At 39.8% G+C, this 288,358-nt stretch overlaps 2 protein-coding genes across 3 annotated transcripts; both read left to right on the forward strand.

Moving 5' to 3' along the window:
* Nucleotides 1-4,381: 4,381 nt before the first annotated feature.
* On the forward strand, nucleotides 4,382-49,085 carry MINDY3 (MINDY lysine 48 deubiquitinase 3). 2 transcript variants are annotated; one of them, XM_081345470.1, is made up of 16 exons: nucleotides 4,382-4,444; nucleotides 4,999-5,132; nucleotides 11,728-11,807; nucleotides 12,737-12,794; nucleotides 15,375-15,548; nucleotides 18,682-18,733; nucleotides 22,095-22,209; nucleotides 22,836-22,909; nucleotides 23,560-23,639; nucleotides 28,101-28,171; nucleotides 29,798-29,878; nucleotides 37,777-37,849; nucleotides 40,320-40,392; nucleotides 44,603-44,690; nucleotides 45,772-45,843; nucleotides 47,460-49,085. In XM_081345470.1, the coding sequence occupies exons 2-16, from the start codon at nucleotides 5,039-5,041 to the stop codon at nucleotides 47,607-47,609; spliced, it is 1,335 nt and encodes a 444-aa protein (XP_081201596.1). In that variant the 5' UTR covers nucleotides 4,382-4,444; nucleotides 4,999-5,038; the 3' UTR covers nucleotides 47,610-49,085. The 2 variants fall into 2 exon arrangements, with proteins under 2 accessions (XP_081201596.1, XP_081201597.1); XM_081345471.1 differs by having other exon boundaries at nucleotides 4,407-4,448.
* Nucleotides 49,086-62,801: 13,716 nt separating this feature from the next.
* On the forward strand, nucleotides 62,802-220,692 carry ITGA8 (integrin subunit alpha 8). Its single transcript, XM_081346360.1, has 30 exons — nucleotides 62,802-63,112; nucleotides 72,912-73,036; nucleotides 97,472-97,572; nucleotides 102,656-102,779; nucleotides 106,045-106,106; nucleotides 108,210-108,255; nucleotides 110,665-110,790; nucleotides 113,061-113,105; nucleotides 114,478-114,521; nucleotides 116,540-116,596; nucleotides 116,841-116,893; nucleotides 123,743-123,948; nucleotides 125,590-125,781; nucleotides 137,609-137,654; nucleotides 142,817-142,924; nucleotides 158,699-158,754; nucleotides 161,754-161,908; nucleotides 164,396-164,533; nucleotides 164,988-165,055; nucleotides 165,504-165,651; nucleotides 168,091-168,183; nucleotides 171,327-171,406; nucleotides 172,482-172,562; nucleotides 174,162-174,267; nucleotides 179,955-180,113; nucleotides 180,258-180,380; nucleotides 185,026-185,139; nucleotides 194,891-194,992; nucleotides 214,330-214,452; nucleotides 217,777-220,692. Exons 1-30 carry the CDS (start codon nucleotides 62,895-62,897, stop codon nucleotides 217,861-217,863), a joined length of 3,186 nt encoding a protein of 1,061 aa, XP_081202486.1. The 5' UTR covers nucleotides 62,802-62,894; the 3' UTR covers nucleotides 217,864-220,692.
* The last annotated feature ends 67,666 nt before the right edge of the window (nucleotides 220,693-288,358 follow it).

A 288,358-nucleotide genomic window follows, 5' to 3' on the forward strand; every position in this document is an offset into this window, starting at 1 on the left:
GATATGCTTTGTATCATGGCCAGATTCCCCATCTTCTTGTCTATCTATTATTTATTTCATAATGTGATTCTATCTGGTTTTGTTATACAATATAGTATTATGAGGTGCCCAGACTTAGTTCAGAATCAGGTAGTGCCTAAAATCAATCCAATCCATCCATCAATCAATAAACTACGCAGGAAAGCAAACTCTTTAAAAGTAAGTATCGAGATTCACAAAACTCTTGGCAACCTGGAACAATGAACAAGAACTATAAATATCCAGTAAGATGTAACAGGCACAAAGTTATTTGTACCGATAGCAAAATTTATATGGATTGTATGGAATAAGACAGGGACGCGGTGGCTCAGTGGGTTAGGATGCTGAGCTTGTCAATCAGAAGATCGGCAGTTTGGCGGGTCGAATCCCGAGTGCCGCATAGCAGAGTGAGTGCTTGTTACTCGTCCCAGCTTCTGCCAACCTAGCAGTTTGAAAGTACGTAAAAATGCAAGTAGAAAAATAGGGACCATTATGGTGGGAAGTTAACAGCATTCCGTGTGCCTTTGGCGTCTAGTCATGCTGGCCACATGACCACGGAGACGTCCTCGGACAAGCATTGGCTCTTCGGCTTTGAAACAGAGATAAGCACGGGCCCCTAGAGTTGGAAACGACTAGCATGCATGTGCGAGGGAACCTTTACCTTTACCTTATGGAATAAGACGGGGGGAGGCCTATATAAACCTTTTTAATAAATGCATAAAATCCAAGTCAGGATTATAAGATGGAGGGATGGAACCTAGGAAGCAGTGCACACAAAAGAGTATCTGCTATTTCTCTGAGCAAACTTTTACACTTAGACAAGAAAAACTAAAGGTACAAGTACAGATTGGGTGAGACCTGGCTTAAAAACAGTAACTGTGAGAGGGACCTTGGACTATGTGCCAGCAGTGTGCAGCAGCCGCCAAAAAAGCTAATACAATCTTGGGTTGTATAAACAGAGGCATAGAATCAAGATCACATGAAGTATTAGTACCGCTTTATAAAACCCTAGTAAGACCACACCTGGAATATTACAGCCAGTTTTGGTCACCATATCACAAAAAAGATGTTGAGAGTTTGGAAAAAATTCAGAGAAGAGTAACTAAGATGATTAAAGGCGTGGAGACTAAAACATACGAAAAAAGACTGCAGGACTTGGGTTTGACTAGTCTAAAAAAAGAAGAAACAGGGGAGACATGCTAGCAGTATTCCAGTATTTGAGGAGCTGCCACAAAGAAGAGGGGTCACATTATTCACCAAAGCACCAGAGGGCAGGGCAAGAAACAATGGTTGGAAACTGATCAAAGAGAAAAACAACCTGGAATTAAGGAGAAACGTCCGGACAGTATGGACAATTAACCAGTGGAATCGTGGGCGCTCCCAACACTGGAGATTTTAAAGAAGAGGTGCTACACAGTCACTTGCCTGAGATGGTAAAGGTCCTTCTGCCTGAGCTGGACTAGAAGACCTCCGAGGTCCTTCCAGCTCTATTCTATTCTATATTCAGGGGCAAAATTATTCCAGAATATAAGGCAATAATCAATATATATATTAACTGTAAAGAAACAGATTTTGGTTGGACATCAAGAAAGGTGTCTTAATGGTAAAAGATATTCAACATTGGAACAGATTAGATTTGGAAGGTAATAAATTTGACTGGGTTGGTTAAACAGATTCTGGATGGTCTTCTGTCAAAGGTGTTAGTAATGAATAGGTTATTAAAAATGTAAGAGACTTTGCCCTGGATAGCAGTTTAACGTAGACTAAATGATCTTCCAAAGATCATTGAATCTTTAAACTACAAAGTAAAATATGGAAGCCCTCCCTCCAAATGCCATATAAAATTGAATTTACTAACACAGTTACACAGCAGCCTTTACTACACTCAGAGCTAAATCCTCTAACCTCTTACTACTTCTTGATCTCATAGTCCAGGGGTGTCAAACTCAATTTCATTGAGGGCCGCATCAGCATTGTTGTTGCCCTCAGGGGGCCGGGTGGGTATGGCCAGGGTGGGCGTGGCCTACTGGATGGGCGTGGCTAGAGTGCGTATGGCCTACTGGGTGGGCATGGCCAGCTCTACATCGTTCGCATCAAGGGTGCCTATGGGGGCCTGGGCAGGAGTGGGACAGATCTGAGGGTCTCTGGGCCAGGGCCAATGCAGTGTGGGCCATTCCCTCACTGTTTCCAGGATGACTTCACGGGCCACATGAAACCACTTCGCGGGCCGGATCTGGCCCCCGGGCCTTGTGTTTGACATGTCTGTCATAGTCTGTCTGGCACATTGCTCCTATCCATTGAAAGAAACTTTGCAGGAATGCCCCAAATGTATGCATGTTATTAGGACTACCTGATCTGAACTACGAAATAATCATTGTGTGCAACAAAAACCATAGAAATCTATGATCAGTCATATGTTGGGAATGTAAATATGATAATCTTCACATTATGTATGTTTTGTAAAATATAACAAAATATCCACAATAAATTAAAGATAAATTAACATTAAAATCAAAATTTTAAATCAAAAATTAACATTAAAATCAAAACCAAACTAAAAGGAAATCAATTTCCATTGAGATAGCTTAATCTCACTGCATACTCAATCTTCCTTAAAAAGATTGGACAATAATTTTCAAACACAGATTCAAAGAGAATCTTATAAAGAGGCTGCAACCGCAGATCACTCGAGGACACCATAGCATAGTCCTTGGCCAAAGTGAGGCACTGGAAACGTCTGAGATCCAGCTCATCCTGCTCCTCAAAGGAGACAGGAGAACTATGGGTGAAGGCCACAGATTAGAGAGAGATCATACCAGAAAGCATCACATTAATTTCTTCTAGATAACATAGCATGATGTCTCAGGCACCCATTTGACCCTTATCTATGAGGATTCAAGACCTTGGTAAATCTAAGCAAATGTATGGGCAAAGGATTTTGCAAAAAACCCACAACCAGGCTGTGTTACCTGTCCTTAGTTCTCTCATAAAGGAGTCACACCAAGCAAAGTTTTTGAGTGCCGCATAGCAGAGTGAGCGCTTGTTACTCGTCCCAGCTTCTGCCAACCTAGCAGTTTGAAAGTACGTAAAAATGCAAGTAGAAAAATAGGGACCATTATGGTGGGAAGGTAACAGCGTTCCGTGTGCCTTTGGCGTCTAGTCATGCCGGCCACATGACCACGGAGACGTCCTCAGACAAGCGCTGGTTCTTCGGCTTTGAAACAGAGATGAGCACCGGCCCTTAGAGTTGGAAACAACTAGCACGCATGTGCGGGGGAACCTTTACCTTTACCTAATATGATCTTATTATCTTATTCATGTGTAAACTTCCTCAATACTTGAGGTAATGTCCCTTCATCTTCAGAAAACTCACAGAAGGGGGAGGGGAGAGAGAGAGAGAGAGAGAGAGAGAGAGAGAGAGAGAGAGAGAGAGAGAGAGAGAGAGAGAGAGAGAGAGAGAGAGAGAGAGAGACCAGGTTCTTTCCTGATATATAAAATCAACTAGGTAATTAATAGAGCTCTCTCTGGGAAAATCCACAAGAGCCCTTCAATAATCCTCTAGATTACTCAAAATTGCCCAGCAGATGCTCAGTTTAATACATTTTTTAAAAAATAAATTCCTTGCAGCATATTGCCTTTTCATAATATTTATCTTAAATATTTTTAAATAATGAATAGGAGACCCTGGCATGTGTGATTTTGTTTTGTTGGGACATCAGGTTAATCATTTTCTACTGGCCAAATCTATCTGCCTTGCTCTTTATCTAGAGAGAAAAGCTTCCATTAGCAGTAAGAATTTACTTTAGACCAATTTAACAAATTCAGGATTCTTATTGGTTTTTACTAAAAGAGTTTAAAGTTTTGTTATGTGCTGTCTTTTGAGTTTTTGGTATTTGTCTTCTTCCGTCTTTTCTTTTGCAATATTTTTTTTTAAAAAAGACTGTCCTTGTGCAAAGTCTTATAATCCATTTGTACGTCATTACACAAAAAACTCAAATGGCAATAAGAGCCGGATAAGATTTTATTTCTTTTTCCATCCACCTGTGTCCTTTTTCTATTTTCTTTTTTTAATTGTCGCTCACCGCCCACTCCAGCTGGTTCTTTCGCCCACTTCCCATTCGTGATTGGTTAGTCCACATGCTTGTCATGTAAAATTCTCCAATCAGAACCTACCCGGTCCTATTCTTAATTGGCGCGTGTACGGAGTTTCTTCCCCGCCTCACTCTGATAGAGTTCGAATCCAGGAGCCTAAGAGGGCGGGGAAAAGGAATTCACGAAATCCGCTTCTGATTCGGCCGCGCGCTTGCTCGTCAGAGGCTGCTTCAATAAGAGGCGCCCGTAGTTCACCAGCCTTCCATTCAATGTTAGCAGCGAGCCTGAGGGAGAGAGCGAATTGGTCCTAAGTGAGGAGACGCGGACCGCACAGGTGGGTAAGTGCCGAATGATGTAAATTAATAGAGGCACCTCTGAGGCGGGGAAGGTTGGAGCAGCGGGGACGGTGGTCAAGTCTGAACGGACGAGGAGAGGGGCGTCTGCGAAGGTGGAATAGCTGCTTTCCCCTCCCTGGCAGCCTTTCCTTCCCCCCACAGTACCCTTGCTGCTGGCCTGGGACTTTATTTCCCGGAATCCCCAGACTGCTTCCTGACTGTGGATTCTGGGGGATGTAGTCCCAGCGCACTGGGACAAGCGCCGGCATCGAAGAAAAGCTGCAACGTTGGGTGTTTGAAGAGGTCCCCATACGGAGAGGCCGCTGCCGGTCTTGGCCTTCGTCCTCTCTTCCCTCCGCCGGGGGAGAATCGCCTCTGTGGCCGTGTCTCCTACGGGGTATCGCTGCCGAGGACCCGCCGCTTCTTATTCCTCCTTAGGCCCGGCACCCCGGAAGGAGCCGCCTCTTTCTCGACCTCCGCGGAGACTCACCTGCCCGCCGGTGTTTGCCTCCAGTCTATATTCAACTGCCGCCTCCCTGTGATCTCCTCTTAGGTTTCGTCGCGGGGTGCCGTCTGGGCAGTGAATCACATCCATGGCTGAACTAGAGCAGGAGTTGATCTCCTTGGTGTGGGGCAAGAAGACCTCGCAGGGCCTGGCAGATAGCATCTTTTGCCGCTGGACACAAGGTACTTCTGGTCCTCTTTTTTTTTGCTACCCAAGCCTGTACTTGGATGGCCCTGGCCACCTCCTCTTTTGCTTGGTTCCCCCTCAGCTGTTTCTGGGGAAAATCCTCATTCAAAAAGTCTGTCCATTCCAGTTTTCTGTTTACAACTATTTGTATCTTTGACCGAGGATTTGTTATACTAACTTTCATCTTTGGTGTCGCCCAGGAAAGGTAACTGTATGGTATTAAAAACTGGTCCTATCGATTAATACAGTGTGATGACAAAGTGACTGATGCTTCTTGCACAGCCAGCTTCCTTTTTCTTACTCCTTACTCCTCCATTCTGAGTTTTGGTATTGTCTCTAGAGCACTTCTCTTTCACATCTCTTGGGATTCTGCCGTTTCCAGAACCTTTTTTCAAAGTGGGCAAGAAGTAGGCAAATATACTAACACAACTGTAATTAAAATGATTAAGGGATTTTTTTCCTCCCTCCCTTTTATTGGAATTGGGATATTTGGTTAGATCAGGGGTAGGCAACCTTGGCTCTTTTATGACTCGTGGACTTCAACTCCCAGAATTCCTGAACCAGCTGGCTGGCTCAGGAATTCTGGGAGTTGAAGTCCACGAGTCATAAAAGAGCCAAGGTTGCCTACTCCTGGGTTAGATCATGCAGTTAAGAAACTTAGTTTAGTCTTTTAAAAAGTATTTACAAAGGGTAGCTATATTCTTGCTTTAGAAGATCTGAAGCAGATCATTTCCCACTATTCCTTTGCTCCTGTCTTTACACAGGCAGTAATTGTTTTCTCAGCAATGTTAAACAATGCAGCTGTTTTCACATAGTTATTTTTTAATATCTGGGTTTGTTTCTTTAACAAGTATTAATTAAAGGTCTTTGACTCTTATAATGGTCAATCTAATAATTGCTTAATCTAATAATTGCTTATTCTTCTGTTAAGGTTCTTCAGAGTATTCCTGAATATATAAGTTAGTCTCAAGTGCTAACTATTTTAAGCAAAACACATAATCTTGCTTTTTTTAAAATCCCATTTATATCCCGCCCTTCTCCGAAGACTCAGGACGGCTTACAATCTAAAACACAATGTGCTTAGCAATAGCCTTCATTCTATGTATATACCTGCTTATTAGGGCTTTCGCCCCCCCCCAAGCGGCATTTTTACAAAGTCAGCTTATTGCCCCCAACAATCTGGGTCCTCATTTTACCTACCTCGGAAGGATGGAAGGCTGAGTCAACCTTGAGCCTGGTGGGATGCGAACCTGCACTAATTGCAGGCAGCTGGTGTTACTTAAGAAGGCATTAGCCCACTGCTCCACCAAGGCTCCTTTTGCAAGGTGTAGTTTATTTACCTAAATTATGAAGTTTCATCAATTAAAGTTATTATTTCTACAGATATATTTACTGAGTCATATCCATATATAGCTACCTTTCTGGAATATTTTTTGGTTCTTTCTATCCTTTATATATGTGTGTGTGTGTGTGTGTGTGTGTGTGATTTTTGTGTAAAACTGTTATGAATGTGCTCTGTTCTCAGTTGTGGCTTTGTCATTTGTTTAACAAGTGTCTTTCTACTACTATTTTCTCTCTACTACTTTTTACTTTTCTAGTTTGATCAGGGGAAAAACAAATCTCTGGGTCATTTAGCATAAATCGGAATGTGATTTATCTAGTTAGTGACTAAATAGAAATCACAATGTCTGATTTCAAAGTATGGTTCATTAACTATGCTTGTTAAACTATACCTTAACATGTTGGGTGATCATAAGCTAAGCCACATGAGAATCTTAGTAATCAATTTGTTTTGTTTAGTTGAAGAGGTACGGTATAGACAATCCCCATTTTGTCTAGTAATTAAGATATGTTGATATCTAGAGGGATAGCATAAATAATTTAAATGGTTTATATTTTGAAAAACATTGTGGTTTTGAAAAATCTATTAGGAAGTCTAGTGCATACAGTATGTGTGATTTGACCAATAGAATTCAATTGGCAGTACTATCACAATGTCCAGCCTTGAAGACTATGAGCCATGCAATTCCTTTCATGTTTTAGTATCACAATACAGGTAGTCCTCGAGCTATGATAGCAATTTGATCTGATATTGCTGTTGCTAAGTAATACAGTTGTAAAGTGTGGTATCACATAACTGCCTCAGTTAGTAAAGACAATCTTGGCAGTCCCAGTTGGTCTTGTAACCCCAAGACATATGAGTGTTAAGCAGGAGTCCCCAGTAAGGAATACAAAGGTACTGTGTGGGGGAGGGCTGGTGCAGATTGTGCATGAGTTGAGGGCTGGCTTGGAAGGCCTTGCCCAGGCCATATGCGAGCTCAGGAAAACCAGGGAGTGGATGGTGCAGCATGAACACATGAGGGCCAGCAGGATTTAGCAGAATAACCTGTGACTTTCTCTGTCAGCTTCTGCACTGACTTTGTGGGAAGCCAGTAAGAAAGGCTGTAAATGGCAATCGTGTGACTACAGGACATTGCATCAATTTAAAAAATACTTGTAGCTCAAGGTTGAACTTGTGGGTACCAGTTGTAAATACCACTTATTGAGTGCCACTGTAATTTCAAAGAATCATTGAATGAGTAACTGGTAAGTGAAGCCTATCTGTGTTCTTCATCCAAAGAGGAAGACTGCCCTAATTTAGATGAGACATTGTCTCTCATCTCAATAAGAGCAATTTGTTATTTTTTTCTATGAAGTCTACAATAGGTTACATACTAATGGTAGTACTTAAATTATGACCATTTGTTCAGCGACCATTTGAAGTTATGGCAGCACTGAACAAAGTTACAGCTGTTACAATGGCCAAGTGATCAAAATTGGAGCACTTGGCAGCTCACCTGTACTTATGAGTGCAAAAGTACTTCAACTCCACCTACCCCTATCTCTGCCCTTCAACTCCCTCCAACCCAAATCTCTGGCCTTTTGGTTATCTTGTTGTTCACTGGCTCTGCCAGTCTTCCCACTTTCTAGGGGGAAGTAAAGGCTGACCTTTCTTTCCTGCTGATGAGCCACACAGTGCATGGCACTTGATTGATACCATGCCAGGTCCTCTTCCAAGGCTGGTTCTATCCTATCAAGTCATATTAGTAACCAGTACAGTGACTTACTGACTGCTGCTGTTGTATGCTGAAGGGATGATCTTGCTAGTAATCTGTTTCTTTAACAGCTGTGGCTTCTGGGTCATTTCCAAAAGTAGTCCTACATAGTGCATCTAATGAAGAGTTGACTCTTATCACTCATGCCCTTTCTTGCAACCCACAGGACACAGAATGGGCATGGGTCAAGCCTACGAACAATAGCATTCAAACTTCAGAAGATATATCACGATATATTGTCTCACTCACTACGGTGCCCAACTGGTACAATCCTGTGCAGATATCTGTGTTCTTTCAGGAAGTATAATAAAACATGAGCTAGTTTGCCAATATGATCCTATGTTTGCAGAATGTTCTTGAAACTTCCTGTATTACCTTGCAAAATATCTATTTTGAAAGATATATATCGGTAGCTTTATGCATAATATTGAAATGGTTAAAATAGTTTGTTTCATATTTTGGTTTTCAATTAAGTAATAGAAACAATATAGAAAAGTGATAAATTTTACCTTTCACTTCTGATCCTCTTATGTCAAACAATACATCTCTGAGGATTGGGAATGGGCTTCAAAGTACAAGCGTACTGATAGTCCTTAGTTTACATGGTAATTGAGAACAGAATTCCCACCACTAAGCAATGTGGTCCCCTGACCTGTTCATGTCAGAGGCACATTTTAAGGCACTTCTGGGTTGAAAGGATTAGCCAGTGACATCACTGTTGCCTGGGAGATGCCCATGTCACGTCTCTGTCAAGGAACTGGAGCAAATGATGGGAGCTCACTCTGCCACCCACTTGGGTCTCACTCTGCCAGCACTTGGGTCTTGGACATGGGATTGCTAAACTTCAACCCACTGTCCTAACTATTTGAGCCACTGCATTCATTATCAATGTGGTCATAAAGTGCAATATCAAGTAATTGAATTGCTTAGGGACCATAGTCCCAGCAGTCTCCCGTGCAGTAGTTATAAATTTGGGTTGTTAAGCAAGGATTCTTCACAACTTCCTGCCAGCTTCTAACAAAGAAAGTCAGTGGGGAATTGGGGAGGAAGTCACAAGGTCTTTGGCTTGGGTAGTTGCTGCCAGTCTCAGAGGTATGGCACTAGCGGCTGCTACAATCCAGTACAAATCTGCAGCTGCCCCAGCCCAGTAGTGCTGTGCTACAACCATCCCAACCCAGTAATTACAGTTAGCCCAGCACCCCGGTGCAAAACTTGAGCTGTCCCAACCATTGGCGTGCAGCAGCCCCAGCAGCATGAATCCTAAGTTGCTAGTGCTCAGCTGCTCTGATCCAGCATCATGGTGCAAAGCTCAGTCAGCATGAAGCTGTGATTGCCCCCTGCCCTACACTCTGCTGCCCCATCTGACCTTGATTTTCTTCTTGCTTCTGCTGCTGATAAGCATGCCCTGGTCCTTCTCAAGGCAGTTGCTGGCCACGCAAGGTTTTCTTCCCAAGGTCTCGCAAGAAAACTTATCACGCATGACTTGGAGAAGAATGCATTGGACAGGCAGCAGTTGCTTTACAAAGGGCAAGGCTGGATATGCTTTGTCAGCAATGGGAGCAAGAAGATGGAGATGGTTAGAGTTTGTGGAGTGCAGCGGACCCAAAGGGCAGAAATGGGAGGGTTAGGGTCCAACCTGCAGTTGGAAATGTACATGACTTTCATTACATGGCAGCAGATTACTTCAAACAGCCATAACTACCAGTCATTCAAAACTCTCATAATTTGAAGGTTGTTACACAAGTATTACCTGTAAAATGGAGCCAAGAATTGAAATTGAAGCATATTGTACATGCTAGTCTTATTCAACTGAAATTTGTGAAATGTTGAAAAATGTATTGTTTGGGGTAGCTGTTTAAAGAGGCTGAACACATTCTGCTTATACAGTTGCAAGAAAAAGTATGTGAACCCTTTGGGATTATGTGGTTTTTTGCATGAATTGGCCATAAAATGCGCTCTAAACGTCATGTAAGTCACAACAATAGAAAAACACAGTCTGCTTAAAATAATACTACATAAACATTAGCTGTTGTCATGTTTTAATTGAAGATAAGATGGAAACATTCACAGTGCAGGGTGGAAAAAGTATGTGAACCTTTGGACTTAATAACTGGTTGACCCTCCTTTGGCAGCAATAATCTCAACCAAACGTTTCCTGTAGTTGCAGATCAGACCTGCACAACGATCTGGAGTAACTTTGGACCACTCCTCTTCACAAAACTGTTTCAGTGTAGCAATATTCTTGGGATGTCTGGTGTGAATCGCTCTCTTAAGGTCATGCCACAGCATTTCAATCGGGTTGAGGTCAGGACTTTGACTGGGCCACTCCAGAAGGCGTATTCTGTTCTGTTGAAGCCACTGTTTTGTTGAATTACTTGTATGCTTTGGGTCACTGTCCTGTTGCATCACCCATCCTCTGCGGAGCTTCAGTTGGCGGACAGATGGTTGTACGTTTTCCTGCAAAATGTCCTGATAAACTCTGGAATTCATTTTCCCATCAATGACAACAATCCGTCCAGGCCCTGAGGCAGCAAAACAGCCCCAAACCATGATGCTCCCTCCGCCATGTTTTACAGTGGGGATGAGGTTTTGATGTTGGTGTGCTGTGCCTTTTTTTCTCCACACATAGTGTTGTGTGTTTTTCCCAAACAACTCAATTTTGGTTTCATCTATCCACAGTATATTTTGCCAGTAGTGCTGTGGAACATCCAGGTGCTCTTTTGCAAACTTCAAACGTGGACAAAACCTCACCTCCACTGTAAAACATGGATCGTTGTGCAGGTCTGATCTGCAACTACAGGAAACGTTTGGTTGAGGTTATTGCTGCCAAAGGAGGGTCAACCAGTTATTAAGTCCAAAGGTTCACATACTTTTTCCACCCTGCACTGTGAATGTTTCCATCTTATCTTCAATTAAAACATGACAACAGCTAATGTTTGTGTAGTATTATTTTAAGCAGACTGTGTTTTTCTATTGTTGTGACTTATATGACGTTTAGAGCACATTTTATGGCCAATTCATGCAAAAAACCACATAATCTCAAAGGGTTCACATACTTTTTCTTGCAACTGTATATGCTTTTCCCCTTGTTTTTATTTTATTTCTTTAAATCAACTAATTCAGCAGTGATTCCTTGGTACATTGCTAGAAAAACCTTGATCTTTATTTTAGAAAAAATATAGAAATAAATATGGACATACTTTTTCCACCCTGCACTGTGAATGTTTCCATCTTTTTTTTTTATTGAAAAGTTTTAAAATACATTTTATCTTTAACAATCCCCCCCTCCCGTGAATGTTTCCATCTTATCTTCAATTAAAACATGACAACAGCTAATGTTTGTGTAGTATTATTGCCTATAGCACTTACAGATAAGGTTAAAATTGGGAATGTTGAACACAAGTTTGATAAGGAATATTTTATCAAAAATATGCTAAAGATTATTAATGAGCACATTTTTTGGAAATAGCTAACTGAATTTTTTTATTTTCCTCAGGGTTTGTGTTCAGTGATTCGGAATCTACTGCATTAGAACAATTTGAAGGAGGCCCTTGTGCTGTAATTGCACCAGTTCAGGTAATAATGCTAATATCTCAGTAAATGAACCTGAAAAATATGTCTCACTACTGTTATTTGGCTTATTTGATAATTTAAATCACCTGTGGTATACTGTCTAGGACGGTAATCTGAATACTGAATTTAAAATTCAGTACAGTTACCTCAATTTACAACCGTTATTTTGTGCCAGTTCAAAGTTACTAGAGCAATGGAAAAAAGAGACTTATGACCATTTTTTACAGTTACGACCATTGCAGCATCCCTATGATCACGTGATCAAAATTGGATGCTTGGAAACTGGTTCATATTTATGATAGTTGCAGTGACCTGGGGCCATTTGATCATCTTTTGCTACATTCTGACAAGCCACATTCACTTAACCATGTTAATAACTTAACAATTGCAGTGATTCACTTAACAATAGTGGCAATAAAGGTCATAAAATGAGGCAAAACTCATTTAACAACTGTCTCACTTAGCAGCAGAAGATTTGGGCTCAATTGTCATAAATCAAGGACTCTATTTTGAGATGTTGTAGTCTGCAATATTCATTTAATATAGTGTTTATTAAGTACTACAATTACCAATCCAATGTTCAAGTTTGAGCAACACTTGATTTCCAACTAGTGTTTCTGAATCCCTTACTTGACATGAAAAGCTTCCTATTTTTTCAAGTTAGAGTAGAATGTATGACAAAAGGGATTACACTTTGTTCAGAATCCTGTTAAATATGCAGTGATATATTCAGGTATCTGTAATTGTTAAATGACATGGAGCTAAAATAGTAAATTCTTTAATTGCATAAGGGAAAACGTCTTCAGTATTTGGGAATATTTATAAATATTCCCCCCGAAAAATATTAAACCAATGTTGAAAATGGAAACACTTTGCACCACTGAAGATCAAATAATACATTTGTGATATGTCAGTATTATCTTTATTACAAGGCATTCCTTCTGAAGAAGCTTTTTACTGGTGAGAAATCTACCTGGAGACAGTGTCAAGGTAACTACAAACCTACATCTCCAAGAGGGTTATAATGCCGTATTTGCAAAATATGTGCTAAACCAAACAGTAGTTATTATTTATAATCAGTGCTTATTAATCTGCATAATTCTGAGAAGATTATGCATTTGCTGATGATTTTAAAAATGGAATGGTAACATTAAACTTAAAAATAGAATTTAGGCTTATAAGTCTTAACAGGAAACCCAATCCTGCAGAATGAGATAACATACAAATTAAGCAAGCATCAGAAATTTATACACTTCTGTTCCAACTGGAATGCTAGGACTTGTTGTTGTTGTTGTTAGCTGCGAAGTCGTGTCCGACCCATCACGACCCTATGGACAACATTCCTCCAGGCCTTCCTGTCCTCTACCATCTTCTGGAGTCCATTTAAGCTCGCGCCTACTGCTTCAGTGACTCCATCCAGCCACCTCATTCTCTGTCGTCCCCTTCTTCTATTGCCTTCAATCTTTCCCAGCATTAGGCTCTTCTCCAATGAGTCCTTCCTTCTCATTAGGTGGCCAAAGTATTTGAGTTTTAGCTTCAGGATCTGGCCTTCTAAAGAGCAGTCAGGATTGATCTCCTCTAGGACTGACCGGTTTGATCGCCTTGCAGTCCAAGGGACTCGCAGGAGTCTTCTCCAGCACCATAGTTCAAAGGCCTCAATTCTTTGGCGCTCAGCCTTTCTTATGGTCCAACTTTCACTGCCATACATTGCAACTGGGAAGACCATAGCCTTGACTATACGCACTTTTGTTGACAGGGTGATGTCTCTGCTTTTTAGTGTGCTGTCTAGATTTGCCATGGCTTTCCTCCCCAGGAGCAAGCGTCTTTTAATTTCTTGGCTACAGTCCCCATCTGCAGTGATCTTGGAGCCCAGGAAAATAAAATCTGTCACTACCTCCATTTCTTCCCCATCTATTTGCCAGGAATTGAGAGGGCCAGATGCCATGATCTTGGTTTTCTTAATGTTAAGTTTCAACCCAAGTTTTGCACTCTCCTTCTTCACCCGCAACAAGAGGCTCTTTAGTTCTTCTTCACTTTCTGCCTTGGTGTCATCTGCGTATCTTAGGTTGTTGATATTTCTTCCGGCAATCTTAATTCCAACTTTTGATTCATCTAGCCCTGCCTTTCTCATGATGTGCTCTGCATATAAGTTAAATAGGCAGGGCGACAGTATACAGCCTTGCCGGACTCCTTTCCCAATTTTGAACCAATCAGTGGTTCCATGTCCAGTTCTCACTGTTGCTTCTTGACCCGCATATAGATTTCTCAAGAGACAAATAAGATGGTCTGGTACTCCCATCTCTTTAAGAACTTGCCACAGTTTGTTATGATCCACACAATCAAAGGCTTTAGCATAGTCAATGAAGCAGAAGTAGATGTTTTTCTGGAACTCTCTAGCTTTCTCCATGATCCAGCGTATGTTGGCAATTTGATCTCTAGTTCCTCTGCCTCTTCGAAATCCTGCCTGTACTTCTGGTAGTTCTCGATCCACATACTGCTGAAGTCTAGCTTGTAGGATTTTAAGCATGACTTTGCTAGCATGAGAAATGAGTGCAATGGTGCGATAGTTTGAACATTCTTTGGCACTGCCTTTCTTTGGAATTGGAATGTAAACTGATCTTTTCCAATCCTGTGGCCACTGTTGGGTTTTCCAAATTTGCTGGCAAATTGAGTGTAGCACTTTTACTGCATTGTCTTTTAAGATTTTGAATAGCTCAGCTGGAATACTGTCACCTCCACTAGCTTTGTTATGCTAGGACTTATTGACCACTAAGTTCAGAAGGGATAAAAACACCTGGCTACTTATTTATTTGTACCTTGCCTTTATTATTTTTACCAAGGCGGAAAACATATCCCACACATCTTCCTTCTATTTTTCCCACATAACAACCCTGTGAGATGGGTTGGGCTGAAAGGAATGACTGAGAACAAACTCTCATCTTCTCTGGCATTGTTGAAGGAATGGAAGAGATGCATTTACTGTCTGATTTAAACTCTATATTGGATCCAACTGGCTAATCTAAACTTTGCCTTTATTGACACATTTAAAGATAATGAAGTATTGTTTGCCACTGGTTTATTCCAGGATGCCGTCTAACTGATCCAAATTGTAGTGAGATGATATGATATATATGTGATATATGATATAATAACTACAGTTTAGATCAGTCTAACCAAATCAATATATCCTTACTTATTTAACCTAACTGCTTTTCTTCTTGACTATTCTTGATAGAAAAAGCTGAAGTAGAGGGAATTGCAAGAGTTCAAGGTATATCAAGGTTGATTCCTATTGCTCTGAACTGGATGAGAACACTTAATTTCCAAATAGCTCCTTGTCGTGCCCAATATTTTAAACAGCTTAGAAATTTGAAATGACGAAGTACTAGATAGCTTCCAAGAAATGGATGAAATTCAAAGTCATTGATTGTCAATTCTTTTTCTAAATTGTCTTGAACCTGCTGGGATTTGAGGAAGAATCAAGATTAGATTGTACAAAGAATGTTGCTACATGTTTTGCATGAAAGTCCCTGGTCAAAAATCTATCTGTTCTGACTTTGAATATTTCAGAAGAAGAGCAAAAAAATCTCCTTTGTTATGCATTATGTGAAATTTTGGAAATGACTTGCTCTGATCATTCAGAGTCATACTGTTTGGCAACATGGCAAAGAGGAAATCCTGTAGAAGATACTGCTAATATTTCTGAAAGTTCAGCAGAGTCAAGCCATCAAGAGGAGCAATCATGTAAGATACTTTTTGTAATATGATTCAGGGATACTTTGTGCTTTTTATACAAAATTTATTTTTAAGATATAGGATTATTTAACATGGTTCTACAGATAATTTTGTCTGTTACCCATAGTAGTCTACGTTTGATAGACGTACAGTAGGTTGCGGTATTTATATTGTTGACATTCTGACTGAATCAGATTGGATCCAAATAAGTCAGGTAACTCATTATTGCTTAAACTTTTTAAAAACAATCTAGACAATCTATAGATAGCAAATGTGGTCTTGAAGGATATATCCAAACCTCTTTTTCTTGAACACATTCAATTATCTTTTCTAATATTAGAATATGCTTGATATGCAATGTGCATAACCTAAAACTTTAGTAATATATCAATAATATACAAATATGGATGCAGATATAATGTTAAATTAAGCACTCAGGAAAAAATGGTGAAGGTGAATTCACAGAAATAGTTGAAGTCCACGATTCATAAAAGAGCCAAGGTTGCTTACCCCTGGGCTAGGCTGTGGCACTTCCTGTTTGCTCATTTTTTATTCTGTTTTAACCTAATGAAGTTGTGAAAACTAAATATGTTGCCACCTGTACAAGTGCATCAAAAACAAAACTCTTGGTTAGATAGAATGTTTTCAGACTAGTTGCTGCTGTCAAAGAATACCCATCTTATCTAGAATGTAGAGTCCTTTAATGTTTTCATGCAAAACCTAACTGAATGTAATCATTAATATATCATTAAGTCCATGTAATTTGTTCACCACTAAAATATTTAATGCCTTTTTAAGCCTATAGGAATGTATATTTTGGTAAAATACATGAGTGAATATGAAAACATGTAACTTTATTTTCAGGTTACTGACTCATGAAGACTGCTAGCCATTTTATAGTGAAGGAATGTTTGATAAGATTCTAAAAGCTTTAAATGATTTATAGTTAGCCCTTGCTTAGCAACTGGTGATTTAGTGACTGAGGTTTCAACTGACATCCTCATTACGATCTGATTACAAAGTTCCAATGGCCACAGTCTATTCCCTGTGATCGTATGTTCACATTGTGGAAGCTTGGCTACTGGGTCATATTTATGACAATTTGCAGCATCTTGTGGTCACATGACTAGGTGTCTGCTAGTTTCCAGCAGAAAATGCTTATTGGGGGAGAATGGGGTTGGTTAATGAACATGACATTCTAAAAACACTCTAAAAACATAAAATAGGGCATGGTCATGTGGTAACCTTCTTAACAATCATCGAAACTCACAACCATAATTCCAGGCTTAATTACAGTCAGACATACTTTGCAAAATACTTGATGTTTGATGACAAAATGCTAGAGAAAGAATCATTTTCTTTTCATATATGGGGCCATTTATATTAGCACAGGAATATGAAAAAGAAAATTTAAATATGTGGCTATTTCATTGTAACTCAGATTTTATTTGGAAAAAAATTAGCACCACCTGATTAGAGTATAGTTTTATTTCTTGGGTCTAAAATAGGTTGGCAAAGAAGGCCACTGCTTATTCATATAGTAAATTAGATTTCCTTTTTGCATTAATGTTAGTAACACAGGTGATGTATGCAGCCCATTTATATCAATCCATCACATTAAGGCTCATTTAAGTTAAATTTGAGATGAAGGGACATTGTTCTGATAAAATAAATTTGTCAGTAAAATGATACTGCTCCATGATACATAACAAGTGGTGCTGAGAAAAAAATGCTGAGCAACTACTTTCCTATTCAATGCTTTATTCATAATTGCTGGAATACCTTTATGATTTGTCGCTTCTTCCCATTTAAAAGGAATTAGTTAAGAAGCAGTGGTTATTCTCCTCATTCTGATACATACTTCTCATGGAACAAAAAATGTAATTACAAAACGTATTCTAGTAGTAAAATATATTGGAACTGGTAAATGCAAAAATTGATATTTTTCATTTCTTATACTTATACTAGTCTGTTCATATTATTAAATAAATATGAATCAGCTTACAGTGACTAAGCTCTTGTTTAATGCAAGACTTTGATTTCTATGGTATTTTCCTCTTTTCATTGTTTCTCTCTATTCTATGCTATTGCACTTAGTTCAGGCTCAGTGAAATTGATAACAGTTTATATAAGGATTGCTTGATTTGTTTGTTTTATATTGACTATAAAATGCAGGCTTATAGGTTCAGATATTTACTTTTTGTGTGCAATATATATATAAATACTTTTAATTAAAGGTTATTGTTTATGTTTAGTTATTTAAAATATATTTGTTACACAAAGCTTTACATTATATTTTTTATTAATCAAGTACGGTAGCTTAATATAAGATGATTTTTTGTTATTTAATATCTGACTTGCAGCTGTTTTTTATCAGAAGTAAAATTCTTTTTATAAAATTCAATATCTACAATCATTCTTTGGATATTTATTGTACACTGCCCAGAGTTCCTTTGTGGTAAGATGGATGGTCAATAAATTTAATTAAATAAATACTTAGCATATTTATAATAGGTACAACACTGTTATGTTAATCTAACTGTTAATATACCCCTAATTTGCTTATTTTCATTGCTTATGAAATTCAGTAACTAAGTAAATCTATTCCAACTTTTAAACTGATTAGACATTGGTTACATTGAGAAACTCCCTTTAATTTTTCTATCAAAAAGTGAGAAAAGTTGGTAAAAGGTTTGAATTGGAAGGGCACTAAATGTAGCATTTTTTTCTACTGTTTGGTTACTTATTAAAAAAGGCAAAATATTTCTTAAAAGATGCATGCTCCTAGTTTGCTGTTTTATAGTGAAACAACAGCCTTGTTACACTAATTCTGTTCTGAAATCCAAATTATTCTAAGTTACCCTTTTATTGTGTTTGATGACTTTCCTTCAGTAGTTTTCATAATTCATGTCAAACTGACTGGTTAGTTTGCAAAGCTGTTGAAATTCAGTGATTTTGTAATCTTAGCAATATTGTCTCTTAATTACATTAAACTGGCATGTACAATGTGACAGAAGTTGTACTGAAAGAAGGTGGGGGATGAATTTTCATTATGAAAAGCTTGAAAGTACTCCAGCTTGCTGTGTGTTTCTTGTGCCACTTTTGGTTGTGTTTAGTGCTAAAAAGTATTTCTTGTGTATAGCTGCCTTGGCTGTCGAAGAATTTGGCTTTGAACGATTTCATGCACTAATGCAGTAAGTAACATGTTGCAGCTCTTAAAATATTCAAAATTATCATTTTAAGATATAAGTTTAGTATTGTTTTATCCAATGTAGCTGAATATCAAGATCAAACTGGCTTAAGCTCATGCAACCTGCTGCTTTAAAGACCAGAAAGAAACATACTGTTAGGAGTAGTATGAAATAATACTTGGGATTTTACATGAATTTTTGAAATAGAGAGGAAAAAGTGTTAAGTATGCAGACTTCAGGGCCTATAATTTTTTGTATCAAAGTTATTTTTGCTCAATAGTTTTACAAGTTTAAAAATTATTAAAGCCACTGAGTCGCCTCAATCCACGAGATAGACAGCAAATAAATTCAATAGTAATAATAAGATTAAATGTTATCGGTGTTGCTTCTCTTGTGTGAGCCATGCTGGTTATCAATAAGTTTCCAACTACAGTTCAAAGTACTTACTGTGACTTATAGAGCCCTTCAGTTGGGTATATGCCTAGCTGTGTGATGGACTGCTTTTCTCCCATTGTTTCTGCTCATTGGTTAAGATGTGAGCCAATGGGTAGGCTCTGGTTCCCATTATCTGATGGGTGTCAGATGAGGTGTCTTTTCTACCATGGCACCTGCTCTTTGAAATAGAGTACTCTGAAGGCTAGTATTGCTCCAACCTGACATCCTTTAAATCCGGGGTCTCCAACCCTGGCAACTTTAAGACTCGTGGACTTCAATTCCCAGAATTCCTCAACCAGCATGGCTGGCTGAAGAATTCTGGGAGTTGGAGTCCACAAGTCTTAAAAGTTCACAGGGTTGAGATCCCTGCTTTAAATGGACCATGAAGACTTCATTGTTTATCCAGATGCTAGTTTAGGAAGAATGTGCTTTTTAATTTTTATTGTATTGAATCTGTTTTTAATTTGTGTACTGCCTAAAGTCATTATGAATTTGGCAACCTATAAATTTTATTCATATATATATATGCATTCATTTACAATATACAGTTGCAAGAAAAAATATGTGAACCCTTTGGGATTACGTGGAGTTTTGCATGAATTGGCCATAAAATGCACTCTAAACGGCATGTAAGTCACAACAATAGAAAAACAGTCTGCTTAAAATAATACTACACAAACATTAGCTGTTGTCATGTTTTAATTGAACATAAGATGGAAACATTCACAGTGCAGGGTGGAAAAAGTATGTGAACCCCTAGCCTAATGACTTCTCCAAGAGCTAATTGGAGCCAGGAGTGAGCCAACCTTGACTCCAACCAGTGTGATGATATTGGATGTGTTGCTGACAGCTGTCCTGCCCTTTAAAAACACACACCTGTTTTGTGTTTACTGGTCTCAAGAAGCACAGTCTGATGTGAACCATGCCTCGCAGAAAAGAGCTCTCAGAAGACCTACGATCAAGAATTGTTGACTTGCATGAAGCTGGAAAGGGTTACAAAAGTATCTCCAAAAGCCTTGATGTTCATGTGTCCACGGTAAGACAGACTGTCTACAAATGGAGAAAGTTTAGCACTGTTGCTACTCTCCCTAGGCGTGGTCGTCCTGTAAAAATGACTGCAAGAGCACAGCGCATAATGCTTAATGAGGTAAAGAAGAATCCTAGAGTGTCAGCTAAAGACCTACAGAAATCTCTGGCACATGCTAACATTTTTGTTGACACATCTACAATAAGGAAAACATTAAACAAGAATGGAGTACATGGGAGGACACCATGGAGGAAGCCATTGCTGTCCAAAAAAAAATATTGCAGCACGTTTGAAGTTTGCAAAAGAGCACCTGGATGTTCCACAGCACTACTGGCAAAATATACTGTGGACAGATGAAACCAAAATTGAGTTGTTTGGGAAAAACACACAACACTATGTGTGGAGAAAAAAAGGCACAGCACACCAACATCAAAACCTCATCCCCACTGTAAAACATGGCGGAGGGAGCATCATGGTTTGGGGCTACTTTGCTGCCTCAGGGCCTGGACGGATTGTTGTCATTGATGGGAAAATGAATTCCAGAGTTTATCAGGACATTTTGCAGGAAAACGTACAACCATCTGTCCTCCAACTGAAGCTCCGCAGAGGATGGGTGATGCAATAGGACAGTGACCCAAAGCATACAAGTAATTCAACAAAACAGTGGCTTCAACAGAACAGAATATGCCTTCTGGATTGGCCCAGTCAGAGTCCTGACCTCAACCCGATTGAAATGCTGTGGCATGACCTTAAGAGAGCGATTCACACCGGACATCCCAAGAATATTGCTACACTGAAACAGTTTTGTGAAGAGGAGTGGTCCGAAGTTACTCCAGATTGTTGTGCAGGTCTGATCTGCAACTACAGGAAATGTTTGGTTGAGGTTATTGCTGCCAAAGGAGGGTCAACCAGTTATTAAGTCCAAAGGTTCACATACTTTTTCCACCCTGCACTGTGAATGTTTCCATCTTATTTTCAATTAAAACATGACAACAGCTAATGTTTGTGTAGTATTATTTTAAGCAGACTGTATTTTTCTATTGTTGTGACTTACATGACGTTTAGAGCGCATTTTATGGCCAATTCATGCAAAACTCCAAGTAATCCCAAAGGGTTCACATACTTTTTCTTGCAACAGTATATGTTACTGGTAATGTGTGAAAAGCTGGCATTGTATAAAATGCCTAGGAAATCTATAGAATGCATGACATTTTTAGGAAAATATGAAATGTCTGTTATTTTAATATGCTATATACTTTCCCTAGGTGTTGTATATAATATATATGCATTATGCAGAATGACAACTATTTGAACAAAGTATGAAAAGAGTCATGAAAATTATTAGGGTTAGGGTTTATTTAAAAGATGTATATGAAGATGAAAGAAGAAATGCAAAATAAATTACAGGACTTTCTTACTGAAAAAAAAAGAAAAGAAAAATACCAGTGTTGAAAATACCACTATTTGTTGCAATAAGGAAGGCTAGAATGGCATTTTAGTGGGAGTATTTTATACTTTGCAGGATTGCCTTTTGGCATTGCGTAGAATGCATAGAAATATGTGAAATATTAAGTGTTTTCATACTTTGACATCTCATTTTAATGTTCTATAAATCACCTAGGCTTTCTATAAAGTCCCTAATTTCACATATTAAATGTAGTATGTATAAACATAGTGAAGATTTTAATAACATACCCATTTTCTCTATAAAGATGTGAAATCTTAAATATGCTTCTAAAATTTTGATTTATTATGCTATATTGACATCACTAATAATGAATAACTGCTATAACCACTGTTTTTCTCAATAGACAATTGCTCTTAGTTATCTTGCAAATACATTAATCACAGGTACTAAATGCCTTTTGAATGTCTAACTGACTTTTTGTTTTTAATCTTTAGCAAGTGTTCATATGCCAACTTTTCTGATTTCAAAGATGCAGTTTGGAAGCACCACGCAATGTGGGCAAATAAATTTGGAGTGCTACTTTTTCTGTATTCTGTGATACTTACTAAGGTGTGTTTTTAAAATAAAATGTTGATGACACTCTATAAACAGAATTTAATGTTTATTTTAGAACCTCGAAAACAGCTTCATTAAATTATATGAGATAGGCTTCTAGCACAAGCATATGTATGTGTGTGTTTATATAGTTGTAGGTTCTAGTTTTTGCTAGTTCTTTTAAGTTTATTTCTGAAATTATTATAATAGGTTTGGTTAGAGGAAGAATATTAAAGAATATTTTAAATATATTATGTATTTTTTCCACTTAAGATGAACAGAATAACATTCACTTTATTTTAAAGAGTAATAGTACTTGTATATATGCTGAATTTTAAAAGTCTTTGCTCAAAAATATGGAGGCTTTGGTATTTTATACAGTCTGGATTTTCTTGAGAGATTCTGAAATGAGTTGAAGTGGCTTTTAGTTTTATACCACAATAGAAGAGGATATTGAATAGGATAGTATTAATTGGCAATTAATTTATGTGGGGAAAAATAAACAAGGTAAGTCACTTGTTTGAATTTTCAGTCACAATTAACTCTCAGCTTAGCTAAAACTATTAAATATGCATGCTAAAGAATTGGGAAAAATATATTTCTTAGCACAAATATGTGGCCATTATCCTATAATTTTTAAGGGCATTGAAAATATAAAAAATGAAATTGAAGATACAGCTGAACCATTGATAGATCCTGTTTATGGTCATGGAAGGTAAGCTTTGTTATTTCTATCTTCCTTAAACTAGTGACTGAACAAATGTTATTTTAGAAATAGCATTAAATAATAATAATAATAATAATAATAATAATAATAATAATAATAATAATAATAATAATAATAATAATAATAATAATAATAATTGGAAGGAACTTGGAGATCATCTAGTCCAACTATGTCTAGTCCAACTCACCACATCACGTGATGTGTCGCAACATATCACAACTTTTTCCCCATTGCCAGAGCTGGGGTGGGTGCAGTTTTGGCATGATGCATCCGGCCTGTGGGCCGGCTGTTTGACACCCCTGATCTAGTCCAGCCCCCTGCTCAGAGGAAACCCTATACCATTTCAGACAAATGGCTGTCCAGTCTCTTCTTAAAAACTGTAATAATCATCAATTGAAAAAAAATACATGAAACTAGCTTTTTATATAATATTTATTACTTGTAAGTAACTTTTACAAAGTTGTATGTAAAATTCTTTATTGCCTTGTAATCTAAAATGAATGTCTTGGCTATTCAAAAAGGTTTATGCACAGGATATTGTTTTAATATGAAGTTGAGTGAGTAGTTAAAATATCTAAACTGTTTTTAGCAAAAAGCAAGAGTGCAATTATCAAAAACCTTTTCTTCTGCTTTTTAAGCCAAAGTTTAATTAATCTTCTGCTGACGGGATTTGCAGTATCTAATGTTTGGGATGGAGACAGGGAATGCTCAGGAATGAGTAAGTACACATTTGATTTGCCTTATAGTAATATTGAGTAAAGGAAACCTATTTATAGCCTTTGCTTTGAATTTGAATTGCATGCAATTCAGATAAATTAATCCTGATCATTAATTGGAATGATCAAATGTTTCTGTTTAATGAGTGTTTCCTACTGATAATCCCTATAGGTATGCAGTCAAGCTTATTTTCCACAACATTCTGGACAGGTATTATTATAAGCTCATTTTCCATAAGATTTTATTTCAGGCTTAAAAAGCTAGAAATAATAATTGAACATCAATAAAATGTTTAAATGAATTGTATACCATAGAAAATCATAATTTTATTAAACCGCTATATTACCCTTGTGTGTAGAATGTATTCTTCATGGTGGTTCCCTGACTTTTCAGCTTGACCCGGTGTTTTAAGCTATTTTCATCTAAAATTAGATTGTAATAACAATTAAGCTAGATAGAAATAGCTTAAAGTGCCAGGCCATACTGCAAATAGCCCTGAGGTCCCTCCTTCCAAAGATACATTTAATTCATCCTATTAGATTTTAATCTTACAGCCTGGAGATATCTTTGATCTTAAAAAGAAAAATATAACATTAAATAATCACTCTACTTTCTTGCCAAAGGTGATGCAACACTTTTTTTTCTGATCTCAAAAAATTGGATTGCAGGTTGGACTCCAAAACTGAAAGGAATACTTCCCTAAATAGGTTCCTACCGTTTACATTAGGTGCAACCAGGGTTTTGCTCCTTTACCAATTTTTTTCACTCTTTTTTATCCCTTTTCCAATTTTAAACCATTTAATTGCTTTTGCAATGTTTCTTGGTCATCTTAGAAATTCTTCCTATTTTTAAGAGCTATTTACAATTTGATGTAGTCTATACAAACTACATATTTTGTATAATCAATAAAGCAGACATACATAGTTTTTTAGAACTAACATGAGAGATAAGTTCAATTTTGTCTAGCAATTTGAGCATTTTTAGTACATACACATGCACACAGACAGACAGACATATATTGGAATATAAGTAAATGTTTGCTCATTTTTCAGCAATTGTTGTATTTCAGACTATAGGTTACGGATATTCCTAGATATGACTGATACTTAATGACCAGCTGAAGTTACAATGAACTAAAAAAAAGTTATTTAAAACCCATTCTTGAAGTAAAAAACCGCTTCACCACCAACCTGGTCTCATGATTATATTTTGAACGCTTGGCAGCTGGCTCACATGTGCAACCAGTTGCAGTGTCCCATGTTCAAATGATCATATTTTGTGACCTTTTGCCATTTTCTGGCAAAAAAACACCCATTGGATCAGCTGTATTTGGATATATGTCCATGTGATTCATTTAACAACTATGATGATTCACGTAATGATTAAAAATGGTCATAAAATTGAGTCTAGTACATAGTGGCTTGACTTATAATTAAAATTTTAGGATTAATTGTGGTTGTAAGTTGAGGATTACTTGTATCCTGCCAATAAATGCAGTATGTTTTTTAATCCACAAGATGGAAGTAGCTGCTAAAGAAAAAAATACTAAATCTTTTAGAAATCATCAGAAGATAATGAACTGCTGTTTGATTATTAATTGTGTATGCAAATGAAAGAGTTAGTTGCTAAATGTATTAAAATTGGATCCTTAAAAGTGTTTTTATGCAATCAAATTGCTGTGATAGTATGCTGCTGAAAACTATATCAGATTCTATCCCTAAATTTAGCCTCGTGACCATGTCTGAATGAAAGTTTAATCCCCATATCACTTTTTGTTTTAACCAAGTGGATGTTGCATGTATTGCCATGTGCTGCAATTTGATTAACTTATTATTTGGAAGATTTAAACCTATGATTCTATGTTGTTCTATGTTTGAAAGAAAGAACTTGAAATAACAATGTGGAAAAATTGAAATAGAATGTAAAATAGCATTTGTCCTAGTATATTTTTCTACAGCATCCAAGCAATATTTCTAGAGCAAAAATGTTGGATACTATACATAGATATATATATGATAAAATCTCTTTAAATCTGTTGTATGTCATGCTTCTAAAGTTTTATTCCTTACAGTACATATATACTTCTATGGCATATGTGTACCTTTTGGTCCAGTCTTTAAGCCTGAGACCTAGGTGTATAAACTGAAATGTTACTAGGAACAGGACTGTTGGTTTAGACCAGGGGTGTCAAACTCAATTTCATTGAGGGCCGCATCAGCATTGCGGTTGCCCTCAGGGGGCCGGGTGGGTGTGGCCTACTGGGTGGGCGTGGCTAAAGTACGTATGGCCTACTAGGTGGGCGTGGCTAGCTCTACATCGTTCGCATCAAGGGTGCCTATGCGGGAGGAGTGGGACAGATCTGAGGGTCTCTGGCAGGAGGAGGGTCTCTGGGCCAGGGCCAAGGCAGTGGGGGCCGTTCCCTCACTGTTTCCAGGATGGCTTCGCGGGCCGCATGAAACCACTTTGCGGGCCGCATCCGGCCCCCGGGCCTTGTGTTTGACATGTCTAGTTTAGACCCTTTGTGTATTTTTATAAAGCATTTAATTTCCATTGATATTCTTGAATATATTTTTATTTTGGTGATTATTAGCCAGAAACTATGTTGCTATTGCTCGTTACAACTGTTTAATTTTTGTGGCATCTTAGGCTCTGGTGATAGAAAACAAACCAGTGGGATCAATGTGTTTGTGAACAGCCCTACTTGTTTCAAGTCTTCGGCTGTTGATTTTTCATCACGTATTTTATATATTATTATAGTGTAAAAAGGCCAGTGCACATATTACACATATTATGTAATATCTTAACCAAATAAATGAAGCAGTTTCTCCCTCCCTCCCTCCCTCCCTCCCTCTCTCTCTCCCCCTTTCCCTCCACCACCATTTTTAATATCTGTTTCAACCTTTCTAAAGCTAGTGGTCAGCAGTTTGATAAATCATAAGGAAGGATCTTCAGTGAAATGGGTTTCAAATCTGTGTTAAAACCAGCTTGAGAATATTTTGCTAATATCTCTGCTAACAATATTAAATAACATCTAAATAAGAAATTGAAATTTAGAGGAATAATAGAATAGCGTGTAAAATCACACAATGGACTGCCTATCTCAGACATGTCAAACACAAGGCCCAGGGGCCGGATCCGGCCTGTGAAGTGGTTTCATGTGGCCCGCGAAGCCATCTTGGAAACAGTGAGGGAACAGCCCCAACTGCCTTGGCCCTGGCCCAGAGACCCTCCTTCTGCCAGAGACCCTCAGATCTGTCCCACTCCTGCCCAGGCCCCCATAGGCACCCTTGATGCGAACGATGTAGAGCTGGCCATGCCCACCGAGTAGGCCATACACACTCCAGCCACGCCCACCCTGTAGGCCACGCCCACCCAGCCCCTTGAGGGCAACCGCAATGCTGATGCGGCCCTCAGTGAAATTGAGTTTGACACCCCTGTGTCTCAATATAGTCTACACTAACTGGCAATAGGGATTGGATAGTGGAGAGGGACCTTTAAGTTGTAGCCAAATACATGAGATGATGATTTTTAGAACTTTTGAAAGCAAACAGTTCATTTCTATAACAGGAAAGCAATATATATATAGGATTTAAAGGGATTGGTTAGATTCCCTCTCATATTAGTCCTTGGGGATAGGTGTGAAGGAATTATTTATCTGTATGTTTTAAAGAGCAGATTCTTACAAAAAGGAATACGTATTATAGGCAATGGAAAGGAATACATTGTTGAGAAGACAGCTTACCTTTTAGGACACAGAGTGGGCAATTCAGAATTATTTTTATAAAAGCTAAGTTAAATGAATAAAACGATCTACTGCTATCAGTTCTAGTTTTGGGTTTGGTTGAAATGATCTTCAAATGGAAATTTTATATCCCTGCTTTATTTAACCCCACAAACTTTAAATTATAACTATTATAAAATTATGATTCTTGCTAAAAAGAGTTGTTGTGTCCTCTGTTACCATTTCCATAGGCAGTCCCTGAGAAATAATACTTTTGCCCAATTAGTTTTTAATTTTTTTCTGTGTTAGATATGTGAGCTTCTTTACTGAGATCCTGCAAACTTGTACCAAATAAATGTGATAGGTGTTTTCAAAAATTGTGAAATTGCTTAAAGATAACAATTTTTAGTCAGTTTAGCTTAGTTTCCTTTGTATTCTAGCTGACTTTCTTGAATTCATAAGAATTTGTTCTGATCCTTCAGTTGGGCAGTCCTTTTCAGATGTGTGCTTTTCAGTTAGTATGTATTTGTCTATCTTTATTTCATTAAACATAAACAATACTTAAAATAGGAAGAAATATTATTTTAATATTGATTATTTCAGTTGTATTACCCCTATATATTTCTGTTTGCCATTCACTTTGTTAATATAGAACAAAATTTCATGGTGTAGTTTAACTAAGAAAAAGAACTATGAATCAGACTTTGAATAATCTAATACAGGAATGTTGTTTCTTTTCAGAATTACTTGGAATTAATAAACAAGGAGCTGTTGGTTTTTTGACACTTATGGAATCTCTGAGATACTGTAAGGTAAGCTTTTTAAAGCCTGTCATGTGAAAGCATGACGGATGAATTATGTTACTGAAAAAATAGTTCACTTATCTCTAATGAATGAAAGCATTGTCCAGTGTTAACTTAAATTTCTTATATAAGATACAATTACATAATTTTTACACAAATTATAAACTTGCCTTCCTAGATGCTCCCTTTACGTTTTTGACTCTATCCACAAAGATACTGCTTGATTTGGTTATTTGTTGTGGCTATGTCAGTAGTTTCCTGTGAAATACCACTGTCTAATGCCCAAATTATACCCATTCACCTCTTAAATATATACATTTATTTCATCTAAACCAACATCAAATTTCTTTAGTTCTGCATTCAACAAATTAATACAATACTATATTTGGACTTTTTGTAGTATTTGAATATGGCATATAAGCATGAATGATATAAAATTAGAGTTCTATATCAAATTAGAATTCTATATATTTACAAATATATATATTTATTTTAAATTTACAGTTTTCTTCTTTAAGAGAAGCATTCACTGCTTCAGTAGTTAAAAGTGTTAAAAGAGCCTTGGTGGAGCAGTGGGCTAATGCCTCCTTAAGTAACACCAGCTGCCTGCTATTAGTGCAGGTTCGCATCCCACCAGGCTCAAGGTTGACTCAGCCTTCCATCCTTCTGAGGTAGGTAAAATGAGGACCCAGATTGTTGGGGGCAATAAGCTGACTTTGTAAAAATGCCGCTTGGGGCCCCCCGAAAGCCCTAATAAGCAGGTATATACATAGAATGAAGGATATTGCTAAGCACATTGTGCTTTAGATTGTAAGCCACCCTGAGTCTTCGGAGAAGGGCGGGATATAAATGGGAGTTTTTTAAAAAAATACCTCAGAATATTCCCAATTGGAAATTGATTTTTTTGTTGCATTCTTAACTCTGTTTAATATACCAGAAGTCAGCCATTAACATTTATTAGGTATATGTGCTGCTTCGACTGCAGAGCAGAAAATGTATTTCTGAAACATGTAGGGATACATGTAACATCTGCTGGCAACTCTTTAAACCAAACATATCTTTTCCTAAGATTGTATTACAGCTGTGAAGGGTTGTTGCATGATCCAGGAAAAAGATTGTTTTAAGGAATTGCTGACAAGTGCTATACAAGCATCTCACTATGTTCTGAAACATCTTTTTCCATTCCAATACAAATCACTCCATCAACTTGACATTTATATCTCACCTCAGTTTAACCTCATAGCAACACTTTTGTCAGCTACATAAGGCTGTATGAGAAGACTGGCTCAAAATTATCCAATATGTTTCGTGATCAGATCTTAATCTGAGTCTTAGCGTTATAAACTAATACCTTTATCAAATGCCATAGTGAATTTTCATTTTCATATTTGTTTCTTATTTTAGTACAGAAGTTAAATAACAACTGATTCTCATCCCTGATTTATAATACTTTTAATGGAATGCAATTTAAGTCATAGTTAGAAAGCCAGTGTCCAGAAGTAGAGTTCATTTCCTTAAGAATACTCTGAGTCTTGTTTACCCACCAATATTTTGAAACAGAAATATGCATTATGTGCTCTATTAGAAATGTGCTAATTCATTTTTGTTTTGTTTTAATGTTCTTGTTTTTCTTAGGTTGGATCCTATTTGAAGTCTCCAAAATTCCCTATTTGGATACTTGGCAGTGAAACTCATCTTACAGTCTTTTTTGCCAAGGTAGGATTCTTCCCTTTTTATTTCAATGTTTAGGGCCAAATAATCCTCTTTGAGTCTTACAGTTCAAGTTTTTCTTAAAGTATAATAGTTTTTCCACACAATAGTGTTTGTATTTTAAAGCTGATTGGTAATGAAAGATATTTCTCCAAATCTACTTGACTTAAAGGATGTTTTAAACATGTGGCTTGTTATGATTGAAATATCTTCAAAACATTCTTGATTGTTTGGTATGGCAAAGAAACAAAACCCCTTTGTAATATTTTTTTCAGAAACAACAAATTCATACATGGATATTTTTAGAAAGTTATGTATTATATTACATGTATTATAATCTGTGATTTTTTCAGTGCTGCAAATAAATGATGGTTCTGATTTAATCCAGAACCGCTCATCAAAACAAGAAATGGCTTTATATTTATATTTATTTACATTTATTAAATTTTTATACCGCCCTTCTCCCGAAGGACTCAGGGCGGTGTACAGGGCAATAAGTATTAAAAGACAAAGTACAAAAGTTAAAAAACAATTAAATATTATGCCCGATATATACAATAAGTAAAACCATGTTAAAACCCCAACCCCAACCCCATCAAACCAGGCCGGATTGCTCAAATAAGTAAGTTTTTAGATCCCGCCGGAAGGAGCAAAGGTCGGGGGCCATCCAGAGCTCAACCGGCTCCACAGGTCTGGCACACCCACAGAGAACGCCCTCCCCCTGGGGGCCACCAGTCGACATTCTTTGATCGGAGGCACCCTGAGGAGGCCCTCTCTGTGGGAGCGCACTGGACGGAGGGAAGTTGACGTCGGCCGCAGGTGTTGCTTATATTAAATTTGTTTTTTTTTATGAGCCGAAGAGGTGAAATTTGCTTCAGTTCAACATTATTTAAATGTTGAATTAAATCCTCCATCATTCGGCACCCATCAAATTTGCAGTAACTGAATGATTTTTTAAAAAGAAAAGCTAAGAATGACCAGCAGAAAAACAAAAATAACAGAAGCATCAGACTAAGGGAGTTCAAGAAACTTTAATGAGGAAAATATTAAGTAAAAATAATGAATTCCAGAAAAACCAAAGAACTTTGTTGTTTTTGAGCATTAATGATACATGTATTCATGATCAAAACCAAACTTTAAACTTCCTTATAGTTTATTTCTTAAGATACGTTCACGCAAGGCAGAATTAGATCAGTAAGCAAAGCTATTTCTGTGTTGCTGAATCTAGCACACCTACATTTTTTTCTAACTAATTTTATTGTGTATAAATTCTAAATGTTTTACTACTCATTATTAACTATGGACCATAAAAATAGAATTGTTTATACACCTAATGGGTTGAATTCATTGTTTTTCCTTTGGAAGAAAAATGTTTTCTGTTTACTTCCTTTCAAGGTTTTTAGTAGTTTACTGCTAAATGAAATAACTGCAAAATGTTTTATATTTTAAAAAGGTGTAGATACCATAGTGTATGAACTACAATATTCAGAAAGTTTCATAAACAGTTGTTTCTTATTGAAGACAGATCAAGATTGCCTACTTCTGAATGTACAATACAAAATGTTTTGACCATATAAGCTGTATCATTTTGAATACGAACAAATAACTGACCTATTGAAAAAGGAATAAGAGAGGATGTGATGCAAACTTATTTTGTACCACTTGAGAAATGAAAGCAATATCGTCCTATCCTATTTTTTATAAATACATTATTCTTTGTATCCAATATCCAAAGAACTGAAAGTATATTGTTTAAAAATCTAGTTAAAAAACTAGTATAGGTTTTGTTGTATTATATACTTTACTTCAAAAAAGTCACCCATCTTTTCACATTTATGTAATCTGCTATATGTTTTAGAACTGATTTTGAAGCATCTTAATATATGTCAAATAAGAAATGTTAAAACTTTGTGAATACTGGTGCAATTATACGGATAACAAAAATTTACTAGTCTGTTTGTCGCCTGTTAGCTATTTGATCATTCTGTAGACAGTAATGTATTTGACAGCTGCTGACTTGCCCACCTACGTTGCATATATTCTTGTATACAGCATTTAGTTTCATTCTTTACAAGTGCAATTAAATAACCTTGCAAATTCATTTCATGTTGTCTTTTGAAGTGGTAAGAAACAAGTCTGATTTTTTTCATTGTCTCCTTGTGTTGAAATGTGTATACCAATATACACAATATTTTATTACTCCCTAGTAAGAGAAAAGTACTAAGGAGACAATGTAAAAATATTTTTAAATCTTAGTCTTGTGCGTAGTTATTCTGGATGTTATTTTTAACTGAATATTTTGCAATATAAATTTCTACCTGTCGGAAAAGAAACACATGAATTATGCAAACGGCTCATTATTACACATAATTTCAGATTAAACTACTTTGATTATGCTATGGCATATTAGCATTTTCAACATTATTCTATGGCATCCTTCAGTCTCGAGAGACTATGGTATCGTGCTCTGGAAAGGGGTCCTAAAGCAGCATCTGGTGTGGCTGAAAAGGCCAATTTGAGAGTGGCAGTCCCTTCCACACTGAGGGCAGATACAGTCTGTCCCCTGACCAGCCCCCAGATTTCGCTGGTTCCGGGACTGCCTCTGTGCCTCAGACTGCCGCACAAGTGTCTCTCCGAATTGGAGGAGACCATGCTGTGTCTTTAGCCTCCAAGCTGAGGATCAGAGGTCAAGGTTTCCCAGCTGTTAATGTCCATTTCCAAGACCTTTAGATCCCTCTTGCAGATATCCTTATATCGCAACTCTGGTCTCCCTCTGGGGTGCTTTCCCTGCACTAGTTCTCCATACAGGAGATCTTTCGGAATCCGACCATCAGCCATTCTTACGACATGCCCAAGCCAGTGTAAATTTATTTATTTATTTATTTATTTTGTTTTATATACCGCCCTTCTCCCGAAGGACTCGGGGCGGTGTACAGGGCAAGGTAAGTATACAGTAAAGTAATAGTAAAACAAATGAAACCCCAAAATCTATCAGGCCAGGCCGGCTTGCTGGAATAGGTAGGTCTTTAAGTCACGCCGAAAGGTGCGAAGGTCGGGGGCCATCCGGATTTCGGTTGGCAAGCAGTTCCAAAGGGTTGGCGCACCCACCGAGAAAGCTCTCCCCCTGGGGGCCACCAGCCGGCATTCTCTGACCGGTGGCACCCTGAGGAGGCCCTCTCTGTGGGAGCGCACAGGACGGAGGGGTGTTGACGCTGGCAGTAGGTGCTCCCATAGGTAATCCGGACCCATGCCATGTAGGGCTTTGTATGTCATCACTAGCACCTTGAATTTCACTCGGAAGGCAACTGGAAGCCAGTGCAGCTCACGGAGGAGAGGTGTAATATGGGAGTATCTGGAAGCCCCCAAAGTGTTCGTGCAGCTGCACTCTGTACCAGTTGAAGCTTCCGAGTGGTTCTCAAGGGCAGCCCCATGTAAAGAGCGTTGCAGTAGTCAAGATGAGAGGTCACATGTGCATGGGTGACTGTACGCAAAGCATCCAGGTCCAGATAGGGTCGTAGCTGGCGCACCAGGCGAACCCGAGTGAAAGCCCCCCTGGTCACAGCTCCTATGTGATCGTCTAAGGAGAGCTGTGAGTCTAGGAGGACACCCAGGTTGCGGGCCCTATCTACGGGGGGCAATAACTCACCCCCAATATTAAGGGATGGAATACTCTGAATATCCTGGCATGCCGGTATGTACAGCCATTCAGTCTTGTCCGGGTTGAGTTGAAGCCTGTTCCTCCCCATCCATTCCCGGACCGCTTCCAGGCAACGGGACATCACGTCGAGGGCATCACTGATGTGGTTTGGAGTCGAGATGAAAAGCTGGGTGTCATCAGCATACTGATGGTAACCTACTCCAAAACCACGGATGATCTCACCCAGCGGTTTCATGTAGATGTTGAACAGGAGAGGCGAGAGGACCGACCCCTGAGGAACTCCACAAACGAGAGACCTTGGGGTCGACCTTTGTCCCCCTGCCAACACCGACTGCGAGCGTCCCAGGAGAAAGGAGGAGAACCACCGAAGAACTGTGCCTCCCACTCCCAGACCCCTGAGGCGCCGCAGCAAGATACCATGGTCGATGGTATCGAAAGCCGCCGAGAGGTCTAATAAGACTAGGATAGAGGAATATCCCCTGTCCCGGGCCCTCCAGAGATCATTCATCAGCGCGACCAATGCCATCTCCGTGCTGTAGCCGGGCCTGAAACCCGATTGGTGCGGGTCTAGATAATCCGCTTCATCCAGGACCTGAGGAAGCTGATGAGCCACCACACTCTCAACAACCTTTGCAAGAAAGCGAAGGTTGGAGACCGGACGAAAGTTATTCAGTGTAGCTGGGTCCAAGGTGGGCTTCTTGAGGAGAGGTCTCACCACCGCCTCCTTCAAGGCGGCGGGGAAGTGACCCTCACTCAAGGAAGCAGATATGACCGCTTGGAACCAGCCTCGTGTCCCCTCCCGAGCTGCATAAACCAGCCAGGAAGGGCACGGGTCCAATAGGCATGTGGAGGAGCTCAACCTCCTCATAATCCTGTCCACTTCCTTCGGAGTCACAGGATCAAACTCTTCCCAGATGACGTCGACAAGACCGCCCGTGTCCTGCTCGTCAGACTCTGCCCAGTTGGAGTCCAGGCAAACAGAGGGCCGTATCGACATCGGGAGGGTCATCTCCGCTATCTACAAGCGGTGAGACGCTCCGACCCTCTGTCTCTTCCCCGAGGACCCGGGAGCAGGGATGTGCAGCCTCCTGAGCTCAGGCTGGTCTACCTGAATGCCAGGTCCGTTGCTAATAAGGCTCCCCTTGTCCGAGATCTAGTTGAGGGTGAGCACGCGGACCTGGCCTGCATCACGGAGACTTGGTTGGGCCCAGAGGGTGGTGTTCCTCTGGTTGACCTTTGCCCACTAGGGAGTAATAAAATATTGTGTATATTGGTATACACATTTCAACACAAGGAGACAATGAAAAAAATCAGACTTGTTTCTTACCACTTCAAAAGACAACATGAAATGAATTTGCAAGGTTATTTAATTGCACTTGTAAAGAATGAAACTAAATGCTGTATACAAGAATATATGCAACGTAGGTGGGCAAGTCAGCAGCTGTCAAATACATTACTGTCTACAGAATGATCAAATAGCTAACAGGCGACAAACAGACTAGTAAATTTTTGTTATCCGTATAATTGCACCAGTATTCACAAAGTTTTAATATTTCTTATTTGACATATATTAAGATGCTTCAAAATCAGTTCTAAAACATATGCTAGAAATTCCAGCACATTCCAGGACTGCGCTAGAAATTCCAGCACATTCCAGGACTGCGCTATTTGGAACTTTGTCATGCCAGGTGATGCCAAGAATACGTTGGAGACAACGCATATGAAAGGTGTTCAACTTTCTCTCCTGCCGCACATGAAGGGTCCAAGACTCACTGCAGTACAAGAGTGTGCTCAACATTGTAATATAGTATTAAATCCAATTCTGATACAGACGCTGCCTCTGTGTGCAATGAGATGACTTTAAAATCATCTGTTAAATAGCCATAGGATTAAAGAATAATTTAATTTATATCACTGTGGTCTTAGATTTCAATTAGCTATTGTGCTCTGAGCACAGTGTGAATTTAATTATCAAATCCTGCCCTTATATGAAAAATATTTAATTGCTGAAATCCTGTACTTAAATGATGTTGTTTTGTAAACTGGGTTAAGCAAATATAGGGCTATAACATTGAAATAAATAGAAGATAAAATTAAGTCCATACTTTTTTTAAAAAAAACTCTTCACTAAGAAGAAGAGATGTATAAAATATAAAACTTGAATAGTTCTCTTGTTATATATAGCAACTACTTCTTTGATCTAAATGACTGAGGTTGTTTGGCATGCCTCAACTCAGTATAGCCTTAAATTATACTGAATTAGTAACAAGTTTAAATTTAAGTGTACTTTTTTCAATCTTATGACAGTTCCAAATAGATTTGAAAAGGTTTCAAGCTGTACAGGACTTTTTGAACACATATCTCACTATTTTTCTATGTTGCTATATGCCCATACTTAACCTGAATTGTAGCCTGAAGTGAGCAATAAGAAAGCTATTAATTGAATTTTAAACATTTTATTTTTCCTGGGCTGTATAATATCTTCTTCAAGGAGGATTTACACTTATATAGCATATATATTGTACTGTATCGTAACTGTATATAGTTTCATCCTAGTTTTAGATTAACAAAATTTAGAAAGTTTTTAAAAATGGTTTGTTAAAACAGAATCCAGGAAATTCTATCAGCAGTTCTGTTGCTGTAGGGTTTGTGTGTGCTGTTTTTGATTTCTAAGAATGAAAACAGCTGACAAATGTTCATTAAAATATACTAATGGACTATGTGTGTTTGCCTTCCAGGGTAAACATGAGTTCCTAAAATAAACCTATATTATCAAGGAAAACTAGATTTAAATGGCAGCAAAATGTTCAGTAAGAATAGTAATATGATTTAAAGAGTGAAACACTATATGTCTTATCTTTGTGATATGGTGTGCTTTGAAAAGAAATTGGAAAACAGCAAATAGAATTTCTTCTATAGAAAATAAAGAATTGAGGATGTATTTTGATAATATGCATAACCTCAGTGCTTGTGTTTGGCAGGAGGTTTGGAGATTTGGAAGATAAAATAAATACATCTGGGGAAAGTTTACTTGTCAATAAATATTACTGCTGCCAAGTGTGAATGAATATTTTGCCTTTCAGTATTTTGCAATAAAAATACTTTATTCAATTATAATGAGAGAGAATAAAAATTTTATGTAACAAATCTAGTGAGAGAGAAGTTTTGTAAAGCTAATTCTTTCACTTGTGATATACAGCAAGAGCTTCAATGTCCAATGCATCAGGTAAGAAATCAGGGAAGAAATAATACCTAATCAGACAATTACAAAGAAAGAAGCTGCAGTCATCAGCACAAAGAGCAAGCTGCTATATATAAACAGCAAGAAAACCCTATTTGCTTGCTATTTCCATAGGGGATGCAAATCTCCCTTGCACTGATGATGTTACTTAGTTGAGTTATGAAATGTCTGCAAAAAAAAAAAAAAACAACTGAGCATAGAGGGCATCAAAAATTCAACAGTCCTTGACCATTCAACATTTTAAAAAAAGTTAGAAAATCTCAAAACCTCAATTTGGGAATTTATAATCTGTTTTGTTCTCTAGTACAAAGAAAGTCATTTTACCTGCATTAAGAGATTCATATTAATCAAAAATAATTGCTAACGGCTTTAGGTATCACTTGTTGGTATACTAATCTGGACTGTCAAATAATAAGTCTGTAGCTATCTGTTTAGTATAATCATCTGCTAGAGAGATAGTAAGATTCATTATCATTTGTGATGTTGCATAGTTGGTAGGTTTGCAAACTATTGTTTTCTTAAAAGATCTCATTAAAGTAATGTTCTGTTCAAGCATTTTCCTAATAACCCATAGGTTGTAAGGGATCACATGCAAGACAGTTTATGCAATAGTGTTTAGATGAATGAGGAAGGAGAAGCAGTAAAACGAGTAGAAGGAGTAAGAAGGGGACCACATAGAAACAAATGGGGCAACATTGAAAACAACTTCTTTCTCCATCAGCTCACAAAATTTTTGTGGACTTGTGTGTTCATAAGCTTGTGTAGGTAGGAGGCTATGTAAAAGTTATTTTTAAAGCTTCTTTAACCACTGTTTGGTGTGGTAGCTGAATTATCTTTTAAATATCTAAATCTAGATAATCTATGTAAAGACCTCATTCTATGTTTTATAGTAAAATACAGATTTGTCAGACTTTTTCTAGTGGCTTCTAGAAGGTTATGTTTCCTTTATTTTCCTTATAGCTATGACAGTGTGATTCAATTAAATTTTATGTATTTTTTTTTCAGGATCTGAGTCTTGTTGCTCCTGAAGCTCCTTCAGAACAGGCCAGGCGAGTCTTTCAGACATATGATCCTGAGGGTAAGCAATCTAGAGGCAATTTCAGTTGCCTACCAGGAAGTTAATTTACTGCGTTTCTTCCTGCGTGCATTGGTTGAAGTGAAAATTCAACAAATTTCATCAGTAAAGTTATCTCTCACAGATAATATAAAGTGTCTGGAATTTTTGTAATGTTATATCCATATTTTCTGTGTTATTGGCTACTATTTATCCTGCTCCTTAAATAGAACTTCCTATGTTGAGTAATTGCTGCTGTGGGATTGAGATCAGGGCCAGTGAATGAAATTTGAGGCCCAATGCAACACCAGGTTTGTCTTCTTTTCACATAGCTATAGATTAACATTGCAGACAGATTCTTGCATAGTTACAGAATGTGAACTAAAATATTAAAGAAGTATCTAGAATAAATTTACTGGTTTAATTTTGAACATCTATTTTACTGAGTTTCTGTCCTTTATGCTGTAGCAATTGCCTCATTTTAGAAATTGCCCTAATAATCTTTTTTACCTAAGTAATGTCACTGTGTCCATTTATTCCAGTTTACTGAGCTTTAATTTGTTACTTATCTATGAGGTGGCTTGACTCAAGCTACTAAGCTTACTCAAGAGGACCGTGTAAAACTGTTGTCACAAGCTTTGTGAAAATCCAATTATAAAATGTCTGCTACATTATCTCTATCAAAATGGCTGTTCATGCTATTAAATAATTCCCCTTCTCTTCTGCCTCCTCTCTCTTGGCTTGGAAGAGAGAAAGTAGATTAGGAAGAATGGCATGTTTTGCCTGTACTGCATGTACCTTCCATATCCCTCAGCAAAAGTCTGGCCAAGCTCAGCCAAGGTAACCTTTAACATTTCCTGAGAAAGGGAAATATAAATGCTGAAAAGCTAGGATGGACTGCTATTGATATTTATGCCCTTTCCTGGCACTGCTTAGTGATTTTTGGTGGTTTAGCAAAGTTTTGCAGAACACCTTTCTGCTGCCAGCATCCACATCACCCTTACACAAGATCAGTCCTTTTTCTTCTTTGTTCATAAATGTTAAAGTATTTGATTTTGGCATTCTGGATAAGCTAGCAAACCTCTGAACAAATTGCTACCCTGTACGACTCCCTTTACATCCACTCTAAGTAACAAACACAATGTTTCTGAAACTCACAACTTTATTTTTGTTTGTTTTATTATCTGCTCACATATATACCTTGCACATTTAAACATTAAATACCTGACTCTTTTCTCAGACATTGGTCCAGACTAATTGAAGTTCCCGTCTATTTATTTATTTGTTTGTTTGTTTCGATTTATATACCGCCCTTTTCCCGAGGGACTCAGGGTGGTTTACAGGGCAAATTAAAACAGTGCTATGTACAAATTAAAATAAAATTAAATTAATAGCCCCAAAAGAGTTTAAAATTTAAAACCTTAAAACCCCTCAGTCCAGGCCGGCTAACTCAAATAGCCAAGTTTTTAGGTCCCAGCGAAACGAGCGAAGGTCGGGGGCGATCCGGAGTTCCACAGGCAGTTGATTCCATAGGGCAGGCGCACCCACTGAGAACGCTCTCCCCCTGGGGATCACCCGCCGGCACTCCCTGACTGGTGGGACCCTGAGGAGGCCCTCTAGAGGAGCATAGTACATCGTATACTATAAACAAATAAATAAATACGCACACTGACATTTCTCATCCACCAATACTTCGTTGTTTTTCTTTCCAAATCTCTATATGTTTGTACATAGACACACATGGGACTTTTTATTTTTGTGTTTTTTTTCCTAAGATTGTCATTTCTGGGATGCAGAAATTCAAACACATTAGAGAATGAAGACACTTCTGTATCTCTTTTCTGCCATCTACTGAATATCTGGCATTCAGCCTGTTCTTTATGAGATGCTGAGAACGGGGAAGCTCTTCTTGTCTGAAACCATGGACACTTAGATAAACAGGAAGACAGTGTAGCTTCAATGATAGTTACTTATCATCTGCTGTTATCACTCATACACCCTGCCCTGCTTTTCATCTGTTGATTGCTTGGTCTTATGCAGTCAGGAAAAAAGGCAGGAACATCCATAATTGCTATTGCAATAAGTTTGAGCAGCAGGGGGATCAGAGGTGAGGACATAATAAGTACCCAAATTAGGCGTTCTCCACTTTTATAGGACCCAGTACAAGTCCGTATCCTTCCACTGCCTTAAACTATCCCTGATTCTCTGGAACTATGAATGCATAGATGTCAATTTATGGTTTTTAGGCTCAAAAGCTCCATCATTTTGAGGCATTAAGCCAGTGATTGTGACACTGTAATAGACATAGTTACCCTGCCCAGAGTATGATATTAGAAAAGTGGAAAATTTCCTGAACTGCATGAGAGCACCTTGATAAGATTGCCTTTCACACCTACATATGAATAAAGTTTGACTTTTTCCCACTCAAAAAGTATCAGTGCTAATCAGTCAACAAAAACATGTGGAAATGATAATTAAACTACTTTTTTCTCAGATAATGGCTTTATACCTGATGCTCTTCTAGAAGATGTAATGAGGGCCCTGGATCTTGTATCAGATCCTGATTAGTAAGTATTAGTAAGTATTAGTAAGTATGCCTGTGGTTATGATATCAAATCACTGTGGTAATTTTGTGGGGATAAAGTTTTATGATATACCAGGTGAATATCTTCTATAATATAATATGTATCTATTAAAAGAAGTCAATGAAATTTGTCCATTTCATATTTTAGTTTTGCAAAGACACCTTAGCCTTTCCTGGAGTTAAAATAAAGGCACAAATATAAAGAGACCTGTGCAGATAATTTCCATGTATTGTTATGAAGCTTCCTATCACCAGAGACATTTATGAATAGAATTCAGAAGTTGTCTACAGAGAGAAAGGGAAAGAGTCATAGGTTCTATCTATGTATCTGAAACTACAAAACCAGAAATATATTACTTCATAAGGGAGCTACTTGGTCCAAAATGTGGCTTTATTTTTATTTTAACCCAAATTATAATGTTTGAACAGGCTATTTTCATTGTATTACATGTGTGTTTTGAAGAAATGCTTAATGCTGTTTTGTATATAATAACTGAACAATAATGGATCAGTCATCCATTTTATACTGCAAATGTGCTATGAATAATTTAGGTTAGATGATTAGTGAGTTGTACAATTAATTGAGATAGTCATACTGCTTGGTTATAAAATGTGAAAGAATTAATTTCTAATATTCATGTCCAAAACATACATGAAATGGTCAAATTACTCAAATCAACAGTTGGCAAAAATTTGCATAATACACTGGCAGACCTCTAGAGAAGGTTGTAGAGAAGGTGATTGCTTTGTAGCTTTAGAAGACTCTGAAAGAAGCAGATTGTAGTGACCCCTTTCAGTCAGGTTGAACCTTGCATATGAGATTGAGATGGCATCATTCACACCTTGGATGTTCTCTGGTGGGAAAGGGATGAGGGTTCATGTGTCCATCCTTGCTCTTCTTGACTTTCAAGTGGCAGTTGATAATATCATGGTATTTTTATTTTATTTTTTTATTTTATTTTAATTCCATTTATATCCCGCCCTTCTGCGAAGACTCAGGGCGGCTTACAAGCTTAGCAGTAGCCTTCATTCTATGTATATGCCTGCTTATTAGGGCTTTCATACACCCCCCAAGCGGCATTATTACAAAGTCAGCTTAATTGCCCCCAACAATCTGAGTCCTCATTTTACCTACCTCGGAAGGATGGAAGGCTGAGTCAACCTTGAGCCTGGTGGGATGTGAACCTGCACTAATTGCAGGCAGCTGGTGTTACTTAAGGAGGCATTAGCCCACTGCTCCACCAAGGCTAATTTTTAGACTGGCTCCAGAAGTTGGGGGTGGACAGCACAATATTGTGCTATTCTCTTCCTTCCTCTTGAGTCAGTTCCAGTGAGTGTTGATGATGAGGAAGATATCCAGCTGACAGCCCTTCCTTTGTGACGTGCTTAGGGTTTGGTACTTACTCTTCCTATTTAACATATGTATGAAGCCATTGGGTGAGGTAATCCAATAGTTTTGGGTGAGGTAACTATAGTATGTTGATTCTATTCAACCTTATATCTTTACACCAAAAATAATGAGTGATGTTATGGAAGTTCTTTCTCAATGCCTGGAGGCTATGAGGGCTACAGTCTTCTGCCTAACCCAAGCAAGACTGAGTGGCTCTGGGTTATTGGACCTCCTGGTTTTGGATAAGATGGTGTGCAATCTGGGGATCTCCCTGGACTCATGGCTCCTGCTCAAAGAATAGATGGAAGCTCTGGCTAATAGGGCTTTTGCACAGATCTGGGAGTCAGTAACAGTTGTGCTTGTTCCTGGATCAGGAGGTCCTGCCCATGATTACTCATGCCCTTATCACCTCTAGATTGGACTATGCAATGTACTTTATCTGAGGCTGTTCTTGAAGTATATTCAGAATTTCACAGTGGTGCAAAGTGTGACAGAGCATTACTTGTGCTAGTTGCACAGCGCATATAACATCATTCAGCACATGTAACACTACTGTTTCATGAGCTCCATTAGCTTTCTGTATGTTTCTAGAGGTGGTCAATTTTAAAGCCCTTTGTGGCTTTTGATGGTCTAATTACAGGACCTCTCCCCAATTATTTCTATCAGTTCTACTCAATCTGACAGGAAGGGCATGCTCCAGGTACTGACAATTAGGGAATGTCAGCTTGCAGGTCCCAGAAGAATAGCCTTTTCTGCTGTGGCATCTGTTCTTCATGAGTTTAGATTGGCCCTGTCCCTGTTTTTATAATGTCTTGGAAACATGGCATTGTGCTCCAGCCTCAAGCCCTGTGTGTTGATTAGAGCTCCTGGTTACATGGTTGATAAGTTATCAGGGGTGTCGAACTCAATTTCATTGAGGGCCGCATCAGGATTGCGGTTGCCCTCAGGGGCCCGGGTGGGTGTGGCCTACTGGGTGGGCATGGCTGGAGTGTATATGGCCTACTGGGTGGGTGTGGCCAGCTCTACATCATTCGTGTCAAGGGTGCCTACGGGGGCCTGGGCAGGAGTGGGACAGATCTGAGGGTCTCTGGCAGAAGGAGATGGGACTGGGGAAGTGCCAAGGCATGGTCCCCTGGAGGAGCCTCACTGTTCCTCTCAGGCCATATGGGGAGGGGGCTGGACAGTGGCGCAGAAGTCAAATGCCCAGCCCAGCCCTCAAGCATGCGTGGCACTAAGCCCAGCCCCACTTCCCCAAGGGGGTGCCCAGCTGTATTTACCTCCTCCTCAAGGTTGCTGCTGCTGTGCTTGCTCTCCTTAGCCAGGTTGCTCATGATGGGTAGGAGGGCAAAATCAAGAGGGAGGCGCACTCCCTCTCCATGTGAGGAGTCCTGGCGTTGTATACAAAGCTTCCTTAGCAATAGGATGGGAGACCCCCCCCCAGGTTAGGCCAGGAGGAGGGGGCAAGGGGATGCTGAAAAGGCAGCAGGGCAGGACTAAGGTAGGACTTCCCTCAGACCCTCCCCTTCCTTCCTTCCTTCCTTCCTTCCTTCCTTCCTTCCTTCCTTCCTTCCTTCCTAAGAACAGAGTGGTGGGAAAATATTTGAGATGAGGGAGGGAGAAAAACAGGCAAGAAACACAGCTGGGGAAGTGTCATCCTTTGTGAGGAATGAAGAAATGCACCATCGCCTGGAAGTGGCCAGCACATGGCCTTTGCCTACTTCACATATCCGGCTTGGTGGGCTCTGTGGGAGGAGTTGCCATGAGCAGCGTGAGTCGATGTTACCTGTGTAATGCTGCCCAGCCTGCCCGGTTTTGCCAGGCAGCGGGGTGTTCTCCTCACAGTGCCGAGACGCTGAGCCAGGTGGCATGAAACTGAAGAGAAGCACAACACTGCCCAGCCCCTAGCCTGCCCGAAGTAGGCAGGGCCATGTGCTGGCCACTTCCAGGCAATGGTGCATTTCTTCATTTCTCACAAAGGGTGATACCTCCCCAGCGTGCGCCCATGGGGCAGGGCCGGCACGGCATGGGCCGGTCCCTCGCTGTTTTCAGATGGAGCTAAGACTGAATGGCATAGATGACCACCACGAAATTGTACATTGGCTCCCGGCCACCCTGGGCCAGGACCAAGACAGCGGGGGCCGTTCCCTTACTGTTTCCAGGATGGCTTCGCGGGCCACATGAAACCACTTTGCGGGCCGCATCTGGCCCCTGGGCCTTGTGTTTGACATGACTGGGTTAGATCATGCCTAATTGCTTTTTGTTTTTATTTCCTTACATACTTTGTGTTTTTAATCTTTTTTACTGTAAACAGTCTGAAGACATGTAAAAGTGAAATGGGCAGTTATATAAATTGGGAGATAAAATAGATAAATAAAATGGGACAATATTACTTATGTAAAACAAACCTGTTTCTTTCAAGGAATTTGAATGTACACTATACTGTATTGATAGACTTTAGATTTTATTTTCTCCATCCTGCTACAGTTTAGAGCATATTGTTGTTGCATCCTCCAAAATAATAAAATTAGGGCTGGCCTCTGCAAGACATTTGGAAAGGTGATAATGCGTTAATGCTGTATAATCCCAGGAGTTAGACAGCAATCTTTTTTAAAAAAAAAACTTTACCTAATATGGAGCCTTTATTATTGTTGTAGCTTTGATTTTAAATAGATTTATAAATAACCTTATTTTGGCAACAAAATGCCATTCCTTTGCATTTGCTATGTTTTTGGCATTTAAAGATAAAGCATTTAGTTCTGCAAAAATATGAATGTGCCATATTTTATGTGTTTCATCTTAACAGTGTAAATCTCATGAAAACAAAATTAGATCCAGAAGGACTAGGAATCATCTTACTAGGTCCCTTTCTTCAAGAATTTTTCCCTGAACAGGTAATAATACCATATTTATGTGTTCCTCTGAAGGAGCGTTTGTAAATAAATATTGAGTAAATCTCAATCCTGAAATCAATAGAGCCAGTGCTAATGCAGAGACATTGTCTTGCTTTAGCTCATTTGATGAATTTCCAGAAAGTCCTGGATTTTAGCCATGACAATTTATCTCTGACCTGTTCTTTCAAGTCTCACAATGTTTCCTCATCATCCCTTTCACTGAGTCTATACTCTTTGCTGCTGGTCGTTGTCTTCTTTTTTCCTTCCACAGTGAAATTTATTTCATAGAAAATGCCATAGTATTACAATCTTAATTTACTATAAATCATTGGAAGTATATTTACAGGTAGTCCTTGACTTACAACCATTCATTTAGTGACCATTCAAAGTTACAACCACACTGAAAAGAGTGACTCACAACCGATTCTCCCCCTTCAACCAACACAGCATCCCCACATTGATGTGATCACAATTTGGGTGCTTGGCAGTCAGCAGGTATTTACAATGGTTGCAATGTCCCAGGGTCACATGATTGCCATTTGTGACCTTTCCAGCTGGCTTTCTGATAAGCAAAGTCAATTGGGGAATTTGCAAAATGAGCACATGATTCACTTAACATTAACAACTGCAGTAATTTGCTTAACAACCATGGCAAAAAAGGTCATAAAATTGAGCTGAACTCACTTAACAAGCACCTTGCTTAATAATTCTGGTCTCAATTGTGATTGAAGTCAAGGACTACCTGTGTTTATCTGTTTGCTTGTTTATATCCTGCCTTTATTATTTTTACAAATAACTCAAGGTGGCAAACATATCCTACACACCATCTATTTTTTCCACAATAACAACTCTGTGACATTGAATATCACCCGGCTGGTTTTCTGGCTAAGGAAGGACTGGAACTCACTGTCTTCTGTTTTCTAACCTGGTACCACTAAACCAAACCAGCTCCCATTAATACATACGTAGTAAAAAGCAAAAAAAAAAGGGGTGTGTGTGTAAAAATGCAAAACAATGAAAGAAATATTCTGCATGCAATTAGTGTATGATCTGAAATTGATTGCCCTATGTTTCTTCTTAGGACCCAAAGGTTCAAGAATCATTTGCTGTATACCACTACAATGGATTGAAGCAGTCTAACTGTAATGAAAAGGTATAAGAATGTCTTGTAATATTACTGGATGCCGCTTCCTTAGAAAAGGAAAGTCTTGGTGGAGAGCCTTGGTGGAGCAGTGGGCTAATGCCTCCTTAAGTAACACCAGCTGCCTGCAATTAGTGCAGGTTCGCATCCCACCAGGCTCAAGGTTGACTCAGCCTTCCATCCTTCCGAGGTAGGTAAAATGAGGACCCAGATTGTTGGGGGCAATTAAGCTGACTTTGTAATAATGCCGCTTGGGGTGTGTGTGTGTGTGTGTGAAAGCCCTAATAAGCAGGCATATACATAGAATGAAGGCTACTGCTAAGTTTGTAAGCCGCCCTGAGTCTTCGGAGAAGGGCGGGATATAAATGGAATTAAAATAAAAATAAATAAATAAAGTCATAGATTTTAGCCAACTTTGCAATAGATAGTCCCCCAGGGCACATATGAAGGTGGGGGTGGAGATGGCCCGTGGGCTCTGACTGGTAACTGAGGAAAACCAAATGGGTAGTGGTTCTTGGGTGCTTCAGGGGTTGCCAAAATGGCCACGTATACACCACTGATTACTTTCCATTGCCATATGAGATGATCTACATGTATACAGTAGGTAATATCATTACTATATTTATTTATTTATTTATTTATTTATTTATTTTATTTAGATTTATATACCGCCCTTTCCCGAAGGACTCAGGGCGGTTTACAGGGCATTTAAAAGAAAATCAATACAAACGTTAAAACAAATTTAAAAAGATTAAATAAAACCCTGAGAAAAATAAAAAAACCAGTTAAAATTAAAAATTAAAAAATTCTCAGCCTGGGCCAGAGAGCTCGAAGAGCCAGGTCTTCAGGTCCCGGCGGAATGAACGGAGGTCGGGGGCAGTCCTAAGCTCCGCAGGCAGCTGGTTCCACAGGGCAGGCGCACCCACTGAGAAGGCCCTACCCCTGGGTGTTATCATATGAGATGATACATTCATTTTGATTCTTAGGGCTAATCAAATTCAAAGGCATATACTTGAAAGATGTAGATGATCGGCCATTTGTTTCTGATTTGTTGTTGTTAGTTGCAAAGTCATGTCCGACCCATCGCGACCCCATGGACAACGTTCCTCCAGGCCTTCCTGTCCTCTGCCATTTCTGGAGTCCATTTAGGCTCACGCCTACTGCTTCAGTGACTCCATCCAGCCACCTCATTCCCTGTCGTCCCCTTCTTCTCTTGCCCTCATCCTTTCCCAGCATTAGGCTCTTCTCCAGTGAGTCCTTCCTTCTCATTAGGTGGCCAAAGTATTTGAGTTTTAGCTTCAGGATCTGGCCTTCTAAAGAGCAGTCTGGATTGATCTCCTCTAGGACTGACCGGTTTGATCGCCTTGCAGTCCAAGGGACTCGCAGGAGTCTTCTCCAGCACCAGAGTTCAAAGGCTTGTTTCTGATTAGTACAACTCATTTAATAAGGGACAAACCTAACAGTTCTAAACTTTTTTTATACTGCCAAAAATATATTGTAGCAATGCTTTGGCTCTTGAGATATCTTACATGTGTAAAATGGCTATTTCTGTTAACGTTTATTTGCAACTGGATTTATTTATTATTTCAATTTATATAGGATTAAATGTGTTAATTCTATTTTGACAGGTCACGTATGTGGAAGGTACAGCAGTAATTATGGGCTTTGAAGACCCCATGCTACAAACTGATGATACACCAATCAAGCGCTGTTTGCAGACAAAATGGCCCTATATAGAACTACTTTGGACCTCAGATCGATCCCCTTCATTAAACTGATGTTAAGAAGAGACTTTGTATTCATCCAATATTTTGAATGAATGTGGGATATGCAACTGACTGTATCTAAAAACAAACTTACTTTTCTTTGCAACTATACACTGGTATCACTGAGAAATTGTAAATGACCACTTTTTCAGTGTTAATTTTTTTTAAAAAAAAAAAGAAAACCAATGAATTAATTTGTATTAAAACTAATTCCTGTTTGGCCATAGTAGAATAGGTAAAATGTGAGTTTGCATCCATAAACCTACTCATTCAGCCAGAAAGAATAAGGAAGTGAGCTATATGGCAGCATCTGCACAGTAGATTACGTTTGTCTTAAATATCATAGTATTCACTTGTTTCACGCTTGTTCAGTCATAGAGTTTATTTGAATTATACTGCCTTAGGGTACAACCTGTGTTGGGAGTCCCAATGTCCGAGCCTCACTGAAACATAAAGAACTATAAAAATATCAGGTAATACTATTATATTCTCATTTCAGGAGGTTTTCTGCCAGAAACCTATCTAAAGGGTTGTGGCCTGTACTAGAATATCATAGTTTGGGGAATAGATTGATATTTGCACTAAATATGCTTAGATGAGTAACATCTCTGCTGCTTTTCTCTAAAAATCTGACTCTTATCTATGTAGCTTTTTTGAAAATGAAGCAAAAATGATTTTTAGTATGGCTGGTGATAAATGATAAATACTATTTATTGGATGTTATACCATTCTTAAAGCTTACCTATTAGTCAAAGCAGGATTTAAAATTGCATATTAATATCCTGAGTTGTATAAAGGATATATAAAAGCCTAATTGCAAAAAAGCGCTATGATTTTTGTTTATATTATTATTGCCAAATATCTCTTTTCAATATGTACTAATAAACATATACCTACACACTACTATACATGTTAACATGCATGAGTAATCTGTTATTCAAGTAGTATAGTGTATTTATTATATAGCAAATCAAAATTAAAAAAAATATTCAATAATAAATGGATTATTTTCTTCCTTGCTGAGAATCATAATTTGGATATGTGGAATCTTGACAAGTATTTTTTTCATTAAAGATTAAATTTTGACAGAATTATTTTCTTAAGCACCAATTGCTTATTTGTTGAGACAACATAATAGCAAAGGTTCATCACTGCTATTTTTTTGGCATAACCTTAGAGATAATCATTTATTGTAGTCATACTTTCATGTCCCACAAAGTGAGCTTCCCATTCCCTTCAGTCGAAAAGATGAACTGCCTTGAGTCATTTTTCATTTTGGTGATGAACGAGATTCCAGTCACCTGATCAATTTGAGAACAAGAAATATGACTGGCTAAATGACAGTAGTCTTTGTTTAGACCGTCTTTAGCAGGGATATCAAACTGCCGGCCCATGGGCCGGATGCATCATGCCAAAACCGTGTCCACCCCATTGCTGGCAATGGAAAAAAAAAGTCATACGTAGCAACACATCATGTGACATTGCGAGTTTGACCCCCCTGTTCTATAATTACAAATAAAAATTCAATTGTTAATCTGTGGCCTTGGTTGTGGTTTGTTTTTTTTGCAAAACCTTAATGAGCTAAGTACCAACACTGATTTTTCATAAAATTATTAAAATTAGAAAACGAAATTCCTTCCCATTATAAGGAAAATCTCTTACTTTCCTTGGAATAGTTTTATCTTCTAGGGTTTTTCTATTTTCCAGACATCCCTTAACTTCGCTGGCTCTGAATCATTTCCTTTACACTCTTGTTAGACTTCCCTCTTAATTTCTAAGGGGCAGGATTACATTTTAGTACAAAAAAGTTATTTTGCTAAGAACAATAAACTTGCAGTTTACATTTGTAACTGTAACATCTGCTAATCCAGTATGAGCCTTTTCAGATGGCAAATGGCTTCTAAAGAGTAATGAGTAAGTGGAGGACTTGTTTAATTGTTTCAATAAAAGATCCACAGATTTTTCTTAGCTAAGATTCATAACATTTTAAAAGATGTTATCGCTAAATATCCTTGATGCAGCCCTCCTCCTGTGTGTTTGGATTGCTCTGGAAATTCAGAGATCATATGGCTAGGAGATCCAGCATGTGGTTTGCTATGGCTATTGAAATTTTGAAGGAAGAGTTCAGTTTGATAGCTTATGTAATTAGTCCCATGATTATGAAATGGCATTATAATCTGTTCTAGTTTATAGTGGTTTTATAGACTTGTTTATGTACTTTGTGTATTGTTCTTACAATTGGGTGCATACTACAACCCCTAATTTAATAAAACCCTCTGACAAATGCTTTCTAATTGAGATTTTAGAAGTGTATATGTTAAGTATTTTAGAAAATATTTTAAAATGTTCAACTGGTAATTAAACTAGCGTAGGAAAATATCTGTAAAACAGCTTTTCCAGAGAAAACAAAGGGAGAATCGCTAAACTTTATACTGCAGAAACAGTGGGATGAGGGTTGATAGTAGAGAGATGATGCATGGCAACTTGCACTGGGCATCAAAATGCAAAACGTCATACAGAATTGAATGTGATTGAACAACAATGAATATGAAAAAAATCTTTTTAAATAACCTGAAGCATCTCCTGCTATCTAAGATTGAATTCTCAACCCTCCAAGTGGGAGGGGAGTGTCTTCACCACAAGGATATCATGCCACTCAGAAACAATAGATATGAGTTCCAAATTAATTTAAATCATTTTCAATTGATTCAGTTGAAGAAACGTCTCTGTGGGATCACAGTGTGTTTCTAGGTGCAATTCCAGGTGCTGGTTGTCACATTTAAAGCACTACATGGCTTGGGACCTGATTACCCGAGGGACCATCTAATTTTCAAGAGTCCATCAAATTCTATCCAGCAGATTGGGCATGCTGCAGATCCCATCACCCAAAAAGTGTTGACTTGCAGGAATTAGAAGGTAAACCATTCCTGCTGTAGCCCTGCCTTATGGACTTTTCTCTCCTCTGACATTAGAATGGCCCCCAATCCGGCTGGTGTTTTGTAAGGCTTTAAAAGCTTCGCTGTGTACTTGAATCTGGGCTTTGAAGATATTAAGAGCTCCTTTCTTGACTTCATTGCTCATTGGTTAAGTATCTTGGCTGCTTTATGTATTTTTTTTGGTTTTTAAAATTATTTTTAATTAACTGCTTCATAATTTTAGAACTGTAAGCTACCCAGAGTACTTGGCTCATATGGGCAGAAATGGAATAAATAAATACTGTGTTTCCCTGAAAATAAGACCCAAAGAGAAAATAAGTCCTAGCATGATTTGTAAGGGTGTGCCTACCCCAAAGTAAGCCCCAGCATTGTGGTTGCCCTGGGGGTGGTGGGGGTGGTGCATGGCCAGCTCAACATTATTATTGGGCAGGAGCCTGGGGGGGCTGGGGGGATCCAGGGGTCTGGCAGTGGGGGGTGGGACCAGGGCAGACTCCAGGGCCTGATCGGTTGGAGAAGCCTCACCGACCCACTCAGGTCATGTGAGGCAGTTTCAGAGCTGGACTTGGGTGGGGCGAGAAGTCCCAGCTGCATCTTGGGGATGGGGGCTCCCTGCCCTTCCTGTTCCCCATGGCCATTGTGGGTGGGGCAGCGGGTGGCAAGCTCGTTAGAAGATGTGATTGGATGGCAAGAGCTGAGCGTGCGGGAGCTGTGCACGTGGCATCATCCCCAGCCCACCACCTGCCTCGCCTTGTGGCAGTACTAGCAGCAGGTGGAGGCAGAGGCACAGGGGGGAGGCACAGGAGTTTTGCATGGTATAAACGAGGTAGAAGATACTGTTACTGCACCAAATCCATTTAGTGAATGTGGTTTCAGCTTTTACACCTTGACTAGAATGTTAGTGGGTCTAGTGTTGGCAGGAGGACAGAGGTCGACCCCAAGGGCTCTCATTTGTGGAGTTCCTCAGGGATCGGTCCTCTCACCTCTCCTGTTTAACATCTACATGAAACCGCTGGGTGAGATCATTCGTGGTTTCGGAGTTGGGTATCATCAATACGCTGATGATACCCAACTTTTCATTTCGACCCCAAACCACCCCAGTGATGCCCTCGATGTGATGTCCCGTTGCCTGGAGGCGGTTCGGGTCTGGATGGGGAGGAACAGACTTCAGCTCAACCCTGACAAGACCAAGTGGCTGTACATTCCGGCATCCCGGGACATTCAAAATGTTCCATCTCTTTCTATGGGGGGTGAGTTTTTACCCCCCGTGGATAGGGCTCGCAACTTGGGAGTCCTCCTAGATTCACGGCTTACTCTAGAAGATCACATAGTAGCCGTGACTAGGGGGGCTTTCGCTCAGGTTCGCCTGGTGCATCAGTTGCGGCCCTATCTGGACCGGGATGCCCTGTGTACGGTCACTCATGCGTTCGTGACCTCTCATCTGGACTACTGCAATGCTCTTTACATGGGGCTTCCCTTGAAGACCCCTCGGAGGCTCCAACTGGTACAGAATGCGGCCGCGAGAGTTGTCTTGGGAGTTTCCCGGTACTCCCATGTTACACCTTTGCTCCGCGAGCTGCATTGGTTACCAGTTGTCTTCCGGGTGAGGTTCAAGGTCTTGGTGATGGTTTTTAAGTCCTTACATGGCATGGGTCCGGAATACCTCGGGGACCACCTGCTGCCGGTGTCGACTTCCCTCCGCCCTGTGCGTTCCCACAGAGAGGGCCTCCTCAGGGTACCTCCGGTCAGAGAATGCCGGCTGGTGGCCCCCAGGGGGAGGGCCTTCTCTGTGGGCGCCCTGGCTTTATGGAACCAACTGCCGGTTGAGCTCCGGACAGCACCGGATCTTCGCTCCTTCCGGCGCGGGCTAAAGACCCATTTATTCGAACAAGCTGGCCTGGCCTGATGGGGGAACGTTAGGGTTTTAATGGGTTTTATATTGTGATTGTTTTAATTGGGCAATTATTTAATCCTTTTTTAAACTTTTGTATTTCTATTTATATGCCCTGTTCACCGCCCTGAGTCCTTCGGGAGAAGGGCGGTATATAAATTTAATAATAAATAAATAAATAAATAAATAAATAAATAAATAAATAAAAATAATTCAGGGATCGCTCCCTTTTTCCTTCAGCATGGCTCCAGCTCCCCAGACTTCTTTCCACTTCTATCTCAAAGCCTCAGCAATTCAGTTCTCTCCCTGCCTTCCCAGCATACAATCCTAACCTCACCCACTTCCTTCAACTACCGCCCATATTACCTTATTTCCACCAGCAAGGGGCAGGCTTTCTTTCTTGTCACTTGTTCTTCTTTGTTTTCTTATGGAGGGTGTACAAACATGGCTTTGAGGCAGCAGCATTCTGCTGCTTTCTCAGCAGCAGAACATGCCCCACTCTGAAAAGAGAAGGGAGCACCGCCCGTTGGTTTTTTTGGCTCATTGGAAGGTTCCACCCAGATCTTGGCCTGCTAAGCCTCACTTTGCTAAATTGGACAGAACTTCAGCACACAGCGTACACCAGGCCAAAGAGGAATCCTCCCTTTAGCCAATCACCAAACCAGGTGGAGCCCTCCAATAAACCAAAAAAACAACAGGTGATGCTCCCTTTTCCTTTCAGAATGGGGCTGTTCTGCTGCTGACAAAGAAAAGGAACAAAAGTTTTGCACTGCAGCAAACCCACAGCATTGAGATGCCAAGCATGGCAATTGAAACTCACCCAGCCGCTGCCTCAAAGCCCTGTTTGTAGACCCTCCACAAGAAAATAGTCCCAGAGAAGAACAAGCGAAAGAAAGCCTGCTCCTCGTGGGTGGAAATACAGTAAATGAGGAGGTGGTAATCGAAGGACAGGGATGGGGTTAAGATTGCATGCTAGGAAGGTGGGGGAAAACTGAATTGCTGAAGCTTTGAAGCAGAAGTAGAAAGAAGCCGGGGAGCTTGGGCCGTGCTGAAAGAAAAGGGGAGTGATCCCTGAATGAGACTCTTTCTAGTCAAGGGACAGTGTAAAAGCTGAAAACACATTCATGGTCACCTCAGACTAAATGGCTTTGGTGCCGTATCTTCTACCTCGTTTGTACCATGCAAAACTCCGTAGTTCCTGCACACACACACACACACCGTGCCTCTCTCTCTGCCTGCTGCAGGTGCCACCACTATGGGGCGAGTTGAGGCAGATGGCGGGCTGAGAGTGGTGCCATGCCACGGCCCCTGTGTGCTCGGTCCCCACTGTCGAACTTCATCCTCCACTGAGCGTGCTGCCCACTGCCCCACCTGCAACGGCCCCATGTTCCGCCCCCATGTCTCCGCCTGCTGCTTGGAGGGCAAAAAAATAAGACATCCCCTGAAAATAAGCCTAATGGGTCTTTTGCAGCAAAAATAAATATAAGACCTGGGCTTATTTTGGGAAAAACATGGGCACATAAATATTGATGTATTGGTCACCAGGATATAAAAAAGATGTCGAGACTCTAGAAAGAGTACAGAGAAGAGCAACAAAGATGATTGGGGGACTGGAGGCTAAAACATATAGGGAACGGTTGCTGGAATTGGGTATGTGTAGTTTAACGAAGAGAAGGGTGAGGGGTGACATGATAGGAGTGATCCAATATCTCAGGGGCTGCCACAAAGAAGAGGGAGTCAAGCTATTCTCCAAAGCACCTGAAAGCAGGACAAGAAGCAACGGATGGAAACTAGTCAAGGAGAGAAGTAACCTAGAACTAAGGAGAAATTTCCTGACAGAACAATTAATCTGTGGAACTTCTTGTCTCCAGAAGTTGTGGAAGGTTTTAAGAAGAAATTAGGCAACCATTTTTCTGCTCAAGCAGGAGATTGGCCTGGAAGACCTCCAAGGTCCCTTCCAGCTCTGTTATTCTGTAAATAAAAATCCCTTGTTCTAGGGAAGTCAACGTCAGTGTTGCTGGTATAAAATCTTCCTTCACTGATACATTTGGTATTTTCCAAATTAAAACTAAAGCAACCAACCAGTACCGGTTGTTAAAAGAAAAAGAAAGTTGATATCTTTATTCCACTGTCTTACTAAGATGCAAATTCTGCCATGACAGTCATTGATCAATTAAAAGATGGTGACTTTTTTGTACAGTGCCCCTTCTATCACAGAGGAAGGCTATCAATTCCTGACTTTTTAACTTTTTAATAAAAAAGAAAAACAATAATAATAAAAAAATCTCCAATGGCATGATCAGGATGAGTGATCCTTCATTTGAATCAAGAGATCTTATCCACACGTACTCCTTTCTGACGCTTTTCCGGCCTCCTTCATCCCTGTAACTGTGGGAGTTTAAAAACAAAAAACCAAATATGGAATTGCTAGAAAAACCCCATTCTTCTACTACCTTTCTCAAATTTCATCTCTTCTAGCCCCAAGGAGCAAACTGTGAACCTTGTAGTAGTTCACATGAAATGATTGGATTCATTCCCAAAGACCTTGGGTTTGAAGGGACTAACACTAATTCTATTTAGTGCAAATGCGGGATTAATTAACTGAGCTGGGGGTTCTTATAGCTGGGGGTTCCTCCTCAGCATTTTTTAAGGATGTGATGGACACAAGATTACGTCCTTTTTGCTTTGGTTTTCTCCCCAATTATTTTCCATTCAATGCCTAATGCTGCCTCTAAGGCTGTTGTTCCCTGTTTTGTTTTGTTTTTAAAGTCATTTCCTACCTCTCCCACACAAGAAGTAGAGGAGCAGGATTAGTACGGTGGAAGTGTGGAATTTGGGGTAGAAAATATATCCAAACAGAAGGAACCAAGCATTTTCCCAATGACATTTGGCCCAAAAGATCAAGTTGAGGTCACTTTAACCATCCTTTAGACACTTTTAAGATCCTTTAGCAATCTTGAGAGAGGGGAATTTTCTCATGTTTGTGTTATAAAGTGACTCTCCTCCCTCCATAACTTGCAAGGGAAGAAGGTCAGAGACAGAGCTAAGATCTTGATTTGATTGTGTTTGTGTGTTCTTCTGGGTGGGCAAGTGCCCTGTAAAATAAACTCAGACCTTTGTGGAGAAAGGTTCTGTTTGCGTTGATCAGGACTTCCTTCGGTAATACACACACAGAGACACACACACTCTCTCTCTTCCCCGCTTGCGGAGACCCCCAGGCCTTGCTGGGAAAGGCTTCCTTCCAGCATAACAATTGTCATTAGGGTAATTCCGGAGGGGGGGGGAGGGTGTTTCTTTTCCTGCTTTATTAGGGTGCATTGCCGTCTTCCTCCTGTTTAAAGCAACAGAGGCTCAAGTTCATCTGTCTCTCCATATATCACAGTTTCAGGCTTTTTTTTTCTTAGAAGAATGAAAGGGATGTTTACAGGAAGGGATTCCTGCTGCTTCTACTGTTTTCCTGAACGCACCCAGAAATATTACAAGAAGTTTTGTTTTTTTTAAAAAAATGCTTTCAAAAAAACTCCCAAAAACACCCATCCCATATTTCTTGGATCATTAATTCTGTCATTACAAACCAAAAGGTTTTTCCAGCCTTAATGGCTATCGATGCTCCATAGTGTAGTTCAGCAGAACTGGTCAGCACAAGCTTTGGGGTCAGTTGCTCAAGTAAAGTAGACAGCATTCATTGGCATCTGAATTAACTGATGTTGCTTTCTATATTTTCTGGTCCCTTCTGATAGCTTGATACACTACTATGCTGGTGTAATTTTACCATATGTCACATTGGTACAAAACAACCTTTCTTTCTTTTTCTTCCAACATTCTTATTGAGTTTAATGGGGGGAAATGCTTTCAGAACTTTTTTTCAAAGGCAAGAATACTTTTAGGATAATTTTTGTAATGAGGTGAAGCTGTTTTCTATTTTTCTTAGCTAACAGGATGACCAAAGGATGGGTATGAACAGTGGCTTAGCGTGGGGGGTGCAGGGGGGGCGGCCACACCAGGTGCAACATCTGGGGGGGGCGCGCTCGCACTGAGCTGCTCAGGGAGCCCCAAGGGCTGCACAGAGTCGGCTTGGCTCCGCTCTCGAGCTGCTCTTTCTTGCAAAGCGAAACGAGTCCGGCAGGTGAGATGGGCGGCCACATAAACTGAATAAAATAAATAGAAGCACCCAACTCTCCGCCCAGGCTCAGGTCAACCGCAAGGGCCCTGCAGGTGCCCCGGCAGGCTTGGCCGAGCGAAGATGGACCCGCCGGCCGGCCGGCCGGCCTAGCTTCGTGCGCATGCGTGGCTTTATTTAGCAGGGCTCATGTGCGAGCTTGAATGCAGCGGCTCTTGCAGGTCGGAGCCCCGCCCAGCCGCCCTCGAGAGGGACCCGGAAGCATCCCGCATGCGTGCGACTCTTCTTGGAAAGTCTACGCCACTGCGGGGCGCGTCTTTTTGGCGGTGCCGTGACGTCACTTGCCTTGCCCCGGGTGCTGACAACCCACGCTACGCCACTGGGTATGAATGTGCTACCTTGGATTCTTTTTCCTTTCAATTAAATCCCAAGGAAAGACTTTATAAGAAAACTCTTTCACAGAAGAAGAAAGTGGGGCAGTCAGCCAAGGGTGGGGGAAAGCTAAGCAAACTGCAGGATTGTCTTCAGGGTATGATCAGAAAAAGTAAAAATGGCAGTCACAATGATGTAATCAAAGCTCGCCCTGTTTTTATGAGCATTATGTGTTTAATGCACATAAAAAACAGACAGAGCTTTGATCTCACCATTATCATAGGTTCCTTTAATTTTTTTACTACACACTGTGGACACCCATAATAAGTCTGCTACTTTGCCTCAATATTGAAAAGAAATCCTGAAAGCAATTAAAGTATTCTCAGAAGAAGAAACGAAAAGGAAAATCTTTGCTATCTGGTTTGACTGCCAACTCATTTCTTAGACTTATAAAAGAAGACTAATATTTTGATACTACAATCTAAAAAAGAAAAATTAGAAAAACAACTACAAGTTACAAAGCAAACATTTCTATGTACAAAGATAGAAAAAGACAAAAACAATGAAACAATGAAACAGCCATTGGTGGAGCAGTGGGTTAATGCCTCCTTAAGTAACACCAGCTGCCTAAAATTAGTGCAGGTTCGCGTCCCACCAGGCTCAAGGTTGACTCAGCCTTCCATCCTTCCGAGGTAGGTAAAATGAGGACCCAGATTGTTTGGGGCAATTAAGCTGACTTTGTAATAATGCCGCTTGGGGGCCCCCGAAAGCCCTAATAAGCAGGCATATACATGGGATGAAGGCTATTGCTAAGCACATTGATTTGTGCTTAGATTGTAAGCCACCCTGAGTCTTCGGAGAAGGGCGGGATATAAATGGGATTAAAAAATAATAATAATAAAGAAATGTGTATTCTAATTTATATGAAAAACTGAACAACCTTTTGAAAAATCCATTAAATCTTATCCATTTGGAATCATATTGATCAGTCTTTCCATTATGTCATTTGAGAGTTAGATTAAAGATGAGAATGAACACTTTTTTAAAAAGAAACCTGAGGATTTTGAATTCAGAGTGATAGTTTCCAGCGTGGGTAAAAAATAAAGTAATATGATCTTGAAATATATAAAGAAAAAATATTAATTTCTCTTCTCATAGTCCATTAAATCACTACGTTAGAACAGTAAATGTTAAGGACAACTTACCTGAAAGTTTATCTGCATATTCATAGACTATCTCTGAATATCTGTTTACTTTATATATTCTCAATGCTAAAAGAAAACTGCTTTATAAGCATATGCACACATGGCATTTTAAGAACTTTCAGATTTTAGAGATTTTACAATGTTTTAATATTTCAGTTTATTTTATTGTACACTGCATTGTTTTTACTCTACCCTGCCAGTTTTATTTCATGCATTCGTTATAATTATATTGTGGTTTTATGTGTTTGGTTCTTTGTGTACATTGTTCAGAATACTGCTGTTGCTAGGCAAACTAAAAATGTCACAAATAAATAGATTTAGCATAAGATATTTAGAAGAGAATTCAAAGATCATGCAAGAGACATGCGAAGGTTGTCCACCCCAATAAAGATCTATTAATTATATCTTCAATGGGGTGGCCAACCTTTTCATTAAAGATTCATGGAATGGTGTTCAACCACTTTCCAGGCAGTCTGTTCCCTCTCAAACAGCTATTTCCCCCCCCCTAATGTTTAGTCTGATTTCTTTTCTTGTATTTTGAGTCAGTTGTATTGGATTGTACTTTCTGAAACTGCAGAAATATCTTCCATCTTGTCTTGATAGCCTATCCAATATTCCAAGATGATTATCGTAGAACCTCATAATTGTCTTTTCTCCAATTATTTTGTTGAACTAAGCATGCATCCTTTTTGTTTTAATTTTCAGCATGGGTTTTAAATAAAGCATCACTTTTTATTCCCACTATTTTAAAAAGTGAACAATAGTAACTGAGATGAAGATGCTGTGTTGCGCTTGACTTTGTTTCACTTGTGCTAATCACCCATCCCATCTTGAATTAAACAGAGGATCTGTGACTCTCTTCCTTCTGCTTTGGGAAGTTGATTTGTTGATTTCACCCTAGAATAGCCCTCCAACTATGTTATCAGCTATGTATCAGCTAACACTGCAGTTGAAGGGAGATTCTCAGAGTAAAATATAGTGTGCCCTTACAAGTTGGTGATGACAGCTCAGGGCAGGACACTTAACCCTCGAAATAAATTCAATCTTTTTTGTAGTTGCTGGCTGTGACCAAGTTATTCTGCCCTCAGTAAGCACGTTCAACTGTTCATATACTATATATACTGTACATGGTCTCTAGCTTTTCTCCTAAGTCTTTATTTACTCATTTTTCTCTTCTTTCTATTTAATTTTGTCTCATCAGAATTGCAGGATAAGCTGATGTGGATGGAAATAGACTTAGGTCATGTTCCATCAATTTTCACTAAGCTGTAACAGGAAGGTGGAAAATACAGAATTTCATTTACAGCCAGGACCAATGTTTCCAGAGGGACTAATAACCTTGACTAGAATCCTGTTGCTTGTTAAGTCTAAATCTAAAAAGTTCTCATGTACAAGAGAATTTCCCAATATCCCTCCTTACTCTACTACTACTACTACTACTACTACTACTACTACTACTACTAATAATAATAATAATAATAAAGTTGGAAGGAACCTTGGTGGTCATCTAGTCCAACCCCCTGCTCAGGCATGAAACCTATACCATTTCAGACAAATTGATGTCCAGTCTCTTCTTATAAATTTCCAGTGTTGGAGCATTCACTGCTTCTGGAGTGGTGCATGGCACAGTTTGAAGTGTAAGTCTATTCACAGTCATTGCAACTTTCCAGGGACTCTAAGAAGAAGATTCCCCATTACCCTAAGACTTTCATTTATAAGGTCTAACTTCAGACCTTATCACTGAATATGGCCCCTGTTAAGGACCAAGATAAAAGGGATGATCACAGAATGGGACAATATGAAGAAACAGTCTCATTACAAAATATGGTCTGTAGCTGTAAATGACCAAGAGACTTATAGCACTTTGAAATTTTTTTTTAAAAAAACATAAACCAAAGTTGCCAACGTACAGTATGGCTTTCTAAGTTCTCCTACCCAACAACATCTGGAAGATTACCAACCAGCTGTTCTTATGTCCTTCATTTTTTGTTCAAGCTAAGTCATATATTGCCCAACGCTTACAGAAGTTCTTGTGCACAGAATCTACCTCCTCTGAAACATGTAGCCCCTCTTCAGATACCAAATATACACACGCATGCAAGGAGTAGAGGAAAGAAGGATAGGAAAGAGAAAGAAAATGAGGGCATCACAAGAATCAAATAAAAGGAATAGAGACAAGTGTGATCAGTTAAAACTCCTGTTTGCATATAATTGCAACAGGGATCATCAAAGAGAACTCCAAAATAAAAGGATCTATCCAGATTTACGGAGAATAGAATCAAGTCTATCACTGAGTATAATATAGACCAGTGATATTGGTCTACATAAGATTTTGACTAGTGGTAGCTTATCATTATTAAATCAATTTACACTTTAATTTGTTGTCACTGTGAGTTGTGGTGGGGGGGCACAAAGGGAGGCTCAGCCAATCTCAATGTATACATGGTTGTACTTTGACAATAAAGGTTCATTCATTCATTCAGGAATAAAAATCTGTTAGCTCAATTCAAACTATGATAAGTGACAGAATTAAAATTCTTAAGGAATGTTAATCAGTTTGCTTGATGATGGATTCCCCCTAGTTTGAGACTATCCATCTTAAAAGTCAACAATGGAATCACCTACAAGATTCACATGGATGTTTACTAGTTTTAAGATTCTGCCTCATCTGATATCAGACATTCAAAGATATAAGGTTATCTCTTGTAGTTTATATACCACAGATTTATGAATGAACTCTTTAAATTGTGACTGACTTTATAAAGAATCAGTCCTGTGATAATTTGGCATAACTACAGGTTATCCTTGATTTACAACCACAGTTGGAACCAGAAGTTCCAACTTAACAGTTGTTAAGTAAGTCATGCCAAATGTTATAATGTCTTTTGTTGTGGTTATCAAGCAAATCACTGCAGTTGCTAAGTGAATCATGGAGTCATTAAGTGAATCCAGTTTCCATCATTGACTTTGCTTGTCAGAAGCCAACTAGGAAGGTCAGAAACGGGGATTACATGACCTTGGGGATGCTGCCACTGTCATGCATACATGTCTGTTGCCAAATGCCCCAATTTTGATCATATGATTGTAGGGGATGCTACAATGGTTGCTAATGTGAGGACCTGTTGCAAGTCATTTTTTTCAATGCAGTTGTAACTTCAATCAGGAGAGATGGTAAGATACAAATGTGAATATTCGCATTCACAATATTTTGATTGATTTCATTCATATTCTGCAAAGAAGATTACTTGGTTATCTTCTTAGGATGTTATGTGAATCTAGCCAATTGTTCCTTTGTCAGCAAATTAAAATTAAAAATAAATATGACTCTTGTGAGTTCTGCCTATGGTGGTGTTTGGAATGTGGCTCAATATCCCAAAACAAACAAATTCACCTGGAATTCCAGCAACAAAGTTTTATTTAAAAAGAATCCTTTGCAAAGGCTTGGTGAGCTGAAACCCACACAGGAGTTCAGTCACACCTCCAAGAGCTTTTTGACACATTTTTATATCCTGCTCCCAACGCAGATTCCCCCCTCCCCTATCGCACTCAACACACCTTCCCCAATCATCTGAAAACTACTTCGGACTTTCTAAAACCACTGTCCCTCCCATGTTCCAGGAAGCCCCTTTGTACAAATCTTATCTATCACTATCTAATTTTCTGATAACAAAGCTCGGCTCCTATAGTTATTTCTGTATTTCCTTTGCTTGCGGTTTAGGTTAGCTACAACTTCAGCTTTTCTTATTTGTATGAAATTTACTTGTCAGAGTTTATGACTTTCAGGTGGCTTCTTCTATCAATCTTTAGACTCATTAGAAATTTCTGAATAATAATCTGTTCCTTTCAGTGGTAAATGCCTGTCTGATGTCTGCAGAAAAAATATATGAGACAGAAATCATTGTTCCCAACCCTTCTAACCAGTCCTTCTAAGCCAGACATGTCAAACACAAGGCCTGAGGACCGGATCCGGCCCGCGAAGTGGTTTCATGCGGCCCGTGAAGCCATCCTGGAAACAGTGAGGGAACAGCCCCCACTGCCTTGGCCCTGGCCCAGAGACCCTCCTTCTGCCAGAGACCCTCAGATCTGTCCCACTCCTGCCCAGGCCCCCATAGGCACCCTTGATGGATGTAGAGCTGGCCACGCCCACCCAGTAGACCATACACACTCTAGCCACGCCTACCCAATAGGCCATACCCACCAGGCCCCTTGAGGGCAACCACAATGCTGATGCGGCCCTCAATGAAATTGAGTTTGACACCCCTGTTCTAAGCCCTTCCAACACACTGCAAACTCAACTATAGTGTTGGGATATGTGGATGGGGCGTGAGGTGGTGGGTATGGGGGTTGCAGGCAGAACCCTGAAAAAACGCCTGTGCAAAACCCACGACCAGAGGCAACGGACACGGAACCCACAAATTCGCCGCCTGCCTGCCTCCCTCACAATTTAAAGTGGACCTACTCCCCAGGTTCTTGCGCCGTTCCAGAATTTCGCCCGCAAGAACAACACCAGGGGGCGGCACAACAAACGCCCAGATTCCTTCAGAGAAGCGCGGCTGGCTCGAACTTTTGGAAGCGAGTGACTTTGCGCCTCCCTCGCCAAGTTTTTGCCCGGCGGGCGGCGCGCTCGCAAAGCGAGACGGTGGGACGGCGGCTGCGGCCAGAGGTAGCCCTGTGAGGCTTGAAGCGGCGGCGGCTTCCAATCCTGGCTGGCTATTTCAGACTCAGGAGAGAGAGAGTGGGAGAAAGAAACGAAGCAAGGGAGCTGCTGCCAGGAGGATGTGGAGGCGGCGGCGTAGGTGGCCATCGCTGCCGACTTCGTCCACTTGGTGCAGGCGCTGCGCGGCAGGCGACAGCGCTGTCCTCGCGTTGCTTTTGCTGCTGGCGGGGCCGCTGAGTGCCTTCAACCTGGACGAAGAGAAGCCCGTTGTCTATAGCGGTCCCGATGGCAGTTACTTTGGATACGCGCTGGACTTTTACAGCCCTGCACCGAATGCGTAAGTAGCGGTCCTCTTTGATGGGCGCGAGAATTGCCTTGCTTGTTTTCGCTTGGAAATTGCAAGAGGAGGTTGGGTGCCGGCCGCTGTGATTCACCCAGGCAAGTCATAGCACAATTGCGTCCTGGAGATGCCGAGTTTAGATCGATTCGGAGCCGATACTTACTTTTTTCCAGCTCCATCCTAGACGTGGTTCCATCCTCAAAGAAGAGCCAATGAAGTTGTTATTCTCAGTCACTATTAACTGTGACCGTGCAACGCAGAACTGCACAGGTTGGCCCGGAAACAACTCCCTTGTTAGACAAGATTTCCAAATAAATGTTCGTGGCGATGGCGTATCAGAGAATGTGGATTGACGTAATTGGCACTCCGCATTGTTGAATTCAATACGATTGAACTCTGAGCAGAAAAGTACGGATTCTGTTGTTCATGGGATTCTATAAATTAAAATAGTGGGATTCTGTTAAAAATATTTAATAGAGAATAAGTGGTGGGTTTGCACCCAATCCAAACAATCTTCATCTTTTGCCTATAGTGTCAGAGAATGTAATGTAATGTAATGAGTGCTCTGATAATTGTGAATTTTAGTGACAGCAACAAAATATATGCAAATCCAGCACTTCCTATCTTTCTTGTGGAGGAATCGGCAAGGAATCTTTCCCCTAGAGAAGATTGAATTGATAATAACTTCAGTAGAGTCAGAAGAACTCCATAAAACTGTTATGCAGATAAGTAGGAAAGTTGTAGAGGAACATTTAGCAATGAGCTGCTTGCTCTGATGTTTAGTTGCAAGCCACGTTCCTCCACTTCAGAGTTCAGGCTAGTACAGTCTTTCCCAAAAATGCACTGATCCTCTAGTCTCAAAAGATCTGTACCAAATTTTCCAGCCACATGACTGGGAATCTTGGGAGATATAATCTCCTCCCATTTGGAGGTAATCCAGATTCAACATATCGATTTCACATCTATACATTTTACCTATAAAGTTGGATAGTAACAGTTTATCAATACTTTATATGATTTAGAGAAGAACCTTAAAGAAAAATAAATTTCTTCTGTTTCAACCCTCTAGAATTTGGTATATCTAAGATTATCTTTATAGTATTCTTTGAGCAGGACTACAGCAGGTGGCAGCATTGAGACAACCTTGGCTGATCTCACCATCAGCTGAACAGGGGTCAGAACAGAGTGGTATTTTGAGCGGGAGATTATCAGGAGAGTCCAGGACTGTAGAATGCAATTCCGTAGAAGACTGGAAGAATGCATTGGCAAATCATTTCCACATTGCTGCCAGGGAAATTCTTTAGATGTGTCCAAAAAAATCACAAGAAATTGAGTTCAACTCAAGAGAGTCTTTACTATTTTAATTACATAGGAAATCAAATGATCAGTTTCTGATTTTAGAAGCCAGCAGTTTTCCAACTAGTAGTAAGTATATTGTAGGCTCTGTCCTTAGACATCAAAAAACAGTCTGTTGCAAACAGTGAATTATTATCATTAACATGATGAAATCAGTATAGAAATGAAGCCAGATGGTATGTATACTTTCTCTGCCTTTTCTACCCTAAACTGCTTTGTGTTTCATAAATGAGGGGATGAATGAATATCCTTCCATGTTTAAATGAAGTCTGTGTGGGGAAAAGTAGAACTTCTATTTGTGTATTTGTGGCCTGTTTCTCTGTGGTATCCCATTTACATCTAAACTCACCATTTGATATTACAGGTAGAGGATGCTGAATTGTGAATGGTATTGTGCCCCAAGTGTTAGGAATGGACATTGACTATAGAAATGTGGACATTGTGTGGGGAAATGAATCATGCAGGTATCTGAATGATTCTGAAGATTATATCCTAATTATGAAACATGGTGGTATTGAATGGATCCTAGAAGACCTCAGTGTATTGATGACCAGTTTAGGGAAGGAGTTTTTTGTACACATTGTTGTTGTTGTTGTTAGCTGCGAAGTCGTGTCCGACCCATCGCGACCCTATGGACAACATTCCTCCAGGCCTTCCTGTCCTCTACCATCTTCTGGAGTCCATTTAAGCTCACGCCTACTGCTTCAGTGACTCCATCCAGCCACCTCATTCTCTGTCGTCCCCTTCTTCTATTGCCCTCGATCTTTCCCAGCATTAGGCTCTTCTCCAGTGAGTCCTTCCTTCTCATTAGGTGGCCAAAGTATTTGAGTTTTAGCTTCAGGATCTGGCCTTCTAAAGAGCAGTCAGGGTTGATCTCCTCTAGGACTGACCGGTTTGATTGCCTTGCAGTCCAAGGGACTCGCAGGAGTCTTCTCCAGCACCACAGTTCAAAGGCCTCAATTCTTTGGCGCTCAGCCTTTCTTATGGTCCAACTTTCACTGCCATACATTGCAACTGGGAAGACCATAGCCTTGACTATACGCACTTTTGTTGACAGGGTGATGTCTCTGCTTTTTAGTGTGCTGTCTAGATTTGCCATGGCTTTCCTCCCCAGGAGCAAGCGTCTTTTAATTTCTTGGCTACAGTCCCCATCTGCAGTGATCTTGGAGCCCAGGAAAATAAAATCTGTCACTACCTCCATTTCTTCCCCATCTATTTGCCAGGAATTGAGAGGGCCAGATGCCATGATCTTGGTTTTCTTAATGTTAAGTTTCAACCCAAGTTTTGCACTCTCCTTCTTCACCCGCAACAAGAGGCTCTTTAGTTCTTCTTCACTTTCTGCCATTAGAGTGGTATCATCTCACATGCATTTCTTCAAATGGGCAAATTGATGGGATTTGGTGCTATATAGTCCAAACTTGAAATTTAATTACAATATGATGAATTTAATAATAGCTGCAGAAAGGATTAAAAATCAAGTGAAAAGGATTAAAAACTGGACATTTCCTGAAAATGATCAATTGCATAGTTTTTGGCTGAAATATCTAACTAGCTTATGTTCAATTATAGCTAAACAGCTTAATGAAATATTGCATAGAGGAGACATCAGAGAGAGGTTAATAACTGGCAAAACATAGCTGCTTCAAAAAAAATCCAGTAAAAGGGACAACACCAGGAATCTATAAATCAATAACATGCTTGCCTTGTTTAAATTACTTACAGGTATAATAGCGGATAACACCCAAGATTATTTAGGAGAAAATAATAATAATAATAATAATTTAATTTCTATACCGCCCTTCTCCCGAAGGACTCAGGGCGGTGTACAGGGCAATAAATACAATAGAAATACAATGTACAAAAGTTAAAAAAGAATTAAACATTGTAGCCCAATACAGTAAAAATAATAAAATTAATATTAAAACACCCCAAACCCATCAGACCAGGCCGGCTTGTTCAAATAAGTAAGTCTTTAGGTCACGGCGGAAGGAGCGAAGGTCAGGAGCCATCCGGAGCTCAACCGGTAAACAGTTCCAAAGGTCTGGCGCGCCCACAGAGAATGCCCTCCCCCTGGGGGCCGCCAGTCGACACTTTTTGACCGACGGCACCCTAAGGAGGCCCTCTCTGTGGGAGCGCACTGGACGAAGGGAAGTTGATGCCGGCAGCAGGTGCTCCCGTAAGTAATCCGGACCCTAAGATCCCTCCAATAGAACAGAAAGGAGATAAAAGGAAAAGCAGAGGTATAAAATACCAACTTCTGATAAAATGGTTCTGTAGAATTGCAAATGCTGAAAAACTAATGTATATATCATCTGTGTTGATAAAAAATGTTTGATTTATTACCATACATTTGGATCATCAAAAGTCTGGAAACAACTGGTTTCTATAAAATCATTGGAATGTTTATAGAATAATAAAACAAGATTGGAAATAAAGGTTGGGAATGAAAAATGAAATGAAAAATAGGAGCTTGTTAACAATAGAAGAACCATCTACAAGAGTGACTTTATTATTTGTTATTGTCATGATCCCATTTTCAGTGTTTTTGATGAAACCAAATCTTCACTATCAAACAGCAAACACTGCAAATAAAAATGTCACATTTGCTTTATATGGATGATATGAGCTTTATGGAAAATTGGGAACCAAAATCTAGTCATTGACAAATACTGTAAGAATTTTCAGCATAGATATAGTAATTGACCTAGAGAAATGTGCTACAGAAGCATTAAAGCAGGGTACAATCAAAAATAGTAATGGAATTAAAATGCTAAATGGTCACACCATCAGGAATCATCAGGCTGAAACCTATAAGGATCTGATTATTTTACAGTTGGATAATATCAAGGAGAAAAAGGTAAAAAATGTGATTAGTAAGAAACATATCCAAAGAGCAAGAAAATTGTTAAGATCAAAATTGAACAGTGGAAACAACATTCTAGACCAGGGCTTTTCAACCGGTGGTACACGTACCACTTGTGATACATTAACACGTGGCAGGTGGTACACAACCCTGCCTAGCCAAGTGTAGTGGGGGGAGGGAAAGAGCCAGCGCAGGCAAGGACTTACTGTGAGAGAGTCCTCCGGAGCTGCAGAGTGGCTGGGGTGAGATAAAGACCCCAGGCTCACTTCCAGCTCACCCTCTCCCATGAGAAAGGAGGAAGAGGGGGCAGAGACAGGAGAGGCTGTAAAAGGAGGCAGTTTGGGCAGAAGAGGGAGAGAGAAAAAAAAGAAGCATCCAAAAGAGGTGGAGTCAGCTCTAGCTGCACTGAAGGGAAAGAACAAGGGCGGGGGAGAGGAGAGAAGCAGGCCAAGCAGGCCGGCCATGAGCCAATCTACAACTTCTGTGGCAGCCACCTGTGCTGGCACCAACAAACAGGCAAGAAATGCAGCGGGGAGGGGTTGACCTCCATGAGGAATGAAGAAAGGTAACAATGAAGAAAGGCAGCATCAGCTAGAGATGAGACACAGAGGGAGGGAGATGGAGAGTGGAAGGATTCTTATGTGCTTTTGTGACTTTGAAGTTCTGGGATTTGTGCAATGTGGGCTTTGTGTTCTTAAGGAGTGTTTGGCAATTTCTATTTGGCTGATGGCTGATGTCTCATGTTAGCTTCTATTGCTCTGCTATTGTTAGCTGTAAGTTTTGCTGCAAGGGATTTTGAAGTACTTTTCTCCTGAATGGATTTTGCCTGTTGCATTCCTTAATTATGAATGGAGCCATTTGGGGAGGCCTTAGCCGGCAGCCAACACTTACTACATTTTTTTTTCTTCCTTAGTGTGGGCTGCGCTTCTTAACTTTCCTTTCCAGCCAGTAGCTAATTCTTAAAGGGGAATGTGCCCTTTTAAGCTAGTTCACTCAGCAGCTTGTCTTTTCTGTCTCTGGAGGCGTTTCCTTGTTTGGTGAATATATGGAAGAGAGAAGATATGGGGTTTTCTTTTTTTCAAATTCTTCCTTCAGAAGGAGGTGGGCATGAGAAAGAAGGAGGCAGGGAAGGAGGCAGAGAAGGAAGTCCCGCCTTAGCACTTGGCCACCAGCAGCCCTGCCATTGACTTTGCTTGTCAAAAGGTTGCAAAAGGGGATCACATGACCCTGGGACATTGTGACCATCATAAATATGAATCAGTTGCCAAGCATCCAAATATAAATCACAAGACCCTGGGCATGCTGCAATGGTCATAAGTGTGAAAAATGGTCATAAGTAATTTCAGTGCAATTGCAATTTTGAACGGTTTGTTTTTGGTCATCAAATTTTTGACACCTTGCTAGGTGGTATTTGAATATTGCCATATCCCAAAAGTGGTACAATCGGTGAAAAGGTTGAAAAGCCCTGTTCTAGACCATACCTGTGATACGAATCACTGCTGGAATTATTAACTGGACACAAGCTGAACTGGTCAGTTTGGAGTGAAAAATAAGAAAGCTAATGACTGCTAATGAAGGCTTACATCCCCATATTGATATTGATAGATAATACCTGCTCACAAAAATAGAGTTTTCTATAGATCCAGCAAACCGTCAAAAAGGACAAGATAGATATGTAAAAGATAGCCAAGAAGAAGCATTGATGCAAGTTAAAAGTTGGGACTTACTGAATATATAGGAAACAAATCATGAATATTGAAAATGTAATAAAAACTCAAATTGAACACTAGCAAGGAAAAGCACTACATGGTCAATTTCTACAAAAATATCATGGGGAAAGTGGATAAAGATAAATCCTGGCAATGACTTAGAATAACAGAGTTGGGAGGGACCTTGAAGGTCTTCTAGTCCAATCCCCTGCTCAAGTAGGAGACTCTATACCTGTGGTGGCTAACTTGTGGAACGTGTGCCACAGGCGGCACACAGAGCCGTCCCTGTGGGCACGTGCGCCATCACCCTGGAGGGAGGCGGGGCCTGGCTGCTCCCCTCTGCCTCTCCACATGCGCCTGCACTATCGTTCTCTTTCTCTCTGCACTGAGAGTCAGGGAGCTGCTGCAAGAGCTGGGCAGATCCGGGCTGGATGGTGGAGGCAGCTGCCAGCACCAGTCCAGGTAAGCTCCTGGAGTGATTTTTGCAGCGCCTTTTGGTGCTTTGGAAAATACTTTGTTTCCTCGTCTTTGTAGGATCCACTCAAATATTGGAATACTGCAATCATGTCTCCCCTAATCCTTCTTTTCATTACATTAGACATATCCAATGCCTGTAACCGTTCTTAGTATGTTTTAGCCTCCAGCCCCCTAATCATTCTTGTTGCTCTTCTTTGCACTCTTAACAACTGGACTCTTACTTACAACTGGAACATTAAAAAAAGAAACAAGGTTTTATTTTGGCTATGAAAGATCAAGCTGTTTGAACTAATGCAATCAAGACCAGATTTGATAAATTATCCAATGATTCCTAATGCTGATTGTGCAAAGAGACAGAAGAAATAGTAAATCAGACACTCATTTCATGTAAGAAAATTGCAGACTTATAAACAAACTTATAAACAAACGTATATCAGATAAACAAAAGACATAACACAGTTGCCAAAGTCATCTGTATAAATTATTATGTGCCAGTAATGAAAAAGTGGTAGGAAATATAGTGGAAAATGTAATTGAAAATGAGCAGGTTAAAATATTGTTGGATTCCTGCATACAAACTGAGAAAGTTTTGGCTCATAACACACCATATTTAACTGTGGTTGAAAAGTAGAAAGTGTGGATAATTTATGCAGCAATACCAGCAGGTAATAGGATAGAAGACAAAGAATTGGAAAATATCACAAGGTCTTAAGATCTGAAAATCAAAATGGAAGTAAAGGATAGTCTCTTATTGATCTAACAAATGTTATTAAAAGGAAGATTTGACCAATTGTTTTGTACTTATAAAAAGTGGTTCTGAAAAGGACATGAATAAATTATCACCTAAGTCTACAAAATATTACTGAAATTGAATTTAGAAAACAAATATATACATATGGCTTGGGTCCGGGATATTTGAGGGAACACCTGCTGCCAGCATCAAGTTCCCTTCGTCCAGTGTGCTCGCAGAGGGAGGGTCTTCTCAGGGTGCCGCTGGTAAAAGATTGCCAACGGATAACACCCAGGGGGAGGGCCTTTTCTGTGGGTGCGCCTGCCCTCTGGAACCAGCTGCCCGTGGAGCTCAGGACTGCCCCTGACCTACGTTCATTCCGCCGGGACCTGAAGACTTGGCTCTTTGAGCTCTCTGGCCCAGGCTGAGAATTTTAACTGGGGTTTTATTTTCAGGGATAATTTAATCTTTTAATTCTCTTTTAACTTTGTATTTTATATTGATGTGATTTTAAAATGCCCTGTAAACCGCCCTGAGTCCTTCGGGAAAGGGCAGTATATAAATCTAATAAAATCTAAATCTAAATATGATTTAAAAAGAAGAGAGAAAGGAAGTTTTTTTAAAAAATGTTTGAGCAATAATAATTTAAAAGAAAAAAAATCCCTTAAAAATAATGAATTAGTAGTAACTCTCTGTAAAGATGATAATTTCTAAAAATGTTTAGAGTTTTAAAATGAATATAAAATTGGAACAAGAAGTTTTCCCTTTGGTTTGTTGGTTAAAGAACTTGAAAGTGTGTTGTGATTTTTGCTATTATAGATGATGACAGGGCAGAAAATCTAATCAGTGAAAATAGAAAGATGTATTATTTCTCACAATGGGAAAAAAGGATGGAGGAAAATGGATTTGGTTGGGATGACAATGTAAACTGTTTTAAACAAAGAAAAGATTTTACTCGGTCTTATTTCCATTGGGAAATCACTTCTGGTTTTTTATGCTTGAAATATAGAAGAAAAATGAGATTGAATAATCGTGTACTTACAGAAATGGCTAGTTTAACTAAATGTATAGCAAAAAGTTAATATTTCACTACTATAAAGAGTCAGAAATCAATGTTTTCTTTCTTTCTTTTTTATCCTGCATCTCCATTTTAAAATTTTTATAATCCTTTATGTTATAAATAAACTTTAATGAAAGATTGGAAAAAAATAATGTGGAAGGATTATGGCATAAACCGTCGTGGTGGTCCCAGGGGTTATCGGCACACTGGCTACCATACAAAAAAATCTTGTATGGTATTTAGAAAATCTGCTCATGGACAAAATTTCCATCTGTTTAATTGTAAAAGGCTACACTGCTTGGATCCACACATAGGACTATGCCAATACATGATGACATCCTAGGTTCTTGGAAGAACTTAATATATATGAAGGCCAACACTAGTTAAAGAACTGGCAGCTATGGCTCTCCATTGAAAAGATAATAATAGTAATAATAGTGAATCAATAATAATTAAATAATAGTGAAAATAGTGAAAATAGTGAATAGTTGATAAGTGAATCACACACTTAAGTGAATCTGGCTTCGCTATTGACTTTGATTGTCAGAAGGTCACAAAAGGTAATCACACAGTTGCCAAACATCTGAATTTTGATTATGTGACCATGGCATGCTGCAATGGTTGTAAGTGTGAAAAATGGTCATAAGTCACTTCTTTTCAGTGCCGTTGTAAATTCCGCTGATCACTGAATGAATTGCTGTAAGTCGAGGACAGAATCCTTGTAACCATTCTGTAAAACGTTGTACCCTTTGTGTAGTAGGTGAAGAAGGAAAATGTATTTAAAGATAAAAGAAAGCAAATGGCTTGCTTAGAGCAGCTTTTACCTATTTGGGTGTCTTCTATATAGGTAGACTACATCTTTCAGAGATGCCAATGCTTGTTGAGAAATTCTGGAAGGTGCCTGACAATCTTTATAGCAGCTTTTAAAACTAGGGACTTCCCCATTTGGAATTCAGAATCTTCAGCCCTTTAAATCTACTTATCAGACACTGGGGAAAATGTTAAGGTTTCCATGATAATTTAATCCTTCATTTGAATGTAACTTTCCTGGAATAAAAAGTAAAAAAAAATGCAATGCCTTTAAAGGAAGAATAGTTGAATGTATCTTTCCATCAATGCTTCCTACATTTCTCTTGGAGCACACATTTACCCTAAAAAAGACATGTAATCATGTAGCTGTGTGCCAAAAATAGTCTTCCACTTCACTACTAAACAGTAAACAATAATGGTGGGACTAGCCCTGAACCCAGTGATCTGAGCTAGAGAGAGCCTGTGCCTCTCTAACAAACGCCCAGGGAGATAATGAGAAAACATTGTTTCTCAGCACTGGTATTGCTTCTTCTCACCTCCTAAAAACATTGTTCTTTAGTGCTTCTTCAGTGTCATAGATTTGACAATCTTTGCCATTTGACAAATATTACTTGGGATTGGGTTTTTTATATTTGCTTGTTTGTTTGTTTGCTCTTGCTTTGATTGATGCTTTTCTTTTCCTGACTGAGGTGTCAGAAAAGGACTTCTGGAATCAGATCCCAATCAACAAAGCAACTTGCCTGGGCTCTTTCAGATTCATACTTAGTATATTTCCCTTGCCTCTTTTGCAGAGTAAGTGTCCTAGTTGGAGCTCCCAAAGCCAACACAACCCAGCCAGACATAGTGGAAGGAGGAGCCGTCTATTATTGCCCTTGGCCAGCTATGGAGTGCAAACAGATCCCTTTTGATAATAAAAGTAAGTAAATTGTTTCCGTATCATCTGCATGGGAATGTTCAGCCAAACAGGGCCACTGATCATTGTCTCAGGTGCATGCAGATTGGATGTTCCTTTCATTATGTCAGTTTGTCTGATCTAAATCAGTGGCTCTTTAGAGAAGACACAATTCTTGGATAGTGTATATATCGTATCACCTTGTGCAGAAGAGTCCCAAGAGAAGTAAAGTGATGTCCAAAAGTTGGACTTATATATCTTCCATCTTAGCAAAAGTGTATGATTATACTTGATTAGACTTAAATGGAATCTATTTTATTCACCTACCCATTTAGGAGTTAAATTTTTAGTTCATTTAGTTCATTTTCCTCCAGATTTTTAAATCTCTTCTAAAAATTGCTGGACCAGATGCAACAGGCCAAATTATGGACTTTTTTGGGAAGATATACAAAGCATCTGGAAAATAGGTATACCTATTTATATTAATAAGGGACGCGGTGGCTCAATGGGTTAGGACGCTGAGCTTGTCGATCAGAAGGTTGGCAGTTTGGCGGGTCGAATCCCGAGTGCCGCGTAACAGAGTGAGCGCCTGTTACTCGTCCCAGCTTCTGCCAACCTAGCAGTTCGAAAGCACGTAAAAATGCAAGTAGAAAAATAGGGACCACTACAGTGGGAAGGTAACAGCATTCCCTGCGCCTTTGGCGTCTAGTCATGCTGGCCACATGACCACGGAGACGTCCTCGGACAAGCGCTGGCTCTTTGGCTTTGAAACGGAGATGAGCACTGGCCCCTAGAATTGGAAACGACTAGCACGCATGTGTGGGGGAACCTTTACCTTTACTTTATTTATATTAAATGTCCTGTCTGCATATCCACAGTAGTATGGGGCTGTTTATTCAGAGACTGATTCTCCTGTAATACTTCAAACACTGTGCATTTCTCTCAATCACTACAGAAAGTGCTGAATGGAGCCATCTTCTAAACAAATACAGGTAGTCCTTTACTGCCTCATTTAATAACCATTCAAAGTTACAAAAGTGTAATGAAAGTATTTGCAACCAATCTTTGTCTGTTTGCTCATTCATTCATTCATTCAATTTGTATGGCCTCTAAACTCAGTACAGGTGAACAATCATAAACAAATTACTATTACATAACAAAAAGTAAAATAACACAAGGAGCATGTTATAATTCGTGGTTGTTAACACAGCCAGCAGATGGGATCTGTCACACACTCTGAGTACCAGGCCCAGGCACATAACCAAATCTTTAAGATTGTTAGGAAAGCCAGCAGGGTCAGGACCATCCTAATATCCAGAAGAATGATGTTTTATAGAATGTGTGCTATACCAAAAAAGAAATGTTTCTTGGTCTCCACTAGCTGGTATTCCTTGGATGATGGGATCTGAGAGCACACTCATTCTGCCAGACCAGATTGGATGGACACAAAAAACTGGTATAAGATGGTTCTTCAGATAATTTGGTCCTAAGCCATGAAGGTGACTAGCCCCTTGAATTGCATCTGGAAGCACAATGGCAAGTAGTACAGGCCACTGAACTAGTGCAAAGTAATCAGCCCTAAAAAGAGAATGTTAGAAAATCCCATGCATTCTGCATCAGTAGAAGCTTCTAAATGCCCTTCAAGGGCAGCCCCATGTAGAGCACATTGAGTAATCCAGACAGGAGATCACAAGGGCATGAGTAACAATGTGCAGGGCTTTCTGGTCCAGGAGTGGGCACAGCTGGCATATAAACTGAAAATGTATAAATGGCTGCCATCTTCTTTTCCAACAGGGGCCATGAGTTCAAGTGGACACCCCCCCCCAGATTACTTATTAGCGCTTTCAGAAGGAGTGCCACTCCACCCAGGACCAAAGATAAAAGGTCCTTAGCACCAGAATGTCCATCATCCAAAGCCACTTAGTTGAACTGAAGTCTATTGTGACCCATCCAGGCCTGCACAGCCTCAGGCACTGAGACAGGAAGACCATGGCAAAACTCTGGTGGCTTGGGATGGAAATATAAAAGTGGGTATCATCATCCTACTGATGACATCTCACTCCAAACCATTGGGTAACTTCACCCAGTGGCCTCATGTTGATATTCAACATGGATCATCCCTTTCTCCCCTCATGTTGATATTCAACATGAGGGGAGAAAGGGATGAGCCCTATGGCACTCCATACAATAGGGTTGGATCTCTTTTCTCCTGTCCAAACTGACTAGACCTGACCCCAGAGGAAGTAGGAGAACCAGCACAGTAGAATGCTTCCCACCTCCAATCCAAAGATGGTTCAAAGGGATACCATGACTGATGGTATCAAAAGCTGCTGAGAGGAAGGATAGATACACTACTCCCATCCTGCTTCCACCAGAGGAAGAATTTGTTCTTCCTCTCCTGAATTACAACCGAAATGGGTCCAGGTAATCTGTTTTAATCCAGAGTCCTTTGAATGTGAGCACCTTCTTACAATCTTCCCTAAAAGGGGAATGTTAGAAACTGGATGAAAGCTATCTGGTTTAGCTAGATTGAGCAATGGCCCTTTAAGATCTGGGCATATCATCAGGCCCTTAAGAGAAGACAGGGACATCCTCACCATTAAGGAAGAGTTAATCATCTTAAGTTAGGATTGTCCCTATATTCTATCATTATATGACTCCATTCTTTTGTTTCATAAGCAGCAGAGTTAATAGAGAACATGGAAATAAGATTGCAAGTCACAGTCATGTGATGTCTTGTTTAATGAGTGGTGATTGATTTAACAATCAAACAGGAATTGATCTATATGTTGAGATTATATGATTTTTCACTTAGTGACCATGCAGTTAGCAACAGAGTTACCAATCCCAATTGTAGTCTCCCTATGCTTTCACTTCTCTGTGAACATGGCTTTCTTTCTTTCTTTCTTCTCCATCCATTTATCCATACTTCCATCCATTTATTCTCCTAGGCCAGGTTATATTTGAAAAGATTAAAGTTATGGAAGGAAATGTTTTAACTTAGTTTTTAACTTGCCATGGATCTACTAGGAGAGAAACATAACTCATTTCTGCAAAGATCCAAAATGGAATATCTGTCATTCTTGATTTTTTATATCTCCTTGTTTATATGTAATTTCTTTTTTGTTGTTGTTTTAAATACATATTTGATTTTATACAAGTTGGTTCATCATTAGCTTCTAAAATTAAAATGTACTTAAGGTTGGGATTTAGCAGCCTTCTATATAACAAGTCTTCTGCCCATTAAAAGCATAAAAGCACCCAGTTTTGCATGCATATTTCTCTCAAAGTAATGGAGGCTGGATGAAAATTAGCAGAGGAATAATATGGATCACATCCAAATGCCTCCCCCCCCCAACAGATGGTTCTTATTTAATTAAAGGGAAAACACATTTGAAACAATTTGTGTAGTTTCTTTTCTGTTGTTTCTGCATGGCCCTCAAAATTCATTTATTGCTAGTGTCTTCTGAAACATTAAAATGGAAAGGCTTTAATTTAAACAGATCCAATTGTTAGAAGTGACAGCTAGGATTCATCAAGTCCAACTTAGTTTTTTCTGGTGCTTTCGTGTGTGCAAGAGTGTCCCCACACTCATTTTGATGTCAGAACTTCTCTGGAAGAAAGAAACAAAATCAGTACAGTAAGCCAAGAGCTTAGACCACTTAATAGCTTTCAGAATAAATATTCTCCTGCCCATAAATTAACCATTCAGAATTAAAATCCAAACATAAAACAGCTGGGAAACAGCATCTTACCCTGTAAGATGCAGTGGATTAGATTTAGGTCAATCTTCACATTCAAATGTTGATATTGTTAGCCTGAGGTACATGGGCAAATACCTTGGTGAAATGAAATATAGTTTCTGAAAGCTTACATCACTTTCATCTTGTCTTCTCATCCTCTGTATCCCAAAAGATCTTGGTAAAGAGGTTAGGAATGGAGTCTAATTGGTTTAATTTTTTTTATTAAAAGGGAGCTCTTCAAGTGTTACAATGTTTTTATAGAAGGCTTGGAATTATATTTATCCAAGTTCTGGATGTCACAAAAAATATAAAGGAGTAGAGAAATACTACTACAACAGAATATTTTAGGTGCAGAATTTTGGGGCACACGAATTTAAGGGTAGATTCAACCTCTTTGGTCAATTTGCATAATGAAATAATTTAAACATTGCTATTACATAAAAATAGATTACAAAGGACAGCTGCAAGCAAGAAGATAAAAATATCAGGAAATAACCACATTCCTATTTTGGACCCCATTTCCAGCTTGTACTTAAATGCTGAACACAAGACTTCTTTGAAAGGTTTTTCACACTTGGAGGGGAGGCTGTTTTTTTCTCTCCCCCCATCCTTGATTATGCTAGCTTTTTGGATAGTATATGGGATTTCTAATCTTTCCTTGCAAGGAAACTGCACAGCAGAGTTGGATGGATTTCTCATTTCTGTTGCCAGTAATAACAGCCATGTAGTCAGTGGACCAGCAATGGAAAGAAGATAACTTTATACGAGTGGTTTTATTGAAAAAACAATAGAAATTATACATATGTCTTATATCAATTTGAAATGATTCCATTCTGCTTTGAAGTTGTTCAAGGTACCTTTTTTTCCATTTGGCAGAAAGCACCAAAAATTGAACAATCTCAGCCAAATCTTGTGAGATCTCACTAAAATTTCATGTTGGGTGAATCTGTGAAGGATGGCAATATTGCTGCCTACTAGTAACGTAACAGTTTTCTACCATCTCATGTGTTATACAGTATGTTACCAACCCAGTCCTGTAGCAGTCATTAGTGACTTAAACTTGCTGGATAAAAGCTGACCCTATCTAGTTGAGTACAATATACTGAGACACAGTGGCTACAAAGGAACCTCTTACGGCAGAAAAGCAGACCTTATATATCCATTAAGAAGGCAATCTGGAACATTAAAGATTCATATAAATTGGACAGGATAGTGAAGATACTTAGATGATTCAGAATAGAGCCTATTGAAGAGGAGACTGAATGAAATAGGAATGTTTAGCTTGTAGGAAACATTGAAGAAAAATTTGATAAGATCATTCAAGTATCTGAAAGGATGTTACAAAGAAAAAGACTAGGATCTGTTCTTCACTGTCCCAGACATAGAGAAATGGATTTAAATTGCAGGAAGAAAGATTCCATTTGACTATTAGGGAAAAAATTGTTATAGTAACTGCAGTTTGACAATGGAACCAATTATTCATGTTCTCCAGACTTTGCTTGTGCTAAAGTGGAGGCTGGAAAGCATCTGTAGGACTGCTTTAATTTGGATTTCTGCCCAGAGCAGATAGTTGGACTCAGTAGCCCCTTCCAACTCTATGGTTCTATTATCTTCCATTGTTGCTGTTTCCTAGGAACTGATATTTGAGACATGGTGCCTCTGATCCTGGAGTCAACTTATAACCCAGCTGTGCCCAGACTATTCCTTTGCAGACCACTACATCATCATCAAAATGTTTTGCAAACCACTCCATAAGGAAGGTTTTTTTCATATGTTCTCCTGAGTCTGCCAGATAAAAACCACCAATCAAATTCCATATTCCCATGTTCCAACCACTTAATGTGTAAAGAACATCACTTCACATTGACACATCACAAAAATTCATAAAGTTAAAAATAGCAACTATTATATCGTGCAACAAGATGAGTTAGGCAAGTGACACTACACGTAATAGTCTAACACACACACGTTTTTAATAGAATTCCTGTAATATATGGAACACAGGTTGAAAATTGTTAGTGTAGACCAGTAGCCAATAAAAATATTCTTATTTATTTGTTTGTTTGTTTAAAGAATTTATAAAGCTACCCAACCGGAACAGTGCAACTCTAGCCAGCTTATCAGAAACCCCAAACATACAAAAATAAAATGAACAATTCCAATTGAAATCCATACAAGTGATTTGCAATCATTACTCCCCACTGATAGGAATCCCAATTATCCTGGCCCCAGTGGCCAAGAAAAAAGCAACAACAAATTCTTTGATGCCTTTCTAAAAGCCAGTAAGGTCAAGATCAACTTCCAGAAGATACGAGACTCAGCGGAAAAGGAATGACTACTGGTCCACTAGAAGAAGCTGTTTCAGGGAAGCATGCCTATCCTATTAGAGCAGGGGTCCCCAACCCCTGGTCCATGGACCAGTACTGGTTTGTAGCATACCAGCAACCGGTCTGCACAAACAAACAAAGCCCCATCCATGGGATGCAGGCAGCACGCAAAACCATACACTCTCTGGTCCACGGAAAAACCTTTCACCATGGAACCGGTCCCTGGTGCCGAAAAGGTTGGCGACCTCTATGTTAGAGCATGTGGAACAGACAGATGGCATTGGGGAGATGCGATCCTGCAATAATCCAGTCTAATGCCCCATAGGACTTTTTAGGTGATAATGTTGTGAGTCACCCTGAATCATACTTCAGCTAGGTAGCCATATAAAGCAAACAAAAACAATAACCTGAATTATATCTGGAAGCCTACAGGAAACCTTATGAACCAGTGGTGTTAAATGGTCATATAACAATAGCAATGTAGCAATGCCAGCATTGCTGCATTCCAGACTTACTCTCTAGAGTTCTATCATCAAACAGCACAGCAGGGAAACTAACTGTTACTGTGTATTAGCATCATCAATTGCACAGTCTTCCAGATGTGTGGCATTCTTTATTCAGAATTCCCAGAAAGGCAAGTGTAGGATTAAAGAATTCTGAATGCTGGATGTTGAAGTCCATATATTTATATGTATTCCTAGGGAGAGAGGGAGGCAGGGAGTCTGTGAGAGATATAGGATTTTTTTTAAAAAAATATAGTGCTTTTGCTCTACTTTGTAAATTCTTTCAAGAGCCTTTGTCTTGAAAAGTGGGATAAAAATATATTTAAAGAAGATATACTGATACTATTTATGGAACACTTTTCTTGTTTTTAGTATAGTACAATGGTCTGTGCGATATTTGGAACAGATACATTCAGAATGAAATTTTAGTTTTATGTATTAAATTGATAGATGTATTATTTGGTAAGCTAAATGTTTTCATCATTGTAGGCAACAAATACAATCTTGAAAAATTCTACAGTTAATATTATCATTCCCTAATCTGCCAGAAGGGGTAGCTAGAGAGCAACCTAAAATGAATTATCTTCCCTTGTGCAAAAGTACTAAATTATTAAATATGGCTCAATATGGTGGCCAAATTTTTCTTTTAAAGATGTACCTTTAAAAATGCAAGCAGAGATTTTTTCCTCTGTATCTGCCTTCTTTTTCTAGTGCTGAAGTCTATAGCACCTGAGAAATGCTGATTAATCCCTTTCATGTGTACCGAGCTGTACATTGAAAAGTAAAATTTAGGCTTTCTAAGTAGGAACTCCATGTCAAGAATTAAGGAGGGATTTGAAAAAATATAAAGAAGAGATAAGCCAGTTTGTCCAGAAACAGAGTTGGTTGTACCAAAATCTAGGTTCTGTTTAGGGAGAGAGGATTGTGCATTGTGAGTCTCCAGAGATGTGAAATTAGAAAAGATTCATGACTTCAACTGTTATGTCTGTAGTTATTAGTTTGACTGTGTGATCCCACTCCAAGTGAGCACCCTTGTATTTAAGCCAGAGATGAGGCCAGAGACCACACTGAGCTTTTTTTCAGAGATTGAAGACTTTGGTGAGATGAAGAGTGGGGATGTGGTGGCACAAAGGTTTAATGATGCTAGAACTGTTGGCCAGAATTGGTCTGCAATCTAGCAGTTCCAGCCTGGCTGTGCGAGAAAGAATGAGCTCCTGCTGTTCACTCTCCAGCTCCTGCCCACCCAGCAGTTTGATATTGTGAGTAGATAAATGGGCACAATTTTTGGTGGGAAATACTGTTGGGAAAAAAATCTTCATCAGGGTCCAGTCCAAGCCAGGAATAAACAAAGTGGAGACTGCTCTGGAGCAGCTGACCACTTGTTGCTGGGAGTGGTGGGTTTTTATACCTTCTTAGGCTTTTGTGTTTGGAGTTGTTCCTGTGGCATGAACTTTGACCTGAGGTTTAGTAGTCTGATGAAGGTGGGTTAATCCTATTATGTCCTAAAGATCATGTCCTGCTTCCCTGGGGCTGAGGCTGATGGCTATGTCCTGTGTTAGATTTTTGGGGTGAGGGGGTGTAGGTTCTAGGAATCTTTTGTCTTTCTAATCCCATCAGCTCTAAGCTTCCTGGCTCCAGTCTTTCTGAAAGGATTATCAAATCTGCATTTCTACACACCTGGTTTCTGCTTGGGGCAGAGAAACTTGGGGTGGGGAGTTTCCTACCTTTTAAGATCTTCTCCATTATTCCTTTGGGAAAATATAATATTCTGTCCTTTTTAATATTCCCCCAAAATATTTCCTTCACTAGAAGGATGGGTGGGTGCTGACTTCCAACAATACCTAGTTGCATTTGCATGTGCGAGAGAACAGAAGCCAGTGCTGGACCAGGCCAGATGCGAGGCAATGTGATAGGAGGTGAAGTGAGGCAAGACTGATGGAGGAGCCGGGAACAGCCAGCAAACTGAGTGCCACTAGTTAGCTGGTGTAAAGCTAGTTTGTCCCCTGTGATGTACCAAGGATAGGAGTGCAAGTGGCATACTCAATGAAGTACGGTAGCAATCTAGGCTGTCAGGACTGCATTGTGTCTAGCATTTGTAGATTTCCCTGACATTGTATGCCATACACTAAATAAATAATAAGTGGAGGAATCATGATGCAAACTAGGTTGGGATTGAGGGAACACCTCCTGCCAGCATCAAACTCCCTTCGTCCAGTGCGCTCACACAGGGAGGGTCTTCTCAGGGTGCCGCTGGTAAAAGATTGCCGGCGGATAACACCCAGGGGGAGGGCCTTCTCTGTGGGTGCGCCTGCCCTCTGGAACCAGCTGCCCGTGGAGCTTAGGACCGCCCCTGACCTTCGTTCATTCCGCCGGGACCTGAAGACCTGGCTCTTTGAGCTCTCCGGCCCAGGCTGAGAATTTTTAACTGAGGTTTTTAGTTAAGGGATAATTTAATCTTTTTAAATTGTTTTTTAACTTTTGTATTTTGTACTGTTTGATTTTAAATACCCTGTAAACCGCCCTGAGTCCTTTGGGAAAGGGCGGTATATAAATTTAATAAAATTAATTAATTAATTAATATCGTGCATATATCAGAGATCATTCTAGTTTCCCATGTTAAATACTTTTAATGTCATTAGAGCTATTATTTTATTCTTTTCTTCATATTATCTCCCCTATTTTCTTCAGGAACACAGTGCTGTCCTATTTTTTTGGCAGCTGGGCTGAGAGATGCTATACTTCCATGGCTTGGGCTGCAGTTGAATTTGGATCCTCCCAACTTTGGATTAGCAACCATTATCCTACAGTGGTTTACACTACAAGTTACATTAGGATCTCAATGTGTTTTCTGTCTTGAAATGGAGATGTATGTATCATCAATTGTTAGTAATCTATCTGAGAAAGGACTTGGGCCATTTTTAAAAAATGGTTCTGCAATCCATAGAAAGTCCTCGCGCTGTTTACTTATGCCAAAAGCAATAAACGGGCTTAGGAGGCTAGAAAAAGATACTCTACTGCAATGGCAGGTTTTTTGGATTTCATGTTGATATTGTTTTGGGTAAAACTATTACTGACCTCGAGGAGAATATCCTGATTTGTAGAATAACTAAAGAACTACATAAGATATTGAAATCTGCATGTTTTTTTTAAAAAAATATTATTATTTCATCCTATGTTTTTTTTCTTTTTAATGATGAGACAGAGCACACCCTAATGCTACATGTTTGTAGCTTTGTGGATTTGTAAATGATCTGCTAGTAATTGGTTTCTGCATTTTATTAGACCTTTATAGGCACCAGGACTGCCATATATAGAAATTGCTTCCGTGCAGGAAAGCTGTGGCTGATAATGGAACATGTAGCTGATGCGTTTTGTATGTACAAAGAAATCTTACTCAACTGTGTGTATGAAGCAGCCCTAATTCTATTTTAGGAAACATCAATAAGGTGGTCCAGAAAGTCACTGATTTGTGATGAATTATAGTGAATGAAAGTCTCAATACCATAAATAAAGCTAATTGGTCTTGGGACCAGCACCAGGGTCAATTTTGAGCTAGATCTCAGCGAGCTGCCTTCCATCCTGCTCTGTTTTCACTAAATGGTTAGATGGCAATCCTTCAGTGAATCTATTCTGACTCACCAATAGCAATGTAGCACACAGTTCTGAAGAGAAGTATAAATCTGATGACAGCAGCCACAGCTATCTTAATTTCCCTAGGACATTGTATGACTAAGAGGCCTTTTAAAGAACATGGTTTATGCTTTATTTAGTAGTTCCACATTGTCAGGATCTTAATTTTTAACAAAATGTCAAAAAAATAAAAGAGGAGGAGCACTGGGCTAATTCTGGACCTAAGGTCAATAGTTCCAGGCTAATTTTAGTAGGAAATTAATTTTCAGAGAGATGATATCTCTAACCTTTTTAAACCCTTCAACCTCAAACAAGGAAGAAATTCAATGGTACATTTCAAAAGTCGAAGCCTTAAGTCCCATCAGAATATGTTTCAGATATTTTATTAGAAATATATAATTTTAAAATTTTTCATAGAAATACGCATTTAAAGAAGGTAATGTTGGAGACTATTAGTGGTTGTTGTCATATCCGGGGCACAGTGGATGGCATCATGAGATCTCCCTAAATCCTAATTCTACAAACATGAATTATATCACTTCACTCACTTTGGGACCTAAGAATAGCAATTTACAGCATTCTTTGGGTAATTTACAGAGTCAGCATATTGCCCTCAGCAATCTGGGTTCTTATTTTACTGACCTCGGAAAGCTGGAAGGCGGAGTCAACCTTGAACCTTATCAGGATTGAACTCCAGGCTGTGGGCAGACTAAGCCCGTAATACTGTATTCTAACCATTGTACCACCAGAACTCCTGGGACATTAAAGAATCATCTTGGGTCATTAAAAAGTAGCTCACTTTGCCTTAAAGCATTGAATACATTTTTCCTTTACTATATTATCTCTCTGTCTGTCTATCTGTCTGTCTGTCTGTATGTACGTGTATACACACACATATACTTACTTAGATATGAAGCAAAAAATATCCTACTTTAAACTAAGCGGAAAATCTTTTAAAAAAGGGAAATGACTAGGATATCATTTGAATCCATCCCACTGTTTAGTACAAAGTGAAAAGAAAAGGTCCTAAGTAATAGCACATCTCATTCTATCGTACAATGAAGCAAATAAAACCACACTTTAAAAAATCATTTACAAATAGTTCTCATTTAATTCATTTAGTGACTGTTTAAAGTTACAATAATTCTGGAGAATTAACTTTAGAACTGATTCCTACACTTATGACTGTCACAGGTCCCTGTAGGCATATGATCGAGATTTGAACACTTCACAACCCACTGACTTTTATAAGAGTTGCATTTTCTTACAGCCACATGATCACCATTTTCACATTTCTCAGCTAACTTACAACAAGCGGAGTCAGTGGAAAAATCAGCAATAAAATCACAGGTCTCGCTCACATGTTTGGTCTAATGAGTATTCCATTTAGCTATGGAGTTGCCAGTCCTAATTATGATTGTTAAATGATAACTCCATGTATTCCATGTATAAACTTGTTCTTTTGGATTAAACTATTATAGTTAAATGCACAATTTTTCAAATTTGCAGTTTTAATTATGAAAGCCTAGAACAAAAATATAAACTTAGCCTAAAAGATCAAGTTGTGAACTTATTCTAAAGAATAAATACAAGTAGTGCTTAGCTTACATCCATTCATTCCACAGCGTTCAAAGTTACAGCCATATAGTCATAAGTTGTAGATTACCTGTACTGTATTGTGCTCAAACTTGTGTTCAATCTCCACCCCTTTTATATGTGCATGCAATGTCATGATGACACCCAAAAGGGGCAGAATTTACATGCAAACCTGTTTTTGTCATTTGCACACCACAGATGGAAATGTGTCTCCAAAAAATCAAATATTGTCAAAACAACTAAATGTGTGCCATGGCTTCACAACACAAGCTCACTACCTACCTATTTCTGGCATCATTGTTACCCAATTACAAAGGAGGAGGAGTTTGCATATATCACAGTATATGTTTTACATTTTGCTCACTTGGTCTTTTCCCCAGATTTGTGAGCTGGACCATTATGGCCATTGCGGTCTCATAACTATGAATTATTATTTTGTATATTTGGTGAAAAATATTTGTTAAATAAAGCAAATAAATAAACCTTGGCTTAATATGATGTTTTAACCCTGCAGTTAAGCTCAGACAATCTTTTTACTTCAGAATGTCAGATTTTCTCCAGATTTTTAGAATCCTCCAGTTGGTCATTTTGGTTAGAGTAGGGGCTACCAGATGACCACTAAATGACTGCGACATTAGCTTGCAAGCTCTACCTCTCTGCTGCCATCTGGCAATCAACTGGATTTTTTGCAGTCTACATACAGCACCCTGAAACTAGAGATATATCAGAGACTAAATGTCTCGATACTGCCATATTACACCCCTCCTGCGTGAGCTGCATTGGTTACCGGTTGCCCTCCGGGTGAGATTTAAGGTGCTGGTTCTTACCTATAAAGCCCTATATGGCTTAGGCCAGGGATATTTGCAGGACCGTCTGCTACCAGGAACGACTTCCCATCGCCCGGTGCGCTCACACAGGGAGGGCCGCCTCAGGGTGCCGTCGGCTAGACAATGTCGGCTGGTGACCCCCAGGGGGAGCGCCTGCCCTGTGGAATCAGCTTCCCCTTGAGCTCCGGATGGCCCTGGATCTCCGGTCCTTTCGTCGCGACCTCAAAACATTTCTTTTCCATCAGGCTGACCTGGACTGATGATAGGGGTTTTTAAAAAGAAAATGTTTTTAATATTTTATCACTGGGGCTTGTTAGTTTAATCTTTTTTTTAACATTTGTATTATTGTTTTTTATTGTTGTTAGCCGCCCTGAGTCCTTCGGGAGATAGGGCGGCATATAAGTCCCAATAATAAATAAATAAATAAACAAATGATATGTATATAAAGTTTGTTTCCTGAACTGATCTTTGTTTCTGACTGTAGTTGGGGAAAACGTTTCCGATGACATAGAAACTCTATAAATTACCAGATGTAGTTTTGTTGTATTGATTTATTTGTCAAATTTATATAGCTGCCCATTTCATGAATATGATCCTTGGTATTAAATTATCATAGTTAATGATCAGCAGAGGCACCCGATTACACAATAGAGCAGGGAACTTTCTGGTGATGGCTAAGCACTTCAGTCGGAATAGAGGCCCAACTGAGGGAGGAAGAACAGCAGAGCTAGAAGGAAAAGGGGGGAGAAGTGATGTGTAAAATGTTTTAACCTTGAAACAGACACTTTGAGTGTGCATGCTTAAAACAATATGAACATTTTAAGACTTTTGCTTACAATTCAAAACAAAATGTGGCTGACTGGAGTGATATATTATTTTCTGAGTTTCATTCTGGATGCTGCAATGGAGCTAATGTATCTATCTCTTCTGTGTGTTTACTTTTTCTAGCCATATAGCAGATGGATCAAGTCATGTCCCACTTGCTATTGGCCTAGACTAAATTGGATGAAATGGGCATAGATGTTGAAAGAAAACAGCAGTGAGGCAGATGCTCAGACTGAAGAAGAAAATTGCATGGTTGCCAAGATCTTTTTATTAAAAAATATTAGTTAAGGAGAAGATAAAAATCATGTTTTTTTAAATAATGAAGAATTTTGGATGTATATGCTGTAATATTTTACAAGTGACTGTTGCTAATACTATTGATCTGGTGTAGATACATCCTCATGGCAATGGTGGCTTGTTTTGTTTCTTCAGCTTCAATGTCTTATTAATGTTGAGCTTTTAAAAATTCAGAAATTCTGTGCTGCTTTGGGTTGGTTTATGGAGCCTTGGTTTATGTATACCTTCTCTTCGTGCACTTGTGTCATGGATTAATGTTAATATTTATGCAGTTTATTTAAAGGGATTCTGGGATCTTTTCAAGCGAGGTATTTTCACTTTAACAAGACACAGAAGCCTCATTTGATGGACAGACTGAGGGGAAATGGCTACCCTACTTTGAGGTTTCAAAGTGGGAGCCACTTCATTTCATCTGAGAGTTTTAAAGGTATGCTTTGAAGCTTCATCAAGGCAAAATACCCTTTTAAGCTTTGCATACAAAGCTTTTTTTTTCCTTTCTTCCATCTGTGCAAGCAAAAACTTAGCAAAGTTGCTTTTCCTGAGTTTTTCTGCTGGGCAGGAAAGCTGTAAAACAAAAAAAATCTGTTATTGATCTTATTAAATTGGTAATGTAGTAATGATAATGAAAAAAATTGGCTAGACTTTTTTGTTAAGATATGAAAATCTTCAGAAAAACTCATGGTGTGATTTGTACTAGGCTGTCTGGGCCTGGTTATCTCTATGCTAAGATAAATGGCAGTTAAAGGGAATGTTAAATAGATCATCTATGTTGACTTGTTAATATTTTGGCTTAGTTTTTTAGGCTTTAATTAAAGAACTGTTTCAGTACAATCAAGGTGTAATGTACTCCCCTTTGTTATGCTGAAAGTACTTGCTTGTCTGTATCGTTCGTTAATTGCTCTATTCACGTGTATGTTGTAACAGTTGCTGGGTTGGCCTAGACTGGTTGTCTCCAGCTGGCTAAGTAGGTCTTTGGGCAGGAAACCACTGCTTTAAACCTATTGGTCACCACCTGCCGGCCAACCGTATAAATAGCTGCGTAGCAGCTTCTATGTTGCTTCTGTTATGTTCTGACCTTCAGTAAAGCCTGTTCCTGTTTGAACCTCCCATCTCGCTCAATGCCTGCAAGAACCAGCTACACAACACTGGCAACGAAGATGGGATGTGCTGCTTCATCGTAAGAGCCTGAAGTCACTAGGGGATGAGACCAGCACAGAGCCTGGTAGGGAACAGTGTTTCCCCCCCCCTTGGCCTCCCTAGCAAGCCATGCTAGAGACCACCCTGCCCTGAGGATCCATCCCAGGGCCTACACAGAAGCCAGCAGCACAAGGCTACGCACCATGGTGAAGGTCGGAAAGCTTGAGAAATTCGACGTGACGCACCCAGAGAGATGGTCATCCTACATTTCCCGCATAGAGAACTACCTACATGTGAATCAAGTCAGCAAAGATGAGCTGAAGGCTGTGACCCTCCTCTGCATGTGTGGCCCAGCCACCTTCGATATCAGTGAGAACTTGGTTGCCCCAGTGCTACTGTAAACCGTCACGTATGCTGACCTCAAGAAGAAACTGCACGACCATTTTGAGCCTAAGCACGCCTTCGAGCAACGCAAACAACCCAGCGAGTCAGCGACAGAATTCATCGCAGTGCTTCGCCAAGCATCGCGACTCTGCAATTTCTCCAACCTAGAGGAGCGACTAAGAGACCGCTTAGTCTGTGGACTCAGGAACAGAGAACTCCAACAAAAACTCTTTGCAAAGGAGACTCTCTCATTTCAGGAGGCCTTAAAGGAGGTCATGGCGGATGAAGCCGCTGGAGGGGCCGTGAACACATTGCGGCCCTCCAAAAGCATGCCATCTACAGAAACTCTCCACCACGAGGATGCTAAACGATTGGAAGACACCGACTCCAACCACGAAGTTGACAAAATCCAGCGACATCACGAAAAAGGAATGAGGCCATCTGACAAGGCAGATCTATTCCCGAGGTGTTTGGGCTGTGGAGGCCGCCATCAATGCACGGATTGCTGTTTCAGAACAGCCACGTGCCAGGTGTGTGGAAAACCAGGCCACATTGCTGCCATCTGTCAAGAGGGACTGCCAGCTGGATTAGACTTTCAGGAGAGGTACCAGGGCCCCAGGGCAACACCGAGTAGGGTTCTGCTCCAGCCGCCGGAATATTTTCCGCAGCAGTGCCCACCGACCTCTTAAGCAGACGTTGCGACTGCAGGTCAAACTTCAAGGAGTTCCATGTAAAATGGAACTGGACACAGGTTCCACTGTGTCCATCATCTCCATCGGAACTTTTCGGCATGTTTGCAGCCATAGCAACAGATGGGTCAAGCTACTACCATCTAATATTCTACTTACTGATTTCCAGAATTCCAGGGTGGTGGTCAAGGGCGAGGCCACACTTGTGGTGAAATTCAAGGTGTTTTCAGGCCCACTAGACGTTATGGTGGTAGATGGCCAGTGTACGAGCCTCATAAGGCTCGATTGGTTCGATGCATTGGGCATCCAAGTAACCGGCATTCACCAGACACAAATGACAGACTTGTCTTCTGCCTGCAAGGAATTCGCAGATGTTTTCGGCACAAGTTTGGGAGAGTACAAGAGCCCTCCGATAGCTTTTAAACTTGATCATCAGGTCGTGCCAATTCGGGTTAAACCCCGCCGTGTGCCGTTTGCATTAAAGTATAAAATTGATGCAGACCTGGACAAGTCAGTCAGGGGGTTTTGCAGCCCGTAGATGGGGAGTGGGAGACCCTCATTGTAACGCCACTCAAGGCCAATGGAGAGGTACAAATATGTGCTGGCTACAAGTGTACCATTAACCGGGCACTACAGCAGCATGCATACCCTGTCCCAGTTGTCAGCCACATTCTGGCATCATTGCAAGAAGGCTGCATGTTTGCTAAATTAGATTTAGCGCAGGCCTATCAACAGCTGCTGGTGGCCAAGGCCATGGCAGCCGCCCAAATGATTGTTACGCACAGGGGGGTCTTCAAGGTCAAGTGCCTTTAATTCGGGGTGAGTGTAGACCCAGGGATTTTTCAGGGGATCATGGAGTGCATACTCAAGGGTATTCCAGGGGTCTGCCCCTACTTTTATTTATTTATTTTATTTTATTTTATTTTATTTAGATTTATATACCGCCCTTTCCCGAAGGACTCAGGGCGGTTTACAGGGCATTTAAAAAACAGTCAATACAAATGTTAAAACAAATTAAAAGAGATTAAATAGAACCCTGAGAAAATTAAAACCCAGTTAAAATTAAAATTAAAAATATTCTCAGCCTGGGCCAGAGAGCTCGAAGAGCCAGGTCTTCAGGTCCCGGCGGAATGAATGGAGGTTGGGGGCTTTGATGATGTACTCATCACTGGTGAGTCCACAGAAGTTCTGGCTGAGCGACTTAGAGCTGTCCTTCAGTGGTTCCACACTTAGATTAAGGAGAGACAAATGCAAGATTGGGGTTCAGTCTACAGAATTCCTAGGGTTTCGAATCGATGCTGAGGGCATCCATCCTGCAGAGTCAAAGCTGAAAGCGATTCAGCTGGCACCAAGCACTAGGTCCAAGGGAGAGCTTCAAGCCTTCTTGGGCCTCCTAAACATTTATCATTCATTCCTCCCTATCAAGGCAGAGCAACTACACCGGCTCTTAGACAAAAATACTCAATGGCAGTGGACCAAGCTCCACAAAAGGAGTTTCCAGGCAGTCAAGGCACTGTTGTCCTCAAACTCGGTGCTCATGCACTTTAACGAAAAGCTGCCAGTTTGCATTGCATGTGATGCGTCCTCATACAGGGTTGGAGCTGTGCTAAGTCACTTGGTGGATGGGAGACAGTCACCCATTGCGTATTACTCGATGATCTTGTCCTCAGTGGAGTGCAACTACACACAAATTGACAAAGAGGCCTTGGCCATCGCGGCTAGGGTTAAGAAGTTCCATGATTATTTATATGGGAGGCAATTCATGGTCTTTACCAACCAAAAGCCCTTGCTAAGCTTGTTCACAATGAACAAGCAGACACCTCAAATTATATCGCCACGAATGTTCAGGTGGTCCATATTCCTTTCGGCCTACGACTACAGGCTGGTTCACAAACCCGGCAAAGAAATGGGCCATGCAGACGGCCTTAGCAGATTGCCCTTGCTGCACGTGGAGACAGATCCGGCTCCAGCTGCACGCATTTTAGCCATCCAGGACTTGCCAGAGTTTCCCTTACATGTGGGAGATGTCGCTGCAGAAATGGCAGCCGACAAAATCCTAAGTCGTGTGTTGGCTTGGATTCATACAGGATGGCTTGAAAATAGCGCCCCCCCGAATTCCACAGTTTTTTCAATCAGAAAAATGAGCTTTCAGTGCATAAGGGGTGCATCATTTGGGGCAGCAGGGTCATAGTCCCCAGTTCACTCAGGCCCAGGGTTCTCCAGTCTCTGCATGAAGGCCATCTGGGCATCGTCTGGATGAAGGCACTGGCGAGGAACTACCTCTGGTGGCCAGGGCTAGATAAAGCTATCGAGGCCTAAGTACACGGCTGTTAACACATGTCAACAGTCCAGACCAGAGATGCTGCAGGCCCCTGTTCACCGATGGGAGGAAACGCACACACCATGGTCAAGAATCCAAATAGATTTTGCCGGGTCCTTTCAGGGACAGTTGTTTTTAATAGTGGTTGATAGCCACTCTAAATGGTTGGAGGTAGTCCTAAGTCCCAATATGACTACTGCAAGGACCATCCAGGTGTTGTGGTCACTGTTTGCAACGCATGGGCTTCCAGACGTCATAGGCTCTCTTTCACCTGTCATTGAATGGGCAGGCAGAATGGATGGTTCGTACAACCAAAGAGTCCCTCAAACACATTACTACAGGGGACTGGCACCACAGGCTGGCTGATTTCTTGTTATGCCAGCATACAACGCCTTGCACAGCTACAGGCAAGAACCCCGCAGAGCTTCACTGGGGCAAGAGGCTAATAACCAAACTGGACAGACTGCAGCCCGATAGAGTAGCCTCCGACACAGCACGTCCGAAGGCACCTAGGAATTTACAGGTGGGGGACCGGGTTTGGACCCGGAACTACGGGCAAGGGCAGTTGTGGGTGACAGTGAAAGTTGTCAAGGTGTCAGGACCACTCTCCTACAAGGTGGTCCTGGAAGATGGGCGAGTCATTCACCGACATGTTGATCAGTTGCGCCGGCGACTAACAGAGCAGTTGCTGGTTCAGGACTCCCAAGGGGAGCAGACCAGGAGCCCACAACCTCACATTTTAGCAGAGCAGTTCATATGCTTTGAGACATTTTGTGCACAAGAGAACGAGGACCATAAAAACACTTTCCCCGACTGGACCACAAGGGCCGGACAGTCATCTGACATCCAGTAGCAGCCCTGCCGATTTCGCGGTACCTTTGGACTTTGGGTTGGACCGACTGAGACAGGCCAGCCAAAGGGACTCAAGTCATTTTGACTCCTCCGAATTGCAGACCCTGGGTTAACCCAGCACGGCAGGCAAACAGATAGACCGGGAGTTGCTGGTGACCCCCCGACGCTCCAAACGAGCATGAAGACCCTCTAAGCACCTACAAGATTTTGTAACCAAATAAATGTGTGTGCTATCCAAGGGGAAGGGGTGTAATGTACTGGCCTTTGTTATGCTGAAAGTACTTGCTTGTCTGTGTCGTTTGTTAATTGTTCTATTCACGTGTATATTGTAACGGTTGCTGGGCTGGCCTAGACTGGTTGTCTCCAGCCAGCTAAATAGGTCTTTGGGTGGGAAACCACTGCTTTAAACCTATTGGTCACTGCCTGTAGGCCAAACATATAAATAGCTGCGCAGCAGCTCCTATTTCGCTTCTGTTACGTTCTGACCTTCAATAAAGCCTGTTGCTGTTTGAACCTCCCATCTCGCTCAATGCCTGTAAGAACCGGCTACACAACACAAGGTTTTCCCCCCTTTATTTGTTGTTGTTAGTTGTGAAGTCGTGTCCGACCCATCGCGACCCTATGGACAATGTTCCTCCAGGCCTTCCTGTCCTCTACCATCTTATGGAGTCCATTTAAACTCACGCCTACTGCTTCAGTGACTCCATCCAGCCACCTCATTCTCTGTTGTCCCATTCTTCTATTGCCATCAATCTTTCCCAGCATTAGGCTTTTCTCCAGTGAGTCCTTCCTTCTCATTAGGTGGCTAAAGTATTTGAGTTTCAACTTCAGGTTCTGGCCTTCTAAAGATCAGTCAGGGTTGATCTCCTCTAGGAGTGATCGGTTTGATCGCCCTGCAGTCCAAGGGATTCGCAGAAGTCTTCTCCAGCACCTCAATTCTTTGGCGCTTGGCCTTTTTTATAGTCCAGCTTTCACTGCCATACATTGCAACTGGGAAGACCATAGCCTTGACTATACGCACTTTTGTTGACAGGGTGATGTCTCTGCTTTTTAGTGTGCTGTCTAGATTTGCCATGGCTTTCCTCCCGAGGAGCAAGCGTCTTTTAATTTCTTGGCTACAGTCCCCATCTGCAGTGATCTTGGAGCCCAGGAAAATAAAATCTGTCACTACCTCCATTTCTTCCCCATCTATTTGCCAGGAATTGAGAGGGCCGGATGCCATGATCTTGGTTTTCTTAATGTTAAGTTTCATATATAAATAAACTCCCTTTCAATGGAAACAACAGAGTTGTATTCTATGAAGATTTGTTTCAATATTTTTTTAAAACATTGAAATACAACTTTTTTGGAAGTTTATGCCTTTTGAAAATCACCTTTGGATCAACACCTACCCATTTTTCTATAGTTTGAATAACTGATACAGTCAGCAGATTACCACTCTATAGTGGACATCAGCTGGCCCTTTAAATCTCAAGCTGCCTTATGAGCTCAAATGGCTGATGTGATCCCAGAAACTAATAGAGGAAAATAAAGGTTAGGTTTTGAGTGGGAAGAGTTTGTGCAGGGCCAGTGGGGGGAGAAAGGGGGGAAGTATATGTGTGTGTGTGTGGGAGGGGGGTTCTGAGAGTGAAGAAGTCCTGGAGATAGCAGTTACCTCAGCCAAGCATGGAAATTGAATTGTTTGGCTGTCAGTTGTTTGTGTGTGTATTTTGTAATCTCTTTTTAACTGGGTGTGTGGAACCTTGTCTTTTTTGACATCTTTAATAAAGTTAATTTTTGTTTAAATTATAGAGTTGACCTTCTAGCACCTGTCTCAGCATGGCTGATCTATGGATTCCAAAAGACTTTTCGTTTGGTTTCCCTTTATATATTTAGAGAGAGCAGGGGTGGGGATGAGAATTTCCCTTTCAATCTTCTCCTGATACCCCCAAAGGAAAAGTGAGAAACTGGTGGTACAGATAGTCCTTGTTTCATGGCTACTTCGTTTAGCAACTGTTCACAATTACCATGGTGGTAAAAACCAACTTTGTGAATGTTGTTTTCAGGTCTGCAAATTAAAGGAAAGCTGAAGTAAGATCATAACTATAGTTGTAGTTTCACTTAGCAATTGTATTGCTTAATGAATGAGATGTGGTTGCTAACCACTTGTGGTTACTAAACAAAGTCTACCGATAATAAAAGGACTTCTTATACTTGTTGCCGTTATCTTCAGGCTGGAGTTAGCTCAGAACCATAAGTACCTCAGAGAAAAAGGCTACTTCAGTCCCATTGGATGCCTTGCTTATTATATAGCCTCTCTGGGATTTTGGGATGAGGGGATAATCAAGGGGGATTTTCACAGATCACAGTATTGATGTTTTGTTTCGTTGCAAGGGAATCCACTTGGAATGTTTTTTTTCTGAGTTCAGAACAAAACACAGAAACTTGTTTCCTACCAATTCCTGCTGATTCTTTATAGCAATGTTTCTTATTCCAAGGAACCCAGCCTCCCCCAAGATCATCTCAGGAGTGTGCAAAATTAAAAATTGTTATATAGATAGTCCTTGACTTACAACAGTAAATATTGATGACTATAATCGATACCAACAAAATTTCCATAATTTTTAACAGTGGAAAGGGTCCTGACAGGAAAATATTAAGAAACTCTGCCTTAGAGAGATGTAAGAAGGCAAACAAAAGAGAAAAAGTAAGGAAAGGAAATGATATCATAAAGGGGATTGCAGGTTCAAATTGTTTATGCTGGTGACTTTCCAAAGGACTGTTATCAAAGTGGGCATCCATCTTGGAGCTTTCTGGTAGTAAGGTATGGCAGGGACCTGATCTTACCAATAATATTTTCCTGATTCATCAGCATCTAAGATAGAGCATTGATGCTGTCTTTCGATGGTGGGTAACAATGTTGACTTGGACAACTGACACCTAATTCAGTTCTCAAAAGTTGACAAAGCACTGGCAATAAATGCAAATTAAATAATTAACATTTGCTCCATTTCTGTCTTCTTAATGAGACGCTCTGCTCTCTCACTCTTTCTGTCTCTGTCTCTGTCTCTGTCTCTCTCTCTCTCTCTCTCCCCCCATTTTCTTTCTCTGTCTCCCTCCCTCCCTCCTTCCATGCTTCTGGATTGTGAGCAACATTGAAGTTTCCCTTCAGTAACAACTTCATAGAAGCTTCCTTTTGGGACTTGTTTTAAACCAGTTCCAATCAATTTTGTTTCCTGCACACTTTCTTTGTTTTAAGGATACACTCACCTCATGTTGAATGTTACTATGGTAAACATGAGCCGTGGTTGTGGGAGAGACAGATGTGGGCGGCAAGTTGTTAGCTTTTTTGAACTTTCTATTTAAAATATACTGTGTATTTAATGCCTATGCATTAAACCATCCAAATTCTCTGCAGTGGTGATAATATACTTTGACACTGGAGAAAAAAATTAAAATTCCAGCTTTCACAGTGTATATGTTTTTTGTTTTTGTTTTTATTTAACTGAAATAGAGTGGATCTGGAGAACTCCTTGATAGGAAGCAGAAACCAGGCAGAGCTACACAGATAAGAAAGGCCAGGAGTATGTCTTTGTTTGGGGGAATAAATAGAAAAGTTCATTAAGGATGACTAGCAAAGAAGGAACACAGCTTAGGAACATATGGGAAATCAGTTTACTTCAGAGGACTGAGGGTGAAAGGAAGAGAGGGCTGCTTTTTATTACAACCTGAAATACACTATAATTGGGCTGAGTTTTTACACAGATGGTTTTTCTTATGATGACAGATATGGCGTGTATATAAAGCATGTTGCAGAGCTGTTTTTTGTGCTAGTATGGTACATATGTAGTACCAGTCCAAATGAAGATACCTAGTAGCCAGAATGGGACAACAGAATTTGAGAAGTTACTGCTGGTCAAATAAAAATGTATAATCTCACTTCATAACAAAGAGGGGAAAATATTAAAGTGTCCTTTTAGAAATGTATTTATTTATTTATAATCACAATTGAGTAACATCTTGAATCTTCTATTTTTACATCAATTTCCCAATTATTTTTAGTACACGTCTTATTGGTTAGAGATATCAATTCATGAAGCTGGAATATTCACATATTTTGACTGTAGCAATTGATTGTTGTTTTGATTATGTGTGCACTTTGGGAATTGAAATATATAGTTGTATTTCTGTGCTATAATGTAGAAGTTGGTATGTGCCACAAAATGTAAATTGGGCTTCATTCTCTTTTTTGGTGGGAAAATTAGTCTGCTGTTTATCACTCTTTCACCAAGAAAAATGAATTTATAGAATCTTCTTGGGTATATCAAAGTTCCTATGATCAGATGAAACTTTTCTTAAGTTTGAAAGACTTAAATTTGAATTGTTGTTCAGTTGTTGCTTCTCTATGTATCTCCAAATATCGTGGCTGAGTTTAAAGCTAAGAGAATAAGGATAAATGATAAAAATGTAGTTCCTTGTTGTCTTAACAGATGGCAGAACTTGGCTAGTCTTATATGAGTTGAGATACTAAGCAGAATAGAAATTTAATGAAAATCCTCCAAGAAATAGCAGGGCCATAGACTAGTTGAAAAACTTCCTCTGAAGGAAGCTGAGACAAAACTATTTCAGTCTGAAGAAAAAGAAAATGACATGGACATATGATTGAAATCAAAAGCCTGATTTGGAGAAAACAATCTTTACAATTTTAATCAATTTTGAAAGAAAATATTAGTGCTTTCAGCAATATATATTTATCAGTATTATCTATGTTTCTTCAATCTACAGAACCACCTTTTTGACCAGTTTGTTGTGACAATCCAGTCCAAGTGATAGGTTGTGGGTTCCTGCAAACCCCAGAAGGGTTTAATTGAGTAAGCTGTGATTAAATGAATGAACTTGAAGAAAGAATTCAACAATTACAATTACAAGTATATAAACAACAGCTTACAACTGAGAAGCAGTAAGGAAGCAGTAAGGAATAAACTCAAGAGTGCCCTACTTTATTTTTTTCTTGTATAAGAGATAGAATGTCTGACAGGCTTTCAAGATTTTACCATAGCCTATAACAATAGAGTTACAGTAGTTCTTGTGGGGTCAGTTATCTAACATAGTCCACCTCAAAAGGCAGAAAACATTCTTTTGAAATAGAAGAAATGAATTAATAAAGATGAAGTAGTTATATTGTTTTCAGTGCGAAAAAATTAAATTTACCTAGTTCAGATCCAATTCATTATATAACTAGCAACTTAAATAAGATAACCCATTTACCGCTTCCCTTCCCATTCCTCTTTTTTCCTCCTCTTCCAAAACAGCAAGGATAAATGTAAACATGTTTTTCTTTCTTTTGCAGACAACAGGAAAATCAAAGTCAATGGTACAAGAGAACCTCTTGAATTTAAATCAAATCAATGGTTTGGAGCAACAATCAGAACTCATAAAGAAAAAGTTATAGTAAGTTTTTATATCTTTTTTTAGAACTGTATATACTTTTGTTTGTTTTTTTGAACTGCAGGTGTGTTTATTAAAAATATTGTTATGCTGATTCATAAAGAAGAAAACTTCAAATTGCATAACTGTATTGGCCTTTATTAGATTAGCCAAAGTGTCTTGAGATAGTCAATATAAGGGTTAGGCTTAGTGCTTCAGGTATGAAGGCAAAATGACCTTGTCTACAATCCCATAAAGGAACTACATCTTTTTTCCAAGAACTGTCTTTTACAGTTGTTGCCTGATCCTGGATAAAGATACACCTGGTTTTAAAGAAGACACTATATGCATATCCTTTCTTGCTTCATAGTATATATCCAAAGCAGTTCCCAAATTTAGAGATTGTGTTCTCAACATAGTTTCAGTCTAATGGATTGTGATGGTCTATAAATGCAATATAAATAAATAAAGGGAAATAATTATCAATCTAGATATTTTATATCCTATGTATGTGTGTGCACATGCTGTAAGTGATTTTAATGATGAACCTTATTTTTGAAGGATATCCTAGGATAATTTTTATCTCTTGTCAATCAAGGTAGACCACACCAGCCAGCAAAAGTTATAAATGTTAATATTCCTTTTATTATAAGATTACAGTAACCAAATCTTGCCAGTCTTGAGTATGCTTCTCTCTTTCACTTTATTTTCTTGAGAACTGCGAAGAATCATTTTTTCAGATGCTTTTTCAAATTGCCTTTCTGCCTTAGATTCAAAGTTCTTTTCTCTGACCATTATCTTAATTGCAGTTCATCCTCCTCAAGGTTATTCCTACTTTCCATTACATCCATATTCTAAATTAATTGATTTCCTAGAGTAGGTTTGTATTAACCTAAATGCTGTGAAATGCAGCTTGGTAATAAATTGTTGTGAACTGCTACATTAAATATACATTTCAAAGGAATATCCATGAACAATTATCATGAAAGACTTGGCAGACCAAAATAAAGCATGTTTCAAGAAATTCTATGTTGAAAATAAGTTAGGGCAGCATTCAAAAGACTTCCAGAAGTTTAATTTCTAATATGAGAGATGTTTAACTCACACCTAGTTCGCGGTAGTGTTGTGGAAGGAATATGGACAGAGATTTTATTATTTTGCTTATTCCTCAAACTTATTTCAATCTCCAATCAGGCCTTTATAAGACTTTTATACCACTGTTCTGATATTTGCACCTAGTATTGGCTTTGGAATTATTCTTGAAATAGATGGAAAAATATGTGTTTATTTCTCTTTATTTCAAGAGATCTGGAGCTTCCCCCCCCAAAAAAAAATCATTAAATTGGATGAGAAGGAAAAATGATTCAGTATAGAAATGTAATATATTATCTGCATTAAGTTATTTTAATTGAATTTAGTTTTGTGTGTGAGAGAGTGTATATGTTATACTTTCAAGTTAGCATTGATTCCTGGCAACTGCCTGGATAAGTCCCTGTAGTTTTCTTGGCAATATTTTTGGAAGTGGTTTGTCACTGCTTTCTTATACTCCCAGTTTTTCATCTGTTATTTTAACAACTGCACCAAACTGGATCTTGAATGTAAAGTAATTAAAAAATATTTTTGTTCCTATACCCTTCCACTTCTAAAGTATAGCCACCTGCCTGTTGGTGAAAAACCAACTAGAATCCTTGTTCTGGAAAAAATAAAATGCAATCAAAATTATATTTTAAATGTGGATACTAAGGAGTATATAAACAGATTTTTCTCAGAAAATTTTGAAGTGAGGGTGCGGACAGATGTTTAAAATCTGAATGAAATAATAAATTTCATTCTGAGCCCAAGATATATAAATAATTGTTGTTAATTAAAAACCTTTCTGGAACCAGGGACCAGTTCTGTGGAAGACAATTTTTCCATGGACTGGGGAGGGGGATGGTTTCATGCACAACTTAGATTCTGCACATGCACAGATAAAATTTTGCTCACTCTCCTGCCACTTGAACGTCCTGGTTCCTAACAGGCCAGGGACTGGTACCGGTCCCTGGCCCAGGTGTTGGGGACCCTGGTCTGAGTAGTCTGGTTAGTAAGATGACAGGAATAGCTTGGAGAGTGTAGAAAGCAGCCTTTCTTTTCTTTAAAAAACAGATGACTGAATGTGCTGTGTGAATCTAGCTGTTGCAAATAATACATTATGATTTATTGTTTTTTTTATTCAATAAATCCTGGCTTACCGTTACTTCAGTTGGAGAATGTTCCTCGCAGTTGTAGAACTATTGCTCTACTATAGTAGAATCAATGGACCAATGGCGCTAAATCTGAAGTTTCTTTCATAAATCCTTGAGTAGCTTCTTCTACATACTTCGATTGAAATTCCCAGCTGAAATCCCATAACAATCTGGGTGGGTTTTTTTAACAGTTTCATTAAGTTGTAAGTTAATAGTGATGGCTTTGTGACTAAAGCAGGCATTTCATATTAGAAGCTAATACAGAAAGATTTAATGCAAAGCTTCAGAAAGGAAACAAAACATTTCGTGTTTTGAACTGTGGATTTGATCATGCTTAATTTTTCCAAACAATTATGAAACAGCAACTATTGTCTTGGGGATTTGTTTCAAAATGGTTTGAATTATTTCTAAATAAGTTTGTGTATCTAAAGGAAATGCCTTGTTTGAAATGTTCGCTCATATGCTTAACCCTAGAAAAGGACTTTGACATAAAGCAGGTGATGAATAAAACATCACTCTATCTTGTTACAGAGCTTGTTGGCATGTGAAATTCCCACAAGTCTTCAAGCAGTCCCAGCTCTCAGATTCCAAACTGATTTACCTTTCTTTGCATATTTTCCTTTTTTTCCCTCCCATTCTTCCTTTTTTTTTGAAATGCAATATTGATTTCCTTACACAAAATGAGTACACAAAAGCAAAGGATACATATAATATCACAAAATAATTTTTGGCAGCTGATAAATAAAGGGCATTTTCTTCCAAAGGATAAGATAAAGTTCACATCTTTACCCTTAGTTGTATATCTCTTGCAGAATTGTAGAGCTTGTTGAGGAACTACTTATAACAAATTATTATTATTATTATTATTATTATTATTATTATTATTATTATTATTATTATTATTATTATTATTATTATTATTATTATTATTATTATTGCCTTGTTTTTCTGAGTAGTAAGAATTTCCGATCTGAGTGAGAACTGGACACTTATGATACCTTTGTCATATATGTTTTGTATACCATTATACTAGCAGAATATATCCTAAATACCTTTTTGTCTGTATTTAACTTTCTTTGTCTTTAACTGTATTCATTTGCTCCCATTTGAAACAAAAAGTACATCAGTTGCAGTGTAATATTCTCAAACTATCTTAAAATAAATGGTAAAATAAGATAAAACCATAAAATATCAAATATCCAAAGAAAGGGTCAGAATCCAGTCATTTCCAAAATAAGAGCCATCTCTTTAAGAAGAATTGCAAGGGTGCCCAGTCCATAAGTGGCAGTCCAAAGAGGTAGCCAGCTTTCTTTTCTGTTGTTTTCATCTCAGCAGAGGGTGTCATGTATCCAACAGAAATATCCACAGTCACATCCACAGTAACCTCCAGTTAATCTGGTTTCCTGCCAACATATGTAACAGTTTAAGGATATTCCTTAAGATTGCAATCCTAACTGGACAATATACCCAGCTGTAATGCACTATCCTCTTTTTAAAAAAGCCCTACATTGAAAAAGTAAACCTAGTGGGATTGCTGAAGAAATTTGCTGGTAATGATAACCCCTGGTTTACTGCACATGAATAGATAGCTATTTGTAAACTCTCGTGGATCAGTGATCTGTAATGTTTATTAGATTTTTCGAGCATAAAAGGATATTCCATTATCCTTTATTTCAGTATTTCTTTCAATATTCCATTACCACTCTATTAGACAAAGAGACAGGCAATTAGGAAAGCTCACTATTTTTTCTATACAAGGCAGCCAGATGTCCATTTTGATGGCAGTAATTAGGTGAATCACATGGTCATAAGTGCAAACCTTTCTCTTGAATGAGTATTTTTGCTAAAAACTGGCAAAAATGTCATAAATTGTAGTCACATGACCATGGGACACTTCAACCAATTATAAATATGATATAGTTGCCAAGCCCCTGAAATGTGATCATATGACCTAGGATGGGGACAGTGTAACAGTTTACAACAGTACTATAGGTAGTACTCAACAATCACAATTCAGCCTGAAATTAAGGTCGAAAATTGAGGCATTGTTTAGTAGCTATTTAGTAAATATTGCAATTGTGAAGTAAGCAACACAGTCTTAAGTGAATCCATTTTCTTCTTTGGGTATTTTTTGCTGGAAACCAGAAATAAATACAAGAAATCAATACAAAACTTCACAAACTGTGGTCATGTGATCACAGGATGCTGTAAACAATGCTAAAGATGAACTGGTTGCCAAGTACCCAAAATGTAATCATGTGACCACAGGGGACATGTGTGGCTATCATAACTCTGAAAATGGATGATAAGTAGTGGTCTCTCATAACTTTGAATGTTCATTAAGTAACAGTCATAAGGACTACCTCTACTAGCATTTTGTAGCTCAGTTCTAGTCCACAGGGAAAGTTCCAGAAAGGCAAGTTGTGTATAGCTCTTGAACTCCAGGATAAAGATGGGATATAAATCTAATAGTGAATGCATATACATTAGAACAGTTCTTTGGGGGTTCAGGGGGACTTTTTTTCCATCTCTGCTCCATTGCCTAACTATTTAAACTACTACAACTAACAAATAAGAATTTAGGAGAGATCCTCTCAGTTAACTGGAACTTGAAGGACAGTTGCTCCTAAACATGAATGAAGGATAGGACAGAGCAAGAAAAAGAGCAGTCGATCTGGAAATATGCATCTTTCTGAGAGTCCAATCAATCTAGCAGTGTCAACATACTTCAGAAAGCAATAACCGGGTTTTCTAAAGAATACATCTGTATCTTTTACACAAATTACTACACAAATTATTAATTTATAGCTATACAAATTACTGTACTATAAACCTAATCCAAATATCTAAACATTTTTGTTGTGCAACTCATATTTTGATAGGCTTGTGCTCCCTTATATCACTGGAGGACTCTGAAGGCTGCTCCTGAAAAAGATCCAGTGGGCACCTGCTATGTTGCTATTCAGAATTTTACTACCTATGCAGAATATTCTCCTTGTCGCAACAGTAAGTTCTTTGAGTACGAGGCTAGTGCTACAGTGATGATAAGTCAACTCTGGCTTAATTTAATAGGCATCCTTCTCTCTATCTCTTTTTGTAGAACTAACAATTAACTCCTTGACCTTGAATAAAGATAATTATGCTTGTGAACAAGGAAGTTATAAATTATAGAATGGGACACTGCTAGATTTACAAAGAATTGCACAATTACTGCAGGTCTTCTAATTATCATTCTTCAGTGCCCCCATGAAGATGTTTGTCATATATGAAAAGCAGTTGTTTACATAAGAATGTACACAGGCCAAAGAGGCTCAATACATTTTATATGCATGTTATATGCAAAAAAAGAGAGATAAGTACTTTGATCATGTGATTGTAGCTGCCATCTTGACTATTCTGTCCCCTCTGCAGATTCTCTGGCTATGATAGATTGCAGCCAAAATGTGTACAATCCAAAGTCCTTTCTCCAGCTCAGACTGATGTAGCAATAACCAAGGATTTCATTTTCATCTTTGGATCTTCCATATATTAACTTATTGCTTAAATTTGGGTTTCCTTGCCAAAACTCACACACTGGTTTTTATTTTGGCTTTGGATTATTTATTTATTTATTTATTTATTTATTTATTTATTTATTTATTTATTTATTTATTATATTTTTATACCGCCCTTCTCCCGAAGGACTCAGGGCGGTGTACAGGGTAATAAATATAAAAACGAAATACAAAAATTAAAAAACAATTAAATATTATGCCCGAATATAAAACAGTAATTAAAAGACATATTAAAACCCCAACCCTAACCCATCAAACCAGGTCAGATTGCTCAAATAAATAGGTTTTTAGATCGCGCCGGAAGGAGCGAAGGTCGGGGACCATCCGGAGCTCAACCGGCAAGCGGTTCCACAGGTCTGGCGCGCCCACAGAGAATGCCCTCCCCCTAGGGGCCACCGATCGACATTCTTTGATCAGAGGCACCCTGAGGAGGCCCTCTCTGTGGGAGCGCACTGGACGGAGGGAAGTTGACGCCGGCCGCAGGTGTTGCCGTAGGTAATCCGGACCCATGCCATGTAGGGCCTTGTAAGTCATTACCAACACCTTGAATCTCACCCGGAGGGCAACCGGCAGCCAATGCAGCTCGCGGAGCAAAGGGAGTATCGGGAGACTCCCAGCACAACTCGCGCGGCTGCATTCTGCACCAGTTGGAGCCTCCGAGTGGTCTTCAAGGGCAGCCCCATGTAGAGAGCATTACAGTAGTCCAGACGAGAGGTCACGAGCGCATGAGTGACTGTATGCAAGGCATCCCGGTCCAGATAGGGTCGCAACTGGCACACCAGGCGAACCTGGGCAAAGGCCCCCCTAGTCACAGCTCCAATATGCTCTTCTAAAGAGAGCTGTGAGTCTAGAAGGACCCCCAAGTTGCGTGCCCTATCTACGGGGGGTAATAGCTCACCCCCCATGGCAAGAGATGGAATAATCGGAATTTCCCGGGATGCCGGCACGAACAGCCACTCAGTCTTGTCAGGGTTGAGCCGAAGCCTGTTCCTCCCCATCCAGACCCGGACCGCCTCCAGGCAACGGGACATCACATCGAGGGCATGACTGGGGTGGTTTGGGGTCGAAATAAAAAGCTGGGTATCATCAGCATACTGATGATACCCAACTCCAAAACCATGAATGATCTCACCCAGCGGCTTCATATAGATGTTGAACAGGAGAGGCGAGAGGACCAATCCCTGAGGGACTCCACAAATGAGAGGCCTCAAGGTCGACCTCTGCCCCCCTGCCAACACCGACTGCGAATGTCCCAGAAGGTAGGAGGAGAACCACTGAAAAACTGTGCCTCCCACTCCCAACCCCCTGAGACGCTGCAGCAAGATACCATGGTCGATGGTATCAAAAGCCGCTGAGAGGTCTAAAAGGACTAGGACAGAGGAGCAACCCCTGTCCCGAGCCCGCCAGAGATCATTCACCAGCACGACCAATGCCGTCTCCGTGCTGTACCCGGGCCTGAAGCCCGATTGGTACGGGTCTAGATAGTCAGCTTCATCCAAGAACAAAGGGAGCTGTTGCGCCACCACGCTCTCAACAACCTTCGCCAGAAAGCGAAGGTTGGAGACCGGACGAAAGTTGTTTAATATTGCTGGGTCCAAGGCAGGCTTCTTGAGGAGGGGGTCTCACCACCGCCTCCTTCAAGGCGGCGGGAAAACTACCCTCACTCAAAGCAGTGATCACTGCCTGGAGCCAGCCTCGTGTCCCATCCCGGGCCGCATAAATCAGCCAGGAGGGACACGGGTCCAACAAACACGTGGTGGAGCTCAGCTTCCCCATGATCCTGTCCACTTCTTCAGGAGTCACAGGATCGAACTCCTCCCAGATAACATCGACAAGATTGCCCGTATCCTCATCGTCAGACTCTGCCCAGTCGGAGTCCAGACCGGTCCGGATACGAGCGATTTTGTCCGACAGAAATCGACTAAACTCCTCGGCACGACCCTGCAAGGGCTCCTCCCTCACCTCCTGATTAAGGAGGGAGCGAGTTACTCTAAACAGGGCGGCCGGGCGATTATCTGCGGACGCGATGAGGGTGGCAAAGTGGTTAAACCTTGCCACCCTCATCGCCGCAAGATAAGTTCTCATGAACGACCTTAGTCGTAACCGGTCGGATTCGGATCAGCTGGATCTCCAACAGCTCTCTAGGCCCCGTCTCCGACGCTTCATCTCCCGGAGCTCCATGGAGAACCATGGAGCCCATTGGGATCTGCGCCGGGTCAAGGGCCGCATGGGTACAACTTGGTCGAGTGCCTCTGTGGCCGCCCTTTCCCAGGCTTCCACTAGGGCATTGACCGAGCTGTGGGCAAAGGAGGCAGGTGGGGGCCCAAGCACCGCCTGGAACTGCTCAGGGTCCATCAGGCGCCTAGGGCAGAACCATCTCATTGGCTCAGCAACCCCACGACGGGGAGTGGCAAAACAGAAGACCAGCCGCAGGAGATGATGATTGGTCCATGACAGGGGTATAATAATTGGGGAACCCCCTCAAGATCATCTAACCCCCCCCAGATCATCTAACCACCATATATTATCATTGTCATTGTCATTATTCTTATTTTACTGTACATTGAATCTATAATTCATCTAACAATTATTACCTAACTTTTAGCACAAAAAGAGATTGCATTTAAAGCTTGTTAACTCTCCCTTAATAGTTATATTAATATTTGAGTCAAATTATAATGTAAAACTAACTCAGTGTCATTCTTTGATACTTTCAGACAACCCAGATCCTGAGGGGCAAGGCTACTGTCAAGCAGGATTCAGCTTAGATTTTTATAAGGTGAGCATCCACAGTGGTTGGCTCGTTGCTGGATTTTCTAACCATTTTTACATTCACTCTCATATTTACCTTCTCCTGCAATTCATCATTTTTCATCTCAAAAATATTTGTGTAACAAAGACAACCACACACACAACCACATTTTATTGAATCTCAAAAAACTCAAGACTCCTAAAAACTCAAGTTTCATTCAAAGACTCTTAAAAACTGGCTTTTCCCCCAGTTCTTATCCTAGGCAGGCATCCAAATGGAAAATGTACAATTTTCTTTTTGCACCAAAGGGAGAATATGTTTTCTTGAAGGAAGAAATTAATCAGTTACAAATTCTGTATTTGATTAACAGTCCTAATAAAAACAGGCAGTTTTTGTTGACAAGATCAGTGATATTAGATGAAGTTTTGGCCAGGGGCAGGGCTGGTAAAAACAACACTTTCTTAATGTTTATTGTCCTTATTCAAACAAAAACATATATAATAACTATAATTTCTAGCTACAAATCTGAGCAAAAATTGAAGCCCGCTTCAAGTCCTTACAAGTTAATGTTGGTTGGCAGAGGCAGGCCTAGATGAAGCTGTGATGACATGATGGAGATATTTTATTACCCTTGTGTGTTAGATAGATGCTGCTATTAAACATAACATTCTGCATTCAAATAAACAATGAAACAGACTCACTGTCCCTGCCAGAGCCTCAGGCTAGATAGCAAAGCCAAGTTTTTAAGTTTGCTTGCTTGCTTGCTTGCTTGTTTGTTTGTTTATAAATGTCAGCAGTCAGGGCATATCTAATCTCAGATGAATGATATTTCAAAAAGTGTGAGCCATAGTAGAAAAAGTTCTTGGGTCCCCCAGATTGAACTTTACTGGAAAGATCTGGAGTATACCTGTCCTGTCAAATCTAACAGGACAAGTAGACACTACTGGGGAGATATGACTCAGTGCCAGCAGCACCATAAATTGCACTCAGAAATATACAGCCAATGCAACTCTCAGAGTAGAAATGTCACATAATGCCTAAAATGACTGGCCTCCATAACTGCCCAACTCAGCATATTTTGTTCCAATTGATGCTTCCAGATTTTCTTTAAGGGCAGTCCTATGTAGAGTGCGTTGCAGCAGTTCAATTGTTGCAATTGTTGATGTTGCTTTTGTTGCAATTATTTCAGTTTATAAGGGTCCCTTTGTATCCATGGGCTATCTGTCTAATATGAATAAAAAACAATTTAAGAATATTTACATATATCCATCAAACTGTTCACTTTCAGGATAAATAAACTTACATAAGTCACAGAAAGGGAGCAAAATATGAGAGAGAGAGGGAGAGGGAGGGATGGAGAGAGAGAGAGAGAGAGAGAGAGAGAGAGAGAGAGAGAGAGAGAGAGAGAGAGAGACTTTCTCAGGTTCAAATGAAAAAAAAACCACGTCCCTCCTGTAATTTTTGCATCCTTCTTTGTACTTTGTATTGAACAATACTTAGAAGGATTAGTGAAACTAACTTTGTATTGAACAATACTGATATTCTTCCCATTGTCAAGTTTAGAACCAGTCTACATACAAATATGAAGCAATTTTGCAAAGCTATTTCAAAAGCCTGTCATATATTTAAGAATTTCTTAAATTATGCCATCTATACCTGCAGCCTTGTCATTTTTCAATATTGTTGCAATACTTATAACTTAATTTTAATCCATGTTTTCTTGGACACTAAAGTTTACTGCATTCATTTCAGTTCTATTCAACATCTTTCTATCATTCCCAAAGAAGTATCAAAAATACCCCTTTTAACAGTGGTTCTAATTGCAATAATATATATGCTATAGCATAGATATCTAGAATTGTGCAGTTACAATTAATTATGTCTGTCAGGATTTCCAGCTAGCAAAGTCCATCCAGGGATTTCATTTTCCAGCAAGTATGGACAGCATGAGGCTTGGTTATATTATTCAGTAACAGCCAGGCAGTGGGAAATTTCTTATATTTTCCCCCTGATTATAATTGTAATATTAATAATATTAATTGTTTGGATGATTCTTATGTATTTATTTTTGGCCTCTGGTGTAAATTATTAATTTTGTGTTTTTGCTGCTGTTGTCTGTATTGTGTACAGAATGGAGAATTCATATTAGGAGGACCTGGCAGTTTTTACTGGCAAGGTATGTTAATCTTTTTTCATTAGCAAAAATCTGAAAATCGAAGTGAAGTATCAGCAGAACCTGTGATGCAATAACTGCCATAGTTTCTGTAGAATAATTCCCATCTCACAATACATGACTTACATCTGAATGAATCTCAAAGGACTACACATTTTGGTCCATTCTTTTATATCTCTGTAAATTGACAAGATTTGGATTGTCTTCAGAATTAAACTTTGAATTATTGGAATGTTTTACATTCTATTCTGTAAAAGGCAGGAACAAATACTTTCTTCAGCTATGTTGTAGACAAGATCCATTACATTCTATTAGCCATATATTAAATCAGACAAAAGAGTTATTGCACTGCATAGGTCTGTCAGCTATCCATTGCAAAAATATCTCACAACAAAATGTTTTGTGAATGACCACTCTAAATAGGTAATTATCACTGCAGCTCCTTTTTTTATTTACTTCCAATATTTACAGTTCTATTCCCATCTTATTCATTCATTCATTCATTCATTCATTCATTCATTCATTCATTCATTCATTCATTCATTGTATTAAGAGGCAAAGGCAAGCAAGACAACAGCATTTAGAGGCCAGACAGTTAGAACATTTAATTGACAGAACAGTTAAACAGTGGAACAATGTGTCTCCAAAAGTTGCAATTGCTCCAACACTGGAAGTTTTTAAGAAAAGATTGGACAACCATTTGTCTGAAATGGTATAGGGCTTCCTGCCTGAGCAGGGGGTTGGACTTGAAAACCTCCAAGGTCCCTCCTAACTCTGTTATTCTATTTTACATTTTACAAAAGAAGAAACAATAGGTAGACAAATGATACTAAGAGAGCAAAGCAGGATTATTTTTTTATTAGGGTTTTTTGTGGGACAGGGAAAACTGGAGTTATTCTTTGTAAATTACTTATATTAAATCTCTTTTAAGAGTTACATCGTAAGTAGAGGTGGTCTTTTCAAAGTGCAGAAGTCAGGGCTCTGATTTTTGCAGCTGTGGGAGGAAGGACTGGAGAAGGAAAGCAAAAAGGGGAAGTGGTTTATCTGGTCTTTGCCTATCAGAATCCTCTACAAAGTCATTGCCCTCTGGTTAATCTAACTTTACACAATCACTGCAGTGTTGGTTTTGTAGGATTAATTGAAAAAAGCATCATTTTAAAAAATAAAATACCAATATATCTTAATCTACAATAGTTTTTGTGTTATGATATTAGTACATTGAGAGCAGTGGTGATGCAGTGGTTAGAATGCAGTACTGCAGGCTACTTCTGCTGACTGCCAGCTGCCAGCAGTTCGGCAGTTCAGTTCTCACTGGCTCAAGGTTGACTCAGCCCTCCATCCTTCCGAGGTTGGTAACATGAGTAACCAAGGGGCAATATGCTGTAAAGCCTTGTGAAACAGTATATAAGCCTAAGTGCTATTGCTGTTGCTACTGTGTCAGTTTCAAGATGGGTATTTTCAGCAGGTCCTGAAGAAAGATCCAGGAGCAGCTGAAAATGCAGGATAAATTTAGGCATCTATGTAGAAAAACTCTTACTGCATTGTTCATGCTATATTTACCATTGGTTACAGGTGGTAGTTCATAACATGTGGGAAGTTAATTGGGAAGACATTGATAGAGACATTTTTGAGAGAATAGAGCTTATTAAAGTATTTGAAGTTCAAAACAACATGATGACACTGGCTTGGAGTTATCGTTTGCCTAGAGCTGTTTCTTGGATCGATGCTTACATTTAATTGCAGGAAATACATTAGTGTCTTATAGTTTTAAGAAACTCTTATTTTAGTAATGCATCTTTTTCCATCCCAAAGGATTACTGCATGTTTGGATTATTAAATCAGGGGTGGTTGAACTTGCTAGCTCAAAATTCTGAAAATTTTGGGGAATTCTAAATTAGAGATGAAAGCAAAATGAAAATGAAAAAAATCAAACTGTATTTTTATTATATTCATATCCCACTTCTACTCAAGATATTAAGGCTGCTTTTGCTAAACTTCTCTCCATTCTTTTTCTCATGTTTACTTTCTTATAGACTATGAAGCAATCAACGTTTTGCATTTCCTTAACATTCCTATCAATTAATATTAATTATTAATTATTGTTTTTTAGGTTGCCCAGAATTACCTTATAGGAAAGATGGGTAACCTAAAAATTTAATAATAAATAAATAATTTTAAAAATGAATACTGGTTGGGTGATTTTAGGCAAATCATTCTCTCTCAATCCAAACTATCTCACTGATCTATTAGGGGAAAATAATAATAATAATTTAATTTTTATAGCAAGAGGTATGATCCCCACCTTGAGTTACTTATAAAATAATAAAGGCAGATTTATAATCTAATACGTAATTGTTGCCTGTATTTCTCTAGCTGCCCTGCAGGACAATTTCTTATATTTTTGAATCCCAGGTCAGGTTATCACCAGCAGCATTGCAGATGTTATCACAGATTATTCCTTCAAGAATATTCTAAAGAATCTATTACAGGAAAAGCAAACTGGAGTGGCCCCATCTATATATGATGATAATTATTTGGGTAAGTTATATGGTGATTTTGCTGGCACTGATCTTGTTTAAAAATCTGATATTAAAAATATTTGCTCTGATTAAGCAGGAGACGCTCAGAACACACCTATACATACAGTATGTCCATTGTTACGAATATAAATCAAAATATTGCATTATCAGCTCAACATTTGATATGAATATATGCCTCTAAAACATGCACTGTTGCTTGATCTTTGTCCAACAATAAACTGTCAGTTCCATAAATTTAAATATGGAAAATTGTTATCATTCAAACACTTTGTCAGAATATTTTTGTATTAGTGGTCTTCACTTAGCAACCACAATTGGGACCAGCAACTCCTCACTAAATGGAAAATCAAATGACAATGGGTTTACAACCTTCCTTCCTTCTCTGATTGTTAAGCAAGCACCGTAATTGATAAAGAAAACATCATATGACCAAGAAATACAATTTAATTTTCCCCTTCCCTAGTAAGTCTGCTTGTCCCAAACTAGTTGCAAGCACACAAGTAACAACATGTGGCGAAGTCATGATGCGACAGTCATAAATGTGTGAAATTGTAATGGATGAAGAGTGATCACATGAGTATCAGACATTATGACAGTAACAAATGGGACTGGTTGCAAAGCTATTTTTAATATTGTCATAACTTTGAGTGGTTGATAAATGAGTAAATGAAAACTACCTGAATATATAATTTTAAAAAATCACATTCATTATAATCTGCAGTGGATTTCCTGTAATTCATGAAAAAATTGATTGTAATACTTGTAATTGAAGACTGAGAAAATTTTCTATTGTGATACATATGTTATTACTTCACTAACATAGAATGGCACTGTTATTTTCCAAAACTGTTTTTTATGAATGATAATTTAATGCATTTTATTACTTTTATGACTTCACTATCTGTCATCTGTGTCCACAGTATGCTTGACATTTAAATTAACATTTTATACATCTGAAGAAGTGAATTCTGGCCCATGATAACTGATATTATAATATATGTATTAATTTTTAAAAGTGCCACAAAGGTTCTCTTGATTTTCTTCAACAAACTAGCATAAGAAACCATTCACAGTTGCATGGAAGGTTTGGGCAACAAACTGAAGATGTAACAAAGTGGAGTTCAAATTAGACTTTATGGCAGATGGAGCCAAAGACAGATGTACTGCAAGAGTTTCACTGTAAAACTGAAAATCATTTTAAAACAGAATATTATCAAAGGATAGGAGAAACTCAGAAAGTAGCATTGCCCTGATTGTACTCATACGTACAATATGGCAGATAAAAATATATTTCTATATGCATATGTACTGGTGTAAAAAAATATGAAGCATAAAGATAAAACATGACAAGAATATTATAAAAAAGATAAAATATGAAAAAAGCCCACAAGGAATAAAAGTAATGCTCAGAATGTTATTTATTTGACTATTATTAGTTCAGGGTTTATTTTCCATAGTATGTTAACACTTCCGGTCCAGTCGTGCCATCTTAGGGTCTGCCCCAAACTGTATTATATTCCTTAATTTTATCTTGATTGGAGATTGGTTTAGCAAAATCAGTTAGGTGGGAATGTGTGTGTGTAGGAATGGAATCGTTTGAGTGCACAGTTTGAAAAACAGGCACAGGTTGTGAGGTAGACAAGGAATCTGCTCCCCAAAATGATGAAAAGGTTGCAGATTGCAACATGTTAGCTAAAGAAATAATGAGTTTCTGGTTATTTAATAGAAACATAGCTAAAGATCTTATGTCAGGCACACAGCCCTGCATTGGGCTCATTTGTGCTCTAAGAAGTTTTCTTTGGAAGGGGGTGTACACAAATGTCAGGTAGTGGAGCTGAGCATTCCATGATGACAATGATACATTACATTTAAGTGAATGATGAAATATTAATACATTCATCTCTTATGTTATGATCTTATACTCAATCTTTTTCATAGTTGTAGAAAAGTACATCTGATTCTGTAGATCAGTGTTTCTCAACCTGGCAAGTTTAAGATGTGTGGATTTCAACTCTTAGAATTTCCCAGCCAGTGTGCTGAGCTGGGTGACTGTGGGAGTTGAAGTTCATACATCTTAAATTTACCAAGGGTGAAAAAGGCTGCTGTGGATGTATTGTGCTTCTGAGATATTTACCACTCAGTAGCCTTATATATTTTAATTTATAATGTTTTTCTTGCAGAGATAAAATAAGAGGATAGATCTGAGTATCCTTATTTCTTTAGAAATAGATTGTCAGATTTCATCTTTGTAGGTTTGTTCTTAAACAGGTTACTCAGTGGCTGCTGGTGAATTTACTGGAGATCTTCATGAAGGTAAGAAGCTACTGAGAGATCTGGCTGCAATTTACTTACTTGCAGTATGGTCATATGCATATCGTGCAGCTCTTAACAAAGAGTTATCTCAAAAGTGGTTTAGTGAGCAAGCTAGAATATAGCCTTACATTTTTCCTTCTCAAAATAAGAAATTTATTAATTTTAAATTGTAAGACTGCATAATTACTTGTGAGCCACCTATTTACATAAGCTCTTGCATAGACTCAAAAGTATGTTGTTTTACAGAGATATTAGCTGGCATTTGTGCCAGTAAAAACAATTGGAAGATAAATTCAGTTTAACATTCCATTTTAATTCCTGTGTCTCATTTATAATCTATAAATATATTGTTCATATGAGTCCTTACGGAATTTTCCATTGAAAAAGATTCTATTTAAAAAAAATTTGGAACTTCCAGATGTATAATGAAGTTACCAATCATTTTGTCATTCCTGTCCTGAACCATATTTTGTAGATTTCCAGATCAAGCTCTGAAAGTCATCAGTGTAGAATAACCTTAACCAATCTAATAGACTCCAGATGTGTCGGATTACCGTTCCCATTATTCTTAGCACAGGGATGATAGCAGTTATAGTTGCCAAATAGGAACATCTGGGCTTCAGCCACATAGATGTAGATCTCTTTTCCTTTCAGGTAGATAACAGGTTGAGTGTTAGAAAGGGTTCAGTTTTTCTCTTGGATATTGTCAAAAACTCAGTGATATGGTTTGGCCTCAGGCTTCATATTTTCTCCCAACTGATTGTATGAGAACAAAGCTAAACATTTGCTCTATATCACCTCTAACTGCATGGAGATTCAGACAGAGACCACAGAGAGTGGATAGTTTCGTCCTTCCATGTAGCATCATTACTTCCAAATAATCATACAATAGCACCCATATTTTTGTTGTTGTTAGAAAAAAAGTAACTCCTCCCCTCCATAGGAGCTATACTAAGGCCAGAGTGGGATAGTATGCACCTCATGTAGAATAAATAAAATCAGGAATGCCTTTTATATCTTATTGGTTTGACCATCAGTAAGGCTCATCAGCAAGTAAGGACATCCTCCATCAAATAACAGATTATTTGAATTGAAAATTTGCAAATGTATGTGTGAACATATCTATATCACTTGTGCTCTTGTAAACTTACTATTTTTCACATTGTTCCTAGAGCTTCTTGAAGTTGTATTTTAAAAATGTTTTTGTCAAACAAGTGAATAGTAATACTATACTTAATGATAATTATATCTCTCTCCAAATGTTACTTACGTCCCCTTAAATTATTAAAATGAATAGCCAGCAGTTCCTGAGTAATGACTATGTGAAAAGATATTATACAAAGTTAACTTTCAGCCTGTTCATTTCTTTCAGAGCTGGTAGCTGGAGTTCCAAGAGGTGCAAAGAACTTTGGCTATGTATGTAGTCCACCAAGCATTTTATTTCTTTTCCCTCATCCCCTCTCCTTTGCAGTTAGTGTTAAATAAAGTCTGCGCAATACAGAAATCAATACTTGTAAAATAGTTATTTTGTTCCTTCCTTAATCTCTCAATACAGAAGATTTCAGTCAAGATTTACAGTTTTTTATCTTTTATAACAAAAGAGTAGGAAATTAAATTGTGTTGCAGATATTACAAAGAGTGCAGCAGATTATAATCCAATTTACTCCTATAGCTATATAGTTAGGGATTTTTTATAACATAATAGCATTTATGAACATGTTAGAGAGGATAAAATGGGGTTGGGTGCTTGGGATTTTAGCTTGTTGCAAGAGCTCAATCATTGTTTTAGCAAATTGTGTGAGGCAGTTATCACGTTAAACTCTAATATTAGAGCTTAGAAAAAGAAAGGAATCTGGCTTTGCTATTTAGCATGCTATGAACTCAGATAACAGGACTTTTTTTCTAGAATGGTACAGTTTTCCCTGTAGGGGCACTATGGTTCAGTGGTTAAAGACATTGAGCTTGTCAACTGAAAAGCTGACAGCCCGAGTTCAAGAGCTGAGCACCATGCATCAGGATGAGCTCTTATTATGTATCCCAGCTTCTGCCTCCTGACAGTTTGAAAGCATGCAAATGTGAGTAGATAAATAAGTACCACTTCAGTGGGAAGGTAACACAGTCCTATGCATCTCAGCATATAGTCATGTGGTCATATGACTACAAAAATGTCTTCAGACAACCCTGTCTCCCTCAGCTAAGAAACAGAGATGAGAACTAGACAGGGAAACTTTTACCTTTACAGTTTTCTCAGGTAATTCTAGACCATTGGAGTAGGGCTGCATAAAGTTAAGATGGAAGCTTGGACTGTGTGATCAGCTCCATTCCTTTTTTCTACGGATCAAACATGCAAGATATGTTTTAAAAGGTCAGAGCTTTCATTACAAGATTTAGCCACCATCTTGCTTTTTTGTTTCCTCTTTTCCCCATACAGGTAGTCCTTGTTTAATGACTGCTTTGTTTAACAACCATTCACAGTTATTACAGTGATAAAAAAGTAACTTATGACTAATTCTTGCATTTCTGACCTTCACAAGTATGTACAGTAAAGGAAAACTGAAGTAAAATCATAAGGACAGTTGTGGTTTCACTTAAAGATCACACCACTTAACAACTGAGTTTGCCAGTCCCAATTAGGGTTGCTAAACAAGGACTACTTATAAATGGACCTGGATGGTTTTCCATGAAAGCCAAAAGTGGGTATTTTTCTTGCTTTAAAAAAATTGAAAGAAATGCTGAGAATAAGGACTTTGTTATTCTTAGAACCATATTTCTCATAAGAAATGAATTGGATAGTCCATCATGACTTAATTTGAGAACATGGTCTTAGACCTAAGAAAGATACTAATTTAAATCCTGCAATCATCCACATTCTTTTAATGGCTTCCTATGTCAATGCCATTTTTTCATTTATTATTTTATATATACCAAGGTATGTAGGAGGGAATTTTTTAAAAATAGATCCCTGTAATGATTTTCATATGAAAAATTACAATTTGGAAGAAATTATGAAATATTTAGGAAACCACGTCAAGGTTTTAGAGAGATTGATAGATACTTGCCACAAAGAACAGGGAGTCAACCTATTCTCCAAAGCACCTGAAGGCAGGACAAGAAGCAATGGATGGAAACTAGTCAAGGAGAGAAGCAACCTAGAACTAAGGAGAAACTTCCTGACAGTTAGAACAATTAACCAGTGGAACAACCTGCCTCCAGAAGCTGTGAATGCTCCAACACTGGAAGTCTTTAAGAAGAGACTGGACAGCCATTTGTCCAAAATGGTATAGGATTTCCTGCCTGAGCAGGGGATTGGATTAGATGACCTCCAAGGTCCCTTCCAACTCTGTTATTCCATTCCATTCCATTCTTAATGTATCCTATTCTAGACTGTGAAATATAACTCTTTATGGAACATCTGACAGCGTTTTTATTTCCAGGTTACAATCATAAATTCCACAGATTTGACCTTTATTCAGAATTTCACTGGCGAGCAGGTAATAATTTTTGATAATTCTATAAATTATTCTGTATTTCAAGATATGGATTACAGCAATTAAAGTTTGCAGTATAAAACATAGAGATAACTTCACACATAGCTGGTAACTTCATGAATGCACCCTATTTTATTTTATTTTTGTAATAGTATGCAATATACAATCAAGAACAAAATCATTGTTTTGATGGTACGGAATGAAAATTTGCTAATAACTGATTAAAAATGACATTATTTTTTAACAGATGGCATCTTACTTTGGATACACAATTGCTGTGTCAGACATTAACAACGATGGGTAAGCTACTAGTAAATTATTTTATGACTGAACCATGTTTAAGTTTTCCGGATGGATTTTAAATGTGCTTGATTAGCTGGCTGGCTGGCTGACTGGATTTCTACTCTCTATTTTTCAGAAACTCAAGACACTCCCACCTCCCCCCCTTTTTTTCACAACAACCCTATGGAGTCTTAAATTGTTTGCTTGGTCCAAGGAAATATTCCGGGCCAGCCAAAACTAATTATTTTGAAAAATGTTTGTAATTTATTTATATAGGATCAATTCTAGTACAACTCCTTTCATTTTAATCTCCTTTACTAAAGTTTCTAACATTAATTAATATTAATATCTTCATGAATAGTGGCAAAATTTATTAATCTACATACTATAACGATGAAACCAATTGTCTGAGGAACCAAAAAGAAATAATTATTTTTCTTTAATATATTTTATTTTTAGGTATTCTGTTGTCCCAGTTTGTGGATTAAAATAAAAATAGATACTTTCTTTTCCCTATATGACAATTCCATTGCTGTCAAATTTTATTCTACAGTAATTTAATTTAATTTTAATTTATTAATATTTCTATACCGCCCTTCTCCCGGAGGACTCAGGGCGGTGTACAGGGCAAGAATAAAATACAGAAATTTACAAAAACTAAAAGATAATTAAATGCATGCCCGATTAAAATACAATTGATACATAGTAAAAACCCCAATAAAAATGATAAAAACCCCACCAATCCCCCCTCAGGCCAGGCCGGCTTGCTCGAACAAGTATGTTTTCAGATCGCGGCGAAAGGAGCGCAGATCGGGCGCCGTCCGGAGCTCAACCGGTAACTGGTTCCATAGCTCCGGGGCGCCCACAGAGAAGGATCTCCCCCTGGGGGCCACCAGTCGGCATTCTCTGACCGGTGGCACCCTGAGGAGGCCCTCTCTGTGGGAACGCACAGGGCGCAGGGAGCTTGATGCCGGCAGCAGATGTTCCCTGAGGTACTCCGGCCCCATGCCATGGAGGGCTTTGAACACCATTACTAGCACCTTGAATCTCACCCGGAAGACAACTGGCAACCAATGCAGCTCACGGAGCAGAGGTGTCACATGGGAGTATCGGGAGACTCCCAACACAACCCTCGCGGCTGCATTCTGTACCAGTTGGAGCCTCCGGGTGGTCCTCAAGGGAAGCCCCATGTAGAGAGCGTTGCAGTAGTCTAGACGAGAGGTCACGAGCGCGTGAGTGACCGTGCATAAATCATCCCGGCTTAGATAGGGCCGCAACTGGCGCACCAGGCGAACCTGGGCGAAAGCCCCCCTAGTCACAGCCACCATGTGATCTTCCAAGGTAAGCCGCGAATCTAGGAGGACTCCCAAGTTGCGAGCCCTATCTACGGGGGGTAATAATTCACCCCCCATAGAGAGAGATGGAATATCCGAATAGACCCGGGATGAAGGTATGCAAAGCCACTCGGTCTTGTCGGGGTTGAGTTGAAGTCTGTTCCTCCCCATCCAGACCCGAACCGCCTCCAGGCAACGGGACATCACGTTGAGGGCATCACTGGGGTGGTTTGGGGTAGAAAGAAAAAGCTGGGTATCATCAGCGTACTGATGATACCCAACTCCAAAGCCACGAATGATCTCACCCAGCGGTTTCATATAGATGTTGAACAGGAGAGGCGAGAGAACCGACCCCTGAGGAACTCCACAAACGAGAGACCTCGCGGTCGACCTCTGCCCTCCTGTCAACACCGACTGCGAGCGTCCCTGAAGATAGGAGGAGAACCAATGTAAAACCGTGCCTCCCACTCCCAATCCCCTGAGACGCCGCAGCAGGATACCATGGTCAATGGTATCGAAAGCCGCTGAGAGGTCTAATAGGACTAGAACAGAGGAATGACCCCTGTCCCGAGCCCTCCAGAGATCATTCACCAGCGCGACCAATGCCGTCTCCGTGCTGTGCCCGGGCCTGAAACCCGATTGGTACGGGTCTAGATAATCCGCTTCATCCAGGACCAAAGGGAGCTGATGCGCCACCACACTCTCAACAACCTTCGCAAGAAAGCGAAGGTTGGAGACCGGACGAAAGTTGTTCAATACAGCTGGGTCCAAGGCAGGCTTCTTGAGGAGGGGCCTCACCACCGCCTCTTTCAAGACGGCAGGGAAGCTGCCCTCACTCAAAGAAGCTGATATAACTGCCTGGAACCAGCTGCGTGTCCTCTCCCGGGCTGCATAAACCAGCCAGGAAGGGCACGGGTCCAATAAACATGTGGTGGAGCTCAGTCTCCCCATAATCCTGTCCACTTCCTCCGGAGTTACAGAATCAAACTCCTCCCAAGTGATATCGACAAGACCACCCGCGTCCTGATCGCCAGACTCTGCCCAGTCAGAGTCCAGACCGGTCCGAATCCGAGTGATTTTGTCCGACAGATGCTGGTTAAACTCCTCGGCACGACCCTGCAAGGGTTCCTCCCTCACCTCCTGATTAAGGAGGGAGCGAGTCACCCTAAACAGAGCGGCCGGGCGATTATCTGCGGACGCGATAAGGGTAGCGAAGTGATTAGACCTCGCCACCCTTATCGCAGCGAGATAAGACCTAATATGGGTTCTTAGTCGCAATCGGTCGGATTCGGATCGGCTGGACCTCCAACCGCTCTCTAGGCCCCGTCTCCGGCGCTTCATCTCCCGGAGCTCCGCGGAAAACCATGGAGCTCGACGGGATCTGCATCGGGTCAGGGGCCGCAAGGGTACAACTCGGTCAAGAGCCTCAGTGGCTGCCCTTTCCCAAGCTTCCACTAAGGCATCTGCCGAGCTGTGAGTGGGGGAGGCAGGTGGGGACCCCAGCGCTGCCTGGAATCTCGCGGAATCCATTAAGCGTCTGGGGCGGTACCATCTAACTGGTTCCACACACCCACGGCGGGGGGTGGCAAAACGGAAGACCAGCCGCAGGAGATGATGATCGGTCCATGACAGGGGCATAATAATTGGAGAGCCCCCACCAAGGTCATCTAACCACCGACCAGATAAGAAAACTAGGTCAAGGGTGTGGCCTCCCTCATAATAGATTGCAATAAACCAATTCTACATTGTAAACAACAAGGAACACAATCTATGTATCATTGTCCTTAAAGTCTTGATGTGGTCCCCAAGTACTTTATAATTTTTTCCAAAATTGTATTTTTTCATATGAAAATTGCATCATTATTAATTTTTTGAGAAATTTTTATTAAAAAAAGATGATGACCCATCTTATATAAAACAAACTTAGGTGGCTTATAGCAGCAACAATAAAAAATGGAAACTTGTTCATACTAAATAATAAATACAAAAATTACCCTCTAAAAATACTCCCCATATATTTGCTGTGATCTAGTCTTACCCTGGCTTAACACTTGGAGGAACAGCTAGGAGGTCTTTATAGTTTTTCAGCTTCATCTGAGTACATTATAATCATATAAATTATATTTAATAGAATCAAATGAAATAAAATTGAATTTTAAAATGAAATAGAGGTACCTTTTAGTTTTGCTTTGCCCACACATTTGTTTTGGCTTTAACCTACTGTATTTTGTAAAATAGTACTGGCCCTCTGAAGTTTGGAACGGTACATGAAGTATAGCCAAGTGTCAGGACAAACACCTGCATTTTTCCTTTACACTTTATTCTGTTTGAAACATTTTCCTTTTCATTTATTTCAAAATTTTAGTTTAGTGTGTTAGTAAGCTGAATGCATTATTTTATGCACTCCCCAAAGATGTATTAATTTAGCATCTTAAAATTGTTTGTTTTAATGTGCAGAGGGAATTGTTAGAATATTTTGATTTTAATAGGACCTATATTAGCATTGCATTGCTGACTGTAACTGAAGCAAGAATATAATTATGGAATGTATATTGATTTCTGAGGTGACAGTTGCATATGATTTATTTCAATTTTTATATTTTAGGACATAAGATTTAAAACTTTAGAAAATACAAAAATAAACACTGAATTATAAAATGCTACAATGAAAACTATTGCATCCCCAATAAAATAAGAAACTTAATTTTCCTCATCACAGATATTGCAGATCACATTATTTTTCAATTTTTATTTTTTTTACTTGTTTCTATCATTATAACTATTTCCCAATTCGATCAGTTGATTCCCAATTTCCTCAGACTTGGACAAGCTTTCAAAAACAAGTAATTTTTAAGAAACATCTGGACTGGGAGATTTTTCCATAACTGGAGGCGCGAATGGATAGAAGAGAAAGATAAAAGATCTGCTTCCTTTGATAGCTTTGAGAAATGTTGTGATATGGAGAATATTTTTTTTGAGGCCTTCTATCACTACCCTACCTGCTGTTCAAAACGGAAAATGGGCCCAGATGGGATTTTATTTCTCAAAATCCTAGGAAGTTTGGTTACATTGTATGCATTAGAGAGAAACAATCTTGCACCCTCCAGATGTTTTAGATTATAACTCCCATAATTCTGATAGGTGCTGTTGTTAGTCAGAAACATTTGGCTAGGTTCCCACACTGCACTAAGTCATAGTTTGTGTCAATGTGAATTATTGAATCACAATGGCAAAATACTGTAAATATTTAATCAAATTTGAGGATATTCAGGGGACGCTATAATGGTATGGAAGAATGACCTTGAGAAGCAAAAGGAAGAGCCCAGTCTAGACAATGGCCTGATAAACAAAATCTAAGTCTTAAGGAGGGGTAGGAGTAGAGAAAATGTTTCTGAAGGGATCTTGTCTGGTTTTGGAAAGAGTAAAAGTAAGGGAAGGGAGAGGTATGTTCACGCTTACACAATTGTGTTATTGTAACCTTACAATAAAAGTAGAGTTGCTGCTCATCGTTGGTCCTTTTTTTCTGAATTACCTCAAAGAGCTGATAGACTTAGAAGGGGGCTAAGGAAAAGTATATGATCCAAATGGTCTCACTTGCACCCTATAATAATATGATACTTAAACGACTACTGTAGATTAGTAACATACAACTTTCTTTCCTGTAAATGTACTTGTTATATTTATATTGCATCTTTTGTTCAAGAGTTGAAAGCAATGTGCATAGCATTCTTCCTCCCATTTTCCCCCCAATAACAATCCTGTGAGAGAGATTGGGCTGAGATGGAATGAGTGGCCCAAAACCAGCCAGTGAATATCCATGACTGAGCAGGGACTTGAACCACAGTGTCCCAGGAGTGAGCTCAACACCTTAACCACTGCACCAAATTGTCTCTCAGAAAAAAAATGTCTAAGACCCCAAATCTGAAACTGTAGCATATGTTCTCATGGACATATAATCCTTACATTAAAAGTTGAATGTATAATATTCTTGTTATAACAGTGGCATGGTTGCATTGCTAATAGAGTTAGTGAAAAATAGTACTCATTTAAATAGGCCCCAGTACCTGTGGTCAGAAGCATGGTAGTTTATGCACAAGAATCATAGAAATGTTGTTTATTTATGTGAGCTGAAATCAAATGCCTAGTAAAAATATACAACCCATACTATATCAAAGCTTTACGTGCTTATGTTTGTGGCCCCCAGATGCTAGCCCACAATTCCTGCTGCTAATTACCCAATAGAACACAAAGAATTGCATAAAATTTCAGTGGGTGGCCGACATGTGCTTTTTAGTGTCATTTTTCTGAAAAGAAAATAATTAGGGCTCTCCTGGTCAGTGCACGAGTACAAGTACTTTCTTAATTTATGGTACACAAATGCTGCACAAGCGTGGATATGTGAAAGCCAAAGACTGATGCTTGGTCAGATCAAACATCATTTTTGTTCCACCTTCTCTTCATACGATGGCAAAAAGAGTGCCAATAGAAAGCAGACAATAGGACTTGGGTACCCTAATAAACTTTTTTGGTCATGTTTCACCAACTGCACTGAAGTCTATTAACTCCTTCATTGGAAATGGGGACATCTTCTGGGAATGAAAAAAAACTTAAGATAGTAAACACGGTTTTTCTATTTATGCCAGCCATTTTGACTTTTTTGAAGTTCCTGACTGGAAGCAGTATCTAGCAAGCACAGTTTGTAGCATAGCATTAAACACTACTATGAATTGTAATGTTCTGTTACATTTGAAAGGCTGCTGCTTCACTCCCCATCCCATTTGCCTTTTTGAGCCTGAACTTGGCTCTGAAGCAAGGCTATTTATAAATGCAGACAAACAGAAATGTTTCTCAAGTTTAAAAATGTCTACTCTAACCAGATGTTTTAAAACACCCAGCTCCCTGTGCATTGTTAGAACAACTCAGGACAGACTGGAAACAAAAGAGAACAAATGGAGGTGAAATTGACATCATTGTTTTTGTTATCTGAATTAGGAGTTGGAAAAACAAAGTATAGCGAAGATCAGAGACAGTGAAACAGACAGTCTTAAGATTTTGAATTCATTCATTCATGCAAGGATATACAGAAACCAAAAGGGAAAAAAACTAAGAATGGATAAACCTTTCATCTACCAGTGATTCAGCAGTATCCTATCCCCCAAAGTAGATACTGCTGAGCCATTTAATTCACAGGTGACCCTTGTCCTGTCCAGATGTTACATGTAAGAAACTTTCAGAGACAAAAGGAAAAGGCTGGATAACTTCTCAATGGATAGAAATCTAGCCCTAATTTTACCATAATGAAAGGATCTTATTGTTTTCATCAAAATGCTGCTGCGCCAGAAGCTCCACCATTTTCATACATGCATGAGATAACAATGCATTTACAAAATGGTCAGGGCTTGTATTGTGACAGGGTGACTCTACTTTAGTCATATTGTCCAGCTTGTCTTTCTCCTGCAAAACAAGCACACTTTTTGAGCTGAGCTGATTTGGATGTCAGTCTTGACCTTTATCCTTCTTTCTTCCCCTTTAGGATGGACGACATCTTAGTTGGTGCTCCTCTCTTTATGGAACGTGAATTTGAGAGCAACCCTAAAGAGGTTGGACAGGTGTATCTATATCTGCAAGAGGCTGTCTTGTCCTTCAAAGAAGCACAGACACTGTCTGGCACCGAGGCTTTTGGTCGATTTGGCAATTCTATTGCGCCCCTGGGAGATCTCAATCAGGATGGTTATAGAGGTAAGTCACTATGTCATCTTAAAGAGGTGCATATAAATAACTTAGGGGGATGAATATTTCAATAGCAAAGTTTTTTTTACTCAAACAATCCAAATGTATTTCTATAGAGGCAGGAATTGTCAAAAGTTGAACTCTTGACATAGTACTTCCTTGTCCAAAATGAAGATATGGTGATGGAAACATAATAAGTACATCCTTCATAATTACTGAAGGATGTTGTGCTACTGCAAAAATGGATAAATTGTCACAATTTTCCCTCCAGTGAATTCCAGTTAACAATTTCTTTTTATTTTTTTTATTCTGCCTTTATTATTTTTATAAATAATTGAAGGCAGTGAACATGTCTAATAGTCCTTCCTCCTCCTGTTTTCCCCACAACAGCAATCCTGTGAGCTAAACTGGGCTGAGAGACAGAGTGACTGGCCCACCTGGATTTCATGCCTAAAACAGGACTAAAAGTCACAGGTTGTTAGGAAGTTTATAATGTCTCAAATTCAGTTAAAATTCAGTAGAACAAATATAATAATTAAAATCAGATGTGTAAAAATATCCCTGTTTAAAAAGCCTGAGAAAAGAGAAAAGTGTTTAAACCCCTCTTGAATTGTTATTAAAGAAGCTTGGGGGGGGGGAAGCGCCTCCATTCTAGCAACAGGAAACAGGGACTGGGTCAAATAATGTCAGTCAAGTAGCTTAGCAATGGATCCATACCCCCTTCTCCTTTTAAAAACTATTCACACCTTTTCAAATACTGTCCCAAACATTAGTGGTTGTGAAAACAAAACTAACTGAATTTAACATTGTGCCAAAAACTATCTTGCAGTCTGTCAAAAGTTTTCTTCCTCAGTGAAAGAGACATTATTTTTCTACCTGATTCTGAGGCCTTTTTCATTCTGTCTACCCTTGGAATTTAAATGAAGAGGGGGAAGCCAGAGATTCTACAGACTACTGGAGAGAGAACTGTATGCTGAGAGATAGGATATTCATCTATACTTCTTGTCTACCTAATAATTAAATTCTGCGTCATCAAAATGAAAAAAACTGGTAGAAGAAAAAAAGAAAGTGGTATCTATTTCTGCAAAGCACTAGCTCAGGGGTAGGCAACTTTGGCTCTTTTATGACTCGTGGACTTCAACTCCCAGAATTCCTGAACCAACATGGCTCAGCTTGGAAACCTCTCCTTTCCCCTCAGCATGGCTGGCTCAGGAATTCTGGGAGTTGAAGTCCACGAATCATAAAACAGCCAAGGTTGCCTACCCCTGCACTAGCTGAAACATTTCCTGCCATGGTGGCAAAGCGCTTATTTAGTCTACCAATTTATATAGCTGTTTACTTGACATGTGATGTAGGTAGTGTAAAAAACAACAGCAATATAAAACAATAATATAAATTATTTATTTTATAACTATAATTATTTTATAAGTATATTATTATTTTATAAATAACAATATAAAAATGAAATAATTTAAAAAATGAGATAATGCCATGCTTATGTCAGAGATTATTCTTGACCAAATGCCTAGAAAAAGAACCAGGCCTTACAAAAGGTCGGAGGGAGGAGCTATTTGGATCTGAGTTAAATGCTGAGGTAGAACTGATTCAGTGACCTTTCTAACAATGCAATTTTACTTTGCTTTTTTGCAGATGTCGCCATTGGTTCTCCATTTGCAGGAGAAGACCGAAGGGGGAGGGTATTCATCTACAATGGAGACAGAAATGGGTTAAATCCTAACCCTTCCCAGATTCTCAGTGGCCTGTGGGCCTCCCAATCTATGCCTGCAGGATTTGGATTTACTTTGAGAGGAGACTCAGACATAGATCAAAATGATTATCCAGGTAACTTTCTTCCATCAGAGGAAGATTTCTTTCTTTAGAAAATGCATCATTCTCAGCCTGTTCTGTTTTGGAGAGCAGAGGTTAAAAATGTAGACTTGTCTTTGTTTTTGTGTGCAGAGAATTTGGGTAAAGGAGATACTTTATTTCTTTTTTTTTTTTTTTTTTTATTGAAAAGTTTTAAAATACAATTTTCCTTTGAAAAACCCCCCTTCCCCCTCCCTCCTCCCCTCCCTACCTCCCCCCTATCTCCCCCACTCCCCCTCTCCCTCCTCCCTCCCCTGCCTCCCACCCCTCTACTTCCCCTCCTCCCCCCCTCCCCCCCCCCCCGACTTCCCAGAGCAAAATACAAGGTATATATCTAAAAAGCAATCATAAACAATCATATACTAACAATTATAAACTCTAAAATCCATCACTCTCTAGCTTATATAGAGTAAACCAATCCTTAACAATACTAAATATGTATAAAGAACTAAAATAAAAGAAAACTAGCATCATTCCCATCTATGTTCTTCCACAATTCACTATTACCTAGACATATTCTCACTTACACATCACAAGCACCAATCCCTATTAACCTCTCTAGCCAAAATAGGCTATAATAGATAGTTCTTACACAAATTAACCCGCATTAACCCACAAAATTTTCTTCCTCTTCCTCTGTAGTAAATTGTCCATTAATTCCAAATTGAACATTCTGTTACCATAGATATCATCCCAAAACTCTTAAAAACACAGCTACCACTTGACTATAAGTATATTGTGGAAGTTCCATAGATTTCTACTGGTCTTATTTTTTAATCTTTTTTGAGCGTTTTAAGGCAGCACGCGTCACCCTCTGTTCTCTAGGATCATCCAAAAGAGTTGCAGCTTGATCTCCTCCTGTACCCTTCTCGTCTATCTGTCCATCTTCATCCTCTTGATGTTCTCCTTCTCCAGATCCCTCTGCAGCTTCCAGAAGTGTTGATGGGGTTGCTTTTAAAACATTGTTGTAAAAATCATGCGCTTGCTTCACAGTACCCAAACAGTACCTTTTGCCATCATACATGAAGCTCAACCCAGCTGGGATCTCCCATCTGAACCTTATATCTCTTTGCTTGAGCTCTTGCACAAGAAATATAAAGTCCTTCCTTCTCTTTAAAATCTTTGGAGGAATTTCTTTTAGAACCAAAACTTCTTGACCAGCAATCACAACTTTAGTATCATAGGCAGCTTGTATAACTTCATCTCTAATTTCCCTTTTTACAAAATAAACCACCACATCTCTAGGCAACTTTCTCTGCTTAGCAATCCAGGAATTCACACGAAACACTTTGTCCATGCCTTGTTTTATTTCAGATGCTGGATGGTTCAATACCCCCTCAAAAGCCTCAGAAACCAGCTGCTTTAAATCTTCCTTAATATTCTCTTTTAGGCCTCTAATTCTAACAGCAAACTGCATCTGGTAAAATTGAGCCAAACTCTGTTCGCTATCCATTTTGTCTTTTAAATCTTCAATTTCCAATACTTTTGCTTCTAATATAGCATTCTTTTGAGTCAAGTCTTCCACTTGATCATCCAGCACCTCCACACATTTAGCTACTTTATGCACTGAGGACAAAATGTCTACCTTCATCTCTCTAAGTTTCTGCTCCATCCTTTCTTCCATTCTCTGCTCCAATTTCTCCAATTTCTCCTCCATCTGTGCAAATTTAACACCCATTGACTCCAAAATTAACTGGGTATGTTTTTCAAGATCCTTCGATGTCAATACATCAGGAGAATGCAACGCCTGCAGTAATGATTGTTGTTGCACCGGAGAATTTCCAGCACTCCGAAAAGTTCTAGGGGGAGGTTTAGCCGCCATCTTTTACTTACAATTGTGACGCACTTTCACTTTAAGTTTTAAGCATAGTCCATCAAGCTTGAGAGTAAAATAAAATAATCCTCTTCATCTCTTCACCTTTTCCTCTTGTACCGCTCTGCCTGCTCCTTTAAATCATAGTCCTTTCTTCAGGCAGGGATGGTTCGCAGACGCCTGGCTCTGCTCCAGGAAATTCGGAGCAGAGACGACGGCCAGCTGGGAGCAACCCAGGCTTCGGGGGAGTTCGATCCTTCAGCCGCCCAAGCTCGAAGCTCAGGCGGCCTCGGAGAACTCTACCCCTACCTGGGGCCTCACCCCCTCCTCTTCTCCCGAGGAGGGGGCTTCAATTTCGCCCGAACAGCTGATCGGCGCTGTTTCGGGCGAAAAAACAAACAGCTGAGCCGCGGGCAGCCAGGGGAGGCTGTCTTCGGCGCCGCGCCGCCAGCGGAAGTCCGAGATACTTTATTTCTTGTTTTGAGATATCAACAATGGATATATTAACATAAAACACCTGAATTCTTAAGAAGAAGATAAAACCATCATTATAAAGCAAAATGGACAATCAGTAATTAAGTCATTTAAGGTATTTGTCCATTTGTAAGTTCAGAGTTTAAATGGTTTAAAATATGTGTTTCCTTAAAGTTGAAGACTCTGGAGTCCTGATGGACATGCTCATAGAGATTTCGTGTGAACAATAAAAGCATGGTCTACCTTTGCCTTCTTCTGGGATGTTTTTTCAGCTTCCAAGTTTGTTATAATAGACCTGTTAGTCATTACAAGTATCCAAGTATTAACAAGGTCTGACCCTGCTTGGTTTTTCATGATTAGTCAAGACTGGCTGGACACTGCCATCTGCTGTGAACTAAATACATTGTACCAAATAGATAAGTAAAATGAGTATAGTTTCCTAGTCCTATTAAACTCAGTGAAAACAAAAACAGTAAAACTCTTAGTTTAACAAATAATTGGAGAAGGGATAAATATACAAATGGGATTTTATTGACTGAAAATGGGATTTTAAAATTGAAAGCAAGCTATAGTATCTGAAGTCTATTATAAAGTCTAGTAGCATTCAAATGTTCCAGATACAACCTTTTACAGAGTCAAAGGTGGTGGGAATCATCCCAACATTTGAAAAACATGAAATGGTGGATGACTGAAATATGCAATAGGTTTAAGGTTTTAAGACCTATTAACTCATCTTGTGGCTCAATACATATATCAGACTTAGCATAAGGTGACCACATAGGGTCTCCTGCTCAAGCAGGGATTGGACTAGAAGACCTCCAAGGTGCTTTCCAACTTTACTATTCTATGTTCTAGAGCAGGGGTCAGCAACCTGAAACAGTGAAAGAGCCACTCGGAACCGGTTCCCTCAGAAAAGGACAAACTGGGAGCCGCAAAAAATGTGTGCGCATGTGTGTACATGTGCGCACGCGCAGAACAGGGTTTGACTGAAGAGTGGAGCCAAGGCAAGATATGCACCTACCCTGCATATTTGAATTGATTGGTTGAACTTTTTTAGTTCCACTTTTTTTTTTTGGACTGCACATGGCAGAGGACTGGGAGCCGCAGGAGATGGCTGAAAGAGCCGCAAGCGGCTCCGGAGCCGCAGGTTACAGTCCTGTGTTCTAGAGTCACTGGCTGATAAAAGTCATTCATTTGGAATATTTCCACTCTCCATATAAAGGACTATTTGTAGAGAAATCATAGAACTTGGGATTCAGAAATATTTTACCTGATAGGTCAATCAATTTTTTTGATTTGACAAATTGTAAACATAGAAGTGGAAATATATGTGCTTACAGTAACATCAGTCCTGTGATGCAATGTGCACCTGAAGAAGCAGTGGAGAAGAACATTGGCAGCATAGACCTTTTTCAGGGGGGAGGCAGTATATTCCAGAGAACAGTCCAAATTAAAAGATTGTAAAGTCTTGAGCTGCGTAGCAGAGGGAGAAAGAGGTTCAGAGTTTCTCAGGATATATTTATTAGGGTAGAAGGTTATAGCTTTAGTTTGGCAAGATTCTATCCATTAGATTTAAGCAAATAAAGGATTCGACTCAATTGGATATCACTGTGTTATCTTTGGCCTTTTGCCTGGCAGCTCCTTGGTTAAAGTAATTCCACTTTATCGATTTTTACACAATGAGTTGAACCTTCTATATTATTAAGAAACTTGCAAAGGAAATATTTATATCCATATGTAATTATGGAAAACCTTTAGAATTTTTAGTGAATTAACTAATACTAGAATATAGTTTTTAATGACACAGTGTGTTTGTACCCACCAACACATTTCTGCCACATCATCCTGTTTTATTTCCTTTACAAGATATATCACCATCTATATAGTGTTCTTCTGTGACAAATTATCTATCCTAGTGGAGAAGAGTAATATTGTGCATATGATCTATCTTGATTTTAGCAAAGCTTCAGCAAGGTTTTATATGACATTCTTATTACTAGTTTGTCTGTCACTTGGTAACATAGGTCCACATGTGGCTGGTTAACTGATTCAAAGTGTCAGCATTAATGTTTGGTGATATGACTGACTAGTAACAAGACAAAAGAGCATAGAAAATCTTTAGATAATTTGTACACTCAAAAAAGAATGAGAACATTCAGACTGGCAATTTGTTGATTTATTGTTTATGGTGAGAGTTGACTCAGCCTTCCATCCTTCTGAGGTAGGTAAAATGAGGACCCAGATTGTTGGGGGCAATATGCTGACTTTGTAATAATGCCGCTTGGGGGTGTGTGTGTGAAAGCCCTAACAAGCAGGCATATACATAGAATGAAGGCTACTGCTAAGCTTGTAAGCCGCCCTGAGTCTTCGGAGAAGGGCGGGATATAAATGTAATAAAAATAAAATAAATAAAATAAAATAGAGTTGGAGAATGAATGAAGTACATAAGGATGATGAATACCTAATAGCAATAGTGATAGCACTTAGACTTACATACCACTTCATAGTGCTTTACAGCCCTATCTAAGAGGTTTACAGAGTCAATATATATTCCCCAACAATCTGCATTCTCATTTTACCGACCTTGGAAGGATGGAAAGCTGAGTCAATCTTGAGCTAGTCATGATCAAACTCCTGGAGTGAGCAGTGAGTTAGCCTGCTGTACTGCATTGTAACCACTGTGCCACCATGGCTCTATTATATATATGTATATAGTATACATATACACAGTGCTTTTTTTCTAAAAAAAAAAAGGTGCCAGAACTCAGAGGTGCTGTAACTGGGAGCGATGCCGGTGTCTTCCTATGGCGTCGCCACCCGTCCTTTGCACCCCCGCCCCTGTGGCTCAGAGCCACATGCCGCGGGGATTCCCCTCACCACAGCTGCCATGGGGATTCCCCTCCCCACAGTTGCCACGCCGCAGCCCGTGCTGAGCCCCCACCTGGAGCTGCTCTGAACCCTGACCCAGAGCTGTGTTCCTCGTGGCAGCGGTGTCCGACACCAAACAGCTGATGGCCTCCAGCATCGGCACTCGTTCACTTACTGCCCCGTTGCTTCCAAATGCAGTAAGTGAGCGAGCGAGCAAGTGGCATTTAGAAGCGTTTGGAAGCGACGGGCAGTAAGTGAGTGAGTAAATGAGCAAATGGCGTTTGAAAGCATCAGGGCAGTAAGTGAGTGTGTGAACGAGCAAATGGCGTTTGGAGGCGACAGGGCAGTAAGTGAGTGAGTGAACGAGCAAATGGCATTTGGAAGCGACGGGGCAGTAAGTGAGGGAGCGAGCAAGAGGCCTTTGAAAGAGACGGAGTGAGTGGGGGAGAGACTGAACGAGGTGCCTTTGAAAGAGATGGAGTGAGTGAGAGTGACTGGAGGCTTTTGTGAGCAAAGTGTGAGTGAGTGGGGGGGAAGTGAGAAAGTGAGAGAAAAAGGGAAAAGGGAGGGGGAGAAGGGAAAAAGAAAAGGCACTGACTTCTGACTTCCTCTGTTACAGGAGTAGAAGGAAGCATTAACATTGAACCTCAACTTTTTGCTTTTCTATAACATTATAAACTAGCCATTTCTATAACAATAAATGAATCTAACCAATGAAACCCAAAATACCCCCCCCCTTTTTTAGTCATCAGGTTTTTGACACCTTGTTAAGCTCTGGTAGTGCTTGAATATTGTCATGTTCTAAAAGTGGTACAATTTCTGAAAAGGTTGAAAAGCCCTGATGCAAATGCAGCCTAAATTGTTTATTGCCATCCTATTTGCAAATAATAACTTAGTTACCTAGTTGAGATGGTGTAGTTGGGCAGCAGGGAGGGGTGCAAAGTTCCTGCCTTTCAAAAGCCAATAGGCCAGGCATAGGCAACCTTGGCTCTTTTATGACTCGTGGACTTCAACTCCCAGAAGATGTAACATAACATAACATCAGCGGGAAGATGTTAAACTGTCCTGTTTCTTTCCTTCCCAAAAATTGTGTTAATGAGTCCTCTCTAACCTCTGCTGATCAGCTTGTCCTGGATTGTTTTGCTGCAAAACGGAACAGTTTGCAAGTTGCAGTTGAGAGAGCCCATCTCATTTTAGATATACTGTATTTTCCGGCGTATAAGACAACTTTTTAAACCATGAAAATCTTCTCAAAAGTCAGGGGTCATCTTATATGCTGGGTGCTGAAACTTTAGGGACAGGGCTGGCTGGAAAACCTGGAGAGGATCTCCCATTTAGTCTGCGCAGGGAAAGCGGGACCAATTGGAGAAGAAGCTGCAGTCTGTGATTTCTTACAGGCTGGGGTCAGTGCGTCTTTCCTTCTAAAGTTGAAGAGCAGCTGTAGTCTATCCCAACTTGAAAGGCAGGTGGGGAATGCCGCAGCCAGAGCAGCTGCTTAGCTCTAAGGACACATTTGACTCAGGAACTGGTCGGGCTGGCTGGAAAACATGGAGTGGATCTCCCATTTGGTCTTTTTTAAAAAAATCCCATTTATATCCTGCCCTTCTCCGAAGACTCAGGGCAGCTTACAATTTAAAGCACAAATCAATACGCTTAGCAATAGCCTTCATTCTATGTATATGCCTGCTTATTAGGGCTTTCACCCCTCCCCCCAAGCAGCATTATTACAAAGTCAGCTTATTGCCCCCAACAATCTGGGTCCTCATTTTACCTACTTCGGAAGGATGGAAGGCTGAGTCAACCTTGAGCCTGGTGGGATGTGAACCTGCACTAATTGCAGGCAGCTGGTGTTACTTAAGGCTCTGCACAGGGAAAGCTTTAGAGTGAATTAGGAAAAGTGAAAAAGTGAATTAGGAAAATAGGGAACGGTTGCTGGAATTGGGTATGTGTAGTTTAACAAAGAGAAGGGTGAGGGGTGACATGATAGCAGTGATCCAATATCTCAGAGGCTGCCACAAAGAAGAGGGAGCCATGCTATTCTCCAAAGCACCTGAAAGCAGAACAAGAAGCAATGGATGGAAACTAGTCAAGGAGAGAAGCAACCTGGAACTAAGGAGAAACTTCCTGACTGTTAGAACAATTAACCAGTTGAACAACCTGCCTCCAGAAGTGGTGAATGCTCCAACACTGGAAGTTTTTAAGAAGAGACTGGACAGCCATTTGTCTGAAATGGTATAGGGTTTCCTGCCTGAGCAGGGGGTTGGACTAGATGACCTCCAAGGTCCCTTCCAACTTATTATTATTATTATTATTATTATTATTATTATTATTATTATTATTATTATTATTATTATTATTATTATTTTTATTAAAGTTTAATCCACTTGCACTGTTTTATGTTTACATGTTTGTTGACAAACAGCCTTATGTTTATAAGTGACAGTTTTCCTACTAAGTACCTGCATGTCATTTTTTAATTTAATTTAATAATATTTATAATATTATAATATAAGCATTTGAATTAAAATTACCATATTAAAATCAAATCTGATGTTTTTTAATTTTTATTTGGTGTGCGTTGGAAGAGGGGTAGTCTTATACGGCGAGTATAGCCCAAACCCTATAATTTAACAGGAAATGTAGGGGGTCGTCTTATATGCCCAGTCGCCTTATATGCCGGAAAATACGGTATCACATATAATTGAAGATTGTAATTAGTTGCGTGTGCACGTTCAGCAAGTGTGATGTATTTGTGCTGGCACTTCTAGGCCTCTTTCCAACCACATCCAGAAAAATTTGTAACAAACATTGGAATTCTCAAGGCCATGTTTGGTGTTTCCCAGCAATCTGTTACTGGAAGGAAAAAGCAATCCCTGCTGCGTTACTGATCCCAGAGAAGCATTTGCATGTATGCAGGTATCCTTAGGGTGCCATAGTTATGGATGAGAAATATTGGTTGCAAAGTTAGCATTTCTGGACGTAATACAGATATTTTGGACTTATTTTTGTTTCTTTGCATGTTTGATATTTTTAAAAAGGCATATGCTACTGACTACACTTATGCACATATATAACATCTTTTGCTAGGATACATGACCACTGCTTGTCCAGAATGTGAAAAGTGAAAGATTGTGACTAAACAAAATTTTAATGTACAGATAATACCACCAGAAATTATTTTAGCCTTTTTAATAAATGTTGTTATTGATGTTAACCTCACCATGGAAAACATCATATATTGTTATGTATATACTAGGTTAATTATTTAAAGACTGAAGTGCAACGTAACTTGATTCTAAATAATCTATTATTCAAAACACACAACAGTCCAAACAGTAAAAGTAAAGTCCAAATTAAGAATATTTCATTCTTAAGAATTGTTTAATTTAAAGCGGTTTAGTTGTAATAGATGGTTATTGATTCAAAATAGTTTTCAAGAGTATGTACAAAAGATACTATTTTTTCTAGCATCAGCTAAATTAGACATATTACATTGAGAAAAATGTTTCTCATTTCTTTCCTGTTACCTTTATTGATTTCATTGCAGAGATGTTAACATAGGAAATAGATTATTTTGTTATCTAATTTTACCTTCCAAAAGACAGAAGCAGATGAAAAATGTGAGGTTCTTTCCTGTTGGCTTTTTTGAATTAGCTGTTTTAGATTCTAAAAGTTTAGTTCCTAAAGAAGTAACCTTGTAAATAATTTTAATGTCCTCCTCTAGTGCAGGGTAGGCAAACTTGGCTCTTTTATGACTCAAAGACTTCAATTCCCAGAATTCCTGAGCCAGCATGGCTCAGCTTGGAAACCTCTCTTTTCCCTCAACGTGGCTGGCTCAGGATTTCTGGGAGTTGAAGTCCACGAGTCATAAAAGAGCCAAGATTGCCTACCCCTGCAATAGGTTTTTGAAAGCCAATAGAGGGAGGTTTTGGGGTTTTTTGCAAAAAAAAAAAGGTGCCGGAACGCCATTCTGAGCGTTCTATGAGAAAAAAAAGCCCTGCATATACATATACACAGTATATACTCTATAATATACTGTGTTGCCTAATATCGTAAGAGGTGGTAGAACCATTATTAAAAAGGCACAACAAAGAATGTTCTTTCTTGTGAACTCAGAAAGTCCAGATTGCCTAAGGATCTGCTGATACAGTTCTACAGAGGAATGATTGAATCTGTCATTTAATACTTTTATAACTGTCTGGTTTGGTATAGCAACAAAACATGACAGGTACAGACTTCAATGGACTACATAAAAAACAATTGCAACTAGCCTTCCTTCCTTTGAGGACCTGTATATGCATAGGTCAGAAAGAGGGCTGAGAAAATATGTACAGACACCTCACATCCTGGATGTAAACTGTTTCAACTCTTCCGCTTGGGACACTGCTATAGGGCATTGCATGCCAAAACAACTAGACACAAGGACAATTTTTCCCCAGTGCCATTACTCTGCTGAACACCCACAACATTGTCTTATGCGTAAGGATATTTACCCATGTAATAGAGCTGTATTACTATTATCCTTCTCAACTTTCCTACTACCTTCTCCTATTGATATATTACTTTGTTGTTTGTATGTATACTGAGAGCTTATGCACCAGAGACAGATTCCTTGTATGTCCAGTGAACTTGGCCAATAAAGGATATTTTTGTTGTAGGAAGAAAAGTGGAAAGAAAAATAAATACAAATGGGAAGTAAAACCCTTAGTACAGGAAGAAAAAGTAAAAGTCCTGTGTGGAAAAAATATTAGAAGATAGATTGATCTTTCAATACAGTGAATGAAAAGAAGATAAAACCAAACAAATCTCACCAATTGTATTATGGTTTAGCTTGGCAAACACAGTCACTGAACAGGATCAGTGCTGGGTGAATCTGATCAGCATAGACTAGTTTTCTGTATTGCATAAAGTTTGATACAGAAAAGCAATACAATAAAGCTACAATAATGGATGCACCCTGGGGCAGAAAATAATGATTAAGCAGGTTCCTAAAGATTTCTAAAGGCATTGGGCCAGCCCCTTCTCCAAAGAAAAGTGGAATCTAGACCTATAGAAAGCATAATGTAACTGTATATGCCGTGGTGGTGATCGGGAACTCCTGTATTTTAATATACTCATTGTGCTTATCTTTTTAATATTCCTAATGTGAATTTAAATAACAATCCTTTAAAAAAATCCAGTGGATACATTTGTTAACCCCAAAAGGTTATATTATATAATATCTACGTAATGTCTAGAGAAATGTCCATTTTTTTTTCAAAAGAAGACATCAAAGTTCACATTTTGCAGAGAGGATGGCTGGTTTGAAAGAGGGGTCAAAGAGGCCATCTATGTCAACAGAGGGGGCGGGTTCTGACATCATCTATCTCCAGTCTACAATACAGTCCTTTCAACAGTTCCAAGAAGGCTGACCCTGAAGACACAGATAAGCCTCCAGGTAGCATTAACAACTCACTAAAAGAATGCAAAAGAACAGCTGTCTGCAAGGAGTATAAATCTTTCCATTCTCCACCATCCGGTCAGAGCTGAAGAAGCTTCCTGGATGAGAAGTGAAACGTCTTCAAGAAAAACAAAGTCCAGTTGCCTTGTGGGGGGGGGAAAGCATCTTTGGGATAACTATGACCTGGATGACTGAGAATCTCCATAGACATTTAGTAATATAATAGTTTATTTTGCTGAAAATATTCTGCATATGTCAAACATTTTGCTTTCAGCTAACAAATTGTGTCTGGTATTTTCTAGGAAGAAGTACGACAGTATTTCCCAAAACATCTATTTTTAGGATAGCAGTGCTGCCAAACTTCTGATAATGTGGACAACTTGAACACTTGATTGTGATTATTTTCTTTTGCAGAATTCAAAATGTTTATAAAACTCATTAATGATTTTGGCACTCAGGATGTTTAAAGTAGTCCTTAGCCAGACCAAGCTAAAGAAGGAAATCAGTCTATTTTCTGTGGAGTTTTTACATTTATGAAAGGCACAAAGATACATGTTTTGAATACAGTATTCCTAATAATTATTTTAAATAATTTTTTTAAAAAAATATTGTTTTATTAAGTATTGTACCTTGTTTAATAGTAAAAGATGAAATTATATAAAAACAACTTTGTTAAAACCAATTGAATTATTTCAGCCTGAAGTCTACTACACCACTTATATTTTTATCGTCTTCCATCCATTATTAGTTTTACAAATCTTGGTCTTAATGTTTCTCCAGCATCCAGACCTCCATTTGGGCCAACCTATTAGCCATCCTAGTTGTTTAGACAGTGTACCACAGAGAGACTTTTGTGGCTTGATTTCTTTGTTTTATTGTTTTAAGCATGGAAAAGAGTATGGATAAGAAATGGTACAAATAATGAAGAGGAGTAAAATATACTTTGATACTTCAGTAGAAGCTGGGTCATTACCTTTTTTTATTAAAAGAATGTATGTGTTTGTATAGGAATGAGAGTTTAAAAATATGCCTGGAATCTGAATTAAGATAAATTTAGAAAAATGAATTTCTGTGAATTGTTGTGCTTCCATACTATAGCTGTACATTTAGTAGTTTTATTAATTTTCATATCAATAATGTCAATTGTAATTATTATCCTAACTATTTTACAGCTGTTCTAAGAATGTGTATATGTATTTTCCCCACAGATCTAATTGTTGGTGCATTTGGAGTTGGAAAGGTAGTTGTTTACAGGTATGGAATGCTAATATTCCTACTCTCTACTCTTAATCTTTTAATAAAAAACATAGATATGTAAAACATTTTTGACATTGCAAAACTGTTCTTTCATAAACCCATTCTTTCAAACTATACCGTATATACTTGAGTATAAGCCGAATTTTTCAGCCCACTTTTTGGGCTGAAAAATTCCACTTCGGCTTATACTCCAGTCAACAAAAAAAACTTACCGAGGACTTGTGCGCGGCCGAGGCTTTGGTGCTTCCGGGATCGCGCGCACCTCTCCCAAGCCACCGCCGTCCGGAGACCTGCCGAAGTTTGGGGAGGTTTGGGGAGGTGCGCGCGCACCTCCCCAAACCTCCCCAAACGTCGGCAGGTCTCCGGACCTCCGCGCCCTGCCTGCCTGCTTCTTTCCGCAGCGGAAAGAAGCAAGCAGGCAGGGCGCGGAGGAACGGAGACCTGCTGACGTTTGGGGAGGTTTGGGCGCCTCCCCAAACCTCCCCAAACGTCACCGGGTCTCCGTTCCTCCGCGCCCTGCCTGCCTGCTTCTTTCCACAGTGGAAAGAAGCAGGCAGGCAGGGCGCGGAGGAACAGAGATCTGCCGACGTTTGGGGAGGTTTGGGCGCCTCCCCAAACCTCCCCAAACGTCGCCGGGTCTCCGTTCCTCCGCACCCTGCCTGCCTGCTTCTTTCCACAGCGGAAAGAAGCAGGCAGGCAGGGCGCGGAGGAACGGAGACCTGCCGACGTTTGGGGAGGTTTGGGCGCCTCCCTAAACCTCCCCAAACGTCGCCGGGTCTCCGTTCCTCCGCGCCCTGCCTGCCTGCTTCTTTCCACAGCGGAAAGAAGCAGGCAGGCAGGGCGCGGAGGAACGGACACCTGCCGACGTTTGGGGAGGTTTGGGCGCCTCCCCAAACCTCCCCAAACGTCGCCGGGTCTCCGTTCCTCTGCGCCCTTCCTGCCTGCTTCTTTCCACAGCGGAAAGAAGCAGGCAGGCAGGGCGCAGAGGAACGGAGACCCGGCGACGTTTGGGGAGGTTTGGGGAGGCGCCCAAACCTCCCCAAACGTCGGCAGGTCTCCGTTCCTCCGCGCCCTGCCTGCCTGCTTCTTTCCGCTGTGGAAAGAAGCAGGCAGGCAGGGCGCGGAGGAACGGAGACCCGGCGAGGTTTGGGGAGGCGCCCAAACCTCCCCAAACGTCGGCAGGTCTCCGTTCCTCCGCGCCCTGCCTGCCTGCTTCTTTCCGCAGCGGAAAGAAGCAGGCAGGCAGGGCGCGGAGGAACGGAGACCCGGCGACGTTTGGGGAGGCGCCCAAACCTCCCCAAACGTCGCCGGGTCTCCGTTCCTCCACGCCCTGCCTGCCTGCTTCTTTCCGCTGCGGAAAGAAGCAGGCAGGCAGGGCACAGAGGTCCGGAGACCTGCCAACGTTTGGGGAGGTTTGGGGAGGTGCGCGCGCACCTCCCCAAACCTCCCCAAACTTCGGCAGGTCTCCGGACGGCGGCGGCTTGGGAGAGGTGCGCGCGATCCTGGAAGCACCGAAGCAAGTCCTCGGTAAGCTCCGGGCGGTCACTTGCTTCGCGTCTCCTGAGGGAAGGGGGGGCGACTGGAGCGGGCGTGTTTCCTCGCCTGCTGGGCGCCGCGATTTGCCCGGGGAACGCGCGGGCCCCGAATGGCAGCGTGGAGCGAGGAAGCTGACAGCCAGGGCTTCCCCAAGAGCCGCGGCCACACAGGGTATTCCTGTGTATTCAGGCTTGCAAAATGGCGTATCGAGCCTCTGCTGGCGGCAGAGGCTTGCAGAACGGCGGATCAGCTTATACTCGAGTCAACAACTTTTTCCAGTTTTTGGGGGTGAAATTGGGGGTCTCGGCTTATACTCGAGTCAGCTTATACTCAAGTATATACGGGGTATTTGAACTCATAACAGAACCAAAATATTTCTGAAAAAGATTTCTATTTTGTAGAAGCAAATCAGTTACTTTGGAATAATAGTAATAAAACTGGGTTTATTGGATTTGTAAGACTGTATAATCATCAAAGAGTAATTGTATATACAGTTATATAACAGGGATCTTTACAGTTTAAAGCTGCAGTATGTTTGAAAAAGTTGATGAGTTATAATTAGCATTTAAATTGATTTTACACTGTTGTGTGCATGGAAGAATTTAACTACTGCTATAATTTTATGCTGTATTTATTTTTTTAGTCCGCTTTCTATGCTATTAAGGAAATGAATCCCATAATAATTTCTTTATAATTTTCTTCAAAAGGTTAACAAAAAGGAGACAATTAATTCACTTATTATAGTCTTGTCTGTTCCAGTTGCTCTTTCTGTCATGATCCTTCTTCTCTTTTGGCTTAAGATCTGTCATGTATTTTATACCATAAAACAGTCTGAAAAAATGGTCCTTTTTTCTTGTATGTTAATCACAGAGATAAAATGTAGTAAAAAGAGCAAAAATTCTCTGTATGTTTGAGAAGGAATGTTGTATTGTTGAGGCAGTTTTACACATATTAAGAGCCTGATCTCTTCACTAGGTAGGATGGGGCAAATATTGAATATCTTTCCCTCCTCTGTAATGCTTTGGTCACTCTGCAAACTGATTTTGAGTAAGCACTAGCATGATAGCCATAGATATAGCAGCAAATTTATTGCACATAACTGAGCCTAATTAGAATAGAATAGAGCTTGAAGGGACCTTGGAGGTCTTCTAGTCCAGCCCACTACTCAAGTAGAAGAACTTATAAAACCAGTTGAGGATGTAAGGTTCAGAAGAAATCCCAAATGACATCTGAGAAAGTGCTGTACTGGACATCCAGAAGGTACAATCAAGCCCCTGCCGTTTAAGTAACCTAAATCAATCAGTGCTTGCTTCCAGAGCTGGGTTCCCAAAACTGTGGGGCACAATAGGTCCAACAAATCATTTCCTGCAGCCTACAACCATGCTAAGGAAAGAGCAAACTTTGAATTTCTGTAGGTGAGGATAACTCTAAACAAAGTGGCATATCCCCTTGCCAATATCAGTAAGTGCCAATTACTCATAGACCAGAAGAATAGAAGCACTATACACAGAACATATTTCTGATAGTGTTGCAAAACAGATCTTCTCTTATTCTGAGAAGAAACAGTGCAGAACATGGGCAGGCCAGGATATGCCAAGGACAGGTCATACTCCAAACCTTGCATTAAGTGCTTGGGTTTAGCTTTGTTCCTCCTGCTACTTCCTCCTTTGGCTGTCATTGCAGTCCAGTACATAGAGGCTGTAGGGATCTGGATGGAGAAAAAAGAATTTCACACTTGATGCCTGTACCTGGATTGCTACAGAGTCATGCAGTTTTTATTTATAAACTTGTCTATAAAAACTTCAGACATTGTTGCAGACACTTAGTTATTTTATAACACAACATTTTAGGTTTTTTCTCATTCAAATGTCATTCATTGTGACATCAAAGGGTGGTTTTAGATGATTTCATGATTTATTTAATTCCATTAATTAAATAAATACTTTTTGATAAAATGTATCAATATATATACTTTTTGATAAAATGGTTCTCCATTTATTAAATTCAAGTTTCTAATCTACAGCATATCACTGAACTCAGGTTTATATATGAGTAAATATGCATAGGTTTGCACTAATTTTGTTTTATATTTTACCATGTTAGAATTGTATAAAGTAACACACTGTGGCAAAGAACCCCAAATTTTCTTGGTTTACAATTCCCTTAGTATCCCAATAATTTTTCATGGTTGTCTCTAGGTTTAAAGGTTGTGTTGTGTCTGACAGATGTTGGATATCACTGAGTTCCTGTGAGTTTGCTGTGGCACCCTGAGGCACTGTGATACACAGTTGAGAACAGCAGCCTTACAATTTGGCTTTGAACTTTGTCGGAATGTGATGCATATATTTTATTTGTTTATTTGTTAAAATAAACCCCTGCTGTTTTAAATCTTAATAAGATTTAATAAGAAGAACAACCATCTTCTACTTGTGCATCTTTTTCTGTAGAGTATTTGGCTAACTGCTATCAAAAGAAATCAGAGAAAGATGCTATCAATGCAGACAGATAGAGCTCGCAACTTGGGTATCCTCCTTGACTCACAGCTCAGTCTGGAAGACCACATAGGAGCTGTGGCCAGGGGGGCTTGTGCCCAGGTTCGCCTGGTGCACCAGTTGCGGCCCTATCTGGACCGGGATGCCCTGCATACAGTTACCCATGTGCTCGTGACCTCTCGGATAGACTACTGCAATGCTCTCTACATGGGGCTGCCCTTGAGGACCACTCGGAGGCTTCAACTGGTGCAGAATGCGGCCGCGCGAGTTGTGATGGGGGGTTTCCTGATAGTCCCATGTAACACCTCTTCTCTGCGAGCTGCATTGGCTTCCAGTTGCCCTCCGGGTGAGATTCAAGGTGCTGGTGATGACCTATAAAGCCCTAAATGGCATGGGTCCGGATTACTTACGGGAGCACCTGCTGCCGGCATCAACTTCCCTTCGTCCAGTACGCTCCCACAGAGAGGGCCTCCTCAGGGTGCTGTCAGTCAGGGACTGCCGGCTGGCGGCCCCCAGGGGGAGAGCATTCTCTGTGGGCGCGCCAGCCCTTTGGAATCAATTGCCTGTTGAGCTGCGGATGGCTCCCGACCTTCGCTCTTTCCACCGTGATCTGAAGACCTGGTTCTTTGAACAGGCCGGCCTGGACTAAGGGTTTGGGTTTATTTTTAACTATTTATTGTTAGGGCTAAATTAATTTAATTTCACTTTTAACTTTTGTATGTTGTATTTTATTGCCCTGTACACCACCCTGAGTCCTTTGGGAGAAGGGCGGTATAGAAATTCCAATAATAATAATAATAATAATAATAATAATAATAATAATAATAATAATAATAATAATAATAATAATAATAATAATAATAATAATAATAATAATGAGTGAATCATTAACATTGAAAGCAGAGTTTTGTGCTTCATCCCTGTAGACAAATCTGTCTTATCTTCATGTGTGTATTTTGTGTACATGTCCCTGCTGGTGTTTTGAATGTTTATTGTGTACATAAAGTGCAATCTATATTTTCTGTAATTCTAAATTTCATGAACATCCACAGAAACTGAAAAAGTCACCTTTTGTCTTCTCTTCTGTGTTTTTATAAAATATGTTTTGATTTACTTTTAATTGCCTTTCAGAGCAAGACCAGTTGTGACGATAAATGCTCAGCTTCTTCTCTCCCCAGTGATTGTAAATCCAGAAAATAAAACCTGTCAGCTTCCTGGTTCTATGACCTTAGTGGCCTGGTAAGTTGGAAAAATAAAAAACTTTTTGCAGACAAGCTTTCTTGGTTTGCTTGCAAAATGTTTTTTCTCACTGAGTTCTTACATTTATGACCAAGCTAATTCAAAACTACACAATCTCCACATTATGGCATTGGCCAGTTTATAATCCTAGTTTGTACATGCTTGAACAGAAGCTCAAAGAAATCTTATGCAAAGCCTGATGACAATGTTATACATTGAATCATGTCCGACTCTTAGTGAGCCTGAGGGGCCAAGTCTCTCCACTTCTTCTTTAAGTTTTTCTATGCTATGGCTGATGTCAGAGCAGGATATCATTATCAGAAGCTGTTTTTTAAATATTTCTCTGGAATAAATGCAACATTGAAGACAACCCAGTGGTGGGATTCAGCCAGTTTACACCACTTCGGCAGAACCAGTAGCTATTTTTTTTGTTGCCCAGGCCTAGAATGGACTTCCGGAAGCAGCATCCACACAGAACCGGTTGTTCACATGTTTTAATCCCACCACTGAGGCAACCTCATAATGTTCAGTAAAAATTGACCATGTTGTACATGAAGCTTAAATGCAAGTCTAAGGATCACACTGTGCTTAGTATAGGTTAGTACTCTGTACATAAGACATAATAATCAGCGCTTGAATTTTTAAACAACCGACAAACTATGGAAAGATATACCTTCTATGGAAACAGATATAGTTTAATTCATCATCATCATTTTAGCCATTGTCTATCCACTACAGGATGAAGACCTCTTCTGCATGTTTCCAACTAATACGGTCCTGAGTTTTCTTTTGCCAATTGGGCCGCAATACTTGCTGATGTTGTCAATCTATCTTGTTTTAAGTCTCTTTCATGGATGCTTTTTATCAAATGGGATCCATTCTATGACTACCTTGGTCCACCTGACATCATTTCTTCCTGCTATGTGACCATCCCATTTCCATTTCATTTTTTTTTTACTCTCTTGATGATATTGTTGTTCTCTAATCCATGTGCAGGTCTATCTTGTCTTGTAATGCCAAGCATGTATCTTTCCATGGCTCTTTGCGTCACTCGCAGCTTTTGTATAGATTGTGAGGTTAGTGTCCATGTTTTACTGGCATATGTTAGAGCAGGTAGCACACACTAATTGAAAACTTTTCTCTTCAGGCATAGAGGGAGGTTTTTCTTGCAAATTATGCTAAGCTTGCCAAATGCCTGCCAACCACATTTCAATTTCCTTTATTGTACCACCTTCCATTGAGATCCATTAGCCAGGGTATATGTAGTGGTCTACTGCGTCTAGTTCTTCTCCAGATATATATGTAAAAAATCTATCTTTAGTGAATTTATTAAACATAACCTGGCTGTTTTTCAGGTTTATTTTTAAGCCAAATGGTTCTCCTGCTTCGGGTAGCTCTTGTATGTGTCTTTGTAGCTCTTCTGAGTCTTGTGAGAAGAAAACAACATCATCTGAAAATCTTAAGTGATTTAAAATAGGTGCCATTGATTTTTATTCCATCTTTTGCCTAGTCTAGTTTGCAAAATACTTCTTCAAGGCAGGCTGAAAAATATAGTTTAATTATTTGTGCTTAATTGCTTCTTTATTTACCCAACTGTAACTTATCACCTCTAAAAAGTAGATTGTATAGGATTACTGCTATAGACATGTGCAATCTTATGAAATTCTAGCTTGAAGCAACAAATGTATACATTATAACTCTGTACCAAACTCCCTCAACCCGATTTTCTCTAGGTCTCAACCTTTTTGGTTTGGCAGCCTGGAAAGGGAGACAGGCATCGTTATGCATGCATGTACACACACAAATGGGCCATGCGCAAGCGCATGAACCCATGCAAACGGCCGTGCAAGCACAAATGCTGTTAATGGGACAGTGCTAATGCTGGCGGGATGCACGGGGTAGCACTAGTGCCAGCAGGACGCTTGGGGTGGCACTAGTGCCAGTGGGATGTTCGGCAGTCATAGTGCCGGCAGGATGCTCAGGGTGGCACTAGTGCGAGTGGGGGGTGAATGCACCCACACACATGCATGCACTAGCCATCCCTTCACACAGCCACAGGTTGGGAACCCCTGCTCTAGATTTATGTTGCACAACCAGTGTAGCCTTATGAGAACTGAAATCCAACACATTTTGAGGCCAAGCAATTGAAGATGAAGATATACCGATGCGTAATTTACAGATAACAAGCTAAAATAATAAGAGAGTTAAAATTGATGGAATATTCCATTGCATGTTGGTGGGTTTACTTTTTTTAAATACATTTTGAACATAATTATACATTTATGCTTTAGAAAACACGTATTTCCACACAAATAGCTATATAGTTTCAAATATATTTCTATGATATACTTTTAATTTGCAAAGAATTTAATTTGTGAGAGACTACAGCTGGATATTGTTCAATTCATCTAACCATGTCAGAATTCTTTTTTTTTTCTACATAAGTAGGAAAAACTCAATTACATTCTGATTTCTAGCATTTTTGAACTGGATTTTATGAGAGAAAGATTGTTTAAATGTGATTTTTCTGATCGATGTATCAGTGGAAGTGTTACATGAATACAATAGTTGATAGATGGTTATAGTGTACTATTACATTATAAAATACAGTGCCCTGGAGAGTTATCTCTTACTATAAAAAAATTAACCCAGTCTTCTCAAATGATTGAAGAACAGCTGCTAGTTTTTCATTCTGTAATTTTTTTCTGTAGTTGTTATAACCTGAAGTTATACATATGCAAACAATTATTAGGGAAAATCCAAGAGACAAATATTTCCTCCACACCATGGGATAGGTTTCTGTATCTCTTAGCCAGCTGTGCAACTTGTGCAAAATGCCTTTTGATTGACATTTCAAGATGAAATGAATGAAAAATCATATGAACCATTAAAAAGGCCAAGAAATCTAAAGATTTGAATTATAATGTAAAAATAGTATCGAGTATAAAGAAAATATTGTTTTGAATCAGATGGGGAATTGTTACTAAAATGTATGAACTTTGTTTTCTTACCTACATAGAAATCATAAAAAAGTATTTAAAGTTTGGATGATGTAGTAAGCTGAACATTGAATTCAAGTTAAGTTAGTGATAACAATAGCAATAGCACTTAGATGTATATACCGCTTCACAGTGCAAAACAGCCCTCTCTAAGCTGTTTACAGAGTCAGCATATTGCCCCTAACAATCTGGGTCTTCATTTTATTGACCTCAGAAGGATGGAAGGCTGAGTCAAGGTGAGACTTGAACTGCTGGCAACCAGCAGTCGGCAGAAGTAGCCTGCTGTACTACATTCTAAACATTGTGCCACCATGGCTCTTAGTCTCTATAGAATTTATTTAGCACATGGTTTACAATATCAGGAAAATCTACTCTGATGCAATGCAGTCCGAACAACCTAGATTGCTAGTTCATTCTGTCTGATGCTTGCGCATCCATCGTTGATGCACCATGGCAGGCAAACTAGCTTTACATCAATTAACTAGTGGTGCTTGGGTTGCTGGCTCTTCTGGGCTCCTCCGCCAGTTATGCCTCACCTTGTGTCACGATGCCTTGCATCCAGCTGCAACGTCTGCCTTCTGACACATGAACACAGCTAGTTTTTTTCTAATCAAAATGGTATCCATTTGTGTACTTGCAATATTGCATGCTTTCAAATTACTGGATGGACAGGAGCTAAAAATCAGGCAATGGGGGCTCAATCATCTCGGGAGCCTGGCTCAAACCATTGGAGTGTAGATCATTTTTTGGCCAGCTGTTCCAGTGTCACTAAGCCCCTACACCACCATGTTCCCCCTCTATAATCTTAGGCTGGCTAGCATTTGAATAAGGTGTTGCTTTCTGTGTCCCAACTCTTCAATATTTCTGCAGGAATAGCTGTAAATCAGCAAAACGTGACATCAATCAACAGAAGGATCATTTTGATTGTAAGGTATACATGCTTCATCCAAAACACATCCATATAGATAATGTCATGATTCTGATAGATGAAACCCATTAAAGAACTTTAAGGCAATAATTATTCCATAGAGAACATTTTATTCAGGAAACAAAGTATCGGCACTACATAGTTGAACCCAAAACTAGATTCCCTTCCCTCAGATATAAAGTAACAAGTTGCAAGTCCCACCCCCACGAAGCAGTCATAAATCACATTCTCCAATTAGCCCGGAGCACCGGCTCTCTCCCCAGCTCCTCAGCCCGCCAAAACAATGTCAGTTTTTTGTCCTTGAGTTCCCACGGAGCTGCATTATTATTATGGCTAGCTGAGCTCAAGCATTCATCCCTTCAACACCTAATTTCTAAACAGAAGAAAAAGCATGTTAAAAGCAAAGTAAAAATGGCTGCAATTTTCATCAGTTGTCAGAGCAGGAACATCCAATCTTACAGCGTTGACATATAAAACATATCCTAATTACATGTAGTTGAAAAAAGGAAAACAAACAGAACAATCTATTGCAGGTATCAAGAAGTTTATATTGCCATGCTATAGACTTATTGAAAGTTATGAGACTTAAGATAATTATGATTAATGTTTTGTGCTGATGTTTATAGATACACAAAACAGTAGTCCTGAATTTTAAGTTAGAATTAAACTACTATAGGACTGCTACAGCTTATTTGGTGGCTTTACTGTAAGTCATTGGATTGATTTTTTTTATATCTTATGCAACATAACTCTGGGCAGCTCACACATATCTCCACATATGTCCCCACATACTGTATGCACAAGGAACATTACTGGGCTCCAACCTCACACTGTCCCAATATTTGTAGGAAAAACCAAGTCCTTAAAACTTTTCAGAAACAAAGGAGGGCCTGATGGATCTCAAAGGAATGATGTTTCAAAAGGCAGAGTGATTGCCGAGAGTACCTGCTTTCTTGGTCCCACTAAATGGTACATATTTAAGATAAAGACCTGGAACACCTATGCTCTATCAGATCTAGTGGAACAGATACCTCCAGGGAGAGAAAATATCTGCGCCATTCAAGGCTTCAAAAGAGATAACTAGCTCCTTGAATCTCTCAGCTCTTTAAAGTAGATCAAACTACCGGTAATCTACATGCTTAGGTATAATTGTCACATGTAATTATGCTATGTGCAATGTTTTTTTCACTCCTTTTTTTGACCTATCATTTTAAGAAACATCTTACTCATTTCTCAGAAGAGCCAGAAGAATTTGATAATTCTTGAGAAAGTGTAAATTAACCCTTCCTATAAACTGTTGGAGTCAATGATAATAAGCCTTATTTACTACACTCAGTGATTGACTTTAACTTACTTTGTTTTTAGCTATGTACTCTTACTAGATGGTGTGAATTAAACCTGCATAATCTCCAGTGAACACATGCTATTAACAAATTAGGAAAATTGAAGTTTAATACAATTACAGAATTCCAGGTTGAGTAATGTTGGTAACATAGAACTAAAAATGAATTATTTGTGTACCATAATTTACTGAAAGTGCTTTTCTATATACTTTGCAATTTTTGTAATTACGTAATATAAGAGTTTTTGCATTATAATGATAGTAATGACACTATTGGGTAAACGTAAAGTGCTTATATATATTCTACAGTTTTGCCCAATTCTGGCATCTAAGAAGACTTAATATGTGGAATCCTTTGTTGCTATATTACAAATATTTAATTTCTGTAAAACCGCCATCCCAAACTTGTATTCCTGATAATTCCCAGCCATTTATACCCTTTGAGAGAGAGCTTCACTGAGGAAAGCTAACACATTATGCTGTGTATGGCTTTTGTTTTTCTTATATAGCTTTGAACATATAAGCCAGTGCTTACCAAAACTTTTTCTTCATTATCAAAATCCCTTATAAGAAAGACCTTTCAATCAATCAGAATAGAGCTGGAAGAGATCTTAGAGCTCTTCTACTCCAACCCCTTGCTCAAGCAAAAGACCCTATACAATTGGAGGCAAGTGGCTGTCCAGCCTCTTCTTAAAAACCTCCAGTGATGAAGCACCCAAAATTTCTGAAGGCAAGCTGTTCCACTGGTTATTTCTCCTCACTGTTAGGAATTGTCTGCTTAATTCCAGATTGCTTCTCTCCTTGATTAGTTTCCATTCATTGTTTCTTGTCCTGCCCTCTGGTGCTTTGGAAAATAAGTTGACCCCCTCTTCTTTATGGCAGCCCCTCAAATACTGGAATACTGCTATCATGTCATCCCTAGTTCTTCTTTTCTCTAGACTAGCCATGCTCAAATCCTGCAATTGTTCTTTATATGTTTTAGTTTCCAGGCCTTTAATCATCCTAGTTGCTCTTCTCTGAACTTTTCCCCAAGTCTCAACATCTTTTTTGTAATATGGTGACCCAAACTGGATGCGGTATTCCAGGTGTGGTCTTACTAAGGCTTTATAAAGCGGTACTAATATTTCACATGATTTTGATCCTATGCTTCTGTTCATACAAACAAGGATAGCTTTTTTGCTGCTGCCACACACTGCTGGCTCATATTTAAGAAATTGTCTACTAGAATTCAAGATCCCTCTCACAGTTACTGTTTTTGAGCCAGGTTTCACCAAATGTGTACTTGTACTTGGTTTTTCCTGCCTAAGTGAATAATCTTGCTTTTCTCCACATTAAATTTCATTTTGTTGGATAAGGCCCATTGTTCAAGTCTGTCAAGATCTTTTTGGATCCTGAGCTTGTCTTCTGGGGTGTTGGCTATTCCTGTTAGTGTCATTCACAAATTTGATGAGTTCCCCTTCTATTTCCTCATCTAAGTTATTTACAGTATGAAAATACTGAAGGTTGCTGGGCCTAAGACGGAACTTACTTCCCTCCATGTAGTAATGTCATTAAGTGTTGAGTACAGTTTGTCAGCCAGTTATAAATCCATCTGGTGATGATGCTGTCTATCCCACATTTTTCTAGCTTACCAAGAAGTATGTTATAGTCTACTTTGTAGAATGCCTTGCTGAAGTCTAAGTATATTATGTCCACAGCCAGTGGTGGGACTCAGCCGGTTCACACCAGTTCAGCAGAACCAGTAGCCCAATTTTTTTGTTGCCCAGGCACAGAATGTACTTCCGGAAGCGGCATTCATACAGAGAACTGGTTGTTCACATATTTGAATCCTACCACTGTCCACAGCATTTTGCTGGTCTACTAGATGGCGGACGTGCAGGCGGACCTGTTAGGCTGAGCTCTGCAAGTCCCAGAAGTCAGGCGTCCCAGGAGCCCCCCAGGGGTGTTCATACCCTCTGTGTTGGGGTGATAGTGATGGCAACGAATTAGGCAGCTGGATAATGCTGGGCTGCTGGTCTGCTGCTTTCCCGGACTGGATGTTTGCGGCGTCTTCCCGCTGCTTTGGGTGTTTTCCGGGCCGTTTCTGGCGGCGTTTGGCGTTTTCGGCGGCGTTTTTGGCGGTGGCGGAGCCGGCGTCTTCGGATGGTCCCTGGCTGTTGGCGGTCTCGGCGGAGGCGTTTTCGGGCCGTCTCGGGCCGTTTCTGTGGTCGGCTCGGTCTGCCTTCGGCTGTGGCGGTGACGGCGCTCTCGGCTCATTTCGATGGCGACGGCGACGGCGGCGGCGTTGCTCCCGGGCCGCTCTAGGCCGCCTTTGTCATCGATTGCTGCCTTTTGGCCCGCTCTTGTTAGACCGTTTGCTCGCTCGATCGTTTGCCCGACCTTTCGCCCGCTCCCGCCTGAGCCTTTTCGGCCCGTTTTCCATCGGCGGCGGGAATGGCTGGATCGTTTTTGGTTCCAGCGGCATCCTGGTGGCGGCAGCAATGGCGGCAGCGTCTGCAGCGGTGCTCCGGCGGTGGTAGCGGCCTTGGTGGCTCAGCGGCGATGCTGCACTTGACCTGTCTTCTCCCCTGTTTGCTTTGCTTGTTCCAGATGGCCTGGTACCCTCACTGTTGCTGGTGGCCCCGAAGGTTCCCGGGTTAGCCGGTTAACTCCGGTGGATCCCAATGGAGCCCAGCGGTCCCTTGAAAGACCTATGCTCTCCATGGCACCTGGTGTGATTCTGGTCGGTGCCAATGGATTTTTGGACCTAAGGGAGTTAGACTCAGTAGACCACAATCTGGAAGGCCCCAATGACTGCAGAACTGAGGGCCCATGGAGTTGTGGCCATGAACAATCTTCTGGAACGGCAGAGCAACGGAGGACTCGGCTGTTTAGCAGTGCAGACTTTGATGGCGTACTACGATGGATTATTATACTATTATACTTCTGCCTTCGGACTGTTGCTTATTGTCACCCACATATCATCCCCAAAGGATTCAGAGTTCCCTGGGTATTAGCCACCGTGAGAGGGTGGCCTGAACTTACATCTGCTGCCCCTAGAGGTGAGAGCTCTAGGGGACATGCTATACCCAGGATGGGTGTTTCAGACCACCCCCCCAGGAATAGGCCTTGCGACTGTCGTGAGAGGACGGTGGTTGGCCTGTCCTGGGGGTGCACCCAGCTGAATGGCAGTGGCTGGGTGGAGGGTCGGGACACCTATTTGTCCTCTGCTTAGACCCTCCTTACGGACTATGGACTACCTGCATCTGGACTGCTCTTATGCCTTATCTTAGGTATTCCTCTACGGACTTGCTCGCCCTCAGGGGTGCTCCCCCTTCCTGGGGGCGACCCGCCTTTCCAGCCGAGTACAATCTCGAGGAAGGGCCCACTTATTGGGACCCTGAGAGATGGCTGGGCACGGGTAGGGGCCTCCGACGTAAACCTAATAAGAGGCCCCTGGTTAGTTTTTTGTCGAAATTTTTTCGGGGGTTAGGGAGGAGGGAGGGTACTTCTTTTGGTTGTTTGGACGAGGGGGGCAGTCCAACAACCTCTGTTCAGGCCAGTGCCGAGGCGGATCGCGGGGGGGGAGGAGAGGGGGTCGGTTGCTTCTGGGGCTCCAGGGCCAGTCGTGGGATTACCCATTCCCACGACGTTAGGGAATGGCAGCAGGTGTAGGAACAGAGGGCCGTATCGATCTCAGGGAAGGTCTCTCTGCTGCTTACAAGCGGTGAGGCACTCCGACCCTCTGGCTCCGCCCCGAGGTCCCGGGAGTGAGGATGTGCAGCCTCCTGAGCTCCGGCTGGTGTACTTGAATGCCAGGTCTGTCGCTAACAAAGCTCTTCTCGTCCGTGATTTGGTCGAGGGTGAGCAGGCGGACCTGGCTTGCATCACGGAAACTTGGTTGGGCCCAGAGGGTGGTATTCCTCTGGTTGATCTTTGCCCACCAGGTTTCTGGGTGCTACACCGGCCTCGGGCTCAGGGTAGGGGTGGGGGAGTGGCTGTTATTATGAGGGAGACCTTGTGCCCACGGGAGGCCACCGTTCCCCAGATAGTCGGGTGTGAGTCTCTCTTTTTGAGATGCGGCCCTGGTGCGCAGTTGGGCTTGCTGCTGGTGTACCTTTCGCCTAGTCATGCAGCAGCAGCCCTGCCTGAGCTTCTCGATGTCCTCTCTGGGTTGGTGATTGAGTTCCCGAAACTTATAGTTTTGGGGGACTTCAATCTACCATCTCTGGGAGGATCATCTGAGTTGGCTCGGGAGTTCATGGCTTCCATGACGGCCATGGACCTGACGCAAGTAATTTCGGGACCGACTCATGAGGGAGGCCACACCCTTGACCTAGTTTTCTTATCTGGACGGTGGTTAGATGATCTTGGTGGGGGCTCCCCAATTGTTATGCCCCTGTCATGGACCGATCATCATCTCCTGCGGCTGGTCTTCCGTTTTGCCACCCCCCGCCGTGGGTGTGTGGAACCTATCAAATGGTACCGCCCCAGACGCTTAATGGATCCCCAGAGGTTCCAGGCGGCGCTGGGGTCCCCACCTGCCTCCCTTGCTCACAGCTCGGCAGACGCCTTAGTGGAAGCCTGGGAAAGGGCAGCCACTGAGGCTCTTGACCGAGTTGTACCCCTGCGGCCCCTGACCCGGTGCAGATCCCGTCGAGCTCCATGGTTCTTCGCGGAGCTCCGGGAGATGAAGCGTCAGAGACGGGGCCTAGAGAGCGGTTGGAGATCCAGCCGATCCGAATCCGACCGATTGCGACTAAGAACCTATACTAGGTCTTATCTCGCTGCGATAAGGGAGGCGAGGTCTAACCACTTCGCCACCCTTATCGCGTCCGCAGATAATCGCCCGGCCGCCCTGTTTAGGGTGACTCGCTCCCTCCTGAATCAGGAGGTGAGGGAGGAACCCTTGCAGGGTCGTGCCGAGGAGTTTAACCAGCATCTGTCGGACAAAATCGCTCGGATTCGGACCAGTCTGGACTCTGACTGGGCAGAGTCTGTCGAGCAGGACACGGGCGGTCTTGTCGATATCACCTGGGAGGAGTTTGATTCTGTGACTCCGGAGGAAGTGGACAGGATCATGGGGAGGCTGAGCACCACCACATGTTTATTGGACCCGTGCCCTTCCTGGCTGGTCTATGCAGCCCGGGAGAGGACACGCAGCTGGTTCCAGGCAGTTATATCGGCTTCTTTGAGTGAGGGCAGCTTCCCCGCCGTCTTGAAAGAGGCGGTGGTGAGGCCTCTCCTCAAGAAGCCTGCCTTGGACCCAGCTGTATTGAACAACTTTCGTCCTGTCTCCAACCTTCGCTTTCTTGCGAAGGTTGTTGAGAGTGTGGTGGCACATCAGCTCCCTCTGGTCCTGGATGAAGCGGATTATCTAGACCCGTACCAATCGGGTTTCAGGCCCGGGTACAGCACGGAGACGGCATTGGTCGCGCTGGTGAATGATCTCTGGAGGGCTCGGGACAGGGGTCATTCCTCTGTTCTGGTCCTATTAGACCTCTCAGCGGCTTTCGATACCATCGACCATGGTATCTTGCTGCGGCGTCTCAGGGGATTGGGAGTGGGAGGCACGGTTTTACAGTGGTTCTCCTCCTATCTCCAGGGACGCTCGCAGTCGGTGTTGGCAGGAGGGCAGAGGTCGACCGCGAGGTCTCTCATTTGTGGAGTTCCTCAGGGGTCGGTCCTCTCGCCTCTCCTGTTCAACATCTATATGAAACCGCTGGGTGAGATCATTCGTGGTTTTGGAGTTGGGTATCATCAGTATGCTGATGATACCCAGCTTTTCTTTTCGACCCCAAACCACCCCAGTGATGCCCTCACCGTGATGTCCCGTTGCCTGGAGGCGGTTCGGGTCTGGATGGGGAGGAACAGACTTCAACTCAACCCCGACAAGACCGAGTGGCTTTGCATACCTTCATCCCAGGTTTATTCGGACATTCCACCTCTCGCTATGGGGGGCGAATTATTACCCCCCCGTAGATAGGGCTCGCAACTTGGGAGTCCTCCTAGATTCACGGCTCACTCTGGAAGACCACATAGGAGCTGTGACTAGGGGGGCTTTCGCCCAGGTTCGCCTGGTGCGCCAGTTGCGGCCCTATCTAAGCCGGGATGATCTATGCACGGTCACTCACGCGCTCGTGACCTCTCGACTAGACTACTGCAACGCTCTCTACATGGGGCTGCCCTTGAGGACCACCCGGAAGCTCCAACTGGCACAGAATGCAGCCGCGAGAGTTGTGTTGGGAGTTTCCCGATACTCCCATGTCACACCTCTGCTCCGTGAGCTGCATTGGTTGCCAGTTGTCTTCCGGGTGAGATTCAAGGTACTAGTAATGGTGTTTAAAGCCCTACATGGCAGGGGTCCGGAGTACCTTAGGGAACACCTGCTGCCGGCGTCAACTTCCCTCCGCCCTGTGCGTTCCCACAGAGAGGGTCTCCTCAGGGTGCCACCGGTCAGAGAATGTAGATTGGTGGCCCCCAGGGGGAGATCTTTCTCTGTGGGCGCCCCGGAGCTATGGAACCAGTTACCGGTTGAGCTCCGGACGGCGCCCGATCTTCGCTCCTTTCACCGCGATCTGAAAACATACCTGTTCGAACAAGCCGGCCTGGCCTGAGGGGGGATTGGTGGGGTTTTTACTATCATTTTATTGGGGGTTTTATTAATGTACCAACTGTTTTTATGGGCATGTATTTAATTATTTTTTAATTTTTGTAACTCTGTGTTTTATTTTTGCCCTGTACACCGCCCTGAGTCCTGCGGGAGAAGGGCGGTATAGAAATATTAATAAATTAAATTAAATTACTAATTTAATCACTTTGTCAAAGAATGAAATAAAAGTGGTTAAGTATGATTTGCTTTTAACAAATATATATAGGCTTATAGTTATAACTTTATTTCTTTATAGATGTTTGCAGATCTGTTTTTTATTATCTTTTCCAGTATCTTCCCAGGTATTGATGTTAGGCTAATTGGTCTATAGTTTCCTGGGTTTGTTATTTTTTTTCCTTTTTTGAATATTTTTTCTTTTCACCATTTATCAGTAAGTCTTTATTTGAATGTCCATATTGTGATTGGATAATGGGTTTCTATTATGTTACCCAAAGAAAAAACATTTTTACTAATTTTGGCTAATTTACACAGTTTGGAATATACTGACAGAGACTGTCTTCAAGATCAAATCATACATGATGGGTCTTGTACACTGCCCTGAGTTTCTCCATGAAGAAGGACAGTTTCTAAATGTGATATATAAATAAAATTACTGCAATATTGATTAGCAGTAAATTGTAGTTCTGTGGTACAAAATGCATGTATTCATACTATTATGTCATGGGCTCTGGTGAGCAGGAATGAAGACACAAGACTGAGTACAGAGAACCTCATTCTTTTATTCTTGCTGGAACTGTACTTGAGCTTGGGCCGCACCCAGCCACAATATATAGCCTAGCCCTATGGTAGCAGCCAATAGGATTGAACCAGCACTTGCCGCCTGGGGCTGACCAATTGCAGGACTGGAGACAGCCTGTCTGGGTTGCTGGAGAGCCATTAGTTCTCCAGCAACGCACGTGGTGTGGTACCACAAGCCCAAAACATAACACCCCTCCCTTCTAAGATCAGGCTATAATCCCCTTAATAACCTTGACAACAGTCAAGACTTATTAATCACTTCCAACAACCATAATAACATAATAGCAAAAAATACAAAATAATAAATAATAATGCTTATAAATTCAAGGTGGCTAGAATGGCATTAAGCGACCTTTACAGACGGGCCATTGTAGTAGGGACTACAATAAGAATAAACAATGGCTAAACAGCTTGCCAATGCAGTAAGGACTACAATGAGATTAAACAACGTCTCAATGAACATGCTTACAAGCAGTACAGGCAGTTTCAAAATGCCCCAATTTCTGTAGATAGTGGTATAATTTTCACAACACTATACATCACTTTATTTTACAATATAGTCTGTGAGATATGCCGGAGGTTTGTGTGGCCTGGAGGAACTCCTTGGAGTTCCCCTCACTTTGTGGTCTACCAGCTTACCCCGTGGGCTGGGTAGACCCATGTCCCCTTGTGCTCCATTGTCCAGGGGGATTGAAACACTCTGACTGGCATCACCAGGTTGGCCCACCCCAGAGTCAGTCTGTTCTGCAGAGTAGGCACAGCGGTTCCTGAGATTAGGCTGGCTCGCCTGGTCAGGGGTTCCATGTTGCAGTTCCGAGCTTCCTGTTCTTCCTCGGAATAAACTTCTGCTGAGAAGGGAAAACCCTGGTGGTTCTGGTGTGGGCTGGCTTGGGTACCAGTTTGAGGACCTCGGGAGGGACTTATGCCACAGTCCTCAGTGACCATTCTGGAAACCTCTTTCTGAGTTGGTCGATGTGTCTTCTGACCAGTCGCCCTCCCTCCAACCCCACTTCGTAAGATAGGGGTCCGGATGCCTTGGTTACTTGACCAGGAACCCATAAATTCCCTGGCCCATAGTTTCTGGCCCAAACCCAATCGCCCATTTGCGGCCCCCTCGGGGGTTTTGGTCTAGAGGCTTCTGATGCCACTCTGGATGCAACATGTCCAGTTTAGTAATTAAACACCTTCCCCAACGTAACTCAGCAGGACTTTTACCTGTAGCAGTGCAGGGCGTAGAATGCTGGCAGAGCAAAAAATCTGCCAATCTGTGATGTCAGTCACCTGTGATAATACGCTTGAGTGCCTCCTTTGTAGTCCTCACCATGCGTTCGGCTTGTCCATTCGAAGAGGGATGAAATGGTGCAGCCGTTGCATGTCTGATGAGGTTAGCTCTAAGAAAAGCCTGAAACTCAGCAGCAGTGAATTGAGCCCCATTATCAGAAACTAAAACGTTAGGCAACCCATGTGTTGCAAAGAGTTTTCTCAGCACCTGGATGGTCCTAGCAATAGTCATATTAGGGACTGGAACTACTTCCAGCCATTTTGAGTGGCTATCCACTACTATCAGGAAAAGCTGTCCTTGAAAAGGCCCAGCGTAGTCAATGTGAACCCTAGACCAGGGGGTATGCGTTTCTTCCCACCTGTGAACTGGGGCCTGAGGCATTTCAGGCCTAGATTGCTGGCACGTATAGCAACCATGAACTTGATCCTCTACAGCCTTATCCAGGCCAGGCCACCAAAGGTAGCTTCTAGCTAAGGCTTTCATTCTTACAATGCCTGGATGGCCTTCATGTAAAGAGTGTAAGACTCTGTCCCTCAATGAAGTGGGAATTATGACTCTGTTGCCCCATAAAATGCAGCCCTTGTGTGCAGACAACTCATGTCTCCTGACAAAATAACTTTGAAATTCAGAGCCTGGACTTTTTTCCAACCAATCCATGTATACCCATGACAACACTCTGCTCAGAATTTTATCTGTGGCAGTTTCAGCAGCAATATCCCCTGCGTGGAGGGGAAACTCAGGTAAGTCCTGAATGGACAATATTTTAGCAGCAGGAGCTGGATCAGGATCCATTAGTGGCAGTGGTAGTCTGCTGAGGCCATCTGCATGGCCCATTTCCTTCCCTGGTTTATGAATTAACTTAAAATTGTATGCAGAGAAAAATATAGACCATCTCAGCATTCTTGGAGATAGTATGTGGGGAGTTTGTTTGTCTGTTGTGAACAACCCCAAAAGAGATTTGTGATCAGGATTGAATAGGATTGAACCCACACTTGCCGCCTGGGGCTGACCAATTGCAGGACCAGAGACGGCCTGTCTGGGATGCTGGAGAGCTGTTAGTTCTCCAGCAACGCACGTGGTGTGGTACCACAAGCCCAAAACATAACACATACATCTGTAGTAGTGGTGGTGGGGTCTATAATGATTTAACCACCTATATGTGGTTATATCTTAAAGCCCTTTGAGAATATATTTTTATTATAAATTTATATACATGAGAAAGTCATAAAACTGAAATGCTTTTTGATTTATGTGATTATGATTTAATTTGTAACAATGACTAGGCAATAGCCAGATAAATGGGATATGTAAAATATTTAATGCCTCAGTGTAATCATCCCTGGAAGCTAAACCAAGTTTACAACAGACCAATTAAACAGCAAACCAATCACAATATGCATCTTTTTAAAAAAATAATAATTGACCTAATGGTAAGGGATAATATCTCTAAAAAGGATGAGCTGCCATTTAGTTAGGATATGTAAAATAGATTTGTTAAATCCATCAGTGATTTGTGCTCGTATAAATGTTATTTAAATAAAAATTGTGAGAAATCATGTCAATTTTCTACATTTTTTGATTATTTTGATTTTGTTAGATGACTGGGCATAGGTCTTGGTATTTAAGAGCTAGAGATCCCTTTTTTTAAAAGCATAATTATTTAATGATATTGTCTAGGAAGATAATTTAGAAAAATATCAGAATTAGGTTTTTTTAGTTAAGCAGTAGAGATGGAAGATACTATTTGAGCAGGATGTTTTATATGGCAGGTTTTATAAAGGAGAAGAGAAAAGAAAACATGTTAATAAGAGTGTTTTCCCCTTTCCTTTACAGTTTTACTGTAACAGTTTGTGCAGATTTTCAAAGTCCAGGTTTTTCAGATAAAATAGGTAAGTCTTTTTTAATATTTGCATGTTAGCACTGAAGGTTGTGGGATTTGGGGGGAGTTTGAAATTTTGCATAAGAACATTGAGGGATATTTTAAAAGTTAAGGATCTCTTTATGGTCTGCACACTTTAACATTCTTATAGCCAAATGTTAACATTCTTAAAACTAGGTGCTAATGCCAGGAATGCAAATAACAAGCATACTTTTTGCTGCTGCTGATAAAAGCTTTAAGTCAACCATCCTCAGCCCAGAATCCTCCAGATGTTCAAATTCCATAATTCTCCAATATATGTAATTAAAGGTCATACAAGTTCTAGATTGTGGGAATTGTAACTCAACACATATGGAAACAACAATTCTAGAAGACTAACAGGTGGAAGGAGGATTCTGACACAATTCTTCCAAAAATTTGCTTCCATAAGTTGCTACTGCCATGTTAAGAAAAGGTGTCACTTTGATAAATACATGCAATTAACATCATAACTACTTTGACCTTTAATTTGAAGAACAAAAATGAAGTGAATGATAAACCTCTTATCCTTGAAACCTTATTTCATTTGTTTCTTCTCAATTATTAAAATCTTCTTCAGAGTTCTTATTTGAATTGCCCTTAAGAAAATAAAGGATTTTAAAAGAAAAGACTTATCTCTTGTCCTTAATAGTAGAATAAATAGTCAAGGAGGAGGCAGCTGATATATTCACTGCAATTATTTAAGATGAGAAGCTAAAAATTTCCACTTCAGCAATCTTCATTGTATTAGATTTTATTCTTGCTTTTTAAATGTCATAATGGGTCCATTAAATATTTTACTATAAAGAGCAACATATAAAAACAGAATAATGCAACAATCAAAGAAAAGTATTAAATACATCAAACCATAAACATAAGAAATAATTACTATAGTATATTATAATTATAGCACCATGTAGCATTCTTCAATAAAAAATTCATTTCATAGTCAGACATTTTGTCTACAGTAGTTCTATATCAGTCTTCAAATGCACAATAGAAAACTATATTTTAATAGTTTCCCAACTATTAGAAGGGAATGTATATCTAACATTTTGATGAGGGTATATCACAGGAGGGAAACCTCTGCAGAGAATACTGGCCTTCAACTCTCTTCTGGACATACCTGACAAAGAATGGGAATCTCAACAAGCACACTTTTCAGCACACTTGAGTGGACTGACCCACATCCCAAACCATATAAGATTTTGAGGTGATGAGAATATTGAATTGCATCTTTTAACCAACTGGCAGTCAATACAAAATATTGCAAAATATTGGGTTGCCTAGTTAATATGAGGTTGAGGTTTTGTAGGTGATCATCAGACAGAGTCCTCATTATTAGCTCTTAGTTTGAATTTTTTGATTGTCTTGATAAGTTGGTTTTGTTTGTTGTTTTTACTTTTTTGTTTGTAAACTGTTCTGCCATCTATCCTAAATTAGTAAACAAAAAATAAGTGTACAGTTTGCAGTGGCTGTCATATAAGAAACCAGGTAATGAGACAAAATCTAACCCCATGAAACATGATTATGAATTAAGAGCCAGTATTTATTTAGTAGTAAGTGGTTCATATTCCATTTTAAATAATCTTCCCTCATGTTTAGGTGATCTTCGGATTGCTGCTTTTCCTAGTACAGCTGGACATGGATGTAATATATACTACTCAGCAAAGGACTCAAAAAGATTGGCAGGGCTTGGTGCTTCAATGGTACCATTCCTGCTAGTGTTGATTGTGAATTTTCAAGATGACCAAGCTGTATCTGTAGCCATATATTTTCACTTCGCTATCAGACAGGAGAAGTGATGACTCTGAAATTAAGACAGGGCTGTATCCTCAGACCAGCAAGAGAACTGCGAGGAGAGTGACTAATTTTTATTCAACACTGAGTATTTCTCAGATAATGATGAAAGTTTTGAGCCAAAAGAGAAAATTGTGAAATCTTTAAGGACAAGAATCCCCAGCAACTTTAAGATGTGTGCACTTCAACTCTAGCTTGCCAGCTGCAAGTTGAAGCCCACATATCTTAATGATGCTCAGGTTTAGAAACACTGCTCTAGATTCTTCTCCATAAGGATTTTCAAACTTTTTCAGGCTACACAACCTTTTAATTACAAAAAAGAAAAAGAAAAACACTTGAACTCTTGTTTCAAAGATAAAGCAATAGTGATAGAAAATTGGCTGGATTCAAGTGAACTTTTACTTTTTAAAATCTTTCTCTTAATTCCATCAAGTTCTCACAGAATCTAGGATTCCACGGAATACAGGTTGAAATATCTTGGTCTAGATTATAGAAGATTTAATGTAGGGCCATAGCCAGACAGTACAAGAGAATAGGTGGCTATGAGAGGAAGAGTAGTGGCACTTTCTGAATTTGGCATTTCATTAATTTCTCAGTCTCAAGAGAAGTGCTGGATGAAGGCAACTGCAGCAATTCTCTTATTTTCCCAGTTGGCCTGAATTTTGTCTTCATTTTCTCAGAGCCTCTGTGGGATGAGGACAGCTATTGCCATTTAATTCAGCATTTATCCCAGCATAGAATTTAGCCATTCAAATAATGCCATGAAATAGACATTATTATCAAATAATAATAATAATGATGATGATGATGATGTCTATTATTAAGTAGAGATAATAACATCTATTTCTGTGGGAATAAATAACTGGTATTAGTTCTGCTGTGAAAACATTGGCTCTGTCAAAACTGAAAAATTTAGAACCATTTTACTTGGGAGAGTATTGTAGAAATATTCTGCATTTTTGTTTTGATGTGGTGAATTTATAGTTAAAAGGCAGTGAAGAATTCATAATAATCCTTTTTTTCTGCCTTATAATATCATAAGAAATACCTGGATATCCTACTTATAGAAAAACACAGTTGATTCACTGATTGTATAGAAGCTACAGAAACAGCAGCTTTCTCTTAAATCAAAGCAGAATGTGAAGGACAGTATTTGCCTTTTACAACATTTTGTTTCCTAATGTTCTTTAGTTCTGAAAGCTGAACTACAGTTAGATTCACTAAAAACCAAAGGAGCTGTTAAGAGGACTCTCTTCCTTGATTATCATCAGTCACAGCATGTCTTCTCCTTCATGATAACTACACAGAATTGGCTCACTTGCAAGGACTTTGTGATTTATCTTAGAGTAAGTTTTGTTCTTTGCTGGTCAAGAAAATAATACTTTCAGGATAGTTATTCTGGAATTAGTTTGAATATGAATGAGTATACAATGACAGGTAAAATAAATTAAAATAATGTAATTGGTTTTGTAAATCTGATGTATTTTAATTATATGGCTTTAGAATAATAATAGTTTTCTCCTTCAAACTTATAATAGTTGAAAGATAACCATACTTTACTGAAACACAACAAATGAAGGGGATAAAATAATGAGTTGCACATTAGCTGTATTATTGATCCCATTTACCTTATTTGGACTGTACATATAGCATTAAGAAAAATTTGAATCTATCTAAATCATTCAAATTAAAGATTATTTTCTCCTTTATTAAGTGTTCAACATTTTGATGAAAATCAAAGAAATTGTTTTGGGGTTTTTAATTTTTTTCTCAAAAGATTGCTTGTTGATTGTTCAAATTACAATGCAGTATTTGAATTTCATGAAATATTGTCTTATTTCTATTGCCCATCACATTTTTTACAATGCAAACCACATGAAAATGCACAACCACAGTTGTCAGTGATGAAATATAATACAACCCTATTCAAGGTGCTGGTAATGACCTATAAAGCTCTACATGGCATGGGTCCGGATTACCTACGGCAGCACCTGCTGCCGGCATCAACCTCCCTCCGTCCAGTGCGCTCCCACAGAGTGGTCCTCCTCAGGGTGCCTCCGATCAAAGAATGTCGATTGGTGGCCCCCAGGGGGAGGGCGTTCTCTGTGGGTGCGCCAGACCTATGGAACTGCTTGCCGGTTGAGCTCCGGATGGCCCCCGACCTTCGCTCCTTCCAGCGCGATTTAAAAACTTATTTATTTGAACAATCTGGCCTGGTTTGATGGGTTTGGGGTTGGATCTAATTTTAACATAGTTTTAATCATTGTATTATATTGGGCATGATTATTTAATTCTTTTAACTTCTTTTAACTTTTGTATTTATATTCTAATATTTATTGCCCTGTACACCGCCCTGAGTCCTTCGGGAGAAGGGCGGTATAAAAATTTAATAAAAATAAAAAAAAAATATTTAATATCAGTGTAGACTCTAGTATACCTCCCCAAAACTCTGTGACAAGGCAGTCACATAATGAAATATCACAGCAAATTTCAGTGCAAAAATTGTCTCTCTAAAGTTAGTATCTTGATATTACGATACATTAGAACAGCTATCAGAACTGTTAAATAGTAAATTCTTTCTATATGAATCGTGAAATGTTAATTGAGAAATGTCAGATATTGAAATGGCTTTCATGTGCTAATATAAAATACTTAAACACATCTAAAATTCACAAAATATAGAGAGTATATTCGACATCAGATTTGATGAGATAGACTATGGTATATTAGTGCCAATTGAGATAAAATATATGCAAATACAGTAATAACACTCACATATACATTACCCAAATGTATAAATAGTGTTTGCAGATGTTGCAAGAACATCAGATATATTCAATTTCAGTAGCTGAATTAATTCTGTTTCTGTGGTGTTGCTTATGTGGAGGACTATTTTTCAATTAAATTTTCAGAAAGGCACAGAAACAAATATACTTGTTATAGAAAATATAGAATCAGTTGGGCCTTTTAGATTGGTGGAATCTCCAGAGTTCTTTGCTGAAGTGCATTTAATGTTTATATATTTAACAGAATAGTTGAAAGTTTTGTTTTGTTCTGAAATGGGCTCGGTCTCAGTTCCCTATCTACTTCACCAATCGAGAACTATCTGGAAGGCCTTCCTTCCTTCCTTCCTTCCTTCCTTCCTTCCTTCCTTCCTTCCTTCCTTCCTTCCTTCCTTCCTTCCTTCCTTCCTTCCTCCCTCCCTCCCTCCCTCCCTCCCTCCCTCCCTCCCTCCCTCCCTCCCTCATTGTTTCCACAGAATCCCACAAGTTAGGTTCGTCTGAGAGATAATGGTTGATCTGAAACTATCTAATGAGGTTCATAATGTAGCATGGATTTGAATCTGGATCTCTCCAGTCCAATATTTTTACTATTGTATCCAGTGCTTTTTTTGTAAAAGAAAAAGGTGCCGGAACTCACACATGTCATACATCCCGCTTTGCCTACCCTACAAGGTCCCATCCAAAAAAGGTGCCGGAACTCCGTTCTGAGCGTTCTATGACAAAAAAAGCCCTGATTGTATCACTTTTGAAATAAATTTAGGCAGCCATTTCTTATGTACATGGAGGCAAAGTGTCATAGAAGCTTTAATATAAATTAATAATTTATTCTTTGTCTTTTTAAATGTCTTAGTCTCTGAGCCTATGCATATTTATTTGTGATGAAAAGTGCATTCCAATGGAAGCAGTCATCCTAACATCTAAATAGTCATAGGATTGGAATATTAATTATTTTATTATTGAAATAAAGATCAGATATTTCTTTTGTGCACTCATAAAGAATGATGATTGGTTTAGGTCAACATTTAGATTCCCATAATTTAATTCCTATAGGATGAAACTGAATTTAGAGATAAATTGTCTCCAATCAATATTAGCTTGAGCTATAAACTGGATGGATCCACATTTTCTGATGGATTAGCTGTGAGCCCAATATTGAACTATTATCAAGAAAACAGAATGGAGGAACAGGTATGTGTCCTGCAAATTCTATGACATTAGGAAGTCTTTTCTATAAGATGGCCTATTTAGCAGTTTCAGCATTCCCTTAGCAGCTTGAGCCAAATTAGTTCATTGTGGTGAGTTAATTGAACCACACTAACCTTAAATTTGTTACCCTCCTCCAACTGCATTTTCAAAGAGTTCTCATTCTTGTAGAGTTCTCATTCTAACTAACAATAACAAGATGTGAGATCATTTGCCTTGCCTCAGAATGGGAAAAATATGTATACACACCCAGTAAGCAGAACATAACATGGCTTTATATATATAAGTAACTGAGTGTGGCTTGTTGTATAAAGATCAGAGTTTGGAAGGATCAAAATCTTGAGGGAAGATATTTATAATGGCTATCAAAAGAAAGGAAATGGCTGGAATTCCTGCCAAAGAGCCCTAACATGAGCAATGCATGTTTTGGACAATTTAGGCATACATTCTTGTGGATTGTGGAGAAGACAACGTGTGCATTCCTGACTTGAAACTTTCCGTTATGCCGTAAGTTGAAACAAGTAAACATATGTATTGTACTTAATGGAATAAAGGTGTTCATTAAAAATGTGTAGAGGGAGAGTATACAGTACAATAGTAGAGGAATTGGAAAGGGCATGCATGCAATTAGAAATCAATTTTAAGTGCTGCATGTTGAGAGCTAACTTTAGTCTTTAGTTTACTTTTTGCAATTTGTCAAATGTACAGCATCAAAGGTTTCTTACAGTTATAAAATCCAAATCCCTTCTGTATATTTTGCTTCTTGAAACTTTGTTTATTTAAGCAAAAAAAGCAAACATTTTGCTTCATTAGAGCCAAGCCGTTTATATAGTATTTGCTTTCACTCAGAATTTGTCACAGGAATGCTTACAGGAACATATTAACTGCAGTTCTAGCCTTATAATATATATCTTATTCTCACAATAATGGATTGGGTTGTAACACTTTTTTGTAGAGATAGGAATCAGATTGTAATTGGGGAAGAAAACTACCTCATGCTTACAATCAATTCAAGAAATGAAGGAGAAGGTGCCTATGAAGCCGAGCTGCATATAACAATACCTCCAGAAGCAGACTACACAGGTGTTGAGCGGAATAACAAGGTAATGGCCAGCAGAAATACCAATTATTTTTGTCTCCACTGGAGACTTTGTAACCAAAATCTGCACAAAAGTATAGCATTTGGAGGTGGGGAGGGGTGGGGTGGGTGAGGAGAAACCTAACAACTCTAAACTTGATGGGCAGTAAGTATATATAATAAATAAATAAACTGAAGTATATCAATTCATTCAGTATATAGTAGAATTTAATTTTAATAATTAGTTGATTCAGATTTGCAATTTGACTTGCATGATTGATTCCAATCATCAATCCAGTTTGAAAATTCAGTCCAGCTGAAAAAAACTATGTAACAGATCTTCTCATTAATTCAAACACACATGTTTTAGTGTATAAAATTATTTTGGAAGTTCAGTTCAGAGACTAGGTTTGAAAACATGATTCAAATAAATTACTTCAGAATTTGATTTTTGAACTGAACTAAAGGTTCACACATTCCTAAAATGTGGTCCAGATTTTGAAATAAATAATATATATTTCAGCAAAATCCTTATCAGATAGTCGCAGTTATGGGAAGATGGGTTAGGAAAATGTCTCAATAGCTTTGTTTAGAGCAAGTGTAGCAAGTATAGCAATGAACTGATCTGGAGGTAATACATTTTACTTAAAAAGTATAAAGAAGAGATCTTCGTTTGAAAATAAGATGAGATCCTATTCTTTAGATGCACCAACGGTTCATGCATGCACCACAGGGTAAGAGTAATATTTCATTTTATCTGACTGCAAACAATTGAAAGTTGATACATCATGAACTTTATTCTGAATAATTTAAAGTATGATGCTCCAAAAAGGAAAACAGGTTGTGCCCAGATAATTTCCTTTCTAAAAATGATTTTTTCTGTTATTGTGTTGAAAATAACTTTATGAAAATATTATTTTATTGTTCCAGAGGGCCTAATTATGAGCTACAGTGTTAGATCATACCTTAGTTTAGTTACAACTGGAGCATTTATCATAGTATTTTAGTACAGGTACACAGATACCTTTTTAAATATCTAGCAGTTTTTTGCCTCATCTGGAATAATTAGCTTATCCTATTGGCTGTAACATTTGTAAATGATGGGAACGATAATAAATACATCTGGAAGCCATAAGATTGCAAAAGATACTTTGCTTAGTAAATGCATAGCAGTCATTCCAATCACATTATGATTTTTAAAAGCATTTTGTATACATTTTTAAATGTTGTTTCTCCAGTGAATTGTGTTAAAGAAAAAAAGATAAAAGACATGTTTTATTTTTATGTAATTTCTAATGTCTTACAACTTTCTATGCTTCTCCTGCTGACCATCTCCTGCTTCATTATGTTCATTCAGATAGATAGCTGATCCAAAGATCAAAGATAATACACAAAAAGTTAGCACTGTATTTATACTAGGGAAAGAAAAATCTTCAACATACTAAGCTATTTTGGATTTTTTTCAGTACTTAAGCTAAACATAAATCATGTGTAGCCCTGACTACTCAGCCATTGTCTAGATGTTATAGTACTAGTCATTTGCAATACATTTAGCACTAGAGGTGTACCTCAAAATTGTGAGTTCATGTGTATTAAATTTGAGTTGTGCTATTTATGTACAGACATGGGCCACATTTCCAACTTTAATCTCTTCAAACCATGTTTTATATTTGGCTAAGATAAAAACAAGTGTACATTTTAAGCCTTTTTATCCTAATACAAATATTTTTACATGTACTTTCTCTTATCACATATTTTTGCAAGCATTTTCTCCTATAATACACATTATGTTTGTATATTAATGTGTAATTCTTACCTAGCTTCAGAAAATTACTAAAGCAAATTTCCACTACTGTAAACAAAAGCTGAATAAATTTCTCATTGAGTCTTATAGCTTCATACATGTGTCATTTTAAAGATTACAGCAATTTTGCCTTTTAAATTTTATAGGATTATTTTGTTTTTAATTTTATGTTGTTTTATGTCAATATGCTTTCTAACAAATATTACTACAAAAATTTAAACAACTGAGATCAGCAAAAATATATTATATTGAGTTCAGCAAAAATACTGTATATTGTATTGCTGACTCTGTAAACAACTTAAAGCAGTAAACCACTCTGTAAACCACTGTGAAGCAGTATATAAGTCCAAGTACTATTGTTATCCTGAATTCCAATTCTCCTATCAGAATATTAAGGCAAAATAGCTTTATAAATGTCATTTTCCAACCTAGTATACTTGATATATAGTGAAAATAATACCAGTGATCTTTCCCTGTTTCATTTATACCTAGTTTGTTCTTTTTTGAATGTCAATTTTATCATTCATGAATGAATTCTTAGACTTCTGTACAGCTGTTTGAAATCAGCAGCAATCTTGCTATCTGAAGACCATTCATTTTTCCAACAGGATACATTCTGGATTGACCTTTCAACTCCATGTTGGTGTTCTTTGGTTACAGGCACTACGTGTGCTGAGCTGTGATTATAAGATGGAAAATGAAACTAGAACAGTGATCTGTGATCTTGGAAATCCCATGGCAGCTGGAGCAAATGTAAGGCAAAATCAAAAGTATTATTAATTATAGCAAATTAAACTGTTTAGAGAATTAATGGAAAACCATCAAAATTAGGAGAACTTATATTAGTGAATGATAGCTTTTTTAAAAAATGTGCAGGAGTGAAATTGTAGTTGAACATTTTACTGTATATATAATTTTCAATTTTTCAAAATACTTGTATTTATATCTGTATAGCTAGATGAGTGAGTAAAATCATATAAAGTAGCACAAATACCATGATAATTTCCCAATTTACTGATTTCATTTGTTTTGTATTTTTATTATTATAATTGGAACTGATTATGGTTTTGTTTACCGCACTCTCACACCATTTGCCATGTAGTTAAAAACATTTTATTATAAACAACTTTCAGGGTTTCCAGATATTACCCCTTACATACATGCATGCATGCATGCATGCATACATACATACATACATATCAAGAAAATCTGAGTACCAGGTGTATTTATTTGTAAAAAGGAAGACATATTGATCTCCGGGACAGAAAGTATATTTTGCACTGAGCTTTCATTAGCCACTGCTAACATTATCAAAGAGTAAGCCAACATTAGAGAGACATTGTTTTTATAGCCTTTTAACAAATTAGCACGACTGACGCTGCAAATGCGACCAGGGGGCTACCAACCAGATTAACTGCATGAGGTGGCAATAACACACTGTACCATAATAGGGAGAGCAATTGCGGGATAATGCCCGACAGTTTGACATCACAGGATAAGTGCTCACAGCCTAGGAAGCAGGTGGCAGGAAACAGGGCCTGAACGTGTAAACCATCGACCACTCTACTCTTGCATAAACAGGAAAGTGAAAGGCCTCGATCACACACTTACAAAACCTCTGGTGAGGCAGGGGAATGCGAGGACTGGAAATGCGGAAGTGCAGACTGAACCCCTTGCACGGTAAATGAGGGAACAGCTGATCAGCGCAACAAGCGTGGTGGAAGGCTTGCCAGCTGACAGTGCTTCCGGACACAGCAGCGGGGGGAGTGATCCGACAAAAATGCCGGACAGTCACATGCTGCAAGATGGACAGGATCGGCGAGCGGGGCGAGTGGGAGGAGGCGGACTGGCAAAATTGAAGCGGATGTTGGTCAGCGCGACCGAATCAGGATCAACTCAATTACGGGAAGGCAGGGGACGGGTGGACCAATGACACGCTCAATGGCCAGGTTGTTAACATCCAAAGGGCTATAAGGATGAGCGTTCCCAGAGCTTAGCTCACACTTTGATAACAAAAACAGCTGTTGATGAAGGCTTAGTATTGAATAAAGTTTTTTCGTCCCGGAGATCAGCATTTTAGCAATCTTTTAGTAGTCTTTTTAAATGGATATACCTGGGACTCGAATTTTTAGGATAATTGCATACACACAGACACGCACACACACATATGACTTTTTGAATTGCTATAACCAAGCAATAAAATGTTACTTAGTAATGATAGTTCCAGCAGTCCCAGTTGCCATCATTAAGCAAAGATCATATAGATCATTAAGCAAGAACCTCACATGATCATCATTTCCTACTTTCCATCAGCTTCCCCTTTGTGGAAAGTGGCAGAAAAAAATAAAAAATGTGATGTCATGACTGTGGATGCTGTACCAGCTGGAACTGGGGACTGCTCATAACTACCAATCATTTAGCCCTCCCCTAACTTTGAATGGTCAGTGAAGGAATGAACATATTAAAGGGTTTTCTGTTAAAAAAAACTTGTGAAGTTACATTGCTTGCTTGCTTCCTGCCTGCCTGCCTGCTTTCTTCTTTCTGAAACACTTTTCTACTGTTTTAATCAGATAAAATCCGTTGTCCTCTGTGGAGTTTTATTGTTGGCAGTTGTGAATCTCATTGCCCAATATTACTAGCAATGTCAAGGATTAAAAACCTTCATTAAAACCCATTGCCACCCAGAAACACCATCTGCTGCTCCTTAATACATACATCAATTTTATGTTTAAATAAATCATTAAAGTAGGGCTAAAGTAAAGAGGCTTTCATAGATCACTAGAACTGTGGTACATATCTGCTCCAGTGGAACTCAGGGAACCAGAAAAATTTACATTTGGCTGCCAGAAGTAGATACTATATGCTATTAAACCTGCAAAAAATTGAGCTGTATGGATATTGTGGCCTTTTTTAAATGCTACATTTATATAGACAAAGGAATTATTTGTAAGCCATCCTATAGCCAACCCCTCTGGGCACATTACAATAAAATCTTTAAAAAAAATAATGGTTCTTAGGACCATCAATTCATCATTGAAAGATATTGAGGAATGCCACACAGCCAGGAAATTGGTACCTATAGATTCCATGGTACATTATCTATTTTGGGTATCCATAAGACCCCACTGAATGAATGAATGAATGAATGAATGAATGAATGAATGAATGTGTTAAATAGCGGGTTCTTTGGTGCAGGAATGAAGACGCGGAACAGAGTACAGGATAACTCATTGTTTATTTCGTGCTGGAACTGTACTGGGGAATTGTCTGCAACTAGCTGCAATATATAGTCTAGCCCCTAGGCAGCAGCCAATAGGTTTGAATCAACCATTGCCGCCTGGAGATAGCCAATTGCAGCACAGGAGACTAATAGTCTGGGTTGTTGGAGAGCCGTTAGCTGCTCCAGCAACCCACGTGGTGTTTCATAAGAGCCCAGTACATAACAGAATGAATGAATGAATGAATGAATGAATGAATGAATGAATGAATGAATAATCTAGTAATCTTAAAATCCCATCAGCTTTCAAGCCAGCATAACCATAATCATGTACATTTCAATAATCATTAAAAACACAAATATATTTCTGATTGCATACATTGGATCTTAAGGTCAATACCCTAATAACGAGAGAATAGACATTCAAAACATGAATTATTTTACTGCTTTGGGAAGGAAAGAAGTAAAAACTCTAGTTTTTTTAAAAAACAAATTAGTAATATTGTATGTACTGTACATACATCTGTAGAATTAATTGTCACCTGTTTGTTGATTGTTTATTGAAAAACAACAAGACTTCACTCAAGGCATCTTCTGGTCATCTTAAACATCTAATATTAATTTATAAACATAGTTTAGTTTTATGTTCATAGTTTTAATATATAATTTCACTTTGAAGTTTTCTGCAGGCATCAGATTCACTGTTCAGCATTTTGAAAATCCTGAACTGAGCGTTGAATTCAAGCTCCAAGTACAAAGGTAAGAACACATATGTAATGAAAGAAAATTCTTTATTATGGTCTTTGACCAGCGTTACAAATAGAAGAAAGAAAATATATTCCTAGAGCAAACATATTACCAAGAAATTATCATAGAATAATAGAACAATACATCTAAGTCAAAGTTTTGCATGGTTGTCTGCCTTGGTAAAGATATTTGGTCCTTAAAAATAATTAACATATTTATTTATATGACTCTCAAATTTTGAAATAATTGGGGAAAAGAAAGTAAATTTTCAATACCATATATGGAACACCATAAAAAAATAGGCAAAACTTTCTACCTCCCTTGAACCACAAGGGCAAAGTCTGTGATGATAATGACTCTTCTAAAATCAATCTAAAACCAATAATGCCAAAGGAAGCAGATTTAAAAGTGTGTATATGTATATTTAACTAATCCATCTTGTTACATCACTGAAAATCCTAATTGTCTCTCATCTACCTCAACCGTATGGCAAATAGAGAATGAATTACAGGTGTTCGGTCCAAAACATTTGAAGGGAATGAGGGTACCTGTTCTTGCTCTATACCAGGATTTGTTAAATGTGGTCTGAGCAACCCTAGGGGGTGCCACAAGATCCTCTCAGGGATAAAAAAATAAATCATAATTAGTTGCAAGATATGAAATATATTTGCAAATATTTAAAACAAAATCACTCATGAAATGAAATTACAGTATATTAGTATCTAAGATATAATATTGTTATATGATATGATTTAGTACATGAATAGTCTACAAATGTATCATATACAGAACATAGCAGTATGTATAATTCATATAAACATAAATTCTTTTGTGATTCTCCATAATTTTTCAAAGTGCAGATGGATTCTACAAACATAAGATTTAAGAAATGGTATATTGTACTGTACTATATTGATGCCTAATTTGTCTATTTTACTTTGATCAAGAATATATTTAGAAAATCTACCTATCTAGAGAGTATCTGGTGGGAAAAGCATTGTATTCCTTGAGCTTTGTAGATTTAAGTTGAAATGTTTCAGATCCATGTATTTGAAACAAAATTAAACTTTACCCTAATTTATTTTAGTTCCAACAAAGCTAATCCCAACAGTAATTTGGTTGAACTTAAAATTGACATCAGTGCAATAGCTCATGTACAGATCAGAGGGTAAGTACATTTATTCTGAGTCAAATCTAAAATAGTCATAATTATTTAATTTGTTGTGACTGTGTATTACGGTATTTAGACATTTGTAATTATTGACTCCCAAATATGATAAGCCTTAAAGGATACTTCTTTTCAGAAGGTTTGTTGGTTACCTAACCAGAAAAACAATTCTTACTCATCTTCTTGTGTTGCTGTATGCATGGCTAGGTTGTATATTTGCCACTGGTATATTGGCTTAACTGTAAGCTGACAGCCATGTGAGGGTGATAGAATGAGATAAATCCATGCCAATAGGTCTTTTAATTGATCACATATTATGATAAAACTTAAATTATGAGCTTGACAGTTCATTCAGTCCTTGGCAACTTTGTGTGTTTTTGTGTGTAAATCTATGACATCCTGTGCCATTCTATTCATTCTTATTCATAGAGCAGTCTTTTCTCACAATAAATTAGATTTAAATTTACAAGTTAGTGAAGAAATAGTCAGAATTCCTTTAGGCTGCCCAAGAAGGTCTGTTCATGCAGCAGGATTGCTTTAGGGCATGATATTCACAATGTTTTTGAAATTTTTTCAAGTGCACAATACAGCAACATGGAAAACTCATCTTCAAGAACATATGGCCAAAGTTCTATTTGGGACATGACAATATTCTTAACTATATTATTATAAAATAATTTCTTAATGTGTTAATTTTCTGACATGAAAATTAAATGTTTAATGCTAATTACCTGATCCATATAAGAATGCTGCTGATGGAATAAAAAATTATACATATCTTTAATATTCTATAGGTGAACACAGTTGACAATAGCTGTGTATTTTCTGAAAGAATATCCTGCTATATAGATATTGCTCATATCATATACTGTATAATAAAGGCTTTTTCTTATTTCCTAAAGAATATTCAAGGGAAGTTTTAAAAGAATTTATACATATCCAGTTAAGAAGACATCCTTTCTTGAAACATTTTGGTTTTTTTTGTTAATGTCTTTAAAACATCAAGAATGAGGATTGGCATCTATTTAACTGATGTATTATTTGTTTAGTAATTTTGTAATTTGTATTGGCATTAAAGGTTAAACTGTACAAGAGTATTGAGAGTATCTAGTACTAAATGAATGCATATATATGTGATGTTGAAATGGTAGCCTTTTGGGAAACTGTAACTAGTGTCAGAAGTGTCCACAAGGAGGTCAAAAAATTCAAAATGCTGATTACAACTATGCAATTGAAGCCCTGCCCATTTTTTGCATGTTGTGCATGAATCCATATAATTTTTTTATTGAGGCTTCAATCATAAAGTTGTGCTACCATTTTGATATTTTGACCCCCATCTTGCATAGTTGTCATAGTTGCTATCTCTTCCCTAAAGCTTGCAGAGCTGTATCATGACCATTTCGGTGGCACACCTCAAGATTTGTAACTTTCTTTCTAAAAAACCTACCTGAGCTTTATCTTTAGGGAAGTACTTATTAATAATTTATATAAATGAATCAATAGAGGATCAACTATCATTTAGTATTCTACTTCTGCATTTATTTCCTTTGTTAAGCAAAACAAGCGATCTCATGTGATTTTGTTTATGAACTGTTTCAGAGTCTCTCATCCTCCACAAATTGTGTTGCCAATTCATAACTGGAAACCAAAAGATGAACCTACCAAAGAAGATGAGATTGGACCTTTAGTGGAACATATATATGAGGTTAAAAACAAACATAAATATAAAAATAGTTTCCTAATAAGAAATGGCATATTTTATGCATAATACACAAAATGAATTTTATTGAGAATTGAGAAAGTATTCTTGCTCTGTATTTACTTCCTCTGTTCAGCTGGGTAAGGAACCTGTAACCATCCTCCTTACAATTAGCTACATTCCCTGCACTTCTAGACAGCAGGGCTAATTTTGAGTTTTGTTGTGAATTTCAAAAACCTTTGGAAGGAAGAATCTCCACTACTACAAATATCTGGAAATGCTGATTGCAGAATCTTGCTTTAGGCAGCATTAGTTGTCTGAGCCAATTAGGAATTCTATTTATTCTTCAGTATCTAGAAATATTCCATCAGAATTGAAAGATTGACTGCAGCTTTATTGTATTTTTGGTTTCCCAACTAAATGTAGCTGTGTTTGGGGGAAAAGCATAGTGACTATATTCAGTTGGCATGCATGAATGTAGCAAGAGCTGCACTGGATCTGTGAGACCATGGCTGATTTATGGCTATCTATTATTTTAAATTGCTGAGCTATGCTAGGAAAGCAAAGCTGTAACTGCCTATTTGATGTTTTCTCTTTCTCTCCCTCTCCTAAAATTTTGCTCTGAAACAGGTACTGGAATAATCTTAACCATTAGATATATATATATATATATATATGTATACTGCATTCCTTAATTTTTGATTATATATCCTTAATTAGGAAAGATAGTAAATCTCTATAGCCATTCCTTCAATATTATTAAGATTTTGGGACATGAAGAAAAGTGATTTTTCCTAACATTTAATTCATGCCCTTATCCCAGAAACTAGGCATATTAGATAAATCGAGCAATCTACACAAATCAGACTAAGTTACAATAAAGTACAAATTAAAAAACAATTAGGAACCACATCATGAAATGAATGTGGACCTTTCATAAATGTTAATATATATTATTATCATTCGATTTCAAAGGATTACTCAAATGACCTCTATGGAGGGAGTGATATATAATGAATGCATATTCTCCTTGGAATTTGATGGATAACTAAATTTCAGAGTGAAACAGGATGTTTCACATATGGTTTTATTTACAAACCAGTAGGCAAGACAGGATGGGCAATCTCAGAGGGAACTATGGATAACAAAATATAAACAAAATTATAAACTGAAATATTACAAGGCAAGCACTCTTTATGTCAGATATTGAAGGCTTACTGAATGCTGCTGATAATTGGAGTTAAGTTTAATATGCTATCACACGTTTAGCACATTAGTATATTAAAAGCATATCTATCATACTTTTCGGCTGTGCTCCTAAAACCTCTTATTAAAGAACTATAATATGTCAGTACTATTTTGAATAAACTGAAAACATAGCTGTATTGGTAAGATACAAAGTGGGGGAAAGAAAGCTACAGAGAACATTTGTAAAAGATTATTTGAGCTGACATCATATTAAAATACTTATTTTACTATTTACCAGAATGATAACATAGCTGCTTCAGCAACATATCTTTAAAGAGACAATTTTGTAATGTTATAATATTGGAAATGGTATTGTGCTCCCAATTATCCTTTGCACCTAATTATCAGAATTCCAAGAATACCTGTGGCAAAGTATTAATAATTGACTACAAGTACTCCTCACTTCTCATTCAGAGACCATTCAAAGAAGATAATCCAACAACAAATCAGCGAACACCTTGATGCAAACAAAGTCATCACTAAAAGACAACATGGGTTTGTCAAAAACAGATCATGCCAGACAAATCTTATTGCATTCTTTGACCAAGTGACAAAATTAGTGGACCAGAGGAATGCTGTAGATATAATTTACTTGGACTTCAGTAAGGCATTTGATAAAGTAGATCACAACCTACTACTTGATAAGATAGAAAAATGTGGGTTAGATAGCATCACTACCAGATGGATTCGTAGCTGGCTGACAGGCCGTACTCAGCGTGTGGTCCTCAATGTAACTGCATCTACATGGAAGGAAGTGTGTAGTGGGGTGCCCCATGGCTCTGTTCTGGGCCCAGTGCTCTTCAACGTCTTCATCAACGATTTGGATGAGGGGATAGATGGGGAACTCATCAAATTTGCAGACGACACCAAGCTGGCAGGAATAGCCAATACTCCAGAAGATAGGCTTACAATACAGGAGGATCTGGACAGACTCGAATACTGGGCGCTATCTAACAAAATGAAATTCAATGGTGAAAAAAGTAAGGTTCTACACTTAGGCAGGAAAAATCAAATGCACAGGTATAGTATAGGTGGTACCTTGCTCAATAGTAGTAACTGTGAGAGGGATCTTGGAGTCCTAGTAGACAATCACTTCAGTATGAGCCAGCAGTGTGCTGCAGCTACCAAAAAAGCCAACACAGTGCTAGGCTGCATTAACAGAAGGATAGAATCAAGATCACGTGAAGTACTAATACCATTTACAATGCCTTGGTAAGGCCACACCTGGAATACTGCATCCAGTTTTGGACACCACGATGTAAAAAAGATGTTGAGACTCTAGAAAGGGTACAGAGAAGAGCAACAAAGATGATTGGGGGACTGGAGGCTAAAACATATAGGGAACGGTTGCTGGAATTGGGTATGTCTAGTTTAATGAAGAGAAGGACGAGGGGTGACATGATAGCAGTGTTCCAATATCTCAGGGGCTGCCACAAGCTATTCTCCAAAGCACCCGAAGGCAGGACAAGAAGCAATAGATGGAAACTGATCAAGGAGAGAAGCAGCCTAGAACTAAGGAAAAACTTCCTGACAGTTAGAACAATTAACCAGTGGAACAACCTGCCTCCAGAAGCTGTGAATGCTCCAACACTGGAAGTTTTTAAGAGGAGACTGGACAGCCATTTGCCTGAAATGGTATAGGGTTTCCTGCCTGAGCAGGGGGTTGGACTAGATGACCTCCAAGGTCCCTTCCAACTTATTATTATTATTATTATTATTATTATTATTATTATTATTATTATTATTATCATCATCATCATCATCATCATCATCATCATCATCATCATCATTATAGCCCTAATAAGCAGGCATATACATAGAATGAAGGCTACTGCTAAGCTTGTAAGCCGCCCTGAGTCTTCGGAGAAGGGCGGGATATAAATGGAATAAAAATAAAAATAAAAATAAAAATTATTATTATTACACCGAAAAAGGAGATTTATGACTGCAAAGTTTTAGTCTTTGCATCTTTCACATACCGTAATTACATTTATTTATTTAGAGAATTTATATGGCCATCCCCTCATTTTCAATGACTCTAAGCAGCTTAGAAAAAACAAAAAACTCAGTATAAAAAGAATAAAAACAGTAGTGCCCAGAGACCAAAAGCAATCAAACAAGCTACTTGATGGGCTCCATCCCACTCTGGGTTCCCCAGACCCACTGGCAAAACCAAATCTTCAGAGCCTTGCAAAAGACTGTCAAAATGAGAGCCAGTCTAACATCCACAGGGATGATATTCCAAAGGGAGTGATCTACCACAGAGAAGCCCTTCTTTGGAGTCCCACCAGATGTATTTACTTAGGAGAAGGGACCTGCAACATTCCCTGCCTCTCCAGTCTCCCCAGGGTTGGTTGGGTTAAAAGGGAAGAGACAGTCCTTTGTCAAGGGGAGGAAAATTCAGATAAGATATGTAGGGCTTCAAAGGTGATAACCAGCAACAATTTGCACACAGAAGCCAATATAGCTCCCGCAGGAGAGGTGACATATGTGCACACCTGGATCTTACAAAACCAAGTGTGCCACTCATTTTGAACCATTTGGAGCTTCTGGATGCTTTTCAAGGGCAGGCCCATGTAGAGGGTGTTGCAGTAGTCAAGATGGGAGATGACTAGGTTGTGAGTGACTGTGAGCAGGGATTGCTGGTCCAGGAAAGGGCATATCTAGCACACAACCTGCAGTTGTTGCATAAAGGCCCTCCTGGCCATGACTGCCACTGTTCTTCAAGCAGGAATTGTGAGTTCAGAAGAACCCCCAGATTACACACTGGGTCTGCATAGGGCAGTGCCATCCCTTCCAAGCTGCCGTAGGATCCTGTCCACTTCCTCAGGAACAGCAGGGTAAAACCATTCCCAGATAACTGGGCAAGAGTCTGCCCTAGGTGCCTCTAAGTGGGGAAGGGGATGGTGATGGTTTGAGGGTGCTGAGAGCAAGTGCTATAGTACCTATTGGGCTCACCTTACCCCTGACTTTTCACTAATTGGAGGAGGTTCCCCTTTTAGATCAATAAAAGAGTGCTGTTGGAATGGCAGGTGTTGAAGGCAGGATAGGGCAGAGTAATTCACTGGTGTCAGGTAATGGGAGATATGAGCAGTAAGAGGGAGTGCTTACAGGGAACACAATCTCAATATTTAGTATCGATCTCATGTTCTACCCCTCTTGCACTCTGTGTGGGCCCAGCCCAACCTGTAATAAGGCTTGCCTTATTGCTGACTTGATTCTTTCCAATAGGCCTATCTGGCTTGTATCACTGAGATCTGGCTGGGCCCAGAAGGAGGTGTTGCTCTCTCAGAAATGTGTCCAGCGGGTTATTATTATTATTATTAATTTTATTTGTATACCGCCCTTCTCCCGAATATGGCAACAGCCTAGACTTCAGTGCTGAGGAGGCGGTGTGTGACTGTTGTCATCAGACAATCTCTGATAGTTACCAGGGCCATGGCACAAGTGCCTGGCTATGAGTCCCTTTTTCTTAGGTTGGGCTCAAGGGAACAGGTGGGATTGCTGCTGCTGCACCAGTGTCCCTACCCAGGCTCCTGGACCTCACCACGGGTCTGGCAAAGGAGTTCCCCAGGCTTATATTTTGGGGACTTCAACCACCTATGCCTGGGAATGGGGTCAGAGGTAGCTCAAGATTTCGTGGAAGCCATAACTTCCATGGACCTGCCCCACGTTATCCACAGCTCGGCTAGGAAAAGACAACCCAAAATACTTCAATTCTTCCAATCTCATGACCTTCTTAAGTAGGCATCCTTTTGGGTGTTGGGAAGGCCTCTGATACCTAGTGATACTAAAGGCAAATGTACAAATGAGACAACTAGTGGTATATTTCCCCCCTCCCCTCCATCCCAGAAATTCAGCCTGCTCTAAGATAGGCTTATAAAGAAAGTGGAAATTAATCCATTTTTGTCATAATTAATATATGTCTTTATACTCACAGATTCATATGATACAGAAAAAAAATGTACTGGGAAGGCTGATGAAGCATCAGATTAATTAAATAATGGAGACAAAATAGGAAATGATCTGAAAAGCAGAAGCTTGAAAAGAATCCTGAATGTAAAAACTACATAGTTAAAAGGAGAGGCATAAGAAAGCAACCAAAAAGTGGATTTCCTCAGTTTAGGGCATCTGGGACATATTTAGATTCTAATTCCGAGAAATTCCACCTGATTTTTTAAAACTTACAGTCCCAATCCATCTGGACTGGGGAGGGTTAACTTAGAGCAATGATGACCAAATGAATATTGGTCCAGGCAGGCCAGTCTTGGAAACGTCATCTAATTAGATTTTCAGTTTGCACTATGATGGGGAATTTTTCATAAGTTTGGCTCAAGGGGTATTGATAGGATTGCAATTTTGAGGTAGGAATAATGTAAAAAATGCATAATGATGTGAATAAAAATTTTGGTAAATATTTTTATTATTATTATTTATCCAAATAGTTGCACAACATTGGGCCGAGTGCTATCAATGATACAGTTCTGTATGTGGAATGGCCAGTATTGAGCAAAACAGAATTCCTTCTTTACATCCTCCACATTCAGACACATGGACCTCTGAAGTGTCAAACAAATTCTGCAATTAACAGTTTGGAAGTAAAGGTAACAGTGTCTTGATTCTCCTATTCAGTAAAACTATGCTTTTTTAGACTTTTAGAAATTTGATAATGCCAGTAAATGAATTCTATAATTATATATAAATATTTTCATCTAGGTCATTTAAAGCTTATTTCTCTTTTTCTGCAGTTTACTGTCCCAGAAGACACTCCAGAGCTTGCTGCTTTTTTAAGAAATGCCTCCATCTCTCACTCTGTTGGACGGAGAGAAGCCAAATTGGTGGAGTATGAAAAAAATTCGGCAAAAATTCTGGTGAGATGGATGTTTTTGTGCTATATACTCAAAGACCCTCATTTTAGTTGATCATGGAAGAACTTTTTATAACTTGTCTTTGTCAGGACAAAATATTCACAACACTCCAACTCCCCTTGAATATTAATTTATTTTTTTCAGGCATATAACATCATGACTTAGAGAAACATTTACAGTTATCTAGTAGACAACAAGATGTGGAACTCTCAGATCAGTCTACAGATATAAAATTAGCTGTATCTACACTGTACACAATAAGATTTTTTTATTCATTTCCATATGCAGTTCTACTTTTGAATCATAATGATGTATAAAAATACTTTTTGTTGAGTACAAGAAAATATCCTATCCGTGCAATTGGATGGTTTTCTCTGTTCATTCTATATGTAACATTCTCTAACCTATTAGAGAAATAAAGATATAATACTGTAGTTGGGAAAAAGAGACAGAATGAAACATATAAATTGTGAATTACTTTTATTCTCCTATTGATTCTACTCTGTTTTAATTCAAATCTATATTTGGATCTATTTCATAATATATTTCATGCAAGTTTAAACCTGGCATGATTTAGATTATTTTTAAAATCTGCTAATTCAATACCAGTTAACAGATAATTCTCATTCTTCGTTTCTTTTCCTGATTATCAAGGCTAAGCAAATATAAATTCTAAATTCTAGGAAGCCTATCTATGGAACAATTATTACACAATCACAGAGGCACTATTCATCTATAATGCTTCAAGATGTTAGATTTTTTTTGTAATAACTAACCTGTAAACTACTAAAACAAATTCAAGAAATGGCTATCCCAGTTGTTAAGCTCTGTGTACAAGTAGGTTGGGGAAAAAGAATCTGCAGTATTATAGTAAAAATAACAATGCAGGTTTTCCAGTAGTTTGATTGAAATGAATTGGATTTAGACAGGTAGCATTTCACATTCTAGATCTTTCTCAACTTCTATTTTTAATACACGTTGGAGGGGAAGAGGAAACAGGTTATGATATGATTAACATATCTTACCACCAAGAGACCATCCCTACTGCATAAAGAACTCTGATAAATTGAAAGACAAAAAGGACAAGTATAAAAATGGAAACAGGGGCACATAACTAAGGCAGAATATTGGCAGATATGCAAAGATGAAGACTCAAGATGAACTAAAGCTTGCGACAAAAGTAAAAAATAACAACAAAAAAGCAGTAAAAAAAAGTTAAGGAAATGATTGGTCTATTATTGGGAGAAAGTGGCAAGAAGGCTTGCAAAAGGGAGAAAGTAGAACTACTTAACTCGTTTTTTGCATCCGTATTTACACAAAGAGAAAAAACAGTCCAACTTATCAAAAACAGTCCTGTAAAAAACAGAAACACAAGTTAAGATAGGCAAGAAAATGGTAAGTGAGCACCTATCCACCCTAGACAAGTTCAAATCACAAGGACCAGATGGATTACACCCAAGGTTCTGAAGGAACTGGCAGATGTGATCTCAGAACTACTAAACTATATCTTTCAAAGATCCTGGAACACTGGAGAACTACAAGAAGATTGTAAAAGAGCTGATGTAGTTCCCATTTTTAAAAAAAGGAAAAAAAGAATGGATCCAGGAAACTACATACCTACCATCCCGACCTCAATACCTGGGATGATTCTGGAAAAGATAATCAAGCAATGAACAGATCATGCCAGACAAATCTTATTGCAGACATGTCAAACACAAGGCCCGGGGGCTGGATCTGGCCCGCGAAGTGGTTTCATGTGGCCCGCGAAGCCATCCTGGAAACAGTGAGGGAACGGCCCCCTCTGCCTTGGCCCCGGCCCAGAGACCCTCCTTCTGCCAGAGACCCCCAGATCTGTCCCACTCCTGCCCAGGCCCCCATAGGCACCCTTGATGCCAATGATGTAGAGCTGGCCACGCCCACCCAGTAGGCCATATGCACTCTAGCCACGCCCACCCAGTAGGCCACGCCCACACAGGCCACACCCACCCGGCCCCCTGAGGGCAACTGCAGTGCTGATGCGGCCCTCAATGAAATTGAGTTTGACACCCCTGTCTTATTGCATTCTTTGACAATGTGACAAACTTAGTGGACCAGAGGAATGCTGTGGATATAATTTACTTGGATTTCAGTAAGGCATTTGATAAAGTAGACCACAACCTACTATTTGATAAGATAGAAAAAATTGGGTTAGACAGCATCACGACCAGATGATTCATAGCTGGCTGGCCGGCCATACACAGCGTGTGGTCCTCAATGGAACTGGATCTACACAGAGGGAAGTATGTAGTGGGGTGCCCCAGGGCTCTGTTCTGGGCCCAGTGCTCTTCAACATCTTCATAAATGATTTGGATGCGGGGATAGATGGGGAACTCATCAAATTTGCAGATGACATCAAGCTGGAAGGAATAGCCAACACTCCAGAAGACAGGCTTAAGGTACAGAAGGATCTTGACAGACTGGGCGCTATCTAACAAAATGAAATTCAGTGGTGAAAAAAGTAAGGTTCTACATTTAGGCAAGAAAAGCTAAATGCCAGGTGGTACCTTGTTCAATAGTAGTCACTGTGAGAGGGATCTCGGAGTCCTAGTGGGCAATCACTTAAATATGACCCAACAGTGTGATGCAGCTGCCAAAAAAGCCAACAAGTGCTAAGGCTGCATTAACAGACAGATAGAATCAAGATGACATGAAGTGTTAATACCACTTTACAATGCTTTGGTAAGGCCATACTTGGAATACTGCATCCAGTTTTGGTCACCATGATGTAAAAAAGATGTTGAGACTCCAGAAAGAGTACAGAGAAGAACAACACAGATGATTAGGGGACTGGAGGCTAAAATATATAAGGAACGGTTGCTGGAATTGGGTATGTCTAGTTTAATGAAGAAAAGGACTAGGGATGACATGATAGCAGTGTTTCAATATCTCAGGGGTTGCCAAAAAGAAGAGGGAGTCAAGCTATTCTCCAAAACACCTGAAGACAGGAAAAGAAGCAACAGAGGAAACTAATCAAAGAGAAGCAATCTAGAACTAAGGAGAAATTTCCTGACAGTTAGAACAATTAACCAGTGGAACAACCTGCCTCCAGAAGTTGTGAATGCTCCAACACTGGAACTTTTTAAGAAGAGACTGGACAGCCATCTGTCTGAAATGGTATAGGGTTTCCTGCCTTAGCAGGGGGTTGGTCTAGATGACCTCCAAGGTCCCTTCTAACTTTATTATTATTATTAACTGCAGTGATTTGCTTAACAACTGTAGCAAAAAAGTTTATAAAATGGGATCTGACTCATTTAACAATTGCCTTGCTTAGCAATAAAAATTTTAAATTCAATTGTGGTCATAAGTCGAAGAATACCTGTAAAATGAGGAGAGTTTTTGAGTCCTGGCCTGTAAGTCTGTTCAATTACTACAAAAATCACAGCAAAATAGTCTTTGAATCTAAGTTATATGCATCTGTTTTTTGTTTTGTTTTTTAAGTATCTGACTTAGCCTTTAATTATGAAGCTCTTTTTTGATCTAGTACAACTGTGAATAGAAAGAAAGACATGTCTTCATTGATCCTACATTACAGGGAATAAACACTTTGGCTAGATTAAAGAGTGATTAAATCAGAAAAGCTAAACAAATACTTCCTCTAAAATATTGCCTTTCAGTAAGTTCTGTATAATCACTTTCCTGTTGAGGAAGTGGACTGAGTTTAGAGGGGAAAAAACACACAATCATTCATTCAGTTTTAATGAGGAAACATTTGCTGTGATATTCTATAATTTGGGGTACAAATTTAACTTTGCATTTACAGAATATAACATTATGTAACATTATTTTTCTTAGAGCACATTTTATTTTACAAAAACCCAGCTTATAAAGTTCTGTACTAGGAGACTTGGGGATTTGGACACAGAAGGCTTATAACTTAATATTTGTCATGTTTTGCAATTGGCATCCACTCATACATGCGCATATGTAAAGATTGCTCCTCCAACTGACAATCATTTGTTCTAATTAATGCAATGACTACTTACATTATGATGATTTCTTCTGAAATGCTAGGAGTATTCTTAGCAAATGCCAATACTTTTAAAACTATATCTCATAAAATGCTTCTATTCCCTGAACAGCACTATGCTTTCAACAGCACTATGCTTTCAACATAAAAAATGGATTTTCAGTATTCATTACATCCCAAATCAAATAGCAAAAGGAACTGAATGCTGACTGTTTCAACAAATCATATTTCAGATATTGATGGCATGATATGCAAGCTTGTGCATCCTATTAATAATGTTTTAAATGTAAGGAAAAAGGAATATTGTTAGAATGCTATGAAGACATTAGTAAATATCAAGACAAGTACTGCTTCTTTATACAGCTTGCTGAAAAAAATTGAAATTGACTTTTAATACCAAAATTAAATTTTCATTCAAAAATAAAGACTTTTTTAATGGACAATTTTACAATAAGACAGTCTTTTCTTAAAGAGGTCTAAGCTGATGATATTTCTCTTTTTTAAAACTTAACATTTCTTATATTTTATTACTTTTAAAAAATAAAAGCTGAACAGGTTGGTATTCTAGTTTCCCCAGTTGGAATTTGACTCTTGTCAATATCTTCAATAAATAATTAATATACTTTTTTACTTTCTGTATAGAACTGCACAAATGTCGAATGTTTAATGATCACCTGTTCTGTGGGGCTCTTGGAAAAAGGGAAAAGTGCTGCATTGAAAATCCGATCTCGTTTATGGGCTTCAACATTTCTACAGGTAAAGAAATGCAAGCTAAATGTAAGCTATCCTGTTCATAGAATAAATCTGTAAATTGCAACTGTAAGCATAAGTGCCTGTTTCTCAGAGATACTGGCAGTCCCACTTTACTTCAGTTCATGCATCAACAAGGAACCATTCTGATTTCTAACTAATCAAACATAAATTTCATTAAATATGACATGTATTTCTTTTTCTAATGTTTGCAATAGACCATTTTTAAACTTGTCTTGTAATAAAAGATTCAATGTATAAAGCTGTCCTGAAAATAGGAAGAGCGACTGTCTGATTTCCCAGATCTTCAGCTTTCACTTCCAGTTGGACCATACTAGTTCTCAAGAAAATGCAAGGATTATGTCATTTAGGACAGTCAATCAATTTATATTTTTTTCTAGAATGTATGTAAATTTTGCCATACATTACTCCCAAATTGCTCAGTGATTTCAGGATCTCATCAATGAATGTGTGAATCTATTATTTTATTCTGCACCATTGACTTAAAACAATCTTTCCCTGCCAAAATACCACCTTATCACGCTATAAAATACTTTAAATGTTCAGGAGAAAAAAAATAGGAAACCCATCTCACTAAGAATTCTGTTCTGTGATATATTACAAAATAATGGAGCAGCGATTGCTTTCAGATATAAAAGTATAATTTTGATTTAATCCATTATCATTAATTTTAAGAATAAAGAATTTGTTTTTCATTTTAATGAATTTTATGTTTATATTGATTTTGTGTAATTTATTTAATGATTGCCTAACTTTTCACAGTATTAAAATAGATTAGATTTAGATTTTATTAGATTTATATACCGCCCTTTCCCGAAGGACTCAGGGCTGTTTACGGGGCATTTTAAAATCACATCAATATAAAATACAAAGTTAAAAGAGAATTAAAAGATTAAATTATCCCTGAAAATAAAACCCCAGTTAAAATTCTCAGCCTGGGTCAGAGAGCTCAAAGAGCCAAGTCTTCAGGTCCCGGCGAAATGAGCGTAGGTCAGGGGCAGTCCTGAGCTCCACAGGCAGCTGGTTCCAGAGGGCAGGCGCACCCACAGAAAAGGCCCTCTCCCTGGGTGTTATCCGCCGGCAATCTTTTACCGGCGGCACCCTGAGAAGACCCTCCCTCTGCGAGCGCACTGGATGAAGGGAACTTGATGCTGGCAGCAGGTGTTCCCTCAAATATCCCGGACCCAAGCCATTTAGGGCTTTATAGGTCATCACCAGCACTTTGAATCTCACCCGGAGAGCAACCGGAAGCCAATGCAGCTCACGGAGCAGAGGTGTTACATGGGAGTATTGGGAGACCCCCATCACAACTCGCGCGGCCGCATTCTGCACCAGTTGTACTCTCTGAATGGTCCTCAACGGCAGCCCCATGTAGAGAGCATTGCAATAGTCTAAACGGGAGGTCACGAGTGCATGAGTGACTGTGCGTAGGGCATCTCAGTCCAGGTAGGGTCGCAACTGGCGCACCAGGCGAACCTGGGCAAAAGCTCCCCTGGTCACGGTTCGTATATGATCTTCAAAATTGAGCCGTGGGTCCAGGACGACGCCTCAGTTGCAAGCCCTATCAATCGTGGGTAACACCCTCATCATTAAAGGTGGAATAGTTTGGTTAGCCCGAGATGCCGGTACGCAAAGCCACTCAGTCTTGGCAGGATTGAGACGAAGCCTGTTTCTTCCCATCCAGACCTGGACCGCCTCCAGGCAACGGGACATCACGGCGAGGGCATCGCTGGGTTGTTCGGGGTGGAGAAAAAAAGTTGGGTATCATCAGCGTACTGATGATACCCCACCCCGAAACCACGAATGACCTCGCCCAGCGGCTTCATATAGATGTTGAACAGAAGGGGCGAGAGAACTGACCCCTGAGGGACTCCACAAGCAAGAGGCCTTGGGGTGGATCTCTGCCCTCCCATCAACACCGACTGCGAGCGGCCCAGGAGATAGGAGGAGAACCACCGTAAAACGGTGCCTCCCACTCCCAGCCCCCTGAGACGTCGCAGTAGGATACCATGGTTGATGGTATCGAAAGCCGCTGAGAGATCTAATAGGACTAGGACAGAGGAGCAATCCCTGTCCCGAGCCCGCCAGAGATCATTCACCAGCGCAACCAGTGCCGTCTCCGTGCTGTGCCCGGGCCTGAAACCCGATTGGTACGGGTCCAGATAATCAGTTTCCTCCAGGAACAGAGGAAGCTGTTGTGCCACCATGCTCTCAACAACCTTCGCCAAAAAGCGAAGGTTGGAGACTGGACAATAGTTATTTAAAACATCTGGGTCCAGGGCAGGCTTTTTGAGGAGTGGTCTCACCACCACCTCCTTCAAGGCGGTGGGGAAGACACCCTCCTTCAAAGAAGCAGTTATTACTGCCTGGAACCAGTCTCGTGTCCCCTCCTGAGCCGCATAAACCAGCCAGGAGGGGCACGGATCCAACAAACAAGTGGTGGAGCTCAGCCTCCCCATGATCCTGTCCACATCATCATTAAAATAACACTTGCTGACTGTTCAATCTTGTAGCTAATTGTAATCTGTTAGGTTAAAGTCTAACATTTTATCACAAACTGGAGCTATATGAAGCGAGATGATTAAACAAGCTTGAGTAAACAAGGAGCTTAAGGTCTCCCCCAAAGCCAACAGAGATAATGAAGGCTGTTGAATCAAAGCCAAGAAGAATAAGGAAGAATTTGGCTGTGTTTCAAAACTTGAATGTAAACAGAAACATATGTTAAATTTTATCATTGATGTAGTTGAATCTTCAAATCATCCGTTGTTTAATTCATTCAAAAAATAATTAGTTTTATTTCATTATTAATTGTATTTCTAGTATGACTTCTATTGATTTTCTATCCATATTAAATACAGTGCACAGCCACTGAAGAGGCAATCTATATAGCACAGAATAAGCAATGGGAAACCATGAGCACCAAAGCCTTAATATGACCACAGATTATTCTCTGGGGAGCTGCCAAGCTCTCTCCCCACCCACAGTTTATTAAAAAAAAATGTGTCAGAAGCCTGATACCAATCTTATGTTATAACAAAACAATGGTTTATATATAACTTCAATTTAAAGAGAGAAAAATGTTGGTATTTGAAAGCAGATTACAGCCTAACATTCCCAGATGGCATATAGCCTTGAAAGTCTTAGATGTGACAAATAAAGATTTTGAAGATTGCCACAGAATTTTACTTTTTATTGTCATAGAAAGGAAACTTGATAAATGTTTATAAACCTATTCACTGTAATGACTTGATTTAATAATTTATGAAAGTTACTTTTTGTCTTGGGTCTCGTTCATGTGGGTACTCTTCACCAATACCATTCAGTGGATGCATGCATTCCTTGGCCTGAAAAATATGTGAACCACTCACTACCATAGAAGATTCTCTATGATACTTCTGTTCCTGTGTAGAAATATCCTCTCCCAATATAGCTTAGCAAGCCAAATGCAATGGAGCTTGATTATATGGAATTAGTGGCAAACCTATTCACACAGATCACTCAGATATGAAGAGAAATCTGAATTCTCCTCAATAGAATTGATCAGTGAAGCTGGATAAAACAATTACTTTCTTCTCCTCCTCCTCCTCATCTTCTCTCAGGAATCCCACCTGCAGGCCAGATGCCCTTTATTTTGTCCTTACATGCCTTGCTTGGTCTATATACCTTTGGGATAGGTTATTGATTTCTGCTGTTGTGCTTCATTGAGACCAAAGCAGGCACCATAATCCATCACTAGGCCCACTGAGAACTCATTTAAATTGTTTTAACTACTTAGGTGGGCTGATAGGTGATGTGCTTTCCAAATTACCTCTGCCTGACTTTGGATAGTATGCAAACAGATTTTGTACTCAGCATGTCTTGGAAGTGCTTAGTTATTTGGAATCCAAGTAGCCATATGTTTCACATTTGCTGAAACTGAAACTCATTTTTAGTATGATAATAGATTTGAATATGTTTAACATTTTGGAAAGGTGCTAGTACTCCAGAGAATGATAAAAGATATCAGACATTTGTGGATTTCTCTAAAAACCTTCATCTTGATAACATAGATATAAAGTTGTAAAGCTTAATGGAAAAAAGCATTCTTCATTTTTTTCCTGTTTTAGCCCTTGCCAAAGGAAAAGATAGATAAGGAAGAACAGGCCCTACACTACTGATGTCCGATGTGAATGCCTTTAAAATGTCACCAACTTACATTTAAATGAGCCAGTTTGGTCCAGTGGTTAAGGCCCCAAGTTAGAAAGTAGGAGACTGGGGCTAAGGTGAGTCCCATCTTAGCCATAAAAGCCAATTGGGTGGCCTTGAGTCACTCTCTCTCAGCCCAACTCACCTCACAGGGTTGTTATTGTGGAGAAAAGGAGGAAGAAGGTACGTTGGATATTTTCACTGCCTTGAGTTACTTATAAAAATAATAAAGGTAGGATACAAATAAATAAGTAAATAAACACACATGTGGATTAGGATCCTGAATAGAACAAGAATCTTATTTTCATGGAATGCTTACATATTTTCATGCAATGAGAGATTGCATATTTATAAGCACATAACATTCAGAGACAAAGCCTGACATGGTACATCGGAACAAGTCCCATATCCAATATTCTTCGGACAAACTGAAAATAATTTCTGGGGGAAAAAATCTTAAACCTATATTGGGAAACTGTCCCAGTATTTAGCACATAGCTTCTACCAGTCCTGTAATATATTTTGAACAGTCCTCTGTTTCTACTATTCCGCCAAAAATGAGTGTTTAAGCACTACTGTAGAAGCTTAAATCTGGCCACACTCAAGAGAAATATATCAACTGAATATGTAAGAATGGAAAATATAGGGTATCTATTTCCAAAAGAGATAAAGAGGATTCAGTTGCAGGTAGTTACTGGTTGAGAATATTGTACAAATAGCTTTCTACCACAGATAAATTGTTCTGCACATTGAAATGATACATTGTACAATGTTTTCCCAGATCAATTCCTCCACATCTTCAGTTTATATTAAGTGATAAAAATTGAATTCCTAGAGCTTATGAAGCAATTGTGAGGATTCAGTGGCCCAATGCACAGTTTAAATTTTTAAAAGAAGTTTGGGTAATAATAATCCTCAGGAAATACTGCAGTAGTTTCTGACAGGATCAAAACTGAAAAAATGGTGTCCATTAAATAAGGAACTAGTGAAATGGAATAAATGCAAGAATAACATGATTATTATAATATCAAAAAGTAGATCTTCAAGTTGAAAGTTACAAATAACAGTTGTAACTGTTTCTATTTATATTTTTGATGCCTATCACTGACCAGTGTAAGATCTATTTTGTTTTTATTAACATCTGTAGAATAGAGGTGGGAGTACATTGATGGCATTTACAGATAACCCTGTCTGAGAGAGACAGTATTATTACTACAGGAAGCCATCAAGAAATTATACAGAGTGAACTGAGTGATCCCATGACCCCAAATAAGAAAAGTGGAATGCGGTGAAAAAAATGCAAACTGTTGTGGCCATATACCAGTGGATTAATAATAAACATGCTTTCCATCTTTGTGGATTCAGTAGCTGGAAATAATTTAAAAAGATCAGGAAAGGAGATAACATTAAAACATGGTAACAGGGTCATGTATTAATGGGGATTGTTATTTTATCTTAAGAACTCATTTTACAGAAGACTTTAATATCATAGGAGGATTCTACATTTCATATTAAAATTAAGAGTAACTTTTCTCTCTCTCTCTGACTCTCTCTCACACACACAAGTGTGTGTGTTATTGTATCAATAATAGTGGATGTTGGCAATAATAAAGTAGAAATCAAAGCTGTTTATAACAATTCTTATAAAAAGTATTATCTGAATTATTGAGATTGTCTAGAAGGAAAAGAATTTGAGATCAAACCATGTCACTTTCTGTTCTGTGATTATAAGAGTAAAATCAATAAGTGTTCAGATTTCTTTTCATTTGCTAAACTAATTTAATAGTACACTAAACAATGTAATAGTAGTCCATCTTCTGTTTTGAAACATGGAAGGCTGCTTTAGAAAGAAGAACATTTTGAATCAAAAGAGACCAAGGAAGAGATCCTTGACTCTTCCTCACAAAATGCTTCAAATCATTCATTCAAATCAAATATTTTCCCCTTTTAATTGGAATACCATTAAACGTGTTTGTTTAATTCTGATAACACATTTTATTCATTTTTATTCAACTTGTGCTGGATTTTCAAAATTAGCTCTTTGATTAATATAAAAATAAGCACCTAGAGGAGATCAACCCTGACTGCTCTTTAGAAGGCCAGATCCTGAAGTTGAAACTCAAATACTTTGGCCACCTAATGAGAAGGAAGGACTCACTGGAGAAGAGCCTAATGCTGGGAAAGATTGAGGGCAATAGAAGAAGGGGAGGACAGAGAATGAGGTGGCTGGATGGAGTTACTGAAGCAGTAGGCGTGAGCTTAATTGGACTCCAGAAGATGGTAGAGGACAAGAAAGCCTGGAGGAACGTTGTCCCTAGGGTCGCGATGGGTCGGACACGACTTCGCAACTAACAACAACAAAGCACCAAAATATCTGTGATTTAAATCTAGTAAAATCTTTTATTCTAAATTTGATATAAAGCACAGCCTAGCATTTACACTTTGAAGATAAAAATCTTATCAGTGATCATGATTTCAAATTTTGGAAGATCCTGCTCCATGCTATAATATTTCCATCCATCCTATTTCTAACTCCCTCTCTTCTGTCCCCTCCATCATCTTGACTGCAATTGCCCTTTACTGGAATCCTTTGGAAATTAAATGCCTATCCTGTTAAACTCCGTACATCCTTTGGAAGGAAAAAAATGCCTTTATGAGTCATAGTTTAGCCTTCCTTTTTCCCTTTCAGCTGAATTCTATGTTAATATTACTAATGATTTTAGTTGATGGGTTTAAGCTAGGTAGATGACTTTTGGATTCAGGTTCAAAGTAATCTTTGAATAAGCAGCGAATCTGGAAAATTGATCATGTGGTCCCTTTTACAGCAGACAGATCTATGTTTGAAGTGCCCTGAAAAAATGGTTCTCTACTGTATTTGGATTGGTCTTACTCAAGCAAATTTTAAAATTAAGAGGAAAGAAATGGTTTTAAAATTGTTGCTGTACATATAAATTAGCATGTATGCATTGATTTGATGATGCCCAGCTGGTCACTCTATTGTCAGTGATAGCTATCAAAAATATAAATAAAACGCAACAGCATAATATTTGTCGATCCTATGTTAACTGTTCTGGATATCTGGAATGCTGCTCTGTGTTTTTTTAAATGTCTGGTGTTAATAATGCCAACATCTGAGAGTTTGCTCAGCTGATTTTGTCCCACAAGAAAAAAGTTAGAAACTCATCACTTGAGCTTTTGAATGAGCATCTGTTTGCATAAGCTCCACCCACTAGAGCAAAGGTCAGGGTCTAGCATACTCATAAATCCTCTTGCTGATGAGAGATAAAATAACTAAAGAAGGCCTGCTCAGAACAGCAGCTGCAAAGAGGAAAAGTATAGCTGCAAGAATGGGGGAGCATGCTGACACTGCAGGAAATTCCAAAGAATATAAATATTTATCACTAGTGAGATAAAAATTCTGGCCTCATTGAATATATATCAAAAAGAGAGCCAAAATTTGTCCTGTACTAGAGAGCCAATGTGATCTTCCTTAGGTGTACATCAGGAATCCCTTAATTCATGTTTCCTTACAATACTAATATGTTATTAGCAAAATATATAGTATTGACAAAATATATCTTAAGAAAGTAGAAATATCTTTAATTTATTTCTCTCTTAAATTGTTTGAGTTTCCAAATGGATTCTATATGCTTATTGCAGTTTTAATCATGACTTTGAAACTTTTATATGCATTGATTTAGATTAGATTGGTAAGGTAATTCAGATCTTCTACCAGTTTTTCTGGGCCTCTGTAACTATAGGCCACCCAATAAAAATGAGATCCATACCCTCACTTGAAAATTCTCTTCAAATCATGTCTATGTTTCAAAATAATAATACTGAGGATACATCCATGGAGAAAAAGTGGGGGGGGGGAATTAAAAATGCTGACAGGATTAAAACAGCACTTCTCAAAAAGGCAATGCAACTCCTTGAAGGGCAATTCTGAAGTTCAACAGGAAGGTTAGGGGTTATTAGGGTGCTATAGAAAAATATATTAAACACAATAAAAGTTGCAAAGTTGTGATTAAAATTGCAGTAAACATATAGAAATCCACTTGGAAACTCAAATACCGGTAATTTAAGAAAGAAATAAGTTAAAGGTTTTTACTCAAGGTTATGTGAGTAATCTTTTCCAGAATTTACAATCTCTTCATTTGCAACTGTATAAATCTGAACTTATAAAGAATTTGATTATGATTATAGTGATTGTAAAGATTATAAGACATTACTAAAATGATGAGAGATGACCATAAAGTGAGAAGATTTGGATAAAATGAACAGGAGGGAATTTTAACAAAGAGAAATGTAAAATTCTGCACCTGGATTGAAAAAACTGAAAGGCCTAGGTATGGGATTGGGAAGATATGGCTTGACAAGAAGACATGTCAAACCTGTAGAACACGAGTTAAACATGACTCAGTTGCTAAAAAAATGCGAATGCTACTTTGGGGCACATTAACAGAAGCTGAGTCCAAATCATGGAAAGCAATTGCCCCACTTATTATGCCCTGGTCAGATCCTTTTGGTGTTGTTCTGTACGTCCAGTTTTGGGCATCACCATTCAAAATGGACAATAGCACAAGAGGTTCAGAGGAGGGCTATCAAGATGATGAGCTTATGGTAAAAATAGATGTTGCTCTGGCTCCCCACATTTTGGAAAAGAAAGGTTTTTCCAAAACAAACTTTGATGGGACAATATAAAGCCACACATAAAAGACATATTGAAAGAAATAGAAAGGGACAAGATATAAAAAACTTCATGGTCTCTGCTCCAGTATTGTGAGATCTAGAATGCTTTAATTTAGGAAACACCTCAGATAACTGTTTAGGACATTTGAATTATTTATTTAACATGAGAATTTTCTTCATAAATATATATCAAGAACTCTTCCTGATTAGGCTAATAGTCTGTTTCAGGGGTGAGAAAACAAGTATGTTTTAGAAAATTTGGCCTCAAAATTATTAGCAAAATCCAGCATGGCAATTGGGAAGATATTAGAATGCTAATCCTAAATATTTCATAAGCAATACGTCTTTTCCCATAGCTAGTCCAGCATTTTGTTCACATAGGATCCAAACTCACAGGCTGCATATGAAGACAAGAGTATTATTGTTTTTTTTTAACTGCCCCTTAGGAACTAATAATTAAACTACCCAATGAGCCTCAAATATTTCAAAGGTTTTTGCCTACAATAGCCACATTCTCCAAAAAATTACTTACTTATTTCTAAACTATCTAAATTTGTGGATCTCCTCTGAGAAGGGACTAAATTCTTAGTTGAATATATGCTAAATAAAGAAACATCTTATAAATCCCAATTCTTCCTATAACTGGTAACTTTAAATTCTATTATTGTGAAAGAGAGAAAAACATCTCTCTATCTACTTTTTCTATGATGTATATAGATTTATATAGTTTTATCTTGTTTCCCCTCTGTTTTCTTGTTTTTCTCCTTTCTAAGTCCCAAACTCATTGCCCGCCATTATAGGAGGGATTATTAATCAATTTTGTGACTAATTCAAACTTTTTATGTATCATATTTTTCAGAGGAAAAATTACCGCTATGCTCTTTCCATCAGTGTGTCATTTGAAGTAAAGAAGATGCCATACAAAGTTCAGCCAGCAAAACTTCCTGAAGGAAGCATAGCTGTGAGTAGCACTGAAAATAAATATAGAACATTAATGTCCGTTGTTTGGATAATTTTGATTACTGTGACAGAATATATTTATAGGCAGGAGTTCCAAGATAAGAGTTTCCTGTGTTTTCTAATGCAGGTCCATTCTTTGAATGTTTTTTTAAAAGATAGTCATCTGAGTTTTCAACTAATCCTCATGTTGGTTGTGTTTCCATTTTAATGGTTCTTAGTTGTTTATAATGGGAGAAAATTCAAATCCCAGTATACCAGGGATAGATATGCTTATATTCTTGAAAGGGCAACAGTCACAGGGAATGAGGTAGCAATGCTACATCATGAGCGTGATACAGTACATTTGTTTGTATAATTCACATTTCTAAAATCACCCCATTTCTCAGCAACATAGGGGGGTTGGGGTGAGGAAAATATAATTGAGTATTGATGATAGCTGACACAATGGTATCTGGTGACCTCACCCAGAAGACTCATGTAGATGTAGATGTTAAATAGGAGGGGTATGGTGCCAAGCCCTAAGGCATTTTACATGCAAGATACTTTGGACTCTATCTCTTCCCGTTTATGTTGATTGGATTCACATGTAGAAAGAGAAGGGACGATTACAAGGTTTTTTTAAAACAAGAATAATCTTATCCCTACACTCCCATAGTCTGTTATTAATCATATGAGAGATCAGAGAAAACAAGGACAGTGGCATCACACCAATACTTGTAACTCCAGATATAGAGAAGTGTAATTAATGTCATCTCCATAGTGTATCCACCATGAAGCCTATCTGAAAAGGTTCCAGATAATTTGCTTTATCCAAGGCCCTTGTAGCTAGAGCCTTGCAGAAATAGGAGATCAGAGCCTAGACAAAAGTTGTTGTTGGGTCTAGTGATTTTTTTTAGAAGGAGATGCAGCCTCACTACTTTCAAAGCAGGTGAACCACATCCTTCTTCCTTCAGGAAGTCACATGGACCCTGTCACATGCCACCTCCTGGGAGATATTCCATCAGTCAAAAAGGATTTGTATGTAATATGTAGTGGGGACAGATTATTAGACTCCAGGTCCACTTCCTCAGGAATTACAAGATCAAACACTTTATTTATTTATTTTATTTATTTTAATTCCATTTATATCCCGCCCTTCTCCGAAGACTCAGGGCGGCTTACAACCTTAGCAGTAGCCTTCATTCTATGTATATGCCTGCTTATTAGGGCTTTCATACACCCGCCAAGCGGCATTATTACAAAGTCAGCTTAATTGCCCCCAACAATCTGGGTCCTCATTTTACCTACCTCGGAAGGATGGAAGGCTGAGTCAACCTTGAGCCTGGTGGGATGCGAACCTGCACTAATTGCAGGCAGCTGGTGTTACTTAAGGAGGCATTAGCCCACTGCTCCACCAAGGCTCTTCCCACAAAACTGAACAAGACTGTCATTAAATTCCATTGACTGGATCTGTCCATTCCAAATCTAACTCTAAACAGATCCAAACAATATTATTTGTTAACCTCTATCAATATTCTTCACAGCAGCCTTGCAATTGTTGTTAAAGTCCATTTCTTCATAGTAAGCAACAGGTCACCTTAAAAAGGGCTGATAGTATTTCGTCAGTTTTATTGCCATAATTCATAATAAGAACTAGTGAGATATAATTGTATTTATTTTATTTATTTATTTACTTATTTGTCTTCTGCCTTTATTATTTTTATAAATGGCTCAAGGTAGCAAACATATCCAGCACACCTTCCTCCTCTTATTTTCTCCTAAACAAAAACACTGTGAGGAGGGTAGAGAAAGAGTGACTGGCCCAAAGTAACCCAGCTGGCCTTCATGTCTAAGGTGGGATTTGAATTCATGGTCTCCTGTTTCCATGGTTCATAATGGTTAAGTCATCAGGCTAGAAACAAGAAGACCTTGAGTTATACTGCTGTCTTAGATACAAAGTGACTTTGGGCTAGTCATTTTCTCTCAGCCTTAAGAATGAGGCAGTGGCAAACCATTTCTGCAAAAATCTTGCAAAGAAAACTGCAGGGATTTGTTTAGGCAGTCTCTAGAAATTGGACATGAAAAATGGGAGGAAAAATCCATAATGTAGCCTTTTACACAAGTTTGGTTGAATTACTTATTTGCCTTTTTTCAGTACTATAGTTCTTTCTGCATCTCTTCTACCTGGACCATGGTAAAAATTATTAACATTCAATTCCCATTGGGTGACGTCTTAAAAAACATTGATTGAGCTGGCTTTGTATAAGTTCTTTCTTATTCCCCCTTCTCTGTTGGAGGTGAAATTTAATATTGTTTTGTCCCTAAAGCCTATTTGACAGCTTAAAATTTGAGTTAGCAGTTCTGTGGTTGGAGGCAGAAGATCTGACTGTTGTTGCCTTTTATCTCAAGAACTGCCAGTTCTGAATAGTAAAAATATTCCAAAAAGACAGATTGGAACTTGCAGCCCATGGTTACTGTGGTATTAATATCTTCTTTATTAAAAGTGATCTGTTTATTCTGCTTTTGTTGTGAGGATAACTATGGGAAAAGATTTTTAAAAAATGAGTGTCTATCTAAGATAGATCCTACCTTAACTTGTTTATGGTCTTGACCTAGCTGGCATGTCTCCCTGCTTTGAGGTTTTGTGCTTCCCAAATAGCTTGGCATGTATTTGGGGTGGATACAAAGTGGAAACCAGTTTGTTCATCCCCAATATCCAGTGTTCAGAAGGATACCTCTATATATTATAGTTCCACCTATTTATTCAAAAGGAGAGACTACTATAAACAGAACTTGAACAAAATAGATAGTACCTTTTGGTAACTGATATTAATTTATAAATGTGCATCATGACATTTAGAGAGATCCGTAAGTTGAGCCTACTTTCCAATCTGCATATTAACTCAGGAACTGAGTATATGTTTGATTTATATAAAATGCTGATTGAACAAAAACCTGGAATACTCTCACTGAAACATTGGAGTAAATATAAGGATTATTTCAGAGAGGCATCATGTCTAATTGAATAGGAGGATGGCACATATCAAACTACAAAAATATAGATATATGTAAACTCAGATATATGTATTCTATGTATTTAGGCTATTCATTTTATTGATTTTCTTTCAAAGTTTAAAAAATAAGTAGGCCTTTATTATGTGCTACTAAGAACTGTACCCATTTCTTAATAGCAAGAGAGATATCATCATAGGAAAAATATTGTAAGATAAGAAGGATTCAGCCTTTTTTTTTACTCTAGTTCATGGGTGGGTTTTGATACTATTTAAAGAAGGACAATTACTTTTAGGCTAGTAAGCTGAATGTTTTGATCCTTCCTATTCCCTTCCTTGAACAAAGAGTTCAAAAATACTCATATTGCGTAGTGGGTTCTGGAATGCAGGAAAGACGCCAGGCCGACGAGTACAACATAGCGGCTCTTTATTGGTGGTAGAAACTGTACTGGGAAAATAGGGGTTACCTGTACCTTTATATACTTGGCCAGGTACGCTCTCAGCCAATCAGTTTAATCCTTGGTTTCACGCCGAAACTAACCAGCCACAGCAGTTTCGGTACAGCACCACCTGGTGGTATCTGCTTACTGTATCTCTTAACAACTCAGGTGAAAAATAATTTCTGGTGCTTACGTATCTGTGTGCTTCGCCTGTATTCTATAACAAAACCACATGTTCTTTAAAATGGCTGATAAGTATTGTTTCCATCTGCACTGGTGTGCTGTTGTGCAGGTGTTAGCCTGCTGTCCACAAGAAATTTCTGAAAATATGCAGAATGATCAGGTATGTGCTTTTAAGGACTACTTGAGAATGAGGAATATTTTTCCAAACAGATATTTTATTGCCAGATGCCCAAAACAGACTATAAACTTTTGAAAAATGATAGTGCTTTTATGTCTTTACAGAACTGACTATGTTTTATGGAGATTTGCCAATTCTACAAGTTGATGTGTTGTAGGCAGAAATTCTTTTCAAGTCTCTACTGTCTATGTTTTTTATACTGTCCTCCAGAAATCAGTCAATAGAATATTAATTGTAGTTCCAGGAAACAAATTTGAAACATCAGGTTTCTTTACATGGGTCAAACTAAGGGCTGAAAATGTTTAGAAATACAGATAAGCAGTTTTCAACGTTATTATAATTCACAACAGTCCTAGTACAGATTTTATTTTATTTTTCCTACTTATAAAAGGCTTGTACAACAAAATTTAGAGATTGTTCCTAAAGAATTACCTTCCGGAGATATGTAAGCAATATTTATGAATGTGTCCACCAAAAATTAGTCAGGCACGATTTTTCTGTCAAACAGTCAAATCTACTCTTAGCAAAAACTTCATTGATGCTCTTTATATTATCATTTGATTGTGAGGGGAATTAACAACTAAGCATTCTTGATCTTGTTAGGAGTTATTTGTAATGTATAGAAATAATAGATCAGTAGCCATGTGAATAAAATAGTCTTGAAATTTGCAGGGAGACTGGGTGAGGGGAAAGTAACAAAATGTGCACTGTCATATTGTGATGTAAATTTTACCTACTATTATTCTATCTGTGCATGTGATATCACAAGTAAATAGAAAAGAACAAATGCATTTCTCCATCATTGTAACTGAACATTTATAATAGGAACTGATGTGTCTCACTTAGAAAATCCTCTTTTGCTTATTAATTAAAAATGTGTTTTCCAATCTTCCTTCAACTCAAATTTTCCCAACTTCCAGTTTTGTGGATGGTATAATTTTCAGAATTGCAATTGATCATAGGCAGCGAGCATAATCTCAACATAATATGGGAGAAATCATATTAAATTTACAGTACTTTCAAAGAAGGAGAAAAATATTATTTCATGTGTTTAATTTTCTTATAACTTACTTTCTACGTTTACCTTGCATATATGAATGCAAATAAGTAAGAACAAAGGAGCCAATATCCAAGATTCCTTTTCCAACAAATGGGTAGCAGATGCTTTCCAGGAGGCCCATAAAAAAAATAGCAATAGCTTACCCTTATTGTTGGTGCTCAGTACTAGTAATCAGAGGCTATTCTATCGGTGCAGTCTGTCCAGTTTTGTTATTAGTCTCTCTCCCCAGCGCAGCTCTGCGGGGCTCTTGCATAACAAGAAGTCAGCCAGCCTGTGGTGCTAGTCCCCTGTAGTAATGCATTTGAGGGACTCTTTGGTTGTGCGAACCATCCGTTCTGCTTGCCCATTTGACAACAAGTGAAAGGGAGCTGATGTGGCGTGCCTAATAAGATTGGCCTGGAGGAAAGCCTGGAATTCTGACGCGGTGAACTGGGCTCCGTTGTCAGAGACTAAGACGTCCGGAAGCCCATGCGTTGCAAACAGTGACCGCAACACCTGGATGGTCCTTGCAGTAGTCATATTGGAAATTGGAACCACCTCCAACTATTTAGAGTGACTATTGACCACTATTAAAAACAATTGCCCCTGAAAGGGCCTGGCAAAATCTACGTGGATCCTTGACCACGGTGTATGCGTTTCCTCCCATCGGTGGACAGGGGCCTGTGGCATCTCTGGTCTGGACTGTTGACACATGTAACACCCATGTACTTGGGCCTCAATAGCTTTATTTAGCCCTGGCCACCAGAGGTAGCTCCTCGCCTTTGCCTTCATCTGGACGATGCCTGGATGGCCTTCGTGCAGAGACTGGACAGCTCTGGACCTGAGAGAACTGGGGACTACGACCCTGCTGCCCTAAAGGATGCACCCCTTGTGAGCCAAAAGCTCATTTTTTCAACTGAAAAAACTCTGGAACTCAGGGCCCTCACTATTTTCCAACCACCCTGTGTGAATCCAAGCCAACACACGACTTAGAATTTTGTTGGCTGCCATTTCTGCAGCGACATCTCCCGCATGTAGGGGAAACTCTGGCAAGTCTTGAATTGGTAAAATGCGTGCAGATGGAGCTGGATCGGGCTGCACGTGTGGCAATGGCAATCGGCTAAGGCCATCTGCGTGGCCCATCTCTTTGCTGGGTTTGTGAACCAGCCTGTAGTCATAGGCCGAAAGGTGACAGAATTTGAGGTGTCTGCTTATCCATGGAACTTCTTAACCCCGGCCACAGTGGCCAAGGCCTCTTTGTTGATTTGCATGTAGTTGCGCTCCGCTGAGGACAAGGTCCTTGAGTAATAAGCGATGGGTGACTGTCTACCATCCTCCAACAAGTGACTCACCACAGCTCCAACCCCTTATGGGGACGCATCACACACGATGCAAACTGGCAGCTTTTCTTTAAAGTGCATGAGCACCGAGTTCGAGAACAGTGCCTTGACTGCCTGAAAACTCCTTTTGTGGACCTTGGTCCACTGCTATGGGGAGTTTTTGTCTAAGAGCTGGTGTAGCAGTTCTGCCACTGTGGCCTTGTTGGGAAAGAATGAATGATAAAAATTCAGGAGACCCAAGAAGGCTTGAAGCTCTCCCTTGGACCTAGGGCTTGGTGCCAGCTAAATCGCTTTCAGCTTTGACTCTGCAGGATGGATACCCTCAGCATCCTCTAAACCCAAGGAATTCTGTGGATGGAACCCCAATCTTACATTTGTCTCTCCTTAATCTAAGTCCCGTGGTGAGGAACCACTGAAGGATGGTTCTAAGCCACTCAGCCAGAACTTCTGTGGACTCCCCGGTGGTGAGTAGGGGCAGACCCCCATAATACCCTTGAGCATGCGCTCCATGATCCCATGAAAAATCCCTGGGGCTACACTTACCCCAAATTGAAGGTGTTTTACCTTGAAGGCCCTCTGTGCATAACAATCATTTGTGTGGCTGCTGTAGCCTCGTCCACCTGCAACTGTTGGTAGGCCTGTGCTAAATCTAATTTAGCGAACACGTGGCCACCTTGCAACGATGCCAGAATATGGCTGATGACTGGGACGGGGTACGCGTGCTGCTGTAGTGTCCAGTTAATGGTACACTTGTAGTCAGCACATATTCGTACCTCTCCGTTGGCCTTGAGTAGTGTTACAATGGGGGTCTCCCACTCCCCACTGCCTACAGGCTCTAAAACCCTCTGACTAGCAAGCTTGTCCAGCTCTGCATCGATTTTGTGCTTTAACCCAAATGGCATATGGCAGGGCTTAACCCGAATTGGCATAACCTGGGGATTAAGTTTAAAAGCTACCAGAGTGCCCTTGTACTCAGCCAAACTTGGGCTGAAAACATCTGCGAATTCCTTGCAGACAGAAGGCAAATCTGTTGTTTAAGTCCGGTGAATGCCAGTGACCTGAATGCCCAATGCATTGAACCAATCGAGCCCTATGAGGCTCATTCATTGGCCATCTACCACAATAACATCTAGCAGGCCTGAAAACCCCTTGAACTTCATCGCAAGTGTGGCCTCACCCTTGACCGCCATTCTGGAATTCTGGAAGTTGGTAAGTAGGATATTAGATGGTTTTAGCTTAACCCATCTGTTACTACGGCTGTAAACGTGCCGAAAAGTTCCAGTGGAGATGACGGACACAGCGGAGCCTGTGTCCAGTTCCATTTTACAAGGAACGCCTTGAAGTTTGACCTGCAGTTAAACTCTGTTTAAGAGGTCGATGGGCACTCATGCGAAAAATGCTGCGGCGGCTGGAGCAGAACCCTACTCGGTGTTGCCCGGGGCCCTGGTACCTCTCCTGAAAGTCTTGTTCAGCTGGCGGTCCCTCTGGCGATCTCAACAGATGGCAGCGATGTGGCCTGGTTTTCCACATGCCCAGCACATGGCTGTCCTGAAGTGGCAATCCGCGCATTGATGGTGGCCTCCACAGCCCAAACACCTCGAGAACAGAACTGCCTTGTCAGCCGGCCTCATTCCTCTTTCATGGTGCCGCTGGATTTTGTCGACTTCGTGGTCAGAGTCGGTGTCTTCCACTTGTTCGGTGTCCTCGTGGTGGACGGTTTCTGCAGATGGCGGGCTTTTGGAGGGCCGCAATGCCTTCATGGTCCCTCTGGGGGCTTTGTCTGTCATAACTTCCTTTAAGGCTTCTTGAAATGAGAAAGTCTCCTTCACAAAGAGTTTTGGTTGGAGTTCTCTGTTCCTGAGTCCACAGACTAAGCAGTCCCTTAGCTGCTCCTCTAAATCGGAGAAATTGCAGAGTCGCAAAACTTGACAAAGTGCTGCAATGAATTCTGTCGCCAACTCGCCAGGTTGTTGTTTGCGTTGTTTGAAGGTATGCTTCCACGTTATCACTGAAAGCTTTGGTTCGAAATCGTCGTGCAGCTTCTTCTTTATGTCTGCATATGTGATGGTTTCCAATGGTGCCGGGGCGACAAAGTTCTCTGCGATATCGAAGTTGGCTGGGCCGCACATGCAGAGGATGGTCGCGGCCTTCAGCCCATCTTTGCTGACTTGATTCGCACGCAGGTAGTTCTTCACATGGAAAATATAGGATGACCATCTCTCTGGGTGCGTCACGTCGAATTCTTCGAGCTTTCTGACCTTCGCCATGGTGCATAGTCTTCATGGCTCATGTCTCACGTTGCCTCTTGCTGCTGGCTTCTGCATAGGCCCTGGGACTGATCCTCAGGGTGGGGTGGTCTCCAGCATGGCTTGCTAGGCAGACCGAGGGGGGAGAACACTGTTCCCTACCAGGGTCTGTGCTGGTCTCACCCCCTAGTGACTTCAGGCTCTTACAATGAAGCAGCACATCCCACCTTCATCACCAGTGTTGTGTAGCCAGTTCTTTGCAGGCATTGAGTGAGACGGAAGGTTCAAAACAGTAATAGGCTTTATTGAAAGTCAGAACATAACAGAAGCAACAAGGGAGCTGCTGTGCAGCTATTTATATGGTTGGGCAATAGGCGGTGACCAATAGGTTTGAAGCATAGGTTTCCCGCCCAAAGATCTACTTAGCTGGCTGGAGACAACCAGTCTGGGCCGGCTAGCAACCATTACAAAATACATGTGAACTAGCACTTAGCACTAGGTAAAGTAAAGGTAAAGGTTCCCCCGCACATGCGTGCTAGTCGTTTCCGACTTTAGGGGCCAGTGCTCATCTTCGTTTCAAAGCCGAAGAGCCAGTGCTTGTCTGAGGACATCTCCGTGGTCATGTGGCCGGCATGACTAGATGCCAAAGGCACACGGAATGCTGTTACCTTCCCACTGTAGTGGTCCCTATTTTTCTACTTGCATTTTTACGTGCTTTCGAACTGCTAGGTTGGCAGAAGCTGGGACGAGGAACAGGCGCTCACTCTGTTACGCGGCACTCGGGATTCGACCCGCCAAACTGCCGACCTTCCGATCGACAAGCTCAGCGTCCTAACCCACTGAGCCACCGCGTCACTTAGCACTAAATGCAAGCAATTAGCAAGCAGTACAACAAGAGCAAACCCTTACAACGTATACAAAAGGCCAATACATTACACCATAGTCCTTTTTTAGCAATTTTGACTTACAAAAATTATTAATTTTGAGCAATATTATTTTTCTTGGAAAACAAAGGTCATGGTTTGACATTCAGTCTCCATTGATTTAAAACAGAGACATATGCACACCGAAACAGCTTTCTATAGATTAGGCTTGTATCACATGAATATTTAGTTGAAAAAATGAAGGAGGTTTAAATATACAACATTTACAACCAAGGATACACTGGAGAGGTTTCACAGGAGCCCCTTATTTTTTAAAAAATTAACCTTTTAATCTTGAAATCAAAGTGAAAGAGTGTGAAAAGCAGTGCCAAGGAGGAATCACTGGGAGAAAAAAAGCATATAGTGTAAGATCTTTAGAAAAGTTTCCACAACTGTATTACCAGCTCTGTAAGATAAAAGGATGACCACAAAATATTTGTTGAGCCTTTCAACCCTTGATTTCTGATATTTTAATGCAATAAAAATAAATATTTTTAGAAAAATATAAAACTTAATTATTACTGTCTCTTTTTCTATAAAATAGCATTAAACCTTAAATCCACATGTTAAAATGCAAAAATTATCCAAGTTGCAGAACGTCTGTATAAGTTGTAAATAATAGCTTAATATCTAGTATATTTTATTACCAAGTAAGTAGGTAAGACCTATCCCCAAAATAACCCTAGTTTTGGGGCGAGGCTCATGCCTAAAAATCAAGCTAGGGTGGGGGTGGGGGGAATGGAGCTATCCCACTTATAAAGCGTCCCATGAATTTAAACCTTCCTCTTCTCTTCTGCAATATCCCATGGGGTGCATTTCTCAGTCAGAGGCCTTTCTGTAAGGCTTCTGCAGCCGAGAACTGAGCTATGGATTGAATCCATAGCTCAGTTCTCTACTGCATAGGCCTTACAGAAAGGCCTCTGACTGCGAAATGCAGGCCAGAACTCCATTCTCAGCTGCAGAATGAAGCTGCTCCTTTGGCTGCAGAAGAAGTGGGCCAGGCTATTGGTGCCACTGCAGCAAGGTGAGTAGAAAAAACACCCCCTGAAAATAAGACCTGGTGCCTCTTTTGGAGTAAAATAAAATAAAATAAGACCGGGTCTTATTTTCGGTGAAATACAGTACTATATTTATAACTGTGAACAACATAGAGAAATACAGGTAGTTCTCGGATTATGAGTGTAATGGAGCCTGTCCATTTCACTCATAACTCAAAAACTCATAGAGTGAATCTTGTATCTCGAACAAGATTACTCCCTTGCTCGTTAAAATGCATGTGGCTCGGTAAGTAAATATGAGGTATCTCAAGGTGGGGAAGGCCATGGAGGGCCTAGTGATAGAACAGGTCCCAAAGCCTCCCCAACCCACTAAGATACCGCATGCTTCCCCCTCCCTTCCTGCCGCGTCGGACTCACCTGGAAAAGATTAATCTCCTCTCTGCTGCAGTTCCTGCAGCTGCCTGGATCTGAGGCTGGGGAATACTTCTGCACACACACACCTGCAGCCCGATCCAGGTTCTGGAGGCCTTTTCTAGGCTTCTGCCGCCCGGATTTGAGGCCAGGGAATGCTTTCGTACCCCCTGCGACCCGATCCGGGCTCTGGAGGCCTTTTCCAGGCTGCTGCCACCTGGATTTGAGGCCAGGGAATACTTTCGGGGCACGGAACCATTCCCCGGCCTTAAATCTGTGCAGTAGCAGCCTGGAAAATGCCTCTGGAGTGTGGATTGGACCATGGGGGGCACAGAAGCATTCCCTGGTCTTCTATATTAGCGGCAGCAGCCTGGAAAAGGTCTCTGGAGCATGGATCAGGCTATGGAGAGCATGGGTGGCAGCGGCCTGGAAAAGACCTCCAGAGCCTGAATTTGGCTGCGGAGGGGGTGCATGGAAGCATTCCCCAGCCTTAAATCCTGGTAGCAGCAGCCTGGGAAAGGCCTCCAGAGCCCGGATTGGGCTGGGAGGGGGTGCAAAAATGTTCCCTGGCCTCAGATCCAGGCTGCAGCAGTCTGGAACACACCTCCAGAGCCCGGATCAGGCTGTGGGGAGCACGGAAGCATGTCCCAGTCTCAGGTCTGGGTGGCAGCAGCCTGGAAAAGACCTCCAGAGCCTGAATTCGGCTGGGCCCCTGCCTCAAATCCAGGCAGCAGCAGCCTGGAAAAGGCCTCCAGAGCCCAGTTTGGGCTGCGAGGGGGTGCAGCATTCCCCAGCCTCAGATCTGAGCTACAGCAGCCTGGAAAACACCTCCAGAGCCCCAATCCAGCCTCCAGAGGCATGTGGAAACGTCCTCCAGCTTTGGTTCCATTCTCTGTTGCAGACAACAGAGGCCAAAAGAAACATGAGATCAAGTGATACCAGTGCTGTGTGATCTTGCCCCAGTGATCTCATGTAATCTTGTGTTACTTTAGGCCTCCATTCTCTGCAAATGCACCAAAGGCCTGGAGCAGCCAAGAAAGCGAAGGATCTCGATCTTTGCAGGGTGAGCATTGAAGGCCTGTGCCTAGGGAGACCTGGGGTCGGGGTGGGAAGGGAGGGAAGAACCAGGGTGAATGTTGCAGAGCCACTGCGATCACTCGTAAGGGCAAACAACTGCCATGGTGCTGCAATATTCATAATTTCAGGACTTGCTTATAAGCACTAGGGGGCTCTCATCACATAACTTTGAATGAGTGTTAAGTGAACACTCGTATAATGTAGGATATTGGTATAACAACATATTACTAAAGTATGAATAAAAAATTGTTTCTCTGGGTTTTAATTTCTTTTAATTTCCCTATATAATTTGTGGTTCAATATGCTTTAAAATGTGATTACCAACATTAAACCTCCCCTCTCCCCCAGCTTAATTAACTACCTGATTCCCCTGCCAGGTAAAATAAACAAGTTTTAAATGTTTTCTGAAAACAGCATTGGGACTAACATAATTTTGGGCAGGGCTTTTTTTCTCATAGAATGCTTAGAACGGCATTCCGGCACCTTTTTTTTTAAATAAATAAATGATAGATAGATGATAGATAGATAGATAGATAGATAGATAGATAGATAGATAGATAGATAGATAGATAGATAGATAGATAGATAGATAGATAGATAGATGAAGGAAACTGTTCCAGAGAGCCAAATTCTCCTCAGCAGCACACCAAGGAGGCAGCCATATTGCTGAGGCCTAGAATGCATCGCAGCCTTCAGATGGCTCCAATCGAAGGAAACGCATTCCATATGGGCTAATTCAAAAGTGGGAGGGTTGGAAGGGCTGAATGTGAACAGGTTGCCTAGCAACCTGCTTGAACAGTCTCTGTAACTTTCAGCTCTCGGTGCAGGACACCTTGCCTTTTTTTCTCTCCTTGAGTGGTCAAGTAGTGATTGTGGTCATCCAGAAACCTCTGGTGTTTGAAACCTACTTCCTATTTTTTTAAAAAAGAAAAAGAAAAAAGAGGGAAAGTTCCTTATATGAGAAAAAAAATAGTTCAATACTGTATCCACATCTGACATGGTATGTTTTGGATTCTAGTATTATGAGGAATTGAATTAAATTGTCCTTATTCGTGTGATACATCCTTTTCATTTTACAGTTCAAATACATTGTATAACAGAGACCAGTAACAATCATAAAGTTTTACCATGTCTGTAAAAGAGATTCTTAAATGAAAACAATGCTATGTTTTGTTTTGACTTGTTTGTTGTCGTTCTTTCTATGTTGAGTTACTAACAATGGAATAAATTTTTTTATTAAGCATCAGATATGAGAGTTATTATCAGTTTGGAATATATCTGTTCTCTTGCTCTACTTCAGTAACAAAGGATTTCAACCAATAAAGAACATTTCTCCACACTTTGATAGCATAAATTGTTTAACTAAAAAGGATAGAAAGAAAGGCAAAAAGACCCACTAACAGTACAAGACAAACTGTGACATGAACTTCAGCTAAAAAGAATAAAAGCAGAAACAGTGTGCCCAAACTGATGAAGAAACAATTGTCTTGGAAGAGCCATTGAATACGTTTTGCAATGCATACGAAGAGCATCTTTTTACTTGTTCCTTTCGAACTATTGTTAGCAAAATTGAATGGGTATATGTCCTGAATATACATATCAAGGCTCAAATCGTTTTGTATTAAAATTATGCCAGTTTGACAGGTTGATATTATAAGATAAGAAAATTAATTATGTACACTAAAGAATATTGATGCATATTCTTTAGTGTGTACTTGAATATATATATATATATATATATATATATATATATATATATATATATATATATATATATATATATATATATATATATATATATATATATACTGTATATATATACTGTATATATATACTGTATATATATATATATATATATATATATATATATATATATGTTTGTTTGTTTTCTGAGGTTTTCGCGGGTGTTCGTATGTGGATCTTTGGTTATTCGGGTTTTTCCCCGCGTAGAACTAAAGGTGTAGGGGCGACGTTTCGACGGAATCCCATCCGTCATCATCAAGCTGGTGGCTTCTGCTTCCTTCTTCTGGGAGAAGCATGTGGCTGTTTGTTCCTCTTTTTTAAACTGCCAGAGGGGGTGTGTTCTGTGGGTGGAGGTGTGCTCTGATTGGGTGGGGGAGTAAGTGTGTTCTGATTGGGTGGGAGTGTGTTTTGAATGGTGGGTGTGTTCTGATTGGGTGGGGGTGTGTTTTGAGTGGATGGGCTGGTCTCAGCTGCCAGCCTTAGACCTGAGCTGGTGAGTTGTGCTGCTTTTTTTCGGCTTCGTGTTTGTGGTGGTGCCATGTTTTTATAGTGGGTGTCAGTTTGCTTATTGTGTGGTTTGGAGGGGTTTAAAGTGGCTGATGTTGCAGCTGTAGTTAGGTTTCTGTTTTGTGGTTGTGCCTCATTATCATTGTGGGTTCGGATTTGCTTTTTGAATGGTTGTGTGGTGGTGATGTCATGTGGTGTTATCATGACTTTGGGTCTATCATTCTTGGTGGTTGGGACTCGTCTGTCAATCAAGGCGGGTTTCCAAATGGTTGGTAGGCGAGAGGTATCATCTCGTTTGTTTATGCTGTGGGGGCGTTTTTCTATCTCAATGGCTTCTCTGATTATTCTGTTGTTAAAATGTTCAATTTTGGCGATAGTTTTGGTTTTTTTAAAATCAATTTCATGTCCCGTGGCTTCAAAGTGTTGGACCAGGGATGAAGTTTGTTCTCCTTTTCTGAGTGAGATTTTGTGCTCTTCAATGCGTGCACTTATTCTTCTGTTGGTCTGTCCGATGTATGTGGTGGGGCAGGTGGTGCATGGGATTTTGTATACTCCTTGGTTTTCTAAGCCAATTATGTCCTTGGGGTTTCTTAGGATGGTGGATATTTTTCTGTCTGTGTAGAATGCTGTTTTGATGTTGTGTTTTTGGAGGACCTTGCTGATTCTGTCTGTGGTCCCTTTTAAGTATGGGAGGAGGGCTTTGCCATTTTCTTGTTCTCTGTCTTGGGTTTCTGTGGGTGTCTCTCTTCGGATTAAGTTGGTAATTGTGTTTCTTTGGAATCCATTGGCTGTTAGTACATTAGTGAGAGTGTGTAGTTTGGTTTTTTGGTGTTGTTCGTCAGCTAGGCGTTTTGTTCTGGAGATGAGTGTCTTGGCTACGGAGTTGATCTGTGCTGGGTGGTGGTGTGAGAGTGCGTTCAGATAGCGGTTTGTGTGTGTTTTTTTATGGTAGATAGTGTGTCCTAGGGAGCCGTTGGATTTCTTGTAGACTAAGACATCAAGGAAGGGAAGTTGATTGTTAGCTTCTGTTTCCATGGTGAATTGTATTTTGGGGTGTAGGCTATTGAGGTGTGTGAGGAAGTCATCCAGTTTTTCTTTGCCGTGTGGCCAGATTACGAAGGTGTCATCTACGTATTTGAGCCAGAGTTTGGGTTTGTGGTTGGATTTTTCTAGAGCGAGGGTTTCAAAGTGTTCCATGTAGAGGTTTGCGATGACAGGTGAAAGGGGTGATCCCATGGGTGCTCCTTCCATTTGTTTGTATCTTTGTCCATTGTAGATGAAGTATGTGTTAGATAGGCAGTGGTTGGTCAGATCTAGGATGTGTTTTGGGGGGTTGTATTTATTTAGGATAGCTGTCAAGGCTTCTTTGATTGGCACTTGGGTGAAGAGGGATACGACATCGAAGCTCACAAGTAGGTCACAGGGCTGTAAGTTTAGTTTACTTATGATCTCTATGAATTGGAATGAATCTTGTACATGTGAGGTGATGGAATTTGCGTAAGGCTGTAGTTGTTTGGCAAGAAATTTGGCTAGATTTTGTAGAGGTACACAAGATACACAAAGAAGGAACCCCACTCAGACCCATAGTCAGCTCCATAGGCTCACCTCTCACAGAACGCTCAGAATGGTGTTCCGGCACCTTTTTTTGCACACACACACACACACACAAGCTTTTGCACAAACTGTGCTACTCCCTCTATTGGCTTTCAAATAGGAATTGCTGCTGAGCACGCCAAAAGTCCTGGCTGGCAAATGATGCACAGGCAAGTTGTCTGCAGCAAAGGTGGTTACCATCTCAACTAGGTAAGTAAGAGAGGACAAGGAGTGGGAGGTGGGTTCTGCGGAGTCCTTGTGCATTCCTTCCTTGTGCTCACCCATGTCAGCCAGGCTGGTGGTCTATCCAGTGCTGGACCTGCGCCACTGTCGCCTCACCCTGCGCGTCTATGTGGCCTCCCTGCAGCGCCTGGCCCACACCGCCTCCGCTGCCCACCCCACACAGCTCTGCCATGTAGAGCGGGCCCCATTGCTCCCACAGCACCAGCCATGCTAGCTCCGGCCCCGGAGGGCAGCCCACCGCCAACACCCCTCACACCTGTGACCGCAGCAGCGCCACTGCCGCCTCCTGCGCCTGCCAAGATGAGAGTTCTGGCACCTTTTTTTTATATAGAAAAAAGCACTGATTTTGGGTAATGTGAAATTTGAGAAGAGAAATGCTGTGATAGAAAAGGCATATTTCCTGCATCCCACAAGATGGTTATCTTTAGTCAATGAGACTCAATGTCACTCCTGCTGATCAAGATTGAACAAGTAGAGGCATGTTCCTCCAGTAATCTGAAACCATGTCACAAAGGGCTTTCAAAATAAGAATTCTCGAATTGCATCCAGAAATCAAATTCCAATGCAACTCTTGAAGCAAAGATGTAACATAGACTATTTTCACATTTGGATTATTCCACAATGTCAGTTTCTCATATGATCTGGAATGAAAATATCATTGTTTATACTACTGATAATCAAATGTGGCTGACAATTTTCAGGACTGGAAATCAAGATCCCTGTGTAGTATACCTGGATGGGGTCTTGGACATTTAGTCACCAACCCTTGGCCGTGCCCCATTTGCTCCAAGCCACCCACCTCAGCCAATTTACAGCCAATTTCCTTCTCCCTGGCCCTCCCCTTGCCATTCTCCATGGCCAATGGGTCTCTGGCCCTTCATCCCTTGCCCTTTGTCCCTGCCCATTCTCCCAGACTCTGTTTGATCCAGGCCTTTGGCTGCACAGGACAAATAGGCCCCAGCCAATTGTGGGGCAGACAGAAGCAATGGTGCTGCAGGGGCAGCATGCAATTGGTGATGGGCAGGGTGATCGCAGAGGCTGTGGGATGGGCAGCATGCAATGCAAGATCTTTTTTTTAAGTGCTGCGGCTGTTCTGCAAGTTTTTTTTTAAAGGGGCTGTGCTTTCCGAACAATTGGGTGGCTCCAGAGGTCATGCAGAGGGGGACACGGTCCACGTTATAAAAAGAGGATGTTAGAAGGGGGCAGACAGACAAGAGTGTGTTGGGGGGTGACCAGGAAGTGAGGGAGGGGCACCTCTAGGAGGCTTTGCAGAGTCCAACTCAGCTTGGCCAAACATTCAAGGAACTTTAGCCTGCCATAAAGATACTCTCATTAGCTTATCTATGTCTATAAAGTATCTACAGTAAAAGGAATTAACATTGGAATCCCTCTTAAAATTTATATTACAACTAGATGTAATGTTTATTTTGATAAAATTAATCTTAGTGGGAAGTTAAACTAACTAGTTGTATGTATCCTCAGTAACAGGAATTAACATTGAAATCCCTCTTAAAATTTATATTACATCTTGATGTAATTTTATTTTGATAACATTAAGCTTAGTGGGAGATTAAACCAGCCAGTTATATCTACTGAAATAGACATATTTAGTTCAACACTATTATATATTTTGAGGTACATGTCGCCCAAGTATTTTAGTTAAGTTTTTACAAATTTTAAATTCTAATCTCTTATGGCATTCTATAGATAGAGTAACAAAGTAGACTTCTTCCAATTAATAGATAGCCAATATATAAGCCATTTTATTTATTACTTCAGTAGATTTTGGTAATGACATTGTATAAATATTAAGGAGAGCCACAAAATCATCAGTGTTGAATGCACCACATCTTTAATATTTTGAGACTGAGTAATGAAAAAAACCATTGATTCAAGAACCAATTTTCATTAAGGAAGTAAGGACATCCTTATTAGTTCAATGAACAAAAGATGGTGGAACCCCATTCCTTGATATTTAATATCAGTCTGAGCCATAGCAAAGGCCTTTTCAGCATCAGTCTCAATCTAAATGCATAAAAAATAGGGATCTGACAATATCCGTCTGATGATTGGTATTCTCTATATTGCCACAGATAAAATGGAATCCATTGTTATAACTGACTATCTAAATTGCAAATTTCCAGACCTTCATATTCTAGAGTACATTATAGATCAATAATTTAGCCATGGATAACTCATCTCTGTTAATACATGATCAAAATTCAAATATTTACATATACAATACTTGCCTTCACAAAACCACGGAGGTTTTTAGCATTCACATTCAACTTAGGTTGGAAAATATAAAGGGATCAAGAAAAATATATTTCTCATTTTGTAATCTTCCTCTGATTGTATGAATTTCAAAGATTTTACTAGATGGATTGATTTAGGGTCATTTGTGGTCATTATTAAATCAAAATACAGTAAAATGATGCTAAAGGATTATATATTTTTATTATATTTCATTTTTAATATATATTTGAGTGTGTCTGAACAGAACAACACCTATCATTCTGTAAAACTGTTGGCTCTTTCATATGACATAAAAAGGTATTGCACCTGAGTCCTTATTTTAATTTCATTTTTTTTCCTGTAAAGAAGGAAAGGGAAAAAAAACTTTTTAGGCGTTTTTTGCTCAGACTATGAAAGAGTATGGAGCAATATGAACTGTCTGAGACCACACTATTAACTTACAGCTATTTGGCTTTTATTTCTGCAATTGTCTAAGAGAACACAGATACATTGAGTTGGATTATATTATGAATTCTGATTAATAAATGTCTAAGGAGATTTTCAGTTATTGAGGTCATGGCTGTCCCAAAAGTACTGGTTTTTTTATAAAGGAAACTGGACTTTTTTTTGTTTTTATTTGAAGACATTTCACTTCTCATCCATGAAGCTTCTTCAGTTCTGATTGTCAACTAGTCGAGCAATTCCTGCAAGAAATATAAATCCTTCCAGTCTCTACCACCCAGTCAGAATTGAAGAAGCTTCTTGGATGAGAATCAAAACATCTTCAAGGAAAAACAAAGTTCAGTTGACTTTTTTTTTTAAAAAAAGAGCACCTTTGGGTCTGACTAATAAACCTATTTATTTTATGTACCTGAACTTTCCTGAGTGCCAGTTCAGTTGACAAACTGTTTAGGTAAAAGCTTGTAACAACCATTCCTAATAAGCATTAGGAGTGACCTAGGTATACAAAGATTAGGGGGAAAGGGGCACCCTGACCGCTAGACAAAATGAAACACACGCTTCTTAGAGAGGGACCAATCAGGTAGAGAGGATTTTGTGCCATACTTCCTTCCTTCCTAACTTTAGAAATGCTACTCCACTGTCTTTTACATATTAGGCAATTGAAATTCAGAAAAATAGACGAGTTTTTTCTTCATTTATCTTTACTAATTTCTTTCACGTTTCATTTCAGATAAAAACATCTGTTATTTGGGCTACTCCAAATGTTTCCTTTATAATCCCATTGTGGGTTATAATATTGGCAATACTTCTTGGACTACTGCTTCTGGCTATGCTGACCTTAGCTTTGTGGAAGGTATGTATACTGGACCTAAAATAGAGAGAATGTTAACAGAACAAAATTGGGAATTAGAGGGAGGAGAGAAAAGAATTTGGTCTTTTCATCAAAGCAGTTATAGATATATGAGACTGGTGTGTCATTTCTAATGGAGAGCAGACATGTTTGTATTGCTAATCTTCAAAAAAAAGCTTGTTTTCTAAGTCATACATTATTAAAGGCTAGGTATAAGTCAGATTGTAAGATCAGCTGTGATTCCCAAGACTTTTATATTTTGTCCAGGAAGTCAAGGTTTATGCAGAATATGACAAAGAAGCATCACTTTAATTGTCAAGAGCTTATCTTTTACAACATGCTGTAGTATTCCAGGAAAACAAATATTGTTTTGTAAAACTGCATGTGATCTTATGTTAAAATTGGTAGAGTCTGCTTAATTTTTTACTACATCATTAAAGACTTGCAGTCAATAAGTCACTGATAATTGTTTCAGAAACAATTATTTTCAAGTTATCTAAAACCCCAACTTTTGTACATCTGAGGCATAATTTAACTTGCAAAGAAAAAAAAACTACATTTTCACAACGGTAATTTTCCAGTGAAATAATGATTGTCAACTATTTTAAGCAGGTCACATATGTTCTCAGATGTAACTTCTTCCTAAAGCTTTCCCCTAGTATTCATACATCGATAATCATTTCTATAATATAGTACAGTGGTCCCCAGCCTTTATGGCTTCACAGCTTCCAGAAGAAGCAGTGGTGAGAAGGGGATGGTTTGGCGCACGCAACCTAATCCCATGCATGCGCAAATGAAACTTCATGCATTCGCCTGTCATTTGCGCAGCCCAGTGCCCAATGGTCCACAGGCCAGTACCGGTCCACAGACTGTGGGTTGAGGACCCTGATATAGTAGATTAGAACATATGGAATTAGATACTATCTGCTCAAATTAAAAATAAATTAAAATAATTTTGAGTTTTTAAATTATTTTATTCTGAATTTTTATAAAAGTATCCTTATTTGGTCCTAATGTTAGCTAATGTTAGCTAATAGCATTCTAGATTTTGGTGATCTCTGTATATTGGATAAAGTGGATTAGTGTCACATACATAGTGGAATCGATAGGGTATTGTACAATAGTCAATGTGATATGTAATAAGATAACTGCCTAAAACTTTCCAGAAAGAGTGTCAACAATCATTGTATAAAACTGTCTTTTTGAAATAAAAAATATGTTCATATGTTTGGAGAGGATCATAAATGTTCATAATTTGCTCCAACATTATTTATTTACTTATGTATTCAGTATATATAACCACCCATCTCATATACAGTATGCAGCCTATATAAAATACATGATTGTATTCATGCTTGTCTTAAGAAATTAAACTTTTTCTCAAAATATTTTATTTTAACAAAGAAAATAATGTGTTTTAGAGGGTCATGAATTTAGTTTAAAACTTGATTTTAGTGATCTTTTGTATTAAATTCAAGTTTGATTTTTGTGCTGGATTATTCTAAATGTAACATGCAGTTTCCTTAGACAGTAATCAAAAACTTCTTAGTGATTAGATGATATTCTGTCAAGAAGACATGATGGGTGAGATTTAACCTGTGCAGTGAGATACAGGTTATTCATGCCTGGCATTAGGTGCTGCTTCTGACATGCAAAGTAGAGAAATATTTTTTTCAAAAAAAATGCATTCCATTTCTTTACATCACCTGTCCTAGACTGAGTTGCTCAGAGCTACTCATCTAGACAGATAATCCATTACTGCTAAGCTTGTAAGCTGCCCTGAGTCTTCGGAGAAGGGCGGGATATAAATGGAATTAAAATAAAATAAAATAAATAAAAATACTTAGACTGGCTCTTGCTCAACATTAGGCTTTTATATGCCCCCTTGCTTACATTGTTGGAAAACAGATCAGTCACAGTACAACTTAGTATGAAATAGCAATTCACCAACAATACTCAGTAGAGACTCACCAGCTTTTTGATCTGCCTGTTAGAATGATTCATGGTCACAGTTATTTTTGATATTGAATACTTGGTTTTCACCATTATATCCCTTTATAAAGCAATATATTCTCATAAGCATTTCACATTGGGAGAATGAAAAATTGTAGAGAGCCTAATTCCACAGTCTTAAATAATTGTACCAAAGTATCCTTATGTGTAGGTATCATTCTGCAAAACTAACATCATTTCCAATTACTAAAGTGTCTGGATGTAGCTGTTAAAAAAGATATCCACAAGATTGAGATATAAAGATGAAGTTAATCTTATATTTTTATCATCTCTCTGTCATCAACTCAAGGCAACGAACATGCTTAATACTTCTACCTCCTATTTTGTCTACAATAACTTTGTGAGGTGGATTGGTTGAGAGGCCATGATTGGCCTAAAGTCCCCCAGCCAGCTTTTATGCCTAAGGGAGGCCTCTTGTTTCTAGGTCAGCATTATAACCATTATAGCAAACCATCTTTCTTCCACAACACCAAACTCGTTCCAAGGTGACCCTTGTTTTTTAAAAATTCAATCATAGTCCATTTCTGAGATATGCAACAGAATCTCAGTCAGGTCTACTTCAAAGTAAACATTCTACATTTAGTGGATTTATTCCTTGATTTATTCTCAGATAAACTGAATGCTCTTGAGAATACATTATGCTATTGAAAAGTTTATTTGTTTGTTTGTTTGTTTAATTTCTGTTGTTCTCCATCTCAGTCAATGACTCTGGGCAACTTACAATTCAAAAAATATATTACAGTTAAAACACTAAAATATTTTAAAACAATACAAAACAATAAAAACATCCAAAATAATATATATATAGCAGCCAAGATACTTGGCCACTTAGCAGTAAAACCAGGAAATGGGGACCTTGACATATTCAGCACCCAAGGATCGGAACAGAGTCAGGTTTTTAGGGCCTTATGAAAGGCTAACAAGTTCTTATTGCAGTAGTGATAGGATTTCCATACAATAGGATTTCGTTATTGCTGTTTTATGTAGCCTTTCTATCAGTTACATAGCAATTGAATTAGTTCTCTACATGCAAAAAGCAGTTCTGACTTTAAGCTGGTTTGATATATTATCTTACTATTTTGAAAAAAAACATAATATATCAAAATGGCTTAATTTCAAAAGTGCAGATGTTTTGAGTAGCAACTGAAGTCCCTTGCCAATTATTGTGAGAATTACAATATATCCAGAGATGCTCAGTTTTGCATAGGCATATTTAGTGAAGTCCTAATGGTAGTCTGAAATTTGGACAGATGATGTTATAGTAATCGGATGGTTGGTTTTCCAATTTACTTATATTGTATTGTTTTGTTCCAGTGTGGGTTTTTTGACAGAGCCAGGCCTCCTAGAGATGACATGGCCGAAAAAGTGCATCTAACAAGTGACAAGACTACTGATACATAGAAAATGATTGTTCTGATCAAGAATTTGGGTTCATGTTACCAGGAACCTTAATTTGGATCAAGATTGCCAAATAACTGTAATTGGACCTATGCAAATATTCTACATATTCAGAACATAGATGACAGAAAACACTACTATCTCTGCCTCAGCACTGATGAGCAACCTTCCATCCAAAAAGAGCTAATGAAAAAGAATTGTTTCAGTTTTTCAGAACTGATTCTTAGTGAAATTACTGGGTACATTAAAAGCAGTCATAAATCCAAATGGAGCAGAGATGGAAAGCCAACAATGCTTGGCACAGTGTTCAACTCTACTGTATAGTGGCAAAATCTTGAGGCATCTCCCTAAGATCGGAACTTTTATAAACACTGGCTCAGGGAGGCAAGCAATATTATGGGTAGTATTAAAGTACCTCCAGAAAGCAAAACTAGCCTTTCAAAATACTTCTTGAAAGTAAGACACACAAGTATTTATCTTCTACCTTTTGTAGACTGGGCATCCTAACAAAAATAGGGTCTGAAATATTTTGGTTTCACTTGTAAATAGAATGAATATATCCTTTGCATTCCATATACTAATTATAAATGTTTGGAAAAAAGCAATATTTTATATTCCTTTGTAGGAGTAAATGTATTATAAAATTTATAAAATTTAAGCGCTTGAAAGTGAGCCTCAATACAAAAGCATGAAATAGAAATTTCCATTTATTTAATGACTCTACATGATGAACATAACAGATTAAAATTGTTTGCAATATCATGATTGTAAGGAAAAGTATGGTATTCTAGGGAGAAAACAGAAGCCAAAAAGGAGAAGTGTTGGATCTCTATAGATTATCTACTGAATTCTAGTAATATAATCCAATTCTTTCCAACAGGGGGGCCAAGTCATAGACTGTAAAGGCAAGCCAAGAGAAAAACCAGTTGGTAAATTTGATTTGATAAAAAGATTCCGTGTAAACTAAATCAGATCAAGAAATAAAAATAGTTCCCCAACCTTTTCCAAGAAAAGTTCTGTGGTTCAAAAATATACAGTTAACGTTTGCTTTGAATGGATGGATTATTCAGAAGAATTAAACATTTGGAGATGTATAGTTAAATAAATCATTCCTAAACTCACTAAGGGACATCTGGCTAGCAGATTAATTTTTGCAAAGGAACTTCATCAATTTTGTTCAAAACCTTTTTGAAACAACAAATGTGTTTCTCTGTTTTTGCTCCTGTGATTCCCTGTAGGTGCAGGCAATCAAGAATTGTATATCTTCCAACAGGAATGTTTTTCTGCTCTCTTAACAGTGGCAATTCAGTGACATTAATTCTGATGCATATAAGAACAATTCCAGCAACTCATGGAAGCTTGGGGGTGATCTCCCATTGAATCACTTCAGTACAGCAAGCAGATTCATGAACATTCTTACTTGGTTTTTATTGATTGTATTTTTTTAAATTGGGCCAAGTCCAAAATGATCTCCAATCTGTAGATTATGTAATGATAAGACTGAAGTATTTTCCTTTGAAAAAAATCAAAATATATTTGTGGTTTGGAAACAGGTGCATTTATTTGCAGCTACAGGTTTTGGCAAAATATGTGCAAACAGTAAAAATTCTGCATTAAGTTTTATAGAAGTGTTTATATTTCCAGCATGTCTTTATCTTCTCTTAGCTTGGTTTATGGATGCTGTGTCTAACATCAGATGTCCTAGTTTCAATTGCTCCATTAATCCTACTGTTTGTTCTACAAAAACCAAAAAACATTATGTCATTTCTATTGTCATCGAAGTTGACCCAGAGAAAATAATTAGCCCTCCAAAGCCCTATCCCTTTCTGCTGCTAGTATCCTTTGAACATTTTGTATATTTTCTGCAATCAAGAAATGAGTAAGATGGCAGTTTAACTGTTGATCTATTCTTCAAAGAAGGCTCTGAAAAATATCAGTTTCCAGCAGTTAACTGAGTAGCTGGAAGAAAGTTGCCCTTGTCTTATTCTGGGACTTCTCTGAGTTTAGCCCACAGTCTTGGGATTCCTGGTGGTCCAAGTCTTATCAAGTCTGACCTTGTTTGACTTTTCAAGATCAGCCAAGGTTAACTAGGTGTTATCACCTGTTTTTTAAAAATCCTATCCATTGGCTAAGCTGCTATTATTTTAGAGCAACAGAGGCTTTGTAGGAATCAAAGAACTTTTGCAGAGGAATATTTAAACAAGCTGTTTAAAATAAATAGAGGAAGCCCATAATCACTCAACTAAGGACAGGCAACCTCTGGCCCTTGGTCTAATTTCATCTGGCCTTTGATCTTATTTCAAAAGGCCTCTGCAAATGATGAGCTCAGAGTTCTGTTCAGAATAAACTCTGTTCTCTGACAGTCTGATGATTGGCAAGGAAGAGAAAAGTAAATGTCAGAAGGAATGAGAGAATAAAGGAGGTATTAGAAAGGAGAGAATGATAATCCATTTTTATTCTAATTTCATTGCCTTTCTTCAGATACATTATATTAGTATTGTTCCCTGTTACAACACACACACAAACTTGTTTTGTATCTAAAGAAGCTGTATTATTCCCTACAGTTTTCGTCTTAGCCTAAAATCTCTACTTGATCATAATTAAACTTATTGTGATCTTTATTTCATCAGACACTTATCAATTATGAATTGAGAAAAAATAGTAAAGAACAGAGTACTATTGTGCTATTTCCTCTGCATTTATATACCATGTAAAGGGATGACTGCTCTACCTGCAAAAGCAGTTTTGCCTCAGCTGATTAATATCCATCTATATAAACAAAACAATTAGTGTTGTTTTGGTAAAAATAGTAAATATTGATATATAATAATCCAGAACTGGCTGCACACATGTATATCAGTAGCCCATAATTCTCTTGGGTGAATGAGATAGAATATGTTTTTAAAAAATGTTCTTAAGTGCAATACTTTTGTATTATCTATGTATATGGTGCATGTTTACACTGGCATTTGTTTTTATTAAAAGAAATTCAAATATATTAATTAAGAAATAAAATAACTGTTATCTTACCTCCATAGTTTGTTAACATTTATTTAAAAGAGAATCAGCTTTCTATATGGTCCTCTGATCAGATAATTTCTATAAATAGCCACTAATGCTAATCTACTGCTTATCAATGACTATAAAAATTCAACTGTTTACTTCACTTACATGGACAGCCCTGAGATAGATGCACAAAGGCTAACTTATTCAAATCAGTAAGGGAATTGAACTTACTCTTTCTCACAGATCTCTTCATCTGCTAAAATAAACAACACAAACATTTCTGGAGAACCACCTGAATGCACCTGAAGAAGGACCAAGTACAATCAGGATCAGTTTCTTATTTTAGTGAAGAACAAAATAAAAATTGGGAAGGGAAATAATCACAATGAGCTTTACTCAAGCCAATTTTGGACAGTGAAATGTTACCTCAATACCACACAACTGAGAGATACATAAGATAATATTGCTTCTTTTCAGAAAGTGTTCATATTTCTAGTTCTCAGTAATTTTACGTTCTTTTACAAAAGTGTTTGCAACTTTCAGGGACCATTGTTTTTCAAAAATTTCATTGATTGTACATTTGAAATTTATAGCTTTATAGTTCAGCTATTTGTAACGGTAAATACGCAACCAAGGTTTCATGTGTACTCGGATATTTGATAATAGAACAGAACAGAACAGAATAGAATAGAACCTTAGAGGTCTTCCAAACCAATCCCATTCTTAAACCTCTATCATTTCAGATAAGTGATTGTCCAGTCTCTTCTTAAAAACCTCCAGTTATGGAGCACCCACGATTTCTGGAGTCAGGCTGTTCCAATGGTTAATTGTCTTCACTGTTAGGAAATTTCTCCTTAATTCCAGGTTGCTTCTCTCTTTGGTCAGTTTCCAAACATTGTTTCTTGTTCTGCCCTCTGGTGCTTTGGAGAATAAGCTGATGTCCTCTTCTTTGTGGCAACCCCTGAGATTTTGGAACACTGCTATCATGTCATCACTGTTTCTTCTTTTCTTTAGACTAGCCAAACCTAAGTCCTGCAGCCGTTCTTCATATGTTTTAGTCTCCAGGTCTTTGATCATTTTAGTTACTTACTGGCCTGCACCTGTCCAGCTATACTATTTTTCCTTTTTCTGACTTGAACACCAACTATCTCAAAGAAAAAAGTAAAAATGTGAAGAGAGGGATTAATTTGTTCCTCTTGTATAAGTACAATCAAAGCAATATGAAGGCTATTGATGTATGTGGTAATACAGAAATATAAAATTAAACTGTTCTATGAGATCTTCCACAATCAGGATATAGCTAAAAAGTGATGATGATTAGGCCTTGAGGCTACCAAGAAAATTTTAAATTAACAGGGAATGCTATAAAAATCAAATTCTCATTCTTTTTTTAAAGGGCAATACTTAAAGAATTATTTAAATTCTGTTACTTTAAAATATTTAATGCAAAGGGTCTGCCTTTTTTTAAAAAAAAGTCAAGCCAGTTTCCTAACCGAAACTGAAAGTTATAAACTGAATTGTTGGTAACCATTTTTAGTCTAGTGAAAAAAGTACTTGTTATCTGAAACACTTGGGTAGTTTTGATGAGGATCAATAAAATGGCAATATATGTTCAAGGTTTTTAAGCATCCTTATTTGTTACCAGTTTCTTCCAAGTCATGAAAGATTGAGACCAAGAACAGCTGAAGGATTATATGTTTGTTTTTTCTTCAGCAGCATTTCTATGTATTAAGATTATTATCTGATATCTTTCCCCAGATGAGTCTGCCATCAGAAGAGAGGTGGAAGGGGATTGCTAAGATAGAGGTCTTGAGTAACATCATCCCATTTATGTGAATATTGATCTAAGTTTCTATGTTGCTATCTTATTTTAAGCATTAATGTCTAACCTTAGCTTGACTAGGTTGATCAAGTTGTGCCCTTAGGGCAGAAGGGCACAGCATCTTTTGGCTCAAGTGTCATACCAGGCTTTGAACTGCATTTCAAAATCAGGATTTCATTGTCCTGATTTTGGAGGAGAGTACAGAATTTTTAACAAGTAAAAATTAAAATATATCTGTTATTTTGATTGCTGTTGCCATATTATACCAGTATTTGAGGAACTACGTAAATGACCTTTCTTTGCAGTTAGAGATCAATGGAAAATCCTAAACAGACAATCATACTTTGAACTTAATTTCTTGTAGCAAACTTCCTTTTCTGCAAATATTTTGGAAAATATTTGCTTCACATGCTTCCTCAAGTTATTGTTTATGGCCAAGTTCTTTATTTATGCTGACTGGCACACATCCATGCTGAAATAATGTCTGAAGTTAGCACCTCTTGACAGTGTAAAATCTTGACTTTAGCTTATGCTGGCGCCGTATAATGACACAGCACGAATGTTTTTAATATCTAAGAAACTGGTGTGTTTTTAACTGACTTCAGACTGTTGCAGGGACGTCATTCATTGTTGCTATCCTACTGTGTATACAGCAAACAAAAACAACAAAAAAGCAGCTAATTGGAAAAAAGGCAAAAACACCCCCCCTCCAAGTCCAATATTTGTTTCTCACTGTTGTCTTCTGTGGTTACTCAACAATTCAAAAGAGCAAGATGTTTAGTACTGAGGTAATTCTATTTTTGCCCTTTTTTAATGAAGGATTATGTCAATATTACACTGTTCCAGAAACAATCTTCTTTGCGGAGCAAAAATAATGGTAAGTCTCCCAAAAGTGATCGTTACAATTCAAAATACCATTTTTGTCTGCTCATTAGTTTTCATCAAATTGAAGATGAAGTTAATGCCAAAATATCGCTGATTTTCATCTTGAAGTGAGAGAGAGAGAAAAATTCAATCCTTTCTTACAACCAAAAAGCTGGAAACACTCTTCCTATCCCCTTCCAATATATGGAGAAGTAAAAAAGCTTTCCTGTTTATCATTATAAAAGTGTCTGTCTTTGACAATAAACAGCATGTAGATTTATAAATGCTACCTATATAAAGGGAAGCTTAAATATCTTACCCACCGGTATAGCCTTAACTTAAAACACTATTGATAACCTATGACCCTAGAGCTCTATATGGCTCACTCTATGTCTTGAGTGAAATCTTCAATATCCCTCTAGAAGTTGCTACAAAAGAGTAAAGTATAACTCTCTCTTTAAAAAAAAATGAAAATAAGCCACTCTGGGGAAACCTGAAGACTGGAATACAAATTTTGGAGGAAAAAAATAGATTAATGTGACAGAGAGAGAAATGTATCTAACAGAAGAAATAATCCTATTAACCACTTTTAATTAATTACATTTAATTTTATTTCAGTCAAATATAGATTCAAGGAAGAAGAGCCAGGAAATAACTTGAGCAGGAGGTTGGGCTAGAAGACTTCTAAGGTCCCTTCCACCTTATTACAGAAAACTTATTCTGTTTTCTGTAATGTAGTCTGTATTTAGGAGATTAATAACATATTTGTAGTGGATACCAAACATGTATTTGAGAGCAGATTGTTTTTAAATCTCCAGATGTATCACTATTGGGTAAATTGGATACCAATCAAATTCAACCAACGCTCTTGTTTATTATTCTGCATCCTTTTTTCAAAATGTAGTATTAAAGTTCCAAATTATCAAAAGTTGATAATTTTTTTATTTAAAGAGCTATTATTGATAATACCAACTTGAAGTGGCAAATGATCATTATTCCAAAGCCATTTGGAAGGCTTGCTTATTGCATTACCATATGCCTGGAATCAGCTAAGGTCATTATTTCAAGGCAAACATTAAGCAACTGCAAAGCCAGCAGAAAATTGTTTCCCAAACTGTATGGAAGGACATCCAATGGGTGAGAGCCATTAATAGTCATAATACCTCCTTTTCACTTCAGCTTCTAAGGTCTTATAAGGATCTACCCTGAGTTTCTGTTAACAGAGTCAGCTCACCTTCTGAAGCACTGCTACATCAGCCATGGCATTTGGCTACAAAATACATACTTTTAACATAATTTCCTTTCAAACAATATTACATTGATATCTTATGTTTGAATGATTGCTGCTCTTCAACCCAAGAGCCAAGGGAAATAGAAACATTTAATTATTTGGAGGTTGGTGTGGGGGCTTATTCATTATATGCCAACCAACTGCAACCTGATGCTCTCCAAATGTATTGTAACCTCCAGAATTTGCAACTAGTGTAGCCTTTGAGGTCTGGGACACATAGGACACCGACTTACACCTATCAATGATTATTTATTTATTATTTGTGTATTAAATTTAATAAATTTTAAATTTATTTAAATTATATTGGTAGGTGAAGTTACCTCTAGAAGTACTAGATGAACATGATACTTCAGGGTATGGACAAATTTAGGATGGGTGAGAAAAATTTTCAGTGTGATTAATTCTATTCTTCAACAGAGAATTAGGGAATGAAGTGCCCAGAAGGGAAGTTAGTGTGATGGGGAAGAGGAAGGAAATCCCAAATGGGTAAACAACTTAAAATGCTTGGGAAACTCTGAAAAATGAGATTGTAAAAGCCCAATTTAACCTAATACCACCAAAAAAGAAAAGCAAGAGACTCCAGATGAAGCCAGCATGGTTACACAAAAACTCTCTGATCAATGGAGACAAAAAGGAAAAACTTATAACTAAAACAGAAAGCAGAAAATAGCCTGAATCTGCAAGGATGAAGTCAAGAAAACTAAGGCTCAAAATGAACTAAGACTTGCAACAAATGAGAAAAGTTTCTGTAAGAAAGGAGCTAAGTAGGTCACATGATTAAGATGCTAGATTGGAGGTTAGCAAACCCACATTCAAGACCCGAATGCTGCTCCATGGCAGGGTAAGCTCCGGTCATTCACACCAGCTCCTTGATGGAGCCATGAAAGGAGCCCCCACTGGCATCCCCTGGGCAATAGATGTCATTGGCAAATCCTTTCAATCCGGAAGCACCTTAAAAAGTGCCTCCAACATGAACAGTAATGGGAATATATAAGACACAAGAAAAGGTCAAAGAAACAGTCCACTAAGAAGATGGAAAAGATGGCAAGGAAGTGACGGGAGAAAGCAAAACTGTTTAACTTTTTCTTTGCATCTGTCTTCACACAAAAGGAAAAAATAGTTCAACCTACGAAAAGCAACACTGTAGGCAACAGAATAAGAACATGTCAAAATAGGCAAAAAATGATAAGAGAATACTTAGCCATTTTAGACAAGTCCAAATCACCAGGACCAGATGGATTACATCCCACAGTTGTGATCTCAGAACCACTGAACATAATCTTTCAGAGCTGCTAAAGCACCTCAGAACTATCAAAGGACTGGAAAAGAGCTGATGTGGTTCCAGTCTACACAAAGAAGAAAAAAGTTGATCCAGGAAACTACAGACAAACAACATGACATTAATACCTACTAAGATCCTGAAAAGATAACCAAGCATTTGTGAGCATCTACAAATGAACAAGACAATTAACAGAAGCCAGCACTGCTTTGTCAAAAGCAGATCATGCCAGATACATCTTACTGCCTTATTTGATAAAGTGACTAAATTAGTGGATAAGGGAAACACTGTGGACACAGTTTACTAGACTTCAGTAAAGCAAACTAAACTGCAGGCAAGATAGAACAATTGGAATAGTCAGTACCACCACCAGTTGAATTCACAACTGGCTGACCAACTGAGTTAGTAGTCCTCAATGAAACTGCATCTACATGAAGGGAAGCACACATGGAGGTATCTCAAGGTTCTGTCTTAGGCCCAGTACTCTTCAACATCTTCATAAGTAATCTGGTTGAGAGGATAGAAGAGGATCAAATTTGCAGATGACATCAACCTTGGGGGAACAGCAAGCACTTTAGGTGATAAATTCAAGATTCAGAAAGATTCTGATAGACTTGAACATTGGGCCCTATCCAACAAAATGCAATTCAGTGATGAGAAAAGTAAGTTCCTATACTTAGGCAAGAAAAATCAAATGCACAGATACAGAATATGTGATACCTAGCTCAATCATAGCAACTGTGAAAAAGATCTAGATGTCTCAGTAGACAGTCAGTGTACTGCAGCTGCCAAAAAAAGCTAATGCAGTCCCCATTCAAATAAGTAGTTCTAAGATCACCTGAAGTGATAGTAATACTTATACTAATGTGGTGAGACCAGACTTGGAATACTGCATCTAATTCTGGTCACCAAAATACAAAAAAGAAGTTGAGACCCTAGAAAGAGTACAGATAACAAAGATAAGGGGTCAAGAGAGGATATATGATGCACAATTGAGGGAACTAGGTATGTCTAGTCTACAAGAAGGACTAGGGGTGATATAATAGTCTTACAGTATCAATATTGAATATTCCATAATCAATACTATTTTTGTAATAGTTTTTGTTAAAGTTTAAAAATACAAAGATAAAAAACTAAGAAATCTGGAAAAATATAAGAAATATAAAAAGTTCAGAGAGAAAATGGGGAGAAGGGAGAAAAAAAATTAAAAAATACATAAAGAAATGACTTTCCCCATCATAAAGAAAAGTAAAATAATTTCAGTAACTTTTCAACTTCTGTAAGATTTGAACCAAAAATCTCTTCATCTCATATCATTTTTATCTACTAACAAATAACAAGCCTTCATCATTCAATCTTAATCAGCAAAAGTCCATTAAAAGCTACCAGAAACACACACACACACACACACACACACATACACACAAATTAACTTAATTTGATATTGGACATGATTTGATATTGAACATGGTGTCAAGCTACGAAGATTTATCTTATTAGGACTGCCATATTGCTTCTAGCATGCCTACAGTTGCGAGGGGGGGAGGGGGGAGCTTGGGATCCACAGGTGTTCCCTATCAGTGTGAGAGCCAAAGCTGCTGAGGAAATGTTTTGGCGAGCTGAAGGTATCTTCTCATAACAACTGCTGGAAAATTAATTGGACAATGTGACCTGAACTGTCAGAGAGGGAGCGAACTCTTTTAATTATCTGTTTCCCGCCATATTGGCAGAGCTAGCTTTCCTTCTATCTACCAGTATGTTATGCCTGATTAAAGTTTATATTAGAGATCGCTGTGTCTCCGGTGTTTTACTTCGTTGGCCTTTTCAGCCGGGATTTGATACATGATTTGTTTATTTAAGGTATATATCATATCCAGGTTCAAATTAAGTTAATCAAGAACAATTCTGCTCTTGCGTTGGGATTTTAGGTATATGACATGTTGCCATAGGAAATCTGTACTGAAGGGCAGTCCTTTTAAATAAATCAATTAGGGCTTCAGATATATTCAATATATCAAAGGGAGAAAAAAATCTATACATCCACCTGTTCAGGAGTTTTGTGTGAAGAACAGAAGTACAGTATTTGTTTCCATTAATAAAACACATCAATAGAGATTCTATATTATAGTTCTGTGAATTTGGGCAATGCTCAGAATTGATGAAAAATTGGAATTTGGTCAACATTGAAATTTCTCCCTCCCACCTCAAGTTATTTTTCGTGGACCTACTTAGGTGCCCTGAACTTGAATGGTCTATTTATCTTATTAAAATCCATATGATTTCATTATTATTTTCTGATTCCCCCCCACCATATTTCAACAGTATAGCATGGGATACCCCTTATTACTAAATATTTTCTGTGAGATTATATATTGTTGGGCAGTTCAGGACAATGTAATTTATGTCACAGTTTCCTAAAATTCAACAAATGCATTTACATGAATAATGCATCTTTCCACTGAAATATGCATGATTATTTCAGAATAGGCTAGTCCTTAAACTGCCCTGTTTTTCAGTAAAAAAAAAAGTGGGATTTTCTGCTTGTACTGGAATGCAGGCAGGACTGAAGGCTAATCATTAGAAGGACAGGATATCGCATCATTAACATTCAGAATGATACTTGCCAGAAAGTTTCCCGTATATTGATTTTTTTTGGAAGGACTTCTAAAATTCTTTTTAGAAAATTTTAAAAAACAAGAAAAAAAGGAGAAATAGAAGGATTACATATGGAGACAGTTAAAAGTTGCAGCTTGGAGACAGCTGGAATGTAGGCAGTACAGAAGCTCCTTGTGTACAGCAATGTTATTTTCTTCAGGAAGAATGTAGAAATAAACTGCTTGGCTTCAGTGAATTAAATCAAGTCTTATGGAAACTCCATGAAGAAGACTATTTATAGAAATGTTCTGTCGTCATTTTGTAGCGCATCTTAGTTGCTTTCCAGTTTGAACTGGATTCCAGTTGAATCAGTCTGAGAAGAACAGATCCATCTGAACTTAATTAACTTGTGTCTGTGAATCCCAAGTGATCAATTCCAAATTCAAGAATGGAAAGCATCCAAAACTAGAGGTGGACTTAGACATCTCATAACCTGGAGAAAGGAAAGCAGGGCATTCTTCTAATTTCATACAAAATAACAGTTGGATCTATTGCAGTCTCAACTCACCTGAGGGCAGTCAGCTGGCTTAGGAATACAAAAAGCAGGCTCTATAGCATTCACAATGTTTTCCCTCAACTCCTCACTATCAAACCTTTGCTGGTGGTGCCTCTCTAATATTTCTTTGACTTAACCCAATTTTCTCTAGCTTGGGGCTTTCCAGACATTTCCCAGAATTCCAAGCCAACAATAGACAGTTCAAAAGTTATAGAGATGATAGAAATAGGAAAAGAGATGGATATGGACAGTGAGAGAAAGAAAGAGAGATGATACAGAGATAGAGATAAAAATATAGATAAAGATAGAGAGAAGATAGAGATAGAATAGAGATAAAGATGATAGAGACAGTGTGATGATAGAGACAGAGACAAAATGCATTGAGTATCAAATTAGATGACTTTCAAACCAGTTGAATACCAAGGTAGTACTATAAAGAATTTTCAGTTTCCAGGCACAGGCATAAGTTAGCATGTGCAAATATTCTACAGATCAGTACTGTCCTACTCGGTCTCCTTTTTGATGCTGATTTTCTTATTTTGGGGGAGGTAATGCTGGGTCAGACTAATTGGGGAAACATTACCAGGCAGTTACCTGTTACTTTAGATATCATATATTGATGGTTTTTTCCTCTATCTTCTTTCTGCTTAGGGCAACTGTAAAACTCATTACAGATTATTATATGTGGCAATGTGTTCACTCCTTTTTCTTCATCATGAAATCAATTAGGGACTTCATAGATGGTTCCCAGGTAACTCCAAAGCCAATATGGTTTCAAGGCATTGGATGTCCCTTGGAAGATTAATTCTGTACCTTTTCTTTTCAAAGTTAATACTCTAAAGTATAGAGTAAGAAAAAAATACAAAATGTACAAGAAAAATAAAATCTTTTCTTAAAAAGGAGAAAAGAAAATTACTCCTTGCAATAAAGTGACAGTGCTGAAACATCTGCATTATGTTGGCTTCAGTGGTAATCTATTTTTTCTACATTTTCATGAGACAATTAAGAACCATAAATAATAAACCCTTTCTTGGTTTTAAAAATCCCAGATGCTTTGAAAGAAATAAAAATCTTGAATTTTGTGTCAGTACTTGGCAGATTTAAGCTTGAAAAGATAAGAGAGATGTCATAGAGCAGGTCTTCTTTCATTATCCTAGAGGGAATTGTTATGTTCGGGTTCGGACGAGCAGGAAAGACGCCAGGCAGATGAGTACAGAAGAATAGTTGCTTTATTCATAACTATAACAGTACTGAGGGTTAGGGGTATCCATGCAGTCTTTATATAGTCTCTCATAGTCTTAACAACCAATCAGATTGAACCCATCATTCCCGCCAAGTTAACTGCAGCCTGTACTGGAAAGTCCTATCTGTGTTGCTGGAGAACTGTTAGCTTTCCAGCATACACGTGATAGGGTATTCCCAAAAGCTCAATACATAACACCCCTTCCCCTTTTAAGGAACAGACATTATAACCCTTAACATTTAAGGATTATGATTCACTCCCAACCTCCAATGCTAAATTGAATGTTTGACCCCATTCAAGGTAGAATAATCATAACGCGACCTTCTCGGATGTGCAGTGTATAGGTTGCATGCAATGAAACTAAAGACAACTTTGCTGTTCTGCCACTAGTATTACACTACCCTAAGTACAAGTGGACTACAAAGAAGTTAAAGACGCTTTTCTGAGAATTGTTTTCTCTGTTAATCCCCTTTCAGTATGCAATGCAACCTATTACATATTGATTAACAAAATCCAAAAAACAGTGAGCATGCCCACAAGCTGGTAAACCATTTACAATACTTTGTCTTATTTGACAACATAGTCAGCAAGGTATGCAAGTGGCCTGTGAGGCCGTGAGGAACGTCTTTGGGTTCCACTCACTTCATGGTCTACCAACTTATCTGGCACACAGGTGTGTTCATGCTTTCCTGTGCTGGAGAATCTGAGGATGGAGGATTGCTCTGGCTGGCCTCGCCTTGTAGGCCCACCCCAGAGTCAAAACTTGAAGCAGAGTGAGCGCAGTGGTCACTGGAGTTTGGCTGATCCGACTGATCAGGGGTTCCTTGTTGCACCTCTGTGCTGTCCTGGTCCTCTTCAGACTCGAAACCTGCTGTGTGCTGAAAATGCTGATAGGGAGGATAAGAGCTAGCCTGTGTGCCAGCTTGATAACTACGAGAGGGACTAGTACCCCCATACTCACTTAGTGACCGTTCTGGAAATCTCTTCCTTAGTTGGTCCACATGCCATCTTACCAGACACCCTCCCTCCACCCCTGCTGTGCAAGATAGGGGCCCTGTTTTGTCAACCACCTTCCCCAGAACCCACAAGTGTCCCGGCCCATAATTTCTGGCCCAGACCAAGTCACCAGGTTGTAGCCTCCTAGGGGGTTTGGGTTGAGCAGCATCTGATGCCACTCTGGATGGAGTCTGTCCAGCTTAGTGATGAGGCATCTGCCCCAGCGAAGCTCTGCAGGACTTTTTCCTGTGGCTGTGCAAGGTGTGGAGTGTTGATAAAGTAGAAAGTCTGCTAGTCTGTGGTGCCAGTCACCTGTGATGATGCACTTGAGTGCGTCTTTGGTTGTTCTCACCATTCGTTCTGCTTGTCCGTTCGACGATGGGTGGAATTGTGCAGATGTGGCATGTCTGATCATGTTTGCTCTGAGGAAAGCCTGAAACTCAGCAGTGGTAAATTGAGCCCTATTATCTGAAACCACGACATCAGGTAGCCCATGTGTAGCAAAAAGTTTCCTCAGCACCTGGATGGTCCTAACAGTAGTCATATTGGGGACTGGAACTACTTCCAGCCATTTTCAGTGGCTATCCACTACAACTAAGAATAGCTGTCCTTGAAAAGGCCCAGCGTAATCAGTATGAATCCTGGACCAGGGCATGTGAATTGCCTCCCATCTATGGACAGGTGCCTGAGGCATTTCAGGTCTTGATCTTTGGCAGATATAGCAACCGTGTACCTGCTCCTCAACAGCCTTATCTAAACCAGGCCACCACAGGTAGCTTCTAGCTAATGCTTTCATGCGCACTATGCCAGGGTGTCCCTCATGCAAGGACTGTAGAACTCTATCCCTTAAAACTGAGGGAATAATGACTCTATTACCCCATAACAAACATCCCTTGTGTGCAGATAACTCATGCCTTCTGATAAAATAACTCTGGAATTCAGGGCCTGGACTTCTGTCTTGTCATCCCGTGAATACCCATGACAATAATCTTCTTAGGATTCTATCAAGCAGCTATGTCCCCAGCATGGAAGGGAAATTCAGGTAACTCCTGTATGGACAGTATTTGTGCAGCAGGGACTGGATCAGGTTCCACAAAAGGTAAGGGTAGCCTACTGAGGCCATCTGCATGGCCCATTTCTTTTCCAGGTTTGTGAAACATCTTGAAGTTATAAGCAGACAAAAATATGGACCACCTGAGCATTCTAGGTGATAATATGTGGCGGGTTTGCTTATCTGTTGTGAATAAGCCCAAAAGAGGTTTGTGATCAGTAAATACAGTAAATTTCCTTCCATATAAATAATCGTGGAAGTTTTTAACCCCAGCCACTATGGCCAAGGCTTTCTTGTCAATTTGTGCATAATTTCTTTCAGCAACAGATAAGGTTCTAGAATAATATGCTATGGGAACTTACTTCCCATTTTTTTCTAAGTGACTTAGAACAGCTCCCACTCCATAGGAAGATGCATCACAAGCAATGCAAACAGGTTTAGATTCTATATAATGTGTGACAGTAGATTTGTCTGACAACAGGCCCTTAAGGTCCTGAAAACTCCTCTCATGTACATTGGTCCAATTCCAGACAGCCTTCTTATCAAGTAGCCTGTATAGTGGCTCTGCAATGTCTGCCTTGTGAGGCAGAAATGTATGATAAAAATTCAATAAATGCAAAAATGCTTGTAATTCTGCCTTATTCTTGGGACTAGGAGCCAATTTGATGGCCCTTACCTTTGATTCTGCAGGGTGGATTCCACTGGCATCTATACGGAATCCCAAAAACTGTTGAAGTGACCCCTATACTGCATTTGTTTCTTTTCAATTTAAGGCCCGCATTGCGTAGCCTGTGTAATACAGCCCTGAGCCTACTAGCCAAAACCTCTTCAGCGTCTCCTGCAATGAGAACATCATCAAAGTATGGGCAAACACCCTGAATGCCCTTAAGTGTGCGTTCCATAATTTCTTGAAATATGCCAGGTGCTACACTTACGCCAAACTGCAACCGATTGACCCTGAAAGCTCCTTTGTGTGTGACTATAGTCTGAGCTACTGCTGTGGCTTCATCTACAGGCAGCTGCTGGTATGCCTGCACCAAATCGAGCTTAGAAAAAATGGCGCCTCCCTGTAAAGAGGTGAGAATATGGCTGACTATTGGAACCGGGTAAGCATGCTGGTTTAAAGCTTTGTTTAGGGTGCACTTATAGTCTGCACAAATACGAACTTCTCCATTTGGTTTAAGGGGGGTAACAATAGGGGTTTCCCAATCCCCCCCTTCAACAGGTTGCAACACTCCTTGTTCCACTAATTTATCTATTTCTGCTTCGATTTTGTGTTTTAACGCAAACAGAACTCTTCTTGGTTTTATTCTGATTGGCATTACATTAGGGTCTAATTTGAACAAAATAGGTGGCCCTGTGTAAGTTCCCAACATAGAATTGAATACGTCTGCAAATTCCTCAGACACAGTTTTGAGGTCAACACTTTGTGTTTAATTTATACCTGTTATCTGGATTCCCAATGACTCAAACCAGTCAAGTCCTATGAGACTTGTTCGCTGGCCCTCTACGACTACGACCTCCAGGTGCCCTAGAAACGTTTTAAATTTTACTGACAGGGTGGCCTCCCCCTTGATTTTAACATCGGCATTCTGAAAGTCGGTCAGAATAATGCTTGAGGGCCTCAATTTTACCCAGTGATTGCTACGGCTGCAAACATAGTTAAATATCTCATGTGAAATGATCGAGACTGCTGAGCCAGAGTCTAATTCCATTTTACATAGAATGCCTTGTAATTTGATTGAAAGTTTAAGCTTGGATTTAAGGGGACGACGAGCCCCTCTGCGGCAGATGCTCCTCTGGCTTTTAAAAAAACCCACACTGGTTGGACCCTGGCCCCAGTACCTCTCCTTGTCGGCTCCCCCAACTGCCGCTTGTGTTGACCATCTCTTTGACGGACTCGGCAAATGACTGTAATGTGTCCAGTCCTTCCACAGGCCCAACACGTGGCCATCCGGAACCTGCAGTTCACGCGGGCATGGTTGCTGCCACAACCCATGCATCTAGGGAAGAGAACTGCCTTATAATTATTCTCTTTTTGCTGAAGTCCACGTTCTTGTGTTCCTGCTTGCTTCTGTAGCGTGTCAACTTCTGACTCTTCCTCTACTGTGGTTTCGCCGCCATATTTTGCGACCTCGTGGTGGATTGATTCTTCTGTTTTGAGAGGTTTGGTGGTTTGCACTACTTGTACTGCGCCGCCAGCTGCTTCGTCAGCCATTATTTCGTCTTGTGCCTCCAACAGTGTTAAATTTGGCTTTGCAAATAGTCTCTGTTGGAGGGCTTTATCACGAAGGCCGCATACTAACCGATCCCTTAGGCGTTCTTCCAGGTTGGAGAATATGCACAGATGCGTGGCCTGGTGCAGGCCTGGGATGAACTCCGACACTGTTTCTCCTGGGCGTTGCACTCTCTGATCAAATTTAAATCTCCATGCCATTTCAGACATTCTTGGTTTAAAATGCCCATTCATCTTCTGCTTGAGGTCAGCAAATGATACTGACTCTATCGGCATGGGGGCAAATTGGCTCTCCACCAAATCAAATGTTGCAGGTCCGCATATGCAGAGCAGTGTTGCTGCCTTGAGACCTTCTTCAGCGATTTGATTGGCCCGTAGGTAATTTTCGATCTGCCCAAGGTACGACGGCCACTCTTCGGGGTGGTGAATGTCGAATTCACGGAGTTTGCCAACTTTTGGCATCTTCTCAACTCCTGCATTCTCGATCCTACTTCACGAGCTCAGATGGGTAATTCTGAGCGTGTGGCTGCTAGCGTATTAATACTAGCCGGCCGAAAGAGAGGGGGGGAAAGATGCTTCTTTCCACCAGCATGTAAGCTGACCCTTCGTGACTTCAGCTCTACGCGAAGCAGGATCCCACCTTCGTCGCCACTGTTATGTTCGGGTTCGGATGAGCAGGAAAGACGCCAGGCAGATGAGTACAGAAGAATAGTTGCTTTATTCATAACTATAACTGTACTGAGGGTTAGGGGGTATCCATGCAGTCTTTATATAGTCTCTCATAGTCTTAACAACCAATCAGATTGAACCCATCATTCCTGCCAAGTTAACTGCAGCCTGTACTGGAAAGTCCTATCTGTGTTGCTGGAGAACCATTAGCTTTCCAGCGTACACGTGATATGGTATTCTCAAAAGCTCAATACATAACAGGAATATTCAAGACACACATGCACTCTTCACCAATGCACTTCTAAACATATAGTGCATATTTGAAGATATATCCACAGCCTTATACAACCTGGTCTTTTCTCAGCATCTCCAGACAGCATGACCACTGCAGTTGTAGTCCAAAACTTTCAGAGGGCAGAAGGCTGATCCTAATTTTTAATAAAATAAAAAACCCAGATAAATTACAAAATGAGACTTTGGAAAGACTTAACAAAGATTAGATCTGCTGGTTAATGTTTATTCCTTTTTAGGATGTATCCTCTAAAAGACTGCTTCTGTAGATAGGTCACATGTAATCACATGGCAACAAGATAAAGTGCATTTTTATGCACTGCTAAAAAGAGGCAAATGAATTATTAAGACGAGCATTCAGTGAAATCATTATGCAAAGTATTTCAATGTTCAGTTTGATTTATCCAGATATTTTTTTTCTTCCTTTGAGAGAGGAGCTCTATATTTTCTTACTATAAAAATCAAGTTCTAGATTAATCTAGAGTATGTTAAATCCTTTAAGATTTAAATCAATCCAGGTTATCCACATAAAATAACCTGCAGTAGTGGCTCATTTTGTAAATTTACAAGGTGTTTCTTTGAATTATTTTTTTAAATTCTGGCTGCAGCATTTCAAATTCCAGTTTCTTCTTGCATGATTGTTCTTCATAATGACATAGTTTTACTGCTTTAAATCGCTTTAAATTAATACAAAGTCTCATTTTGTAGTTTTCTGCAACTATCTAAAACAGTTTCCTGTAGAGTAGCAATTGAATCAAACCTTAATTAGCTCAACTGTGAGGGCAAGCATACAGTAAGTCCCATAGTGATTTGGACATGGCATTAATCCCTCACTGGCACAGCCCTGCTGGCAACCAGTTGTAGCCTACCTCTGTCTTGAAGCCAGCTGAGTAATCTTGAGTCAGTCATTTTCTCTCAGCCCTAGGTAGGAGACAATGGCAAACCACTGCCGTCACTAGAAAAGTGGCAGGAATTAGTCCATGCAGTTACCAAGAGTTAACACTGATCTGAAGGCACAGGAAAAATATATATTAAATAATAGCAATAAAAATAAAATAAAAAAATCCCACTTTTGTGCTCAGACACACAGATACTATTTAATAATTTCATTTGTATCTTCATGTTATCTCTGGGAACTCAATGCAACATACTTAGAAGTCTCCCCTAATTTTATTTCAATAATAACTCTGTGAGGTAGATTGGCCTGAGAGGCCAACCATCTCAGCGTCAACAAGTGAATACTGTGATCAAGTAGGGATTAAATCTGGGCTTTCCTTGTTCAAGTCCAAAATATTTACCCCCTCCAGGAGCAATACATTCATTACATTTGTCTGTATGTTTTCTCCCAAACATCTTTGTCAGCACTCTAAGCTGTAATTGTGCAGAATTTCATACAAAAAAGATCACAGCAAATATTGTAATTGTTTGATGTAAAATTATCATCTGAATGCCACTGGGCACTTTGTCCTTCTTCCAACCCTGTAGAATCTTGGAGAAAAAAATAAAAGCACTTTCCTTTAACATAATAACTTTCCAAAACATGAACAGGGCCAAATTTGGTGAGAGAGACGAAGCTGACAAAACAAAGATCTAAACTGAAAACAGATCAGATCTCGCCAGGGAGGAAAAACATCCTGAATATTTCCCCCACTTCATCCTTGCCCTGCTCAACTGAAAGTGGTTCAGAATGTTCCTGATAGCTCCATTATGAGGCCATCCCTTCTTCCTCCTGTACATATGATCAGAGCAGTATATATGCAACCTGTACTATATTTCCTAGTGCACACACTTACATATATGCACAGAGCCAACCCTTCAAGATGTTGGAAAAATGTCAGAAGTGCTTGTTTCTGGGCAATTGTGCACATACCTATTCATATAAATGCCTGCATCAGATCTGAACATTTTACTCTCCACAGTCCACATCTTGCCTTTCAGCTGCACCTGTCTGGCCTCCAGTGGTTTCAGGAAAGCAGCAGTGGCAGGGAGGCAGATGTCAGGGGCAGAGTGGGAAGTGGCAGTGGCCCTTCACAACAGTCCCAATTTCTCATGCAGCCTCTTGGGAAAATTAATTGTCTAAAATTAATGATTAAATATATTTTAGAGGGTTAAAACCTGCAATCAACCAACTACATTTCCATTCTGTCTTGTACATTACCCAGATCTTTTGCATCGTGATAATCCTATAAGCATGTGCATCTCATAGTGATCCTTTCAAAGAGATTTCTCTCCTTAAAAAAGATGTCTTTTGTAATGTATTGGGCTTTGTCTTGTTAAGGGAACACCATGTGGGTTAATTGCTGGAAGGTTACTTAAGCTGGGAAGCTGGCTAACGGCTCCCAGCTCCTCAAACAACCCATTTCCAGCACTGCTATTGGTTGCCTCTAGGGTGGCAATAGGTTGCTTTAAACCTATTGGCCGCTGCCTAGAGGCCAGGGTATAAATTGCTGCATTCGCAGCCCTGTTTCTCAGTTCAGATCCTGCAAGCAATAAACAATGATCTTTGCTGAACTCACTCACCTCATCTCGTCATTGAAGCAATGAGCCCAGCACACAACACTGGCGACGAAGGTGGGATCCTGCTCCTCCAACTGAGCTGAAGAGTCACTAGGGGAGAGGTAGCGCACGCCTGGCGGGAAAAGCAATTTTCCCCCCTACGGTCGGCTAGCACAGCCACGCTAGTGACCACGCATCCAGAGGACCAGTCCCTGGGCAACAGAGGAGCAGGACAAGAAGACACCGAGCACCAGCCACGAAGACCAGCAGAAATGGCCAAGGTTGGAAAACTGGAAGAATTCAACACGACTAAGCCAGAAGGGTGGTCCTCGTACCTGTCCAGGGTCGAGAACTACCTTCGAGCGAACCAGGTTGCCGAGGATGGACTGAAGGCTGCCATGCTACTCTGTGTGTGTGGCCCAGCAACATTTGACATAGCAGAGAACCTGTTCGCGCCAACGCTGTTGGAGTCCATATCATTTGCGGACTTGAAGAAGAAGCTCGGAGACCACTTTCAGCCCAAGCTGTCGGTAATTGCTTGGCACTATGCATTTGAGCAAAGAGTCCAGCAACCAGGTGAATCCGCGTCCAAGTTCATCGCGGCCTTGAGGCAGGCCGCATGCCTGTGCCAGTTCTCTGATGTCGAGGAGAGGCTACGAGACTGGCTTGTCTACAGTCTCCGCAACTGAGAGCTACAGCAAAAGCTCTTCGCCAAACAGACTCTGTCGTCCCCAGACATGCTGAAGTAAGTCATGGCGGACAAAGCCGCCGGCGGGGACATACGAGCCATGCAGCCCGCCAAAACTACACAATGCGAAGAAGCCATCCACCACAAGGACGCCGAACATACAGAAGACCCCGAAGACGACACAGAAGTCGACAAGCTACACAGACACCATGACCAACAGCATTGCAGCAACAAGCAACATGGGGCCACTTACAAGGCAGATCCCTTCCTTAGATGCCCAGGTTGTGGCGGCCGCCACCAACGCTTGGACTGTAGGTTCCAGACAGCCATGTGTCAGGATTGCGGAAAGATGGGCCACATCGCGTCCGTCTGCAGAGGTCACCAGAGGGACCAGCCATTGAATCGCCAGTCGGAAGATCCGACCAGGAGAGGTACTGGGGCCCCGGGACAGTATAGCATGGGGTTTTATTTATTTATTTATTTATTGATGGGATTTATATCCCGCCCTATCTCCTGAAGGACTCAGGGCGGCTCACAATAAAACATATAATAAGTGCATAAATCAAGATAAAATGAAATTGAGAACATCAGTGCAATAAAAAATTAGAGAATTTAAAAATGAATTAAAAATACTAAATATAAATTAATTAAAATGCCTGTCAGTCTAGGTCAGCTTGGTGGAACAGGTGTGTTTTGAGGCCGCGGCGAAAGGATTGGAGGTTTTGGGCTATCCGAAGCTCAGGGGGGAGCTGATTCCATAGGGTTGGTGCTCCCACAGAGAAGGCCCTCCCCCTGGGGGTCGCCAGCCGACATTGCCTAGCTGACGGTACCCTGAGGAGGCCTTCTCTGTGTGAGCGTACTGGACGATGGGAATTTGTTCCCGGCAGCAGATGGTCCTGCAAGTATCCCGGACCTAAGCCATGCAGGGCTTTAAAGGTAAGTACCAGCACCTTAAATCTCACCCGGAGGGCAACCGGTAGCCAATGCAGCTCACGCAGGAGGGGTGTAATATGGGAGTATCGGGAAGCTCCCATCACAACCCGTGCAGCTGCATTCTGCACCAGCTGAAGCCTCCGGGTGGTCTTTAAGGGCAGCCCCATGTAGAGAGCATTACAGTAATCAATACGGGAGGTAACGAGTGTGTGGGTGACTGTACGTAGGGCATCTCGGTCCAAAAAGGGGCGCAATTGGTATATAAGACGAATCTGGGCAAATGCCCCCCTAGCCACGGTTCCAATGTGATCTTCAAAACTGAGTCGTGAATCTAGGAGGATGCCCAGATTGCGTGCTTTATCAATGGGAGGTAACATCTCTCCTCTTATAGTCAGAGATGGAACCTCTTGGACTAAACGAGATGACGGTATGTACAGCCACTCAGTCTTGGCCGGGTTGAGTCGAAGCCTGTTTTCTCCCATCCAAATCTGTACCGCTTCCAGACAACGGGACATCACATCGAGGGCATCACTGGGTTGGTTCGGGGTGGAGATGAATAGCTGGGTATCATCAGCATATTGATGATATTTCACCCCGAAGCTACGGATGATCTCTCCCAGCGGCTTCATATAGATGTTGAACAGGAGGGGCGAGAGCACCGAACCCTGAGGCACTCCACAATTAAGAGGCCTAGGGCTTGACCTCTGCCCTCCTGCCAACACCGTCTGTGAACGGTCCGAGAGGTAGGAGGAGAACCAACGCAGAACGGTGCCTCCCACTCCCAGCCCCTCAAGACGACGCAGTAAGATACCATGGTCGATGGTATCAAAAGCCGCTGATAGATCTAATAGGACCAGGACAGAAGAATAACCTCTATCTCGGGCCCGCCAGAGATCATTCACCAGCGCGACCAATGCCGTCTCCGTGCTGTGCCCCGGTCTGAAACCCGATTGGTACGGATCTAGATATTCAGCTTCCTCCAGGTTCAAAGGGAGCTGTCGTGCCACCACGCTCTCAACGACCTTCGCAAGGAAGCGAAGGTTGGAGACAGGACGGAAGTTGTTTAAAACAGCTGGGTCCAGTGCCGGTTTCTTGAGGAGGGGCCTTACCACCGCCTCTTTCAAGGCAGCAGGGAAGTACCCTTCACTCAGTGAGGCATTGATAACTGCTAGGAGCCAGCCTCGTGTAACCTCCCGAGAAGCATAGACTAGCCAGGAGGGACACGGGTCCAACAAACATGTGGCGGCACTTAGTTTCCCCATGATCTTGTCCACTTCATCCGGAGTCACAGGATCGAACTCTTCCCAAATGTACTTGGCCAACTTCATCGTTTTCCTCTCGTTAGATACTGCCCAGTCAGAGTCCAGACCAGCCCGAATCTGAGCAATTTTGTCCACCAGATATTTACTAAATTCCTCAGCCCGTCCATGTAGGGGGTCCTCTCCCGTCTCTTGACTTAAAAGGGAGCGGACCACTCTAAATAGGGCGGCCGGGCGATTATCTGCGGACGCAATGAGGGTGGTGAAGTTTTGCTCCAGCCGCAGAAGCATTTGCCATACCGGGGCTTGCCGCCCGATTAAACCAAAGTATAGACTTCAGGTGCAGCTGCAAGGGGTCCCCTGCAAGATGGAGCTGGACACGGGCTCCGACGTTTCTATCATTTCCCTTGAAACATTTAATTTTGTTTATAGTCGCAGTAAGAGATGGGCCAAGCTGAGGCCTTCTGATATTGTACTAACGGATTTTCAAAATGCAAGAGTCACAGTCAAGGGTGAGGCCACACTAGCCGTTAAATTTAAGGGGTTTTCAGGGCACCTGGATGCTGTCATAGTAGGGGGTCAGCGAACGAGCCTGATCGGGCTCCATTGGTTTGATGTACTAGGCATCCAAGTAACCAGGATCAACCGGACACAAGTCACGAGTCTAACGAGAATATGCAAGGAATTTGCAGATGTGTTTGATTCAGCTCTGGGGACATACATGGGCCCACCAATAGCATTTAAACTAGATCCAAATGTAGTGCCAGTCAGGATTAAACCTCATAGGGTTCCATTTGCTCTTAAACACAAGATAGATGCTGAACTAGATAAACTTGTTGAACAGGGTGTACTGCAGCCAGTAGATGGGGGTGAGTGTGAGACCCCAATTGTAATGCCACTAAAAGCCAATGGGGAGGTCAGAATCTGTGCAGATTATAAATGCACAATTAACTGTGCACTCAAACAGCACACATACCCAGTATCAGTAGTAAGCCACATCCTGGCATCGTTGCAGGGTGGCACCATTTTTGCAAAATTAGATTTGGCTCAGGCCTACCAGCAGTTCCCTGTTGACAAGGCCACAGCCATGGCACAGACAATTGTAACCCACAGGGGGGCATTTAAAGTAAAGCACCTGCAATTTGGGGTCAGTCTAGCCCTGGGCATTTTTCAGGGCATCATGGAACATACATTCAAGGGCATTCTGGGGGTTTGCCCCTATTTTGATGATGTGCTCATTGCCAGAGAATCCACTGAGGTGCTAGCAAGGAGGCTCAGAGCCGTCCTGCAAAGGCTGCACGAAGCAGGCCTCAAGCTTAAAAAGAATAAGTGCAGTATTGTAGTCCCCTCAACTGACTTCTTAGGGTTTCACATTGATGCTGACAGCATCCACCCTGCTGAGTCGAAAGTAAAAGCCATTCAGATGGCACCCAGCCCTAAACCAAAAGAAGAGCTGCAGGCATTCCTAGGCTTCCTAAATTTTTACCACGCGTTCCTTCCTAACAAGGCCGCAGTGGCAGAGCTGCTACACCGGCTCTTGGATAAAAATGCTACATGGAAGTGGACTAGTGTTCACGAAAAGAATTTCCAGGAATTGAAGGCCCTTCTGTCCGTTAGTTCCACTATCACTCATTTCAAGGAGTCAAAGCCAGTTTGCTTAGCATGTGATGTGTCCCCATATGGGTGGGTGCAGTCTTAAGCCACTTAGAGAGAGATGGAACTCAAGTTCCAATTGCTTTTTATTCAAGGAAACTGTCCTCCGCTGAGTGTAATTACGCTCAAATTGACAAAGAGGCACTGGCCATAGTTGCTGGAGTTAAAAAATTCCATGACTACATATACGGCAGGGACTTCACGGCTTCACAGACCATAAACTGCTATTGGGGCTATTCACTACAGACAGACATACACCCCACATTTTATCCCCTAGAATGCTTAGATGGTCCATTTTTTTATCGGCTTATACTTTTAAGCTAATTCACAAACCCGGCAAGGATATGTGCCATGCAGATGGCCTGAGCAGCTTTCCACTGCCTCAAATTGAACCAGATCTGGCCCCAGCAGCCCACGTTTTGTCCATTCAGGACTTGCTGGAGTTTCCCCTCCACGCAGGGGACATAGCTGCAGAAACGGCAGCAGACAAGACCCTAAGTAGAATGCTATCTTGGGTACACACAGTGTTGTGTATGTACATAGTTATTAACAAGGGAATTGCAGCCTGCAGTATTTGCTGGATCAGAGCGGGAGATTCTGCTGCAATCATTGGCTGCAATGAGCAAGAAGCGGGAAAATAAACGCTACTGATTGGTCACAGTTCAAACAGTTCCACTATAAAAGGTTGCAACATTTGACAGTTGCTAGTTGACTTATGTGTATTCAATAAACCAGTTATTGCAAAAACAGCTCTGAGTCTTCGTCTATCAGAACCAAACAAATTGGCGACGAAGGTGGGATAGACAGAAGACCAGAGAATCGTCGATTTGTTGCGCGAAGGCGGCAAATTTGAAAACGTGTCACAGTCAACCGAGCGGCCGCGGCGAAGAGAAATTCTCCGAATGGCGCAAATAGGGTCACTGAAGGAATTCGACCCAAACTTCCCCGAGGATTGGGAAGAGTACATCGGACAAGTAGAAGGGTTCCTGTTAGTGAACGGAATCACTGACGACAGGAAAAAGGCGGCAGCTTTGTTAACGATTTGCGGCACACCGGTCTACAGAATCGCTGTCGGACTGTGCCAACCGCAACCAGTCTCTAGTGTGCCTTACGCCGACCTTTTAGCCAAATTAAAGGTCCACTTCACGCCTAGAAGATCGGAGCTGTTCTGGCGCCGCATCTTCGAGAAAAGGAACCAGAGACCGGGTGAATCCATCCAAAAATTTGTCGCTGCCGTCAGGGAAGCCGCAGTACGCTGCAAGTACGATAACTTAGAGATAAGAATTCGGGACCGAGTCGTACTGGGCTTACGAGATGAACAGCTACAAAACCGAATAATTGCCAAACCCACCGGCGATCTGCAGGAGGTGATAGACGAACTCCTAACGTATGAGTCTACCGGGTACCGCGACCCCCCCCGCAGTAGCATGGCAGCGGCGTCAGAAATCAACCAGGAAGGCTATGTGGACTGCGGGGAGGTGGATCAGCAGTGGGAGGACGAGATCGCCGAAGTCTCAAGGCGATTCGGTAAAATGGCGCCAAGACTGACCAGAACCGAGGGGCCCGAGCCTAACCGCCGGCAACAAACCGCAACGCCGCAGAGACAAGCGACCGGGGCACAACGACCTTGGAAGGACACCACAACCCGACCAAGAGACAACGACAGCCAAAACCGGTGCGGCAGCTGTGGAGGCAACCATTCCCGCGCATCTTGCCGATTCCGGAACGCAAAGTGCAGGGCCTGCGGGAAGACCGGCCACATCCAGGCCATCTGCAGGAGCCGCGCTCGAGATAACCGCCTTAACGAAGTGGATGTGTGGCCCGAAGGTAAGGTGACCCCTTACTTAAGTGGCAAAGAGTTCCCTAGATTCAGGCCTAGAATTCCTAACCTAGGGGAGGTAGCAGGTGTCAGTCACAGGAGGACAGGGAAAAACAGCAATTTTCCAGATGGAAAATTAAAAATCATAGTCCATCTGCAAGGGGTTCCTTGCAGAATGGAGATAGATTCTGGAGCTTCTGTGTCAATAATCTCCAGTGAAACCCTGGAGAGAATTGAACAATTAAGTGGAAGAAAAATTCCACTGAGTTCAACAAATATCCAGTTAACAGATTTCCAGAAAAGCCCAATAAAAATAAAAGGGAAAATCAGTCCTAGAGTTCAATTTAAGAATTTTAAGGGGGTCTTAGATTTAATAGTTACTGAAGGGCATAGGACTAGTCTAATTGGCCTTAACTGGTTCCCTGCCCTGGGCATTTGGGTTGGGGGAATAAATTCAATAATTAAAAATAAGACCCTCGAATCAGTCTGCAACGAGTTTGCAGACGTATTCGATGGGTCTCTTGGTAAATACAAGGGCCCCCCAATTAAATTTAACCTAGACCCATCCGTGAAACCTATCAGGCTGAAGGCCCGAAGGGTGCCTTTCGCGCTGAAGGAAAAAATCGAGGCCGAGCTCGACCGGCTTGTAGGCCAAGGGGTGCTAGAACCCGTTGAGGGAGGCCTGTGGGAAACGCCGATTGTCACACCCCTCAAACCCAATGGGGATGTGAGAATCTGCGCTGACTACAAAGCCACCCTCAACATTGGAATGAAAAAACATGCTTACCCGGTCCCGACGGTGAAGCAGGTCCTCGCGACGATCCAGGACGGCGCCATGTTTGCCAAGTTAGACTTGGCGCATGCGTACTTACAATTGACTGTTTCTGAAGAAGCTGCAGAAGCACAGACGATCGTTACCCACAAGGGGGCGTTCCGGGTCCACAGACTGCAATTCGGTATTGCAGCAGCTCCAGGCATCTTTCAAGAAGTGATGGAGAGGACCTTAAAGGGCATACCTGGTGTATGCCCTTACTTTGATGATGTCCTGATAGCTGGAAAAGATGAAGGAATGTTAGTGGAACGACTGGAACAGGTATTGGGGAGGTTCAGAAGGGCTGGACTAAAACTTAAAAAAGAAAAGTGTAGCATTGGGGTTCAGTCCACTGAATTTCTAGGGTTTAAAATAGACAAGAATGGAATTCACCCTACCCCTGATAAAATCAAGGCAATTAAATTGGCACCAGAACCAAAAAACAAGGCAGAATTACAAGCCTTCCTTGGTTTAGTAAATTTTTACCACACTTTTGTGCCTCACAAAGCTGCCATTGCAGAACCTCTCCATAGGCTCTTAGATAAAAAAACCCCATGGCAGTGGCTTAACAAACATAGGGTGAGTTTCCAAACATTAAAAGACATTCTTTCCAGCCAATCCACTGTAACCCATTTCATTGAAAATAAACCCATTTACCTAGCATGTGATGCTTCACCTTATGGTGTGGGGGCCGTGATCAGCCATTTAGACAACCATGGAATACAAAGACCAATTGCATACTACTCTCGGACACTGACCAAAGCTGAGAGAAATTATGCACAGATTGACAGGGAAGCCTTGGCAATTGTGGCAGGAGTTAAAAAGTTCCATGACTACCTGTATGGTAGGAACTTTACCATACTAACTGACCACAAACCCCTGTTGGGACTATTCACCACGGATAAACAGACTCCCCAAATCATGTCACCTCGAATGCTGAGATGGTCCATCTTCCTCTCAGCATATTCGTTTTCCCTCCAATACAGACCTGGCAAGGACATGGGGCACGCGGACGCTCTGAGCAGGTTGCCCTTAAACATAACTGAGGATGACCCTGCCCCTGTAGGGCAAATAATGTCCCTACAAGACATTCCGGACTGGCCCTTAACCGCCAAGGATATAGCTGTGGCAACAAACTCCGACCCAATTCTAAGGAGGATATTGGCTTGGGTTCTAAGTGGGTGGCCTAATACCAATCCGGATGCCAAATACATTCCATTTGTCAGAAGGAAAAATGAACTATCAGTTCATTTGGGATGTTTACTGTGGGGAAACCGCGTGGTTATTCCTGAAATCCATAGGCCTGCTATTCTAATAGAATTACACGAGGGTCACCCTGGAGTAGTACGCATGAAGGCGTTAGCTAGGAGCCACTTATGGTGGCCAGGTCTGGACAATAACATTGAGGAATGTGTTGCCAATTGCCATCAGTGTCAACGCTCTAGGCCTGAACAACAACACATCCGCACACATAAATGGGAGTTAGCTAGGAATCCGTGGTCCAGGATTCATATTGATTTCGCTGGACCTTTCCAAGGGGTGACATTTTTGGTGGTTGTGGACAGTTTCTCCAGATGGTTAGAGGTAGTACCAGTCAGTTCCATGACTTCCGGTAAGACTATACAGGTATTAAGGGGCCTCTTTGCCACTCATGGGTTACCTGATATACTTGTGTCTGACAACGGGCCACAATTCACATCTGTTGAATTCCAGGATTTCCTCAAGGCCAACTCGATTAAGCACAAGACATCAGCACCCTTCCACCCATCTTCCAACGGTTTGGCTGAACGTAACGTGAGGACCACGAAGGACGCGTTAAAAAGAATCATCCGCGGTGACTGGCATCAAAGATTGGCCGAGTTCTTGCTGACCCAACACACGACCCCATGTACCGCCACCGGCAAAAGTCCAGCTGAAATGAGGTGGGGTAAAAGACTAACCACCAAATTGGACAGATTACACCCTGACAGACTTCCACCAAGTGCTGAATTCGACATTCCTAATAGAACATTCAATGTGGGGGATTTGATATGGGCCAGAAACTATGCGTCTGGGGATAAATGGATTCCAGGGGTGATTACTGAAATTTTGGGGCCCCTGTCGTACACTATTGAGGGGGAAGGGAATTGGAGCAGCAAGAGACGCATAGATCAGTTAAGAAAGAGAACCAGTGGATGCGTACCAGAAGAAGGGGATCAAAACAGATTTGTGGGGAACAGTACATTCAGGGTCAGTGATAACAACACGCCGGGTAGTGGGGAAGCCGAATTGCAAGATAACGCAGCCCCTGATAACCAACAACAACAAGCTAGACAGTTCAATTGGGTAACACCTTTGAGGAGTAGGCCAGCCACTACTGATCTTCAAACACAAACAAACACCAATTCACAAATTAGCAATCGGGAAGCATCAGAGTCAGGTAACCAAGAGTCCAGGTCCAACACAGACAATCAGCCAAGCAGACTACCTGGTAAAGGTGTCCCCAGCAGCCAGGGCAATAGATACCCCTCTAGGATTCACAGGCCTCCAAAATACTTAAAAGACTTTATTCATAAATAACAACAACTGGGGGGTAAGGGGTGTTGTGTATGTACATAGTTATTAACAAGGGAATTGCAGCCTGCAGTATTTGCTGGATCAGAGCGGGAGATTCTGCTGCAATCATTGGCTGCAATGAGCAAGAAGCGGGAAAATAAACGCTACTGATTGGTCACAGTTCAAACAGTTCCACTATAAAAGGTTGCAACATTTGACAGTTGCTAGTTGACTTATGTGTATTCAATAAACCAGTTATTGCAAAAACAGCTCTGAGTCTTCGTCTATCAGAACCAAACACACAGGGTGGCTGGATAAAAGCCCAGGTCCTGATTTTCAGAGCTATTTTACAAGGAGACATGAGCTCTCAGCTCACAAGGGTTGTATTCTTTGGGGGAACAGGGTCATAGTTCCTACCTCACTAAGAGACAGGGTTTTGCAATCACTGCATGAAGGTCATCTGGGTATTGTTCACATGAAAGCTTTGGCTAGAGCCAGGACCAGTACTGCTTTTTAGCTGTTTGGCACTTCTTCGGGGCTGTCAGGGCTCAAGCACCAGGATCAGTGTTGCTTTTCAGCTGTTCGGTGCTTCTTCGGGATTGTCAGAGCTCAGTGGAAGCACTAGGATCAGTGCCAGGCTCCAGCTGGAGCTCGGCGCTGATCCTGGTCCTTCTGCTGAGCCCCGAATAAGCACCAATTATCTGGAAAGCAGCATTGATCCCTGTTCACACACACACAAACACGTGTGAGCAGTTACAGCTGAAGGCGTTTCAGCCTTCAATTACAGCTCCCAGTCCTCCCCCATTTGCAGAGAGAGAGAAAGAGAGAGAGAGAGAGACTTGCTCTTCCCTTCTCTCTCTCTCTCTCTCTCTCTCTCCCTCCCTCCCTCCCTCCCTCCCTCCCTCCCTCCCTCCTCTCTCTCTCTCTCTCTCTCTCTCTCTCTCTCTCTCTCTCTCTCTCTCTCTCTCTCTCTCTCTCTCTCTCTCTCTCTTCATGCGGGCTTGCCCCCTCGCAGGGCTCCTGATTGGCCCTGTGTCCAGGCACCCTGCTCCCTGGAAGATGTGCGGCCCCGTCCAAGGCACACATGGCTAGGAAGGCATGTCAGAGTCCCTGTTACTGGGAAGGTGATCGGTCTGCTCCTCTCCCATTGCTCGCTCTGCCTGGCTTGAGCATTGGTACTTCCAAAGGTGGCCAAGCATCCGAATGTAAATCACATGACCCTGGGAATGCGGCAATGGTCATAAGTGTGAAAAATGGTCATAAGTCACTTTTCAGTGCCATTGTAACTTTGAACAGTCACTAAGCAAACTGTTGTAAGTCAAAGACTACCTGTACTTTATCACTTTTTCCCTTTTTGGGGGGGTCATTAAGTTTTTGACACCTTGCTAGGTGACTGGTGGTACTCGAATGTTGCCATATTCTAAAAGTGGTACAATCGGTGAAAAGGTTGAAAAGCTCTGCTTTATAACCATCTACTATTGGTCAAGCCGAACGTATGGTTCGCACAACAAAAGAGTCATTAAGGCATATAGTGACTGGGGACTGCCACCACAGGCTGGCTGACTTTTTGCTCTGCCAACATTCCACGCCATGCACAGCAACAGGGAAAAGCCCAGCAAACCTGTGCTGGGGGAGGCGCCTAATCACGAAGCTGGACAGGTTGCACCCAGACCAGGTGGCAGCAGAGGCCTCTCTCCCCAAACCCCCCAGGGGGCTGAAGTGGGCGACGGGGTGTGGGCCAGGAACTACGGACTTGTGGGTGCCAGGGAAAATCACCAAAATGTCAGGCCCTCTCTCATACAAAGTGGGCCTAGAGGGTGGGCGAGTTGTCCGTCACCATATCGATCAGCTTAGGAAGCATTTTCCTGAACGGCCACAAAGCGAGGACTTCATCACAGGTCCTTTTCACGGACCGCAAACCGGCAGCCAGGCCGATCAATTCATAGGCTCTGAGTGCTCAAGCAGCCAGAGCAACGGGGAGATGGCCATAGGGGAGGAAAAGCCCAGGAGTACAACATGGGTCCCCTGACAGAAAAAGCCAACCTGAAAACTACAGCTGTTGTGCTAACTCTGCGGAGCAAACTGACTCTGGGGTGGGCCAACCTGGAAGGGCCAGCCAGAGAATTCCGAGTCAACCAGACTCACTTGAACTTAAAGACACTGGTCTACCCAGCCCGGTGGGCAAGCTGGTAGGCCAGGAAATGCCTGGGTCCCCCAGGCATTCCACAAGGGTTCGCAAACCTCCTGCATATCTACAAGATTTTTTTCTGAAATAATGAAGCTATAATGTAGTCTGTATCCTTATTGTGCTGCTAGCTAGGAAGCATCTGTATTAGCTAGGATGGAAACGTGTAAACGCACACTATTGTTGTACCTTTGTAAACTTGTATTGCTGTAATTATTTCCCTTTTGTTGCTATAATGTTTGTTCATTCTATGGGGGAGGGGTGTAATGTATTGAGCTTGTTTTGTTAAGGGAACACCATGTGGGAAGGTTGCTTGAGCAGGGAAGCTGGCTAACGGCTCCTAGCTCCTCAGACAACCCGTCTTCAGCGCCGCTATTGGTTGCCTCTAGGGCGGCAATAGGTTGCTTTAAACCTATTGGCTGCCGCCTAGAGGCCAGGATATAAATTGCTGCATTCGCAGCCCTGTTCTCAGTTCAGATCCTGCAAGCAATAAACAATGATCTTGCTGAACTCACTTGACTCGTCTCGTCATTGAAGCAACGAACCCAGCACACAACATCTTTGATTGCAACTCATACAATTTTCAGCCATCCAAGGATCCATTTGAGATAATTGCTCATACCTGTGAGGTAAAAGATATAGCTATGAGCCTTCAAACAATCACTCATGCCCTGTTTCTTCATGATTGGATTATTATAAAATGTGATCTATATAGAATTGCTCTTGAAATCCACTCAGAAGCTACAGTTGATTCAAAATGCACTGGTGTGAAAAGAAATAGGCACCTCTCAAAGTGCTCTGGTGTCACTTCTGCTGCACAAGACACTGCACAAGATGCAATGGCAGCCTGTTGGCTTCCGAGTGCAAGGTGCTTGTCACCTGAACAGAAAAGCCCAGTATGGCATAGGTCCTGTAGATCTGAAAAACTCTTGTCTCCTATTATTTCCACTCAGTACATTCCAGAAAAGTAAATGCAACCCTCCGTTAAACATTGTCACCTTGTGGGACCTGAAAACCATGCCTTCTCTGTGGCAGCCCCTTCACCTTCTGAAACAACATTATCTCAGAATAAGGACGGCAGCCTCTCTCTTAGTGTTTTGGAAAGCTTCGAATATTTGGCACTAGTCCCAGGCCAGTGTTGATGTTTTCTGATTGGTTTAATGGCCCTTTTTTGTTTGGTTGATTCTGCTGTTAGATCACATTAGTCTGGAGTGTCTGTTTGTTTTAATAGCTTTAACTGTTTTTTATGTTTTTTTCTAGTTTTGTACATTATCCAGAGTCCACCGGGTACCCAATGAATCTAAATAAATAAATAAATAAATAAATAAATAAATAAATAAATAAATAAATAAATAAATAAATAAATAAATAAATAGGTTTATTACCAAACTAAGCAATTGGAAGCACCAGGCAGCATGAAGTACCTTCTTTCCTTCCCAGAATCAGAAAACTATCTCGTTGCCCTCTAAGAAGCATATTACAAAGGCAAGATTGAGACCATCTAATGAGAACTGATTATCTGCCCTGAAGGCACAAACAAAAAAGGGGCATTGATTTAGCTACATGGAGTTCCTGAACTAAATCGTTTCCAAATGTTGATTTTGCTTCCATCTATTCATAAAGAGTTAAGTAAATTTCCCATATGGTAGGGGGAATTCAAGGACACTTCGTGTGTGTGTGTGTGTGTGTGTGTGTGTCTGTGTGTATCTATAAAAAGTGTCCCACATCTTTCTTTAATGTGCTTTTAGATTCATGTTCCTTCGATGGAGTATGGTGATATAAACATTAGTTGCATATTGTGCCATTAAAATGGCTCCAGGTTGTCCTGTAAGTTCAGTAAATATATTTTGTTTATACAAAGTTAGGAATTTCTGAAGTTTGCAGTCCAGAATATTTCCATATGGAATATTTAAAATAAATAAAAAAAGAAATGCAGGTCACAGTGAACAACTCTGTTTTGCACTTATTTGTTTCATATGGCTTATGAGTAACCCTTGGCTCTACAGCATCTGCCAAAGAGTCAGTATAAATCAGGATGAAGGATTAAAAAGGACTCTGGCATGCCAATATCAGTGGCCATTTTTCTTCCAAAATGATTATGGTTGCTACATTCAGTCTTTTAGAAACTGATGCTTTCAAAAACCCCTAAAAGAAGTCAATTTATTCTGTAAGGAGGATGAGAATGGGAAACACTGATAATTAGCCAGTAAAAATAGAAATTCCATACATGTAAGTTTTTCCTAATCTTCTGCCTTTTCTATCTGTTGGGTCTCAACTCTCACTTTCCACCAGCATAGCTAATGATTCCAAATGTCTTGATTTACAACTCTTATCATTAGACAGATATGAATTCTGGAAAATATAATTTCATATAATTCAAAGGCACCAAGTTAGACAAGGTCACCATAACTGAATGGTTTGAAACATAAGTTATAGTTCCCAGGGCTTTTTCCATGGACAATTGATGGAGGCTATATTGGTGATATACTTGCATTATTTCTGAACCTTGTTCAGTTTGTTTCCAATGATATTCAGAGTGATCTCCTTTGAAGCAAAACCCTCAACTTCTTTTTTTGTTCAAGTTTTATTGGTTTTTCAATATTTACATTTACATGTATTTGTGAAGCAATATGGTGGTTGGGTAGTGAAAAGTAACAAATAACAAGTTGTTTGTAAATAGTTCAGGTTGCATCAATAAAGATTCCCTCTCTGATTCCCTTAGTTTTCATATAGTCAAAGTGATCAAGTTAGTACATTTCTAGATATGACCTAGATATACCAGAACATCTTATTTGTCTCTTGAGAAACCTATATGCGGGCCAAGAAGCAACAGTGAGAACTGGACACGGAACCACTGATTGGTTCAAAATTGGGAAAGGAGTCCGGCAAGGCTGTATACTGTCGCCTTGCCTATTTAACTTATATGCAGAGCACATCATGAGAAAGGCAGGGCTAGATGAATCAAAAGTTGGAATTAAGATTGCTGGAAGAAATATCAACAACCTAAGATATGCAGATGATACCACTCTAATGGCAGAAAGTGAAGAGGAACTGAAGAGTCTCTTGTTGCGAGTGAAGAAGGAGAGTGCAAAAGTTGGGTTGAAACTAAACATTAAGAAAACTAAGATCATGGCATCCGGCCCTCTTAATTCCTGGCAAATAGATGGGGAAGAAATGGAGGTAGTGACAGATTTTATTTTCCTGGGCTCCAAGATCACTGCAGATGGGGACTGTAGTCAAGAAATTAAAAGACGCTTGCTCCTAGGGAGGAAAGCCATGGCAAATCTAGACAGCACACTAAAAAGCAGAGACATCACCCTGTCAACAAAAGTGCGTATAGTCAAGGCTATGGTCTTCCCAGTTGCAATGTATGGCAGTGAAAGTTGGACCATAAGAAAGGCTGAGCGCAAAAGAATTGAGGCCTTTGAACTCTGGTGCTGGAGAAGACTCCTGCGAGTCCCTTGGACTGCAAGGCGATCAAACCGGTCAGTCCTAGAGGAGATCAACCCTGACTGCTCTTTAGAAGGCCAGATCCTGAAGCTAAAACTCAAATACTTTGGCCACCTAATGAGGAGGAAGGACTCACTGGAGAAGAGCCTAATGCTGGGAAAGATTGAGGGCAATAGAAGAAGGGGACGACAGAGAATGAGGTGGCTGGATGGAGTCACTGAAGCAGTAGGCGTGAGCTTAACTGGACTCCAGAAGATGGTAGAGGACAGGAAGGCCTGGAAGAACATTGTCCATAGGGTCGCGATGGGTCGGACACGACTTCGCAACTAACAACAACAACAGATATGACCTAATCAATTAAGAAAGTTTTCAATGTAATTAGACTAATAGATATCAAAATCCTGTTTTTAAGTTTTACCTAATTGCAATAAAATACTCTAAAGTGACCTATAATATACAGAAGAAAGCTTACTTTTTGGGTAACCTACAATTCCCTATTTCAGTAAAGAATAATTATCTTGTCCACAAAACTTACATTGTTCATTACAAATCATTCTTATGATTTAACAGTATATTCTAGTTTTCATCTTAACAAATCAACAATTGTTAGAAAAGATTTTTTTGTCTTAAGCATTCAACACTTATTAAAATACTATCTTATAAAATTCTAAATTCTATAGTATAATTCAAAGTTTTATTCTAAAAGCTTAATTTTGTTTTCCTTTAAAAATCTAAAACCTGAATATGAAATCAGTTTATATTTTTTTAAGATTCCCCTTAGTCCATCAAAAAATATTTTTTTTTAAGTTCTGTCCTTACAAATCCCAAAAAAAAGACAAGTCTAAATCTTTAACTCTAACTCTCGCCTTCCTTTTGTGTTAATCAGGCTTCCATCTTAGTGTCTTTAATGTGTCTTTAATGTTCTCAAATGTGTCTCCCTTTCTTCCTCCATCTCTTATTTGAATCCATGGAGACCATCCAAATGACAGTTTTGCCAAGCTGGTGTCCCCTTTATAATCATTAAAATATTGCTTTAATAGCTCAGTTTTTGATGTTTGATGTAATTCTTGTTCCATTTCCATCTGGGTTAGGTAGAACATAGTAGCTAATGTTGTTATTGTTTGATTAGCTGAATCCTCAACATACTGTATTTGAAGGCCTTTGATATCTTCGCTCTTAATGTTGCTTTCTTTGGGTGTTGTTGTTTTTTGAACTGTAAGTTTTGTAGTTAAAGTTGGAGTTTGGACTTCAAAGTTCACTGTAGCTGTGTTTGTTGCTCTTTGAAGTCTCCTATTTCAGTGTTAATTTCCAGTTCTTCTATTTGTTTTTGGGTTATCAGTTCATCATTTAAGATCAAAGTTTGGTCTGGTGGCTTTGAGTTGTCAGGTTTATCATGCAATTTGGCTTTAATTTGCTCAGTTATAGCCAAGATTGTGTCCAATATCAATTTGTAGTTAAGTGGTGGGATATAGTCATCTATCTCATTAGTGTTTACAGCTAAGTCTTCCATGGAGGCTATTTTAATAGAAGTCAGTAATTTTCCACCTCCAATGCTCCTAAAAGTTGTTTTCAGTGCCAGGTGTTCCCACACTCGTCTTTGAAGATAATATCAAGGACAACTCTGTTATTCAGTCAGCTGTCAGAATAAGCAAAAGGTTTACTTGCAATTCCAGGTTTAGCCACAGGATGTCATCAGTAGCATATAGAATAAGTTGTAAAATTCTTTTTTTCCCAAATTAATATAAAGCTTTTATATAATTAATCCATTCTTTTTTCCTTAGTTCACATCTTAAACAGAAAATAGGGTAGTAGATCCCCACAAAAATATGAGCTTTTTAATAGGTAGGAATGAGATTGCTTAGTTTCTTTGCTTAATCAGATGGTGTTTTTTTCTCTTCACTTTAAGGCTTAAAATGTTATTCCCCCAAGTATACAAAAGCTGTTTTTTCAAAAAAGGGAGGGAGAAAATTTTCAGAAAAGTCCCACAGGCAGGCAGTTAGGGGGATAAGAAAGGAAAAGTCTCACCGAAGTCCTCCAGATTGCTTCATTGTGCTAGATGGTGCTTTGACTTTCAGCAGGGAACGGCTTAATGATCGGCCATGTTGATGGCCGTTTTCTTCTTCGGGCCAAAAGGAGATGCTCCAGATTCAAGCGGAGGGCTGCCACCCTTCCAAGATCACAGGAGGGCCTCCTTGCAGTGGTCACCCCTCCAGGGTGACTTTCAACCCTTTTCAGGGTCCTCCAATGAAGAAAGATTGGACGGCAGGGAGGGAGCTCTCTCTGCACGTCCGAAAGCACCACATGCGCAAACCGGTAGCCTAAAACCCTCAACTTCTTAAACTCTTCTGTGATGCTCAACCCAGCCATGTGGATCTCTATATGAATGGAGAGGAATTAACCCCTGTTGAGAGATAATAAAATGGGATACAAGAGTACCTGAGTCAGGGGACACAAATGTTCGTCAAATAATGCTACTGCATCTGGGCTTATACCTGAGAGATTGGCCCTGGTGGATAATCTAAATCAGCACATCAATAAATAGTTAATTACTAGCCAAGACCAAAGATGGAAAACATTCAACCCGAAGAAACAGTTGACAATGGTTTACTGGAATATCCTTATTTGGCTTAGATGGTGGCCAGAAAGTTGTGCATGAACTGTTGTACTACAGAATGTTGATAATTGCATTATCTGAACTGTGACTGCCTGGCTTAAACAACATGCAAATCAACATTCACCAGCATACAGAATGCATCAGTTTTGCAGATCAAAAGACATCAACAGTATTCCCAGTTGCAGTGGCACAGGCAGTTGCAAGTTTGATGTTAGTTTTGCAAGGTAGTCCAGGCAAAATACAGAAGTAGGATTAGTTTTATTTGCACTGTAAGTTACATTAATAGAATCTTACAAGTCTAAAGGTATCCTTCCCATCCTCCCTTCTCTTATATTCCCTAAAAAAGAAACTAGGGAAGGTCCCTTCTGAGACGCTTTCACTACCTCTTCTCCTTTAGACTCAAACTTTGTTTACCAATCCATTGTCTAGGCTAGCGGTAGACAACCTTGGCTTTTTTATGACTCGTAGACTTCAACTCCCAGAATTCCTGAGGCAGCCATGCTGAAGAGAAAGGGACACCTTTCCATGCTGAGCTATGCTGGCTCACGAATTCTGGGAGTTGAAGTCCACGAATCATAAAAGAGCCAAGGTTGCCTACCCCTGGTCTAGGCAGCAGCTGTTCCTTTTGTCTTTCGAAGTATTCCCACATACCATTGCAAGAGCTGACCTTTGCTATGATGACTAAACTCAATAATTCAATTTATTAAACCTATATCCCACTTTTGTACAGGAACTTTTGATAATGTAATAGTGCTTACTTCTTTTTTTTCACAACAGCCACCTGAATAAGAGCAACTGGCCCAAGATCATTCAGTGTGGTTCTATGACTGAAAGAGGAATAGAACCTGGGTCTGATGCTTTAACACTACACTTTACTAGCTTTCAGTTGATCTGGATATCAGGAGACACACCAAGGGCATGGAAAAAAAGCTGTCATGGTCCTCATCTTTTTTTTTTTTTAGGTAGATAGCCACAATTGAAAATGCTACCATGAGATCAGTGTACACTCCATGATTAATGAAATATTTGTGGAGATAATCCAACTCAAAAATCAGATACTGAGAGAGAACAAGCATCCCATAACAAACAGGTTGGTTTCTATCCAAATCAGGTTTATTGTAACCAGACCAGTGTAATACAAGTCATGGCAGAATGAATCCATTGTAGCAAAGATCATAACATTTGTTATCTTTGCAGCTGTCTTTCACTGTGTGTATTGATCTGCTCATCAGGAGGCATTTGTTGTTGAAAGAATGCCAATTTGTGAATGCTCCAACATTGGAAGTTTTTAAGAAGAGACTGGACAGCCATTTGTCTGAAATGGTATAGGGTTTCCTGCCTGAGCAGGGGGTTGGACTAGAAGACCTCCAAGATCCCTACCAACTCTGTTATTCTAATATTCTATGATGACTTAACTTGTAGGGCTTCCATTCAAACATGAACCATCAGAAAGTTTCCCAGTTTGCACTGGGGTACTCCAGGGATTCATCTTCTCTTCATTGCTGTTCAGTACAAGTAGTATTGTATTGACAATATTTACTATCACAATTGGGATTAAAATTTCCATTGTTAACCAAGGCAATTGTTAAGTGGGTCATACTTTATGATTTTATAACTTTTTTGGCTATGGTTACTAAGTTAATCACTGTAGTTTTTAAGTGAATCACATGGTTATTAAGCAAATCAGAGTTTCCTCATTGATTTTGTTTGACAGATGTCCACTGATAAGGTTGCAGTTGATGATCACATGACCCTAGGATGCTACAACCATTGTAACTTTCAAGAGTCATTAAGTTAATGGTTGTAAACTGAGGATTACTACAACAGATACGTTCATGAAAAAATAGTATGGATTTGAATCTGACCATGTTCATCACTAATCTGATGTATGCAGATGACAATTTTTGCTAGAATCTACTGTTATTCTCTGTGACATCAGAATAGATTCACCTTCAGTGAAATGCTCAACTGGTGCCTCCATGGCAACTTTTGATTTATTCATATGGCAATTATGGCAGAATATTATTAAATAACATTCTTTGATAATATTATATAATATTATCATTTGGTCAAAATGCAAATGTTTCAGTCACTGATACTACTTGTGCTATTATATGCGACCACTAAATCATAGATGCTTCTACAGTCAGAGATCCAAAGTCTGGAAATTTTCCAGTGCACGGTGACCATAGGAATCTTAGCATCACCTTGTAGGTCCAAGTCGAATTCCATAATGCTCAGCACAGGGGGATTTAGCCTTGCTTACAGCCTAACATAACATAAGTAAGGAAAGGAGCACAATGTGAAACAGATGCAATGATTTGAGTTTTTGGCATGTGGAGACACTGCTTGCAAAGCCCATGATTTGGACAATGTGGGGGGGGGTGTTTGTTTTGTTTTTAATGTCCTCAGTTACAAAGCAGAGAAGAGTTGTTATTCAAAGCCGTTGCTCCTGAGAACACAAAAACAAAGGAAAAGTTATGTGAGGGACCTGGTGACCTCAATAAATTGCTAGCTTTTTTTTAGATAGCAAGGGCATCCTTGAAATCCCAACCCATCCTCCAAAATCCAGTCTTCTTCCTGTTACCAGAATTTGGGGCAGAAGAGTCAGCACAGGAGCTGTGAATCATGAGGTCCCTCTCCCTTTCAAGCCAGAAAGAAATCTACGCAACTATGTTTTTCTTTTTGCTAGGATATTTACAGAGCGAAAGGAAATCAAGGTAGCAAATGGCTTTTACTTTGTTTAAATTCAGAATATTTTTAGCCTCCCAAACAAGATGATCTGTTTGCAGCATAAAGTAAGCCAAGCAGCTTCTATAGTAGTTCCAACATTTTGTACCATAGCTCCACTTATAGATTTGTCCAGGATTGAAACCACAGGAAGGCATTGTCTGTTCTCATTCACATCCAACGTCTTCCTGTAAAAGCTGCACATGGAGTTTTACATGGTTTTAATTAGCTTGTCCAAGTTAACCTTTCACCTCTCTGTCATTAGGCTGAGAGACATGTGGGCAGACTTTTCTATTTATGTTGCAATCCACGTCATCTTGTAGTTCAGCATTACGGTGCTAAATGTTTTAGGCTCACTTTTGCCTGAGATTCATTTGATCAAAAAAGTCCTTTTGCCCCTTGATTGTTTCTTTTAAAGGAGGATTTATGAATAAAAAACATCCCCAACTTTTCACAACTCTAATAAAAACAAACTTTAAGGGTGATGCAAACTTATGATAAGCCCAAAGCATGGTGGTTTGAGCAGAAGTTCAGGCCAGCAACTAATATGTTGCAAAAATCCAGCTTTTTTACTATTTTTGGCAAACAGCTTTCTTACCTTTTTTCCAGGCTTCAGTAATGGATAAAATTGGCATTGTAGGAAAGTTCACCTGGAATCTGTTGGCATCTGGGTTCTCCTGTGAAAGGCTACTTGCCCTAACATCTTGTTTTACAGCTCACCTTGACTTGGGAGAGGAAAAATTTTAAGAAAATCCTCATCGGCCGTTTTGCTAGCATGCATATTTGTAGTCCATTAACACTTCCAAGATTTTCTGAGAAAATATGACTTCAAAGGACATGGAGATGCACTTTACTTCAAAGCCCTGGACATATTAAAGCTTTTTAGCCTTTACTAATACTTAAAAAAAATCAAGCATTAGTCTCCTGAAAACCAATGATAAAAATTGTCTGCAGGTCAGCAGACACATGTGCACAAATTCAGCTTATGTTGGCAAATGTGTGTTGGGAAGACGTTAAAATTAATGGGAAGGAAGGAAGGAAGGAAGGAAGGAAGGAAGGAAGGAAGGAAGGAAGGAAGGAAGGAAGGAAGGAAGGAAGGAAGGAAGGTCATTATTTGTTTTTTGTTTTTTATAATATTTTATTAGTTTTCCAACATTTACAATAACATCTTTAAGAAGCAATGTGGTATCTGAGTTACAATATTTCCATTTCAAACAAATACATGTTATTACAGATCTCCACATTATTATAACCAATACTTCCTCTCTTTTTTCTTCGATATATACTATTTCTTATCTAGATTAACATATTTCTTATTGCTATTCATCAAACATTTAATAGTTTATTTTATTTTATTTTTTGAATATATATCCATCAATCTTTTAGTATATTTCATATTTTAACATTCCTTCTTAAAAACATCAAACACCTTATCTATTTTTCTAGCTTAATTTTACATTGGTATTAAAATTAAAACATTTAAGATTTCTCAATTTCATATCACTAAAAAATCTCTTTTTCCTTTATACAATTCTCTTCAATATCTAGTAGTGTAATCCAGTTCTCATTTATCTCATTTCCATATCTATAACAATTATACAATATTTAAAATAGTAGTCATTAAAATACATATCACAAGGAGGATAAAAAAGAGAAAAAAACAGAAAAGAAAAAAAAAACAGAAAAAAAGGAAAGAAAAAAGAAAAAGAAAGGAGGAGGGCAATAAGATATTCTTATTTCTCATTTATAGTTTCCACATATTAAATTTTTTTAATCCCATTTAATTTGTTCCATTTTAAAATTCAAAACATCCTTCATGTCTCTGCATCCAAATATATTACCGTATTTTCCGGCGTATAAGATGACTTTTTAACCCATGAAAATCTTCTCAAAAGTTGGGGGGTCGTCTTATACGCCCAGTCGTCTTATACGCCGGAAAAAAAACATAAATCAGTCGAGCGTTCCTGTTCTTGCAAAGCAACTTCAAGCCTCCTTAGTCCAGTCCCCCCTCCAACGTGACTCTCCCTTCCCACCCCCAAGAGCCTCTAAGCCCCTTCCCCTCCCCCTTGCAAACGCCAGACCCCGGGAGCGGCAGGAAGCCCCTCCCCCTCACCCAAGCAGCATCTGAGCATAAGCAGAGCGCGCCCTGCTAACTGCTATCTCTCCCAGCAGACGCCCGCATCTGGCCTCGCAACCAGCCGCAGAAGCCCGCGCCTGGCTTTCCTTCCCCCCACCCGCACCCGGCTACCAGTTCCTGGGCCCCGGCCCTAGCCGTGGGCCAGCTCGCCAGCGACCAGGCCGACAGACTCCCGGCCGCCAGACACTGCACTTTGGGAGACACTCCCCGGTGGGTCGGGGAGGGAGCGCCTGCCTACCGTCAGGCCGTTCCAAGAACTTCTGGGGACTTCCGGCGGGCTGGGGAAGAGCGTGCCTGCCAGCCCGTTCCAGGAACTTCCGGGGACTTCCGGCGGGCCTGGCGCCCCTCTCGCCCGCAGACCACACAGCGGCCCTCGCCAGCCGGCCTCGGCATGGCCGCCCCAAGCCCAGCTCTCCAGCGCGTCTTCCGAGCCCAGCTGGCTGACTGCCTCTTGGGCGGGGCTTGGCTCCAGACGCGCGGCTGCTCCGTCTGCAAATGTGCTCTCAAATGGGTGGGTGGAAGGAAAAGCCCCTTTGGGCTTCAAAAGGGAGGCTTTGCACCATCTGCATCAGACGGGGCTGAATCGGGCTTGTGTCGGACACTTGGCAACTGGCATGTAAGTATTTTCCGGCGTATAAGACGAAAAATCTTGAAAATCTTCTCAAAAGTCGGGGGTCGTCTTATACACCGAGTCGTCTTATACGCCGGAAAATACGGTAGTTATATTCTATCATTTTTAGCATGTATACATCTTAACCCATATCATTTAGAAAAACTCAATATTTCAATGTTAATATTCATACATTTGTATTTTATTTTTATTATTATTTTTATTAGTTAATCAATATTTTTATCTACTCATCAGAACATTCTCGTAGTCTCAGTACCATCCTGTCTATTTTAACATTATTTATTTGGCCTCCTAAAAATGTTCATATTTCTTCAATCATATTCTTGCTTTCTTCCTTAGCCATGCCATTTTACTCTTCTTTGCCTCAGGGTCGTCAAAGCATTCTTGTATTACTATTTCATATTGAAGTGGACCTCCAGACTCCACCATTAAAGAATCTGCCAACAGCACCAAATCTTATTATTTTCACCTCTTGGTACAATTGTCCTGGTTCAAATAAACTTCCTTCCATATTTTATCCATCACCATCTTCAAAATCCTGTATTTGTTGACTATTTAATTCTTCTGTCAGTGTATTTGATTGTTCAATTCCTTCTATTAAGTTCTGTCCCAGTAAAATATTAGTTGTAGTCACAGTTTGAATTTGAGTTTGTTTCATCGAAATACTTTCCAATTCTTTCCCAAAAGCTCTTATTTCATCACCAGCTGCAGAAAGGAGCTGATAAGTTTAGTAAGATATTTCCCACAGAGCATGGATTTGTTTCTGAAACTCTTCCATTGTAAGCTTTCACATCTGATGTTCAAGGTTACTCTTTATCTTATTTTCTTAAATATTTTCTTGGTTTGTTTTTTTAAAGAGAAAGTCAGAATTGCAATTTCAAATTTAGTCACTGGGTGTCCCCCAAGTACTTTAAGAGTTCTTTTCTTTTGTAATTTCTTTCTTAAACATTCTTTGTTTAAAAAAAACCACCCCTGAATTTGTTCACCGCCTTCCGAAGGGAAGATTAAAATCCCCCTCCCTCTTCACAGGGGGGAAAGTACTTAGCAGCTTAATTAGGTGAAAAGAGGATGATTAAGGTACAAGAGAGGAATCTTACCCTCATCTATTCCACGCTGCTTTAATGTTGCCTGATGGTAGTTTGACTTCAGCTGTCTGCAGCCTAGGAGCTGGCCATATTCCTATGGTCAGTCTTTCATCCGCTGGTAAAAAGGGAATGCAGGCACTAATGAGGGGGTTGCTGCCCCCCGTGTTTCTGCAAAAGCCTCTTCTGTCTGGACACCCCTCCAGGGTGACTCTTCGGTCCTTTTAGGACCCCCCAGCGATGCGAATCTGAATGTGGAAGACAGGAGCCATCCTCCAGGCGTCCATTTATGGCTGTCGGCAAACGGGAAGTCCAGGAAGGTCATTATTTGTTACTCCATGGCAATAAACTCATCAATTAGCAAACTGGAAATATAGTGAGTACTCATTGCCTTAAAAAAAATTCTGCTCAACTATTGGCTAGCACAAACTAAACAAAGATTTTCTGAAGATTCTAACAACAAGCTGTAAATTCAAAAGTATACAGACAGCTTTGTGATGAAAGTGCTTCCACCTAAAGATAATGAAAACAAAATAGAATAATCAAAGTATGTTAAAATAGTTTAAAATTAAAACTGATTTTAAAATGCACTGGAAATGATTTAAAAATGAAAAGATTGGTGCTTGGCAGACATTACAATCAGTGGTGGGATTCAGTCAGTTCGCAACAGTTCAGCAGAACCGGTAGCTATTTTTTTTTATTTTGGAGAACCAGCTGGAGGAGGCCTCCCAGGCCTAGAACAGCCCACCAGAAGTTCATGGAGGCCACTTCCAGAAGTCCATTCTAGGCCTTGGAAGCCTGGAGGAGACCTCCCAGGTCTAGAACAGCCCCCTGGAAGTGCATGGATGCCACTTCTGGAAGTCCGTTCTAGGCCTTGGATGCCCAGGCCTGCATCCACTCAGAGAACCAGTTGTTCAGGTATTTGAATCCCACCACTGATTATAATAGTATCATTTTATGCAAAGCCTGAAGTCTTTTTTATGTATCTAGAAATGTTAATACTTTACCCCAAGAATAAGTAATTTGGTGTCCATTTGATTTAACTCACAGAAGAATACTGTCATGGTTCTGACTAATGAGACAGATCAAAGCACATTCAGGCATTGTTTTTTCTAAAAAGTCTATAATAATGAGAATGAAGCATCGACATTCATGGATGGATGCCAGAATCTGAATTCTTCTCCCCTGAACACATCGTATCAAACACAATTCCCTCCCTTAATTTACATGTCATAAATCACATTCTCCAATTAGTTTAACATGCAGAGCTTCACTTCCTTTCTTATTAAAACAACCAGGTTAGCATTCTCCTCTCCCCCCCCCCGCTCACCAGCTTCATTTGATTCAAAGCAAAACAGTTTTAAAAGAAAAGGCTGCCTCTTATATTGTCAGAGCAAAAACATCCAACGTTTGCTGCATTGACAAATACCATATTGGCCACACTAGTAGGGCTGGTAACAGAGCTGAAGTCCAAACATTAAACTGTTCATCCTTACATATGCTGACCTGGCTTGGATAGTATGCTAAGCAATAAAAAGAATTGTTTGCATTTGACTTAGTGTTATTCTGTCATTCCTAGCCATTGGAATTAGGAAACCATGCCATATCGCTCAGAATGTTGTGTGTACATTGTTTATTTAATGGTGCTAATTGCCCAGATTCAGTGCATATTGTGATAGGGTATTATTTCTTAATTACCTATCTACACTATCACAAACTGATCTGATTTGATTGATGTCATCAAACCCCCAGGAAAGTAGGAAGGAAGGAAGGAAGGAAGAAAAAGAAAGAAAGAAAGAAAGAAAGAAAGAAAGAAAGAAAGAAAGAAAGAAAGAAAGAAAGAAAGAAGGAAGGAAGGAAGGAAGGAAGGAAGGAAGGAAGGAAGGAAGGAAGGAAGGAAGGAAGGAAGGAAGGAAGGAAGGAAGAAAGGGGGGAGGGAGGAAGGAAGGAGGAAAGGAAGGAAGGAAGGAAGGAAGGAAGGAAGGAAGGAAGGAAGGAAGAAAGAAAGAAAGAAAGAAAGAAAGAAAGAAAGAAAGAAAGAAAGAAAGAAAGAAAGAAAGAAAGAAAGAAAGAAAGAAAGAAAGAAAACAATCCTCTTTCATTTATTGCATGCAGGTCTATCTCATATACCTACTAAGCATCATAAGAATGAAAATATTTACTTAATATTTATACTGACACAATTCTAATTTCTGTGAGTATACATTTTAAAAATACAGAATAAAAAATTGAAATATTTTAAAATACAAAATTAAGCCAACACAAGTGTTGCCAGTGATAGATCTACCATTAAAAGCTCTTCTATATACATTTGATTTGATCTACAGTGTAAAGTATTGGCCTTTTGTATATGTTGTAAGTGTTTGCTCTTGTTGCACTGCTTGCTAATTACTTGCATTCAATTGCTAAGTCACGTGTATGTTGTAACTGTTGCTAGCCGGCCCAGACTGGTTGTCTCCAGCTGGCTAAGTAGGTCTTTGGGCGGGAAACCTATGCTTCAAACCTATTGGTTGCCGCCTATCAGCCAACCATATAAATAGCTGTGCAGCAGCTCCCTTGTTGCTTCTGTTCTGTTTGACCTTCAATAAAGTATGTTGCTGTTTTGAACCTTCCGTCTGGTCAATGCCTGCAAAGAACCAGCTACACAACATACAGTATATCTTGTTCTTTGTTCCAAGTTTTGTGTATGAATGTAAATTCATAAGGGCAGTTATAAATGGTTAATTAAGTGTAGTTCAAATCCTTAACTGACTGTCTGTCTATGACTTTGCAAGCCTGTGTTTTAGGCGGGAATGTTGCTTCTGTGTTGACTCAATAAACAGACTGTTACTTTCCCTCTCGTCTCTTCAATGCCTCACAGATCCCAGTATTTAACACCAAGTTAGGCAATACACAAAGTATTCCTTTTTAGCTCTTAGCCAAACAACTCCTATGAAGTAGATGAAGTTCAGTGAGAGAGACAAAGTGAGTTTCCAGAGCTGGAAGTGGAGTGGCCTTGAACCCTCATACACTTTATTATAGACCAATACAATCACTTCATAAAAATCTTTACACAATATATTTTTTTCTTTAATGTGGTTTGACTTGAATAACCCATTCACTATTTTCTGAAACTCTAAGAAGTGTGATGTTGCTGGCCACTAATTACCCAGTTATCTTACTGGCTGGAATTGTTACTACAAAGGGGCTATCTTCTACTAAAGCCTCTACTTTATTCTTTTTCACAGTGAAAGGATTTTACTGTTCATTCTATCATAATCAATTTCATGTGTTCTTATTATGAATGGAGGGTACATTTCCGGTTCTCTTTGTCTGGTGTTGATACAGTATGATTAGATTCTTTTATTTATTGTGTGATGTTTGTGGCTGAGCTTTACTGGGTTAGGCAGCACAGCAGTTTACGTCAGTGTTTTTCAACTCTGGCAACTTTTAAGCTGTGTGGACTCCAACTCCCAGAATTCCTCAGCCAGCATGACATGTTAAAGTCATCAAGCTTCAGTAATACTGTTGCCTTATTGCTCAAGAGTATGAGACCCTAATTCACAGAGTAAAGTTCAAAGCTAGGTTTCTTTCCAGATGCCAAGATGTCAGTGTTTGGCACATGACTTGCAAAATCATATTCTTAACAAGGAGGGTATATAAATTAGTGTTTTTCCATCTTGGCAGCTTTAAGATGTATGGACTTCAATTTCCGTAATTCCCACCCAGCATATGGGTAATTCTGGGAGTTGCAATCCACACATCCTAAAGCTGCCATGGATGAGACATTGGAGCATTAGAGTCTGGGCCTAAGATAATACTGCCTTGAACCTTTTTGAGCAGCAGTGAATTGGTAACAGCTCTGGGGAAAGTCTTTATCAATAATTGGTTGCTCCTTTCATTCCTCTGCTTTTTTATTTTTTCCCCTAGTTGCTCTTGGACCAGATGTCTTTAGTAAACAAAGCAAAACAACCAAGACTTCACAGATGATTTTCAAACAAACAATTACAGGACAGGAAAATAAAATCATTTTCACTTCATAAATCGACTTATTCCCAGCAACTTTTTAAGAATTCTCAAATTCTGAGTAACAGGCCTTTCTGGAAGGTGCAGACCCTACTTAGACACTCAGTGGGACCTAGGTGAACAGATTTAGAAATGAAGAAGTGCTGAGTGGGTGGAATCCTGATCATCATCAGCAGTTAATGGGGAAGCTTTTTAAAAACTGACTCCAAATTTCAGACCCTTTTTATTCTCTTATAATCTGTACCAGGGCCTTCTCTCATTCTATTTGGTTTACTAATTTATTAATTAATTAATTCAATTTTACTTCAGTTGGCACATCATGTTCTTCATCCTTCTTGTTGCGTCTTTTAATAGTATGTCGTACGCAAGCCTTAACAGCCAGATTAAGCCTTATTAGTGACAAGTAACTTCTAAATATAATTCATTTTTCTAATATTAATATTAGAATATTTTCTAATTTAAAACTCTTACTGTACATACTAATACTTAAATATTCAAGTTAACACCTCATATTCAGTGTAGTATTACTATGAAAAAACCTAGACTAAATATATAACCCAGACTGTTCTACACCTTCTGCAGTCTTCCAGTTCAAAACAGAAAGCTGAAGATAGACAACCTAAAGCTGTTTGCAGAGAGCAATTGAGAATCTGATCTCAGCATATCATAACCTCTTTCTTTTCATTGTTTCATGTTAAGATTTAGTGCAGGAAAAGAGCTTGAACTGCACTTGATATCTATTGAAATTAATGAGATTTGATTCATGATTTCTCTACAGATTTTGTAAGTTTGGAAGGCTGAGTTAACCTTAAGCCAGTGAGGATCGAACTCCTGGCAGTGAGCTAAATTAGCTGCAATACTTCATCTAATCACTGCACCACCACAATTCCTTACTTTTAGGTCTTACTTTTGAAAGTGCTTAAAGCTTTCTTTTTTTGCAGAAATCGAGCTTTATATGGTTTGCCAACCCATTTACAGAAAGACTTGGCATTAAAGCATATTGAATTCAGTGGGCAGTGCTTCTGAACTGATGCATATATATTTGCTTTGTTCCTTTAGAGACTGCCCCTATGCATTAATCCTAATTAGTAGAAGTAACCAGAAATAGATACTCCACTCTAGTTGGTCAACCTTCTGTGACCTCTGCTCTCACATGAATGCATCCAGAAAAACAAGACATGGCCCCACCAGTTGGGAAATAACAGAAGTGGGAATAAGTAAACATTTGATATTGGTAGAAAAAATGGTACTAGTCAAGGCAAAAGAATGGTGGAGATAAAGGGCCAGAGGTCACATCAGGGTGGCCTGCTTGTTCATACTTGTATTTGGAACAGAAACTGAAAGTGCTTCTTTTTTTAAAGGATACAAAACAGATGCAAACCAGAATCCCATTCTGAAATGGTTGCCTTAGTAGCCAAACATCATTTAGATCAAACGGCGTGCAGCAGAATGGGTGCAAGCATCCATTCAATATATGCACCTGGGTGCACTTCATCTTTAGAATTTATGGAAACAATTAATGAAGTTAAAGTTCTCTTTTCTACAGAAACTAGGAAGCTTCGTTCTGCTGACAGCCCTCTTCACTGAAAATGCCTGCATAATATGGATGACTTCAGTCTTCCCAGGCATCTCAGAGTTCAAGGGTATGAATGAAAGAGCAGTCACACACGAAGTAGTCCCAATCAAATGGTATGTTTTTTGAGTAAGAGATTAGATTTCTTTTTCTTACATAGGAGGATTGAAAAAGGCTCCTCCTGGGATGTGGATTCCTTCATGCACCACATTTTTCAGGAAGTGCTAATCTACCTAAACTATACAGAAGAGGTTTACTGGATCTGTGCCATTTATAATCTTCCTGTTCCCAGCAGTGATTGCCCAGATGCTTCTCAGCAGGTTTAAAGAAATGAGCCTTTCCTAAGGCTCACCCCCAAATTTGGTACCGAAACATCTGCTTCATCTGAATATGGACATTTATTGATAATGTGGCTTCTTTTCAATTAAATAAACACATCTGGGAAGGATGCCTTTCAGTTTATAGACAATTCTGAGCTAGGTGAATAAATGATATATTTGGTGTAGGGCGGCTTTTTATATTTGTACTTGGCATTTACACAGAAAGGCACTCTATGAAAAATAAGGCTAGTATTGAGGAGACGCAATTCCATGTCTATCTTAAGTCATGGAAGCTCATAGAATCTCTCTGCCCAATCTACATTACTGATTAATGCTGTAGAGATAATTGGGCAGAGAGAATATTACATAGACTGCTTGGAGTGCCTTTACATAAGTAAGGTATGTATTTAAAGCATGAATTATATTTATATATGACTTTTCTGTTTACTCACACTCTCTAAGTGGCAACAGGACAGTGTAATTTTGGAAAGACCCAAAAAGACAGCAAGTACAGCAAAGTTGAACAGGGAACAGAATAAGCTTAAACTTCTATCAGGCTTCTGTTGTATTCCTCATATGGAGGGGAATATAAGGCAACTGTTCAATTACTGTAGTACAAATATATTCCCTAAGTATTCTGCCCTCCTGATAGTGTAGTCTTTTACACAAGGGGTGAAGCTTCTGTTCGAAGAATACTATAGAGCTGTGTAGTGAGAAGATGCAAATTGGCCTTGATCCACTTCAATCCATCAATTTGATTTAGCCTGCTGTGTCAGTTTTGATCAATTGATCAGAACTGATCAGTTTGGATCAAAATGCACATTTGGATTCAAATAAAATCAGAATATAAAAATGTATATGCACATAGATTGAAGTCGTTCAAATCATTCCTGAACAATTTAATCATGCTTTGATCAAATCTTTGATAATGAATATTTCCATAAGCATATTAAGTGAATGTGGAAGCTATTGTATTAACATGCTATGACCAAAATGCAGAATTCTCTGCCTCAAGCACAAAACACGGTTCCTTATTTTTGTTGGTAAGTGATGCAGGTTTATTAAGGCAAAGCTTGGTGTGATGGGGGTAATTTTTTTTAAAAAAAATCTGTACATAATAGACCAAGAATGAGCACTGAGTGTATTACAAAAAGATAGCCATGAGGAGAGACTGCACGATAAGTAATATTATGTCCTTTTAGTAGTTCATTTGTGATTGTCCGTACAAAGGGAAAAGAATATGGACTTCTAACACACATCAGAGTTCACTTGCCCATAGATGACAGTCTAGATAAGATTGCGGTAACTGCAAAAAAAAGTTACTTCAGATTATAAAGATAAGGCTGAAGGCCCACACAAAATTCTAGTGGGTCAGAAGTAAGAAGACTATTCAAAGGCACTTTTCCGAGCATTTGTATGAGTCCAAAAGATTACAGTATAGGAAGATCAATTTGAAAGCATGCTAATGGACTTTTAGTCAGGAAACTATAAACTAACAAATGTACCAAAGAAACATGGAAACTGTAATGTATTGGGGGTTTTGCTTGTACTGATTCATATGTCTGTTAAATGCTGCATTAACGGTTGCTCAATGGTGTGTATGTGTAATGGCTACTGACTCAGCCAGACTTGTTGTCTCCAGGGCTATCATTAGTGGATTTGGGGTGGGAATGGCTTCCTTCAAATCTATTGGCTGCCGCCTAGTGGCCAACCATATAAATAGATGCACAGCAGCCACTGTTTCAGTTCTGTTCTGCTTGACTTCAATAAAGCATGTTACTGTTTGGAACCTTCCATCTCACTCAATGCCTACACAACACTGGTAACGAAGGTGGGATCTGCTGCTTCTTCGTAAGAGCCTGAAGTCACTAGGGGGTGAGACCAGCACAGAGCCTGGTAAGGAAAAGCGTCCCCCCCCAGTCTGCCTAGCAAGCCACACTGGAGACCACCCTGCCCTGAGGATCAGTCCCAGGGCCTACGAAGAAGCTAGCAGCAAGAGGCAATGCAAGCCACAAGCCACAAAGACTTCTCACCATGGCAAAGGTTGGAAAGCTCGAAGAATTCGATGTCACGCACCCGGAGAGATGGTTGTTCTACATCTCCAGGGTGGAGAACTATCTACGGGCAAATCAAGTTGCCGAAGATGGTCTAAAGGCCGCAACACTCCTCTGTGTGTGTGGGCCTGCAACATTCTACATCGCTGAGAATTTGGTCGCACCAGCACAGTTGGAGTTTGTTACTTATGCAGACCTGAAGAAACAACTCAGCAACCATTTTCAACCGAAGCTGTTGGTGATAGCATGGAGGCATGCCTTCGAACAACGAAAACAACAACCCAGTGAGATGGCCACGAAGTTCATCGCGGTGTTGAGGCAAGGGTCTCACCTTTATCAGTTCATGAACTTGGAAGAAAGACTTTGAGACCATCTTGTCTGTGGACTCAGGAGCAGAGAGCTCCAACAAAAACTTTTCACGAAGGAGACCCTCTCGCTCCAAGCAGCTTTGAAAGAAGTCATGGCGGATGAAGCCTCCGGCGGGGACTTAAAGGCACTGCAGCCCACCAAAAGCACACCACAAACAGAAGTCATCCACCATGAGGACGCTGAGCAATGAGAAGACATCAACTCTGACCATGAAGTTCACAAGATTCGACGACACCAAGACAAGGAACTGAGGACCCCTGACAAGGCAGTTCCCTTCCTTCGATGTTTGGGCTGTAAAGGCTGCCATCAATGAGTGGACTGCAGATTCAGGACAGTGATGTGTCAGGCCTGTGGGAAACCCAGCCACATCACAGCCGTCTGTAGAGGTCACCAGCGGGACTGCCAACCAGACGAGGCGTTCAGGAGACCAACAAGAATTTATGTCATGGAAAGACTTTTGTTGTGAGTTATAGTAAAGTCATTGTCATTCATCCTCAGTGCATATTATATGTAAATACATCTGAACAACACCATGTACCCTATTGATCTGAACAATTTTTTGAGCCAAATTCACCATAAGTGTATTACAAAATAGGCAACTGTGACTCCTTGAAAAACATAAAAATAGCCTATTTTTATAAGACTGAGAAAATTTTATAAGACTGAGAAAATTTACCATGAGATAGTTCTTCAAATTGCAAAGGGAAGTAAATTGTGCAGCATTGTGAAGAAGATGTCTGAAACTTTGGAGTGTGTGGGATACCAACATTTTGTTGGGGAACGAAATTGAGAAGAAAGTTCAACAAAATACGCTCTACAATTTCATAGTGATTTAACTGATGACATCAAAGTCCAACTTTTGGGAAAGCCATATTTTGTCATTAAGTCAGGTGAGTAAACTCATAAAATGTATAAAATGGATTTATACTCCGTTTTTTGTCTATGTTTGTACATTGCACAAGATAATAAAAGAAAAAAAATGTTGTTTTCTCAACTTCAGAGAAACACCCAATTTTAAAATATTTTAAACTGTGGTAAAATTCCCAAAAATAAATTAGGTGAATTAGAAAAAAAATGGTTGAAGTGTGCACTGAGGGTTGAAATGCCGGGCTTAGAAAAAAGTTATCCTTCTTCTGGATGAATTGCATTTTTCATTGCTGTCTATTTCCTTCTATGGGAATGCCTCATCTCACTATTAAGGTAATTGCATGAAAACAGCATCTTAATTTGCCTGCTTAATTTGTATAGCTTTATGAACTGCTCTATTCTGAGATCCAATAGTTGTCAAAAGGAAATATGCTTGAATGGATTTATGAACAGAAAAAGAAGCCAACTTATTTTTGGACTATCCCAGATGAGATCTATTGGTCAAAGTATTAACAAATATAGTTGTAAGTTTTTCTGAGATGTTTATTTTCATTTATAAAACATAAATGAAAACATCTAAATGTATCTTAATTTTCTCGCATTTTTCAGACCAAATTCTCCAAAATTATCTCAAGTGGGGAAAAAGCCCATTTAGTCTGGCATTTGGATGATTTTGGGTGAGAATTCCCAGACATCATGGCTGAAAATCCCATTTGGAAGCGTGTGAGAAACTGTTTTCCACTTATGTTCAGTTTTTGCCAGAGAAAATCCAAGAGGTTTTGGAATTCAGGTCTGACAAGATTGCCAAAGATAACTCCCAGAAAATCACTTTGGAGCATTTTTGTTAAAATATATGTGTCTTCATCTCCTAGCATGTAAGCAAGCTCTATAGGCCATCATCTATTTTCATGAACATAGCTTTGTAAAACTGGTTTTTCTGCACTTCTGTCTATGGTGTTGGTGTTGAAAGTGACCTGTCTTTTTCCCTCACTGTCTGGAATTAAAAGGCTTATAGTGAGCTAATAGCCCCAGAATTCATGCTGCTAAACATGCAAACAAAATATGCAAGCTAAGTATAAAAGCTCCAAAATTTATTTGTGCTGTGTAGTGAGTTCGTTGCGCAGGAATGAAGACGAGGCAAGTGAGTTCAGCAATGAACATGTTTATTGCTTCCAGGATCTGAATTAGAGAGCTGGGCTGCAGCTTGCAGCAATTTATAGCCTGGCCCCTAGGCGGCAGACAATAGGTTTAAAGCAGCCTATTGCTGACTAGGGGCAACCAATAGCAGCCCTGGAGACAGGGTGTCTGAGATGTTGGGAGCCGTTAGCTAGCTCCAGCTTACCACGTGGTGTTACAATTAAGCCCAATACAAAAGCCCCTCCCCTCTTAGAACGAACAACATCATAGCAACAACAAGAATGATTACAACAATACAGTTTACAAAATTTAACAATAATATGAATAGGCTTCTGTTGACAGTACACTAAGACGTTAAACAACATTATAACTTTTTTATTTAGTCACATAATCGGCTAAATAAGCGGGAGGTTTGCATGCCCTTGTGGAACGTCTGAGGGATTCAGTCACTTTCTGGTCTACCAGCTTACCCACCGGGCCAGGCAGACCAGTGTCTTTCAATACAGTTGAGTCAGGATGATTCGGTGCTCTCTGGCTGGCCTCTCCAGGTTGGCCCACCCCAGAGTCAGCGTTTTCAACAGAGTCAGCACAGCAGCTGTGAAAGTCAGGTTGGCTTGCTCCGTCAGGGGATCCATGTTGCACTTCCGGACTCCCCTTTACTACGGCCAACTCCTCATTGCTTGAGCTGTGAGAGCCTTCAGAGTCTATGCATGGGCCGGCTTGGCTGCCAGATTGGGGACCTTGGAAGGGACTTATGACACAGTCCTCGCTTAGTGGCCATTCTGGAAACTGCTTTCTGAGTTGATCAATGTGACGTCTGACAACTCATCCCCCCTCCAGCCCCACTTTATAAGAGAGAGGGCCTGACAATTTAATAATTTTTCCAGGTACCCACAGATTCCCATACCCATAGTTTCTTGCCCACACCCCATCGCCCACTTGCAGCCCCCTCGGGGATTTTGGTTGAAAGGCTTCTGCAGGGTGTGGAATGCTGGCAAAGTAAAAAAATCTGCCAATCTGTGATGCCAGTCCCCAGTCACTATGCGTTTCAATGACTCCTTTGTGGTCCTTACCATGTGTTCAGCTTGACCGTTACTGGACGGATGAAATGGGGCAGACATTGTGTGTCTGATGAGATTTGCTCTCAGGAAAGCCTGAAATTCAGCTGCAGTGAATTGGGACCCATTGTTTGATACTAAAACATCTGGCAACCCATGCGTAGCAAAGAGTTTTCTAAGCACCTGGATGGTCCTAGTAGTAGTCATGTTTGCAACTGGAATCACTTCAAGCCATTTGGAGTGGCTGTCTACCACTATAAGGAAGAGCTGTCCCTGAAAGGGCCCAGCGAGGTCTATGAGAATTCTAGACCAGGGAGTGAACTGGAGCGTGTGGCATTTCAGGCCTAGATTGCTGGCATGTATAACATCCATGCACCTGTGCCTCGATGGCCTTGTCCAAACCTGGCCACCATAGGTAGCTTCTAGCTCAAGCTTTCATACGGACAATACCCGGATGGCCTTCATGCAGTGACTATAAAACTCTATTTCTCAGTGAAGTGGGAACTATGATCCTTTTCCCCCATAGGATACAACCCTTGTGAGCTGATAGCTAATGTCTTCTTGCAAAGTAACTCTGGAATTCAGAGCCTGGGCTTTTATCTAACCACCCTGTGTGCACCCACGAAAGTACCCTACTTAGTGTCTTATCAGCTACTGTTTCTGCAGCTATGTCCCCTGTGTGGAGGGGAAATTCTGGCAAGTCCTGAATGGACAGAATTCTGGGTGCTGGGGCCGGATCTGATTCAGTTAGTGGCAGTAGGAATCTGCTCAGGCCATCAGCATGGCCCATTTCTTTGCCGGGTTTGTGAACCAGCTTAAACATGTAGGCTGATAGAAAAATAGACCATCTCAACGTTCTTGGGGAAAGTATGTAGGGTGTTTGTTTGTCTGTTGTAAAGAGTCCCAGTAGTGGTTTGTGGTCTGTGAAGACCGTGAAGTCCCTTCCATATAAGTAGTCATGGAATTTTTAAACTCCTGCTACAATGGCTAAGGCCTCTTTGTCAATTTGAGCATAATTATGCTCAGCAGAAGACAGTGTCTTTGAATAAAATGCAATAGGAACTTGTGTTCCATTCTTCTCTAAATGACTCAAGACTGCCCCCACCCCATAAGGGGATGTACTTCTGGTAGTTCTCGATCCACATACTGCTGGAGTCTAGCTTGTAGAATTTTAAGCATAACTTTACTAGCATGAGAAATGAGTGCAATGGTGCGATAGTTTGAACATTCTTTAGCACTGCCTTTCTTTGGAATTGGAATGTAAACTGATCTTTTCCAATCCTGTGGCCACTGTTGAGTTTTCCAAATTTGCTGGCAAATTGAGTGTAGCACTTTTACTGCATCGTCTTTTAAGATTTTGAATAGCTCAGCTGGAATACTGTCACCTCCACTAGCTTTGTTGTTGCTCAGCTTTTCTAAGGCCCACTTCACTTCACATTCTAGGATGTCTGGCTCGAGGTCAGTGACCACCTCATTGTGATTATCAGGGACATTAAGCTCGTTCTTGTATAGTTCTTCTGTGTAATTTTGCCACCTCTTCTTAATCTCTTCTGCCTCTGTTAGGTCCCTGCCATTTTGGTCCTTTATCATGCCCATTTTTGCATGAAACCTTCCTTTCATCTCTCCAATTTTCTTGAAAAGATCTCTGGTCCTCCCTATTCTGTTGTTTTCTTCTATTGCTTTGCATTGTTCATTTAAGAAGGCATTCTTATCTCTTCTAGCTATTCTTTGGAATTCTGCATTTAATTGGGCATATCTTTCTTTTTCTCCCTTGCCTTTCACTTCCCTCCTTTCCTCAGCTATTTGCAAAGCTTCCTCAGACAGCCATTTTGCTTTCTTGCATTTCTTTTTCTTTGGGATGGTTTTGGTTGCTACCTGTTGTACAATGTTGTACAAATTACAATAGACGAGTATAAAAATCAGCATTTAGTCAATATTGTAGTTCTCCCTATTCTTTTCATGGCCATGCTGCATTTATTGTAGTTTCTCATCAGGAAAACAAATGGGAAAACATTCTTTCCCTGATGTTCTCTCACAAGTCATATTTTTTTCATCATTGTGTACATTTCAATGCTTGTTTTTGAGTGTAATGAGAGCCTACTATGTTCAAGAGTGCCTTGAACATAAATGTTGCAGATCTGCTTCTGACCACAACCGTATATCTCTAGTCAGATAGAACACCTCATCAGATCCTATTAACTATCAATACACCCTCATGCATCCACATGGACTATTCCTTTGTAACACATCTTATTGCATTCTTTGATAAAGTGACAAAAATAGTGGACCAGAGAAATGCTGTGGATATAATTTACTTGGACTTCAGTAAGGCATTTGATAAAGTAGAACATAACTTACTACTTGATAAGATAGAATAATGTGGGCTAGATAGCATCACCACCAGGTAGATTCATAACTGGCTGACCAACCGCATTCAAAGTGTAGTCCACAATGGATCTACATGGAGGCAAGTATGCAGTGGAGTACCCCAAAGCTCTGCGTGGTTTTGTGTGCTGCCTGCATCCCCTGGATGGGGCTTTGCTTGTTTGTGTAGCCCGATTGCTGGCATGTCGTGGCCTGGTACTGATACCTGGCTCAATAGTAGTAATTATGACAGGAATCATGCCATCCTAGTGGATAATCACTTAAAAAATGAGCCAGCAGTATACTGTAGCTGCCAAAAAACCCAACTCTGTCCTTGGCTGCATTAACAGAGGGATAGAATCAAGACCACCTGAAGTATTAATACTACTTTACAATGCCTTGGTAAGACCGCACTTGGAATACTGCATCCAGTTTTGGTCACCACGATGTAAAAAAGATGTTGAGACTCTAGTGCAAAGAAGAGCAATCAAGATAATTAGGAGACTAGAGGCTAAAACATATAAAGAATAGTTACTGGAATTGGGTGTTAGTTTAATGAAAAGGAGGATGAGGAGTGACATTTCAATATCTCAGGGGTTGCCACAAAGAAGAGGGAGTCAAGCTATTCTCCAAAGCGCCTGAAGGCAGGACAAGAAGCAACGGATGGAAACTAATCAAGGAGAAAAGCAACCTAGAACTAAGAAGAAATTTCCTGACAGAACAATTAACCAGTGGAACAACCTGCCTCCAGAAGTTTTGAATGCTCCAACACTTGAAGTTTTTAAGAAGAACTTGGACAACCATTTGTCTAAAATGGTATAGAGTTTCCTGCCTGAGCAGGGGGTTGGATTAGAAGACCTCCAAGATCACTTCCAACTCTCTTATTCTGTTATATATCTGCAAATGTTTTTATCATATCAATCATAGCCATTTTGTAATTGAAGTAAATCTGGTTACAGGTAGTCCTTGACTTACAGTAGTTCATTTAGTGACCATTTAAAGTTACAGTGGCACTATTAGACCATCCCTATAAGTTATGTAATCAAAATTTAGATGCTTTTGCAACTGGGTCATATTTATGGCAATTGCTGTGTCCTGGAGTCAAGTGATCACTTTTCCAAACTTCAGACAAGCAAAGTCAATGGGGAAGCCAGATTCGCTTAAAAACCATGTTACTAATTTAATAACTGTAGTGATTCACTTAACAATTGTGGCAACAAAAATCATAAAATGGGGCAAAATTCACTTAACAAATGCTTCACTTAGCAGCAGAAAATTGGGGTCAGTTGTGGTTGTAAGTCAAAGACTACCTGTATATAGAAAATATCTAGGGCCATCTTACATTCTTTGGATAATGAGAATATACAATTTGCAGGATCCAATCTGGGTTGGTCACGGGGACCAAACATTTAATCTTCCAAGCTTTCAATCTCATGCTGGAGCCCATCCTGAGGGAATTTCTCTGTAGCAGAGTGTATGCTAGAAAGAAATTGTAATATTGTAAAACATATACATTTTATTTATTTGCTCAACAAAGAGTCTATTGTTAACTCTTTTGTATAAATATATATTCTGCATTGTAGTAACAAAAGGCGAACATAGAGCTCCTGATGGGTTTACAATTTTTTACGTAATGGTGTTCCAAGCACAAACCTTTTTTCTCAAATATTCTATTTGTGTTCTAGGGTCTTTATATACAGATTTCTGTTGTGCTTCCACCATGTCACATTCCAGTTACTATTGACTTGTTGATTTCTTTCTTGATTGTACAAATGGAGAGGCTATTTTTGGTTTAGGGAGTTAGATTTTTTAAAATTTTTCTTACTACTGATTTCTTTTAAATTTGAATAAATACCCACATCTGCCTTGTTATTGCTAGATGATTATCATTATAATTTCTTCTGTTTGGATAGACTGGTTAATAATTTGTATAAATAGTGAAGTGGCATGATGCCAACACACTTCCATTTGGTAAGCCATTCCATTTAATATGCCATCAATTGCATTTGCCTCCAATGACCACTGAACATTTTTCAGTGAGTTAGATTAAGTTAGACTCTATATTTTTATTGCAATAGCAACTTGACAAGGAGACCAGAGAGGGGAGAAAAATTCAATTTAAGATGCATGGTAGAAAAACGTAGCAGGGAAAGAGGAAAGGTGACCAGCCAAAGTGCAGGACTGGTTGGCAAAAGTTCTTTCTGTAATGTATTGGGCTTTGTTTTACTGTGTATCACGTGGGTTTGAATGCTGGGTGGTTGCTTAAGCAGGGAGCTGGCTAACGGCTCCCATCTCCTCAGACAACCCGTCTCCAGTGCTGCCATTGGCTGCCTCTAGGGCAGTAATAGGTTGCTTTAAACCTATTGGCCACCACCTAGAGGCCAGGGTATAAATAGCTGCATTCGCAGCCTGTTTCCCAGTTCAGTTCCTACAAGCAAATAAAGAATGTTTCTGACTGAACTCATTCGCCTGTTCTCTTCTCTCAAGCAACAAACCCAGTACACAGCACTTTCCATTACAACTCTTCCTCCCCCCCCCATTATTCGTTCTAGCATTAATATTGCAAAGCATGTTGATAGCATTTCTTCCTATGTAAATAAGTTAATAGGCTTATCTCCAGAAAAGCTTCTGAAGAGGTCCAATCTTATGAAAACACAGGTGAAGGAGATGGCATTGGGGCAAATATAGGAGGGGTTCTGGCCATGAGAACTAGTCTAATTAGAAGCTATATTCAAAATAAAATGAAATTCTATTGGCAATTCAGGATTCGTGTTTTTATAAGGTGTTGTAGTACTTTAAATGATATTAATGGAGATACGTCTTTACCCTTCAGATTATTAGAGTCTGTTAACTTGAACAGGAATGAGCAAAGTATTGGTGTGAGCTACTGTAGACATTTGATGACGAATTAGGGACAGGAAGGAAGGGAGTATGCCACAACAAAGCAACCCATGGGATAATGTTCCGTGCAAATTCTCAAATTTTAAAAGACAATAGAATACATTCAGATTTTAATCTGGTTTGCTCCTGATTCATTATATTCATTGAAGATTAGCAAGACTGAGTAAAGATCCAATTTAAGCTGCAAAAGGATAAAATGGCTATTGACTTGTATTAGCAAAGACCATATTATAGATGGAGTCTTTGTTTAATGCAGCCCTCAAACTTTCCAATATTTCTTTGAGAGGGTTTTCTCTCAACACAATATAACACATCCACTCAGTTCTCTGATATGAATCTCTATCTTTCACCATTATTTTTTCGTCTCTTTTCTCGGAAACTATAAAAATCTCTCTGGGAAGAGGGGGGCGGGGAAGAGAAAAGGAACACTGAATTGGAAAGATATCTTTTTAGTACAGTCAGCTGATTCTTATCCAATTCCAGGCTTGAAATCTATAGAAAACATTGCACTGCTTTTCTATCCACAAGAGCGTTCTGCAACAGTAGATGGACGAGTACTTTTCCCATAAAACCACACATTCACAGGTTGGTGAAATATTTCAGTGGCAACTTTTATGCCCCCTTGCTTCCATTGCTTTGCATATTAAAATTCCATCTAAGACATGCAACTTGGAAATTATTCTTAACATATTGCAGGATGTTGGTGCCATCTATAGGAATAGAAGGAAAAGACATAAAATAGCACATTTCAAACAATGGTACCTATAACTGCTGTTAGATAAAAGATTTTTCAAAATTATTAGTGTTGTTTCAATACATTATTTCTGTTGTAAGAGAATCAAGTATATAACTGCTCACTGATTTGGAATGGCAATTAAAAATAACGAAGACTTCAAGACTGATGGATCAACAGCTCTTCCTAATTAACCCTTAATTCAAATCCTTTATTCCACCCACCCACCTGTCCCTTTTTTATTTCAGTGTTAAACTTTCTGATCTCATCAGAGTTATAGCATCTTTCTCCAATACACAGATATTTTCTGGTTCCAGATTGTTCATCCAGGATCTCAGCTTCAGTAAAAGGAATCATCAGGTAAGAATAATTAAATGGTTGCATAATCAACATTTTCTAGACTATTAATGATCAATTTAAATTTCCAGATATCCACCAAGTTCTAGAAAAGTCCCTTAACAGTTTTGTCAAAACTCAGGTAGTCTTTTGCTGTATGTCCCCTAATAACAGCTCCTCTTAGATTATTCCATAAATTGCAACAGCAGTATGTAACCAAGCAATCATATAATTCATCTGCTGGAAAGGGTGATATAAATGAAGACTTAAATAAACTAATAAATAAATAGTGCAAACTGGATATTAGCCATTTTAATATTTATAGCTAATTTTTAAATATAAAAATTAAATGGCATCAGAAATTGTTTTAACACTCCTGTTTTGTTTTTTGAAGTCCACCACTCTTATTTTTAGTATTGTGTCTGTTCATATTAAGAGCCTGAAAATTGGATTTATTCACTTGTAAATCATTACCTGGCTGCCTCTCCTGCTGAAGAGCTACCTATATAGTGTTTAAACAAACAACTTTTGATCCATTCTCATAACATCCTTTTATACTTGGATATAAATTGCAGGATCACAGGGCAGTGCTGTCTAATGAAAGCAGCATTAACTTTTGCCAGACTAATAACTGGGCACAAGTAATCAACATTCTAATAGCAGAGCAAAACCAGATAGAATATATCACCATTTATAATGTTGCTATCACACTATATTATCATGCCGGCCGTAGTGGGTCAAAGAAAAGATGGATTCATTGGCACATCTTCTGGAGCATCATAAGAATCCTTTTGAATCTCAAAGGATCCAATTACTGGAACAATATATATTTCAAAATTAAATATTTGGTGTGGCTAGAAAAGTAGACATTCCTATATTCAACTTTGATTGATAACTCTAACTTCAATGGAATCTCCCTCTTTATTGTTAATAAAAACAAAACAAATCTATCATGGTTATGCTTGAGTGAGCAGATTTTAAATATTAAATTTAGCTGTCAGAATTGGATATATTCATATGCCGCTTCTATAAAAGTAACATTTTATGTTATAGTGCCCATCTATTTCTTGAAATGGAAACAAGGTCCGACTTAGCCTTAGTCATGAAAACATATTTAATTGGGCCTCATGGAATATTTCAAAAAGAATTGCAGGACTAAACATTAAAATTTTAGCTACTGTTCATTTATTTTATTACTTAATGAAAGACAGTGACATATATAATCTTTAAAGAAGAAGATTGGATTGTGTTGAGTTTCTTGGAGTTTCAAATCAACAGAACATTTTTGGCTACAGAAAACTGTTCACTGCAAAAATATGATGTTAATTGCCACTATCTTATCCAATGTCAGGAGGTTAGAGAAATTGGTGGATGAAAGGCCACTAGTTATAATCATCATTATCTTATCAGCCATTAGGGAAGATCTGGCAATTTGTGTCATTGACTGTTCCATTTCCTGCATCACTTGCTGATCTCTCCCACCTTCTAACCATATGAGCAGAGTTCTCTATACCTGTTCTTCTCATTTGGTAGATAATAGTGGCTGTTTCTACTCTTTATAGACAGAACATGAATTCTTTAAAAAATGCCTCTAAGACAGTTGTTGTTATGAGTCATTTGAGTTGTCCTTAATTTGGACTAACTGAAATCTGTGTCTATGTATCTAAATCCCCAAGCCCTTACCTACCATGGATCATAGATGTGACATCATACTCATTAGTTTTTAAATAGTTTTAAATATGTAGAGAAATGGTGAGCAGATACAAAAAATGATATTACAGTCTACCTAATGGACTACATTTGCTCAAACTGTTGCAGTTGAAATTTAGCAACAAAAAAATCTCCATTAAAATAGATCACCATTACCTGAACATCTGTGTGTTCAGGTAGCCAACATATCACTGTAATGAAGCATGCCCATTACGGTTGCATGTTGTGAGGACCATTAACTGAAGCATCTCACTTAACTACCCCCACCCTGCTCTCTTTATACTTGGATGCAGTATAATACATGCAGTCATTAAATAAATGTGCAGGTGCCTACCCCAGGCCTTACAAGGCCTCTCTCCAAGACACTCTGTGTTCCACTTCCTGCCACTTGGATCCCCAAAGGTCTTTTCCCACTCCCACTGAAGCCCCCCAAGCCCTAAGCGCCATCCCACTAGGACAAGAACCCTCCTCCTCGCTTACCTTTTTAAGGATTTTGAGATCTTCCAGAGTCCTGGGCTGGATTGCTTCAGTGCACAGCCATGTGGTGCAGTTCCAGAAGCATGACAATATTTAAAACTGTCAAAATAAAATTTGCCAGCTGGAAATATGGTGGCTGCTTTGGGAATTGCACTATGCAGCTAAGGAACAAAGTGACCTCATCTGTTTCATTAATGTAGTCTGCACGGCCATTTGGAAACCTGCAAGCCCCAGAGGTTTCCAAAATTTCCAGAAACCAAATTACTTTCTGGTATCAGGGCCACTTCCAGAAATGCGATTGAGAGATTAAACTACCATGCGATTGAGAGATTAAACTACTCTGTTTGCACAGTTTCAGAAGCTTTCTGCAATGCTGTGCAGACCTTGTTAAAGCAGTAAAATGGAAGGGTTAGTTCAGCCACCACCATTTTCTCCAGTAGCCACCAAGGGGATTGATTACCAGTTTGCTTCCAGGTCCAATATAAGGTGTTGCTTTTAAGCATTAAAGCCCTTCATGATATGGAGTTGTATTATTTGAAGGATTGCTTCTTCCCAATTATATCTGCCCATTCTATCAGGTTCAGCAGAAGAGATATGTTGCAGGTCCTGTCTGTAAAGGAATTACATCTGATGGGACCCAGGTGACAAGCTTTCTCTACCGTGGCACATATTCTGTGGAACATCATCCCCCCCCCCCCCCGTGAAGTGAGGCTGGTTCCATCTCTCCCAACCTTTGAAAAATTGTTTAACACTTGATTGTGTTAACAAGTCTGGAAATCATAAAGGAAAAATTGTAATTTGATTAAATGAGTCCATTGTCTATATGATGCTCTCTCTTAGCTTTTAATAATAATATTAATTTTATATATACTTTTGCATGTTTTCAAAATTGTTTTATGGTTGTTTTAAATGCTACTCAGAGTCACATTGTGTGAGATGGGCAGTTCTATAAATACCATTAATAAATAAATAATTTTAATTATGTTTCTTGGAAATTGATTAAAATATGATATGGTTTCAATAAAATGCTAACATGTATCTGATTAAAATGTTTACTTTGATGTGTTTTTAGAAATCACATAATCACATAAATTTCAAACACTCTTTTTATTATTATATTTGATCATATGAGCACATAGAGATCCTGTCCAAAAATTCTTTTCTCATTCATCATTGCATAAGAATAAACATGAATATAGTTGTAAAATCCTTTGAATATTTAAATTAGTGTTTTTAACTGAATAAACAAGGAGTTCCATACATATGAGGCCAGTGTACATCAGGAGATAGGACTTTACATATGATAAGCATGAAAGGTTGGTTCAACAGAGGCTTGTTTAGTTCAGTTTTTCTTAAAATAATTATTTTTTGATAATTGCCCATAATTGCACCTTGTTTATTAGAGCACAATTTTTCTGGTTCCCAAATAAATGTAAAACTTCAGAAAAGGCCTAAGAAAGAAGACTTCCTGGTTTATTTCCTCAGACATAGTTATTTGGACACAAATTAAATTGATTGTATTTTTTATTTCTGTTTAACATTGAATCTTCTTTCCAATGTTTATAGTATATATGAAACAAACAAACGAACAAAAAATCAAGTAGCTGGCTGCTTCTGTTCCACTGTCAGATATTGCAATATTTTTTGCCAGCTAAATCAGCTGGCAGAAAATATTGCAATATCTAACAGTGGAACAGAAGCAGCCAGCTACTTGATTTTTTGTTCGTTTGTTTCATTTGTATTTCCCAATATTTACAGCATAAATCCTTAATCTATATTTCCATAATTTTGAAAGAAAGAAAAATTTAGGATTACAAAATCATAGAATTATAGTGTTGGAAGTAAACTTTTAAGACCTAACTCCAACACCTTGCTCAGGCATGAATCCAAATTAAATCTGCCAACTCTTGGATAAATAGATACTTGTTTTATACTTGGCATGAGGAATCTGATTGCTTTGTTTGGACCTATGGCAATTTGTCTGAAGCATTTTTAAAGCATCAGGCCAGGACTGGATGCCATATCTGAGATGGAATCTAACAAATGCATAGTTCTTTGGGGGGGGGGGTGTTATAAAATATCAAAGTGTGTTATAAAATATCAAAACAACAAAGAAAACACATTTCCTGTTCTTTTCAATGTGCCAAATTCCCCAGCATCAAACATTTATCCACAATACCCACAAGTAAAACATTCTATGTATCAACCAATTATATATCAGTATAAGTAACATCAGTACATTTGAATTTTGTTGGGAGTACAACATCACCATCTACTGCTCAGTCAGTTGAACTATTAGGAAGAAGTTGGTTAACAAACTGTGTTGAATATTGAATTTGCATTGAATGGATAATTATTTATTTTTATTTATTTATTTATTACATTTATGTGTTGCCCATCTCATTTTTAGGTGACTCTGGGCACCTAACAAATATTAAAGCCAGTTAACATTAAAAGAGCCAACACTAAACAAACATTAAACATTAAAACAAATATTAAAACTAGTCAACTTAAAAGAACATTAATGTGAGAGAGACCTTGGAGTCCTAGTGGACGATCACTTAACCATGAGCCAGCAGTGTGCAGCAGCAGCCAAAAAAGCTAATACAATCCTGGGTTGTATAACAGAGGCATAGAATCAAGATCATGCAAGGTATTAGTACCGCTTTATAAAATGCTGGTAAGACCACACCTAGAATACTGCAGCCAATTTTCGTCACTATATCACAAAAAATATGTTGAGAGTTTGGGAAAAATTCAGAGAGGAGCAACTAAGATGTCCAAAAGCCTGGAGACTGAAACATATGAAGAACAGCTGTGGGACTTGGGTTTGGCTAGTCTAAAGAAAAGAAGAAATAGGGGAGACATGATAGCAGTATTGCAGTATTTGAGGGGCTGCCACAAAGAAGATGGGGGTGACGTTATTCTCCAAAGCACCAGAGGGCAGGACAAGAAACAATGTTTGGAAACTGATCAAAGAGAGAAGCAACCTGGAATTAAGGAGAAACTTCCTGATAGTGAGAACAATTAATCAGTGGAATAGCTTACCCCCAAAATTGTGGGTGCTCCATCACTGGAGATTTTTAAAAAGAGGCTAGACAGTCACTTGTCTGAGATGGTATAGGTTCTCCTGCTTGAGCAGGGGACTAGACTAGAAGACCTCCAAGGTCCCTTCCAGTTCAGTTCAGTTCTGTTCTGTTCTGTTCTGTTCTATTCTATTCTATTCTATTCTATTCTATTCTATTCTATTCTATTCTATTCTATTCTATTCTATTCTATTCTATTCTATTCTATTCTATTCTATTCTATTCTATTCTTAATATGATATTCTTATCATTAATTCTTAATTCTTCTGGTGTCTACTGGAAATGTATCCTGGGTAAATGCATGAAGATTGCAGATGCCATTGGGTATTTATATTGCAGCATGATTTAAAAGACAGCTGAGGTGCTTGTACTGCATAAAGCAGATGAGAAGAAATTCAGTACAATTATAAAAAGTGGATGGGAACTCATCTAGAGCTGAGAGCTGGGGTGTTTGAGTACCAGAAATTCTATAAGATTTAGCTATGGGGCTGAGCTAGACGAAGTTCTATAAAGTCCAAAAGCCACGGAATCATCGTCAATGTTTATCATATATATTAGACAGATCATATATCTTACTTTATTTGGATTTTTCTTTTAAAAGAGGGAAGCTACCTATATTTAATAATTAAGATCTAGAATAGACCTCTCGGCGGCTTTCGATACCATCGACCATGGTATCTTGCTGCGGCGTCTCAGGGGATTGGGAGTGGGAGGCACAGTTCTACAGTGGTTCTCCTCCTATCTCTTGGGACGTTCGCAGTCGGTGTTGGCAGGGGGGCAGAGGTCGACCGCGAGGTCTCTCATTTGTGGAGTTCCTCAGGGGTCGGTCCTCTCGCCTCTCCTGTTCAACATCTACATGAAGCCGCTGGGTGAGATCATTCGTGGCTTTGGAGTTGGGTATCATCAGTACGCTGATGATACCCAACTTTTCTTTTCGACCCCAAACCACCCCAGTGATGCCCTCAACGTGATGTCCCGTTGCCTGGAGGCGGTTCGGGTCTGGATGGGGAGGAACAGACTCCAGCTCAACCCCGACAAGACTGAGTGGCTTTGCATATCTTCATCCCGGGTTTATTCGGACATTCCACCTCTAGCTATGGGGGGTGAATTATTACCCCCCGTAGATAGGGCTCGCAACTTGGGGGTCCTCCTAGATTCACGGCTCGCCTTGGAAGATCATATAGGAGCCGTGACTAGGGGGGCCTTCACACAGGTTCGCCTGGTGCGTCAGTTGCGGCCCTATCTTAGCCGGGATGATCTATGCACGGTCACTCATGCGCTCGTGTCCTCTCGTCTGGACTACTGCAACGCTCTCTACATGGGGCTGCCCTTGAGGACCACTCGGAAGCTCCAACTGGTACAGAATGCAGCCGCGAGAGTGGTGTTGGGAGTCTCCCGATACTCCCACGTTACACCTCTGCTCCGTGAGCTGCATTGGTTGCCAGTTGTCTTCCGGGTGAGATTCAAGGTACTGGTAATGGTATTCAAAGCACTCCATGGCATGGGGCCGGAGTACCTCAGGGAACATCTGCTGCCGGCATCAAGCTCCCTGCGCCCTGTGCGTTCCCACAGAGAGGGCCTCCTCAGGGTGCCACCGATCAGAGAATGTCGATTGGTGGCCCCCAGGGGGAGATCCTTCTCTGTGGGCGCTCCGGAGCTGTGGAATCAGCTACCGGTAGAGCTCCGGACGGCGCCCGATCTTCGCTCCTTTCGTCGCGATCTCAAGACATTTTTGTTTGTACAAGCCGGCCTAGCCTGAGGGGGGGGTGTTGGGGTTGTTTTATCTTTCGTTTTTTAATTTTTCTGGGGGTTTTTAGCCTTGTATTTATATTGTTTTTAACTAGGGCAATTGTTTAATCTTTTTTAATGTTTGTATTTGCTATTTTATTCTGCCCTGTGAACCGCCCTGAGTCCTCAGGGAGAAGGGCGGTATATAAATGTTATTAAATTAAATTAAAATTAAATACAGGTAGTCCTTGCCTTACGACCACAATTGAACCCAAATTTCTGTTGTTAAGTGAGAAATATGTTGAGTGAGTTTTGCTTCATTTTACAACCTTTCTTGCCACAGTTTTTACATGAATCACTGCAGTTGTTTAGTTAATAACATGGTTGTTAAGTGGAACTGGCTTTCCCATTGACTTTGCTTGGCAGTTCCAAAAGGGGATCACATGATTCTTGGGACATTGCAACTGTCATAAATATGAGTCAGCTGCCAAGCATCTGAATTTTGAGCATGTGACCATGGGGATGCTGCAATGGTTGTAAGTGTGAAAAACAATCATAAATCACTTCAGTGTTGTTCTAACTTTAAATGGTCACTAAACAAACTGTTATAAGTCGAGGGTCACTTGTAATAGCAATGGTATTACTAAGAAAATAATGCAGAAATCATATATCTGAAAAGAATTCTGGGAGCCACCTCATACCTTATTTTCATAATCTTGGGAAAGGCCCACAGATTGCAAAAAGTGTCTTAATGACATATATATATTGTTGTTCCCATAGCAGTGACCAATATCTATCCATAGGTATACATTTAATCCAAAAAGAATGTTAAAGGTAAAGGTAAAGGTTCCCCCGCAC

The sequence above is a fragment of the Vipera berus genome (genome assembly GCF_964194415.1).
Source record: "Vipera berus genome assembly, chromosome: Z".
Classification (NCBI taxonomy): Eukaryota; Metazoa; Chordata; class Lepidosauria; order Squamata; family Viperidae; genus Vipera; species Vipera berus.

What these genes read in the sequence shown, in the direction of transcription:
- ITGA8 (XM_081346360.1), top strand. Translation starts at nt 62,895, where the DNA reads ATGTGGAGGCGGCGGCGTAGGTGGCCATCGCTGCCGACTTCGTCCACT. An exon ending in TCAGCTTAGATTTTTATAAG is followed by an intron (nt 106,107 to 108,209) that starts GTGAGCATCCAC and finishes TATTGTGTACAG; the next exon opens with AATGGAGAATTCATATTAGG. An exon ending in GCTCATGTACAGATCAGAGG is followed by an intron (nt 172,563 to 174,161) that starts GTAAGTACATTT and finishes GAACTGTTTCAG; the next exon opens with AGTCTCTCATCCTCCACAAA.
- MINDY3 (XM_081345470.1), top strand. Translation starts at nt 5,039, where the DNA reads ATGGCTGAACTAGAGCAGGAGTTGATCTCCTTGGTGTGGGGCAAGAAG. An exon ending in ATTCTGTGATACTTACTAAG is followed by an intron (nt 22,210 to 22,835) that starts GTGTGTTTTTAA and finishes ATAATTTTTAAG; the next exon opens with GGCATTGAAAATATAAAAAA. An exon ending in AATCTCTGAGATACTGTAAG is followed by an intron (nt 28,172 to 29,797) that starts GTAAGCTTTTTA and finishes TGTTTTTCTTAG; the next exon opens with GTTGGATCCTATTTGAAGTC.